Genomic DNA, 212899 nt, shown 5'->3' with positions numbered 1-212899 from the left:
CAATCATAACTTAATATTTCGAAATCATCAACTCGATGTGTGTCTGACACACGATAATTGGCTTTTCAGTAAATTTGAGGTAAACTTTTACCAAAGACTAGAAGTGCTATTTGCTTGTCACCCAACTGATTATCTTTGTTCATGCCTAGTTATATATTGTTGGAGATTGTTTTTGGAATTTGATCAAATTTATTGTGAAGCGCTTATTTATTGCTTCATTCCTCACCAATAAGAAAGATTGGAACATATGTATGTGAGTATAGGCTACGTAGTTGTAAAAACGCCATCACATTGAACGAACGAGAGTATTTTGTTAAAAGTGGAGAAACACCATTGTGCTAGCAAAGGGAATTTGAATGTTTCTTGTAGTAATGCCTAGAATTTTAACTGGCACAGTGTAATCCCCCGGAGACCAATTAAATGGGATAAAAGCGACCTAGGCAAGCTTCTATTCAAACGAGAGAGCGTAGCAAGAAAAGGAGAGAATCAGAATTTATACGAGAAAAACGCAATAGAGTATTTTGATCGACGAATCTCAAGGTTGATCATCAGAAGTCGACAAGAACTCGAGATAGGCTCTCGCTCGAATTACTTCGGAGTGAGAGAAGGCTTGATTCAAAAATGGATCAGGGATTGACAGTGTTATAAACAGTTAATACCGAGTTTCCAATGATAGATGAGAGGCGAAGAGTCTTTTCGAAGTTGTTGATATTGTATTTTAAACATTATGATAATATATTTGCTAAGCGATATAATTATTATATATATTATAATGTATCGAAAAGCTTTTGAAAATTTGATAATAATACTTAAAACTAAACTGCCTCCGAAAACGGAAAATACCTTTTTTTGCCGGAAATCAAAATACAATGTAATGCTTGAGAAATATGAAATATGCAAACAAAATTCTCAAACAATACTCTCAAGTCATAGACGATTGGAATGTATTTAACACTTTCACAACTCAAATATTGGCATTGCTAAATATCCGACGAGATGAATACCTATGAGCGAAAGTAAAGCCTAGACCAGACTATTCGTGTGCACAAGACTTTGTTTGCTCGCATTCATGGAGAGGAGAATTTTACATTGTTGAGTCCTCTTGTTCACTGAGATATTGAGTTGCCCTAGACTTAGCCAAATTAAGAGATTTATTTTGTCTGATGTCTAACCACAGACAAACATACTTACATTCCTAAAGCATTTGTGCGCAAGTGTCTCTTTTCTTTGTCACGTATTTAATGCTGGTTTTGTATATGAATTGCATATATCGTTTCAGATTAGATTAGAAATATTTGTTAAATATAATTTATCCTGTGGGAACCGAGGTCTGGGATGTACACTATTATTCATTATAATAGCTTATATCTTATTTGCCTTCGCAATGTAACCGAAGAAAGCTGAAGCGCGCTAAGTGGATAATTACAAGCTTCACTTCACCAACATAGTTCGCGCTAAATTTTGGACCCAATGGCAAACGCAAAGTTCGCAATCCATTTTCGCAAAATGTTAAAAGGCGATTTTTTTAGAATAATTTAGTGTTCAAATAAAAGGTAGTTTTAGTATTTGAAAGGGTAAAGTACGTCATCATCAAAACTGGAGTATACTTGGAGTGGACAAAATAAAAATAAAAATCGTTACATACCATAATTGAAAATGTCAAATCTATGTAATCATTTTGCCCTTGATAATTTGTGAAGCTATGTTGCTTTCGTCAGCACCGAATACAACCGCGAACCTCGAATTGACAATTTGAGAATAAAATAAGAGCTATCAGTTCAAACCTCATGTATTCATCATTCAGTGCACTTTAGTGGTGGAGTTTTATATAAAGTGTTTAAAATGAGAACATTTTGAGAACAACATATCATATTTTTTTTGTAGCTAAACTTTAAATTTTAAAATATCTTCATAAAATATGTGGAATTTGGTTGTCGTGGTATTTATTGTTGACGTAACGTTTTTACAAGTCTCCTGTCGAGAACATCAAAAAAGTTCAAGTACCTTGAATGATATTCAATATAGAAGATATCTTAACAAGGGAGCATCCGTGGACTGTTTTGATGCTTTTGATGAATGCAGAAAAGTAAAGGAGTGTCGGACAGCCTTGAGAGGGTTAAATAAAAGATGCAAGGTATGTCAGTTATAGGGAATATCATCTATTTCACTGAAGCAGTATAATGAGTTTATGTTTTTCAAGCATATATTGCGAATGAAGTGTAAAACAGTCAATATATTTCTGAGAAATACCACAATGTTACAATAATAAATATACTGCGATATATTTCAGTCAAAATATTCACGTCATTCATTCAACATTCAGAGCCCTATAAATATCGTTTGAATTATTCTGTTGTTCAAATAGATCGATATTTTAGCACAAATATTAGGTGATAGGGTCAGTGTTTTTGTTCAATGTAATGCTGCCAGGGTGACGTACATTTATCTAGTTGACCTTGAATTTGCATAACTCGAAAAATATTTATAATTCACTAGCTAGGAAAACACATGAAATCATCAGTTACCACTTCCAGTATCCGATTTTCATTTTTAAAAACAAAACACAGGGCGAAGCACGTAACCCGATTACCCGTCGTTCCAACTCTTTAAAAACAGGTTGACGGAGAGCGCACGGAGAGCGATGTATACGATAGCAATGTTATGAATGGCCAGTCCTTGATCTCATATGGAACGATCATGATTTACAAATGGTTGGACTCAACTTTACCTTACACAATGCGATTATTAACCATAATCGAATCTCGTTTAAATAATTACTCTGGGAACAATTTTGTATAGGATAAGCATTACCTGTACTTCCTACTTTAAATAACCCTTAACCTTTTATTCTGTATACTTTTGAATTATTTAGTAAATTGTATTTGCACAGGTTGTTTCCGGACGTTGCAGTGCTGAAATGGTTGATCTTCCCAGATGTGGACAAATTATGGATCATCTCTTTCAGTATGGATTCCCAGAAACAAGATGCAAATGTGATCACGTAAGTTTCTATTCATTTTTATCACTCTGGAGTAAATGTAAATGTATTGACTCATGGAGTTCGACGTGCCTCAAATATTTATTGTCCACCAAATGTTGGTCTGTTTTGTACAACATAGGGAACGCTCTTTACGTCGCGCGCCATCAATCACACATTCTTCTGCCCATCTGCTACTTTCTTGAATTCCTTTCCTTGATAGCATAATATCCATTTTTGGAACGATAGCTCAATTTGTGATAAGAATAACCAATTGAGAAAGAACAAATTATGCAATGTGTATATTTTTACATAAAATTAGGTTAAGATATTAATGTTTGTGAACATCAATGTATATTAATTTATATACTTTATTATCATTTAACTGGATATCTCATTTTTAGAACTTGGGAAGATGTTTCACAATGTTGAATAAGATCTATGCCAACCCATGTTTTGGTAAGTCATCGATAAAAAAATTAAAACATACCTTTATCTTTATTTATCAGTCTCTCCTTTTGATACATTGCATTTTTGGAGCAATTTGTTTTCCATTCATCAATGTCTGACGTAACTAAATGTGATTGATGATGTAACACTAAAAATATACAGCTGATGCAAAAAAGCTGACAATTTTGTCAAAATCACCGACATTTACGCCGAGATACAAAGCTTCTAATCTCAGTGAAAATTCTTCCTCGATCCCGACCTTCGGGCTTAATACTGCTGACGATGGTGAGCAATGTAGAAGCACGCCAAATCTAAATAATTAGAATGTTGTACAGACTTTATGTTATAATTTAAATGCAATCTAAAATTGTAATCTAAATGATCAAATTTGCTTGTATGTCTTTAAATAATTTGCACCCAATCACGTTGTAATTAAGTGCTAATCTAAAATGTGTACTGTGTATGTACAAAATGTGTACTCATTAATTAGCAATTGATTTTAACAAATTTAGTTTGATTTGATGATAAAGGCTTTTGCGTTACTATTGTTTAGTTGACTACAATTTTGTAATATGGTCTAATCAATTTTGTTCACCTAAATAAGATTTGTATACACTGCATAGAATGTGCTTTTCAATAAGTTGGCTTTGCAATATAAAATTTATTTTATGAATAATGTTGTATTTTAAAAGAAGATAGTAGCATGATGATGTAATTTCACAATGGAGTAAACATGTTGTCAGTTTATAACAGCCGACAATGAAATTATGTTAGTAAATAGTAACATCACATAATTATTAAGTATATGCCCGTGCAAAAGCATTTTCTTCTACGCATAAATGCGCAGACAAAATATATACTCAAGTTCTTATCTCTGCATGTTTCTAGTGCTATTCTATCTCATTAAAATAATTATAATATCAATCTTGTGGCATCGACCATCTCATCTGAAAACCATTCTCGATTTATGCTTTTACAGTGTAAATTCTTTGTTGCCAGCAAGCATAACAAGTCAAATAAATTGAAAATGTATTTTCTCCCAATTTTACTGTAAAAATAGCATTATCTCACGTGCGTGAATAAATATCAACTATACATTATTACGTTACCAGCATAAGTTCGTACGTAGGAACACAAAATAAGACAAATGGGATCTATATCCCTTCATCTACGTAATTATTCTGAGTACGAAAAACCCAGATACATAACTTGATAAGTAAATGTAATTAGAGTCGATTTTTTAGCTAAACCTAACACGATTTGAACACGGTGTATGTGATGTTTGTAACCCGATGGAAATATTGAAAATTTCATTATTTGGTTGCTCTACTTGTTTCGTTATATATATATATATATATATATTCTAATTTTATTTTAAACAATCACTTCGTGTTGATTCAGTCAACTAGCTTTCATGTATAATGTAATTTGTAAAAGAAATAGGTAAAATCTGCTAAGCGAAAGTTGTACATTATGCATGTTTGTTAAAACTAATTTATCTTTTTTCAGCATCGATCAGGCATCTTCGAAAAAATGACCTTTTCCCGCAAGAAAGTAAGTTAATTTCTCAATTTCAAGTTCAGATACTGAAACTATAATTGCTCTTAAAAATATTGTGTTTAAAAAAAAATTATTTTTGCAGTAACTGCATACGATAAAGTTGGTGGTGTAGAAGCAACCACGTTTTTAGCGGATGTCACAAACTCGGACCAACTGAACGGTCAGGAAACGGACATGAAAGACGAACTTGACGCACTAAAAAGTTCTACCGATGCTTCATTTTATGAAGAAATTTTTGGAGACGAAGGATTTGCCAAACCACCTCCTCCGCGAAATATTATTTCCCCAGCGCCATCGAATACTGAGTTGGATTCGGTTGATAAGAAAATGCTTGTGCCCCAAAGTTCACGATTCGGCATCATAAAACACTCAAATGACATTAGCAGAGAAGAAGAAATTACCCAAGAAGAACAAAATGAAGGTATGATCTTTTTACCTATCACATAAACATAAACTGTACAGTTTTTTTTACCCGTTATCAAGACGTTGTTAAATTACCAGTATAAATAGTACAAATGTTTCACCGAAGTTATTCGAGTTTTATCTAGATAACATCAGAAGAACTTTGCGCTAAAATATAGAAATTATTCGTAACTGTGATGTTGTGGGTCATATATCCAAATATTGTTTTAGAAACAACTCCAAATAGCTATTTTTAAAGTTCACCATTTTTTAAAGTTTCAAGTGGATATTTATATGGAGTTATATTATGATAAATCACAAATTTGACACAGCATATTTAGACCCAAAACAGGATTATTGAAAGGATTTCTTTCATGGAAACAAAACCATATGCTTATTATTCACATCTCAAAATATTTATCATGCAGAGTTTCCATTGTCCCTCACAGAAGATAAACACAAAGATATGACAATGAAAAAGGACACAACTAATTACAGTATGTATTCTATCGTTGTCCTATTTATCTGTTTTTTGGAAATAAGACTCTGAAGGTGAAAATACATTGCATACTTTGAATACGTAAACCTATGTAATCCGTGGACTTGATCACACCACGGTTGCCGCATTGTTGTGTAATACCTTCTAAAATATTTATGTTGTCTGATACATAAAAAGGCGCCGAATCTCCTTGTGACGTTGGGTACTATGTTATTTCGTACAAGATGTTTGATAAGCATACTTGAAAATTCTGACCGAAATACTCCTCCATTTTGCAATCTATTAGCTAATTCTATGATTTTACTGTTTCTTTTTTTGTTTTGTCATCTCTTGGTGTGTCTCCCATTTCTATTGATTGGGTGAGTAACAAGTAAATAGATTAGATTTCATTTTTTAGGACTCATTGCCATCATCTTGGGAGCTTTACTTACAATTTTCATCGTTTCGTCAATCATTTTTCTCACGTGGACAAGGTAAATATATCAAAATTCATTAGGAATCAAGTCTGGTTGTTACTAGAGCACAGAGACAATTGCACGAGATTGTGGGGCATTTTATTTTTGATCTATACTTGGCTGTACATGACAAATATACTCAGGCACAATAAGCCTAAAAATATCGCCCACCAGCTTAAGAAGATCGATCAGTTATGAGAATGCTTTTCTTTTTAATAAAAACTTGGAAAAAACATCATTGATGGATGTTTTGTGACGACAGCTTTAGTACGAACTGATACAAAATACATTCTGTATTTCAGGTTGCACGGAAAGGTTTTATACAGCCCCGGTAAAATTGTTAAGGATCATCGAAGAGAAGACGGAATTCCAGACTCTAAAACAAACAACAACGAAAAATTATCAAATTTGTACAATGATTCAAACGCATAATAAATATTGGAGTTCTTTTTCGATACAAAATAAATGAAAGAATGAGAAATGGTAGCTCTACGACGAGAAAAGCGAATATTGAATGCAATAAATCAAGTACTTAGTGGTGGAATGGTCTCAGCAAGGGTCGGAAAACGTCATCTTCACTGAAGATATGCAAAGCATAGAATTATTAAGCTTAATTCGCTGAATATTGTCCGATCAGACACATTTCAAGCGTTCAATAAATTAAATATATATCTATGCTTATATTTTATTTTAAAAAAAAATTTTTTGGATACATAAGGGAATGTTGAAAGATAATCAGGTATTTTTTGAATGCTGCGCTTAAAATTATATTAAAAGGATGAGTATTTTTAACGAACTTATTAATACTGCGAATACCTATTTTAGTTATCAATTATTTATGATATTTTCTTTGTTACCATCTGTGCAATTTACTGTTATTATTTTGCTTCAATATTTTTTTTATACCAATACAAACTTCAAATAAAGTGCTATATTAAAGTTGCATCATTCTCTAAAATGGACTCATCACACAAGATCACGAACACAAAAGAATTCAAAACAAACTACCAACTTAGACTAGGCTTAAATGCTATTGAAAATTAGAGTCTAGGCGGTAACCACATTCTTTAAAAATGTTCTAAAACAGTCGGTATGGATTTCAGCGTTTGCTGTTGAGCTTACTCCGACACCGACTAGATCATTTACTTTTTATGCAATGTGAAACTCGCATGCAATTCATCCGTGATGATGGGTAAGTAACGCCATTTTGGGCAATGTTTGATCCGTTCCTGATAATGCCTAGAAGTCGACTAACAATGACTTTTTATTTAGAATTATTAAAATTTTAACTTGAATCAAATCAAATCTTCGATCAAATAAAGGTCGTTTTTGTGATCCTTGGATAGAAAGCAACATGATATTCTGTAGACACAACATATGCCAATACGGGATTATTAGGTTTTATATCGGGTAGAATATCCAAGCTAAACGCCTTTCCGCCGGTCCACGGAAAGGTTACTACCGGTCCGCAGAACGGTGACATAAAAACGGAAAAGGCCCTTATAACACCTCTAAGTCAGGCCAGACACAACACATCTGAGCACCACGTCTGACTTCACAGACCGGACTCTTGATGATAAATGACGCAATAAAACTTACTGAAAGTTGACATCGAACAGTTTAGTTTTTTGTGGAAAAATCCCAATCATGACGCGGACCGCAAAAAAAAATGCCTGGCGGGCCGCGTGCTGGAGACCCCTGGGCTAGTGCCAATTCTATACTTCATAATAACCATAAAACTAGCGGATCCTTTATTAAAATTAGGCTAAACGAACATAAATAACGCCAAACATCAATCAATTCTAATACAAAGCTACTAATAGGTATTGTTACCTTTCCCGACAACGTATTTATATGAAGGCCGTGTACTCAATATTGAAAACTACCAACCGAAATAACGGTATCGATTTAGGCTGGATGTAGGAAACACGTTACGTGTATCAATGTTGACCATCTCATAATTGGGAACAGTCAATAATGTCCAGCAAACCAATGCAGATCTCGCATTAAATTGCATGACCTTTGTTTTTGAATATATTTCAAACGCGTGTATTTTATTTATATGCTTAGTTCATATGTATAAAGGTGGTCCGCCAAAAATTTGGTCAGGATTTATCGGTCCGTCGCTTACAAAAAGTTGCCGATCACTGCTCTAGTCTATAGCATATTACATGTTAAGTAAGCGTTTAAGGCATTTGGCAGGGAGGGAAATGCAGCATATTATGTCCCCGGCATATAAAATATATGATTTATAATTATGTTATTTGCAACACATCTGAGGGCTTGCCTATTGGTTCAGCTTAGTAGAAAGGATATCCATGAAAATAGCACATTGTGGACAGTGAATTGATCTGACGCACATTTATCCCATCTAGCTATTAATGTGTATACAGAGTGTCCATAAAGTCCCTTTACAGTTTCAATTTTGTTATGAAGTCAGTTCTCAGTATATTTTAAACAGGTTTATTGTTTTTTAATTGGTAATTGTTCGAGTCGGGAAATTGCAAAGCAATTGGTCAAGTAGTTAGCGGGAAAAGTTTTTTTTACAAAAAGAAGAAAAGAAATACTAACAAGGAGATCAACAACAACAAAATGGCAAAACGATCCATAGGTTCACTTCGTGTCCCACAAGGACAACAACAGTCTGATAACAAAACAATGTGGATTTCGTGGCCAATAACAGACAAAAAAATATTTATGGGTGGATTCGATGGGCAGCAGTAAGACTCATGTCGGACGTTTCACGCCATAGCAAAATGAGGTATACACACGGGTTAGTACAAACGAAAATAAATTGTGTAGCGAGCCATGGAATTTGGACACTCATCTCAAATTAGCGGAGTATTGTAATAATTTTTTTTCAAATTGCATTTGAAAAACATAGTGTGAAAGTTTTTGGCTTACATAACAATTTATTACTAAAATGCTTTGACGACATACTTCAAAAATACTTCCAATAAAAGAGGCAGAAGCTAGTGAAAATTTGTTCAACCTTTCATGCATAAATTTGTGAGCCTATTACCTATGTTAAACTGGATCCAAATTATGGAATTTTCTTGCCTTGAATTTGAAGTCGTTGAAATCCAAAAAAAAAAATCAGAAACAAGTCAAGTCCCATTTAGTATCCAAATTTCGAAAAATAATGTTTCAGAACTTTTTGTATTCAGTTAGCTACAATGTACTGATAGCCATGACACAAATAAATATGGAACTTCAAGACAACTAAATTTCTCATCGATGACCACATACTTGCACATTTCATTGTTTCATCAATGCAATGTAAACGATGACAGTCAGGGCTAAGTTTGCCTTATCTAACAGTAATTGACATACTATACTTGGATGTGATTTTATAATTTTGATAATCCCCCTGTTTCCCAAACACAATTTCCTCTCAATTCTTTCAGTAATTGGACACGTAGTGGATCTACACATCGTTTTTTTATTTTATTATGTTTTTGTTCTTGTTCTTTGTCATAGAATTATCGTTATAAAAATGTTATCGATTTTCTCCTTGATTACTGGACCAATTGCTTTGGAATTTTCACTGGTTGAAGATTTTATTTTTCGCTAGAAGGCTATTCTGTCATTTATTTCAAATATTTCTGTGAGCTCTATAGAATTCGATTTTGTGTGTGCTATGACGTCACTATAATGTGAGCATTTTGTGGTGGTTTCGCGAACGCATATGAGCGGATCTCTTTTTCAGCGAACGCCGTCTCTGATGAGTTGTCCGTGTGATCAAGTTGTCCGCCTCCCGATACGGATACTGGTTAGTTATCGTTGTGATTTTCGGGAAATATATGATAAAATATTTAGTTTTGCCATCCTTGTCTACATATATGTGAGCATAGCTCTCTTGTTAATTTAATGATAAATATTCAATGATCAATAGTTCAACAATTGCTTCTCAAAATAGTAGGCTAGTTAGTCAATTGTTGTTCAAGTAATCATCTACTCGTAGGTTTATTCTTTCACAGGTTGTTTCACAATGATCCAATAAATTTAACAGCCAGTTCGTCTACCAAATATGGTGTTTATACCAATAAAGTTACAACGATTGATGAATCGTCTACAATAATATTGAACGAACCTTATGAAACAACAACTTCAATTCCTATTCCCTTTTCCAAAATCGATGACTATTGATGGAAAAATCTTTCTTGAATCCTTTATAATCTATATATTACCCATTCCCCATTCTTCTATCTCAATACGATACCGCCTTAATTCAATTTTAATTACTTGTAGTGATAACATTTAAACGCTTAATATAAATTGGCTAACCAAGAATGAATGGTTTAGCCCACTTCTCTATGCATTCCAACCTGTGGGGAGTCTGGTTAGGCGATTGAAAGGCTCCAACTATATATAATCAGTTTGGCGATATATTTTATTATTTTATCTCCGTGATATTGTGCAGCAATTTTGGGAAATAGTCAACGCTTGGCTAACCGTTGAGTATGGATTAAACCTTAATTTGACACATAGAGACATGTTATTGGGGGTAGGGCAAGACCAGGGTTTAAATTGTGTTTTATTGTGTGCTAAATATTTTTTATACAAATGTAAACTGCGTAATAAAAGGCCTCAATTTTGCCAATTTTTATATATGATAAAAAAATACTATAAACTGTGAAAAGATTATTGCAACTAAAAATGGCAAACTGTCAACCCATAAGTGAAGTGGAAAACTATCATGTGCTCGTTTATTTAAAATGCAATTGTTATTGGGTCTATATAAATGTATTATGTGATATTGTATCTATATAATGTGATGTTGTTATTAATAGAAAAAATACTAATATGATGTGGCAAATAATCTTTTTTTGGTTTTTCTTTTTGTTTTCCTGAGTGGTTTACCTTAGTTTATTTTTCTTTTTTATTTTAATTCTGTGGTTGTATTATATATTTACGGTTGCATGTATGGATGTGTGGGAGCGCGTGAGTGTATGTGGATTAATTTTACATTTTCAGGTGAGTGAAACGTACCACTTCTTTTGGCAACACCATTCAATTGAAATTCTGTACGTTTTTAACCTTACTCGAGGATATGTTTCCTCTCATGATTCTGTAATCAGTTTTTTATTTGTTTTATCCAATATTTTATCGTCCTTTACCTGTTTACAATGATTATGGAGTCGAAATAAACCTAAATTCTTCATCCTGTCACACCGGAAACTGGGACATGGACGTGCCATAAACTGACTATTGTACATATCGTCGTTGTGCCGTACCTCTTTGTATTGTTATTTGTATAGTCAATTCCATGTCTGTAGTCTATTTGAGGGCTACTCAACTGGCGGACCGCGTTTCGCATCCGGACCTTTAGGGTATTCGATTTGGACCGAGCCTAATTCTTTATTTAGGATCATCAGCTCCGCTTTTGAAGTTTACTTTTATAAAATCACTTTTATAGACTTAAAAATATACGAAACGAACAACTATAACGCCATATTTAAACGATCTTAATTAGCTAATAAAATAACCATTAGTCGGCCGAGGAAGTGCGCTTTCAAGGATGTCGAAATATAATTTCTGGAAAGACCGGACCCAAATATTTTTGAAATTTTGAATGCGAATATTCGGTAAAACTAGTTGAGTAGCCCTGGTCTATTTTATGTCTGTTGTCCTAGTATAACGCAGCGGTCCTAAACTGCTGTTATAATTGTTAGGGGTACATGTCGCACATCTGTGTCTTACGCCAGTAAGGTCTTGAACATGTATCCCTTCTCTGTTTTACTGTTTATTTATTATGCAGGTACTGTTACATTTTTGAGACCAATAAACATACATACATAATCCTATTTGACTCCGAGCACCTAGGTCATGAACCCCCATTGCACCACATTGGCTTCAGCCTCAACCAAGAATGTTTGCTTAGTGAGGTACCGTAAAAGCGCCTAACTTCGGACAGTTCCTAACTTCGGACAAAATTTTTGAACGGCCATATCTTGGCTAAAACGCGCCCTATATTGCTAATTTCAATTATTATAGGTAGCGCTGTTATATCTACATCTATTCTGATCCTTTTTAATGTGGCATTATAATTTTTTTGGTACAAAAACGGCAATTTTGCCGAAAATTGACTGCCCGTCATTCAACGGCGCAGAGCGTCGCTCCTACTAAAGCTATCATCGTCAAAATACCATCATTCGGTAGAGGGCGATAACAATGTATATAATTTATTTGAGTGATCGCAAGATGTCGTACGAGATTTGAATAAAACCTAAAATTCTGAATTATAAATTCCGTAAGAATATTAAGATTTCACGCAGCGTCAAAAGTTACGTCAACCTCACGTAGATTTTTTTTTCGCTCACTTCCGACACGACGTCACACTGCGTCGCGGAAATGAATTTTGACGCCAGACACAACGGCGCCAATATGACAATTTTCGTTAAGATAAAGACGGCGTTCCAAATGTAATATTTTTGTATTTTGTTCGGTCCATGTGTGAATATATGCCAAAATTACATTAATGAAAATACATGTCATACTTAATCGATGACGTTAAAAATCGAATATATAAAACTGTAAAGAATCAAACGTCCGTATGGCACAGTGTACTGACTTAACAATTATTTTATGATTAGTAGTCGAAATGACAGTTATTGAATACGGCCTGGGTGAATTTTATTCACTCGAAGTTACAAATTAATTTAATCTCTAACAAATAAACGGGAATTATATGTTAACGAAATTAAGTTGAACTTCAAATTAAACTTTACAATCGGATTCACCGTGTGTTTGATATAAATTATCACTTATAAAGATAACCGCGCAGAATATACCAAGCTATCCGTCGAGAATATTAATACTTCAAAGACTTCGATAGAAGCCCGTTAAAATACTTCATTGTGGATTGAAACGGTTTGCATCAGATATATTTACGTATGCATTTCCTGATTAAAATGACTAACGTGTTATTATACTCATCTGAAGTATCGAAAATAACGAACGAAAGATGTAAACATAGGACGACGGAAGTTTCAAATAATGCATTTTCGTCGTGACGTCAATGTTACGTTACGACGACGATCGAGCGTCTTATCTTCACGCAACGACGTGATTACGCTATCCGCATCGGAAGCCTCTTTCTCTCTGTGCGTCGCGGTTACGCAGTGACGAAAATGACTGTCCGAAGTTAGGGCAGTGAAGGATAACGGTCAGATGGCAAGAAATATCGATTATTTCAATAGTAAAAATAGTCCAATTGAACCGAAATTTGCAGGAAATGTAAATTACCGCACGAATGTTTTACCGAGCAATTTTGGTACCGTTTGGACAATAAATGGCCGAGTTATTGACGAAAATATAGTAATTTTGTCCGAAGTTAGGCGCTTTTACGGTACGGTGTGGTATTCTGGGATTGCAAATATGAATTTGGCTACCTGTGCTTTCATGTGATTTCTACCTACAGAAATATACCCGGTATAGGTTGAGCGTGGTTAAGCCACTGCGGAACTTTCGAACAAATAATTTTGGGAAGTGGTGGGTCGTGGTGACTGTAGTGCGGTGCGGGTACATGGTTGGATTGGCATACGGTACCGGTACCGGTACCGGTATCCGGCCAAATTGTAATATTAAAGTTGTCTATTACAGTACGGGTATTCTGGTATTAGTTTCCATAATACTGTAATAGGCTAGACAGAATAGACAATTACAGAATTAACTGAACTGTGATAAAATAAATCCTCACCTTACAGACTTATTACCGGTACACTACCGGTACCGGTAATGTATTACCGTACCACAGTCTGACAGTACCTGGTACCGGTAGTCTACCGGTACCGTACCGTCAGACCATATTATAGACTACAGACATCAGACCATGAAAACCCACCCTACCTGTCCTACTGCAGTAGGTAGCCTAAGTTCTCAAGTTATAGTCTAGTTACAGAGTTACCGGTAACTTATTTAATACCAAATCTAGTAATAAAATTTATTGACTCTTATTTGCGTTACCTAGTATCCAAATCCTCTAAAATCAACCAACCATGGTATTGGTAACTATAAAACTGCCAGAGATTCATGGCGCATAATTCTGTAATTCTCTGCATTCATTTTTGGTAGAACATAAATATATACTGATATAGGCGATACCAGTACACATATTGCTGTTATTGGCTTTCACTGTCTGTCTGTATCGAGTTGTAGCTTAGTTCATCAATATATTGTGCATTCAGTTAAAAATTAAATATATACGAGATGAATATTCAAATCTTATCTATATCTGTATATTGCAACAGTAAGACCAAATTTCCCAATGTCACTACTTATCTTACCTTTTAAGGTTTTGGGCTTCCCTGAAAATAGTATAATTTCAAAATGGATTCCTTACACAGGATGCTCAGTAATACACGCTTTCAATTTCTTGATCCATAGTAATAAAAAGTTTTTATGATACTCATCTCTAATATATACTGATATAGGTACATTGTCCTTCCATCCTAATTATCAGTGGAATATTCTTTAGTATGAAGGTTGTGTATGTGTTTCTTTTTTAAAAAGCTTGTTATAACTTTTAAATATAAATAAGTATAATAAATCTCATCAATCGACAGTAGTGGAACAATGGCAGTTCGTGCACAATTTGAGAAAAACAACGAAGTTGGAGTTTTTGCCAAATTAACAAATACCTATTGTTTAGTGGCAATCGGCGGATCGGAGAATTTTTATAGTGTTTTTGAGTCAGAATTGTCTGACACCATACCAGTCGTTCATGCATCTATTGCCGGCTGCAGAATCATCGGACGGATGTGTGTTGGTAACAAACATGGACTCATGGTTCCTAACTCAACGACAGATCAAGAATTACAGCATATCAGAAACTGTCTTCCAGATTCAGTGAAAATACAAAGGGTAGAAGAAAGATTATCTGCTTTGGGAAATGTTATTTCATGCAATGACTATGTTGCGCTTGTGCATCCAGATTTGGATAGAGAAACTGAAGAAATACTTGCAGATGTATTGAAAGTTGAAGTTTTTCGTCAAACTGTTGCGACGCAGGTTCTAGTTGGGAGTTATTGTTGCTTCACCAATCAAGGTGGCCTGGTACATTCTAAAACTTCATCTGGAGATCAAGACGAATTATCATCTTTATTACAAATCCCGCTTGTGGCTGGCACAGTAAATCGAGGCAGTGATGTTATCGGAGGTGGTATGGTTGTGAATGACTGGTTTGCTTTTTGTGGCCTTGACACAACAAGTACAGAATTATCTGTTATTGACAGCGTTTTCAAACTTGGTGATCAGCAAAGTAGTGCACTCACCACACAAATAAGAGATTCATTAATTGACACAATTGTATAGTAGCTAATGTCTATGAGCCACTGCATTTTATACACTGGCTATTGTAAATCCAATTGTATATATGCAAAACATGCAATTTTCACCGGGCATCTTGATAATCAGTATGGATAATACTACAGCAGATAAGTTCCACGCTCGTTGCATTTGTTGGCAAAATTTAAATACCTGGACCTTGGCTGTAATAATATGATTGGGACTGATAAAAAGTCTGAGTAACTTTTAGGATGAGATTGTAGTTGACTTATTTTTTCAAGATTTATCTGTAATGCATTTCAAATTGCAATGCCGCATATTTTAAATTGATCGATTAGGTACTATGTATCATAAATTGGAAAGCATTCAGCTTGTAATGATTTGACTGACAATTACAGGAGATAAAATCGTAACTTCAATTATTGAACTTTTGAGAACATTCATAAATTTAAGTGATCAAGCTCGAACTAACCCCTTCTTGGTAACGGTTTCTATAGGTACGTAGACCAAGTTGATTGTGTGTTATTCAAAGTTGAAAATGATAGCAATTGCTCAATAAAGACTCTGGTGAATCCATATGTTTCTTGTTATTCATGCATTAACATCCAAACTTGATTCTATATGTATTCTGGAGGGGAAGTGGGTAAGGGGCCACAACCCGCGACTTGGGTGGCTGAACCAACAATTCGCATTACCAGATCACTTATGTTGTCTTACAATGTCCCGTACTAGACACTGTACATATGTCACTGGGGATGTATTGTTATCTGCGACGGTGCTTTAAGGATGAAGAAATTTAGTGGGTTAATGAACATTTTGACACTTTTTACTTTCGATATTGAATTTGTTCTTTGTCACTTTGAGATCTGCTTTAGTCATAAGCTATGTTCCACTGGAGACTGGCGAGTTAATCATAGATGGTCCTAAGCATCCGATCGCGTGGATTTTTCGTGTAGAAAACCTGCTCGCAGTAATAACTTAATAGCTATTATTTGATTAGTTCTATCACAAGTCTTTGTACAAAACCACGCGTTTAAGTTGAGTTTTGTTCTGCAGCGTTGCGGTCCGTATCTTATTATTTATGTAATAACGACTTGGAAGGATCACATGCATGGCAACATTAAATGTTTGAGTGAAGAAGTTTCAACCGTATCAACATATTCCGACATATATTAATCACGGTGTGAGTATTCAGGATAGGATTTTCACGTTTGGGAAAGGACAGCCGACTGCTTACCACTATCTTTCGTCCTTTTACCGCCAAATGCCAGGTATGGGATTTACCAGTGTCTTGCGACTTAATTTTATAAGTATATTTATGATCTCGTAATCGGACGATAAAATAATTGATAGAAACTGATAATAGAATCAAGAGAGAACCTTGAGTCGGGTTCATAGCGTGCACAATATAAGTTGGAAGATTTGACCAAACGAAGTGGATGAACGACCTGTGAAAAACAAACATACGCTATGAACACACAAACACCAAATTTTGAAGATAGTCTGGTTGTTAGGGTACATATAGAGGCACTCCCGAAGTATGTGCACTAAGATGGCGCACAGCCTGAACCCTAACCTGGTAAGCATACTATATTCAGGTTGTGCGCCATCTTGGTGCACATACTTCTGGAGGTCCCATATAAATATAAAAACTAGGTAGCAATCAAGGTTTCCATAGATTTAGGGTGAACGATACCATTCTTCGCAAAAATTTCTACTATAACAGGGATCCTCATTGTTTTGACGACCTGTTTGTATTCCGCATGAGAACCTCGACTTGTGTAGTCCATTCAATCGGATCAAATATTTATATATACGAGCGTTTAATCTTCTAATTTTCATCCAAAATTGCACCAACCCTTTTCATCTCCATCTTCTTGCAGTTCCGTGGCCTTAGTTCTTAAGTTGGATTCACTGGAGGATCAATGTCCGGGTATCCGAAGTTTTAGTCTAAAACGGGTGTAAAACAGGCGGCCCTCGGGTCACAACCCGGCCCGCCAAGCCATTTACTGTGGCCCTTGTCAACATTCAGATTTTTCCCATCAAGCATAAAATCCGATTCCGACAGTTTAAGTTTAAAACGTCACCCATGTGGGTAAAAATACAGGTATTTCGTTGCGTTGAATTTTTCTCCGTTTTGCCCAATGTCTCATTACTACATAGCTAAGCAATAGCCGCATTCTTTCTTATTCCGCATAGAAAAACCAATTTTTGTGTGGCGCGGCTAGATGTCTGAAGTTGGTTATATGCAGGGATTCCATCGATCTGGAACCCAAAATACGGACGACTGGAAAAATTTCTGCATTGTGAGCAGAAATAGCTGGCTTTCCTATGGCCTCCAGGTAGGGTTGCCAACCGTCCTTTATTTCAAAGGACAATCCTTTATTTAAGATTTTTGTCCTTGTCCCTTTTAAAATGATAATTGTCCTTTATTTTTTCCAACATCGTTTTGCCCGATAGTTATAGTATTGTGTTTGATATTGTTTTGTTCTTAAATTGCCTCCGTTTATGTATTTCAAGCTTTCAATTTTTCTTTTTAATTTCGCTTTGGTCCGGCTCAAATAGCCAAAATAAATATTTATTTTAGGTTGGAACATGGCACAGTTACTTATATTATTGATTTCTTCGAGAATGCAGATGAAAGTGCGGATGGAATGCTCACTTGTTTGAAAAACACTATGAACAATTTACAACTTGATCGGAAAAGAGTTTTTGCATCTTGTTTAAGTGCAGATGACGCAAATTGCAACTTTGGAGAAAAACATTCCATTTATACTAATGTTCACACATTAAATGATGATCAGTGGCGTAGCCAGGGGGGTGGTTTTGCGGGTCGACCCCCCCCCCCCCCCTTAAAATCATTTTTCTGTATCATAGGTAGCAATTTTCCGTAGATTGAAATGCTTTTAGACCCCCCAAGGCTACTAAAACACGTGTATTCCATCGCTCGATCGGACTCGTTAGCAGTTTTGATCTAACTTGGCTAAAAAAAATTCAGAACCCCCTCCTTTGAAAATTTCTGGCTACGCCACTAGATGATATTATTAGGGCTGACTGCAGTGCACACAATACATTGAAATTTGCTTCAGAAAATTTGAATGTTGACATGTCATGTTCAATGTCAGCAAAAAGACGAGAAACTCTTATAGAATTTCATATATTTGTAGGGACGGAATTTCATGAAATTATGCGTCATGTACCTACTATGGTGGCTATCTCTGCACCCATGCATCGAAAGAATCTTACATTCTTGTGGCGCTTTAAGTTCTTATTTCTTCAGCAGACCAGCTGAATGTTCCAAACAATTACTTAAACTTTTTATGATTGACAATGAGTCAACAGAAGTTCCTAAGCTTATAGAAATGCATTTATTATTCTCACAACATGTAATGGAGGTATTTAAATTAGCTGTTCAAGAACTGGTAAAAAATGAAACTTCAACAGCATATGTTTTCATTATACTTACTAAATTAAGAAATAGGTTAAAATCTCCATCTGATGAGGAATTTTTTGGGTATGATGTTCACCAACTTCTTGCAAATGTGAGTGCTGCTGAAGCACAAGAGGCAACTGAAGATTTATTTCTCAACTCTGCAATAACGTATTTAAGTGTGTTAAGGTTTTCAAAATAGTTTTATTTGTGCTCTCTATTCCCAGAACCTCAGCTTATTGTGAACGCATTTTTAGTGTAATGTCATCTAAATGGCGCAGTGAAAGGAACAGATGCTCTATACAACTAATGAAAAGTGAGCTTTTAATATACTTCAACTTGAAAGACACGTGTCGTGAATTTTCGGAAAAAATAAAACGTGACCCACAATTGCTGAAGTCAGCAAAGAGTCAGAACAAATATAACTTTAAGAAATATAAACTTATGCAACTGCAAAATTAGAGCTTGTTTGGATCAATGTTAAATGAACATTAAATAAAAAACAAATGAAGATTTTATAGTATATCTTTTTAGCTTGTATATATATATATATATATGTATTTCATTGTTTTATATTGTTCTTTCCTGCAAGTTACAAAATAAATAATGACGGTAATCTATGTCCTTTATTGAGACTTTCCATAGTTGGCAACCCTACCTCCAGGTTAATGTCACAATTACAGACGTCACAGTGTGCGAAGCACTCACCCTTCAAGCTTCGTTTAACTTTAAATTCTTTTCCGTACTCATCACGAAAAACGTTCTTACATTTGCTCATTTTTGAATTTAGGCTAAAATACCCACCACCACCACAAAACCTAAGAATCGCCACACTAACAATGCTTCATGCCTATCTGTGCCTTGCCTCTTTGTGTTCCAAATAAGATTGTGTTGCTTTCATGATGCCACAATAAAGCTTTGGCGATAAAACAAACAACACAAAGCTTCCTTTATAAAGACCAAATAAGACTATATAAGGACACCCAAGCCAAAAATAAGAACGCAAGCTAAATATAAGTCAAAAATAAGGACAAATCTTAGAAATAAGGACGGTATGGAATCCCTGGTTATAGGACCCACCGACACAAATGTTGCACACCCTCAGTCTAAAACATCCTTATTCCATCGTCCAATATCACGTCCACAACCGACGGTGGTCAAATTAGTCTCAGCCCAGGAAGTTTATATATATATATGTGTGCAGCAGCTAATCAGTTCTTCCTCCTGTAAACGAGATGATTTAGGATAAACCGATAAGGCTCCATAAAAAGGCGACTACTAGCTTGGTTCTTTTTAGTTGACGTTCACAGAAGCTTACAATAAATGATCAAGGTGGAAACTCTTTTTATAAGTTGCTCAATCTCTTTTATACAAAGTAGATCACAGTGACTAATTTTACAGGTCATGTTGATTAATCATGTTTTGCGACTACGAACATGTTCCGCCACCAATCGTACTGGAACTTGTCCTATTAATAAAATAGGCTCTTTTACGCGCTGAGAAAGTGTTGTATTCCAGTGTTTTTCAACCGGGGTGCCGTGGGAAATTCTCCAATTTGTCTATTCCAGTGGTTCCCAACCGCCGTGCCGCGGCACATTAGTGCCGCGAAAAGATTTCTTTTATGAATATATTTCGAGTGATTTAAATTTCCAATCCCTGAATTCCGCGAGAATTACCCCACGGCTCTTGGTAACAAACCGGAACGACAAATTTGTGGAGTCTTATTTTGGTATTCTTTCAACTCCAAATTTTGCATAAAGATCACAAACACCGTTTCGTAAAATTGAAAATGTCAAACAAAGTAATAAATTATTGTGCGAAATTACTTCCATATTTTACCAAGAAATTATTATTGGATCAGTAGAATTGCCATTATTTAATCACTATTTAAACTCCAAATAACAGTCAGGATTCATACAATGACTTCGCTGGGGTTTCATTCACTATTTTATACGAAAATAAAACAGGCATAATATAAAAGTAAAATCAAAAGTAGGTCAACTATCGTCCTCATAGATATTCGCTTTTAATTTTATATTGTCAGCTTGGTAATCTACAGACGCTACGGAGAAAGATCAAAGCTGACGCAAGAGATAAAAATCGGAATAAAATCATGAATTCACGATATGAACGCATGGTTCTTCCAGGAACATAAAGCCAAACTTCGACGTTCGCCGTCCTTGTAAAAAAGAGACGGGCAGAAATAGCTCACCAACATTAGAATGTCTATAGCGATTTGAATTTGGATGCTTGATGTATATAATATACTATAAATACCCGATATTCCACAATTCTTTGAAAATATTCGAATTGTTCGTTTCGATAAAAATATTCTATTTTGCACTCCCATGCGATCTGTAATAACGCAAGTAATCCGGCGAAACGCGTAGTAGTCCAAACACAGATGCAATGAAACCTTCAATAAATTTACCAAATTGTACTATTTCGCGACAGCGTGATAGAATTGGTAATTATTTCATATCTTGAACACAAAAAAACGGTACCCTTTTCGAATAGTTTCTACGGTCTGAAAAGTCGAGTAAGCGTTTCAACATTGTAAATAATATGATCATTGCAACCAATATATGCTCGGCCTTGCACGAATTTCATAACGTGAAAAGATACGTCCGGCGGTTTATAACAAAACAACCAATTTAGTGTTTTGGCGATAAAGATAGCCAAATTGTTGTAAAGAAATAGAGTTTGTTTGCCATTTTCATTTTTCGCAAGTGCCGACAATAACACCCTTGAATGATTTTAGCAATGGGGGAAACACATCAAATTGTAAAAAAAAGAATAAGGTTGTGCAAGAGTAAGAATACCTGTGATAATAATTGGGACGTAACGCGAAAAGGGGAAGGGCGAGCAAAACCGAAGCGCGTGGTCGGCGTTGCGTTTGAAGACCCCGTAATGCCCGCGCATCTTTTAAGATATATAATATGGGGTATTCTGAAGGCGCTCTGGTGTACATTATTGTAAGAAAACAGTTAATTTCAACTATCGCTCGTGATGATTTTGTAAAACAAAAACAACATATGTTTAATTATAGACGAAATCATTGACGCGACCGCCCCTCGCCTGCGTTGAGATTGTGTCCTACTCATAGAGTTAATAAGAGTGTCTTCCTCACGTTCGTCCACAAATTGCAGCGGTAGAAGTACCAGGCTACTGACATTCACCATTAATATTCTATACCTGTTACTAAATACAGGGTATGTTACATGAATAAAGTTTACTTATCCTGATCTGCTTTGTTTATTATTATTTCATTGCAAAATGTCTTTATGCGTTGAAAATGTTCATGTTTAGTTATAGGTGTGCCGTGATATAACAAAGGTGGGAACCACTGTTGTATACCAGGACTTCACGTTAGTAACAAAAATATTGATTACCTGAGTACAACACCCCCAGGGAAAGTCTTACAAAGGCTATTACTATACTAAGTAAACGGCGCATCGCGGGTAGTCATTCGCAACATTGCATAACTGCTCCGTACAATTTGAAAACGTAGAGAGATTGATAAGAGTTGAAAAGTGGTTACAGAAAGACTGGGCGACACATATCAAATCAAGCCATTGACTGACTGAGAGAGCGATTTCGGAAAAGGCGAATCAGCGGGGATTGTGACGTCGAGTGGTTAGTTGTTACATCATTCAAACAATTGGTTAAATCAAAATTGCAATTGCAGAAAAATCAGAAACATTCCCATATAATTTAGTGGTTCCCAAACTTTTTTCCTCGCGACCCCAATTTTCATAAAATCAAAGCCTGCAAGCCGACTGCAAGTAGATGTTGACGGTGAACATTGGCCCAAAAAATATTCGAACATGTCCGGGAATGCGCCGGAAAAACCTCAGAAGATTTAAAGACACATGGATGGCATCGTAAACCACGGTGTAAAAATCTCTTAGATCTGAATTATAACGGTTCTTTGGCGAAACATAGACGGACTTAACATAGACGGATAAAATGGGGTAGATTGTAATGAAGCGTACGATACTTCGGAAATAGTAAGTTGCTTCTAAATATACATAAATTTAAAATCTTATTCAGTACATTCCAACAGTGTCTTTATTTTTATTTCAATGTTAACATATTACAGATTGATCCATTATTAATTCAAAAGTGAAACAGAGCATAAAAGTAAATTAAAAAAGGAAAATATTATTGGCGCTCGTAACACTGTTACTCAATTACATTTACTAATACCTGTACCTGCCGACCAGCTGGAAAGGTTAAGTACCACATGAAAGTTTTAACAAGCAATTTCGGCGCTGTTTGGACAATAAATGGCCGAGTTATTGCTGAAAAATGCGAAGCTAGGCACTTTTACGGAACTTGCCGACCGGAACAAATTTAACTTTCCAACTTTCAAATCTTAACTCTTTGAACTCTGAATCCACAGAACGACGCTACTCTCTCACCCTGACCTCCCACGGCATCGCATCGATTTGACGCGTTAAAAAATTGTAATATCTCTAATTTTAAATCAACATAACTTCTAAACCATTAGATATCAGATGGTCTGTAATATGTCATATAAAAGCTTATCTAGTCTTTTATTTTTAACTGGCATTATTTTTTACGAGATGTTTTGATGAAATGTGTGAGCCTATTTTTAGTCCCATCTACTAATTTTTTGTATTGTGGTAAGATTTAATACCTTTTTTAGAAATGTATCAACAATATAAGTAAAATTTCGAAAGGTATACAAAATTACCTTTCGGGGAATATTCGAATGACTTTCTTAACATACGCATAACTCATTTAATTGCAGAATTTGTACTATCGATTCCAATGGTTTGCGAACAAAATTGATCAACTATTTTGACGCCAAGTTTGCGTAACGACGCAAAGGGCGACGATGACATTGTCGTGATAACGTTCACGCGACGTTTTGTGCGTAACACTTTGCGTGAGGTAAATTGCGCAATTGCACATCTGGTCGTTCACAGCTTGAGTTCAGATTGTATCATCATTGCATCAGTATCATCCACGGCCGCAGATAAAACCCTTATATTCAGACGAATATTGATCGAACATAGTAAAATTGCTAAAATATAAAGGCCATTTTATATACGTTTATTATTTGAACATGGAACGAAAATGAATGAACAAAGTGAAATATTTGATCCTTATGCATTTATGAGGTTCTGCCGGAAACATCAAGGCTAATTAATTATTCACCGTTGGATATCATGAAAATTGAATAAAAAAAACTGATAACGGGAACGCGGAAGACATGGTGGCACCAGTAACTCACCTGGTCAGTGTTTTACATTTTGCGGCCTCATTAGATTTTCGAAATTACTGCATATACGCTACATTCTTGATATCTCTATATTTACAATGGATTTTAATCGAAAGCTTTGTCCAGATGAAATATTGGATAGTATTCATCTATCGGAAGAAGAAAATATGGCACAATAAAGTCCAGCATTGGCTCTAAACAATGCATCCATCGATATGTTCCATCAATCCGTTTTTAGAAATCCGTATTTTTGCTATTGGTATTTTTCATATTTTTATGCAATTAAAACGGCAATAACACTGCATATTGTGTGTTTTAGTCGAACAGATTTTGAGGCTAGATGTAATGCGTAAATTCCCCGTGTATCGTTTACAAGTCGTTGGTCGCTTCACGAGTACGAACTTAAGTAAATGACGTTACGAGCATGCGGGGAAAAGTGATTTTCGTGTGGAACGTAAAAGTGCTACGTGGCAACGTAATTGCTTAACGTCGCTGCGTAACGGCGTAAATGTGTTAGGTCGTTATTTACGTCACCTTGACATCGCCTCGATCTTGCGACAAACCAAAAATCACGAATAAAAATGCTTCTAAAATTTGAATGGTGCAACATAATTTCAATCTGATGGTATCACTGGAAAGCTATCTTCAACTTCTAGAAATGTTCTCGATAATGTACAAGGGTAAATCGAAAACAAATTGAAGTTTTTTCAATTAGATTTATTAGTTTTTCAGAAGTTTTTTATGTCTTTTAATTTTGCCAATTTCCATAAGATGATCACAATATTTTATCTCAATTTTAAAATTATACTTAGTCCTGTAGATTATCTTTCACACAATGTAAAACCTGTCTAAATTTAATATGAGGGTTTCAAAGTTGAGAGGGTTTCAAAGTTGCATATCTCATACAGGATGCCAAAGCCGCTAAAGCGGCTTTCAGCGTCAGAACACTTTCTCGGGAAAGCCGCTATAGCGGCTTTCAGGGTTCAAAGAGTTTTCACTTGTGTGCGCATGTTTGACAGAAATTAGGCGACCCCGGAAAATCTTGACGCGACCCCATCCGGGGTCGCGATCCACAGTTTATGAACTACTGCCATAGAGCAGGGGTCCGCAACTACTTTTTAGCGCGACCCCAAAATTTTTTTTATAACTTCTCGCGACCCAAGCATTTGGTAAACCTGTAATTAGTTATCGATTTTAAGACTATTGTCGACACTAGCATTTTTCTTGCACAAAATTATATGAAAATTATCACATAAAATAGTAAATAATAGCGTTTATTATGACTAATGCAAATTATGAGCTTTGTGTATAATACACAACATATCAAAACGAGGTCTAATTTGGGAGACGGCAACTCGAAGATATTTTTCTACCTCCAGCCTTGATCTGTAATTGTATTTTATGTATATTCGCTGTTATTCTGCTTATATGTATGGTTTAAGTGATGTATTTCTATCCGATGAGGATGAGAAGATGAGTCTCTTGTCGGGCGTTGATCCCCACTGCTATAAGTGCTCCGTACGGAGCCTCAGGGCTCCGCGAGCTATTCGTTCACTTAAAAAACTGACTTGATTAATTTTGTATCTGTGAAGAAGCATTCGCGTCACTAATAAAATTTCGACACCACTAACGGTGGTGTCGAAATGTGGTAGTGATTCAAATATAACATTATCTATAACTAAGGGCGCAGCGGCCATGGTTTTCTAAAAGAGAGGGGGTTCAGAATAGAAAATTCCCGAGCAACACTCATCGCTCAATCCATGGCCGACCCGAGAATTTAAAATGTCTTGTCATATCAATTCAATTGTGTTCATCGTTGCTCGCCTTTGAGTTGACTAATATACTACGGCAACCATGAAATACTTGTTAAACCGTCTACTAGCAATGAATGGATTGAAATCGTATTCTTGAGTTGCTCTTTCAGCACTTAGGATTATCGCAATGTTTCGTTGTTAAGGGAGAGTTTGCAGTTATGAAGCCAATTATATTTGATACCTTCATATCGAATTCGGTCTATGCATAAATGTATCAGTGATTTCTAGATGCAGTGATGGGACAAATATCGGCCGACTCAGTAAAATGTCCAAACTTCCATTGAAGGGCATAGATCAGGGGTCGGCAAACTACGGCCCGCGACGCTTCACTGAATTATATTGACAAAACAGTTTTATTGACGAATATATTCTTTATGTGACAAAATTTGTTTTGAGAAACTAAATTATACTATAACCTAACAAGTATATAATTCACGATCACTCGTTTAATGAGCTTGTAATTGATTATAATTAGAGAAATGGCAACAGAACGTAAAAAGTTGATGCTGAGCGCAAATGGTTTAATGACGCTGAAAATATTCCAATGATCAGTCTTCGCGCACTGCTTGAAATTTCTGGGTGAAAAAATGTGATTCATTGGCCATTCCTTTAGTTTTTAACTTTCTAAAATACGTGCGGCCCGTCAATGACTTGCAACCTTTAATTTTGGCCCGCGAACGACAAAAGTTTGCCGACCTCTGAGCTTTCCTCAAATAAGTTGGGATGATTCACTGGCTCTAAAGTTTAAAACCAGGTCGGCAAACTTTTGTAGTTCGCGGGCCAAAATTAAAGGTTGCAAGTCATTGACGGGCCGCACGTATTTTAGAAAGTTAAAAACTAAAGGAATGGCCAATGAATCACATTTTTTCACCCAGAAATTTCAAGCAGTGCGCGAAGACTGATCATTGGAATATTTTCAGCGTCATTAAACCATTTGCGCTCAGCATCAACCCCCACTGCCCTATCTCCCTCCACTTTCCTATTCTCGATCCGCTGCCCTGTCTCCCTCGCCTCGGCCAACTGCTCCACGTCCCTCTCAACTTTCGTATCCTCGATCCACTGTCCTATTTCCCCCAACCTTCCTATCCCCTTCAACCTTTTCATCCTCGACTTATTGCCCTATCTCCCTCAACTTTTCTATTCCCGATCCACTGCACTATCTGCCTCAAACTTCCCACCCTCGACCCACTGCCCGGCCTTCCTCAACTTACTTATCTTAGACCCACGACGCTATACCACTCAGTAACCTAACCTAACGGCGCTACAATCACTTCGCTATACCGCTCAGCAACCTAACCTAACGGCGCTTCACGGTTGTGCGTGTCATCCTTGCGCAGGGGACCATGCTAATCTTCTCGGTATCGTTCCAATTTTTTCATATGTACACTGGAAAGTAGTATGCCAATGAGAGGATTCAATCGTACGTCGACAAAACATGATTGACGGCATTCGTAAATGTAGGCTGGATCTCAATTGGTAATCAATGACCATAATTAGTGGTTTAAAAATGTGCTACTTATTAGGCTACTGATGGCATCGGGTTTGGAGTCACAAAAATATAAGTCGCTCAGTGAGTGTAATCCCTTCCAAACTATTTTTAAGCCATGAAATATTTTGTCGTAGCTAGCGTTGCCAACTGCCCTTTAATTCAGCGTATAGTCCCAAAATTGAGCTTATCTTATCTGCAACTTAATGAAGTTGCAAAGGACGCAGTTCGTACGTAATCTTTGGCATCCCTTTTACTATAAAATGTTAAAAAAATACTTTATACGCACCAGAGCACTATTGCTTATTTCGGATCAGCATCATATTGTCACAAGACTCACGCCATGGCCAATTATTAAGAGCATAAAACGGCTTGTTGAAATTTAAAGAAACTATCAATTAGTAACACATTTTTAAACTGCCAATTATGGTTATTGTTTACCATTTAAGATTCCAGCCTACATATACGAATGTCGTCAATCATGTTTTGTCGACGTACGCTTGAATCATCTCATTGGCATACACGACCAGTATAACGCATGGAAGTTGGTCGCAAGATAGTAAAGTTCAGTGTGGCGATCGGGTCGTGAATAAAGCGCCGTTAGGTCAGGTACTGAATAGTATAGCACTGTAGGTCAAAGACAGGTAAGTTGTGGCAGATAAGGCAGTGGCTCGAGGATACGTAGGTTGAGGGAGATAGGGCAGTAGGTCGAGAAGAGAAAGGTTGAGGGGGATAGAGCGGTGGTTCGAGGATAGGGAGATAGCGTAGTGGGTCGAGTATAAAAAGGTTGAGGGAGATAGGGCGGTGGGTCGAGTATAGGAAAGTTGAGGGAGGTCGCGCAGTGGGTCGAGGATAGGTACGGTAAGTAGATGGAGATAGTGCAGTGGGTCGAGAACAGTTTTCAAGTAAACGAATAGCTCGCGGAGGCCCTAGGTGTCTTTAACGGAGTCCTGAGGCTCCGTACGGAGCACTGTCTACGTAGTAGGATATAACAATGCGAACAACAAAGTAACGAATGTTTCCCCGACTTGATCTCTTGAATTCTTCCTCTTTACACTCTACCATAGCAAAATTATTGGTACTTATTTCCAGAATGGTTTTGCGAGTTTAGGACTTATATTTACCAAAACGCAACTAAAATCTAACAAATAACACGTGAAAACCGAGAAAACGAGGTAATATTCACAACCATGAAAATCTGTCTGAATGACTAAATCAGTGGTCGGCAACCACCGGCCCCGCGGCCCATCGCCGGTCCGCGAAAAGGTTACTACCGGTCCGCAGAAACGTGACGCAAAAGACGGACAATGTCCTAATAACATCTTTGGTTGATTGAAATTTCAAACAATAATAAGTTGAAAAGAGTCTTTGCGATTTATAGGATAGCTACTTTAGCAATCTTTTGGGCAATACTGCTATCTGAATACCCCGGCACTTTTAAATCTAAAGGCACTATCTGCCTCAAACTTCCCACCCTCGACCCACTGCCCGGCCTTCCTCAACTTACTTATCTTAGACCCACGACGCTATACCACTCAGTAACCTAACCTAACGGCGCTACAATCACTTCGCTATACCGCTCAGCAACCTAACCTAACGGCGCTTCACGGTTGTGCGTGTCATCCTTGCGCAGGGGACCATGCTAATCTTCTCGGTATCGTTCCAATTTTTTCATATGTACACTGGAAAGTAGTATGCCAATGAGAGGATTCAATCGTACGTCGACAAAACATGATTGACGGCATTCGTAAATGTAGGCTGGAATCACAATTGGTAATCAATGACCATAATTAGTGGTTTAAAAATGTGCTACTTATTAGGTTACTGATGGCATCGGGTTTGGAGTCACAAAAATATAAGTCGCTCAGAGAGTGTAATCCCTTCCAAACTATTTTTAAGCCATGAAATATTTTGTCGTAGCTAGCGTTGCCAACTGCCCTTTAATTCAGCGTATAGTCCCAAAATTGAGCTTGTCTTATCTGCAACTTAATGAAGTTGCAAAGGACGCAGTTCGTACGTAACCTTTGGCATCGCTTTTACTATAAAATGTTGAAAAAAAAAATACTTTATACGCAGCAGAGCACTATTGCTTATTTCGGATCAGCATCATATTGTCACAAGACTCACGCCATGGCCAATTATTAAGGGCATAAAACGGCTTGTTGAATTTTAAAGAAACTATCAGTAGCCCAATTAGTAACACATTTTTAAACTGCCAATTATGGTTATTGTTTACCATTTAAGATTCCAGCCTACATATACGAATGTCGTCAATCATGTTTTGTCGGCGTACGATTGAATCATCTCATTGGCATACACGACCAGTATAACGCATGGAAGTTGGTCGCAAGATAGTAAAGTTCAATGTGGCGATCTGGTCGTGAATAAAACGCCGTTAGGTCAGGTACTGAATAGTACAGCACCGTAGGTCAAAGACAGGTAAGTTGTGGCAGGTAAGGCAGTAGCTCGAGGAGGATACGTAGGTTGAGGAAGATAGGGCAGTAGGTGGAGAAGAGAGAGGTTGAGGGAGATAGCGTGGTGGGTCGAGGATAGAAAGGTTGAGGGAGATAGGGCGGTGGGTCGAGTATAGGAAAGTTGAGGGAGGTCGCGCAGTGGGTCGAGGATAAGTAAGTAGATGGAGATAGGGCAGTGGGTCGAGAACAGTTTTCAAGTAAACGAATAGCTCGCGGAGGCCCTAGGTGTCTTTAACGGAGTCCTGAGGCTCCGTACGGAGCACTGTCTACGTAGTAGGATATAACAATGCGAACAACAAAGTAACGAATGTTTCCCCGACTTTTGATCTCTTGAATTCTTCCTCTTTACACTCTACCATTGCAAAATTATTGGTACTTATTTCCAGAATGGTTTTGCGAGTTTAGGACTTATATTTACCAAAACACAACTAAAATTTAACAAATAACACGTGAAAAACGAGGTAATATTCACAACCATGAAAATCTGTCTGAATGACTAAATCAGTGGTCGGCAACCACTGGCCCCGCGGCCCATCGCCGGTCCGCGAAAAGGGACTACCGGTCCGCAGAAACGTGACGCAAAAGACGGACAATGTCCTAATAACATCTTTGGTTGATTGAAATTTCAAACAATAATAAGTTGAAAAGAGTCTTTGCGATTTATAGGATAGCTACTTTAGCAATCTTTTGGGCAATACTGCTATCTGAATACTCCGGCATTTTTAAATCTAAACTCGGGGGAAAATCCATAATTATAGTTAGAGTTTTATATAGTTGTTATAACTAAATTCGGTACACAGACGCGATGCTTATATTTATGGTAAATTTAAATTGTTTTGCGACCCAGCGTGGAGAGCTCCCAAGTTTGGGTCGCGACCCCGTATTTGCGGACCCCTGGTGTGTCCAATGTTTTGCTAGCCAGATTTTCCCTATTTAAAATGCAATGCGTAAAATTGATATGAGGTGCAATTTGTAATAATCTTGCTAAAAAAACTTTGTTTTCCCGCCATGGCCCCAGCCCTATCAGTACAAATGCTAATACACCGCTCCCATGATAATCCATCATTCTGTAGTCTCGTCGCCACTGCTGAGAATATGTATTGACCAGTGCATGTTCCAGAAAGCGCCAAGCACATGAGTAACTTATATACCTAACGAACACAATCAACTGCGCTAAACCAGACGTATCCGTGGATTCATCCAATTGCAAAGCGTATTTTCCTCCTTTGACTCTATCAACCAGTTGGCACCTAATATTTTGACCCATTTCGCTGATACGTCGGCGAATGGTATCTACAGACATTGGTATTTCTTTCATTTCCTTAGTTACCTTGTCTCCATTCATAATTTGACTAATTACAATAGTTTTGATTAGTGTTTCTCCAATGGTGTGTGGTTTCTTATCTTTTGCGATTAAATATCGTCACGCTAATAACCGAATTGCGTAAGTCATTTTTAGCAGTTTTGAGAAAAACGTAAAAAACTTCCTAATGATTTTGTTATGCAATTGAGAGTCAATAATTTGCCATGGTTCAATTTTTTGATCGTAGCCGGATTTAAGTTAATTTGTATGACGCAGTTAAGTGACGTCATAATGGCGCACTGTGACTTAGGCAGAAATGTGTCTATGACTTGGTGACATACGCAATTTTGCAACTTCACTATATGCACCAGTCCTGAAAACTAAACATTTCAAAAACGAATGTAATTCTCAGTATCTACGATGTCTAATACCCAAAATAGCTAATCAGTTTCAATTACATCATTTTTTATGTTTAAAAATATATATTTCATCAATATAACACGTTCTGCACACCCACCGAAATAGGACTAAGATTAAATATAAAGAATAAAACAGCAATGCACCCAATATAAAAGCCAACCAAGGTAAATTTGACTCGGACAGTAAATATCACAAGTGTACGTCTTCCTATACTGCAGTAAAAATTCAAATTAATACGCGCTAAGCTAGAATCCGAGATGCAAAAACTCGAAAATACTTAGCCGAGGTTATTTTGCCTTTGTGACGTCACAATAGTACTGCGGTAACAAGGATAATTCATTATGACGAAACAATTGCACAAATGTGCATGTCATACTAAATCTCCATTTTTATGGGTTTCGGAATTCCTAAAATAAAATCTGAGTTAACAGACAGGTGCGCAGCATTACATAAATACCTATTTTATAAAAAACTCAAAATCGCCAAAAATGACTTACGCAATTCGGTTATTAGCGTGACGATATGTCACTTCATACAATGCCTTTTGAGATTTTTCTAAGATTGTGAGATACTTTTTCATTGTTTTCTTTTCGCCTAACAATTCTTTTTCTGATCGGCGGAAAAATGTATTGGTTTGTCAATGAATTCTGGATGCTTTGCTGTAAGATGGCGTTTCAATCCCACTGCTTTCAGGCTCTCGTTGGCAAGAACACCGGAACAAACAACACATTGAGGACGTGACTCATCATTCATAAGAATACACGTGAAACCAAGCTTTATAATTCTTTGATGTACTTCCGCTTATAAGGATGGTTTGAGTGATGTATTTCTATCCGATGAGGGTGAGGAGATGAGTCTTTTGTCGGGCGTTGATCCCCACTGCTTGAAGACGCAAAGATGTCTGAAGGTGCATGCGGTGTTCTGTTCTCACTTAATTTCCACGTTGTATCTTCCGCTCGGCACTTTTTTCGAGTATTCTTCAGTAACCAGTTTGTCAACATTATTTGTGACTACCTTTAAAATTCTTAACCCCGCTAAATTTTGAATTTAACCAAGAATATCTTACAATAACAAATGTAACAGCACCTTAACTATTTAATTTAGAATGGACAAATCTCATCATCTGTCTTTATCAAGCAATTCTACACGACTACTGCTAACCTCGCATTGCTACGAAACAATACAATGGTCTACCTACGTAGTAGGATAATACCAGTTAACAATGCAAACATCTACGTAATGAATGTTTCCCCGATTTTCGATCCCGGCAAAATTCTTCCGCTTCATTTCTACCATTGCAAAATTATTGGTTCTTATTTCAATAATGGTTTTGCGAGTTCGCGCCTATAAACCGGTTTATATGTTTCAAACTATCATTTTATTTCAATACATTCGACAACCTTTCATTTACATGTGCCTATAGAAAAGTTTGGCCTAGTCTATCACAGCTATTTCTAGATTAATTTTTGATTACTGCATACAAAATAAAACTCCGCAGAGCAAAATGATTATTGAGTTATTTGATTAGGACTTACTTACCAAAACACAACTAAAAACTAACAAACAACACGCGAAAACCGCCAAAACGAGATTATATTCACAACCACGGAAGACTGTCTGAATGGAAAAAGTATCTGAGCGCTTCTGAAACGTTTATTGTTACTTCAATTTTGCACTTATGCTGATTGGCCAATGTTACGGCAGTAAATAAGAAAGTGTATACTCGGGGAAACATTCATAATTATAATCAGAGATTAAAAATAGTGTAAAACGATAATTTCACGATTCCGAGTGAATATACATCATCATACCGTGTTTTCCCGAAAATAGGACATTGTCTTCAATTTTCTCTCGAATACTGGAACTCATTTTTGGGGATGTAGAGAATAACGAGATTTTTTTAATATACAAAATATAGATACCGAAATATATAAATAATATGATTAAATATGATACCAATTTAAAGCACGTTTTCATTTAAAATAGCTGCTACATATAGATTATTAATTAACCATTTAACGGTTGCGATTTATTTTAACCGTTAACTGACATCTCAGGTACAAATCATCTTTATACCGTATAATTTCGTCAAATATGATTACGTCATCGCAAATTTATCTCTTGCGGCGTTTAATTTAAAAAAATATTACTAACTGTGTTGGTAAGGACTCAATAAATGTGAAAAATATTGAAAGTACCAAGGTTGCTGATAATGAAAATTTACGATGATAAATTCAGGATCAGTTTTCGGTCGATTTCGAAATATATTGTTCACGATTTCATTGCAAAATCGGATATTCAATGTCATACAACAAATGTGAAGTTGATGCCGTTTTTCTTTATGATATATATCTCAAAGAATAATTTGCACATCTAACATTAAAAATTTGTCACATTAATGACGTTTAACAACGGAATCGGGTTTTCTAAAATATTTCCACATGCCCGAACTACGCTGCCTATCTTTTGCAGCAGAGGAATCATGAAACTATCTCGATTCGTGAATAATTTTTAGCGATACCGGGATAAGAACACGCGAATTTGCTTTATAACCATTGCGACGTAACAAGCTGAAATTATAATTATTACGTCAAACGTCACGCGGCGGTTAACCGGTTAATTTTACTCGGTTAACGGTTGAAGTGTTTTCCCTGAAATCCCAGCCCTATTTGTGAGGTTTCCCTATTACAACCAAACATTCCAATCACTGGCATATAGGCGCAAGAGTTCAATAACACTATGAATTCCCACTACCAATTGCTGTAACCATCAAGAAAGTTTTAGGTCTAGATATATTAACAAAATTTCTAGATGTGTGTTCCAAGCGCCATAACTTTATCGGCTTGCCGACCTTGATTCAATATGAAAGACATGCGCAATATATTTTATTTATAACGTAAATATGTCGGCTTACCATACGTCCCGTTTTAGGCGGGACAGTCCCACTTTTTACCGTCTTCTCCCGACGTCCCGACCGGTCAGCCAAAAGTCCCGATTTTGCGTTCAGCCAGTCAGCATAATACAAGGACAATACCAATTGTCATGTTCTCGATACTGTTGTTGCGGTGTAGCGTACCTGTAGCTTACCTACTGAAGGTGGATGCGTGGTTTTGTTGCTACAATTTGTTACGTGTAAGCCCCGTACTGAACCCGATATTTAGACAAACAGCGTAAACTCTCGATGACAATATGGTCAAGGAAGACAGACGGAATGGTTTTAAATGTAGGCCCCTAATGTAAAATCGATAAATTCAAAGTAGAAAAAATCACAGCTGTGGTCTTTAGAGGCGTCTCGCTTTGGGATCACAAAATTAGGGTAACCCTATAAATATGCTATATACGAAGTTAAAAATAGGGTGATGGTGATATACTGAGAATTTAGCAAAGGCTTCTAATGGGAAAAAAATCTCACTTTGTGTACATTATTTCATGTAATAAAAATGTGGTCCCACAAGAGAAGGATTGCTGATGTACCGTAAAATCCTATTTGATTTTAGGAAGGTATTTTCTAGAAAGCCCGGACAATCTTGAAACGCTTCTGTTACCAATTCACAATGCAAATTTGTATTGTATTAGCAAATGGATTTATGTAAATAGTATTTCAGACCAAATCTGATTTTGAGAGGCCGAACGCCTACGTCCGGAAATCATGTACCGCCATTGATTAACAAAAATCACGTGTTATTATAAACTTCAATTTGGAATAGAATATTCGTTAATAATATAAATATACAAGCAACTGAATCGTCATAAATTGCTTTGATACTATTTTCTGAAAATTATAGAAGCTATAATTTAAATCTAACTATAGGTGTTGTAGCTATAAAGTTTCTGTTATATTCTTTCAATCATTCAATCACGTAATCGGGCATCACTTCGTTCCAGAATTCTGCTTCTTTTTCTGCCAAATTTTCTCCGATTGAATATGGGATATTAACAATGAGATATTTTCCTTTGGTTTTGTATTGGGGCCAATTGATATCCACTTTCTGCCCCTTATTGGGATTTCTGGAAAAAAGTTAAAAGCGGGTAATGAAATGTTTGCTATATGTGAAATATACCATAGAATTTTTACGATCATATATCAAGTGCTTAGGTCTCATGCGAGACAAAATTAGTGAGTCCAGATTCCTTTTTTTAGCATATCTTCTATATCCTTTTTTCTAGCGTATTTTCTATCAATGACATACATGCTTTTAGATGCGAATCTGGTATTTCGAGGAGTAATCCCCACATAAAACCTTAAGGACTGAAATGACTAGCACCAATTAAATAGCCTTTCATGGATACTCAAAATCCCAAGATAGCTTACCATACTAGCAGCTGGCCGTCCATTAGCTTGTTGAGCAGTAGCTCATTTATAATCAGTTTGTTAAGTTTTAGTAAAGGTTACCCAGAGTGAAAGTAACTATCTTACCCTGTTTTTGCAAAATTTGTCAAATACTTCATGAAATCGATACTCATTTGCTTTTCCTCTTCGGCATATTTCGTACCCAAAGGAAGTTCGTTCGGTGAAAATGGAACTCCAAACGTCAGGATAACATCCTCGCCATGGTCGCAAATGCACCAACTCGGCTTTAATCCAACTTCTGGTCCATATTCTCTGTCGTGGAATAGTTTAAGCTGAAAGTTTCCATGATAAACGTATGTTGGTGCGCCAGCATCTGAAAGTTTTTATTAAATATTACTCTATAATAGCATAAACAGTGGTGAGATTCTAATTAAGAACTGGGTTCTCCTTTGTATCGAACTCACTAACAACAGGTTCCCTAATTTCAGTACACCTTATAACGTCACTGCATAAGCTACATTAAGATGACGCGCTTCACATAAATTTAATACACCATATATAACGCCAGTCATAAGCTGCGATGCACGTTACCCAGCATTTGCTGCGGTAGTCTAACTAAGAACGGGCACGCTGATTATCATGACATTCCAAGAACAGGATCGTTGCCACCATAGCATTTAACTAGGTTCCAGAAACACACAACGATACCCGAATGAGATGAAGCAACCTTGACAGCGGGAGCAACAAACATTGAATCGCCCATTATGCTTCCCTGTAGTTTACTGAACCGCAGTTCGTCTTGATCGTCCACCGAGTAGAATTCTTTGCACTTTTCGAAACCTTCCTTTGTTACCTGCGTAAAATTAATGAACAATAGGGTATAAATTTAAATAATTCGAAAATGAGGTTAACAGCAAGTTAACTATATTGCCGCAAACCAATTCCGAAATAAGGTGAATATATTACATTATCGGTACTCACAGGAGTGAATAATGATTTATAAACCTCTTCCACGTCTTTTATACCGGTCATAAAATTAGGGGATGAGCTTGATAATATTCCTTGTCCTTCTGTGCTGTTGCATCCAAGAATATACGGCACTTTAACAAATTCTTTGTCGTTTACATATTCTTCTGGAGTTTTACAAAACACCTTACCATCAAGAGTAGGGAGAAAAGAAATCCTTTGCTGAAATGTAATTATTCAATATTTAATTTGAGAGATAAATATCTTGAAGATAAACTTCTGGTTCATCGCTGATATAAAAAATATATTACCATTGACAATTGCATACACGAATTGACTAAATCATCGGCTGGAATCTTTTGTAATGCTTCCAGAATTTTACAATCTTCTTTTTCTTCAATCTTTAAATGCTTAAAACATTTTTCATTCTTCTCAGAATTCTTCTCGACCGTTTGAAAAAATCCTGTGAAAAACATTTTTCTGACGAAATGAGTCTATTTTACAAATAATTTTATATGTATCTGCATGCTGTTCGATTCTGTCAAATACCAAATAGCCTACTTTATATATATATAAACAATTTATTACAAAACCAGGCCTACAAAAGACTGTCATACATAATTATAAAGGCCCACAATACTAGTTACTAGATGTGGCATTCAATACCTATAAGCTGTGTGAAAAGTTTTTTGGGGGAAATAACAAGTTTATTCTCTTCATATTTTATGATGAGTTTAAAGGTCAAATATTTGGTTGATATTGAGGTTACTACATGTTGAGAATTTATCAATCTGAAACTTTGATTTTTGTTTGCCATCAACATTCCTCGTTCTATAGTGACAAATACCTTTTAAAGTTGCTTGTCCACTATGACTAATTGCTTTGTGGAACAGACCGCGTGATAATGGAGACAACAAATGCATGTTGACAGACATTCCTCCAGCACTTTCACCAAAGATAGTCACGTTGTCTTTGTCACCGCCAAATGCATCGATGTTTTCTTGGACCCATCTGAACAAATTGTAACTTATATTAAATTGTTCAAAAAGACCGCCAAGATTGTTCAAAAACCGCCACACTAAATACACAATATAAAGCCAATAACCTTTTTGAGAAGTACTACCATGACTGAATATTAAAAACATAGGGGATATTTAAATGTCCCCCATAGTACCTGTGTACAGGAACTATGACTAGACAGTGCATTGACGCTCTCATATTCTTAGACATAGTTTATCTAAGGTAAATTACGTTTATGCTACGAACCTCAATGCCAACTGCTGATCTAAAAATCCAGCATTCCCCGGGCATATTGAAGAAGGTCCAAGGGAGAGAAATCCAAATATTCCAAGTCTATAGTTAGGCACAACTATGACAACATCGTTCATTCCAGCCAACATACTTCCATCATACAAGCGTTCAGAACCCATGCTGAATCCACCGCCAAACCACCACACCATCACCTGAAAATCAAATATAAATGTTTACGACTCTACAGTAGGGAAATAATTAACAATGTACAATTAATATATTCGAGATAGTCTGAAAAAGCTAAAATTCGTGTAATTTACCGGAAGGTTTTTTCCTTTTTCCAGATGCGGAGTATACACAGACAAATGTAAGCAATCTTCGTCAGCAACTGGTTTGCTCTTGCAAGCGTCAGGTATGGCAATGTATGGTTTCATCATTTCATCAATGACTAGTGGATACATTGGTGTGTTGCCTGCTACTGTTCCATCTTTAACCGCAGTCCATGGTTCAGCTCTTAAATACCAATAAGTGATTTTGAATCACAAAGAGGCAGCATAGGACTCTAGTAGATACAGCATTGTCTAACTCTACAAATTTCAATTTTCAAGTGGAATTTGCTAGGATTTGAATTTACATATTATTTTCAACCGGTGCGAACCAGCTGAATCCCACTTACTGATGGGTATATTCACTTGGCTGACACAAACAGTCCCCGAACTCGTAAGAGAACTGAAGTAAGGAAAATCGGAATAAAATTATGGCATGACCCTAACCTGGTACACATACGGGAGTACCCAATAATTTAATGAGCAGTAGTTAGAAAGTAATAGCACAAGTCGACAATTTGACGAACGAAAGGAACCGATGTCTCGATTGAATCTGACATTTCATTCAAACATTACTCGAGTTCCAAACTAAATTACGTTCACACTTCACGTTACAAAGGTAAGCTTCGCAATTTTGAAATCTAATCGTCTCAAATACACTCAAATTCGGAATTACCGATTCGAAACAAGTTTTATCGGCTTCAACAAATGAATCTTTATATAAAGTATTGTGTTTAACAAATAGTTTTCTCCAAATGATTGCAGGAATATAGTGTGTTCCCGTTTTGATATAAGCTACGGAGGGCTTCATCAGATATTAAACCTGCTTTATGGTAATCTGTTTGATATTTTTTTTTCTTTCGGCTGACACGCCGTAGTCGAAATATCAAGATTTCTTATCTTAAGTTAAATATTCTGTTGCTATTCTTCTTCAGATAGTATGAAGAGCCGATCCATACCCACATCATCTTACTATCATAAGTTAGACAACATTTCTAAAATTTTATCTAGTCTACAAACTGCTATCAACAGTTTAAATATTTTAACAGTAATCAATCACAATGCCGAGTGTAGGGGATGCGCTGTAAATGAATGGCATGGCATGTAATATTAACATGATGGCTCATTCAGTCTTTTTAGTGTGGATAGCCTGTCGTTTTTAGCTTTGTGTCGACCATGATTTGATAGACTTGGTAAGGCTCATAGTAAAATTATTTTCGACTTGTTAAAATCATTAACAGTTACCATAAATTTTGCTATCTTTCAAGTCTTGAAAAGTTTCAAATGCAATATTTCTTGCATATATATTATTATTATATACCTGCTATTATAAATGTAATAACACTACTTACGACTGGGGTGGCATAAATCTCAGGCTTCCTACAGGTGGTTTGCCGAAAGGAATATTTCGAAATGCATGCACCGGCTTTGCATCCTTCACTTTCAAATTCACAATTCTACCTTTTATTTTTCCATTAGAGGTTGAAACGATGGTAGAACTCATGTCGATTTCAGATATCGGATATAAAGTGTCTATTCTATGCTGATCTTTGAATAGTAGACTGTTCAATTACTGAACCGGTTATTTGTAATTCTATCGCGATTAAAAAGCAAACGAAGTGAAGTGTAGGAATGTAAATAGTCGTCATATATTTTAATAAAATCATAAAATAACCAAGGATTTAAGCAATTAATTTTTGCAGTTTTTTTCTGTTATATGACTCATACTAGGGTTTGTATGAATATACTAAAATTTAGAGGTAAACGTAGCGGTAAATGAGGTAGGAGGTAAATGTTTGTAACACCAAAATCAAACAAATTGCTGATTTTTTTCATAGTTTGCGTTATTTGAGATCTGTATTCACAATGTGACCGAAAACTTAGATAAACAAAGGCATATGATATCATAATGTAAATTTTGATTTAAAAGCAAATACTTTACGCTGAATAGCAATTCTAGAATAGCTGTGAGCAACAAAGCAAATTTTGAATTTCGTAATCGTAATTCAAGGTAAATCTTTCGTAACCGAATGTAATTTTCACCTAACCAAAGATAAACAAGATCAAAATAAATTCATGTATTTTTTATTTTGTATGTTTATTTTTTAGTATAGATACCAATATTTATCTGGTAATTGAGACTGCATGACTGTCTTTTATTCTATAAACATTGTCTCTGCTATCATATAATTAACATCTAATTGGTTACCACGAATGAGTCTGTGCTCTTTCCAACAAGCACTCGGAACAAATCGCGCAAAATTTAATTAATCTTAAACCCAGTGCAATGGCGAACAAAGTATGAAGATATGCCGCTTTATTGATAACAAATTTTGGTTATAGATCTTATAACATTGTCGTTCGCTTCGCACAAGCTAGCTGTTAGGGCATTGTAACGTCGTCGGATTAGAAATACTCGCACGTACCAGATTGAACTGAATTAAAAACTCATTTTGTGGTCTACACACCATTCAAAATCGGCACTCCTCCGCGGGCCGCACAATTTTTCCTTGTGGACCGCAGGTTGCACACCTCTGATGTTAGTTATTAGCGCCAGAATATCTAGTCCACGACGTATACTATAAACAAGTTCGTCAGAACTCGGAAGTCAAAATATTGGACCTCCTACAATGTTAAAAATGTCAAACAGCTTTCGAAACGGATTGAGCTCAGAACCAGAAGCAAAGAGCCCTCGAATGTAAATTAAAATTTGGTTTAAAAACTCACTTCGTCCGACGATCCGGTATCTCATACATACTCATAATAAAAACCATTACCAAACGAACAGTAAATCAGCCGAGCGCTAATAGTGCGCACAAAGGAATACATGCACAGAGCTTAAAGTGAGCTTTCCTTGATGGAAACCGATCGTGGAAATTACCATAGCATCATGCTCGTTAGCACACTCCGTTCGTAAGCTCGCACAATTCAATGTTTACAAAAGTATTGTGGGCTGCTAGTCATCTGCATGGCGCCGTTTATATTTGCTATGTCGTTCCAATTTCTCGTAGGTGTCGCCATTATTACAGATAACATTTCGTTAAGTATAACCTGTTTTGTTTGCATATTGGAACGGTCGTTATCGCGGAGGTCTCTTACCGAGTTATGCCTCGACCAAGCTCGATTCCATGTCTTTGGATACTGTCAATACTGCTTTATTAACGGTCATAAAACAAACGAGTCAATAGCTCTTGTAAAAGAAGAGATAATATTCCTGAAGTTGCAATATCTTCCCGCCACTCGTTCCTTTTCTGATTTCCGGCGCTACCGAGAGTACCTTTTACAACTCGCGGCAACAGAATGTCGGTTCCAAATGTCAAACTAAATACTGGATATGGTATGCCTATATTAGGATTCGGAACATGGCAGGTATTTTGTAGTTGCTTCCCTACAACAATGTTCGATTTGACTATTTTAATTTAGAAATTCATTATCATAACTTAAGCTGGTCTGATAAATAACAATCGTCTGTGAATAAGGTGCGGTTCATCTAAAATTTTCATTGGTTTATATTGCCTGATGTGCTTGCTGATATGTTATCGGTGCTTATCGAGTTTTTGAAACTGTTGTTATGATATTGTGCGTATGATGAGCAGTGATGCTAGGTTGGTAGCTTACTGCCTGCCTATACCTCGCGGTGCAGCTGTAACATTTACGAATATGGTTATTGCAAATACAGTAGTGGGTGGGTTTCGGCGGCCGCATTAACACGTTCTTGGATAATTACCAATGAATTTTGGCCTTAGACGTTAGACGGCTGCAAAAAATTTAGTAACGTGCGAAAAGCATTGTATTTGGCTTTTCGAAAGTTATGTATTAGATTTACCTGTCCTGGAGCATGTAAAGTTAATGAAGTTTACACAGTGACATAATACATTTTCTTACAACGTAAAATTTATTTTATTTGAAGTCTGAAAAAGGTGTAGTGGGAGCTGCTGTAAAGTCCGCATTGAATGTTGGATACCGGCATATAGATTGCGCGTGGGTTTACGGGAATGAAAAAGAAATTGGTGATGCGTTGGAAGAAACTTTTAAAGAAGGCAAAATTAAAAGAGAAGATTTGTTTTTGACCAGCAAGGTAAGTTTTAGAATTATATTTATTACACAATGCAAATTAAACATTTTTATATACAATGTTCTATGTTCCAGTGTTGTATAAAACGAGCTCCGGAATGTGCAATTCGTCAGCATGTCATTCTTCAACATGTGTCATGCTTAGTATCTTTCATTTTGATTACCCATTTTCACTCTTACTTAGATAAACATATTCATTACGAAATATTTTTTGTTTAGTTATGGAATATATTTCACGACCCAGAAGACGTCGAGGATTCGCTTCGCGAAACATTGAAATTTTTGCAAACTGACTATTTAGATCTGTATTTGATGCATTGGCCATTCTCTTTCTTTGTAAGTATGAATCACAGAATCGCTGCATCATAAACAAGAGTGAGAGCGCTGAAAATCGCGCGTTACAACTTTCTTAATAATATTTACATTTGCCAGTACGTTTTGTATAATATACTGTAAGAGCATACGATGACAAATATGGATATAACGCAAAGTGATAAGCACCGAGGTCAATTTGATGTGCATACACAGTGCATTATATAAAGAAAATTATGCGATCTGCTTATACATTTGTATCTAGAAATATTTGCAACAACGGATGTTTTTAATTACTTGTGCAAAAAGTATTTAACCCTGCTTATACTGCCCAATATGTACTCAAATGTCATTTATAATATTAACTGTATATACTCACGTCGCCACGTTGGATTATTCATGTACATTTCTTTCTTGGGAGATGTAAATTTTGATGCATGTACGTGACAAGTTACCAACACTCTCAACGCTTCAGTGTGTATAACATAATTTTCTTAATGGTCAAATTTCATTAAAAATATTTTAGAAAAACGATAACAGAGATATATTACCGAAGGATGGCGACGACAAAGTTATGAACACTTATATTCATTATCTGGACACCTGGAAGGTATTGGCTTACATTGAATGTTAAGATATATTAGTCATATCGTATACCATATACTATTCAATATATATAAGATATATGGTTGTCTTCTACAGATACTGTGCAGCGACAAAATGCCCTTTTTCTACAAATGTTTTACTTCTGCTACAGGCCATGGAAAATTGTCAGAAAAAAGGTTTGGTTCGCAGCATAGGTGTGTCCAACTTCAATGAGTATCAAATAAACAAAATCATCAAAGGGGGATCAATTGTACCAGCAGTTCATCAAATTGAATGTCATCCATATTTGAATGAGGAAACGCACATTAAGTACTGCAAAGATAATGGAATTGCAGTTACAGCTTATGCACCACTAGGATCTCCAAAAAGGCCATGGTAGATATACATCAGTAACATGCTACTCTTTTTCGAATTTCATTTTTTTGGCAATCTGTGTGATCAAATGTTTAAAATTATAATAAATAAATGATTTGTTGAAATTTGTATTAATTATATGATTTTTAAGCCCATTTTCCTCACTTCTACAAAATCACACTACATCTAACATATCGACATTTAACAGATCCTTATATTTGACACGTAGGGGAACAGCTGAAGAGCCCGTTGTTCTTAATGATCCTGTGTTAAAAAAGATAGCAGACAAATATGGAAAAACTCCCGCACATGTTGCTATCAAATTTCAAATGCAAAGAGGAGTGATTGTTATTCCAAAAAGCGTTACTCCAGCAAGAATTTCAAGCAATTTTGAGGTATAAAGTGATTATTTACATTTCCCGTTGTTCTTCCGCAAAATATATTATAGTAACTATTTTATACGTAGGTTTTCGATTTTGAATTGAGCAACGATGACATGGATGGAATTAGAGGAGTCAATAGAAACTGGAGAGGATTGAGCTTTGACTGGTATTGTGGAAATTTCTTATTTTCATTTTTTTTTCTAGCGTCGTGTTGAATAAAAAAAAAAGTAACGCTGTTTCATGTGAATAAATCTATGATAGATTCTTCACAACGAGCTTAATGAGAAATTTGTTACTCATGCCTATAACTCAGCTCCATGCGCTTGACGTTTCAGTATACGGAGCTGGTACACGACACCTACATTTATATGTCATCATACGCAATGCGTATAAGCAATATAATATATTTTCAGGGCTGCTAAAAGTCACAAGTATTGGGCTTACCACCCAAACTACTCTGAAGATTAAACTCAAAATGGAAAAGGGAGAAGAACAAAAACTCAACAATAAATGTTGCCGAGTAGAACATGGATGAATAAATTTGATTCTCATTTGTATAATTTTGATTGAAAACAGACGATTTTATTTATTTCCCAAATTATTCATGCATCATTGTCAATACCGTATCACGGCAAAATGTTTTAGAAAATAACAATTGGAACCGTGAGATAAATATTGTCGTACTCTTTGTTCAAGGCTCGAGTAAACTTTATTTTGTACATACCATACTCCCTTATAGTCTTAAAGAAGTTATCTATCGTCTGAAATCAAAACTGCAGAGAGGAATATGGTGTCCAACGAAGGCATACTACAAAGAAGGAAAATGCACCAAATAAAAGGTAATAGCATATTTCAGGAATTCAAAACGTACTCGTGGGCTCTCACCTCTCAGTTCGCGTAATGTTGACTATAGCCCGGCATTCCCGAGGAACTATCGAGATGAAAGACGGTTTGGTTGAAAGAGTATTTGTTTTCGCGGTGGGTAAAGTTCTAAGAATGTCAATTTTCGACTGAGTTGGCAAGAATATAGTGACAAATTGTAATACCATTGAATTCTTCTTGAAGATCAGCGCGTTTTCGCTGCTGTCATTGAAACAAAACATCAATCAGAACTTTCAGTGAAACGCATATTACTAGGGAGGCAGGATAACTCACGTGAGAAATTTTATCCTGATAGATCCATCCGTTTAGATTCTATGGCTAAACGACTAAGAATAGAAGGCTTCTGTAGAACGAGTTCCAAAATATATGGTACTTCGCCACAAGAAACAAATATAACTATTTTTGAGCGAAAAGAGGTCCTAACGCTCAGTGAGTCATTGCCCTGAATACGTGGGTCGAAATTTCTAACGACCTTACCATAAAACAACTATGTTTCGCTTTTTCGGCAAATTAGATCTAGATTTGGTTATATTAGGATTCATTTCAAAGCAAGCCATATTTTATGTTTTTAACCTAAGCGCTAGTAAAAAAGGCCCTCCTATACATATTTCGATCGCGATCTTCAGAAGCGTGTTATAATAATATATTGTGCATATTTCTTTTCTCCAAATCATTAATAACTCTGTATTCAATTTCTACGTCTTGTACATTTTGAAGTGTATATTTGTCGTGGATTGCGTTTGCAAGCTGTATGCCATTAATAACATTGAATAGTAGTTAAATGTTGGCAAAGACAAACGAAGACAACTGAGATTTATTGTGAGTTTTATGACCCTATTATTCACAGCTATAAAAATATTCTCGAAACTTTTTTCAATTGAAAAAGCATAATCTCCTTCAAATTCATCTTATTTTTTAATGCACCAACAAACTTATGTTAAAATATAATTTTCCTATGTGGGTTATGCTGACGAGACAACGTAGCATTATATTACTTGTAACATTATTCTTGTTCGTACTTCGATGATCGACGCTTCCATACTGTGGCGTGTGCAACTGCCCACTGATGTTCTCTCAAAGTTTCTCGTATTATATATGGCATTTCTTCAGAATCAATCAACTCAAAATCTGGCAACAAATATGATTTTATAGTGTCAAAAGCTCTCACTTCTTTCCCATTAGAGTCTGTGAATCCACCGAGCCATTTATCCTGTGTAATAGTAATATACAATGTAACCTGACTCTAACTTTACGTTACAATGTAGTCAATGCAATACATGTATTATAATGCAATATAACAGGTGCTAATTGGGGAGAATGTTGAACCCCATAATGAAAAATGTATCTCAGTCTTCAAGATGAATATAAACAATGTACTAGAATCCCTTCCTTTTAATGTATTTGACATCTGCACCTATACAACCGAACCGTGCAATTGCACAAAATTGGAAAATGCTCGTCTTATAAATAGAAGCAAGAAAGAGCTATCTAGACTTACCTTAGACGTAAATACGGTAAGAAATGTATATGGACTCGTAATAACACAAATTCCTCCTTTGGCAACAATATTTTTTAAATGCAAAATAAACTTCGTAGGATCTGGTAACCTACAAATGACGTTTGCAGCAAGAACACAACCGAACTGGCCCAGTGTCGATGGTAAGTTACAGGCATCTCCTCGCATGAATGAACATCTTGAAGTGTCCTGAGGAAATATGTAAAAATATTTCTATATAATCTATATAAAAAATCACCGGCAATTTTAAACCAATTTGTGGAGTAGTTAAAAGCCCTAAACCTCGCCTTTCAAAAAAGTGAAAAAGTAACTGCAATAACAACTTGTGAGCAATATTATCCGTAATTTCACCTCGTGTCTAATAATTGAAATTGATATTCTAAATTTCACTTATATGTAAATAATAACGAATATAACAAGACGGTAGGCGCCCAGATCTACGCTGATACTCGAGGCTCGCTTCAGCCCAGGCTTTCGCGATTTCAAAGCCAGCACCAAACTAATGCATAGACAGGCAAGGCAGTCGATTCGTCACTGGAGGTGCAAGGTAGGCCCACGGGCGTTAAGACCTCAGGCTCGACATTCAATTTTGAAATCGTTTTTGAATTGTAAAGGCTCGTTCCAGAATAAAACCAGTTCAAAATTTGGTGCTCCCAAAGTATTCGTATAAAGATGGCGCACAACCCGAACATAGTATGTGTACCAGGTTAGGGTTGTTCAGGTTGTGCGTCATCTTGGTACGAATACTTCCGGAGCGCCCAAAATTTATAAAACTGATAATTGTCAAATCTGTAGGTTAATAATTCTTGACCCAAACATTTACTATTTGAAGGGTTGAAAAATTCAATATGGTCAAATAAATGTATTTAAGCTTTTACATTTACAACAAAAAGTCAAATTAATTTAATAGTTTTTACCGTAATGATTCCTTTCTTTTTTAAAAATATGAGAGAATATTGATATATATAGCTATATTAATTAATCTAAGATTCTAAGCTACAATTAATCTAAGAATTATTATATATTTACTATTTCGGATCTTTTTTATTGCAGACTTGTTTATTTTAAAAAGTGGAATGCGACTAAAAACGGTATTATGACATCGGGGTTTCTGGTGCCATGAAATTTCATTTCACGTTTGCTTTTATCAAAGCGCTTTTAAATTCAACGGACTATCCAATCTATTTGATGATTAGCTGCCTTCTTGCAAGACAATATAGCATTTCATTTTTATAGATTTAAAAATATATATGAAAAGAACTATAACGCCATAACAAACAATCTTGATTTTCTAATAATCATTAGTCGGCCGAGGAATTGCGTGTTTGAGGAAGCCAAAATATAATGTCTGGAGAGTCCGGACCCACATATTTTTGAAGTTTTGTATGCGGACCTTCGGTAAAAATAGTTGATTAGCCCTGGACTCTAGCCAACGACTAACATACCGGTCTAGCCTTAGACTAGAGTAGGGTTGCCATACCGTCCGGAAAATTCCGGACATGTCCGGAATTTGGGGTTAAATTTTGCGTCCGGAAAGAATTTAGAAAAATGCTCAAATGTCCGGAATTTTACTGCATCTGCAATCTGCTTTTACTACGGTGCACACTGCTAATACTACGAGGTTGTGCGGAATTATGATGTAACAGAGCGTTCCTTATCAATGATTTTCACCGCTTAGAACAGGGGTCGGCAACCTACGACCCGCGGAGCAATATAATCCGGCCCGCGACGCTTCACTCAATTATAGTAACAAATTATAGCTGTTTTGTCGATTATATTCTTTACGCAAAAGAATTTAAGTGTAGACTAAATTATATTATAACCTAACAAGTATATAATTCACAATTACTCGTTTAATGAGCCTATAATTTAATTATAATTTAGACAAATGACGACAAAACGCAGAAAAGTTGATGCTAAGTGCAAATGATTCAATGGCGCAAAAAATATTCAAATGGTCAGTCTTCGCGCGCTGTTCAAAATTTAACTTCTGATCTGTGTGATAAAATGTGATTCATCGGTCATTCATTCGATTTTTAACATTCTAAAAATATGTGCGGCCCGCCAAAGACTTGCAACCGCGAGCGACAAAAGGTTGCCGACCCCTGACTTAGAACTTTCTGATTATTATTCGCTGACTGTTTTACCCGTTTCGTTGAGCAGCTGCAAGTGTATTTGATAACAGCTAGTTTCTTGTTAAGTTAGCTGAATACAGAAGTTTTATACCACAAAGTTTTACTTGTGGATTTTTCTATTTGAATAGGAAGCAAGTCAGGAATTCGGGATCGAAAGTGATGGTCCCTGAAGCTTTTTGGTTCAGTTAGTCTGGTGGTAAATTACTTTGTTTTTTGAAGTATGCATTTTTAGTTGGGTTGTATTTATTGTTAATAAAAAAATATATTATTTCAAATGGCTAATTTTAAACGAAAGTACACATTCACTAACGAGATTCGAGAAAAACATCCATGTTTTAGAAAAGGCAGGAATGATTATGAAGCAGAACACTTGGTTTGCGAATCAGGAACCTATATATATGTCTGTCGTGCACAACGGTAATGGTGATTTAAACACACATCTGCAATCAGAAAAATATTGCAAAGCAGTAAGAGGATCAACGAAAATGACAAATTATTTTGTTACAGCGGGAAATAAATGCGAAGATGAAATCACTGCCGCAGAGGGCACTCTTGCATTTCACGCTTTTGATCATCATCATAGCTTTTTGTCCATGGACTGTACATCTGTTTTACTTAAAAATATTCTCCCTGATTCTAATGTAGCGAAGAAGTTTAGTAGTGGCCGCACAAAGACTGAAAAAGTTGTTACTAGCGTACTTGCGCAATATTCTATTGATGCTGTTCTGAAAAGTTTTGAAGAAAACGATATCGCATATTTTGGCGTTGCAACAGATGGCAGCAATCACAGTGAACTGAAATTATTTCCTACAATTATTCAATATTTTGACTGGAGGAAAGGTGGTTTGCAATCAAAATTGATTGAGTTTACAAACAAGGCAAACGCGACTGCCCAAACAATTTCCACTTATGTAAAAGACACTTTAGAAAAAATGATGTTTTTGGAAAAATGTGTGGCATTCACAGGAGACGACTGTAAATGCCCTATTGAAGAGAATTACATCTCCAGAAAAATATGCATGGTCAGAAGAGTAAATTTGTAGTGACTTGACTTACAAGCGTGTCTGTAATTTGTTTTAAGCTGTAATCACTGTTCTTACTTTTCGGCACAACCTAATTCTCAATATTATTTTCCACTCTGAACTTGAGATTCATTTAGAGCAGTGGTCGGCAAACTTAATGTACTTGCGGGCCAAATATACACATTTCCGGTAGCGCGCGGGCCGCAATAATTCCGCTTTCGAACAATCATTACATTAAACTTCCAATTATGGCGCATTCGCACCTTCTATTGCTGTGTTAAAAGCCTGCTACAATGAGATGTGTATGTGGCGTTTTTTCAATATATTATCTAACAATACATTGTTTTTATTTACCTATTATCGATGTGAAGGATGATGTTCTTATGGCAACTTGCCCGCGGTACGTCGTCCAAATGACGATTATAAAATTTATTGTAAGTGTAATGCATTTTAGATTAAGCTGCTGACAGCAATATGAGCTTCCGAACGTGCAGATTACACGTTTTGCACTGTCGCACAAATGAGCTGTGGCTCAGTCTCGGGTATCGGGGTCGAATTTTCGATGAGACGTCTCGTAACGAGTTCAACATTAAATACCTTAAATATTAGCGATGCTGACCGGACATATAGAGCTGGCTTTGGAATGCGCGAGAAAAAAAAATATTTTTGCGTCCAAGCACTTTGGAATGTTCGACCCTTGTCGTGAACTCCTCCCGTTTCCAAGACAATTTTAATATCAAAATTAACTCGAACGGCATAGAACTGACGCTACTCATTACAAAACAAGCGTCGTACAGCAGCACTTGTTATCACATAAATCTGTGTGTGGACAATAATAAATTCAGGTTCAATTTTTGTGTATATATGTATTAAATGTCGTTCGAGGGCCGCAATAAATTGGCTCGCCGGCCGCATTCGGCCCGCGGGCCGCAGTTTGCCGACCCCCGATTTAGAGCTATATTTAGAGAGTGCTCCGTCTGGTGTGAGATTCTGCTTGTGACCGAAGACAATACTTTTCATTTCGGTAGCTGGCGCTTTAGCATGAGTATCGTACAGCTGTTGCAGCATTAGCATTTCGGTAGCGCATATTTATGGTCTCATGAAAATACGGAGCTCCTGAAGTATTTGCACCAAGATGGCGCACAACCTGAACATCGTATAGGTTGTGCGCCATCTTGGTGCACATACTTCGGGAGCGCCGAAAATACTCATGCACTGTCCGGAATTTTGCTTTTTCAAATATGGTAACCCTAGACTAGAGCCTCTCGTTTAAATCCGGCACTGGTCACATGCCTTGTCTAAATGACAAATCTAATCCCTGTATTCTTTTGATGCGCGATCCAAACAAGCAACTTTCTGAAGTTGCTGAATACTGTCGGATTTCGCTCTGTTACCATGTATGCAAAATCGCAAACCTATAACGGCAGCGTACTGCGGAACTACCGGTTCATTTTGAAAGCTGCACCTCTCGTCGGCATCCTTACGTAAGCCAAACAGTGATAAACACACATACAGAAAGGTTCTAGGGCACAACAACAGTCTGATGGTTTCCGAGCGCGAATATCCAATTAACTTACGATGTCAGTTGGTACAACTGCAACATGCTTAGTTGTTAAGTGGCCCTCCACGATAGCTTCGTATTCCAAGCGTTTTATTTTAGAAAGCACTTCACAGGTTCCTAAGAAAGCATGGCTGTAATCCAGTCCAACTGCCCTTTTGAAAGTTCTCGCCAGTTCAAATGTCGAACGACCGACTGCACATCCAATTTCCAGGCATTTGTCGTTGGAGCATGCCTTAATTATAAGAATAGCGAAGGATAAAATTAAAAAAAAATACTTAAAAGGGTAATATGCAATTTATGCTTCTTGACACATTTCAAAACAATATTTAAATAAATATATATCAAGTAAATAACTTGAGCCCACTCTTAAAATTTTAAAAAGGCATTGTTTTATTCTCTATCACCTAAATCAATTTGATAGAATGTTGATAGGAAATAGCATGAATATTAAAATTTAAAATAAGGTATTCACTTATTCTCTATCATACACATGGCGGTGTATATCAATTATATATATATATTGACGTAAATGTAGAAGAACGATTGGTATGCTACAATGGCGTGGGAGTATAACACCACATGTCGCAGAGCATTGCAGAAGAAAGAAGAGGAAGCAAGTTTTCGTTGCCTATAACGGAGACCTTCAGGCTATAGTACTAGCTGAAGAAATATTCCATGTTATTGTGATAGACCTCGTGCTATCGTTGCGCTATAGGTTATCGATTGATTATAATGTGACACATCATCTGATGCAGGCAATGCCTAAATATGCTGCTATAGACATCGTAAAAATCGTATTCGTGGAATACGACTCCTTCATGTGAACACGTACTACATATGCATTGCCATGAGATATATACAGATAATGGGTACTCCTGAAGTATGCGCACCAAGATGTCGCATAACCTGAACCCTAACCTGGTACACAACCTGAGTTCAGGTTGTGCGCCATCTTGGTGCGCATACTTCAAGAGGTCCGGTAAATGTTATGATTGGTGGAGCATATCAAGAATAAAATTTTAAACTTAACACCAAACACTGAATTGTACAACAAAGCGCTGATTGTTTAGTAAAAATGCTGGTTCACTACAAAATTATTAAATAACTGGTATTTAATTCGGAAGAAACAGGAATGGGCAGATTCGAACTATTAAAAGCGTTGTTTGATTCACATTGCCAGCTTTAGTGATTACTAACAACACATTGTATAAACCTCACTTACAGATCGGTCGAAATGCTTAACACAAAGCTGTGCACATCTCACTGGAAAATCATAACCATCCAACGGAGCACTAACATGCTTGCAGATTGTTTCTCGATCACCGTAGTGAAACATCATATATTCGTTTAATATTTTCTTCGTTTCGTACTTGTTTTCCTCATTTGGCAATTGGTTAAACAATACGCACTGGGATGAAGCGTAGTTGTATGCTGCTGCGAATGTCAGTCCTCCTCCTGAAATCAGTACAATACATTTTATTTTACAAACACCCGTCTGAACAATGAATCAAGCCTATCATACCAAACGGACGCTACAGTTATGAATAATCTCTCTTGGCTTGCGAAGCAAAAGGTTCCAATCCATCATTTAGATAAAATCTTGTTACTTCTTCCAAATTATAAATATATATATAGTCGATATTGGTCAGATTGATTAACAAACAAAGTTAGTTTACATGTTATGACGATGACCAAAACACAATCGCAGATTTGACGAACATTGGAGGTAGTTATTAATCTGTATTAAATATTAAGAATGAATCATCTCCACGTCATTGGTTCATCGCTAAAATTGAATCGCTTGCAACTGGCAATTTGCTTATAGCAGTGCCATTAATTGTATTCAAGAACTGGTATTACCTTTATCGAAAGGTCAATTCCAGAATTACCAGTACTTTTCCATTCTAATTTATTAAAAAATTCCTGCAATCATGAACTCCTGAATGGAGCTCGTATACTGGTATATCATAAGGTCGAAAGGTCAATTCCGGAATTACTAGTATTTTTCCATTCTAATCCATTAAAAAAATTCCAGCAATCATGAACTCGTAAAGACAGCTCATGTACTGTTTTGCCATAAATATGATTGCCAAGTTAATGTAAGCGTAGTAATTTAAATTAAAAAAGTTTGAATATTTTTACAAAATTAGAATCATTAAAATGTGGTTAATAAAACATTGTGAATCATAGATTATTTTACTACGCCGCTGGCAAATTCTTTCTCAGGTCATGCACATCGAACTTGATTTGAACTTGACACAATGAAGGGGCATCACAAAACCTTGCATGGATGAAATTGTTGATCGCACAGTCATACTCATGTAGTTTTAACGGGGAGTACGTCATCATTTTCTACCGATAGCAGTAATCCTATTAGCTATTTCATCAACATGAACTTTTTGTCGATTTGTGAACTGTTATTAGGCATATATATTATTCATATTAGCAAACTGTATTGCACAATTACGACCTAAATACCTACGACTTACTCTAATGACGATGTGGAAAATAGCCAGTGGCGTAGCCAAGGGGGTGGTTTGCGCACCCCCCCCCCCCCCCCCCACCTTGAAATGTGAAAAAAATAAAATCATTTTTCTGTATCATAGATAGCAATTTTCCATAGCTTGAAATGCTTTTTAGACCCACAAGACTACTGAAAACACGAGTATTGCAGCGTTCGATCGGACCCGTTAGCAGTTTCGATCTAACTTGGCAAAAAAAAAAAATTTAGAACCCCCCCCCCCCCCTTTAAAAAAAATTTTGGCTACGCCCCTGAAAATAGCTACTACTCTCAGTTAAATATCACTTGATGTAATCAGCAATAAAAAAAGGTTTCAGTTCAAGCGAAGCGCTTATTTATTGGAATTTTCATTGGATCATTTTCTTTTATCACGTTTGACTTTGTCTATCTAATGTTTGTGCGTAAAATTGGTTGTACATCTTAAATACATATACATGGAGCTTGTGGGTAAAACGTATCGGGGTAACCAAGTGAAATAGGATCCTCCTAAAAGTTCCATTTTTAATCTATCCTTACGCAAAGAAACTTCCTGCAGAATAAAATTTTTGCAACAGGCAGCATATCACTGGTGGGAAAAAATATTGCTTCAATTTGTAAACTTATCAAAGCACACCGTGTATGTGGCGTAAAATCCCTTGTTGAATTATGAAATTGAGATTTGTGTGTATTTTAACACATTCAAATTTACCTACTTTTCATGCCCTTTCGCGTACAATAGTTATAATCATTGGTATTGCAAAGAAGACACAAATATGAAATTATAGACGTAATACTCCATACATACTCACCAATTACGAAGGCAGCTCCAACAAAATATTTTTTGATAGCGAACTCGCTAGAAAGCAACGTATTTAAGTTCATCCTTAGTACACCAACAATCACCTTAAATAACGTGGAAAATTATCTGGACCGTAGCCCGCACTGGACAGGGTTAAAACAACAATGTCTTTCACTCACGTACATATGTCGTATTTATAAGCAAGGCAGGCTAGTTAGTAATGAAAGCCATAAAAGATATCCTGAGGCGATTTCATGAGACCTGACACGGTACTTTGTGGTACTTTTAACTTTCAGGGAAAATATGAGCGCTCCGAATGTGCGAAAAAGATACTTATACTTCAATTCTAAACCCCCTGTCTACTATTCCAAAATATGCACGTACTCAAGTATATTGTGTATTTTACCAAATTTTATGGTATTCTATTTTTTTAATAGTAGGCCCCGACCCATCGATACACACCTTAACGAAAATATGTAGCGTTGTATTTATACTTTGTTTGACCATACTAAGTAATTATATCACCCTAGATTTTATTATACTAATATTATGAGTTATTCAACTTCAATGATTGATGTATTTTACAATACAATAAAGCAGTGGCGGCGCGTGGTCATTTTGACAACCGGGGCAAGCTACTGCGGGACCAAGTCACCCCCATCTACGGGGACAGGATGAGCGCTGTAAGTTCTCCCATCATTTTATGAGTATAAAAACCATTCCATCGGTAACAACCAATCGGCAAAAGCGACAATTTTTAACGATAAGAAAGTGTCTTTAAAACCGGTCCAAGTCAAGGGATTAATAAATATAGACATAGTTTATTTTGAAACCTCTTTCAAAAGGAAAGGCAATATTTACCCAGATAAATACAATGACATATTAACAGAAACTTCGGGAAAGCAGACAAAACCTAAAATAAGGTTTAAAACGTTACTATTAAGAAAGGAAAGTTAATGCAAGGATAAGGACATGCGTCGCTCACTCATAGATATATATGCTGCTAGACTTCTACTGCTTGAACATATATGCAACACGCCGCGGTTTCTTGGAAGCAAAATGCTCAATAACGCGCTGATTAAAGTCATGCATCCCAGAAATAACGTCTCTGTGAATGGATAAAACAGCCAAGGAATTTAATCTATCTTGCCTCATTGTGTTTCTGAGATACGTTTTAATACGCTTCAGCGTGCTGAATGTTCGCTCTGCGTCGGCGGAAGAAATAGGCGTCGTCAAAATGATGTCCAGAAATTTTGCAGACGCCGCAAAGGTAGTTACTAGAGTGTTATCTATGAGGAATCCATAGAGCGCGCAAGTTGAGATGTTCAAAAAAGTTTGATTGGTGTATATACATCGCAATTCATTTTCCAATTTACCCACGTTTATCATGGGGTAAAATTTGGAGACAGTAGCCAACAAATGGATGGAAAATTGACGTGCAAATTTTGAAAAATTTTTGGGGTTCATCAAAGAGAACGCGGCAAGGTGTTCAGTGCGTAGACGATCGCCTATTTGATTCACCAGAATGTCACAGCATTCCTTTGCAGACAAAATCAAACGCTGCGTTGTTTGCCCGCGGCGTAAAGAAGCACTCCATGTGTCGTCGTATTTATTGTTTCCCGGATACGAGATACAGCATCGCAGAAGTCTGAAATACACGACTGCACAGACGCTCCATCCATTAGCCTTGACTGCAATGCGCCGTATAATACATCCACGTGATAGAATATTGTGGAGAAAAAAGCGAGAAAAAATGAAAACTCACCATCTTCTAGCAGACGCTTTAGACCTGCCGCCTCCCTCACAGAGCGTTCGTCCCAAACCGGAGAGCTCTGAATTCCCCATGAATTTCGGACACGCCCTGCACCACGCGTGATTGGAAATTCCAACGTGTTGGTGCACAAGCTGGGAGACGGCGGCTACATATCTGGCGAAGGAGGTCAGAGCGCTTTGGCGAAACGGAAAAAAATGAAGAAAACCCCGAAACATTTGCAAAAAATATACGGACGAGAGGAGTATCAAGACACATATTTTTAATAACGAGGTTAAATTGGTGTGCATAACAATGTAAAAAATGCGCATGAGGAAAATCTTCTTTTATATAAACTTGAACACCATGTTTCGACCCACTCATGACTGCCGCGCCGTCATAAGTTTGAGCTATCAATTTTGACTTCGCGTTGTAAGGCTGTAACACTTCTTTCAGTACAGCCGATATCCCGCAAGCCGTGCGATCAACGATTGGTACAAAGCTGTGAAATCTCTCGGTAGGTTTAGCATCTTTCACAAACCGAAAAATCACAGCCAGTTGGGAAACGCACGTGATGTCAGTTGTCTCGTCAGACTGAATCGAAAGGAACTGGCAATTCTCAATTTCCAGAGCCAAATGTTGTAAATAAATTTTATACATTGAGTCGAGCAAATCATTTTGGATATCCTTGGATGTCCCTTCGAAACAGTTGCGGCATCAAGATGATCTCTCAATACTGTATCTAGGGATGCGGTGTATTCCACCATATCCAAAAATACCCCTCTATTAGAAGAGCCAGCCCGTTCATCGTGCCCACGGAGGGACAGCTCGTGACAACCAATGAACTTCAAAACATCTATCAATCGACCGAGAACATGGCGGTTTTTCTCGACGTTTTGGTTGTGCCGACGAATAGAAACCGCGCTTCCTTCATCCAACTGTGCTGCAATATTAACATTTCCGAATGTTCGGTATTTACTGCATTGTCCAGATGCTCCATAGAAGATTGATGATCCCTGGCACGCTCGGAAAGATGTTTAAGATCTCTAAAACCAAATTTACACCAACATGAGTCACGGGCGGTAGCAAAAAGTAGGCAATAAACACAAAAAAGTGCATTTTTGTCCTCGCTGTAACACAACCATTCGTGTTTTTTATACCAAGTTTCTGCGCAGAATGTACGCCGACGCTTTCCTCCGTCATGGGATTGTTCCAATGAACAATTTTTTGGTTGATAAGGCCCAGGACGTTGTACCTCTAATTTTTGTTCCAGCGGCAGCTGCGAAAACGGAGTGCGAAGTAGTGCATCAACCTTATTCATTATGAGGTCTAAGGCTAAGAAATGCGAAGCCGGAAAGAAGTGAGGAGCTCAAAAGGAATGTGGAAAATCGAAAGCAAATTGACTAAAGGTCTCTAACTGATTCAAATAGCGAAACAAGCGACAAAAACGAAGGCGAGGAAACTATCAACTCTTCAAGCAACCAACGAACGAGAAGGAATGCGTGAATATGTCAACACGTTGTTGTAAGAAACGTCGGCATTGTGTCGTCATAATTTCGGGGCTAGCCCCGATCGGCCCCGATGATTTAGTAAAAGAAACAGAAAACAAACGAGACAAACGCGGCGAGTGGAAGATAAAAGAGAGAATACGATATACAATGAGCAACCGGGGCAAAATCGGCGTCGCCCCGTCGACGTTCGGCGAAGGCTTTGCGAGCGAAAAATGAACCATGTCAGGAGAATATGGCTAGTGTAGACAGTCTGTGCAACCGATATTGAGGTATTTTTCGACTATTTTTCATTATACCGAAAAAAACCCTATTGACGCGCCGCCACTGCAATAAAGTAACGAGAATATAGGTCAGAGACCGAAGACTTATCGATCGAAGATTAGGGGATCCCAAAATCAGCGCTCTTACTCCATAGTGACACCTTGTGTCCCATCACTAATTAATTATTAACTCGCTAATTGTACGACATAATTTGACCAAAGGCTTCTGGTCCGAGATATGATGAAAGCACATGCAAAATCTGGAGCAGATTCAATCTCGCTTTCGTGAGATATCGCGTGCATCTAACAGACATACAGACAAATACCTATCAACATAAGTAATAATGTTAGGAAGTAATAAAGTTATTGGGCAACTATGGTTTGGTGATTTTTTATATGATATTATATGACACAGAAAAATATTTCTTTCAGCGACATATAGAGCACGCGAGCATTCAAAATTTATATCCAGAAAAGATCTTTTTCCAGTTCGGAATCATGTCTTATGAAACAATGTGCTTTCATAGCGCGTGTTAAAAGGTGTTGATAGAAATCACCAACAACTGATTTAATTATGCAGCTAGAATCATCGAGCTTTTTTATAGCAATCTTCTTTATCTTCTTGCTTTTAATTACATGAACCTTTAAAATTCGGAAAACTAGACTGTAAGAGTACATTTATTATTCCAAGTGTTGTAGAAGTTATCCTTCATACAAACTCTTACAGGACTCGAGCAGATTGTATTTAAGACTACAGATAACTATAGTACAAGTTTATTTGGACTCCATAATCAGCATAATAAAGGATAAAGTAATTGATAAAAAGGAAACGATTAAAACTGATTATAGAATCGGGAGCGCAAACAAACTACCCTATAAGTATTTCAAGAACACAAATCCTTTTTTACACTAACACAAATATATTTCTGTGGCGTTTCGTCAGATCAAGGTCAGACTTCCTCGGGCAAATATCAATATACTGCAAGAGAAATTGCATGGGTATTTAAACATTGGGTGTCATAGCAACATAAAAATATCTTAGTAATGGGAGTTATACATGTTGAAGAATCAATAAAATAGGTGTAATGATTAATTAACAGCGGAGGACTGCGATGAAGGATTTGAAAGTATTCAGTAAAGAAAGTAATCAATAAATGTAATAGGGTGATGTTAGTGCCTAATTTTCAATACCTCTGTATTATGAATATCTGCTATTTTAATAATCTGAAGTTCATTATAGGTAGGAATAAGTTGTGCATGAGTTTCACTACCAGAAACAGCACGGATGACCCTATTCTGCATGATTTCAATTTGATGTCTTATCAGCTGATCACCATGCAATAATATCATGTTGGACATGAGACTAGAATACAGAGTGGCAAACATGTTATTACCGGTATGTAATATATATTTATAAGAGAATTAATATTTTCTAATCTAGTGTTTTCAATCTGCATTGATAGATTATCTTGAGTTTGGCATTTGTGTGATGCAATGAGCATAGTTTCAGAATTTACAATTTTAAAGTTCACCCTCGATTGAGGAGCTGGAAGAGATTTGTCACTATCAAGAAGATTAGTGTGATCAGCGAATAAAATTGAGAAAAATGGTAAGCCATGGTTTCGAGTCTCAATGGTACAGGGGGTCGCCACGAAGGACCGTACGTAGAAAGAGTACAGAGCTATAGTCCTCTTCGATTGTTATTACGCGGATTACAAAATAAGTTTTATTTATGGAATTTCTGAATAGGGGGTTCAACAGACAATTATCTCTTCCTAAATGATTCCCATATATAATTTAGTTTTTCTTTTATGTGCCGTACTTTCTCACAACATGGCTCAATCGTTAGCTGTGCTTCGCGCATTTCCTCGAATAATCCGTTAAGTGTATATTCGGAATTTTGGGCCAACATGTGTCATTTTTTACAATATAAATTCATCAATACAAATTCATCACGCCGCAAAATTTCACTATGGAGGTGCGGTTATAGTTCCCATAGGGGCCTCAGCCCTTTCTGGTCATTTTTTACCACCCCAGTTCAAAGTCCTACAAAGGCCCTCACCAGTCCATAATCAAAACCATTAAACGGGCATTTCAAGTTTAGCCTCGAGATCGGAAAATATTCTACCGACGTGCTCTTGCCTTGCTCAATTCCCAACGTAACACATATCTATGACGTCATTCATAATAAGATTTCTATACCATTATTGGAAATCGAGCTCAAGTATTCATAACATCGATGTAAAACTTAGTGAAGAGGTAGGCCTACCAGTTAACCACACGACACTCAAAACATCGCACACGATGTTCTATAACGTCTGTTAAAGTCCGATTTTGTGGGAATGAGCAATCACCAGTCACCCCATTTTAAAGACCTCGACGTCACTAACTAGAATTCGGTTGGAAACCGAAGACTTATCGATCGGAGGTTAGGGGATCCCCCAAAACAGTGGTCTTACTCCATAGTGACACCGTGTGTCCCATCACTAATTAAATAATACCTCGCTAATTATACGACATAATCCATCCAAAATCGATAGACTTCTGTTCCGAACTATGATGAATACACATGGAGCAGATTCAACCTCGCTTTCGTGAGATATCTAACAGACAAACAAACAAACAGACAAATACCTATCAACATACTTACCGATCTTAGGATCGATACGTAATAACTATATTACTTTCAAACTGTATCATGTGTGTCCAGCTGGAAGCAATTCGATTTCCTGCGCTTTTGTATATAGAATTTTCTGTTAGCGACACTCGGCCAGGTAAGCCTGCAGATTTTGTACTCGTGCTGTATACGATATAGTTTTTGCGAGTTTACCCGCGTTTCGCCCATGTACACTGGACTTTTATATTCATACAATGCATAATGCTAATGTATATCTTCTATGTGGCTTGGTTTTGTGTATGGATATGCTAGAAATACATCAGTAAAATGAGTTGCCTAGTATACAGTACACCAGATCTCGCCCATCTCATTTATTATCGTTCAAATATTAATAAGAGCACCTTTGTAATCGCGCACGTAGGTCTCTATTGGTACTTCATATCAATTATTGAAAGAAGAATTTGTCTCAAGATCTACCAAGTTCATTTCAAAGTGGGAATACTTGATTTTAGTGCTTAAAGTGAATTGGCCACTCCTTCTGCGTATAGAGTTTGTTATCTTGGGTGTGGTGTATCGTATAAGTGTCGCAGAAATGTGGTTTTCTGGTTTGTGTAAATGGTATTGACGGTTAGAGATGAGTCAGAATTGAACTTTGGCTGAGCGTGGACCAAAGGTAGCTCGCATCCATTTACAACTATATCTTAAAATTAAACAAATATAATCTGACTATATTTGCGGCTCATAATAGGGACAGATAAAGTTTTCACTTCCTCAGTCAAGTGTAGTTTACGAAACTGCCACTACGTCCAGAATAGCTTTTGTTGAAATCGATCGCATATTAGCTACAGTATTGAAGTAATATTCCGAGCAATTAATCATATTTGAATATAATGAAATCGAAACAAGAGAATACTTCATCAAGACCACCGGATATTTTTCATGTGCTCATTCAAGGTAAGTTCTAAAGCATTGGAACTTGAATGTATCGCCAATTTAAAAATTGCTAGAATAGCCGTACACTGCAAAATATATGTATTTAAGTTAACAATATTTCACGGTAACACAAGATAAATACATCGAAACGCACACACATCTGAAACAACGCATTTAGTCGCTTTGGCGTGAACCTGGCACAAACGTTTTTGAGAGTTGATTACGATATAATCACAAAATATTCATTTTTCTTAGTGTCTGAACCACGTTGGGCGCAACCCGTTCCCTCTTAAATAGGTATTTGAAGACTCTTTTGACGAGGCCTTTCGTCAAATTGGATGCTGTATGGGCCAACTGTCGGTCAAGTGATCGAAAGTGCACTTTAAACGTCATAGGCTCAGACAAGTTCCACTTTATTCCATGACAAACGACACATTTCAATCACATGTAGATGAACAAGTGGCTCTGATTTGGGGATAAACAACTTGTGCGCTGGGTTGTTAGGTTCAGTTATAGTGACAGTGTTTGTGTGCAAATCAAAACTCCGCAATGTCGTAAAGCGCCGACGCGTTATAACAAAAGTTCGAATCAGCAGATTATTATAATGATATGAATGGATCTACTTTAGAGCTACGTAAATGTAAGGTATTGATGCACTTGTTGCCAGCATGCCAGTTTACGGACTTTTGAAAGGTGAGCAAAATATTGACAGTCGATCTTTATCTTAAGTTGCCACTTCATACTAGATAAATACATAGACCGTAATTTTTGCTTACTGAATTTACGCAAATGTTGAGCTTGTTTGCCAATAGGTTAATTGCACCATTGAAAGCTTCATTCCGATCAACCGCGCTCGATTTTCAATGTAATAAAAATGAATATATGATTTTCAAAGTTTATACCGGTCAGTCTTACAGATCAGCAAGGTGACTATGTCTGAAAGTAAGATATAGGGACGTAGCAAAACCTAGAACAAATTGTAACTAGCTGTCAACAACAATTTAATACCTGCTGTAAACGGTATCCTAAAATCGTCATTGACGTCGTGTATAAGGAAACTATATGTATAGAGGTGACTTGGAATAATATTTTGACACAAATATCATTTGCTCGAATTAAATGTCAATTTGAACTTCTGATGCGTTCAAATTATATTTTTTGTATCCTCATTTTGATGCCAGATCACCAGATGGGGACTTTCCTTTTGCGCCCGTCTTCAGTACACGTTGGAAGATCACTTGGCAATTGTGGATTTCGATCAACCAATTTTCAAGCATTTCAAAGCAGCAAGAATATAAGATCACGTCCCGCTTCAGCCAATATTGATCGCAATGTGGTCATTGCAGCATATGGCACTCAAGTCACCTTACACAGGTAAAGATAATAAATTCTTAAAATGATGTTTCTTCTCAGAAACAATACTTGACAAACTATTTTATTCGGTAAAGCTTTTTTTTATAAAAGAAAATAGCTGAAATTATATAAAAAATTATCTGAATCTATTCACAGCTACCTCGCATTAGCAGACTTAATATTTCGGTACGGAATACCTATCCCATTTGCTCAAATTGTCTACTCTAATAATGCATTGTGGCGTTCAAACATTAGTATCCCAAGTTTCACAAATAGAAAAACTGAAACTTCAGAACGCATCATCATAAACGAAATTTAATTTATTTACAAACAATTCTTCGTAAATGTATTTGTTTGATCATTGGTCCCCAAAATGTATCTACTAGTTCAATGACTGAAAAACCTAAAAAAAATGTTACTACCACAATCTCCAATAATAAAATATAAATATGTTACATTTTTACTCAGATCATTAGATAAGAAAACAGAAACTTACCATAAAACCAGAAAAACGTCAGCAACAACAAAACCAAGAAGGGAAAGAGGATCTCCAATAGACATTCGCGTCCCAACGGCAAATATATCAGTATCAGGATACAAAGCAACCCCACCCACTGATGACAAAGTATCTAGCACCACACGTCCGCCTGGGAGGGAAATTATTTTGATTGAAGATGAGGCAAAATTTAGTGCCGTGAGTGATGTAGAAACGGGAGAATTCAATGTTGCAATAGACACATCGAAAGAAAGAGTTTACCAATCCAAAGTATCTGACTCTTCTGCGGAAAATGACATATTTGCCGCACACAAGCCAGTCATTTTAGCATCTGGAAATATGAACGCGTGGAACGAGCCATTTGCGTCTCCACCAGGAAATAACGGGGCTAATGAGAAAGATAAAACTTTACGTTGGAAACAAACAGCGTGGAACAAAAGACGCGCATCAGAACACTCGCAAATTACCCCAAGTGCAGTGAAATTTGTAGATATTGCAGAAGTAGCAAATTCATTCCCTGATCTTGACAACTTAAAAATGTCTCAAAATAGAATTAGTGTCGACGTCTTGGGGAAACCTACTTCTGTGAAAATACCTTCAGGCAGTCCTTTCGAAAAAACTTCTCCATCGGAAAATTTTGTTCCGAATAATTCTCCTGACTCGATTGATCTGGACGCAATGTCCAACGAAAATGTCCGCCAATATTTTGTGAACAAGGAAAAACCGACACTGACGGGCAGTAATTCTGATTTATCATATTTAGCGCGATACCGAGATAATCAAGGAAGTTGCACAGCCAAAATTAGAGAAGTTTGGAGTACAAGAAATACAAAAGAGGTTTCATCAAGTAAGTAGAATCAATATTTTACTTCGTCAGAAGATCAGTATTATGTCCATTTTTGTACTTCTCATTAGGGTGAAAAAAAATTGTGAATGATTTCACTTTGGTAGAACACAATTGCAAACATTTTTAAGTAGTGGTATGCTATTATGTAGAAATCGTAGCACTGTATTTTACATGTAAACACGGTCAGTAATGTTGAGTGAATTTAAAAACAAAGGTTATTATTCTAAAAGTCACATGCCATTGACTATATACTTTACTTGTATTTCGTTTTTATATTAGGAATGTATTTCACCCATGAAACGTTGCAAAGACCAAGAAGCGCCTCAACTAGTCGGTATCTCGACAAATCCATACAATACGACACTTCGATGCCTACCAAACAGGCTTCTGGGACACAGAAAACAAAAGCACACGAAAAAGCGGCAGGAAGAATAGGAACCAGAAAACGGTGTGCATTACGAAGAAAGAAGAAGATTGGGCATGCACTATTGTCTCGTTCACTGAATTCGCTTGATTTTTACCAACAACAACAACAAAACAGGGATTTAGCTCGAACAAGTACGTTGAACATAGAGGCTGTTTACGTAGATTGTAAATCACTCATCAGACAGAATCATCGTCCTACCACCGCAATACAATACTGTAAACAAGATCAAGCAACGTTACATTCTATAACACCATGTGTGAGAAAAGCTAAAGTTGCTCATACAACATATATTGCCATGCACCATCACGAACCTACTTCACCACGCATTGACAACAGACATAAACAATACAGTGAACTACATGCTCCTGCTGCACCGAACCTTAAAGTAAAAGCAAAAAGTTTGTCTAGAATTAAACACCCATCACCCAATCGTGTGTCCGAAGTTCGACAACAAGAGACCATAAAATCATCACTAAACATTGATCCTAACAATAATGGATTTTCTTCTCAAAAAATCAATCGCGATGACAATTCACTGAAACAACGCGAAATATCGAGCGATAGTGGGCAAACTTCTGCCTCCCAACCATACAAACGAAACAAGAAGTATGTCAATATCAAAACAGTTAGAGATGAAATAACAGCGCAAAACGATCGCATTTCACTTTTATTGCTGTTACAACAGCAGGCTCACGATGATTCAGATGAAAATGAAGACGAATCAAGTGTAAGCAAAGATCTTATTGAGGAACAAAGAAAATCATCGTTATCACAAAATGTCTCTCCTTTATCCAGACCACATGTTGAAACACTTGAAGACGCTACAGAAGTCGTGCCAGGCGAAAGTGAGTGCGCCACGAAGAAGAATAGGTTAATTCAACAATGGCTTCAAAATGTTGAAATGTCACAAAAGGACCTTAAAAATCCCCACAACCAAAGTGAAAATCTGTAAATGCGATTGTATATATGTTTGACTCTAAAATCATTATCTAACACAAATATATTGTGTTTGATGATACTAGAAAAATATAACAGAATGCATATTTTAGATTTTCGTGTGTCATATTACACGCCTAATCAATTACCCATACACGCGTAACCGGCATTGTATTCTACCTGCACATATAGAGTTATCAACACTTATAATTAGTGTATAATCACATAATAGTAAAACTTTATATGACCTTCTTATTTTTACAGTACTGCAACATGTAATCACACAGATGACGTTTTATAAAAAATGTCCAAATTTAAAGATTCAAATTAATTTAAGTTCGTAGCGAGGGGTTATGGAAACGTAAAGCGTTGATGTCATTCGTACCAAGTGTCACTGGAGTGGATATAATTTGAACAATTACAACGTGAAATTCTCACAATAAATCTTTCGTCCGGTGTGGATTACGGTTAAGTATTCTTGACATTAACAGGTTCCACACTTTGCCATTGTGATAACTGACCTACTTGTACTGCTTGGGATATTTGTTCTGCCTTAACTTACATCGTTCCCACGCCAACTTACAACAAGACTTAGGCACACATAAATGATAAGAACAAGTTCAAGTAACTCAACAAAAATGTTTTGTACATAGAAAATCACAGTCGATTATATTTTATAGCTGTTTGTGAAACAGTCGATTGTCAGTCACCAAAAGTGATCTTTTGGCATATGCTTTCTTCATCGTGTATTATCACTGTATTTATAGTAGAAGTTTTGTGGCCATTCTGTGGCGTTTATTGTATTTTGTTTTTAATTACAAACTATATTTTTGTTTCCCAAAATTTTTGAAACTCGCAAAAAGCATTGCGGAGTTTATTATGTAGTCAATACGCTAACAATGACCAGGAACAAATCTGCCTACAAGTCATTTCTATTGCCTTACAAAAAAAGGTAATTCTGGAAAATGTAGCCTACCGTATGTCGTTTTTCGCCATGAATATATTGGATTTTCTCCAATTGGGTGGCAAAATCGATACAATTTTGATGTCTGGGCTGAAGAAGTCGATATATATACTGCGTGATAATATTCAAATATACAATGGGTAATATTTATTTCTATTTTGATTTTGTGAAACCATTAAATGCATGTATAATCAAGAATTTTAGTTATTTTATATATGGAAGTGGGAGCATCATAATTGGGAGCTATTCAACCTTATTTTGTCATGCAAAAATGTTATGACGAAAATTCTGTAGATCTTAATTCAAACATCTTAACTTTAAACACAGGAATATTTTTGGGGTACCGAAGAAGTAACAGAGGCTGACTTATTTAGGGGTTTAAGTTGTTAGGCTGAACGGCTACTTCAACTGATTTTTGAAGATTGGATTCGAAATGATCGGCTAATGGTTAATATATTGCTTTTTAGAAGATTCGGTTTTGTATTTCGGACTGTTTTATCCGCTGATAATGCAAAGAAAAATACCAACAGGGAGAATAACAAGAGAGCGATTCTTAAAAATATGGTCACTAAATCCAAAACTAAGAACTTTCCGTACCGTACCTATCGGTATCAATTTATCTCCGAATTTCGCGTAGCGTAGCGTCAAATCAGAAACGGCCGCAACACTTGGTAAAAACAGTGATCGCATGAAACATAAAAATATAGGGAAGTTTTGAATGAAATATTAGATATCATAGGATCCACAGGAAATTTAGGAATAAATAAAAAAAAATTCTAACGAAAAATACAATCTTTCACCACTGAAAATTTCAAAGCAATTGATCCAGTGAATGAGAAACGCGATTTTTTTCATAACAACATGAAGAAAAAATACCAACAACAACAACATAAAACGATCGATAGATCCACTTCGCGTCCTCTAAAACGATCCATAGGCACACCCCGTGTTCAATAATAAGCATATATATATATACCACCAGCTTTTGTACCTATTTGGCCAATCAAATACGCATATACAGTCAATGTATTGTTTTTGTAGTGTAGTCAAGATCGCTAACGAGATTTGGACATGGTCCTTTCGATAACAGTAGGTTCTCCAAAACGCCTCAAGTGAATTATTATTACAAGTGTATCAAGTAGATTTATTGATTTGCTTTGACCCAAGCACCATTTAGCGGTTGCGCGCACAGACATACAGATTCAACCGTTCGTGATCGTCACATCGTAATAAAAAACCGTTTCCGAAATTATACTGCAAGGTAAAGAACACGATTAAATAACGAATTAAACAAAATTTACCATGAGTGTAAATAATTTTCACCAAACTTTAGTTTGATTTGATATCATATTATTTGAATGAATTATGGAAATTTTGTTGGAAACGTGTGTAATGGTAACACTCATTCAAGTGTAATTCATAAATTGATCGAGGGCTCTTGCAGCAAATACATGGCAATGTATACAGACATATACATCAATTTGTTATGTATGTACATCATCCGATCCGAATGACTTTATTTATTTTGAGTTGACCGTCTATACCAGTGGTTCTCAAACTTTTTTAGTCCCAGAGTCGCATTTCAAACCTCAAAGCTATGAAGAGCCGCACACAAACAACGCAAGGTAAAATAGCAACAAACCTTAAGCGCGTATTTAAAATACCAAGTCATCGTAACAACAACACACGTAACAACTAAGGATGGGCAAAATATTCGAATACCAAATCGAATAATAAAATATTCGAACGGAATTTTACTATTCGATATCCGGTACCACGTGACCTGCGCCGCTTGGATTGGACACCGAACTCGCGTGTCTCCAACTCAATCGTGAATTGTGCAAGATTTCCCAACGGTGCTCGTTTTTTTTTAAAAAAAAGACAAATTTGAAAAGTCGTTGTCTTTGCGTTATGGTGTTATATTTTGCTAATCTTTGCACTTAACGTATCGTTTCAATTCGTTATTTTGCAAAAAAACGTACCGACCGTACCGTATTTGAAATAAATTTCCCAGATTTTAAACTGCGCTTGCTTGGTGACATCTCATTAGCCATTTCTTGCATTACCGAACATAAAGTTGATTAAAATTAGATGTTAAAATGACTTTTCGGCGTTTCATTGTGAAAAAAACGATTTATGTTGTTAGAAAACTCTAGTTATATAAATTGCATGGATTCAATAATGACCAAAAGTTTTTCCATGGTATGAGTTACTTGTATGAAAAACACTCATTAGGTTGTAACCAGATAAGAAATGTCATGTCCTACTCCCTTTAAAGCACTTTGTATTAGCCCTTTAGTGACCCCTTAGAAAAGCATGAGAAACTCAATTATCGTTTCAATAAATATCTGCATCTCGGTTACCGTTCACTTTAAACAGGCACGGTTAATTTACAAGCGGTGATAAGGAAAATCAAAATCGAGGCAGAGGATGTAACTCAGAATAAAATTAATTAGAAATATGAAACTTCGATTTTCGGCAACCGCGTGTACTTGCAAAAAACGGGAAAGGGCGGGAATATAGAATACCAACTTTAGGATATTGCCGCCGAAACAATCGCGGTGACAAAGACAATCAGCGCTTATGATGAAATTAATTATTAACCAGTAAAAAAACGCTTTATTGCCGACTTTTCAATGTTTCTATCAATTTCCAAATGGAGTATCGACCTCCGACGTTCTGCATCCATGTTATGTATAAAAAATATTCAAATTATTCGATTCGAAAAAAGATTCGATTTTGCCCACCCCAGACTAACAGCCAATTAATTTGGCTTCTATTTCTAATAAGTTTATCAAACCGGTTAGTAATCGTGGAGGATGCATAGTGCACTAGCTGCTTGAGATGATCGCCACCTTTTCGGGACTATTTTCGATTACTGGAACAAAAATAAAATGCTCTAGAAATCAAAATAATCATTGAGTTATTTGATTTATACTAGGGTCACCTTATTTGAAAAAGCAAAATTCCGAACAGTGCATGACTATTTTCATGACCTCGTAGTAAAAAAATATGCACACGGTACGAAATAACAATGTTCTGTATAGCAGTGTGTACAGTACGATTGCAGATGCAGTGAAATTCCGGATTCCGGACATTTGAGCACTTTTTAAAATTGTTCCCGGACGCAAAATTTAACCCTAAATTCCGGACATGTCCGGAATTTTCCCGACGGTATGGCAACCCTAATTTATACATAATATCCGGAAATGCGACAAACACTGAAAATCCGCGAAAGCAAGCCAATGATTACAGCCATGTGTAAAATCTTTCCAAGTGAAAAGTGTCCGCGTTGCCGCGAAAACGCTTACTGTTGCGTCACTATTTCATCTTGCAGGTTAGCTAGCCAACGCTACGCAAATAAACACGGGAAAATCCATTCGACTAACTAATAGCCTTCAGCATTTTAATTTTGAGTCATTGATTAGTTTTCCATGAAAATTTTTCTTTGAAAATAATTAATTTTTAAAGCATTAACGAGAGCCGCAGGAAAGGTTGTTGAGAGCCGCATGCGGCTCTCAAACCCTGGTTTGAGAATCACTGGTCTATACTCTATACATATGACATTGGCTTTCACGGATATTTATTTGTTTGGCGTTATATGAGTTTGTTACACAGTATATGATTGTTATTGGTTGTCACATCACCATTCCCATTATGTCAAACAGAATTTCAAAATGTGTCAAAAAGTGCTAGGATGGCGTTCGCTAAAATAGTTCAAAAAATATCCATTTGAGCTCTAGGTGCCATCTCGATTGCAATTCAATAAAACTGCGAGGCCGTATCTCACATATACTATCACGTGATGGCAGAAATATTCTCGGCAGAGAACTGGAACCAATTCCACCACTCCTGTACCCCCAAAGCTAAAACGTTCTACTCTACACAAAACGTAAACAATATGAACGCGATAGAATGATCATTTGTGACGAAACAATCTGTAGAACCTCTTGTTACATCATTATTGAATATGGTAAATATAAAATTGAGTTAAGAATAATCTCTGATGCAAGTTGTTGATTAAATCGAAGAGTGCTGCGTCAGATAAAATGTAAGTTTGAAAAAGGAAGAACATATTAATCCTTGGATAGGATGCATTAGAAGAGATGCCTCCAAAAACAGGTCGGGAATATGCCAGGTGAGTGAACATAAATTTCGTTGTCGACATGTAGCATTAGTAACTCGAAATCGCAATTTCGAGAATTTTATTCTGAACTAGCTGCAGAATTCGTACGCAATAAGAAGTACGCGGTGATTACTTCGCAGGTTGTATAGGGCGGTGCCGACGTTTTGTTTTTAGGAAATCTGCTCGAGCTAGCCTATATGTAAAAATAAGTTTTCTGACATTTTTTCTTGTAACGTTAAACAAATGGACGATGACTGAAATTGTTATTTTAAACTCATCTTCGACTAACAGCGGTATACTCACAATTTTCAAAGTATTCAAATATTTATTTAGCCTACCCAAGAGAGCCAAAAATAATTTCAATGAAAAAGCGGAATTGCCTCCTTGTCATGGGCCTAATTAGTCAAAGTAAATTTTTTACAAAGGCAGTGAGTAGTGACAACTGTTAACTATCTTCAGATCTGCGTGCAAAAGTGTGAAAAAATATAAGCATCATTATATTATTATTATTATTAAGGAGTCATAGGCCAAAACAAATCAGATATTTTGTTTTTACACTATACAGACTGATCAAGCCAACACGTAATCATGCTCCGACCGAATACAATCTTCAGTACAAACGTTGGCCACAGCACGCTACTGAAATAAGAAAGGACTCAACATCAACTAACGTCAAAGGAAAACTTGTCAGGGCAGGGAGAATCTGGTCGTCGAGTAAACCCAGAAAGCGTTCAACAATCTTATCTGATACTGTAACTACTTCATATCCCAAGTCATCGGATTCTGTAAGAAATTTTGGTTTTATTAATTAAACTTTCTGTAGCTAACTTTAGAACCTCCGCACTTTGCACTATATATATGCCACTATATATGCCACGAAAGGAGTAAGAATTTCAATATTTCGAGCGAGAGCCGGGACCATCCTGGCATAAAAATAGTTTTAATTGATACTATTAGGCGTTCATATAATGCATAATTTGTGGATATTACCGAACAGATTTTCGTTTTTATTGGAAACAACTTGTTATTGGACATGAAATGTACTTATCGTTTTATTATTATTATGTTGTTGTTTATATTTTCCTCTTATTTTTATAAAAAAAATCGATTTTCTCGTTTACTACTGGACCAATTGCATTGAAATTTAATTTTCAGTCGTTGAAGAGTTTATTTTTCGTCAAAAGGCTATTACCGTTACTTTCATTTATTTGAAAAAAATTCTGTGGCCTCTATGCGATTCATTTTTTGTGTGCGTAAACGTCTTAAAAATTGCGCTTCTTGTGGCGGTTCCGCTTTCGCGTAAGTGGATATCTAGTGGTCAGCTGAGGTACGGTACTACGGTACCGGTAGTCTACCCGTACCCGTACTACTTCTTTTTGACTTTTGTGTCCATATACTTAAGAATCGCTCTTTTGTTTTCTTTGGTTATGACGATGAATACATATATATGAATTCTGTACATAGTCCTGTTGTTTAGCTTCATTGTGATACGTCTATCTATACAGTATGTGTTCATTTTTATTAACAACATAGTATTCATAATGCATAAATGGACAACACGAAATTACATTCAAAAATGTATTTCAGGTGACAGGTAAAGCGGCAACCTGCGATAGCGATTCAGTGTTCGGGGTTCTATCTTGTACGGATATCGATAATAACAATGGTGATCTGTCTAAAAGTCTGCAAACAACGCAGGCTCAGTTACATACCAGGCCCGAATTATCTGTTCAGATTGACCCAACAAAGTCTTACGAACGTGAAAGGAAAACTCGAACTCGCCAAGAAAATATTTGTGCCTTAGGTAAGGCATCCGCGCCGATAAAGAAGGCTTGGCTTACAAAGGAAGAGGAAGAAAATTACCAAAAGGAACTTCAAGACGACATATCTGCAAAACTTCGCTGTATGAGTGTTTATTCTGGTATTGCTTCAAGTCATGCCACCACCCATTCGCAAAAATCATCAACTAAGGAATCTCGAGCAAAAACCATAGAAAGTTGTAAACTTTCCTTGTCTGATGAAGCTTTGAAAAAAACCAATACATCGGCAAGACCCCAGAGTCTTGTTGAATATTGTAAAAATCCAACAAAAAATACGAGTTGTGATTCAATATATAAAAATACCACTGAAAATTCTCACGAAGATGCTTCTTCAGATTGGAGATTTTATTATCCACAGGAAGTCGAACATTCTCCCGTTCCATGTCTGAAATCCGGTGGAAAGGTTCCGCCAAAATCCCCCCCTGTGCATGAACATAAAAAAAGAAAGCTAAATCTCGGTGACGGCATTGACGTAGATAATTTGAGGAAAATTTACACAAATGCTACTGATGAGGAATTAAAGAAACTGAGGAGAACTTTCATCGGCTTATTGGGAGGCACACATAGTCGCGAAAGAGTCGTACGAAAACAGTATACTTCCACGAAAGAAAAACTTCCATTGGACGTGAGCGGAGAGCCAATGACGAAAGAGGACTTTGATAAAATTAGAGTATCGTCCTTCAGGTAAACTAGTTCGACTGACGTACATACTAGAGAAATCTACGGACTAAAATTAATTATTTATTGAAAAAATATATATACACTTTGTTCTATGATGACAGTTTTGAATTCCAAATTTTTTTTATTTAGGAAATACCGAGTGAATTTTGATTCTGAATTTCTAACATAGCACAAATGTGAATCCAAGTTTAAACATTCCACAATACAACCTCTTCACTTCGCATCTTTGACAGTGTCTACGGACTAGTAGTACCACGATATCGCCACTTTTCATTTCAGGGGAAGCCAAAAAGTAGTCGGACATCCACACAAGGATACGTGGATTTCAAGTTACAATTTGGATTACTGTAGGAAATGGTCAGGTGAAGGAAACGCTGCTTTAAATTTTAGAGAGAAAAGGGGAAAAGCAGAAGAAAGTCCACCAGGTTTTTAATCAGCGCATTTTATGCAGAAAATCTGTTTCGTCCTATGTGTATATTATGGGATCAACAGCCGTGCGTTTTATCGCCTTAAAACTTCTTAACTTTGAATTTCTTCTGCTCAGATTTGAAATGTATGTTACTGAATCAGCTACTCGAACAAATTTGGTTATAAAAACGCAGACACGCATTCATCATTTTCATTGAATCCTAAAACTCAGATAAGTTAACTAAAGCAATTACGAAATCATTATCGATATATAGGTATTGAGTCTGTAATCTAAGATTAAATTTATTTAACATATATATGGTCGATTATCTTGGGTATTTACCTACAGACTTGCTTGTGAATTACTGAAACGTGTTTGTATCAAGAAATTGTATTTCTTTCCAGCATAATGATGTGATTTATACCTACAGTGAGGTTCATATTTATCATTTTCTTCATTTAATGTCAGATACAGAAGTAAAAGAGCATTTCAAATCGAACGAACTACCAGAGGAAGATGAGAATAACGGAGAAAGATCGATTACAGCCCGGGATTCAGGAGAAAAAGAAGAAGATGAAAATTCAGAAAAGGCAAACGAAAAGGAGCAGAGTGCTGAAATAACAACAACTACTCCAACGCGAGAAGATGACGGCAATGCGAAACGGAAACAAAGAGCCAGTGAAGATGAGAGGTGAAAGCTATAAAACAGAAAATAATATACAAATAAATCTGATCCACAAGAATCCAGCTTAAATCATAGAGCAGCGGTTCATAAACTTTTTGTTCGTTCGACGCCCAATTATCAGAGAAAATCTTACCGCACACTTAGCGGTACACGAAAAAAAATGCTACCTTCAAATGAATTTATTGATCATATACACAGCTTATATTAGTTATGTTTACCCCAATTTTGAGTTAATATTCGGGGCGCACTTAGCAAATCGCGCCTCCCTTGGTAGCCGCTGTCATAGAATACTAATATATACAACCCCGTCATTTTATAACGATACAGATACTATACAGATCTCCTAAATGAACCAATTCAAAATTGATAAAGTTCTATATAATTAGCATTAACTAAACAATTCAAAGCATACAAATTGAACGCTGTGTTACGTGGCCGTTACACTTTTGGAATGCTTTGTGTTTGATAAACCAAACCTCCTTTCGTGTGATGGTAGTCCATTTTACATCTTATTTTATCAGTCTTATTTTTGCACTACATGAAGTCAAATAGATTGTAAAAACGACTATTGAAAGTTCGTCGATTTAAATTTATACAGAATCTTAAAAGAAGCAAACGCAATCGAAGAGCGAGAATTTCGAAAAATGTTTCGTGAAGACGGCGAACCTAAAATGAAGTTCGAGACAACTTCTGCTCAAACATACAAAGGTCTCCCATGCCGTAAACCCGAAGAACCGGTATGGGCACATAAAACCTTGGTATCTCTTGGCAGGTAATATATACATTGTGCTAGTTGTTTACGGTTAAAACCTACAAAATTATTAATGAATCGGAAATTAATGTGCTTCTTAGTTCGTTACGAGTTACTAAAGTTAATTTATCTCCGAAACAATATGTTTTTCAATTGTAATCATGGGTAATGGCAGGGTATACACTACAAAACGAGCGTATTTTTTGAATTTTATCCAGCGGTCACTGGAATACATTATGGGAACATTACGACGGGTGGGAACTGGAAAATGACATATCTAAGAAAAAAGTTCAGGACACAGTGCCGAAAAAAAGGAGCGAGCGTAACAAATATAAAATCAAAATTTATGAACATGGAGGTACTGTATATCTGACTTAATATATTTAAATGTTATTTTATATTGCTGTATTCGAGAAACATTCAAGTTATTTGATACGCTACTGAAATTTGATGGACAGTACTGGCTCGTTCCACCAGGAAATTTTTGACATTGAAATAACCTATGTTCGTGAACAATTTTAGCTTTTTCAACCAGACAACCAACACCACATTATATACTATTATGTTATTTTGCCAACTCCTCACTACAAACATTAATGTAATAGACGGTAAATGAATTTCAGAACCGTGCACTCCAAGAAATCAATGCAAGAAAAAGGTCTATGGCAATTATGGTGGCGGGATTCAAAAAGACAGAAAAACAAATGTATCGTTTATGACAGAATACATGAGAAAATTCACACAGATGCCTCTGCCAAAAAAGCATGTTCGAATTTGACCCTTAGACAGTTTTTTTACTCTGAACAACTAACTCAATTTATTTGTTTTGCATCTTTCAATATGCATCTATTTTATCACTGTGATGTCATGCATGCATTAGTATTCAATTATTTAAATTCACAATAGTAAATTCCTTATATATTCAATTTTTTTGTTCGTGCGGCGCCAAGGGTAAAAAAACAAAAAAACAATGTGAATTGAATATTATATTAAATACAATATTCAATCATATATTAGACATGTTTAACACAATTATGTTAATTTTCGGGGAGCACTTGGCAAATTACCGCGGCGCACCTCTTAGGAACCTAGCGTATAATCACGTGCAGTGGGATTCACAAAATTAGGCTCACGGAAATAGGTTTCTGAGAACCATTAAAGAAAATTAAGTGCCAGATTCCCAAACATAAAATAGTAGTCATAAATATCCGCCCACGTTTTAAAGGCCTACTCCATCTTGCGGTATGTTATACAAAGATCGCAGCGCATCGACCTATAATATACGATCTTCGGTGCATTTAAGCACTTGCACATAAGCATCGTACCGGAAAAATGCAAATAATAACCGCCGTTCAAGGACACACTTCCAAAATTGTTTCAAATCGCAGCACTACTTTTATTAAACGCCATTATATCAGAGTCGTAATAAAGTTCCGAAGTCGCAGAAATGTATCAAGTATTCACGCCTATTGAAGCCTGCTTCTTCTTTGAAAATTCGGTCCCGTTCAAGCAGATTATTACCTTCAGCAATAATTGGAACCTTATAGTGATTAGCATTGAGAAGATTGTCATGCATATAAAAACCCAGGATGAAGTAGTAGTATGTAAGAACAACTACTTCCAAAAAAAAATCGTAATTCGGGTAACTGCTGATGTTATGGATATGTTCATTTCATTACCGACATCCAGAGGCAAAAGTCTTGCAATTATTTCACTGACCAAGTTTCTCCAAGCACAGGTTCGAATACGAATAAGTTAACTCTTCCTTCCAAATAACCAATAGCAACGCATATGAGCAATCCAAGAGGACCGTACTTGTACAAAGTTACTATGGCAGCTTTTTTTTTTTATCAATCACCGATGACATGGGAATACGACTATTTTGCGGACCGCGGCCTCTCGTTCACGGTTTTCGATCTGCCAGTTGGTTTTACAAAGACCGCACTCTGAGACTTCTCTTGGATTCGTTAAAGAGTCAAAACAACCTTTGATGCCGGCACACATCTTAGAAAAAAAATTGCACCAATTCGTTAAGTTATAGTATACCGAAACCGGTCAGAGACCAAGAGCCGCATTTCGTACTTTATTCGACGAAGAGCCACATCATAAACAAGAACATGAATGCATGCAAACGCATGAACATCAAATACACCTTTATTCAGCTCTGTTTTAATTCTAGTTTATTGTAAATGTCACTAACCAACGTGATTATGAGAGAAATTTACAAGCCATTTATTGTTATGCATGCCACATAGTGCCGTTAGTGGGACTTCTGGCATTCCTTGGATTGAACAATCCTCTTTATATTTGGCTTGTATGTCGCTGTAGCAGTGTAGCTAATCGAAGCAGTTCTTTCACATGGGTGTCATTCACAGATCAATGTAGTAGTAGTAGTATTATATTCGGTCAACAATGTCAAATAGTTTACATAAAACATTTCAAAGTTAACTTCAAGGCATTGTGACGAGCTGTAACGAAGTGATCGTTAGGCGAGTCAGTCACAGCCAGTGTTCCCTCTAAGGTGTGCGCGTGTGCGCGAGCACACAGCTTTCAGAAGCTGCGCACACGCATAGATTTACTGCGCACAGACGTATTTCGATGTAATGTAACAATGTTCTCGGTTGGCAGGTTGAGAAAGTTTGTTGTTGGCCCACTTATTACCCGGTTAGAACGCCTTGGTTTTTACACAAATATTAGTCATTTCCAAAAAAGTGCGCACACACCAAAATTTCTGCGCACACATACTACAAAAAATTAGAGGGAACATTGGTCACAGCCTTTGAAGAAATTATAAAATTAACATTTTGTCAACGAAATTTAGTTAAAGTAACACACACTAAAAATAAATTAGCACAGAAGAGAAAAAAAATCAATTGAATATATATATATGTTAAAACACAGTAGTTTCTTGCCCTCCTACCAACAGCGACCGATGGTGTGAGTATGTCACTTGTAGCAATCTATTTGGAGAACAGTTTTGTTTTGTACGGTACATAAATTTTGCAGCTTCATAACGATATAAGTTATTTAGTTTAAGTTTATAATAGTACGGTGTTGTATGTTCTTTGTTACTGCTATTGGAAATTATGCAGATTGCTCTGTTTTGCAGTAGACTGAGCTTTTTCAGATGCTGTTTTGCCGAACAACCCCATATTATTATCCCATAAGACATATATGAATAAAAGAGACTGTAATAAATGTGTGAAAGAGTTTTTTGTGAGACCAATCCACGTAGCTTACTTAGCGATCCAACGGCACGTGCTAGCTTTTTTGATAGCAGTCCAGTGTGACTACTTCAGTTCAAGCAACAATCAATTTCAAGTCCCAAGTAAGAAGCTGTTTTTACTTTTTCCAGCTTAATACCATCAAGATATGGATTAACGCTTGCGTCATCATTCTTAGAAATTACAATGTATTTAGTCTCCTGGGGATTCACAAATAGCTTGTTGGAGTGCATCCATCAGCTAAACTCTGAGAGCTCAGAATTACAATTGGATTCTAATTGGTGAAAGCAACATCTCGGAAGTTTGAAAGAAGAGTCATCACTCATCAGCAAAAAGATGTGTCAAAAATTTACTGGAATTATGGATATCATTCACATAGAGCAGGGTGGTGCAAACCCAGGCCCACGGGCCACATGTGGCCCGCTGCCTCATTATCTGTGGCCCGCGTCGCATTTGCGAGAGGGTGAACAAAATGAGCATTTGGTTTTGTTTCGTCTTAAAAATTACCAGAAAAATTGACATATTGTTACACTACTGATGTCACCGAATTGACTAGTGTTATGGCTAGATGAGGCAACTAACGAAGTTAAATAATGGGCGCTCCAGAAGTATTCGTACCAAGATGGCGCACAACCTGAACCCTAACCTAGTACACATAATATGTTCAGGCTGTGCGCCATAAGAGTGTTCCATCCTAAAACCGAATTGTTTATCTAAAATGTCAAATTTGTCCAGATATTCTGCCAATATGATGTGTAACAGATGTGTAACAGTTTGTCGAAAATTTTGGATACTGCTGGAAGAACTGAAAATGGTCGATAATTGCTTACTATGCTTGGATCTCCTGATTTAAACACAGACGTCACTTTTGCCACTTTCAGGCATTGGGGAAAAACTCCATGCTGTGTGCACGCGTTAAAGAAATCTGTAAGATTCTTGCTAATGATATGAATCATAATTTTTAGAAAACGAATAGACAGGCCGTCCGGGCCAGGAGCTTTTCTTGAATACATTTGTTTACAATGGAAATAATTGCTGGGGTTCGCCTAAATATTTTATTTTCATTGTTTAGTTTGACACTTATCCACAGATCCTCACAGTCATTGAATCATTTTACAATAAGAAAAAGCTTGTTTAAAACAAGGTTTAAATTTACTTACGCATTGACATATGAAATTTTCATATGAAAGTTGCAAATTTATGGTTTTTGAGTACAATAAGGAGATACAGTTTATTGTGAAATATCAGTTAAAAACCGTGTTGCGTGATCTATACAATCACACCAACAAATCTTTCCAACAATAAATCCGTTTTAACGTCCTCAGAAAATGTACAAAATGAATGAACGTAATGAAAAAGAGACGTAATTTTAAGGGAATATATGTATGATTACTCACCCGCTGACCGATATTTTGGATCATACGCCAAGAAGGGTTGTAATAAACTTGTGACATACCAAGTTTAGCCATGAATGACTGATTAAAAATCGAGCATCTATTTGCGAATATTGCTTTATGCTCGGGATAAAGGTGCTCTCGATAAAAAAAGAGATAGTAAGTAAAAAAAAGTTTCATGAGAACGCTAGACTTCAAGTTGAAAAAATGAGAATCAAAGCGAATCTTTTTAAATGAGAGCATTCTATATATGCGTTATTCAAAGCCTGTCGCTTTCTAGCAAGTAGCGATGGAGTGTTACATTTATAGGATATGCATTTTTGTGCTTGTTATGAATCACGTGTGTTGGGCAAATCGCCCAGGGAAACGAGGCCCAGCAGGGCCTAAAGGAGAGCAAGGGGAACCCGGGTTGGACGGTGTATCCGGTATGAAGGGAGACAAAGGCGATAGAGGCATTTGTGATTGTGCCGATATTTCGCAAACTCAAGACGCACTCCAGATACAAGGTAATTTAAATGAAAAAAAATGTTTTTGTGTGTATATACGGAGTAAGAGAATGTAAGAATTATCCCATAAAAATTAAAAGTAGGTATAACTAAAATATAACTCGTAATTAACTATTAAATAAAATATAATATCAACACGTTGAGATCCAGGGTGCTAAGACAAGCATTTTGCTTACCCTACGCTGGGTATATCCATCCATATGCGGCAGCTCCCGACATAATACTTTAAAAATCAATCCAAAGGGAGGAACAGCATAATCTCTCCCCACAAAATATGAAAATGAATGTACAAAAATATGAAAATCATATATTATACTTCCAATTTCGCAATATTAGATTTTGTCATCATTTTTTTTTTAATCATTTTTTAGAGAAAATATGACTTGCACAAAATTCTCATTACTGATATCGTTGTAATATATATAGATTTGAAAGTTTATATAAAAATAACCGTGATATTCAATTGCTTCAGTTGTGATGCCATGAGTTTTGTGTATTGTATATGTCAGATATAGCACTCAAACATTTACTAGTGCATTTAAATCGAATGCATTTACCAACAAACAAAAAATTGTGTAAAATCCTTCAAATACCATTACAAATTTAGAAAAAAAAGTTTGGGAGAAATAAAAATTTTAGTTGAAATGGTAAAACACATGGCCACATCTCTTCTAATAGAAGGCAGTGCTGTGGAGAAAAGAGTTTTACTTGAATCACCATTTATTGAAGACTTGAAGTGACTCAAATCATTCAAATCAGTGGTTGTTACACTGTGCCCCTTTTTCAGAATTTGTCTCGCGCTCGTAACTAGTTAAAAATAAGCTTCAAATAACAGATAGTAAGGCGAAAGTATGTTTTGTACAAAAAACACGTTGCAAATACGTAGATGGAACGAAAATACTCAAAATAAAGAAATGTAAATAAGTGAAATAAGGCGGGCAAGATCAAATTTAACGAATATTTTTACTTTTGGGGGGGGGTGGCCCCCACCGTTTGAGAACCACTGATCGAAATGAAATGATTGAAACTCGCACTCGACTACTAAACTCTATGAGACTAACGTCAGTGATTGACTCGACTGCAGACTCGAGATTCAGATAACCCACGACTCGACCCCAATTCTGAGTTCGGGGACTTTTACCCAACACATTTGTAAGGTAGTTAAAATACTGAATCGCAGGCTATCAACGTGATTATTCCATTTCTGAGCGTCTATTTAAAGACATGATTTAATGAATTTATTACCGAAGCAACTTTTCTGTTTTCATGTTTCAACAGAAGAACGATTGCGATTAGCGGCGAAAGACTGGTATATGGTTGAGGATAGTAATGCCATACAGTATTGGTTCAAGGTGTTTTACGACAAATCAAATTACCAAGATGCAAAAATGAACTGCGTGAAGCACAACGCAAAATTGGCAGCAAAAGGACTCAGAATATCTTCAGTTCTGAAGTTAGTTCATGACATTTTTTGATAAATTCTCCGTTTATAACATTTATCAATGACAATAACGCAAAAATAATTAAACGATTCATCATCGTTAAGTGTTGAAAGTTTGGCAAGGTAAAGTTGGATGAGGTTCAATGATTTAAGGTATTTATTTGTTGAGCAGTCGGCACAAGATTTTCAAGATGTAGTGGATAATCGGTCATAAGTTTCATTATCTCGAATGAAATTTTTATGAAGATTGAGTACAGTTTAAATAACGATTTTTGACATTGATGAAATATCTTTACCGGATCACGAAGGAATGATTCTTGATTGGTAAAGCAGTGAACCCGAAATGGTTATTAGACATCCGTTTCTATTCTGTGAATAACATGTTTGTTTGCTATCCATAGCCGTCTTTGCATGAATGAAAGTTGTGTTTCACCCATTGTTCTCATAGCTGATTGGAATTGATTGGGTTGAGGAATGTTGTTTTTTCTAGCTTGTTTGAAATTACGACACGGCTCAGCTCTGTCAACTTTATATAAATAAATATAGAATGCAAATTAGAATATTTAGTGTTTTGTGTAATATATGATATATTTCTATGATATTTGATGTGGGAAGAAGCGATCTTGAAAGAATTTATGATTCATAAAGGGAGCTACAAAATTTGGACAACAACTTGCTTGTGACAGACATTAAAGTGGCAGGAGCAATGACTCTATCGATATTTTCATCGCCATTGCAGTTGTTCGGCATAAATAGTAGTCCCGACTAGGTCAAGAGTCGAAATAGGTGAAAATAGTACAGTAAAACCTGTATTATATATATATAGTTTGGCCTGATTTAACAGCTTTTTCGTTTTAACAGGGAAGTTGTGGATCGCTTGGTCAGGCCTTTAAACAAGCCTGTCTGGATAGGTCTTGATGACCTAATGAAGCAAAACACCTGGGTGTGGTCTGATGGAGTACATTCAACAAGAACCAACACCGCTTGGGGATCGGGCCAGCCCAGTAATTCACATGAAAGATGCGGAGACTTTTACCCTGGAATCAATTTCCAGATAAATGACGCTCCATGTTCATATGCGTATTTCTACTTGTGCGAGAAAGTTTTATTGGAATAGAGAAAAGTACAAACTTATTTGATTGTTACGGTAAATTTACACGGACAATTTTGTATTGTGTGTACCCAGGATAAACTTTCGACTTTAGTCCAAGAGACTACCCTGTTTTGCATCTGTTTCATATTAAACGGCTATTTCAAATAAACATGTAAATGTATAATTGTATATATATATATTCATTTTTTAAATAGTAAACCAAAAAGACAAAGTTGCGAAAAAGATTACGACATGGTAGATGCGATGTGGTCACACGAAGAAAAATAAATTAGAATATCTATAAAGAGCAAAATGTAAAGTGCTGATCAGGGCCGCCTGCTCAAATCGGGCACAAGCCTATAAAATTTAAAAACAACTTCACAATGAATAATAGTTAGAAAATGAATGTTGAAGACCTCAGAGGGTTAGACCCACAGGCTTTAACTACCTAGCATATGAGGAATGAATGTATATATATATTTAAATATCCTCGTTACCTAATGGTGAATCTCGATCTTGGTGCTAATATAGTTGAACTTGTAACTACCAACAGGAATTTTGGATCAAAATATTCTATTTTCCACTATAACTTGATCTTTTATTATATTTGTGACGCTAAATTTGTTCAAGGAGACATTTTTTATTTGGTCCATACGACGCCAAATTTACTGTGTGCGACATTTATATCGATAAATATGGTTTGGTTTTGTGATTTGCAGTCACGAAAGTTAGTAAAATACGCCACATTTATGTCGAGAAAAACGCGATATGACTATACCCCCAGACTCTAGAGTGCTTATCGTAGGATGGAATTATTCTATTTTCAATAATAAATCTGTAATTATTGTCCGAGTGACGACAAATTTACTCAGTCCCACACCCGAGGGGCCGTGGCATTTACTTGAAACTCGCCTTTTTAGCTGTCTATAAAAATTGAGATGAGTAAGAATAGGCCGTATTTTAGTTAAATGCCGACTCATATCACAGGTTAAGAATGATAGGATTTTCATATTTATCTATTGAGAGAGGAATGTCGATAAGAAGGCTTATTCATATGGTATACCACGGCCCCTCGGGTGTGGGATTAGTTAGTCAGTTATGCGTTTCAGATGCATGGCCTTAAGATTAAGCTTATATTCATCGTTTTGACCCCCGGCCGCTGTTGGAGAATCCTCGTGTATAAAAGAGTAATTTGGCAAGTTAATGTTTACCGCAATAGACTGGTGTGTTCCTGATTCTGATACAGCTATGTTATCAGGAAAAAAATTTAAATCGTCTGAAAGATTACCAAGTTTTTCTAAATTTTTACCAATCGATCTGATGTTCACGTTTATCATAGATATATCACTTGGTAACTCTGGTTTGTTACGATTGTGAACATCAATATACTCAGGTGAAGATTTCCAGGCTAGATCTATTTTATCAAAATCTGTACCAGCGAAGGTACTGAAAAACTCTTGATCATTTTCTGACATACCCGGAAAAATATCAATTAAACAGTGATTACAGTAATATGGTTCATCTGTTTGGCCAAGATTGCTAATTTGACCAATTTTAAGGCCTGAACATTTCAGATGCAACCATGAGTTACATAAGTCACAGTAAGTTACATTAGGAGGGCATCTTTTTTACCTATCTGGCATGGAAATTTAGAAGGCATTCAATACAAAAAGTTCACTCACAGTCAAGAATCAAGAGTTACGGGAACTCTGCTTTGATTTCACGTGTTTTTGGGTATAGAAATTACAGATTCGCTGAAGTATGTTGACATAAACATTGACAATATCCTAAGCGCAGCTCGTTTGACATTGGGCTATTTTTCTATAGGCATGCTTTTACATAACTCAATGGTGCCTTTCCTCAAAGCGCATTTCAAACAATCCGTCTCAGAATCAAACGAGACGACAGCTGTTGTTGTGCAATAAACGTGACCTAATAGTGAAAGATTGCATTGCAAAGTGAATGGCGGCGTTCATGTATCTTCGACGTAAACGAAAGATGCACGACGAATTATATGTTTAATTGAAACATGATAAATCGTAGTCCTTAAAATACCCTGGGCAAAAATAGCCTCATGAAACCGGAGCAAAAGCCGCGGGTCGGTCACCCCTGACCGATGCTATGATGACATGGACTGCTCAAAATTGCCATTGCAAAAGCTGCGCCCTAAATGATTGCCATTGCCTGATTTTGTGATCAGTTTTTATATATTTGCTTGTGCTGATTATGGAGTGGAAATACACCTGTAATCAAATTCTGGGATGAATCTATGCTGACAGTATCAAATTGATATGAAAGAACACATGCACATAGTTGTATCAAATCCAGATGAGATATTTTTTTCATATTAGTCAACAAGGAAAGTCGATAACTTGGTTTAACGGGCCCTCGTTTGTTTAACAGTTCAGGTGGTATATGGAAGCAGTTGATGAGACAATCATTTCATGAACAGGAACTTTGATGAACGATTCCAGAGCCAGTCTTAGACCACAGCAACCAATGCAATGTGCCCGCACTCCCATAGACAAATTAGCCATTGTAAATGATATTGATTCATAGGACAATGTAATTCTATAGAAGCAAGACGTGAAGTCACTTCAATCGTAATTTTACACTTTGAAAGATAATGAAATTTACTTATTCACTTCTATCAATCTTAATTCTAAGTTCACTGCCAATCCGTTTCGCAATTTTCCTCACAATAGCTAAGGCCGTCACTGGATGATTCGGTAACTGTCCAGCACTTACATGAACCACCCAGAGATGAGGAGTCTGGCAAATACTCATAATGGCCCTACAGAAGATTACAAGCTCACGAAGCCCCACAGGGTAAACAGTCGTGCATCGGCAAGCGTTGCCTTGATGCTAAGCACAGCATGCCAACCGATTAATCAAAATATCATGCAAGGAATCCCAAAATTATTCCTAAACATGGGATTAACTTTTCAAATCATCACCAATCTTATGAGCGTTGCGTGGCTGGCTCAATAAAAATGCTATTATTTAATTTGGGAGTGTCAAATATACTACAAACACCTGATTTCTAATTGAGTAAATTTTAATATCATCTTGAATGATGCTTAAAATCAGTTTTTAGAGGAGAAATTGATACATCATATCCTTTCAATACTCTTAACTCTTGAGCAGCATGTGATAGCTGTAAAGTTGCTTCTGGATGAGATGTGCCAGGCAGCATTGTACATTCCCTTTCCAGTATTGCAGCAATCCCTTCTAAAAGTTCAAAAAACCCGAATGCCAGTGCTGCTTTTCGAATTCGATTAAGATCTTTGTAGAACACCTGTAAATGATTGTTTCAAGGTGAACAATGAAGACAACTGACAGCTCAATTTTTACCAGAAGGCAATGAAGAGTGCTCTACAAACTTAATCTCTCTTTAATAGTAGAGGACATCTACTGACATATAAAATTTCTGTCGTGATAAATACTTCAGTTGTAAAAACTTTTCATTGGATATTATGGAACTATTTTTGAATAAAGCATTTTTCAAATTGATTCATTTCACCATTTTATTGTTATGCTGATTATGGAGTCGAAATAAACTTATACTTATACCATGAGGGTGAGCGACTTGAGCTAATCAATGTCCAAAGAGCTCATTTTCTTGTCTGTCTATTCAGTGCATTGCTTTGTTAACTATCCTTTCTTACAAAACAACAAATGTGCGACTCGAAATAATATTAGATGGATGATGACATCAAAAGTTTCAGTAAGAAATATAAATTTGGATTGACATACCGAATTCAAACAGTCTATTGTTTTCAACAGTGATATTTGAAAAATGTCCACTAGACTAGGAAAATATTATGTTATGACCAATAGAAGAACAGCAAAATTAGACCTCACCTGTGTTTTCTCTGGTAATTTCTTAGCACTCCTTAAAAGCTTTTGCACGTCAGTTTGTAGCCCAGTAGGCTTCGTCCAGACAACAAGATTTTGAGAATAACTCTTCGGATCACTTGCAACGGCAAAAGAAGCGACATGTTTTTTGTCAGTTGGGATAGGCGGAGCCCCCTCTGATGGTCCCAGGTGCTCAAGTGAACCCAACCATGGAATACATTCCGTCCCAATACCAAATAATGAGAGAATCAAGTTTGATTTTTTCTTGTGATCGGTCCATGAGCTGATAATACCATACCAGTCTTCACCTACAAGTACCAATGCAATTTTGTGTTCTATTTTTAGACTTCCGTGAAGTGCAACAATAAACGATGGCAAATTTCCAAGATCTTGTGAAGGAGATTTGTCATCTTCAGTTGTTTTAATGTTAGTATTACCAACAGGTAGGATAAGGTGCCTGAAAAATTTGAAATAGGCAAACCGATAAGATAGTTTAATAATGTAGAAAAGCAAAATCTGTCAGTACGCCGCATACTGCTGGCAGTGGCGAATAATACTACTGAGTGATCAGACAGTATTTCTGGAAATATAAACTTTTATGATATAGAAATCTTCTCTTTTGTCATCTATGCTCAGACCAATTTTAAAAAGTTGATTTGCCAGTAGGGCTGGGCAAAATATTCGAATAACGAATAGCGAATCGAATATTAAATTATTCGAATGGCATTTTACTATTCGAATATCGGTCACCACGTGATCTGCGCCGCTTCACTGGAACACAGAACGTCTCTGAACCGATCGTGAATTGCGCGAGAATTCCCCTACAACGCTCTCTAACAGACAAAAGCGACAAATTTGAAAAATTGTCTTTGCGTCGTGTTGTTATTTGTTTTCTTTGCGTTTCAATCGTTCATTTCAATTCTCTATTTTGCTAAAAAAAGGTACCGACACTAAACTTCCTAAATTTAGAAACGTCTGATCAGATGAGGTATTTAAAATAAATATTCCAGATTTTAAACTCCGTATGATTGGCGGCACGTGATTAGCCGTTTCATGCATGAACCAAACATAAATTTGTTTAACGAAAATTAAAAGTTGAAATAACTTTCGCATGAAACCATACATAGTATAACACGAACAAGCTATGACCAGAAAAGAAATGGCAGGACATAGTTCTCTTAATGTAATTTCAAATAATTCTTTAGTGATTCCTTTCATTCTTGACCAAGTAATGTTTCGAAAATGTAAACATTTTACTCGGGCATGCATGGCGGGTGGAGTGTAGAAATCGTGAATAGGAGTATAACGTAAAATCAATTGTGAATTTCGATGTAACAACGCGCGCTGTCTCGTTCACGAATTGTATCGTCGGAAATTATTACATTCGTCATATATTTTGAGCATGTTTGCACTAATAAATAGGGCGTGACATTATCAAAATCGTCAAGAGATGTAAAAGTTAATTTGGAAATTCCTTAAATAAAATTGTGAATTACTCGGTAACGATATTAGCTATAATGATCGCGGTTTTTTTTTTAAGAAAACGTCGGAACTTGAAAGAGTTAGTTATAATTAGCGCCTGGCCATCTATTGGGCATAAAAGTACAAATGCGCAATTTTTTCAGCATTAGGTCGCATATGTAAATTATTATTCAAGAAGCGCTGTTTATTAACGTCATCTCGTCAAATGGCCACGCAGAATTGCCTTTATTGCCGAATTATTTAGTCACTATTTTAAATCAACACTTGGGATTGACGCAATCGCAGCTTTGCGAGGTTTATCTGTAAAGTAACATAGACACCATAGAAAAACATACCAAAGTTAATTACGGTATTGTCTTAATAAATATCTGCATCCCGGTGTAGATAATAATATTATCGTTCGCTTAATATTGTGATGGTAAATTTACAAACGTTGATAAGTAATATGAAAGTCAACGCAAATGATAAAAATTAGAATATTATTAATTTGGGTTCTGAAATCAATCCTTGATGGTCCCAACAGCTGTTGCCGACGCGAACACACGGGTAAACCCGAAATATAAACTTCAATGTCCGCCGACCCGAAAGAATTAATACTTGCAAAAAACAGGAAGGGCGGAAATATAGATTATATATCGCCGCAAAAACGGTCACGGTGACATAAACAATCAGCGATTATGACGAAATTAACCAGTTAAAACGCTTTGTAGCCGATTTTTGAATGTCTTTATTAATTTCCAAGGGGATTATCGACGACGTTCAGGACCTCCTGTTGTGTATAAAAAATATTCGTTATTCGACTATTCGGTATTCGTTAAAAATATTCGAATTATTCGATTCGAAAAAAATATTCAATTTTGCCCACCCCTATTTGCCAGTACCTTGATGATGCAGGTGGACTTTTGACATCTGAAATATTCAAAAACCCAACAATGTGCAAATCTTTCTCAATGCTTCTCAGTGGATTCATACCAATATCACCAGATGACTTTTGTTTTTCTGGTGATGGAAATAATACAATCTGAAATAACAAAACAGGATTATTAAATAGCTAATTGAACATGTTATCAAGTTTATTATTAATATATCCAAAGCCTACTTAATCCAGTGATATCATCTTATCACTTTCAAGTTTTGCGTGTAGAATTTAGTTATTGTTCATGAATTCATGTCAAAGTCGTTTTTCCATTAAATAACGAGTCAACCACTACTCAACAGTACTAACAACAGAAAACTACACTCAACAGTAGGCCTGCTCTGTATTCTAGATTAGGGTCCATTAAAAATTTAATTCAGATAAAAAAATCGTGTTTACATTTACAGAAATTCAAGACTAAAACCACAAGCCTAAATGGAATTAATAATACCTAACTGGAATATTCCCTAATAAAGGTACACGAGTGTAGGTACTGGGACGTTACAATTCGTTTTTATACCTATATTATTTATTTATACCTTTTTGCCTGCAATCTTCCTTCTTTTCAGTTGGTGAACCATTCTTCGAGTTTCGAGAGGCGGAAACAAAATTAACTATTTCATACTATATAGTGCATACATACCATATACACATTACATAGTAGAAATCAACAAGATCGAATGCTTTAAAAGTTCTCAGACAAGATCTATTTTACAGCTTACATCATTTTTAAGATTTCCACATTGTAGTCTTCCAGCGAACACACTCATGTGCTTCGAAGTAAAATCGTTCACCATTTTCCGAACCGATAGTTGGTGATCAATCACTGGACTCTGTAAATTGTTGATTGTACCTTTACCTGGATAAATTTTGCAGGAAAATTAAATTGTGGAGATAAATATATAAAAGTTTTGTCGTAATTACTGAAAATCCTAACAACTCCTGTTTAGGGTCAGAGTTAGAAAAGAATTTGCATATTATTCTGAGAAATAGGACAGCTTAATTATATAATGAACCTCAACCTATCGTTCGGTTTCCAGTCCATGTCGGAAAATAGTAAGCTATTTATTTGTTTCAGATGCATGAACTTGATGGTGGAGGAAGTCGTGAGTAACCAGACTGCAAGTTGTCCATCAATTCTAATACACATAATTATCCTCGCACAGGTTACGAACTGGTGCAGACAAGTGTAATCCTTACTTCATCACCTATTTATCATTACTAAAGCATATTAAGTGAAATTCTCACCGTTATTTGTCTGAATCACTGCTTGTATAAATTTTTCTCTTCCGGATTTAGCTAGATCTTCTGTGACACAGATGAAATGAATTGCACTTTGAAATTTGATTGGAAATTCAATGCTTTGAAGAGATTCTTCTGGATTAACCTAAAAAAGTTTAATATTTAGTAATTTTAATATTTAGTAAATATGATAATTTCAACTAGATGCTACTCTGCAGTTCATTTTTTTCCCACATGAAATGTGGTTTGGAAAACAAAATTTAACAGACTTGAATTGATGACAACAAAAATTTGATATAACAATGATGTATGGTAGTTAATTTAGTGTGGCTGGTAGCCAACCAAAAAATATCATTCCCTCATAGTTGAGTTCCCTTCCATATTCCTTTGAAACTATGAAAAGACTTTACACAGAAACACAGCAATGACAGCATTGTAATTGTTTTCCAGTATTCATATGTATGCAAATCAGTGTTCTCAATAAGAACCAAAAATGACCTCTGTCATGATATAAGTGGTGTAGGCTATGTGTAAAGCTCAAAACGACACAATACCAACTAAGGATTATACGTTTCCTTGATCAAATATTCGAGATGTAAAAAAATATAATTTTTGACTCATTCATTATAAAAGGCTCACCATCCCAGGGTGAGTGGGTGAACATCACCTAAATTCAATCCAACATACTTGAATTCCATAACAAAAAACAATTGTTATGATATCCAAACCAAAGTTAGTTGCTGTTTATATAAAAAAAAAATTCCTATTTCAATTATAAATATTAAATATTACTATACACAACTTACACTTCTGACATCTGATGTCCAGTTAACTCTACCATTGGTTACAATAATGATGTTACATGGAACCATATATCCGAATTCTTTTGATACCAAGTTATTTATTTCATGACATAATGGTTCAAGACAAGCTTTATCTCGAAGCTTCGCCTAAAAAGAAAAAATATACTGAGAGTTTGAGTATCAAGGCTAGATCAAATGTGAGCAGAGATTTTGGATCACAGACCATACAAATTTAAGGCAAAGATCAGCGGGGATGGCTATTTTAACAGTCACCCCGGTTAGATTTGATCGTTGATATACCCAGAATAAACTTTCACAGATAAAGAAATTGAAAAAAAAATGATAAAGGATTGGTTTTATCTTATATATGGAATATGGTGAAATGGTTATAACATGGGTATCCATGTCTATGACACTATTTTCAATTGAATTATAGCTAAACTGCAATTTAGCTTTTGTGTTTAATTCTATCATAGCTACATTTATTAATCTTCAAAAATTGATGGTTACAGTAAATATAAGAATCTAACCTTGTTTAAAGCTGCTTTCAAAGCTTCATGATCTCTTGTGAACTCACAGAGTACTTGGCAAGTCGAAGAAAAAGATAACAATGCAGTGTATTCCAGTTTTATTCTTTTTGATAAATATTTGAGAAGTTCATTGCATGCATCATATGCAAGGTGTTTTTGGGATATTTTTATTCCACCTTCTTCTCCTACTTGTGTCGTTACAACACGGCTCATCGAAAGCGAACAATCGAATGCAATAATAGTTGGCATTTTAACAACATCTATGATGAAATTTTTATATTTGACTGTACAGATCTGCTAAAAATGTGAAATCAATTATTAAGGGTAACCTGCATTCGCTAATAAATTCCGGAAAACTTTATGTCATGACCCGAATAGTTTTTCAGGCACATAAAGCCTAACCCTAACATCTCAACAAATTTGACACAAAATGCATAATTCTCATCATGATGAATAAACTTGTCCAGTTATTTGAATTAATCAAACACTGAAAATATGATAGTTAACAATAACTAGTCACCAAGGTTGGAAAATATAAAGCAATTTTTGGCCGCTGAAATGTAATAGGCCCATCATATTATAGACCAAAGCCCTGTGCCAAATGGACATGCAGTACACTGCAATATCATGCAGCATAAAAAAATATTCAAACTTTAGTGATATTTTTATCTAAATTAAAATAGCTTTCACACAGATGAAACAAAACAAGAATTCTTCAAATTGAACTACTTTTATCTTAGTATGATATAAGCAATTCATGGCAGAAAATGAACTACTGATAGTTAACATCAGCTAACATCGGTATAAAAATTTGCAAATATCTCAGCAACAACAACCCTAATCCAAAATATATAAAAAAAAAACAGTAAACTTGATAAAGATTCAATACAAATAGCGTAATAGTGTAGGACTCAAAATAGAAAAGAGTAGAAAATAGTAAAAAAACGATAACGCATAATATTATGATAATGCTTATTAGTGACATTTGACCAACGTTAACCAACAATAACTAAAAGCATAAAAACACATAAGAACTACACAGAAGTATACAATTTAATAAAGTCAAGTACGGTTAACTAAACATGGTCCATGCTTGGCAAGACAATGTCTAGAGAATCAATAAATTACCAGATAATAAAATTTACACAAAACATGAGAAGGTCAATCGCCAGTAAATAAACAATCAAGTACACATAATTGCCGTAATTACTGCATGGTTCTACTATGAATTTCCATAATGGTTTTGATTGAGTTTTTCAGCATTGTTCCACTCTTCAACATATTCACAAACAGCGTTAAATGTTTTAACACTCTTTTTACCTATCGAACATATTTTTGAAACACCATATCTATACCTATGTTCTTCATACAAAAGTTCTGGTGACAGACATGCTAACTCATTTGAATTGCTGCTTTCGACAAGTTCATGACTTTTTTCAGGAAAAAATTTGTTCCATATGTAACTGGCTCTTTTTGTTCTAAAATCATTGTTTATTAGTTCAACAGTATTCAACAATTCATCGTTGAATATTATTCTTTCACCTTTTTGATGGCCATCGGCAGCAAAATGAGAACAGTTCTTTTCACTTATATGCTTCGGCGATCCGGATGAGTTTAATTCGTCAGATGGTTTAGAGAGGAAAATTTCAGGATTATCATCTACGATTCCCATATCAGCATTCACAAAATGATTCTTATCTGACTTTTGATCATATTTAGTGGATTTTTTATTTAAACTGGCTGGTACAGCTCGGAAGCTCTGGGTATCTCCTATTTTACTGGATACCGGTGGAATATTTGATATAGATAATGTTTGTCTCATTTTTGCTCTCTTTGGAGTTGAGTTGCCATCTGATTTCCGTTGAGCAGTGTCCATTATCTTAGAGCTATTTTGATGAATTCGCTTTTTAGCTGATGGAAGATTTCCGGTTATGGTCAACGAAGAAAAACTTTCACTTTCCACTTGAGTAGCAGCATCATTGCTTTTAGCATCTGAAGGCAGTATTGCTTCATCATTTTTACCAACAACTTCAGATCTATCAAAATGCAGAGGGGAACTTTTCTCTCCTAAATATGATTTTTGGTTCTGTGGTGATGAAGTTTTGAGTCGTAGCATCTCAGGATCAATTAAGGGTGACTGAGGAATATCGAACATATGTTCTTTCAAAAATTCAGTCATTAATGGTCTCCCTTTTGAAGGACGAAAACGAAGTTCAAGGCCTTCCAATATGTCAGAAGCCATAATTCACGTTTTATAAGAATGGCGAACTATGCTATTTCTACATAAATAAATCCATAAAATCTGAAACGTTCAGTTACATAGAATTATTTATTTTTGTGAGATGGGATCACATTCAGACACTCACATAATTTTTGGATGACAAAGTCAGGTGGGGGTCACGGGTCAGGAATGATATGTGCAAAATTTGCTACCATACGCCTACTAGAAGTTGTACGAAACTACACCCATAGAAGCATAGCGTTGCATAAGTTAATATGTCCATTTCTGCTTATCTATAGCCTTGCTTGGAGTGAAACTATTTACTGATTTAGCTTCTTGTTGTTGTACTCCGGAAATTTATCAGTAGCCTCAAGTAGCAAGCCTCATTAATAAAGTGTGGCACAATGCATGACCTGTAGACGGACATAAAGACTTGGTGCCCGGTTGGTGGACTACAACAACTACAACAGCCTTTGCGTGAATATATAATAATACCGGTAGGCCTATGTCCACTCACGAAATTGCTCAGATGAGGATATCGTGAACGTTCCTTGGTGGAAATTGCTGTCTCGCTTGAGTTACGTATTCATTGCAGCTCTGCGAAACGATCCCGATACGAGAGAGGCTTCTGGCGTAATTGAATTTGTTAACTTTCTCCAGTACCAAATTACGGTACACGCAGGCACTATTAAGCTTTATATAAACAGTTTTTAATTAAAATTCACCGTGTCTGCAGTGTGCTACACGCCCGAACAACACAGTTCGTGTTTTATCTTTTATTTTTAATATTTTTTTGTGTGTCTAATATGATTAAACTGGCACATGCGTTTCTAGGAGTTTTAAACCTTATGAGAGGTTTTGCCAGTTTTCCTGATTTTCCCAATCTACTGTGTGTTCACTGTGTCATTTTGCACGTGTTTTTGTTTTGTTTCGGGAAAATCAAAATAAACTTATAGGCCTACTTATATTACGGATGACCGTCGCAATACCGGTACTTTGCAAACTCTAGTCTTGGCTATTTCAGAGACAATGCATAACATAATTATAATCACGAAATCACCATAGATTTTACATAACAATTATGCTATGCATTGTCTCTGAAATAGCCAAGACTAGAGATTACGGTCACACTTAGGAATGATAACTTATACAGATAGATAGATATGATTTATTTCCGATACAAGTACATAATACGGTAAGCATAAGCAAACAACAATAAGCATAAAAATATATACGGAAGGGGACGGACGGGCAAGACTTCCATGGTCGAACGACCCCTAAGGAGAGATTCTACCAGGATAGGACACTCTAAAGCAGGCATCATAATTGCAATAGGGGGAAAAGAAATTATTGAGTTTTAAGCCCGTTTAAGAGGCCTCAGAAATCAATTACCTAAAAATACTGGAATAAAAATTACAGGGAACATCACATAATTAGCAGATTATAATGTTTTTTAATAGTAATAAAAATTGCGAAAAAAAGAAAGAATATGAAGGGCGTAGAGCAAATTATAATTTCCTCAAATTAATTTTACTTTATGTCAGACAAGAATCAAATCGTGACAATGGGGAAATTTCTATGAATGGGTGAAAAATTAAAAATACCCTATTTCCAAAACTATATAGTACATTTAAACACTTCAGACTATATATAATAGCATCTTCAATGATTTTTACAGAGACATACGAAAATCCATCTATAAAATGGTGAATTCCTATCTATTTTAAGAATCTGATAGCGTACACTGAGATTTGCACGATATTGCATCATATTATAATCCGCCAATAAATGCTGTTTTAATTTGCATATAGGGTGGTATCAATCAAAGAATAAAAATTACAAGAAAAAAGAACATCGCATGATTACGCAGGTCATACTTTTGCACTAAAAAAAAAATGTGAAAAGAAGAGAAAAAATTATATGCGATATGCATATATATGCAAAAATTGTTACACCATGTCCACTAGAAGTTATTTAAGTCAGAAAATACACGAGAGCCCATATGTTTTGATGTTGAAATTTAGACTATAATGAACTAATATTGCCATAGCTTTAATCTAAAACTTGACAATAGAAATGAGACGTGTTACAGCCAGACACTTATGTAAACTGAGGTTTACTGCTCCACAGAACTGCCAATGTTCATGTCACAAAAATTTTAATAACAGAAGCTTGTTGAAGCGATCTGTTTCTACGAGATCACCTTTAGAGATTTCATTCAACTCACTTCCAGAGAAAAAATTTGATCTATGGAATAAAAATGTTGGATTATTTGGAGTTCCAGAACTCAGTTCTCCAGAAGGATTCATAAAAGCAAAGGTATAATGGTATATTTTTATTTTCACTATCGTATTAGCAAGATAGATATTGGTAATTTAATTGAACTTAATGCAGCTCAGAATAACTGGTCGAAAGTTTTCTTGGCGATTGTTTCAATATTTTTATTTAGTTTTATCATTCCATGTCGAGTATTTGATGAAGCAAGTATCAGTTGATCACCAATTACTACTGTATTAGGATACAGTCTATGTCTTTACTCTACAACCTGACAATGTAAACTAGGTTTTGTAAAGTTACTGTCAGGAATAATTGTTACAACATTGTCTTATATTTTTAGGATGAATGTATTAAAAAGGGCTGGAGATTACTGGACCAAGCTATTGCTGCAAAACCAGGAAAAGAAACTATTATCCTATTTGATGAATTATCGGATACTTTGTGCAGGTGCAGAATGATTTCTACAGATAATTCATAAAATAAATAATGATAGGATAGGATTTTCTTGTGGGATAGGACAGATGATAAGATGCTCAATTATATAGGCCTACATCATTTGCTTCACATAATTGAACATTTTACCTAAATCATGTGAATAAGTTTCATACACAGATTTGGTTACTGTTATCATTATCACCATAGCCCACAAATACTTAGCCTACTACCCATGGTCTCTCTCAGTTCTGCAGTCTTACAACTACTCCATAAACCCTCCAAATTAGGACAGTGATCAACTGGTAAGGTGTTGCACATTATTCCACTATTTCATGTCAAATATTGCAGCAGTTTTGTACCAAATCTTTCAGACAATTCATCATTTTGTCGATACATATTAATTCTGTTGTTGGTTTCTTTATATCACACTGTGATCGAATTGATGTTTTCAAAGTAGATGAGCTAAATGGATTGATAACAAATTTTAATGTTTTCTAATATAAGTGCAATATACGAGAAGCTTATTAACTTTCAAAACAATGTATCAATGTGTATCAATTCTAAATTTAGTTGTTTCGTATTAGATACCAAACTTACCTTTAATTCATGCTATAATTTAATATGTTTTGGTGCTTATTTTGCCATATAATTTGCAATAATTAATTTGAATATTTCATTTTCAGAGTTGCGGATCTGGCTGATTTTGTACGATGTGCGCATCCAAACCAATCTTATGCACAAGCAGCTAATGAAGCTCATGTTGCCATAGGAACAATGGTTGAAGAATTAAATACTCATTCATCATTACATAAAGCAATGCATGATGTTGTCAAAGACAAAGAGTTAATGGCTAGGTACGATTTTTGGCGCTACAGAATCCAGATGTATGTGTACTAACATGGAGGAAACTAATTTTGTCTGCCTATTTTACATCAAGTTGTGTAAAGGGCACAAATAGCACTAAAATAACGAAAATCAGAATAAAATTATGACCTAACCCTAACCTGGTACACATACATACTTGAGGAGTACCCAATTTTTATATATCGCCGGATGAGAACAGAAGGGGCCTAAGTCACATTTTTGCAAAATTCACTTTTTTCAATATTTTGGGGTTTTGAGCCATGCTCTACAAGGTGGTGGTCTTGAAATCCTGAATTTATCAATAATAAAAATTTTAGCTGGACTTAGGCCTGTAGAAGTTAAGAACAGAATGGGCCTAAGTCCAGCTAAAATTTTTATTATTGAGAAACTCAGAATTTCAAGACCACCACCTTGTAGAGCATGGCTCAAAACCCCAAAATACTGAAAAAAGATAGTCCCAAGTTCCAATATGATGGGCATGAACATCAGAAATGAAATGTCCGAAACTTACATCCCTAAAAATTTCTTCAGTGCAACTCAGGCCTAAGTCACCTTGTTTTACTTTGCATCCCATACAAAAAAATTCAGAAGTTGTTGAGAACAGAATGGGCCAAAGTCCATTATGGGGGTAAAAAAGCAGGAAGGAATTGAAGCTGAGGTGCCAAAAAATATTGATTACAAAGATATTCACATCCACGTTGGAATAACCAGAGCTCAGGTCTTTACTAAGTGTGAATATCTAGAAATTCAAAAATAAAAAAATTCCAAATTGTTTTTTGCGTTTTTCTCAAAACTCAAAATTGTGACTTAGGCCTGTTCTGTTCTCATCCGGCGATATATTGCTTTGCACAAAAGTTATGTTCTCTTTTGAATATGTTGCAAATGACCTGGATTTCGTTGTTTTAGCTTGACTCATATTTTTTTTAAATTGGTTGCTCGGTTGTTCTGAACAGATAAAGAGTGTTTGTGTCTGTATAAATCCTGATTCAGTACTGTGCACCCCTTATCCTTGATAAAATATAGTACTTATGCTGATTTGTTTTACATAGCTTTGATGACGAAACAAGACGAGTTGCAGAACTTTTTATGTTTGATTTTGAAATCAGTGGAATTCATCTGGATTCAAATAAACGTTCAAAAGCAGTCAAACTCCATGAAGAAATTTTGAATTTAACAAGTGCAATGCTCCAGGTATTTGTTTTATCGTATCGTTTTGAAGAGATGTCTGTAAATTAATGAATTAAAATTTGTGAGTGAGTAAATGAACAAAGATGACTGAGATGCCTCACATAACATCTGAAAATTCAGGTTTAAAAATTTTGTTTCAAAGTATGAAACAATATCTTTCTACATGCATGATGCGACTTATTTCCTTCAATCCCTTTTTAAGTCCGCTATTCTTATGCCTAGTTAATCTGGTATCTGAATTGTCATGGTGAGAAATATAGCAAAAAAAAATATCTGCTTTTTAAAAAAGTATTCTGGTATATGTGTTAGTGTTACCTTCACTAACAAAGTAATAGGAAGAGCTGAATTTTTTCCCAGATTATCCTACAAATATGTTTCAAGAATCATCTCTTTGTTAATCAGGGGTCAGGTCAACCAGTAGCTGTGCCCAAAAATCTCTTACCAACTGATTTGAGAGAATTGTTTGGAAGAATGAGCGGTGAATCTGATACAATACAGTTATCTGGACTTCATGCAGAACATCCTGATGAAAGAATAAGAGAAGCAGCATATCGAATGTATTTGTTCCCCAACCCTGGTCTGGAGGCAATTTTGTCCAGGTTAGTAATTTCTTCGATTTTGAATATTGAAATCAATGTCAGTCTAATTTGAATACAATTAATTAATATTAAAACACACATTAACTAATTATCTCAACTATCAAAAATGTTTTCATTGAGGAGGTCAATGTTTATAATTCATATAAATGATTTTAGCAAGAGTTTCCATTAGTCTGCAACTTCCAAGGTATTTTCTCTCAGAGCAAAGTAACGAAGAAGCCAATAAAATGATAATAATTGCATATGAATAAAAGTCTAATTTTTACATAAGAATTTTAGTAGTGAATAAATAACTTAGTAATGATCCTTCACAGGCTACACCTGCGAATTTAGCTATGTCACATTGAGCGTTACAGAAATAGTACTTCTATTAGGGCAAATAATTATTGAATCAAGACAATTATTTTTGTTTGCTTTCGTTAACTTTAGAGAAGCTTTTATTAGTATGATATATTTAATTTGAAGTTTCCTTTAATTTGACCTATATTATGTAATAAATTTTGACAATTTTCTCAACAGGCTTCTCAAATCACGATATCAACTTGCTCACCTGGTTGGATATGCGAGCTATGCTGAGAGAGCATTAAAAGCAACAATTGCTCAGAATCCAGAACAAGTATCAACATTTTTAAACACACTTTCTGCCAGTTTGAAGTCACCAGCTGAAGTGAGTCGACTATAACATACTTTGTTTCATTTTTAATGAAAGCCTATTCACTCAAAGCAAAGTCACAAGAACTCGCTCAGAAATTAAAAGAGAATGATCCCTGAGCAAAGCTACAGTTGACTATTAACATGCCAAGAGATCCTCACTGTATAAAGAATTACAGTGACTCCTTGGTCATCGACGTAATTCATACAGGGTTGGTGTTGGAGTACCGAAAGTTTTTTGCAATGGCAAATTGTAAATATTTTTATACATTTTTACACGTTCCAAAATACCCAATATATTAAAATAACGTATGTCTAAACAACAATAAAGATACGCAGTGACTTTTCCATCTCCTCAATTATTTGAGGCCTTTGCTTACTAATTGTTGTCACTCCCTGCGAAATATTAGGTTTCCTTATCATTTCCTTATACTTCAAACTCGTATTTCGCAATAATTTCTTTTTTCAACTCTATGGTTGTTCTCACTTCTCCTTCTTCCTTTTATCACTACTTTTCGTGGGAGCCATGATAAACGGTAAAAACACTGAATCTCGAAACATGTTATCCCGCTAATGTCTGACTTGAACTGATGCTTGTTGAATGGTTGAGAGACAGCCGAGATGCACGGTTCAGGTGTGGACATTTCACTCGGCTTGGGTGTTCGAGCACCGCAGCATTTTTTTACTCAAATTTTTTGATCGACTACTGTATAATGTGGATTGCATGTTAGTAAAAGACAGTTTGTGTGAATTCGAATTGAAAAATATGAAGTAGTGAGTGGAATTCACTTTTCTGACCGACATAGCTGACTGAGGTTCTTGAAATAAAACCCTGGACATAGATTTTTTTTCTGGCAGGAACACTAATGTTACTGGTGTGCTTGTGTGGAGCCTTTTCATAAAATTTATTATCATACACTATACAGCTATAATATATTCTTTTCCACAATTTTCTGTACTTACCTTAACAATGTTTCCACTTCAGGCAGAATTTGATGAACTAAGAACGTTAAAGCGGGAGTTAGGAAGTACAAGAGAGTTGATGCCATGGGATGTTCATTACTTATCGTCACGGCTTAAAGAGCAAAGGTTTGTTGGTGCTTTCACATTTTAGCAAAGTGCCCGGGCTTCGCAAGCAAGACATATTTGTTACAAGGATTCTTGGTATAAATTATGTTTTCTTTCTCTATATATTTAGGTCTAATGTGAACACTGATATGTTTAGTAGCTTCTTTTCTCTTGGTGATTGCATGGATGGATTAAATACAATATTTCAGGTTGGTTAAGCTTTATATAAATTATATTTTATGCCTAGTTATTAGCAAAACTGAAGAAAACTGTTATTATTGCTATATATGAGGTGACATATAAATTATTTAATTCTATGAAAATGATGAAAATTTATTTGCACTTGAAATTCTGTTTGTGTATGATTGTACCACAATGTTTAAGTAATCTAGGACGCTTTCCACAAAAGTTATGTTCTCTCTGGATCTAGAATATGTTCCAAATGACCTGGGTTCGTGTTTTTCGGTCACCCTGTAGTTTCATTACTGTAATATAATAACATTTTTCCCAATAAATCAGGTTTCTTAGTTATTGTTAATCAGACTAAATAACCGAAAGCTCAAATATTTGTTACTGATGCATTCAGCTATAAATTTTAGTAAAATTAACACAATAATATTCAGCCACAAGCTTTAGTTGACTTTTCCCATTTTGTTGACAATTTTCTAACAGAATAAACAAAGGGAAACTCTTGGGAAACCTTGACATCAAAATGTTATTTTGCTAAATGTAAAGCTGCAGGGCTTGATTTCATGACCGTTTTTTGAGTTCAATAAAATACTACTTCCGGTACTTAGTTGACACAAGTTGGACATGACAACTTTTTTCGTGTATATTTAGTCACTTTATGGAGTTTCTCTGCAAACTGTTGAACCTAAAAAAGGAGAAATTTGGTCACCCGATGTAATTAAACTAGCAGTACAACACGAAACAGAAGGAGTTATAGGATATATTTATTGTGATTTCTTTCAAAGACCCGGGAAACCTCAACAAGATTGTCATTTCACGATAAGGTATTGTGTTTATAGTGAATTTTGATTTAAACCTACTGACTACGGTTCCAATTGCAGGAATCTTGTTAGGTTAGAATTGCTACTTATATTTATTCTTCTTCCTGCTGCTTAAATTATAAAATACTCTTTCTGAACTGCAAGAATAAAGCCAGACAGAGTTCTTAAAAGATGTGTTTTATGTGTCATGTTGTATATATTACCACAAGAAAAATCAGCTATTTTCATACAATTATTTTTATTATGTTACAATCTCTCATTTAGGGGAGGTCGAAGAATGCCTGATGGATCTTACCAAGTTCCGGTTGTTGTTTTGCTGCTTCACCTGCCATCACCTACAGCAACCAATGTTACATTACTTCCTCCTTGTTCTGTGAATAACTTGTTTCACGAAGCTGGACATGCTATGCATTCTATGCTTGCTAGAACAAGATATCAACATGTAACTGGTACGAGATGTGCCACAGATTTTGCGGAGGTAGGTTTTTCCTAAAGCTGAAAAACCTAATTTTATACTCCAGCGTTGAATATTCTGCTCACAGCAGCACATAATGCTGAAAATGAGATCAAAAACGGTGATGGTGCTTGGTGCCGGTACAAATAAAATGAGTATGCAAAAATAATGGGATACCGGGTCATTTGCGATTTACAAAAATAGGTCCAGCGGGCCAGACAGTCCAGGTCCATAGGCCTAATGTTGCATCCCTCTGGTCTAGATTTTTACAAGTAGGTATAGTCTGGATGCCAGAAAATGTGCTCCTTTCTACTGCGATGAGATCATAAAATTGCGTGTTACTAACACCTGTTGTTTGCAATATAATACAGGTGGATTTTTGGCTTTCGATTTTATGATAGTAAAAAGCCTATATCATGTGGGTATCCAAGAAAATTGTGTTTAAGTATTTGGACCTGTTTCAACAATCAACAAATCTAGAATTTCCAACTTGAGGTTTGTCGACCCCACAATTTATTTATTGTTTATACTGCACTTGTAAAAATGTGTATTTATTTGTAAAATATTCTTCACTTTGTAAGGTTCCCTCAATTCTAATGGAATACTATGCTAATGATGAGAAGGTTTTATCAAAATTTGCTAAACATCACAAAACAAGGGAAGCGTTACCACCTGACATGATTAAAAAATTATGTGAAGCAGATCATGTGTGTGCTGCAAGCGACATGCAATTACAGGTAAGGTGCATATCTGAATTCAATGTGTGGCGGTGTGGCTCAACGGGCTAAGCGTTTGGAATACGCTCGCCACCGCACCTCTAATTACTCTACGTGGGTTCGCAGGTTCGAATCCCATGCAGGGATGGTTATGTGCGAGAGGTTTGATGGACTCCTCGCCGTCGTTGGGTGGTTCACGTAACCGCTGGTCGGTTACGGCTTCCTCCACCACCAAGTCCATGCTTCCGAAAACAAACAATATATCTAATCCCATACCCGACTTGGAATGGTAACCGGACGAGAGACCGTGGTTCGCCATATGGATAAGCCGTCTTATCGGCTTTCCTCTTTCCCGGGATAAATATGTAAATCCTAATAATATTAATATAATCCTTCTACTTAGTACTTAACAATGTTATGTTTCACATTATACAGATTAAAAAACTTACATAATTCAAGTTGGTCATCTTAACATTCACAGTAACTTGAGACCTATAATCCCTGATTAATATATGTGTAAGTATTGTCCATTTGAAGCAATAACTTTCAATTTTATCTGTGCTAAGTATCCTTCCTCACCTGCTGCTTTATGGACCTAGAAAAAAATTTCACTTACTTAAAACAATAGGTATTATCATACTTGAATGATTTTGTATGAACGATGAAGATTTTTATATCTGTCATACAGCGTTTTTGAATTACAATTCAGAAACATTTCGTTTTTCTGATAGTAGTTAAGTTTGGCCTTTTTATGACATCATTGATTTGCATAAAAATATTTTTCAGGTGTTTTATTCAATGCTTGATCAAGTCTATCATGGTGTTCATCCTTTACCTAGTAGCCTTGGAGTAACATATGCTGAGGTATTGCAATTTTAATATATCTAACTATACTGTATACTTATAACGTTTTAACATTACAAGAATCCCATGTCAATTTTAGGCTGGATGTTGTATTGAGCATAATTCTATTGCATCAAACATGCTAATTTCCAATATCAATTCTCTTTTGCCTATCTGATAAATATTTGATAACAAGCTACTCAAATATACAGCGAATTTGTTCTGTGTTGGTTGTGCTCATTTTATATCTATTAAAATGGACTGGGTTCTTCTGCACAACTTGTTCCTCCAAAAAAAATATTTTAGTCGTCCAACTCTGTTGGCTGTGAACTCAATGTCAGCATACCTACAAGACAAAAACTTTTTATGCCGAAATTTTTGTTCAAAGATCTTCAGTTATGTAAAATTAACTATTTCATATCTGTTTCTTGATTGTATTGGCATGCTTTTTAAGTCTTGTGTCGATCATTATTTACTGATTTCAGCAATTTTCGCTATGATTTATAGTTTCAGCAGATCTTGGCATGTTAGCGGCCGTCCGTAACTTTGCTCAGAAATCATTCTCCTTTATTTCTTGCTTCGCGTAAACTTCCTAGTAAAAAATATATAGAATGGCATACGGGCATTATTGATAGTGCATGAGCTAATTTTTTATTAGTATGATCATAAAAACAAATTTGTTCTAACGATTATCCTCTTGAATCATACTACAGAGTACGAGTGGTAAAAAGACTCCCAATATTAAATATGTGAATTTTGCATTTCCAATTTTGATTATTGCTAACAACTTTATTTATTTTACTTTCCTATATCTAGCTCCACAAACAGCATTATAGTCTTCCACATGTAGCAAAAACTTCTTGGTATCTACGCTTCTCACATCTTGCAAGTTACGGAGCAAAGTATTATTCATATTTAATGTCAAGAGCAGTAGCTTCCAGGTTATGGACTAAATGCTTTCAAAAAGATCCTTTAAACAGAGAAATGGGAGAAAGATATCAGTGAGTAGAAAAGTAGTAGTATTTCTTTTTTTAACATATTTATTTACCTAATATAAGCGAGTTCGCAATTTTTGTATAATGATTTGCGAAAGAAAGAAACAGTTTTGTGATTTCTGAGTTTTCATTACTTTCAAACAGTTGAATATATTTTGATTTAAGTTATAATATTATTATTCCACTTTAGTGACCTAGCAGAAAATAACATTTTTATATTTCAACCTGTGCTGGTAATTGGTTCTTTGCATGACAAACTACTTCCATTTTCTATGCTTTTATACCAGTGTATGCATTTACTGTAATGGTGCTGTAGAGAAAGTTAAGATTATTGTTTTAGGTGATTCGGATTCTTGAATCTTTTATATGTCATATTTTATTATTGAGATTGCTTGATCTTCGATCATATATTGAAAATGAACTATTTCTAGATATACAAAAAATATAATTTTTCTAGATCAAAAATGTTATCGCATGGCGGAGCTCGTGAACCAATTTTCATGTATGAGGATATGCTTCAAGAAAAATTTGATATGGATAATCTTGCCAGTACATTGGTGAAATCTATAAAATAGTGAAATTTTGTTTAAATACATAACACATGCGAAGATGTCAGATTGGCGTAACAGAAATCATTCATTTGCCTGGAGCAACATATTGTGGTTGAATAGGGAGATATTTGCATTCGCGTTCTGTTGTTTTTAATCTTGAGAGCCAACTGTAGGTTACCACAAACACCCCAGAGTGTATTAAATTTGGTAGGCAATGCCGAACGGGAAAGATTCAGATTCTTCAAAAAAAAAAAAGTAGCTAGTCGTTGAATAAGATATGATAGAAAATGGTAGGATAGGATAGGATATACATATTTATCCCGGGGGAGAGGTGAGACGATTTAATCATATGGCGAACCACGGCCTCTCATCCGGCTACCAATCCAGGAAGGGTATGAGATTAGTTAGCCAGTTACAGTATTTGTTTTTGGAGGCACAGACTCGATGGTGGAGGAAGCCTTAACCGACCAGCGGTTACGTCAGGGGCGGGCTGGGTGCGGCCTGCACGAGATTTTGACCGGCTCTATTTGTTGTGAAGTTCAAACTTTATTTTAAACGTGATTTATAATTTTCTTTCTTGCATTAGCGAATAAATATGTGATTAAGATATTGAATACTATGCATGTAATAATCCGGCCCACTGAGGACTTCATTTTCCCACATCTGGCCCGCCGACTAGAGAAGTTGCCCACCCTTGGGTTACGTGAACCACCCTACGGCGGTGAGGAGTCCAGCAATCAATCCTCTCGCACATAATCATCCCCGCATGGGATGCGAACCCACGAAAGGTAATCAGAGATACGGTGGCGGGTCTATTCCTAACGCTTAACACGATGCGCCACACCGCCGAGCCTGGTAAAGACCTTCCATGTTTCTTACTCGATGTGTATTCAAATTACAATTCTTGCTAGAATAGTTCAATATTGACTTGAACTGATTCATAATAGGGGAAATATTTTTTTTAAATATGCAATGTGTGGAAGGAAGGAATATCGAAATTTTCGCAGAGCAAGCTAAGTTTAACCTATAGTGTAGTTTAACTCTGGTGGATACGTTCGACCATCAAATTATTTACGCGTTTGAGTGCTTATTCAGAAATCCTTTCACGCGTTATGTTTTGAGCATAAATTAGGCCATCATAATAGGATAAATTTCTATGTTGTCGCTGTTAAAAATTTAAGAATATAGCCCTCAAGTGTTCAGAATTAGTACTTTAGGTTGATATTTCAAAACTGAATTTGGTGTAGGCCCCTATCCGTTATTTTGATTATGAAGCAAGGTATAGGTTTTTCGACTCTCTTCAAAATCCGCAACCTCTGGCTGGGTGTCTAATGTTCATTACTATGTGAGTCGCATCCCTTAAAGGTCAAATAAAGTTCAATCCGTATATCGTACTCTCGTATACAAGCGAAGTTCGAGATTCATAGAATTTTACCCGATTTAGTACATCCTCATAATATTGTCATGTCATCAAAACCTGGATAGCATTTTCACGTATTTGCTGCTTATCGCATGAAAAAACTCAATTTTCAAACTACACTCTTCTGTTAGATGTAGGAATGGTTGGTTGGTCCTGAATACGATGTAAATAGAAAGTCAAAACTTCTGCATCTTATGGCTATGCTTTGGCAGTGCGCAAACGTGTATTCATCGTTTCCTCGCATCGAAATTTTATCCGAACATGATTGAGCGTCTTATGCAGTGCTAGAATAGATGCCGCAGGCGAAACAATATTGCATCTGGTTTCCGCTTATCGCAGTTTCGTATTTATGAGAGACTCTTCGCTACCGATGTACAGTATTGCTATTATGAATTAGAAGGACAGTATGAAACATTTTTGAAAAAATATTCAAATATGGTGTATTTTGTGCGCTCGACGTTGATGTGGTCAGAGGAAAGAGCTTGCTAATATGAGGAAAATAAGGTCTAAATGCTTGAAGTTATGCGGATACGTTGCTTTCATGGCCTTTCTGACATTCGTGCTTGCATATTACACAAGGGTTAATGAAAATGTCGATTTCCATATAAGTGAAGAGAATCTTTTTAAGGCGACGCCTCGGCCACTGCGTCGCACGAATGGGGAAAGATTATCCAACTTCGACAAGCATGTGACTGGAAAATGCCGAAAACGCGGGGACATCGACCTGATTGTAACATATACTCTGTGGGGAAATGCCATGATGCCCGTTTATATAATCACCTGCTCAAGCAAAAAGCCAACAGGTAGGCCTTCCTTTATTTAAAATTAATTCTGGCAAACTATCACCCCATGCAATAGACACTTTGCAATACGTTTATCGATTGCAAGTTTTAAGAGCGGTAGTGGCGTTATATAACATGAATCAAATAAATCTAATTCCTATCTTTGTATTGTTCTTCGAGTTACAAACGATTTTTTTAGCACAACCTTTTGGTTGTTAGTTCGGTTCTTCTGACCTTATTATTTCAATACAGGAAAGAAGTTTCAGTTTGTATCGGACACCTTCTTTCGCAAGCATGGTGATGAAAAACCTACCGTGAGATTTTCGAGCGCCAAAAAGGTAGGAGTTTAGAGAGGTTTGCATAAAACAAATATGTCATTTGGAGACAACACGACTCTCGATGTTCCAACTTGCTATTTAGGGAGAATTATACTCGCTTGTTTTGGCACGGGCAAGAAGTGGATTGGAAGACATTTTCGAAGACGACCAAAACATTATAAAATGGATGGTATCGAACCTTGAAGGGAATAATTTAGCGCAGGGAATATACAAATGGAATGTGCGAAACATGGGAATTGAGATTAAAGGTTAGCGAGCCATCATTTAGTTTATAATATTTGTAATTTTCAATCGCAATTTTACCATGGTTGGTTGGCGCTCCAGAATGTACCAATATGGAGGTAAATAGTTTTGTTCACTTATTTTACATCAAGTTGTGTAAAGGGACTGAAACATATGGGCAGGGAGATATTCACTTGGCTAACACAGACAGTCCTCGAACTCGTAATAGAACTAAAATAAGGAAAATTATGGCCGAACCCTAACCTGGTACACATACTACGGAAGTACCGGTTTTGTTAAGTTTGTTTCTGTAGCTTGAATACCCGTCTATACTTTTACGTTTGATGTTGTTTTTTTCAGAGTATACTGCGCCTTTTTCCGAATCTCATAATCAGTCACTGTATCAGTTCATTTTATTCCAACAAGAACAATTCATTGATACCAAAATTATGGATGGACAGAAAATCAAAACACACTTTGATGAGTTAATACGGAAAAAGATGTTGAAACTAGTTGCATCCGCTGCATTTATTACAGGATCAGATGAGAAATTAGAGTAATGAATGTTTACATAAAGTTCAATATAATTTATGATTTACTTCCCGAAATAAAATTAAAGAGTCAATGGAGGCTATTGGAGAATTTTTGTTAGAACAATGGCCATAACTGCATACTTGGCATTCATCACAATCCCTACCAATGGCGCTGATGGTGGATTTTTGGTTTACTTTCCCGGAATTTTTGCGTGAAATTGGAGTGAAAATATGTAGTATCATGTAGAGATGGACTGATACCATTTTCGCCGATACCAACGAAAAAACGTGAATACCGATATTATGACAATATGTTATTATCATCTTGACTGTAAGCTAAGGGATAGAATGGAAAAGCTAGGTGACTGCGAACTATAATTACAGTGAATATTATTTCAGCTTGAGGAACCTGTGTTCCAGACCACGAGAAATTGATATTTGTGTTTCAGATGCATAAATGATGTGCCATCAGAATCACTACTATCGGTTTGTAGTACTTGGATTTTTCACCGTAAATTGCTTTGCAATTTAGTACGTATGCAAAGGTATGCGTAAGCTATACAATTGTGGTTACATGTACGTTTATTTCATAATAACGTGAATTTACACACAGCAAGAAGTTCAACATCAAATCATCATGGTACCAAAACACGTGACGTCATAATACCTTCGACTCGTAAGGATGAAAAGCGGGCGTGAGTCTATGGCCAACCCAGTACGCTTGTACGCAATCACTCAGTATACTACGTACAGGGTGTCCGTAACGTCCGGGAGATCATTTTTTAGTATGTAATTAAAACTAATATTATTTTCGCTATTTCTTTTAATTTTAAACAACATCTTCAATATGATCCATTTGCAATACAAATGTTAATGCGTTTCACGAAATTTGCGCGAAATCGGTGCAATAAATCTACATTGCCAGCAATTATGATACATTCACTTTTTATTTGTTGAGTCAAGCGTATTTAATCTAAAATTAAGGTCTGGTAAGAATGCGATCAATCTCACTGTATCAAGTCAAAATAGAGACCAAGTTGAAAAATATTCCGCAGTATATTTTAATTAATAATCAGCAGGTTTTCAGTACAGTTCGAGAAAACGAATTGTTATAGCTTTTGGGTGACGCCACTCAATTCACCGAACTATGTCATGCTCATTTTATCATCTGAGGTTTTACGTATACGTTTTCAAAGCCCGTTTTCTTTCATATGGCGCAGCAGGACTGCACAACTAAGAGGAATGAAAGGGCCGCAACAAACAACAACAATTTTTCACGGGCCATAAGTTATCGTTATTACAGTATAAAATATATCATGTTATAGGGTTTGTCTGATGATTCTGACCTCAATTTTAGCCCGGTGCGGTGGAAATATATTTTTGCTTATTTTTTTTCTTTCTCAGCTTACCCTCATATATAACCTGGACGTGGCCTTATATCAGTAATGAATACTGAAACTTACTTATTCAATTTCAAATAACATGAAACACCAATTTCAATATATCTTATATATATATATATATATGGCACCGAAGTCTTAAGTGCTCAGGGCCTATTGAAGGCATTATCCGGCCCTGATGCCACATTGAGACAGAAATATAGCACACAAACAACGTAACACCTGAGCGACACAATATCCAATCATCAATAAGAAACGTTGCATCTTTCGCCGGAGCTTCTCATAATTGGGCACAATTGTTGAAGTCGATATTTTTAAAATAGTTCAAAAGTCCAAAGAGCAAAGTTCACCGTTTGTTTTTGTTAATGTTCGATACCAAAATCTCTGCTCACATGAGTGCAGGTGCTTCCGAGTAGAGTTAAATATTTGCTTTGCTTACACCAGTGGGTTTTTGAACATTTCTTTCTGCTCAGTGGAACCGATCATTACACTATCGTCTGTTGATGTTGTTTTCCACCATCAATACAGTGGTCAACCTGCTTGAATTTTTTCAATCGTATTGCTTACAAAGCTATATCTGTATGTTCAAAGTCAAGCTAATGCGTAGTCCTAACTGCGCAGTCCGTGTACATATTAGAAATGCACCGATGTATTGGCCAAATTTTCGATATCGGTAGTGTATCTTTATAGGCTAAATGTAGACCGATATATTTAAATTTTAATATGATCCAAAATGTTTTAAAAAATAAGTTAGAATATTAATACTGAAATTGTTTTTTTCCTGTATAGATCGTGAACTATGAGCCATGCACGTCTCCACCCCCGCGAGTAGAAACGGGAATTCTGACCTGTTTTTAGTTATTTATCAGCTGAACAAATTTGGATATTTTTGCTGTTAAATTGTTATATTATATTGACATTTTTAATATTACCTGGCAATAATGAAACACTATATCAATCGAATATTAGTGGATTTTCCAATGTGTAAAATACAAAATATGTCGTTGTATTGGCACAAAATCCTGTACATGAAACCCAATGTATCAGTTTGGTAGGATAAGTAAACATTCATTCATTTTACCACCCTCATTAGCCAAACCCGATGAGTTTTCTAATTGAACACCGAGATTATTAGCGCCCGGGCACAATGCATCTAAATCTATAAACGAAATTGGATTTCCTAATATGTGATATATCTCTTTTTCAATCTGAAATAATCTGCACTATAAATAATGCTCAAAGACTATTATTTTAACCCATCTGCCCTGCACTTGAGATAATAATTATATAGTGTCGGAATATCGACTTTTTTGGAAAATCGGTATCGGCGTTTTTAGTTGGTATCGCCGACAAAGATATCTCTATAGTACTTATAACTCAGTTCGGCACTATCTGATTACCCTGCGTGGGTTCGCAGGTTCTAATCCCGCGGGGATATTTATGGGAGGATTCTGGACTCTTTGCCGCCGTGCGGTTGTTCCCGTAACCGCTGGTAGGTTACAATCCACCATCAAGTCCATGCGCCTGAAACTAATATCTGGCCAACTAATTCCATCCCCGATATGTTGGACGAGAGGTCGTGGTTCACCATATGACTGACTAAGCCGTAAGCCGCGTATATCACAACCGACCACAAACTTAAAAAATGGCAAATGTTTTTAGAAAATTTTAATAGAAATAAGAAGCGTCCATTTTGTCAGTCGCTTATCCACGACTCACCCAAACAAAAAAATTACACATAAGTTTGAAAAAATAATAAAGCGAACAGCATTGCAATTGTAATATAGAACCGATCGGTCGCGATGAAACAGTAGAATTGCAAAAAGTAGCATACGAAAGCATAAAACAGGCGACAGAAAATTGAAACAGTGTTGTAATAATAGGCTATGATGCAGCAACGTAAAAACCAAATCAGTCTCAAATGAATGCAAAATAGAGTACAAACAAGTTGGCAACAGCGAAGAAAATGTGAGGAAATACAGTACAAACATTCATAATATTAATCAATATGAGTACAAATCAAATATGTGGATGGAACCAGTGGTTATGTATGGCTGTTGTTGTGAAATGTACAAACTATAGGTGTGAAGTAGAATTAGTTTCTTCATTAGATTTAGGCCCAGAATTGTTGGCAAATAGTTCATGCTAGACCAAAATATTTCAGTCGACATTCAAAATCAAAATGCCCGACCCATATGGCATACATATTCCAAGATCACAAAAAAAAAACAGTGGAAATTAAAACTTTTTTTGTCAAATTTGAACCAGTGGTGCTTACTGGACAGCACTTAAAATGTTTCTGATTGTACTAAAATAACACAATTTTCAAAATTAAGCGTCAAATGGAATTATTTCTGAAGTTTTAAATTTATTCAAAGTTGGGTTACGTATATCTAAGTACATTTTGTTATGCAGAATTTTTAATTACTTTCATTTTTATGATTTAAATAAAATAGTGATTAAAAAAATTTGTTGTTCAAACAAAACAGCTTTTTTTAGATTACCTTTTAAAATACCATGTTCATCAAAAAATTGCATTTATGCTTGTACATTGTAATGCTTTGCAAAATTAGTACTAGATCAGTACTCTGGTACTAAGGTGCTGGAGAATATATGGTGTACATTCATACAGATTTCCCACAGAGGATATTGTTAATTTATGTATGTATTTATGTCTGTATAATGGTCAATGGAGCTACATGTAATGAAATTAACTATATTTATAACTGAAACATAAGACCAAAATCGAGATAACAAACTATCGTCACAGCTGATCAGGTCATAGCTTTGACCAATATGAGGAAATACCATGATCAAATTACGTGGAAGTAGCGCATTCATGACAACATTATATTCATATTTGCTTTGTTATTCTATTATTTTTCACAAAAAATATTGGAAGCATGAAAATTGGCAACTTATAGCAATAATAAATATGCAATCATTTCGTCGATATAACATCGATTACAAAAAGTTAATAAGAAATTTAAAAAAATTGCATCATCAATATTCTATTTATGAAGTGGGAACAGATAGTTCGTTTGGTGATTGCTGAGTGAGTGGAGAGGAAACTGATGTAATCTTGCTTGATAGTTGAGTTGCAACTGTGCTTACGTGACTTGCTGGAATAGGGTGGCCGAGTGCTGCGGCGATAGGTCGAACGGGAACTCCTGCTAATGTCATTTGACCGTTTACTATAGTGGGGAATTGAAATATTGTCTGATTCGAGTTCGGTGAATTTGAATTCGTCGTTGAAGGCATGAATGGAAACTTAGGTGCTTCGCCATCTTTAGCGCTCATCGGGCTGAGCGTACTCCAGAATGTAATGCTTGGTATTACCTGAAAGTTGAAAAATGTAGTTGTTTATAGGTTCTGTGCGGCAAAATGCGTGAAGATATTGATTATATAAACTATAAATTGGATATATTATAAAAGTTGTTTACAAGAAATTAAACAATAAAAATTGAACGATAATATTATTTGATTCCACTGGAGAATTGACAATGGTCATATTTGGCTTTGAATAACTAGACAACTTACCATTGGTGACGGAGTCATCAATGCTGGTCCCGAAAAGAACGATCCAGTTGTATCGGATGGGGTTTTCCGAGAAACAGCGTCTGGAGTGTTAATGCTTCGTCCGTCAGGAAATAACGACACGTTTCCCAAGAGTCCAGCGTGAAACCTAGGCAACATACCGAAGTCATCACCGTCTTCACCACTTCTTTTCGCTCGACTGAGGTCAATAGGACTGGGCTTTCTGTCAATCGACTTTTTACCGGAAATATTTCGTCGGATTTTATTGGTACCTTCATTCGTTTTCGTGATAGATTTTTCCAATTGCGGCGAACTTGTTGTTCTTTCTATAGTGAGTGGCGATACTGAATTAGGTCGAGAGTTTGGCCTCGATCCATTCAGACTGTCGGCTTTTCGTTTTCTGTTGAAGTTTGGTACGGGTGAGTTCCTGGAAGAGGTAGTGGATTTTGGAGAAGAAGCAGAAGATCGTGGTGATGTGCATAGATTCAAAGGTTTTTCTCCTTGTCTTACTTGCGACAATGGAAGGACGTTCGATAATACATCACACTTGGGGAGACCTAGTTCTTTCAACAACTCGTCTCTTTGTTTGAAAGAATATGATTTAGTTTTGTTTTCTTGTTCATCTTTCATGTTTATTGAGGCCTCACCATCTGATTTATTGTCATTTTGTCCCATAATTCCACGCGGTACATGATTACCCATCATTCTCATCATCAACATCGTTGCGGTGGCTGCTGCATTGGTATTTTGAGAATCAAACGATGCTGTCATGGCAACGGGGTCTATTGGTGATGCGGCTCTTGCAGAAAACTTCAATTCGCTGGATTTTACATCACTTTTGTCAAAACGTTCGTTGGGTGAAGACGATCGGCTGCTAACTTTACAAGGCGTGCTTTCACCTTTTTGTGGCGTGGGTGACCTTTCACGGAAGCGAAGATGAGGATGTCGAAGAGATGGTTTTTCTTCGGATGGTCGGTGTAGTTGTATTGTTGGACCAGAACTATGATGAATATGTGGATGAATAGGTGATTTATGAATATGAGATGATTCTGGTGATGAGTGATTGGCAGGTGAATATGATCGCATTTCTTGTCTTGCTCTGTCATCAGAATGGGATCGCCCATCTGGAGAATGGTTAGACGTCACTGCGAGCGAACCCTGAGAATGTACCGTGAACGGCGATTCGCCAAATAAGTCGTTTTTAGGTGCCCGTGCCAGGATGGCATTCTGTAGAGCCCTGTTATTATAATTGATCAGTTCTTCCGTGCTTCTCTTACGCTCTTCATTCATTCTTTGTTCCATTATCTCTTGGTGTCGAGAAATTGATTTTTGGCTTCCAGATGAAGATTGCTGATATCGGTCAATATCGACTTCTTCTTTGATATAAGATTCGGGGTGCCGGTTTCTTGAATACGAATCTTGATCTTGTGGTGGTGTCCTTCTTGAATTCCTGCTTTCGGACAGTTTTTGCATATTATACAGTCGATCATACAGTGCTTGTTGTTGAAGTTGCTCGTGTGTTTTATTGTACATGTTGTTGCTGTTATGATTCTGCCAAGCGTTGCTTAGTCTATTAGGACTTGGTGGCGAGTATGAACGTCGAGGACTGGATCTTCCAAAATCTGTCAAATAATAATCAAAAGATGAGAAAAAATTCACAATGGGTGACTTTGCTAGTCATAATACTAAGTTATACTTATACTATCATTTCGAGTCCTACAGGGTGTCTTACAGGGTCGATATTTAATCTAAAAAAATTCTGTTTTTATCCAACAGTCTTTACATGTATTTGTCAATACTGTTTCTACTTTTATTTGTATTTATTCATTCATTTGTGTTTTTGTGTTCTTGATAAGGGTTTGGAGTAATAATTAAATTGAATTGAGCAGATTGAATGAAAATTTACCAAAAACTGGGAGTAGATATGGTTATGGATATACTTGTAGTATAGAGACTTTGCTATTTGATCCTAATGCGCAAGGAAACTCCATGAGACCAAAATTCTTACCCGCACTGTTTCTAGGTTGTTGAACAGAATTTTTGTGAAGATTCGCTGCGGCAGCTACAGCCGCCGCCTGCTGTATCTCGGCCCAAAAAGCCACTGCTGATCTGGCGACTTGTTCTTCTTTCGTTAGACTCTCAATGCCAGACAAAGGATTCATATACTTCATGGCGTTTGCGTATTCCGTCCTCCTTCGTGACAATTCTTCTTCATCAGAACCAGCATCATATCTTGGACTTTGGGAATATTGGGATCCGTAAATGTCTCGTTTATTTGGCGGGAAGCTAAGTCCTGTACTTTGCTGGGCTGGTCGCCACTTTCGCTCATCTGCGCTGTTATTGTAATTTTCCAATTTGTCCATCACGTGACTTGACATGCTCGACTGCGTGGGTGGTGATGCTCTTCCTTCGTCAGCGCTTTCTGACGATGGGTGACTCATTCGTTCCATCTTGACTCGAAATGGAATCTTTGTTTCTGTTTTTATTATTTCAGGGAAGGATACAAATTTGTAGACGAATTTTTGTCCGTTCACTTTTTTGATAATATTCTGTAAAAAATAAGTACAAAATATGATAATACAGTATATTGTGTGTATATAAAAGTTTCTGCAACAAATCATTTGAAAAAATAACTTCCATTCGGAATGTTTTAGTGTATAATAATCAGGACAAAGAATAGGGTTGGAAAATTATAACTTAAATTTAACATTTGAATTATTCTTTATATTCAAATTAACTTAGACACAGGGCAACAATGGAAGGGCATAATTAACTCATTATAATACAATTAAGCTTCTATTCATTATAAAGTACACGGTAAAAATGTAATAATAACCACTTAATCCGTTGACCTAGAATGACGCTATCCGGCGGAACAAAAGGCGCCTAAGAGGTAAACCGTGAAAATTATTGTTATAATTATTAAAATCAAGTAGCAATTGTGAAGCTTGTTAACGGCGATGGATTCTGTGGTAAGATATGCCAGCTCATACGTAAAATGCCAAAAGATTTTGCACATTTTCATATTAAAAACAGTTCCCCAGCTTTTAATAGTTGAACTTGGAAGTCATTACCAAAGACTTATCAACTAATTAAGTGAAATTATTCAGAGCAGGGCGAAGTATCCGTACATTCGCGATAGAATACAAGGTTAATTTGAGCAATTTAGTGGGGAGAACCGGAAATTACCAGTAAAAGCTGCCGCAGGCAAGTTACAAAGGAAATACAGAAAATTAAAGTTTTAAAATTCTCTCAACTCGTCGGATGCCGATCATGATTGCCTGGCACTACCTTTCAAAGGTTATTATTTGGGCGTTGTCAACATTTCGAGAATGCTATCGGAAATGCATTGACATTATTTTGATTCAGTTGAAATAAAGGGCCAAAAATCTAAATTTCAAATATAACCAATGTTTACTTACGCTAATGATTTGGTTTCTGCGGAACTAACTACTTATCCTTCTTTTATGCTCATCCATAATCAATGTTTATTTACATTTTTCCATTTCTTTGTCGTCTGTGACAGCGATTGAAAGACTAATTCAAAATACGAATCTAATATTTGTCATAATGTTAGAGGGACAGATCGAATTCGACATCATCATTCAAGTATTTCGCATATACAGCTTCGCATTGTTGACGATAAATATAAAAAAGCGGACGACGAAAATTATGTTTTTTGTTAGCGGTAACAGTGACTCAGTCGAAATCATAAGCGGGTGTTGTCAATCCGTATCTTGTTTTTCAAGCCTTAGCCGTAAATTTACAGTGATGTTCATATAAAAGTATGTTTTCACAATGGTTATATTTATTTTTCAATGAACACGATTCGACCATGCATGCTCTCTAGCCTGAGACACGTCGGCGACGGTGGCGAATTACACATCACGTGAGTAATTAAAAGCGGAGAGGAATGGCTATCCAATTTCGTAACCAATCGCGACAAACTAGCTAATTTTGGACATTCCCACCGGACTTTGTCTGTAATATTGATAGTATTTTGTTAAAATGAGGAATCACATCGCTGACAATAGAGGATGACGATTGATAGAAACATTTTTTTCGCTTAATTTGCGCGGAGTTCGCTGACATGGGTTTCCTGTTCGGTGCCATTTCCAACTAATCAACCAAAAATGGGAAGAACGAAAACAACTTTAAAATAATATTTCTTGTTTGGCCATACTAAACCAAACATCGACGTATCACGTTGAAAAGTGTTACATGTTCCGTCGCGAAAATCCGCAGGAAACCGTAATTCTATGTTAAAAACTCTTCTGCTTTCTAGACATCTATTATGTATTAGATGTATCGGGTATTGCTATTAGGGTCGCAGACACACACATCAAACCGTCCACCTGGTCTCCGAATTCCGCGCCGTCGCCTCGTACACCGGAAAAGGATATCCAAAAAATAAATCTATCGTTATCCTGCACTTTGTAATTAAATACACTAGGATAATAATGGTACAAAAATATTCCGAGTTTTAATTTTTCATCATTATTTTTTATTCACGCATTTTGATCTTTTGCTTTTTGACTGGCTTGAAGCTGAGCTTGTCTTTTTCGCGAGTATTTCAAACTTATTGAGGCTCTGCTTATTATCCAATGTCAACTAATGCTTACAGAAAGGATAACCTGAGCTAAGTTGATTAGACAACCAAAAGTAATATTTACCGATGTTGATAAACGACAAATAATAAATATCCGACTCATAATACATCGCTGCATGCAGTAAAACCAAAGCATATGTCACATTTTTCAGAAATGGACTTTTTTGATCTTTTTTTTTAATATGGACAAGGACAGGAACCATCTTTTGGTGCGCGGGTTTAAAAAATCTAACTGTTTTAGTTTTGATTAGGTAATGCCTCATGTCGATTTTGGTCCAGCTGTACATATCTGGAAATTACAAAAAATGCCATTTCCTCAACCCCTGAAATGTGAAATAAGCTAATTTGGTGCGGCGAAATACCATCCATTATTCGTAATAATTAATTAAAAATATTACTATTCACATAAACTGTCAGTATTTTATAATTTAAACTAGGATAAACCGTTACTTCGATTTTCACAATGAAATGCTTGTTTACCGCTCAAATTTGAATATAAATCGCGCTAGAACTGCAAATCGTCAGCGCTTGCGGGGCTTGAACGGAAACAACGATTTCCTAATTTCCTACAATGTAATAATGCATCACCCGAAAACAGATAAACAATCAATCTTGGTCAGTAAAAAATTCATTCATTTTGTGAATTCGTGTTCCTACAGCCATATTGCGTCATTCGTCCATGAGATCCGATTTTTATATAGTTTCCAGCACACCGTCTCCGGGCATGCGTCGTATCTGACACATAGCCAGTTTTTTACAACTGATATGGTTGCAATAACGTATTTTATATTTATAAAAGATTCAGGCCATTTTTCAACATCCGGAAACTTCAATATTTTCCCATATATATTAAAAAACTCCCATATTTTAAGTAACCGAGATCTGTCTGTTTACAGCCTATACGTTATATGTCATTTTACATTTGGTGGCTCACAGAAAAGAAATTGGAATGTCGCGAGAGTAGCTCATTTATTCGTAATTGGTATTTATACGTATAGACGAAACATACGTAACGTTCTATTATTTAAAATTTATACAAACGAAAATTTGCTCCGTTTCATTTTTTTCTCGTACTGCGATGACAGTTTTAGGTAAACTTCGCGTTTTAGATGTACGTAAAAATGAAAATATTAATACAATTACAATATAAAATACTCACTTTATCGTAATAATATCGGAGAGCCCTGCTCAATTTATCGTAATTCATATTTGTCTTGTTTTTTCTCAGACCCCAAAGTCTCGCAACCTCTTCTGAGTTATGAAGCTTGAACTCTCCGTCATTGGAAGTCCAGCTTATCAGATGACTGTTGTTTCCATCCATCAATAATTCGAGAAGAAATTGCCATAAAGTAACGTTCATGTCCAATACTGAAATCAAAATGCGTATACATTTAAAAACAAGTTCCAAATTCCAATTGAAGTATTTTGACAGTGTTTTATATTCTGTAATTTATAGATTACAATAACTATTGTGTGGTCCGACTGATAGCTGAGAGCCCCGCTCGCACTGCATGCTTTCGGGGCTCAGTTTTCAAGTGTTTACAGCGATACTACGTACGATATACGATACAATTATGAATCTCCATGAAATAAATAAATACGTATATACTTCCGCGTATGCAAACAACTGGCAAATAAACCACGTCTGAAACTGTTGTCCATTTTAAGTGATTCTCGCGGAAATTATAAATATTCGCTGAACTAAAGTAAAAAATATCCCTACTTTTCTCGCAACACATAATTGAAACTTGGGCAAAATCTTTTTTATTTGTGACGTGAATGACAACAGAAAAGATATGTAACCTAAAATCACGCGCGGTATCTCGAACCAAAACTAATAGGGAATTTATGTCCGCCTTTTCGAATCATTCAATGCGTCAGAACAGTGTGCTAACCCATACGGAAATAAAACAAAACAGCAGCAATCTAATAATACAGGCGATCGATCTACTAAATCCACATCAAGTATATAAAAAACATGGCCTTTGAATAAAGCTCATTAGAACGGCAATACTTTCCATTTGTCATACGTGAAATGGATTTCGGGTAATTTGCAATCTTTGGCACAGAAATCACGTAATAAAACCTATGATGTTAAATAACATCGCCAAAACCTAGAGCGAACAATAAATGCGTAGTCATTTCTGTAATTAATGTTCCCTGTCGAACTTTCCTTCCGTTTATAAAACCGTCAAGCGCTTTACAATAGGGTGGTGGTAATGGCAGTTTCCTTCGTGATACATTCTCAGAAAATGAAATTGTTTTATGCTTAAGAAACGGTTATTCTCGCCACTGGATAGCAAGATTATGCATTGGGTTGACGTAATTTAGCACTGACGAAAATTGTGTCAAAATTTATACTTTTGGATGAGGTTGAGGTTTATTTTGACTTGTGGTATTGGAAACTAGTAATGACACTGGCTGTACTTATAAAACTTAACAAACAATGTTTGTTATAACATGTCTGAGCATAAGTGACATTTCCATATGACATGTCATCAATCAATGATCCAACTTTATATTTAGTTTTATTCAATTTATGCTATAATTGACGACACCATATTAAAAAATTGACCTTCGCAGCATCACAGATAGAGTATGAACTTAAATAGGTTGCAAAAGAAGTTTTTAAGTTGGTTACAGCAACAATTTTGTTCAGAAATGCCATACTCGAAGTTATCGAAAAACAGAAGTTGAAATTTTTAAAATATGCTTCATTTGCTACCTTTAATTCGTTCTTTGTAGTTTAAATATGGGGTGGAGATTATTACAGAATTTTACGCTCAAATATTTTTTTTCTGTATTTTTTTTCTCGCAATATTTTATACAAAAACAACTCCTAAATTCATCAAAGCTAACCTACTATGGCTGTTGTCCAGTTTTGTTTTATAACTGTTGGAAATAACAATGTTGACTTGTCATATTCTGTAAACAATTCCTCTGCAGACAGAAACGATATGAATATATATATTTGGAAATATATAATAAGCAAATGAGGTTATATAAATGGGTTATCGGAAATAGGAGTAGTTTGTTTAGGTACAAAAATAAGACTTTTTGTCATAAGGGATATCCTAATAAGCGAATGAAGAATGAGTATAAAAAAATGAGGAATAGTTAAACATGATTCATATTCCTCCTAAAAACTTTTTTCTATGCACATATTTTATGAATTTGTATAACAGTTAATCATGTTCGCGGCAATTACGATTCTAGCGACCTATACGAGCTCTAGAGTAGGCGGGACTTGGCACGGACGCCAGTTGAAAATTAATATAACCTCCGTTTTTGTAAGACGAGCTAAACTCAGAGGTGAGATATTCCTATGAGATGACTCTTACATACTGTTACACGTGACGTAAACGGGATGCGTCATACGTCAAATTGTGACTCTACAGGGGTTCCTATATAATACGTTCCATAAACATTTCAGTCGGTATATCACTGTCCTTTTAAGGCAATGGTGATGATTTTATACAGGTGGATTGCGTATGAATACCAAGATATATTCGCACGATAATCCAAATTTAACTTGAAGATAAAAATATCATCCTGAAAAGTATATTTTAACTTATGGCGAATGTATGTTTATTTATTCATTTAAATGCTGCGCCATATTTGTATACAAACATAATACAAATTCTGTAAACTCCTACTTTTGATGAGTGCCTATAAGCATCTGTCAAACGCAAGTGAAGCTAATATTATAATACGAAATTTCAAATTTAGCCGAAACGATATTGTCAGTCAAAAACCGCACTGCATAAATCAGATATCACAGTTATTTACTAATTTGCAGACCAGAGGCTGATATGTGTATATATAACTTCAATACGAAATGCCTTTGAGGGTGACGACGGTTTTGTCAAAATTTCGTTCCCAATCATTACACTGCGCGATACGTACACAGAAGGTCAACGGCTCAATTTTATGTCTCATATTCGACAAGACAATAAATTTACATACAGTTGGCTGGATTGAAAATTGAGCAAAATATTAACATCAATTGCACAAATTTCTTAACAGTACAATATTTTTCCAATGTTGTGAAATCATTAACAGTAGCAACAGTGCCGTCTACAATAGACATTATTCATATCCCGTATTCGCCATCTTGGTTAACCTAAAAAAACGAAACGGATGTCGTAACGGTTTCCGCATGTCCTTTATCATTTCGTCTCGCCTATATTAGTTCCATTTTGTTTTTTATCTCCGGATGTTTTAACCTTTCCTTCCAAACTAGTTACCGACATCAAATGGAATCTGTTCCTTTTGTAGCAGCGTTGGAATAGGGCGGTAAGAAGAGGGTAAATATCGCCGCTCACTCACGCACCGCAGGGGGAATGGCGAATGCTTAATAGAGTCGAAACGTACACGTTTTCGTGTTAGATACGACATGAGTGCCGTAGACTGCTTCCGGTCGATCGTTATTCTTGTCGGTCGGCATTTCCGCGACGCGAAAGGTTTAACCCATGGACTACCCATTATAATTCAAAATGAAGTAGAAAGTATGTATTTCTAATAACGGGTTAGGCTACCAATCTGAAAGGGGACATACACTTTGCGGTTAAAATGATGTGATTCGTTACCGGTTGGATGAGTGTTAGAAAACTTGAAAAATTTAGGCGCCAAATCCGACAAGAAGATCCTGTCGGAAAAGAAAACAAATGAAATAAACGCCAAAAAATTCCAAGTCTAACCATCGAAACACAACACAATCTTGTCATTTTTCGACTTGATTTCAGTCTTAAAGTCGTTTTGCTAGGTGTAAATCTCCAAGAGAATTCATCAATTATCATAATATATATATATACTTATTTGTATTAATCGTTGCCATGTATGAGAGAGCAACTACATAGAACTTTATCGATTTAATGTTTGTTTTCAACAACGGTAGGAGTTTCGTACCTATAAAATGGATCACGTGACGGACCTGTGACAAGAATGCGAAAATATAAATCGGCCATGAATGCTTGGTAAATTGGTGGGTCAATGCTGGCCAATGACGAAGGGATAACAACAAAGCAGGAGCTATCGAAACATCGGCTCACACATCCGGGTTCCGGAAATGCCGATTCTGTTCAGACTGACATGTTACGGCGGGGTATTTTTCGTGTTCCCTTTCACGACTTAGTGCAGAATACATTACTAGATTCCAATCACGAATCTCTAATAAATAATTGATAAAAAACTGGGAGAGCATACTGATACAAAAATAATTCAACATCAAATACATAAATTCCGTCTAAATGACTCACATTAATTTGTTTTCTAATGGGAACACTATCTGGATTACGGCCTTGTGGTTTGTGGGCAACCGAATCGCATGGTTTCTTTCATCGGCCGCACATACAATTCTGAGATATTTTAGTCTCACGTCTCGTGGCACCTAAATCTCGTTGAATAACCTATTCGTATATTGTAAAATAAAGAATACGCGAAGACATATTTGCGAATAGGCTCCCGCTTTAGGGCAGAAAAATAACGATACAAGTCATGCCATTATTTTACAGATTCAAACGTTTTTTTGTATAGTTCATTTCAGTAATTTGAATTAACTCGATGCTAACCATGAAAGAATACACGAAAGTCATTTTCATAACTCTTTTTGCAAAGTATGCTACTTTATAAAAATTAGGCTGTTCTTACTAGGGACATCAACTAAGAGAAAAACAAAGTCAGTTAACTGATGATGCAACATGTAGAGGACCGCATGGTTTTAGGTCTAAATGCGTATTTCCGGTAATTGTTCCGCCGAGAAGCTAATACCGCTAGATTTTATTTTATTTCGTGTTTTCTGTCGGTAGCGGTACCGAGAAACAACATGCGTATGGCAAAGCAGCCGTTTGAAACTGTGCCAAATTATGACAAAATCAGCAAACAATTGTGCATGGACGTATTTTTCCGCCATAAGCCTAAGTAATTTATTGGTGGCATTTTGCAAATGTATTTCGTCCATTACCGATGGCCGCTTCATCTTAATGGACAAAAATGTACTTAACAGCTAGTTGCTCATACGTGAAAATGCATGTGTATTTACGTATTTGCCTAAAATACAGCTCATGGAACAACGTGATCCAGGTGCCAGTTTTCGTATTCCAGCAGGCAACGCATATTCAGCACCGACGTTAATCAACAATAACATGACAAATAGACAACAAATTTTGCACTTTATGCATACTACATAGGCATCAAGTGCCAACAACAATTTGGAATATTGAATAAAACGAAATTGAAGTTGCCATTGGGAAACTTTGGTTTTGGAGTGCGGGTGAAGGGGTATAAATAATAAAGCAATGTTTACCTCTTGGCAACTGCGCCGCCACGTGTTGAGGAATGTTTCCATCTAACTTTAATCTCTTGTCCGGAGGAGACTCATGCAAATCATAATCTTCCAGAGTGTCCATCATCATTTTTTTGCCGTCTGTTTCCATAGTGATTTGTCGCAAATTTCAGTGAATATTGATAATGAAAGAAAAGAAAAAGAAATATGTTAGATTTGAATATTTTCACTATTATCAATTCGAAAATCATGATAGGTGTCAACTAATAATCAATGTTGATTAGTTGATAATTTTTACTTCAGGGCTATAGTTTCCAAGTTGGGTATTAAAATACGAAAGTATATTGGTAATATTCTAATATAGCCAATACTAAATCAGAAGAAATGGCTCTCAAGTAAGATTGATTTTTCATTTATACCAGTATACATTTATATCGTCAATCCTAATATTTTTTAAAACTGGCACATCAAAATGTATTTAATGTACGCCAGTGACGAACGCCAACTTCAAGACAGGCTCACGTGAGACAGAATCAATTTATTTGCAAACAGTTGCGTGTTAAATCACTGATCTCATTCCAAGTGTGGGCATGTAAGTCAGATATAACGTCAAGCCCATACTTTCGGTTCCAGTACCGAGTGAACACGCCTGTTGTCAACTTCTCTCAAATAACAAGAAAATGGGATTAACTGCCAACTAACAAGCTGTTCTGAAAACGCCCGCTCTCCGCTAATACAATCATAATTTATTAAATAAGCAATCTAACAGCGCACTTTGCAGTAATTTTAGAAACCTACAACAAGTGGCATCGACTTCCTTTAGAAACTGCGCAAACACGCTGTCAGGTTGCTTGCTGAAATTCTCGGCACTGCACACTACTCATTAGCACTTCCCGCCTGCGATCGACTCTGCATCACTTAGAAGGAGTCACAAACCCTCACAAACAATTGCTTAGCTCGACCTCTTTTTTCCTTCTCTTTTCCGGTACTGGAAGCCTTGATATTATATACATATAATTTGACGCTGGAGTGCTCTCTCGCGCGTACGTACTTCCTGTTAGAGGCTATGCCGCACTATAGTCTTTTCTAGAGCTCGCGCTAACCAGCGCAACACGAGAACACTGCCGGAAACTGCTTGTTATACGATTTAGGATGAACGCCCGCCATTCGCAGCAGCGCCTATGCTGTTCATGTCGACTGAAGACGGAAATAGCGGCTCGTTTCTTCACATGAAAATAATCCAAATAATTACTACTCGCAAAATAGGCCCATTCTTCCGCAATTAAATAATCCGCTTGCTATATTGACCGACAGGGAAGTTGCGGTCGAGTGTAAGTCTAACTCATCCTTTGTTCGAGACAAGATTTTAGACGGACAAGTACGTCGCAAATGAATGTGATTTTAAAGCGGAAATTAACATTAATTAAATTTTAATTTTATTCCACTAATTCCAATCTTAATACATACATCTTCGAAGCTGCTGTACAAATCTGCTGTGTACATTTTATTTGGGGAAAGCAAAATCCGATATTGTCGAGTTGGTTTTTGTATGTGATTAAGGTAAATACAATCTAGGTACTCTTGTTTGACTAGCATCAATCAGTGTAACAATTGTTCTCTACATCGGAGGAAGATAAAAAATTACCTTCATTGCAACGTAAACTAAAACAATGCAAACTAAATATAAATCTTTCTGACAAAAATTTGTTTTTCGCGCTTTAATTACGTTTGGTAGCTTCATTCATGTAATACCTCACGAAAACTGCCTTGTACCAAAAAGCTGAGTCGGTAAAAATTGCCATGCACACTCACGTAGTCGCGTAATCGTAATCGCAAGTTTTTTATCCACAGAAAGCGTCATGGCGCGTATATAATGCACTACAATACTACATCAATCTGACTAAGGAAGTATTACACACAGAGAATAATAGCAATATATACACCTACAAGCATACACGCGCAAGTTGAACGACTAGCAGATGCCATAGATACTACGTTTTTGTTTATTAAAACAAACAAAAAACATTTCATGTTGTAACAACGCACGAAAATTAACGGAGAAATACGAAGATCGATGGTTGCAAGCGAATAAATAAATGAACAGAAAAGTCGTAAATAAAAACCCCGAAACAGCGATAAGGCGTCGCAATTTAATTTCAAAGCTTCGGCTGATATAGATCGATTTAGAAAAAAAGTCAACAAATTCAATGTCTTGAATTTCAATATTACAACTATCTAATACTTCGTTTTGTTGCAGTTATATATAAAAGCATTGGGTCATTTGATAATAGGCTCGTAAACTAAACTCAAATCCAATTCTGTGAATATCCATCTACTGGTACACTAAGTTGTTAGGGGAATACCTGTCAAAATAAGAGCACATGAAATCCTGGCATTCGACAAGTAATGAATTCAGAATATTGTGTTCCATTTGAACGAATTTCCGGTTTACGATAATAGCTGTACTGTTTTTAACTAGTGAGAGAGCGAGCGGCGAGAAGTCTGCTATCTCTTTTTGAAAATAGACTCCAGGAAATCGTACTTTTCTCATATATCGTTTGATTACGGTATAACTCATTCCATACTTATTCATCATTCAGTGATGATACTTTTGTACGATAACATACATTATACACCATCAAACGGCCCCTCGCAACCCCACCGTCCAAATCAGACTATTCTCGTCGCGCTTGAATGAAAATGACGTAATCACGATTGAGATAAGTCAAAAGTCTTCATCAAGACCGGCCAAAATGTGAAATTTGTTTTATCAATGGTTTGGAGTTTCTTATTTCGTCAGGTCATATTTAGGTTTTCTTTCCGGTGATGCGCCATTTTGCGTCAGAAGTGAAGTGAGTACGTTTCTCAAATCCCAAATTATTGTTTGAATTTTTCAATTGAACAGGTAATTATTTACGGTATTTCAGATTGCAAAGTAGTGTTCCCTAACTTGGAAAAATAGAAAATAGAGCGGAATTGAATACAGCAGTTATTGATGACGCTTTCAAAATAAATATAATTACCAATTGAAGGAAAAGTTAGAATATGTATTTTATTTCATTTCGATTATTCTCATAGTATTGGTAAATGCGATTAAAACGTTTTCAAAGGATATTGTATGAACACGAATTTGATTCCAAACAATTAATATATCCTGATTGGGAATACGAATTATTCTCCACCGTGGCATAGTCGAATACTAGAAATGTAGTAGTTCAAACGGAACTGAAATAAGGGGGTGACAAAGCAGAACGTGTGCGCAAGACTTGGTAATAGATTTTGTTCGCTGCTTTAACAGTACAGATGGGTCAGATTCAGGCGATATATACTACCTCGCGTGCAACAACAACTTGGAGTAACAATTTCCAAATATATATTACCATTTCTCTCACGGCTGAATTGAGCAACCAGATCAATGGAAATCCATTATCCGAAAAACAAATATAAAACTGGTGAAGAACAAATGATAATTTCAGTAATGGTATGCAAACAAACCCTCATTATCGCAAAAAGAAAATCCACTCACCCGCTGTTTTGAAATCAGCGACGCCGTGAGGTACGCACATCGACAAAGCCATATGCATGTACTTTCACTATCTTAATGCGAAGGAAGTCATACGCAAATGAAGTGCTGCGCACAGTGAGGTATGAATATTTACGGCCACCGTTTAAAGACAAAAAGAAAAAAGCTACATGACCGAATTAATGTGTCCCATTCAAACATTGAAAACGACGAACTGATATATTAATATAAAGACAATATAAAATTATCTTAAAGAATTGTTGTACCACATGTGGCTTAATTTAATTCTTCATATTATATATGGGTACAAGTATCTATTTAATTTATTCATTACGAATTTTTTCCTGACATTGACAGAATATCGACTTAGTTGAATGGCTGCCTACAAATACACAAATACAAGAGGATGATACTATACGTATACATGGTGCCCTGTCAACGACTAATACTTGGTTAGTAACAGTGATATATCAATTCAAAAGATATATTAGACTATTCCAATATTGGTGATGTATATATATATATGTAGCGTCAATTTATTTTTAAAATTTAATGGCGGTAACAGTTTTTAAATTGAAAATGTAAAAAGATTCCGGGTCTTGATAATACAAGGTGATTTATGAGTCGAGATTATAGCGTGACACAAAAACATATCCGGAATAGAGGGTGTAGACATCGATTATTTTCTTCTTCGTGTAACTGCTATTTGCGTTTCCTCTGATATTCGAGGAAAAGCCAACATGGTTATTTCCGCAGAAAAAATAACATTAGAAAAATATTTTTTGCTTGTACTTTCGCCATCTGATCACACGGAACTGAAAGTCCGAAACTAGCTCAAAATTGGAAAATTCCAGTGACCAAATAACAAACGACTTCCGCATTGCACCGGCGAATGACAAAAAGAACATATACATATATCCAACACTCGGACATTCTTTTCAACAACTAAAGTTTTTGTTGGAAACGAGAGAAACATTTTACATCTCACATGCTGTGAGTGAATATCGACCAAATGCAATCAGGCAAACATAGGACTTGGGAATTAATTGAAATAACAAGGAATGTAGTTTGAATAAAGAGTGAAACGAAAATTCCTCAAAAGGCATTTATATAATATTTCGTTGAGGCCATGACCGCGGATTGACCTGATTTTGAATATCCACCAATGCAAAAACAACTCTAGAATCTCCATCCCTCCGTCGCAAATAACCGGCGTTTCTGTCGCCCCATTGGAGCCTCCAAGTACCGGCATTATAATAGTTTCGCATTGTATGTTGATAGGAGTCGGAAATCGCTGACTTCTGGGAGTGTCGCGCTGTGAAATTAGGTCGTGGGAACCGGATGAGTTGTTGTCCACAACCGGAAACAGCGTTTTGATTGGTTGGTTCTATTGGGTCGAATGAAAAACTGATAAGAATTGAACGAAAAATTGAGAATGATATTTTGATTATTATAGATGACAATGGACGTCTTTTTACCCATAAATTTTGATTACATATTGTTAGGTTCGAAGATAATCGAGTTCAAAGACATCATGCCGGTAGATCATATTTTTACAGGTAAACGGGGACGGGTATGTTCACTGATGCAGTGAACCATTAGTGTGCGATTGATCATTTAGCCTGTGCTTGACGAACTCGATGCCTTTATTTCGGGACGTAATCGCGTAAGCGTGAGTCACAATCACAATCGTTTTTCGTAATAGACAAATAATCTTGTCATTCTCGTCCCATCAATATAATCAACATGAATGATTCAAATCATGCCGAACAGTACTAGAATCGCCGATCACTATATTCTTCATCTGTCGTTTTATTGCGAGTAGTTGTCTTAATGCTCAATACAAGCTCTCGCAGTGAACATACCCCTCTTTGATAATAATTTAGCCTTAGCAAATATGATACACGGTTACCTAACTTGTGGTTAGAGATACAGGTACGTGCGAAATGGCGCATCCGTGAGCATGCAATTTCCGCCTTATTGGAAGTATTATCATAACGCCTAGACGGCAATGTTTACTTTTTATAAAAGCTGTCCAAGAACGTCCTTTATTGAACTACACGCATATTCCCACGATTCGAGGACGGCAAATCCACAATATATTTCAGCAAGACGGAAATAATTTCGGTGTATGTATGGCACTTTCTAGCAATTGATCTGTATAATACTGTAAATTGGCAGTAGTTGACAGCTAATCGGCGTTTGACGGGATTTGTATTTTTAGGTGAAAGTTTTATTTCTCTTTGATATACGTTGAATCGACTTGTTATAATGAAGATTCTGTGGGATATGATAATACGCAACAAATATTTCCATTTCGCATGCTGTCCTCTTATGCCGGAAGTAAACCGAGATCACTATATAGTGGCAAATTCTGATATTTTAATTGCACAGCCTTTGTGAAACAGGACAATTTAGACTCGTGACAGAGGTAACAACCTAACAATAATGTCGAAACTGAAGACGTAACAAACCCACATCGTCGATTGAAATTATTTGATTTTCATACGTCGAGTACTTATTACATTAGGTTTGCTACCTTCCCCGCCCTATTCGTTGTCAATTTGAAAGCGATTACGTAAATATTGTCTCATTCGTATTTTATGGTTCAGTTAAGGTTGAGCCAAGTATGATGATACTATGAAGTTTGACAAACGCGAGAAAGACGATGTGGATGACTCACACACGTTAGGCGAACAGTAAGTAATTCCACAGGAACTCGTCCTCACCCCGTCGGCGTATAAATATATTTCATATAAGAAGTGTTGTTATATTCCGTATGTTACAGTAATCTACATCGGTTTAGATTTTAAAATACCAAAATGTTATGTTGTAATGGGTTCCGTATTGAAAATAGAATGCGTTCACGTTTGCCTGCCTACACGGATCGGAAAATTAGGCTAAATGGTGATTCAAAATTCCTGCCATATCCATAATCTACTATAACAATTCTGCAAAGTAGGCATTGTAGCGGAATTCATGTCGTCGGCAGCTGAGATAGTAATCGATAAAAACAACAGACAAAGCGAGTGAAAGGCGGAAGTCGGTGACGTCCGTAGTCCATCGCTCCGAAGATCCGGTTTCTTTCTTATTTGAGTACAACGCCCTATCCTTGCTCTCTTTATTATGCGTAACGATTTCGCTTTTGTGACGGCTACAATTGCGAAAACTATCGTCGCGTAATATTCATTTCCGTAAAAATGACTCAAGCTTTATGTACACAAAGGTATATCAATAAATATTCTATTTCAACTTGCTACTCATATAAATATAATACAGCTTTATCAAAAGAACCAAACTAACCGATGTATGAAATCATGCCCCGAATTCACAAAACTCATTTTATAATATAACAATATCAGAACAGGAATTACGATATTCGTAACTTTCAAGTTGATAACAGACAGGTCAACCAGTTCACCCACAAAATACAAAAATGCTGAAACGCAATAGTATCTCACCAGATGTATTAGGTTCTTCACTGGTTCGTCCGGGATATTCGTTTTCGATATTATCCGATGTGCGAATTATTATACTCCTACGTGGCTGTTGTAGAACTTCCGACCTTTCGTGAGAATTTAGATCGGGATGGTTTTTTCTGTCTTCAGATTGTAGAGTCATTTTACTCTAATTTGTCCAGTTGCCAAATTCATACGTATTTGTGTCTAATAGAATAAAATCTGAACACCAAAAATCAAAACTGGATTATCTGTAACTCGATAAAACCGTCGTTTCACATTCAATCTGCCCACTCACAGACGCTCCTGAAAACTTATCATGCGTTACGTAGGAATTCATAAATAAAATATATTACTAAATGTCGCTTAACACTCCCTTTTGAACAACTGTGTAGGCGGAAGTGATTATAGTGCGTAACTAAGCACACATACATCACACACAGATACTATTTCTCGAAAGCAATGAAGCTTTTTGTTGCCTTTACTTGTAGTCATTCGTGCATGGCGCGACGTGAGTGCTACACCCCGCCTCGCGGAAACTAAACCTCACAAAGAAATTATGAATACAACTTCCTGTAATTACAGAAATGATAATTCTCGCCCGTCGAACATCTCGACATACAGGCTATTTTGCCGTCGACTTTGTCTCATTTTTGACTTCTTTGTTTCATTCCTTCTCTCACTACTCTTACGTGAAATGTTTCTCTCTTTTTTGTTCACTGGAGAGCAGCTGACAACCAGCCTTCCTTCCGCCGCCTCGGTCGTCGGTCGCCGCGTGCGTCAAATAAATTCGTTTCCTTTAATTTCGACGACAGCAAATAGCGAAATCCTTAATCGCTGGCTAATCCGTCACGAGATTGCCGCAACTTCCTGTTGGATGTGAGGTTTAAAGTTTCCCCCTCTGAGATCACGCAGCGCTCTTACTAGAAAATACGCATATTACAAAATTGACAATTCCATTTCGAAAATAATCCACGTTATCTCTATTTCTGGCACTGACATAAGTATAATTATATAGCTTGATGAATCTATTTTAAAACATGTTCTAAACTTTATGTCGCCATTTTGTTACGTATAAAATATTGCAATTAGGTTATTAATAAATGGCGCCTGGGCTTCGAAGTCTTTTACCACGTAACTTAAATATCTTGGTAGCAGGAATCGACGAATTAATACTGAAATGATTGGCTAAAACACTCACAAGTTCATATTTCAGTTTACACCAAAGAGAAATTTAAATACAGTAAAATGAAACCATGTAATTAATCAATTATATCGGTCATTACAGACAAAAATTTATGTCTAATATCTCTGTTCCTATTTATTTCAACGTATTACTCTGTTGAATTATGACTAGAAGTACGTTAGTTCATTCATTGATATGCGCGTTAATATATTTACAGTTCGACATCGTGAATAGATATTCTAAGTCCCTTTCTCAGTTTGTTATTTCATTCGCTGGAAATTTTGTATAATGTGCAATTTAATTATTAGAGATATGATCAATAGAATTTCCAAATTCGTGGGTGCACAATGCATCTGAATCATTTAATGCTTCTGGTTCATAAACATCATTTTCTCATTATCTGGAACATCTCTTCATTATCTGAAATAATGTGCACTATGAATAATGCCCAGACTGTTGTTTTAACCGGTCTACCCCGCTCACTTAAGGTAATAATTACATAGTACTGTATCGGCAATATCGGAGCTTTTTCGTTTCGTTGGTATTGCTGACAAAAAGGGTATCGGTACAATAGTAGTGGTAGTTTGTACAATTGAGTGTTCGTGTTACTGAAACGACAAAAGTGTGCCAACCAGCAAATGAAACTGTAATTTTTTTTATTTCACCAAAACAGTTGTTAAGTCGTGTTGAGCATTAGAACACAATTGCCATTGTTATTACCCCGCACGTTTCAGTAAATTCTGGATTCATTGAGGATATGGCCCTTAATCAGCGCAGGGTAGTTCACGTGATCACTGGTGGCCAACCACCCAAGAAACCGGTACGGCTAACTGGTATTCCGATGCTGGATGTGCCACATATGACACGATGGCTGGATAGAAGCTAAATAGAACTAATAATTTGTTGAGTATATCCGAGACAGGATGTACTACACTTAATCTTAGCCCAGTGGTTTTCAAACTTTTTTTTCGCGGTCCACTTTTTTGCACAAAAAATTCTGTGGCCCATTAATTTTTTCATGCAAGAGAAAAACTATAAGAAAAACAAAAAATTCTTTTCGCGGAGATACCACTTTGAGTTATCAACTAAAGCTAAAAAGCAGCAGCATCATCCATTTCAATCAAATTTTAACTAATTATCAATAACTATATATGAGCGAAAACGAGAATAGGCTTCTCAAACAATCAACTGCCCAAGGACCCTCCAATTTAATCCAAAGTGAACAGGATTAATTTATGTATCACGTGATATCTGACTGTCGGAGTCGCCTGTCCTGAAATATTGAAGTAAAAAGATAAACTCCCCTTTCCTTCCTTTTGGAAACATGTTACAAATCCAAATACTGAATAAAAAATAAAAAGAAGCAATACAAACAATCAGAAAAGTAAGCGCTGTGACCTTACTATCTCTACCTGTTTCGGAATCAACACATTCCTCACTAGCAGCAGAGGTAGGAGGTCGCATCTCTTAAGACCCTGTTTTGGATGACGTAGTCAGGTGGGGGTCAGGAATATCATATTCAAAAATTATTACCCCACTCCCACTTGAGGTATTTGTGGTTCTAAACTACACCAGACCAACAGATCCGTTTCATAGTTCCAGCTTCGTTAAGGATATGATTTCGAGGAAATTGTTGTTGTTGCTAGAACGATATTTTATTTGTTTCAAAAATTTATTTATGGGATTTCTTTTACACCTCCCCAGGTCTATTGCCTAAGGTCAAGTTCTATGTGATGCAGTGGTGGGATTCAGTCGGTTCTATAGAACCGTCTCACGGAATTTTATTTGATCAGCGAACCGGTTAGCATTACTGGTTACTGTCAATGTTCTGTTTGTAACAGAACCGGCTGAAAGATGTGATTTTTGTCTAGGAACCGGCTGACAAAAAATTCCACCACTGATGTGATGACATCATCAAAATTAAAAATTGCGCACCGTGTGGCGTTTCCACGATCGCGTTTAAGCGATCTAGTTGTCAGCGAGGTCAGAAGTTTTTCAGAAGTAAAACTAACGGGACTGTAAAAGATTTGATACTACTTCGTTTTCACATATTCGGGCATTGTTCTCTTGTTTACAGTCAAGTCAAAGCTTCCACGGGACGAACTCATTTCCGGTCAGTTTTTAATTTTGTAACATAGGTGCAGCCCAATCGGACGTTGTACATGGCTTCTAAACGCCGATTTCAATTTGTCTATTGAGTTCAGCTTCGATCAATTCTTTTGGCACTAGAGTTGCAGGACGTGCTTTATAAAGTTCAACAATATCCAATTGTTCTTTAGCACAACCTAATAATACAAGTGAAGATACTTCAAAATACTAATTGAGTAGAGTACTAATTTTAACATCGTAAAAGTTAATTTTGAAATCGAATTCCAATCAAATTTGATGTTAATTAACAAGTTTCCACCCAGCGGGGGTACAGTGGGGTCTATTTCTTATCACGGTGATTGTTCTTCCATCTACTAGAACAGGGATGGCGAACCTTTTTCAATGAATGGGTCAAAAATTATATTTTTATCGCGAAACAGAAGAGAGTGGGTCACAGATATTTAATCAATGTTAGTATCTATACAAGGAACTTCTGAAACAAATCTTCTAAGCTTCTGTCGGAGTTGGTATAGTTTTGGGCTTTACTTATGCAGCACTTCTATCAAGGACTTATTATGGCACTCGATTTTATGAAATTAGAGTACGAAAACACGTATATGAATTACCAAAAACGTTTAGGATGATGTGGCAAATTATTTTACGGTTCCAAAGAGTTTGGAGGAAATTCCACTTTGATAGAGTTATATTTTCCTATCAGCTTTCCACCACATTAAGGCACTTTTACACTGCCCCGTTGTTATTTCAGATTTCTAGGTTTTTATTTCAAGTCTGAAAGATTTTGTTTTCTCAATGGAATTATAGGTTAGAAACAAATAAAATGTAATGTTCTCGTATAACCCCTAAAACAGTCTGCAGATGCACATCTGAAAGAGACCGAGAAATGAACAGATCTATTGCATTGTAATGTCATAAACGGTGTCAGAGCCAATAGCTGAATAATGGTACACATCAGTGCAGACATGCGTCCAAGATTAGGGGTTTTGAAAATTACCCGCCCGAAAATTAACAATTTGAATATGAGCGATCGCAGCCCTGACTGTGCAACTGCTGGTACATTATAATAGTTTAGTTATTGTTAGATTAATTCGAAGCCGGTTTTATCAATTTTTATCACTGATATGTTAGCAGTTTTTATTTTATTAGTGCCTTGGCGGGTCACGAATAAAACGCGGTGGGTCACTTTGTGACCCGCGGGTCAGTGGTTCGTCATCCCTGTACTAGAATATGTTCCCCTGTGTATAGTTGGTATAATTCAATTTAGCTCTCGGCCACAGCCGTTTGTATTGCGTTTGGGGCATGACCAATAATGTATTCCCTTTATACAGTGATGGGGTTCAAAATTTGAATAACAGGTTCTCTTTTATATCGAATTCATTAAAATAGGCTCCTTCAATTCAGAAAACCATGCCGAACTAAGAAACAAGGTCGGGTTTGTTGATTAACATGACTTTCTAGGTATACGGGTTCACGCGAACCTCCTGTGGGCCTATGTACTTCTCCAAAATTGCTCTTATCACCAAAATAAAAACTGAACCTAAATTGAGTTTCATTTTACACCCACTTTCTTAATTTCCACCGATTTACGAAAAGCCTGAGTTTCCAAGTAATATAATTTCGTCATGTGCACTCTTTACACCAGTTTATCAACTTCGAGAATCATATGCCTACTTGTCTGGCCAGAGGCGTAGCCAGTGAGTAGGGCGAAATAAGCAAAATTGTAATAATCAATCAAAAACAATACACTGGTAACAATGTACGATAATCCCTGACTACTCTATAGATATACATAAAAATATTAGCAAACAAAACAATTATCAGTTTATAAGTATAGCCTAAGTTTATTATGAACCACACACACACACACACGAAAAAAAACAGTAGATTGGGAAAACAGGCAATAACAATAGCATTATTGTGAGCATTAAATAAATTCAATTTTTCTTCTATGCATGTGAAGTTTGCCATTTTTGTTTCAGTGGTTGATGAAAACGAATTTGGAAGTACCTGTCATACTTTACATTAGGGATATTAAATGTCTCTTGCCAAAATGTAGGCTACATATGTGGTGGAGATAATTTTTTTTCATTGGATTTTATAAAAAAAAAATTGGAATAAATAAGTAAACTAAGTTAGTTTTACTTCACGATAGTGATTTTACAGTTTTACTAATATTATTTCATAAAATTTTGGCGATTATTTTTTTTAGCTTATTACAATACCAGATAAATATCTAAACCGGGGGTCTCAAACTCAATTTACCTGGGGGCCGCCGAGACAGAGCCTTAGGGAGTCCGGGCCGCATCGGGTTTTTTCACAATAAAAGCATTAAACCTAAAAAGTCAAATCTTTTTCTCTATTTCTCTATACGCAAAACATGTCAAAAACACAAATGTAAGTAATTCCGCAATGAACCTTTCCCCGAGCATCTACTTCTTTGTTTATTCTGTAACATTGGCCATTCAGCAAGATACAAAAAGTGACGTAACAATAGACTTTTTCGCAAACGCTCAGACACTTGTCACTCAGAAAGATTTTCAGGCATGTTTGTAAACATTACCTCGTTTTTGCATGCTATTTGTTAGTTTTGGGTTGTGTTTCAGAAATTCAAGTATGAATCAAAGAACTCTATGATCATTCTGATTGCTTGGGCGTCGTAGCTTAATTGCAGTAATCAAAAATTAGTCTAAATTAGTCTAATAGCTGTGATGGACTAGGTAAACTTCTCTACAGGTACTGTTGAAAAATAGGTTGTTGAATGTTTTGAATCAAAATGATGACGTGAAACAGATACCCCAGTTTATAGGCTTCAACTCGCGAAGCCACCTCTAAAATAAGCACCAAGAATTTGCAATGGTAAAGTATAAGAAAATTTTCTTCGGAGTCGAAGGTCCATCGAACATCATGCTTACAGGTACGGTACTAGTAGGTTGGACTGGTAACTGGACGATAGGCCGTGGTTCGCTTCATGACTATGCCGTCTCTTATCCAGTGGTTGGTTTCAATTTTTTTCTGCCAGTCGATTTCATCACAAAAGTCATATCTTTCAGCCGGTTCTGTTACAAAAATTTGTACATTTTTCAGAAAATAAACCAGTAATGCTAACCGGTTCGCTGATTTCATAAAATTCCGTGACACGGTTCTATAAGACGGTACGAACCGGCTGAATCCCACCACTGGTCTTATCCCCCCAGGGATGAATATGCAAATCCCACCCTATCCTAAATAATTGACTATAGAGAACTTGCACGGGTAACGTGACTTTGGTTACTGGACGGCAACAAAAACGTCCTGCTCGATCCTGTCATTTGCAAGTCGCATTATACATTTCTGTTTTGCTTGGCTGTTGAAAATGGTTATTTCGTATTGTGCATGTTAAGTTTGCCATTTTTCATTGTTGCATATTTTTTATCATCACAAACATCACATAAAAATTGTGATAATGTGCCGTTATTAATTTCTTTAAATATTCATAAGCTCCCTCATTTCAATGGAAAGCAGATGACAAACTACTGTTAACAGTAGGCGTAGGCCTACCTGCATGTCCGCTTGCAGACTTGACTTCTGTTAGGAATTAATCATCAATTGCCATAAGGTATTGTTTCTCTAGTTAGCAGGTAATCTATTAGTAAGTGTGAAAAGTTGAATAGATAATTAAAGTTCAACGCCAGTGGTCATGAAAAAAAGAGGCACGTGACCCGTGCAAATCCTCTATTCATATTATTGCTCTCTATCGCCCCTCATTCGAACATGGGGATTTCCCCCGAAATGAACAAAACTGTAATCATGTGATTCCTTCCCTGGCGCCTAACGCTTTGTTTTCTTGTAGTTTTCTAGGCGTTTGCTCATATAATTGCACACGTCGATTGGGCTTGGTGGTAGATATTTAAGTATAAAATATATTATGCCATTGCTTTAACATTAATTTTTTTGAATGAGAGATTTGGAGGTGTATCGTTACAATCTTCGTTTTTTTTCTCCCGTGGACATGGGATGAATACACTGAATATGTGAATGAATGCTATCCTATTACTGTATTACCGTAAGTTTAAAGTTTGTGCAAACCTATCTTCTGACCTGAATCACGCGTTTCCCGTATTAATATATCAAATGTTATTAAATCCTGTACTATTTAATAACCTAGTTTTAGACTCGTAATCAGATAACCTATCGTAGGTTATAAAAATTACAGAATGGCTTGGACAGCATATCAATTGGCTCTAGCTGTTGGCATGGTTATTACTGGATCTATAAATACACTTGCTACTAAGTAAGTCATTATTTTTTTCAAATTTTTAATTTTAATAAACTATTTTGAATTCTAACATTTTAAAAATTTCATTTAATTTTACTAAAACCATCAATAATAACAATATTTTGAAACTTCTACTAGATTAGGTGAAATAAAGTGTAATCAAACCACCAATAGGTTGAACATTCAATCTTAATTGTTGTTTAATGATTAATTTTGCTTGATTCATGTAGTAATATTACTGTATTACTGTATTAGCATAACTTATGAACATACTTTTACAATATTCATCTACTTTTAATGCATATTTTCAAATGAAAAATTAAAATTGGATCTATATTTATCAAGATTGTAAATATAGTTTTTCATTTTTTTACAATAATTTCTATCTTCATTTTTTTTAATTCCTAATGGAAATTCACTATTACTGTATTATGAATTTATTTACTAAATGAAGGTAACCTGACAGATTAACAGATACAGGACCATTTAACATGTTCAAAAAAAAAAATTCAGAAACTCGATAATAATGAATATGTGGCTTAGTTTTGTTATATACCTAGATGAAAATGAACATATGTCAATTATTTTAGATGTACACCCCTACTAATTTAATAAAATATTTGAGGTGTTGGTGTTGTGTATATGTTCGACTTTCTTTACAATCCAGTATTCTTATTTTCTACTCGTATATTCTAGATGGGCCGATAGACAGACAGCGCCAGGTTGTGATGATGGCAATACTGAATCTCACATGTTTAATCATCCATTTTTACAGGTAAGAATACCGTTGTTGAAAATATTTTGTCAATTGGTCCTTGATCATATTTGAAACTAGAAATGGAAGTCTTCCCAATTGCATGAGTTGATACTGAAATATGGATTTTGACGTTTAATAAATAGGTGAAACCTCTGTAAAAGAATGCCAGATGTGATATAGGCCAAATGCGCTATTTTATAGAACAGTGGTCCCTAAACTGTGGGCCGGGACGCCGGGTGGGGTTGTGTGATGATTTCCGTGGTCAGCTACTTACTGTTGAACAGGCGCACGCAATTCACTAGGATTTGAAAGTTGGAAAGGGAAATGTGTGTTGGTCGAGTAGTAATAACAATAATTACGTTATTGTTACTTATTTTATACCTCCCTATACTTTTTTTTTCAGCAGTGTAGTGACCAATATCAGCAAGTGTCTTTTTGTGATAATCTTGAAAAAATAGTTATGAATTGCACTTTCGCACAGTTCTGGTTATCATAACATTTAGGAATTATGATTCCTGGAATGATAGCGCCCACCCAATTTATTTCACTCTATGAGACCATTCGTGGCGTGGGATTTGAACCCGAACTTTCAAATCCTTGATGCCATCATAGAACTTTAACCACTAGGTAATTATATAATCATAGATACGGTAAATATATAGGCGCACTATATAAATGTATATGTGTGATTGGTTTATGCTTGATTCGAAGATGTTGTCACAGATTCCGCTCTTAGTCCAAGATATGCTCTGAGATTTCAAGTACAATCTTAGTGATTATCAGAATGAGTGTTATTGAAGGTTACATGCCATTGAAACTACTAATTCCTCATTATTACCATATGCTATCAATTTGAAAAGCATGTCTAATTTGGTACAGAATCTTGAAAGTGGAATGACATTGCTACTCATTGCATTAATGAAATATAATGCTTGAACCAAACTAAAATCATCAAGAAGAATTGTGATTTGTTGATGCTAGAATAGTATCCAAATAGAAATGCAGTATTTGGTTTTTACAGGCTGTCGGCATGTTTATTGGTGAATTTACATGCATGATTGCATTCAAAACTCTTTGGTTTACGAGAAAATGTCGAGGGAAAGACACTAGTGATATGGGAAATCAGAATTTTTCCCCATTTCTCTTCTTTATTCCCGCAATGTGCGACATGGCAGGAACTTCTTTGATGTGAGTCAAAAAATTTACTTTTTGCTGTGGTAATCTTGCCATATATATTGTTAATCTAACATTTTGATAATATTGAACAATCAGTATCACAAAATTTGCACTAATTCTGCCTGTTATACTTGTAGCTAGTCAGACTCTTTTGGGATTTTATAAAATTGTGACAATGAGGCTTTTAAGAGAATTTGCTCACATTCACTTATCCCAGAGTAAAGGATCGCTGAGCAAGCTTATGGATGACCACTGAAAATATATAGTTGCATCTTGCATGCCATTAAATTCTGATGTATTATGGGCAAACAGCTATGGAGTGGATTATACCGAATTCCATATAACTGGAGATGAGATTTAAAAAAATTTAGTCATGATTGATTTAGTCATTCATGATTGATTAGTATTGAACAAATATTTAGTTTCCTGCATGCATTTGCATGCTTTAGGTGTCTCATAATATTGATAAACTTCTATAAACATTAACAATTAATGTGTAATTGTCCCTTTCAGTTATTTGATTTAGTAGCAGTGATCAAACATTACTTTGTGGTAAAGCTGTCTAAAATGGATGCATATTTCTCTTTTGTTCAATGTCAAATATGGCTATCGAATTGGGGATGTTCAAAATTAAAAAAAAAATGTGAATGTATCCAGTCCAGACTGACTGCCATAATCTTTCCTAAACATTTTTTAATTCTGAAGTCATTGTAAACAATTAAATTCAATATTAAGGAATAATTTTATTTGCAGCAAATTCAAAATTAATGGTTTCAGTACATTCCTTGCTGATTACAGATCTTTCGATTTTACTTCACTCAACATAAATTTCCTGTTTCCCCTCATTTAGGATAAGATAGGATTTACATATTTATCTCGGGGGAGAGGAAAGCCAATAAGACAGCTTATCCATATGGTGAACCATGGCCTCTCGTCCAGTTACCATTCCATGTCGGGTATGGGATTAGTTAGTTACTTACTTGTTTTTCGGAAGCATGGACTTGATGATGGAGAAAGCCGTAACCGACCAGCGGTTACGTGAACCACCCTACGACGGCGAGGTATCCAGCAATCCTCTCGCACATAACCATCCTGCGTGATATTCGAACCTGCGAACCCACGCAGAGTAATTAGAGGTGCGGTGGCGAGCGTATTCCTAACGCTTAGGACGATGAGCCACACCGCCGCGCCATTTCCTTTTATTTGTTAACTCCTAATGGATCCTTCAAAATCCTCAAACCCTGATCTTTGTGATAAAAATTATTCGTTTGATCTTCATCCTATAACCCTTTTGTTTGAAGTTCGTAATTCATCCGAGTTAGATTCTTTGAACGTTTAACTCTGATGGAATTTACTCAATAATACACTGATTACAGGTATGTTGGACTCAATTTTACATATGCATCAAGTTTTCAAATGCTGCGTGGAGCTGTCATTGTATTCACAGCACTCTTATCTGTTGCATTTTTACGTCGAATCATAACGAATAAAATGTGGTCTGGTATTGCATGTGTTATTTTGGGTTTGGTGCTTGTCGGACTTTCGGATTTTTTGTTTCCAAGTGACACCGGTAGTGTAACATACGGAAAAAATGAAATTATCACAGGTTAGTTGAAGAAGTTTCATATTTTTATTTATTCCAGGGAAAGGGAAAGTCTATAAGGTGGCCTAATCATTTGACATACCATAGACGCTCGTCTGTTTACCAGTTTCATGTTTGGTGTGGGTTTAATTTGACAGCTGGTCGGGGAGGCCAGCGATTCTCTCACTTGAAATATCCCTCATGAAATTAGAACCCATGAAATTATGCAGGGTAATTCAGAGGTTTGATGGTAAGCGTAGTCCTAATGCTTAGCAGGATGCGCCAACCACCCAGCAAATGGCTGTTTATAATTTTAATTAGGTGACAGTGCTCAACAGAATAATAATCATATATTGGTATGTGTATTGGAATTTAGGATGCTAAATCTGAGTAGTTTGGTATTCAAGATCTTTAATCGAAAAATTTACAGATTATATGAAATAGTTTGTAATTTGGAACTAACTTTTTCGGACATTTCTAGTTATGTTTAGCATGTGTGTTTAGTCCATGTGAGTTTTTGATTGAAGTATGAACTAAACTGCTCACCAGAGTCAACACATAATACACAAAATAATAGCTTAACAGCCACAATATGCAACAACTGGTAGCTACACAACAAATCATAACATCTTAAAAATACCTGTTTTTTCACTAATGCTTTGTTTAATATTCGTCATTAATTATTAGTTTTAATAGATTTTTTCGGTCAAATGAATTCTGCATTCAATTGTTGATAATCTATATACCTCGGCTTGAATTCGATTTAGGTCATAATAACTAATGTTGGAATATTTCGAACGTGGATTATTTACACAAAATTAGTAATATTTGGTTTGCTCTAAATCTAAAATCCTTGAATTAGCCAATGGTAATGGTACCACTAGAATTTTGCCTGAAGACATAATGAAAGCAAAAGTAAAAAAATTGATTATTCAACAAAACTAGAATCATGTGACTGATCTGTTATTTATTATTCACTTTCATTTTAAAGAGTTTAATATTACACATTATAGCTCAGAGATCACATGACTCGATTGTGAAAGAGATGTGTGTGAAATTTATTAGATCATGCATGACCTATCGAAGTGCTGATAATTTTGTGTTTTTATTTTACAACAAAGTACTAGTATATAATAGAGACTGGGTTTTTGTTTTATAGAAGTATGGATCTGGAAAAATTAGATATTGGATATGTTTTACATAAATTCATTGGACATGCAATGCTATGTCATGTTTTTATTTTGCAAATATAGCAAATATTTTCAAATAATAAGTAGGTTTATGCCAAATTTCTATGACTAATTCTCAACATCTCTTGGCCTCTAAAAATATAGGGTCACCATAAATCAAGACCCATTTGGAACATATTCTTGATATAACATAACTTTCGCGCAAAGCATGTCATGAAAGCATGTCGCGCTAAGCATGATTACTGAAACTTTTGGGAACCATCATAAACAAATAGTTTAAGAGTAAAAGTTCAACACATAGAGTTCAAGTGTTAAATAATTTTTTTTTGCACGAGTAATCAAGAAATTCATAGATTCTGTTTTTTGGGTAGTCCTGTATACATTTGCCTTCTATGTGGGTTTGTGTAAATGCGGATGTAAGCATAAAATATATGTTAATAGTTCTTTTATTTGCTGATGTGTTGTCTTCCACCACAACATGTGCACTAAATTGACAAAGCAAATTTGCAAAATCATTCTATCTTGATGTGTAATCAAAAGTGTACCTATTGTACTCTCTGTTTACTTGTACTGCAGTTACTTGCATACATGTTTATTGATGCATCGTTATCAACTTATTGTAATGCATACTATACGATACTCTGTAGTATGTTTACCAGGAATGGTTAGGGCATAATTTTATTCCGGTTTTCCTCATTTTAGTTCTATTACGAGTTCGGGGACTGTCTGTGTTAGCCAAGTGAATATAACCCCCTGCCCATAGGTTTTCGTCCCTTTACACAACTTGATGTAAAGTAGGCGAACAAAGTTAGTTTCCTCCATTCTGGCACACATACTTCTGGAGCGACTATACTTATTGAGAACTAAACTGTTGGTATGTGTGGATGTGCACTGATATATATGAGTCATATATTTTGTTTATGTTTACATTGAAATTCTTTTCCTTGACATCGTTAATAATATGTTACTTGAATATTGTTATTTAGTCCGCCATGCCTAACAAACAGCAGGGATGCCCGAAACCTAATAAGTTTGCTATTCTGTCACATTTTGGAAATATCTTTTTGATTATGGATCATTGGTAATAAAAATTTTTATCAAGTTTTATAAGAAATCCAGATTGCGCAATGCCGTACTGGTACATCTTTACCAGTGAGTTTATTTTCAAGTGAATTGCTGAAAATAACCAGCTCCCAAATAAAACAAACAGATAGAATAGGCTTTTCCTCGTTTTTTATCCTGAGGAGGAGGAAAGTCGATAAGACATCTCAATCATATGGTGTACCACGCCCTTTTGTTTGGTTAATTTGATCCACTTTGACATAAACCATGGACATAGTGTCATAAACCAACATTAAATTTGATGTTTGTTGACAAAATGTTTCAAATTTCAAACTATCCAAATCCTATTTACTTATCTACCTGACAAGTGAAAAATATATTATGCTCAGGGGGCACACGATTTAAACTACGGTAATAACTCCGTCCCCCAGTACATATATGATCACAAAAAATTAAGGAATATTCTTGAATTTAACATATGAAATTTACGATTTTTATAGGATTTTGATATTATAAATTAGAAAGTCAGCATTGGCAAGAAACTCGATGTATTGTAAGTTTACTGTCATCCACGGACCACAGCATTATGTTGAAGTTTTGATTCCAATTTTGGCATCGATTTTGAATTCTAATAAATTTAAGAGATGTTTTAATTGAAGTACCAACCTTAATAGTTTGTTGAATGATACGAGGTGAATATTGTCCTGGGATATATTATGAAGAATAGAACCAGGGAAATCTAACACCAATATTCAAGTATCCATATTTATAACCAATGGTATCTTATCTTATAATTTCAGGTGATCTAATTATCATTATTGCTCAAATCATAGCTGCAACTCAAATGGTTGTTGAAGAAAAATTTGTTAGTGGGAAGGATATCAATCCTTTGCAAGCTGTTGGTTGGGAAGGTAAACAACACTGGTCTATTTTTATCGCATTTGACTCCTACAGTTTTATGAATTTGGCATCGCCCCTGATAATAGGTTGGCCTGATCTGTTGGCTTTCGTAACTTGTGTCCTCCTCGTTTGAAAATACCTACATGGTAGTTTGGCTTTTAATACCTTCCTGTCTCTATTTTATGCACCACATACAATAAGAAATATATTACAGTTGAAAAATTGAACAAAATGCGGTATATTTGATTTAAATTAAATGCAGGCATGCAGCCATTGTGAATGGTACACCTAGGGTACAACTTTGTTTGTGGCTTCTGAGAACCGTTCCATGGCTTCCTTGGGTGTGTCAAAGGCTTAGTTTGAGAAAGCCTGGCCTAATCAAGTGACAGACAATGGTGTCTTGGTATAATGAAAGAATTGTAAGACTTGTATGTAATTCTCACAAGCGTATATGGGTTTTTCCATGTGCCAATCATAGAACTATGAAATTCATAGATAGGCATATAAATTTGGACTCGGTTTTACAGGATTTTTTGGTATGACCACACTAGGAATCCTACTTATCCCGATGTATTTTATTGTAACTGGACATACGGATGAAGGTGTGCCTACACGATTGGAAGATTCTCTTGATGGTTTTTGTCAACTCGGCAATAACTGGCAAATTGCTGTTGGAACCTTTGGCAGTATCACAAGCATTGCATTTTTCAATTTCTTTGGGATTAGTATCACAAAGGAACTGAGTGCCACAACAAGGTAAATCTTGCTTAGGAATTAGGAATTTCATATTAATCTTGGGGAGCTGAGAGCCGCTAAGACGGCTCAGTCATATTGCATACAACGACCTCTCATCTGGCTACCAGTCCATGCCGGGTATTGGATTAGTGTTATTCAGTTACAGTGATACCTCAGTAGTCGAACATAATTTGTTCAGGATTGGTGATCGACTACAGATTTGTTAGAGTACCCGAACCTTGTTTGCCATAACAAACAATGCCTAACAACAATAATTATTTAAGTATGTACATCAAGGCTGCCCAACCCGCGGCCCGCCGGACTGTTTTTTGCGGCCCGCCCTATAAAGTTCGTAAGCAGACTTTTTTATTTTTATTTTATGTTATATATCAATATATAGGTTTAAGTATGTTTCGTGATTTTGATGTGGTTATTCCTGCCATCTATCTACATTCAAATGCCGGTTCTTATTATTACGTATGTGTCACGTCTTGCACCCTGGTGAACATCGACGTCAGTTTTTTATTTCTCGCCGAACTGAGCGTTCCGTTCGAGGAACTCGAAAGATATTGTGCGATCATTGAGGACGAACAATGAGTGCAATTGTAGGAATGAATTTGGATCCTAAATTTGCAAATTAATTTCATTCTGACTGTTTATTACGTGTCTGCTTTGATCGTCTTTATCGCTAACGTTAAATAAAAAGTCAACAATATCTTAGGTACTTACTGCCACTGGTCCCGGGACTCGTTGTTCTTTTATGTTTGTATTTTTTTGTTTGTTTAATGTTTGGGTTAAATAAGTTTTCGGAAATGTCGTAACTGCGTATCCGTCAATATTTCTGATGAAATTGACTTAATGGAATCGCTGCATATTAGTTACAAATCAGTATATATAGGGTATCAGTCCAAAAAACTTTGTAATGTTACTACATTAAATACTTTTATTGGTGTTTCAAATTGCACGAAACTGCCCACTTAAACTTAATATTTCCGCGACATTGGCGCACATTATGCTCATTTGAACATTGAGGCAGTATCATAGCTGCTGTAAAAGAATGAATAAAAACACTATAACGTGAATATAACACTCAATTTCGACGTGATGTGTGTGTTCTCGTGTGGTCGTCAAAAAACCGTGGTGTCAAGTCCACGCCCCGTGTTACCAGATATTCGAATTGTAACCTGCTCTTCTAATATTCGACTTGATATTCTAATAATTTGTCTTCCCTACTCAGTAATCAGAAAGCAATTATTAAATTGATTGATTTTATGTTAATAAACCTGACTTTTATGTATTATGTAAATTACCTACAGCGAAATCAGGACTTAGCTGATATTAATGTTTGGTAAAAACGTTTGCGGTCCGCAACGAATATTCTCACTTGAAAGTGGCCCGCGAGACGAAAAAGGTTGGGCAGGCCTGATGTACATAATAATATTAAACATAATAAAGATAAAAAAAAGTATATGTGATATCATCAAAAATTGCACATCTTGTGGCGGTTCCGCTTTCGTGTCAGTCATTAAGATCGCTGTACATTCACCACCACCATAAACCATTATACGCTGGTGATGAGCAATCCTTTCGAACATAACAATCATGATATTAACTCTACCAATGAACAAAGTATTACTTTGATATTTTTATATCAATATTTTGTATATCGGTGATATTTTACAATTTTAGGGAAATTTGTATCATATTTCATCATTCACTCACAATCTTTATTAAACTTTTTTTTAGAATGGTTCTTGATAGCATACGAACCCTGGTTATTTGGATCGTCAGTCTGGCATTGAAATGGGAAGCATTCCAGTATTTACAGGTGAGAATTATGCTTACTTTCAAGATACTGATACCATAGTATACTATAGACTTTGTATAAGGCGTATCAGACCTTTGCTCCCAAAAAAACCTCGGACAAGAAGCCAGCTTATGCTGATATTGATGTCTAAAGCACCCAATATTTTAAAAGAACATCTAACAACATTGATTACTCTATTTTCAAATTCCTAAATTATAATTTCACTCCTGAAAGTCGAACACGAGCTATTAACCGTATAAGGACCATTTTTTTTTTTTTTTTTTTTAGATAGCAAGAGTATTAGCAAGCTTTCATTAGATTATAGTCTAACTTCTTCATACTAAGCAACATGTATGTAAAACAAAAACCATTGAAATTTTTACTTCAATTCCTTGAGGTTGCAGGGTTTTCAGATATTTATCTTTATTTTTTCTATAGAGATCACAGTAGCATGACTTTTGGGTGTTAGGGCTTTCTACAATTATTGATTATCAACCAACAAACTTTTGTTTTCAGGTTATTGGTTTCGTTGTTTTATTATTCGGAACTATGTTATACAACAATATTGTGACAATGCCTGAATGCTTGAGAAGGAGAGGAAGAGGATTGTCCATCAATCGGTCAACTGCTACTGGATATGATGAAATTGATGAGAAAATGCCAATTTTACCTGACCGACAAGAAGTTCCTTCTGATTCTGAAGCGTAAAAATCAACTCATGATCCCATGCATTATTTGCAGGAATGACTCTCTATTAGAATATGCATTCCATTGGGATGATTCTTATATTTCGGTTTTATTCAAACAAAAACAGTATATATATGTAAATATATATGTGATTTTATACATCAAACAGTATTTCTTACTCACATGATTCTTATTCCATATTCATACATATATATTCAATGCTAGTAGTGTTTGAACTATGAACTACAGATTAGCAGATTCGACTATCGTTTCTATTTTTTGTGTCATCATTTAGCAATAATTATTTATAAAATATTTTTAACGTTTTAAGATTCGATTTTATTGTTTGGATTTTATATTTAAGTTAGTGCACTAATCAGGCTGTGCCTTGCCTACACGATTTTAAAGAAAGTTCTTAAATATTTTGTTTGTTTCTATCCTTCAGATGCCTTCAGAAAACTATTTAGTATCTTGTCCTAATCGAGTTATTATGGTGGTTTATTTGTATATAAATTTTTGACATAGCATGACAGATATCATTGTTGGTTACTGGAAATTGGTGGGATTAGCGAATCGTCTATCAATATAAAGTGTTACAATTTTTCATTTTCATATATCTCAACTTGGAACAAGTATTTGTTTTTATTGTAACATTCTGCTTATGTGTGTATCATTATGGAACTATACCCAATTTCATTTAGAAAATGTTCTATTTTGTCATGATAAATCAAATAAGATTGTAGTGATGTAATATACAACCAAAACTTATCAGATTTGGTTGCCTGATGTACAGATAGATTTTCCATTTGTTGCTAATTAATTGTTCCAAAAATAGTCACAATTTTCATTCAAAATTTTACATATGTAATTTTTTTGTCTTTCATTTTACATAAGGTTTTAGTATGACTTACGCTCTTATCAACTTTTTTCATACTGCTGTATGTGCAATGTTATCGAAATGTTCCTACTTAGCTTTTACAGTACTCTATCTATGTAATGAAATTTAAATTAAGCATTGCATACCAACATTGATTGGTCTTTTGTGATAAGCAAATTTGCATACAGGAAGGAAAGAATTGTTTTAGTTCGCGGTTCGGATTCTCGATTGGTTCATCTCGTGGAGTAAAGGCAGAGAATAAAATAAATGATGAAACGAGAATTGAAAGAAGTTTGACATTGTGCCAGCCCAAATGCAAAAAAAGCTTGTAAATCGGTGGATTAAAGTTTTCAGTAATTCATCCATTTCTTAGTACTTCTATAGGCGGTGGCATACGAAGCTCGAGGAGCTGATCCACATTCAAATTATATTACTATCTCTCATAAATACATGAAAACAAGCTGTTTGGCGCATCGTACTGAACCATGGAATACGCTTGCTACAAGTGTTAAATTGGGCAGGCCGTCACACAACGGGAATCGTCTGATGGGATTACAATTGGATCAATGGACCAAAATATTGGTACAATGTCCACAGCGCCGATGGGGTACAATTTCGAAATGATAGAAACAGAAAAAAGTTGCAAAATCTTGGATTAGGTTTATAACTTACAGGAAAAAAGATGAAAGATATTGACAAAAATAAGTGGTACGTGTTCAAAAAGAAATTAGATCTAAAGATAAGAAATGTAATAAAAAATAAGAATTTTTGTCACATCATTTTAATAATTTTTTTAAAAATTCCCAAACAAGAGTGAACAGTATTAAATATAAACTATAGAGTAAAAAAAATGATTTCGCCAAGCTGATTATAATTAGATTTGAAGAACTATGGTATATTTATTGGTTTACTGAGTAATCATATTCCGCTACATGAGTGTCTACGTCGCAGGTTCTTCGTCTATTCAATGACATGTATTAATGTATTTGTTAGAAGGATCCTATTTCCCGCTCTCGTACGTTGAGAATATCGCAAGAGAAACTGAAACTGAAAGAGATTCCCTCGTTTTCATGATTTGTTTGCTCTTGTTATGGAGTTGGTTCTTTATCGGTGATTATTTTCTCGATCGGGCGAGCATTACAAATAGACCTACAGCAGTTCAGCCGCGGATTTTTCTTTGGAGTAATCGGTTAGTCTTTTGCTACATCTATAACAAAACAGTTTTTCCACTTTGAAGCGGAGTTGAAGTCGTCATAATCGTTTGTAATGTATTCAAAGATATGAAAAAATTAGTAGTATATATATATATCATTGCATATATATATTTACGGTTATACAATGAATAGAATAATAGTAGTGACCGACTTCCGCTAACGACGACGGCACGCGTTTAGGCCATATATATTCAAGTTTATTTTTTCCATCGAATAAAAAAAACTAACATAGGAAGTTGAAAAAACAAATTCAACACGAATTTTTGCCTAGTGAGGGAAGCGGCGGGGAACCAGAACTGAACATTACTGCGAGAAATGTCAAAACATACATCATTTACATCGTCAAAGAAGTGTATATGTTTCACTTGATTGATATTATAGCCAAAAGTATTCGATTTTGGAATGCTCGAAATTGAAATATTCAATAACCTTATTTGTTATCACGGGTACATGAATGGGATAGAATATAGATCATATTTGAACATTTTCAGAGACATCGAAGAAGTCAATAAATTAATCGGTTTTCAAGTAGGCAACATTCTCCTGAACCCTAAAAGGACGATGAAGTAGATGAAATTTCTCCTGATGCAAGATGGGATGCTGATGGTGAGAGGGGAATGTAGTTCCCTATCTCTGCGTGTTCTCACCCAAGTACTATTGAAGCGGAGTAACCAAGGGTTGCAAGTCATTGCCGGGCCGCACATATTTTTAGAAAGTTGAAAGCCGAACGGATGATACTTTTTATAATGAAAACCAAGCAGTGATACATCTCTCGAATAGAATATAGATTTGTTTCCTCATTGCATCTCATAAAATTTCATTTGAATATTTTCAGCGCCATTGAACCCTTTGCACTTAGCATCAACTTTTCTGCTTTTTGTTGCCATTTGTCTAATCATAATTAAACTATATGCTCATTCAATGAGCATATATACATATATGTATATATTATGCTCATTGGCTAATTTAACGAGTAATTGTGAATTATATAATTGTTGGGTTATAATATAATTTAGTCTAAATAATATAATCGTCAAAACGGATGTTTTGTTACTATAATTCTGTGAAGCGTCTCGGGCCGGATTATATTACTCCGAGGGCCGGATCCGGCCCGCGGGCCGTAGGTTGCCGACCCCCTGCTCTATATGAACTCCTAAGCACACAATAATTTGTAATGCCAAATATTCGTATGTTGTGAAGTTGCACGTTCGAATCGATGCAAATACAGATAGCGAAATACGCTTAAAATCGTAACGCAATATAAATATGTGATGAAACCGAATTTCTAACTGACAATGAACGATAAAACAAAGGCAAGCAAAACTCAATTGAGGGTGGGAGATACGAGAACTTCGCACAAAACGTTGCACGAAAATACCATATAGACTATAGAGGACTTGCACGGGTCACGTGACCTTGTTCACTGGACGGCAATAAAACAAAAACGTCCATTTGGCTCCTGTCAGTTGCAAGTCGGATTATACGTTTCCGTTTTGTTTGGCTGTTGAAAATGGTTATTTCGTATTGTTCCGCTGGCTGTTGTACGTATAGTATAAACAACGAAATGGATCTTCAGTTATATTCCACTGTTTTCAAAAGATCCGGAACGTCGCGCAATGTGGATATCATCTATTGGTAGGACTGCTTGGTGTCAAGTTCAGAAGCCATCTCACTCGTGTTTCACTGTTTGCGGACAGCACTTCGTTGATTGAAGTCATAATGTGCCGTTATCAGTTTTTTTGAATATTCATAAGCTCCCTCATTTCAATGGAAAGCAGATGACAAACTACTGTTATTGGTAGACCTAGGCGTAGGCCTACTTGCAGACTTGACTCGTGTAAGGTATTAATCAATAATTGCCATAAGGTATTGTTTCCCTAGTTAGCAGGTAGTTAGCAGGTTAGTAAGTGTGAAAAGTTGAATAGATAACTAAAGTTTAACGCCAGTGCTAATGCAAAAAATAACCAGAATTCAATTGAATTCTCCATCTAAGAATACGCTCGCCACCGCATCTCTGATCCCCCTGGGAGTTTCACAGGTTCCAATCCCATGCGGGGATAGTTATGTGCGAGGGGATTGCAGCTCTCCTCCCACTGAGGGTGGTTCACACGACCGCTGGTCGATTACGACATCCCCCACCATCAAGTCCATGCTTCTAAAACAAATAACTGGCTAACTAATCCCGACATAGAATGGTAATCGTACGATGTTGCACCTTGCAATCTGTCCCCAACCACAAATAAATTCTACCCTAAAAACTACCCACATTGGTAGGCATAGTTGCGTTTTAAATTGAAAGAAATCTTCATTAATGGTCAGAAGGTGTTGTCTGATTGTTTTGTTAGTTAGCAGGTAATTTATTACTGACCTGATACACAAACTTGGCACTGTCAAATGATGATTAGTGTTTAATTTATTTTCATGAAAAAGGGAAGCTAACCCATTATCAGCTGCTTATATGTCCCATCGATATTTGAATTTTCGCCATCCCCGGAGAGGAAGAGAATAGTTAGAAAAAGGGGGATTTTGAAGGAAGGCAAAAGGCAGGACCATTTCAACAAATTCTGTTAACTTGTATGCGTTGCAATATTAATTTGCAGTTGTTAGCATAAACATTTAATGTCTCTTTCGACTAGACCTACCACACTTTAAAAAAAGCCGCCTACACCCCTTTTCACTAGAACCATAATACTGTAAGATATTTGAAAGAAATTACCCCCGAGGCATCATATCTTCCATTTGAAAGGGCTGTGGAGGCAAATACATTTTTTACTCTAAATTATGGAATGTTACTTCCAGGTTATCTTATCTTCGCTTAAAGATATCTTGAGGTTAGTGACTCCAACTGACCCATGCATGCCACACTGAAAATTCTCTTGTGTACCCATAAAATAAGGCTGTTGGAGCCTTCAGACCTTGAAAACAGTCGAATCTGAGCACGATGGATTCATGTGAAACACGTAATATGCATTTAGAGGCAAAAATATCCCATCCTGAGCAGCACCGATCCACAACCTCCTGCCTATGGAATCAAAACATTAGACAAATTGGTGTACTGTGCGCATTCACAAATCTTTGCGAATCAAGTGTGCCTTTTGACTAAAGAAAATTTAGCATTGAAATGGTCAATCTCAATATCAACCTAGTATCTGCAGATAAAACCAATTGTTTTTTAAAAATACATTTTTGATGTGCTTTATTTTTTAAATATAATTTATAATTACTGTAAAGTGTGTGATACATTTGGTACCATGAATACCATTTGCAAATTATCTTGGGTTACACCCCTCTCAAATAGAGGTTTAGACTCTTAAGTCATATCTCATAATATTCTTTTAACAAAACGTTGCGGCTAGCCGGCTACCCATCAGAATTTACTTTCAGATCACAAAGTCGCAATATTACGCCTCGGAAAGTTTCATTGGCAACTGTTGTAGTATGTCTGGTTGTAGTATCGGTGTCCAACGTTAGACAAAAACCTTCACTACCAGACCCACCGAAACAATTTTTTTTTTCTTGATAGGGTCGTCTTGAAGTTGCTTTCGTTAAAGCACAATTGACACTTTATCTCCACCAATCCACAGTAATCACAAGTTACTTTGTCATTACGATAAGCATCAATAAATGGATCCTGAGGATGTATTATCAAGTCACGCAAGATGAGGTCTTGTGTCACTGTGGTCTTGTTGCAACTCATACTTTGCCATCCATCTATTCCATGGTCGCACCCATATCTGTAAGATAATGGATACAGATAGAGTTTTCATAAAAACTAACGATCAAAGAGTGTGAAATTTATGTCCATATCCCACCACAGCCACTAGTCGTAAATGAATTTGATTCCGGGTAGCATATATTTTTTACCAATCACCATAAAAAATCACTATGGATCAGTTGTACAAGCTCCCACCATTAGGATAGGATTTAGGGGGGGGGGGGGGGGGGGGCAGTTATTTGTTTTCAGAAGCATGGACTTGGATGGTGGGGAATGGTCGTAACCGATCAGCGGTCATGTGAACCACCCTCGGTGGGAGTAGAGCTGCAATCCTCTCGCACATAACTATCCCCGCATGGGATTGAAACCTGTGAAACTACCAGGGTGATCACAGAGGCGGTTGCGAGCGTATTCCTAGATGGCGAATTCAATTGAATTCTGGTTATTTTTTGCATGACCACTGGTGTTAAACTTTAGTTATCTATTCAACCCTTCACACTTAGTAATAGATTACCTGCTAATTAGGGAAACAATACCTTATAGCAATTGATTATTAATTCCTTACTGTCTTACACAAGTCAAGTCTGCAACTGCAAGTAGGCCCACGCCTAGGCCTACTAATAACAGTAGTTTGTCATCTGCTTTCCGTTGAAATGAGGGAGCTTGTGAATATTTAAAGAAATTGATAACGGCACACTATCACCACATTATCACTCACCATCAACGAAGTGCTGTCCGCAAACATTGAAACACAAGTAAGATGGCTTCTGGTCTTGACACCAAGCAGTTCTGCCAATAGGCAATAGGAATAGATGATATCCACATTGCGCGACGTCCCGGATCTTTTGAATTCAGTGGAATATAACTGAAGATCTATTTCGTTGTCTATACTATACGTACAGCCAACGGAACAATACGAAATAACCATTTTCAACAACCAAACAAAACGGAAACGTATAATCCGACTTGCAACTGACAGGAGCCAAATGGACGTTTTTGTTTTATTGCCGTCCAGTAACAAAGTCACGTGACCCGTGCAAGTCCCCTATAGACAAGAAATGAATTGGGGCAACGACCTTGTTCCAGGCAAATAACATTCACCATTAGCAATACGCGGTGAAATGTATTAAAATACACAGTAGGCTATCTATTCGTATGTACTTGACACTAAGGCACTTAAACGCTGAACATGCACACATACAACCCAAAAGAAAAGAGCGGGCCTTCAGACTTTCAGTGTTGTTGAAAGCGTGTGCACCTCCCGTTTTTATGGAATAAATAACGGGCTAACAAATCACATACCCGACATGAGCTGATAATCGGACGAGAGCCCGTGGGTCGCCATATGGTTTATCGGTCTTATCCAGCGACTAACATACCAGTCTTATAGAAAAATATGTAAATCCTGGCTACACATGTCAAAAACCCATTCATGCGTGCAACAGCTGACTGAAGCGTCCTTTTCCCAAGGCAACCAGTGCTAGATGCAGTTTTGCAGTGATTTTTCGTGTTAGGGTTTCTGTTTTATTTTGAATTTTATGAACTGTTAGAATTAATGCTGGTGTTGTAAATTATTGAGTTGTCTAAATAAAATATCTGCATTCTGTTTGCGGGATCTGGAGAAAGAGAATCCACTGACAGTGACAGGCAGATCTAGTGGCAAACTTTATTTTGTTATCCAGTTTTGTCTCCTGTCCTTGGAGAATATTGAAGTGCGTGTATTGGAAAATGAAACTTTGGGACTTCAGTAGAATGAAATAGTCAGTCTCACAAGCCTATACAATGAAGATAACAAAGAAGGTAATATGAATAAAAAATCTGGAAAACTAAGAAATCTGTGGTCATTAGAATTTTTACGATCTTCAAAGAGCGGGCATGTTCCTCATTGCTTACTCATTCTGTCATTGCTGCAGTTGGTATTTTCAGATTGCGGGACAAAACTTTTTGAGGGTTCTTCTGTTTGCTTGCCAAATACCAATATTTGAAAGCTATTGGGTTAATATAAAAATATACTGATAATGTTACTCTAAAATATAGCCACAGTGATAGGTAAAATTAGATCTCAATTGATCAATTTCTTGTGGAGAAAAATAGTTTGTTTTGGAGTTTGGTTTGAAGATTTTTTATTTTCATTGTTTTCATATCAATTGTTTACCATTTATTTGCCCTACCTTGAAATTCAGCAACCTTATTAAACTTTCAAAGTTTTAGCTCTCTAGTCCAACCTTATTAAACTAGGCAAAGCACGATCCTGATATTATAAGCAATATTTTTATGACTTTTATTTGTGCTATATTACTGTTTGCATTCAATTTTTTGCTTGCTTTTGCCATAGGTGGGTACTCCAAAAGCTGACTAAAATAATTTAATTATGATATAGTTCAGCAGTTTCCAAAGGGGGCACACTAGTGTGCAAGAGGATTGATAAACTCGTCATGATTATAGGGTGGTTCACCTAACCCCTGTTTGGTTACGGCTTCCATCAAGTTCATGCATCAGAAGCAAATCACTAGTTAACTATACCCATGGTTATGCTATAGCATATGTATTCATTTATAGCATATATGATTGGTAAATGAATGTGATGTTACCGTATATTGCTATTTCGTAGATTGTCTCTGACTTGCAAGTCACCCGTTCACCCTTCAGCTTCAACGTTCACGTGACTGAGGAAACTTTAGAAAACTCTGGTGTGATTTTATTCTCAGATTTCCACGATACACAGAATATAAATCTTATAACATTTATCCAAACTAGCTTAGAATGGTTTACATCGTCCCTATCGAAAGATATCGGAGTCGTATTTATACGTCGATCATACATCTAATTAAATACTGTAAACGTGAGGTCGTGATTCACGTTATAAACAGAAACTCCTATTATCTCAGTAAGGGTAATTATGTACATCGTACGGATGGGAACTTAGATATAATTATTTCAATCAGTGCCAAAGGTTTTGAGAATATAAATTTTAATTTGATAATAACTGGGTGGAACCTGTTATGTTCTTAAAACTGGTGTAATTTGATTCCTACGAAAGTCTTTGTTCGAATTTTGGGAAAAATTAACTTTGTTTTGATGATTTCAACATGAAATGGGATACATTTGGGGGTTAGTTGCTATAATGCTATCCAAAATCACATCATATAGCTTGCCAAAGTATAGCTACGATCGCCGCCGATGATAGTGAAGTAACTGCTGCGATCCCTCTCATATCGGGATTGCTACGACGAGAAAAACCAGAGAAATAGCTCGCTCGACTTCGGGTAATCTACGCGTTTTGGACGATCATGCATATATATTTGCACGTATATCATTTTTTGGTGACGTAGTCAAGTGAGAGTTAGGAATGACATATGCAAAAATTGTTGAGCCAGGCCAATTAGAAGTGCATGTGGTACTAAACTATACCAGACCTCAATCATGCTACTTTGCAATGCTTTTTAAACATAATATCTTCATTATAAGATTAAGGTATTTATAGACTAATACTGTAATATTCTGCATTTTGCAGCCTAACCTATTAAACTTTTTAGATTCTTCAAAAACGAGCAAAGCAAACACTTGAAAGTGTCCTTTACTTGGACTTGTCAGGACTTGGTATAGGTAAGGTTTATTTTGTTGTTTTGGACATATTGTGAAATATCCTTCAGTCATCTTTACCTGATAAACAATCTGAAGTGTCTTCATATAGGCTTGTGTAGGAATTCTGACGCTCCAGAAGTATGTGTGCCAATATGGAGGTAACTAAATTTGTTCGCCTACTTCACATCAAGTTCTGTGAAGGGATTGAAACCTATGGGCAGGGAGTATATTCACTTGGTTAACACAAACAGTCCCCGAACTTGTAATAGAACTAAAATAAGGAGAATCGGAATAAAATTATGGCCTAATCCTAACCTGGTACACACACTACGAAGGTACCAAAATTCCAACTAATTTCAACGAGACCTATTGTTATTTCAACTTTCAAGAATTATATAGACAAATAATCAATTTGTCATAGCCCTTATGTATGGAAAGTAATCTTTCCAGTTCGTCATACATATTTTACAATGTTCTCCGCTATATAATAAATAGAATGGCGATAATGTCCTGATTATAATAACTCTTTGTGGCAAAGCAGAATGTTGTAATATAATGTTGCCATCGTGAATGAACTAATTAGCTTAACATCAGAAAATTACATCTTAGAAAACATGAGCACTATTTGAAGATTTCAAGATAGAAGGGTGAATATTGAACTTCATCAAAATATTTTAATAAAAAGTTAAAGCCGTTTAAAAATCGAAAATAGATATTTTGATCATTTTTTCAAAACTTTTTTTCCCAGTCTCACCCTTTCGGCTTGAAACCCTCCATTGTTTTTGGAAGGTTCATATCTCTAAAAAGACTTTGAGTCATATCCTTTTTTTTCTGTTATCTAGGTTCATTACCTAAGATAAATCAAAATTTGAATAATGTAAGGGCAACTTGTAATTATGTTTCTTGTATAAAACTTTTTATTTTTTCTGTGACTTTTGTTTAAAAATTATGACTTATATTCTAGGTGCTATTGAAGGATTGAAAAATTGTGGCAACTTACAAATCCTTGATTTAAGTTTCAACAATATTGAAGAAATTGAAGGGATAAATTGTTGCCAGCATCTATGGAATGTTAACTTTTCACATAATCAGGTGAGTTACTTTAAAAAACAGAAGCTACAGCAGGTAAACTAATTTCTTCTGGTGTTAGTTTCATTCACGGCCATAATCAAGATGGCCCATTTGTATAACGAACAGACCACAGCCCAGTCACCAATCCAGTTGAATATGGGATTCGGGTTAATTAGTTTACTGATAAAGATGCACATAGTTGGGCGCTCCAGAAGCTTGTGTACCAATATGGAGGTCACTAATTTTGTTTGCCTAGTTTACATCAAGTTGTGTAGGGGCTAAAACCTATGGGCAGGTATATTCACTTAAAATTATGCCATAAACCTAACCTGGTACACATACTACAGGAGTACCCATAGAGGTTTAAAAAGCCATAACCAGCGAGTGATTATTTGAGCTATCCTGCGATAGTGAGTAGTTTAGTAACCCTCACGCACATAATTTTCACTCATGGGATTTAAAGCTGCAAGCCCACGTTGGGTAATCAATGATTCCATGGCAAGCATGAAAATGGTTTGGCTTGAGGGTCGGTCTTTCCGTTTAAATGACTAAGATAAATGGATGCTGTTGCTATTTTCTTAATTTATTTTAAGTTTTTCATTTCAATCATTGATTACAATGTGTAGATGATTTAATTACCTCAAGCAACACATGTTGATGTAATAGAATAATTTTGAAAATAACTTCATAAGGCATGATTCTTACATAGACTTCCTTAAACTTAATCTTATCTACGGAACATGCTTGTTGAATCATACTCCTCTAAAGTTGTTACAATAATGAAAAGTGAACATAATAAAAATAATTTGTGCCTTTGTACACATAGTCCTCTAACTTCAAACGTAACAAGATATCATTTTCAGTAAGTGATCCTATTGTTCTGTGTTGAATATTTTGTCAGACTATTGTGCTTTGTCGCTACATCAATATTGATACAAGCCTTAATAATTTGCACCTGAGCAAATTGATATTGGAATTTCTACCTTGTATTGAATGTCCAGTTTGATTATTTGTGTCTGCATAATGCTTATAAAATATTATATCTATTTATCAATATAAAAGTTCAATTGTGGGAAAAATGTGTTTACTACTAAGAACAAAGGTAAAAGATTTTGCCAGTCGATATAACATGCTAATATTGCTAAATGATAAGAACATTCTAATAACTCCATTCAAAATGATTCCTAGATTTCAAGCTTCTTTACTCACACTTGGTTTTAGCCTTCTCAGCCAACATATTCATTTATTTTTTGTCTATCATCGTGATTATTTTGTCTTACCATACTGTTTTTTTATTTGCTGTTAAATATTATATACCGCCAGGCTCCTTTTGATTGCTGATGAAAACATCCTTTCAAGAAGGAACTGACCATTAAAATTGCATACATTTTTAGTTTTTAAAGTAAGATTCCACATGATACATTTCATAGTGCACGAATATTTTTTTTCAATATATAAATTACCAGGAATACTTATAAACACTGGAATCTTGTGAGAAAAATCAGTTCTAAATCAAAAGCAAGTTATAGAGGGAATCTGGAATGTCAGTTAATTCGTAGATAAATATTTTCAGTGACTGATGTAATATTATTAAAGTAACATCTACTTATTCTGTGTTTTATATAATGTAATCAATATGTTATAATTCAGATCTGCAGTCTGACAGAACTTTCACATTTCTATGCATTCGGTACTGTTGACCTATCATACAATAACTTATCATGGAAAGATCTTCTCCAAATACAAGACATCATTATCCTAGATCTTCGTCTGCATGGCAATCAAATCTTGGAGAATGTAAGTTACTAGTTAGGACAGTTTTTAATAAACAATATTATTAGGAGAGTTTTGGAGGCAGTTTTATTTTATTTAATTCCATTTGGTTCTTGTACCAAGCCAATTCATATTTAATCGATTATCAATTTACATACTTATTGAGAGATAGTTTCCAGTAACCGAGGGCTTCGAGACCAATGTTCAAATTTTGAAAATATTATGAAGAAATTGTGTTTTTTAGCCAGTATCTAAGCATACTTTGAAGCAATATTCACCAAAGTATTTCAATAAAATGGATAAACTATAGGAGTTCAAAAATCAAAAATATACCGATACATTTTTCTCATTTTCTCAAAACAGATTTCTCAAGTTTTGGGTTGTAACCGATGACATGTAAAATTATTTTGAATTTTTGATAAAAAAAATAGGGAAAATGAAATTTCCCATAAAATTCAGAGTAACTTGGAGATTTTGTTTCAATAAAATTAACAAAACAAATTTTTTCAACCTAATTAAACTGCAATTTTCCCTCTATATATATAGGATTCCTATTATCGCATACATGTTATTGATTGTTTACCAAATATATGGATGTTGGATGGTAGAATAATAACAAGCGCAGAAAGACAACAAGTTCAACATTTCTTCCATGATTCTGCATTATCAAGTCGACCTGTGGTATGTTATAATTTTTTGTACATTATTTGGTGTGTCACACTTCTTTCTGTAGAAGGGTTTTTAATCCGAGTTAATTTGATTGTCTTGGGGGTCAATTTCGAAGGCTGGAAATTTACACTCTTTTCCTTTACTGGTTGAAATTGTCTGTTAGTTATTATATAATGAAAAATTAACATTGTATCATTTGTATGCAGCATCCTTTTCTTACCGTGTGAGTTCGGCATTATCTATTTTAGGCATCTGCATCTCTGATTCTACATCAAAATTCCTTGTTCCAATGCCATTTTTGCTTTTTGAATCAATATAAGCATTTGTAAATGTAGAAATAGGATAATTTTCGACATACAAATCTTTCTGTGAATCACATTCATTATCAACTATTTTTATCAATCTGTTGACCCTCCAATAACTAACATCCTTAGGATTTTTTAAATATTTCTTCGTTATTTTCAGAGAAGAAAATTGTCAGATCGACCTCATACTTGCATAACTCGACAAAGAATTCATGCGAACAATATCTTCGGTGTTCGCACTCCCTCACTTATGTCAAAATTTCCAAGGAATGAAATTCAGTCAACTGGTATTTATAATTTATTTGGTTTTTCGTAATTGTTTGGTTATTTCGTCAATCATCAAAAACAATCTCGCCATCAAATAATAATTTCCTAGTGAAATTCTGAAAAAATCACTTTCTAATAACGAAAGTTTTAGTGTATGCAAGTCTTCTTTAATATACTGTTAGGAGTTTCAGTTTAATAAGAACTTTTATTCAATAGTTTAGTTTCTCAAATTTGTATTCAACAGAGAGGTCATCTATATTAAATAATATTTTTGTTTTAGATACTGACCTTCGTCGATTAACATTTTTATGTGAGAATGTTCAAAATGATATTACAGTGCAACAACTATCAGATCATTCTGAACTAAAATATGTTCTCCCTAATTCTTGTCTACAAAAAATGATTGATCATAGGTAAGGGAAGTTTGGAAAATTGAAATTTCTATTCTATCAATGAATTTCTGATAAAATGTTCAGATCATTGGTGATAACTTCACCAAATATATACATCACACATGTGTAACCATGACTGGGAAAAATTGCTTCGACTGCATCTCCGGCTTTGAAGACTCAATTTATTTATTATCCTAAATTAAAAATTAAATAAATATTTGAAATTGAATTAAAATAAAAAATTATAGGCTGAAAAGGGTGGATTTTATTATATGCATGAAGTATTAAAGAAAATATATATATATAAATAATTAGATGGTTGGGAGCTGAAGCCACTTAAATTTCTGGTATTTGCTGCTCCAGCTCCATTTGATATGGTGAGCTGACTCCAGCTCCAACATAACGTTGTTTTTTTCTTTCCCTGATATTAAAATGCAATTTTAGAAATGAATTGATCAAATTTTTTAATTTGTTGAGGCTGCGTGATTTCTTCTGTTAATTTATCATTGTTTTATCTTAAGACAAAAAGATAGAGAAAGATGCAACATGTTACTTCTGTTGCTCGTTTCATCTTTACAATTCAATATTCCATCAAACCTGTTGGATGAAACATTGATAATTGCAAAGTTAAATCCATAGTAAGTTGTCAAATTGCTGTTTTACTTTTTCTATAATATTAGTTTTTCATTTTAGATCTAAATCGAAATTTTATATATGTATTTATTTGATATTTTGCTTGTTAAGTTGTATAAATCGAAACGGAATATGTTTTAACATAATTTTTTTTTATTAAATTATTGAAATTATTGATGGTCTAAATTACTAAAATATATGACACAGAAAAATAATATCCAGGGTCATTTGAAACATATTCTATAGAGAACATAACTTGTGCAAAGCATCTTAAATTACTGAAACTTTTGGGTAAAATCATACACAAACAGAAGATCAAGTGCTAAATAAAATTTCTTCATCTTTTTAGAAGGTATTAAAACATTTCCAGTTACAATATTAAAATATTTTATCCTGAGGATCTGTAATTTGTACAATGCGCCGATTCATACAAGTAAATACATTTTATTTATTTACAACAGTGCTCGAATTGAAACAAGTCAATTATTCTCACTGGATAGGCGATGGCGAATTCAACTTGTTTCTCTACTTCTGAGTGCAAGCAAATTAGACCGGGACATGAAACTAGAGGGTTCTGGGGGATTGTATGACCGATTGTATTTGTGCTTATATTATTTAGTATCTGATCTTGTCAGGTTGGATTGGAAAAAGCAATTCAAAAGGAAATCGAGTATGACAGGTTGGTATCTTTGATACCATATTTTTCGGCTACTAAGCCGACTCGGCAAATAAGCTGAAGCCAATTTTTAGCACAAAAAATTGCAATGCGCTTTCTCTTTTTGGCATGTTCACAATACATGCACCAATAACAAAGTGCATTGTTTCCATGAGTTTCTACATTTGATGGTATCGGTAGTGGCTCTGGCTCGTGATTCACACATAAATATGGCAACATCAAATATACTAATCACAGTGGATGTATTCTTACACTTACAGTGTGATAACACCAATTCATGAGAACTGAGGCACATTATTGTCCTCTTTTTTCGGTATTTCATTTTCCAAAGCTGATAACAAGCCACCCCAGTGAAAAGGAAATAACCTAAGCCGCCTAAATCTCAGGTTGCTGACTCTTTCCATAATTTTGTTTTTTGAAACTTTCAAGGTAATTATTTATTTATAATAATCTAATCATAAATATTGCATTCTTATTAATTATTCAGACAAATCGCAAAAACGTCATATTTACATTTCATCATATCACAGACCACAAACTGCACCATTGCCAAGTATGAGAGAGTAAGTACATAGCTTCATATTTACACATAGATTTATACAACTATAATGCTTAAGTTTTAGAAAATGCTTTACACACAGTTTTATTGTTTTTAGAAATATTTCAATTATGTGCCATTCCAACAACTATCCGCTAGTGCCCGTAGGCACCCAGTATGGATATCCGCCGATGCTTCAGGCCAGTTAATTTTGTGCGCTGTGCGCCTCATCTGTAATCTTGCACAAATGACATGCTGTAGCTAATAATTAAAACATGTTCACTAAAATTCCTAAGACCTTCCCAGTTCATGGACTATCGAGATGAATGACGCTTTGTTCAAAAGCACATTTTCGTCCGCGGAAGGTAGCGTTCTCGGAATTTTAACATTCGACTTAGTTGACTATAATATGGTGAAAAATTATGATAAAATTGGAAAATTCTTACTGCTTGTTTTTGCTGCTGCCATGGAAACGAATTATCAATTTGTACTTTTGTTGAACACACGCTACTAGGGTGACAGAATAACCCACGTGTGAAATATCATTCAAATCGGCCGAGCTGTTTAGACGCTACAGCTTTGAAAGACAGACAGATACACAAACAAACAGAACGACTGAGAATAAGGGTCTCCTAGAACGGAGATCCAATTATGCTTCAAACTCTTAATAGAAATTCTTTCTGTGGTTTTTGCACATTAGAAAAGTGAACCTTGTTGTATTTACAGCACATCACATGCCAAACGTCTTGATCAATCGAGAGAAGAAAATCGTTTATTACTAGCTTCAGAAATTGTTCTATTATTAAGTGTTGTACCTTCGTTTTATAAATATGTTGAATCAGATCCTAATCTGAGGGATTTGTTGGAAATCGCAACGAACAACATAGATGTTACGAATCGAATTATCCTCATTGCCAAAGAAACAAGAGATCAGGGGGTGAGTAGTATGTGATGAGTCTGACAAGATTGTGTTTTGATATGACATATTCAGTATAGGATAGGATTTACATATTTATCCAGGGGGAGAGAAAAGCCGATAAGACGGCTTAACCATATGGCAAACCACAGCCTCTTGTCCGGTTACCATTCCATGTCGGGTATGGAATTAGTTAGTTATTCGTTTTCGGAAGCATGGACATGATGTTGGAAAAAGGCGTAATCAATCAGCAGTTACATGCACCATCCTACGGCGGTGAGGAGTTCAGCAATCTTCTCGCACATAACTATCCATGCATGGGATTCGAACCTGCGAAACCCACGCAGAGTAATCAGAGGTGTGGTGGCGAGCGTATTCCTAACGCTTAGTATGATGATCCACAACTTTTGCTTCGAACAAAGCATAGCCCACTCAATTTGTTACAGCCTGGGTAAGGTGTGGGCATGAGATTTTAATCTCCAGTGCCTTAATGGTTGAGTCTCACGATTCAACCACTAGGCCACTGCCTCTCTGATTACTCTGCGTGGGTTCGCAGGTTTCAATCCCATGCAGGGATTGTTATGTGCGAGAAGATTGCTGGGCTCCTCGCCACCGTAGGGTGGTTCACGTAACCGCTGGTTGGTTACGGCTTACCATCAAGTCCTTGCTACCGAAAACAAATACCGAACTAATCTCATACTCAACATGGAATGATAACCGGATGAGAGGCCTGGTTTGCCATATGGTTAAGCTGTTTTATTGGCTTCCCTCTCCCTCTGAATTAATATGTAAATCCCATCCTATCCTATAAATCAAGATTATTCCTGCTGATTCGTGTGATATTCTCTAAAATGAAGTCAATTCCAATTTGGGTTGCGTTTGTCATTTTTGCAAAATATGAGAATTTTTGAAGCCTTATCCCTACATACATAGTATTATTTCTGTATCCTCTCCACGTAAACAACAAATTCTTTCCTGGGGAGAAATTTCGGACCTCCTGAAGTATGCGCACCAAGATAGCGCACAACCTGAACTCAGGTTGTTTACCAGGTTAGGGTTCAGGTTATGCGACATCTTGGTGCGCATACTTCAGGAGTACCGAAATTGCTCGCTAGTTTGAAACACTGCATTAAAATGATAAGCCCGACAGACATGGAATTTGATTTTTTACTGACTTGCACTTGTTTGTCCCAAACCAATGTTTTATTAACTATCAAAGATATCAAAGTTTGAAATGTTAAATGACAATTTATTGAATGATCTGTTGACCTTCAACATTTTTTTGTTTCACAAATAGGGTGATATGCATCGATTATACAAAGAAATATCAGAATGTATCATAAATCAGATTGAACATGCTGCCTTAAGCATCAGACACACACCATTACAGGTAGTATTTTTATTCCAATTGCTAAAAGCCAATACCAACTTATTGAAAGCCATGTGTTGAGTTTCGATTTATTAAATTTTAATCCTTCCGTCTCTGTGTTAGATATAAATAGATATATGACAGAGTTAGTTTTGCAATAACATTTTAAAACAGGCTCAATTGTAAAAGCACTTTTTTATGACATAATTATGTTTTTTGCAACAACTTTTATGTAAGGAACTACTATAGTTTGGAAAGACTGGAATATTTCTGGTTCTGAGTGAGGTGGTGAGCATTGGATTTGAACTCAAGATTTGAACTTGTGAATGTGATGCCGTCATAGTAAAGTGTAGGGATGTGAACACTAGGCGGTCGAGGTTGATTTCTTCACACTGAATACAAATTTGAATTCATTTTTAGATTGAAAATTTTTTTTTCCAGCACACTTTATTTTCACCACAAAAAAGTAACTACATGCCAACCAATGAAACTAGATCAGAATGGAAGATCATTCTAAACACAAGAAATGCTTATCCACGACGTCCAAAATCAGCAGTTTTGACATCTGGTGAACACTTGACTACCGGACGAAGGAGAACATACGCTGACATGCAAAGGTCTATTTTCAAACCATTTTGTCTTTGAAGCTGATGTATTTAGTAACATGTGTTGTGGTGTTTGGCGCATCGTGATAAGTATTAGCAGTAATACGCTTGTCTTCGCACCCTGATTACTCTTGCTTCGAAACTTGTGAGTGAATAATAATGTGAGAGAGGTTTGTTGGAGTCCATACAGTCGTAGAGTAGTTTATATAATCTCTGGTTATAATCAGCTTCCTCCACCATCAGGTCCATGCATCTGAATCGAATAACTGGTTAACTATTCCGACATGAACTGGTAACTGCATGAGATGTTGTGGTTTGTTATATGATTATACCATCTTATCGACTTTCCTCTCCTCGGGATGAATATGAAAAATCCCATCTTAAGTATAATTGTTATTGAATCTCAAAAATTTAACATGATGTTTAGTGGTATTTGATTTAAATGTGTTTCTTCCTGTTAAGTGGAACTTCCAGTTCATCTGGCCTCCAGCCATCTGTAAGAAGTCTCTCAAATGGTCAAAAAGTGTCATTAGGGAGCAACATCCTCCTCGGACCTCAAAATATGGCTCGAGTGATAGCAATGCCGGAATCACATATTGCTTTGGTACAAATGAATTCTATACCAGGTAAATGTTATTGACGTATGATAAGTACTTTCTTTCAATACCATTATGTAAACCAATGCATATATTAATCAAAGTGTTCAATGTATTGTTGTCAGCTCAAATGTGGATATTTGCCTCCAACTTTGATCATGAAACTCTGTATCTGTTTCATGTTCAATCCTTAACAGATCATTCATCTTCATCTCGTGATAGGCACAACCAACACTCTGGATTTTGTTCAGTTTCATACTACGTGCATAAATATGCATTACAATGAGAATAAAATAGTGAAAAATATAAGTAATACTACACACAAATACAACATAAAATTTTATTATAAAAACATTAATACTTCTCCCTCGAAGGAATTTCTCTTTGGTTGAAAAACGCCGAGGGTGTTTTGGGCAGGCCATGTTCAACCAGAGAGATTTTGTATGTACGAATGACAGTTAATGTTAAAAAAAGAAAGTCTGAAAGATGCTATTGTTACATATTCAATAATGGGTACTCCCGTAGTATGTGTACCAGGTTTAGGTTAGGCCATGATTTTGTTCCGATTTTCCTCATTTTAGTTCTATTACGAGTTCGGGGACTGTCTGTGTTAGCCAAGTGAATATACCGAGGCGAACAAAATTAGTTATCTCCATAATATTGGTACGCACACTTCTGGAGCGCCCAATAATGTATATCTTCATCTTCCTCATTCCATGTTTTATTGTATAGGCTGCAAGCGTAAGATAGTCACCAACAACATGATATTACAATAGTCTGTAAATTACATTTTGTAGAAAAGCAGCATATTGTGGTACATTTCAATACAATTGATTCAATATTATAGTTTAATATCATTTTTTTTTTCATCTCTCTGTCAGCTGCAAATGGATCCATTATTGTTCAAAGTAAAAACGAAGAAGATCATTATTGTTATGTTGATATCACACACCTCGAACTTGATTCACATCTTGGTTGTTGGAAACCTTATGGTACTGTTGGTGACAAAGTAACTTTGCAAGCAACTGATAGCAAGCGAAATATTGCAAGTATGTGCCAGGAAAATCTGTGCCTTCAAGAATTTATATCATTCTAATTTTTTTTAGAATTTTCACCTTAGTTAAGTAAATGATTGAATACTACTGTAAAATCATGTTTTATATTTAATTTAACATCGCTCATGATATAGGTTCACAGAGAGAAAGTTGGCTTATTTTGAATGATCAATTTCAGTTATTGCTTTCCGTCCGTGTCTCGCATTTAGATTTTTGTACGAACATTATTTACAAATTACAGTATTATTTGGATCACTGTCTCTCTTCATCATTCATTGCCCTCTCCCAAAAATGTAAAAATATGTGAAGTTGCAAAGGAAAATTAATTACAAATAAATTGAACGAGTAGGCTATTCCTAGTACCTATTTACCTACGTTTTTTTAATGGATGATGGATGGAGATAGATGAGTTTGGTAATCTTCAACGACTTTTTACTATTTGAGGACAGGTATAATCATCTTATTTGATGATGAAAAGGCAATTTCTGTGTTCTGATAACAATAACGTCACGTCTGAAAATATCTTTTCCAAATCAAACAGGTTTTGGTCTACGATATAATGTCTATGGCTGAACTAGACTGATTAGTTCACTAACAAGCATACATCAGGGCTGGAAAACTTGGAGTCCAGCAACAATAGTTACTATTACCTCACAATCGAACCAGGTTTTTATAGTCTTTTACGATTGCCGCAAAAACAAAACAAGTTTAAAGATAATTCTGATCTTTCGAAATGCATCATCATCCCCAAACCCCACCCACCCCCAAGTCCACTACAGGTTTTTCGCCCCCATTGTCTCTCTTCACAGCCCTCCACTTTGAGAATCAATGATACGATTACTTGAGCAGCATATTTGCTTCAGCATTCAATTTAGGTTTCATTCAATTCATTCATTGCAATCAAAATGCCATAGATGTAGGGTTGCCAACTTTGTGTTAAACCATATTCCGGGACACCTTAATGTCTAGAATTTGAAAATTGATACAACAGAAGCTTGTGAAACACGAAAGACATCAAAAGCAACTGTGCGCGCGGCGTGTCAAAAAAATGGTGATCGTGCAGCGTTATTTTCACAAACTCCACGCCTGTAAATAATTTTATCATATTCAAAGAAACTTGCGAAATGTTGACTCTTTGCGACATAAATGCAAGTGGAATTTTCTCTATAGCATAGCTTTTTCTCCAAAGCCTTTTCTCTTTGTAGTAATTAGGGAAACCTAAATGCTTTCACTTCAACACCTTTTTCCAGCTACGGAACCGTTTTTTTTAAAACTACCTGCGTTTTTTCAATTGATATATCAATCTGAATGATCCACTCAAATTAAGCTGACTGCTGTATATAATTTTATAATCAATTTTTCAATTGTTCAGCTTATTTAAGCGCTATGTCGTCAGGAGGTCACGGTTGACAAAATATGTCTTATCCACAAAATTCAACTCACTTGTATTTGAATGAACCATACAGATATAATTGTTTTTATTTAAATTGAATACATCCGTGAATTACATCCGTTTCCAGTTTTGAACGAAGCCAATATGCTTACATGGCCTTCTAATTTATAACGTCTTGGTTGTCAGTAAATCCCGGGACAATCGCAGCCCAGCCCGGGACACGGGATGCCAGACGTCAATTCTGGGACTGTTCCGGTCATTCCGGGATGGTCGGTCGCCCTGCATAGATGAGGAGATAGAATTGAGAGGTCATTACTGTTATCATGGTGATTAATCAATTGTTTTTGTAGATTTATCACGAACACCTGATGCTTTGATATTTGATAAAGAATATAATAAACAAGATGGCGGACGATCTAGACAATTATCAGGAAAATCAAGGTGCTTTTATCATTTTTGTACAGAATTGGAGGATTTTTTGTTGAATTGTTTCTTCATGATAGATATAAAAAATTTTCATAGATAATTATATACGGTAGCCTAATATGTATAGATAAATTCTCATTATACACAGATTGAAACTTTATTTGTGCCCGAATATATATCACTATACTACCAAATGCGTCAATATCCGTTATACTACTCTTGAGTACAAATTTCCTTTGAATGGTGTGCGGTCCACGAAACTAGTTTTTAATTTAGTTTAATATAGTATGTGAGAGTAACTCTAATTCCTTTGCACTGCAAATCCTATACCTGTGCTTGTGCATAATGAACAATGCATGTCATAAGATCAATAACCAAAATTTGTGCCTGCAACGATTAGAAAACTTATGATAAATAAAGGTGATAAAAAAGGTATTGATGAATACAGGTTATTTGTATCTGTCCCTCCTGTATTAAACGTCGCCCACCCCGGCTTGAGCTAATAGAAGAAGTATTATATCTGTGTATAAACAATTATTATTAATATTTGTTAGAAAGGGCGATAGATAAAATATTTTCACTATACAGCCCAGCAAAACAAGAAGTAGGGAGTCAGTCCATCTCCGGAAACGATGACGAATACAACACAATAGAAATCCCACCTCGACCACTTAGTGCACTTTTTAAAGAAAAAATGAACTTGAGACTGCCAGATCAATCCAGTGTTGTATGGACAGACACTGACAGTCATGTTGCCAAAGAAAATCTTCTGACAGTCACGCCAATGCCACAAATAGTTACTCCCGATGTTTCAAAAGAATTAATTAACGTCAGTGATTTGGGAGACGGAGATGTTGCTTTGGAAGGGCAACCTTCTTCTGGAGAGATGAGTACAAATTTGAATATTATTGAAAATGAAACAGAAAATTTGTTGAATGCCGCTGAGGATACCATAAAATTGCAGATGGTTGAAGACACTCCAATTGAAAAGTGAGTATTTGTTATTACTTTAACCTTTTACTTATCTGAGCAGTATTAAAGTTGGCTTTTCATATACCACGTATTTATACTTTTTTGCTCCAAACAAGCCAATCTTTATGATTCACCATTGCCTAGACCAGGGGTTCCCAAGCTTTTCTCAGGACGACCCCAAAGACAACTTTCAAGTGTCCAGTGCGACCCCAGGTCAACATATATATTTTTTCAAGAAACTTTAGAAAAAAACAGTAAAAAATTATTTTGTTAAGAATGGTCACTGTTTAATTTTAATCAATTTCCTGTATCTTGGGATGTATGATGACAGGCAACATACCAAAGAATTTTCAAAGTTAATGTTTGTTATGCAACTCCTATAATCACGTCAATTCACTAAATGCTACTCTGCGAATCAACAATGCCCGAACGTGCCATTCCATGATAAACAATCAAACAGTGATGTCACCATTAGCACCTACATTTTCTATAGCATAAGCATAGGGCGATGACTATAGGCCTGTTTTACAGTAAGCCATGGTACGAATTGCTAATTTTAACATGGTTTGTCAAATCTTAGATACTTTGTACATCCATCCTCTACCATACCTCAGCGACCCCACCGACCTCATGCCACGTGTTTGCGACCCTACCTACTTATCATTCCGACCCATTTTGGGGTCGCGACCCCTGGTTTGGGAAACCCTGGCCTAGACAGTGGTTCCCAACTGGGGGCCACGGAGGAGTTATAGGGGGGCCACAATGCTAGGCACAAAACTGCTCAAAGCCTCCAGAAGGGAGCCACGATGCCCTAGTACATATCCAACTTCTTACACCCTGGGTGAATTGGTAGGCATGGAGTGTGAATATAACTTGCGATGACATTCTAATCCAGTGGTTCTCAACCTTTTTTCGTTCGTGGCCCACTTATTGTTGCACGAAAGTTCCGTGGCCCAGTAATTTTTTTATGCTTGAAGAAACTACTAACTTAAAAACAAATAGCAACAGATCATATTATTTCCGAATTAATTTTTATTCAACTGAGCATTAGTGAGATACTTGCTGCTGAACATTATCGACTAATACATTAATATTTGGTGGCGTTGAAGAGAGCGCACAACGCATACCATTCTCCACATCAAGTCGGTTCCGAGCCTTCGTTTTGATTTGCACCAATGTGGAAAACCCTGCTTTACATAAATACGTGCTACTGAACGGCAAAAGCACTTTAATGCATTTTTTACTGATGCGTGGATAAGTAACACACACCCTTGCCCAAAACTCACAGATTGAATAAGTCTCAAACACATCCTTACAAGCAGAGTCGTTTCTAAAGTCAATGAGCTCATCTTGTAAGTCATCAGCAACTTTTTCTACTGGTATTGTAAACGGCTTTCTCACCAGCTCCAAATCAACATCAGATATTTCAGGGAAATAGGCCAAAAATTCTTCCCGGAGACTGACAAGATGTTGCAATATTTCAGACAACAGATTCATGTCCAAAGTACTTTCAATCACAGATGAAAGAGCTTCAAACATTGAAAAAGTTCCACTCCACACTGTCTGTTCAGAAATTCTTTCAATTCCTCCCGTATTTCAAACACTCTGGCTAAAACCTTGCCCTTGGACAGCCAACGGACCCGAGTATAGTATAGTAAATTCAAGTGTTCAGCATTCATCTCAGAGTATAATTTTCTGGAAAGGCGTGTATTCAGGGCACCATTCTTTACAAAGTTTACCGTCTTGATAACTGTGTTCAGAACATCTTGAAGAGAGTTTGAAAGAGTTTTTGATGCCAGAGTTTGTTTGTGTATCATGCAATGCATTGAGATGACATCAGGAGAACGATCACGAACTAATCTTTGTAAGCCCCTTTAACTCCTAACATTGCAGGAGCACCGTCCGTGCATATACCACAAACATTTTCCCAGGCGAGCCCTTCTTGGTCAAAAAACGCGACCAACTTTCCCATGACATCCACAGCTCTCGTATTGACTTCTAATGCAGAGCAAAAAAGGATATTATCTTTAATGTTATTTCCTGACATGTATCTGCAAAACACCAAGAGCTGAGAGCAAGAGGCAACATCGGTAGTTTCGAGTTGAATTGAGAATAATCCAAATTGTGAATTTTTAATTTCTGTAATTACCTGTTTTTTCATATTGTCCGACAAATCAGCAATTCTTCGCTGTACAGTATCGTTTGAAAAAGGAATTTGTTGCAATTTCATTTTGCTTTCGTCACCAAGTACAATTCTAGCCATTTCTGAAGCACATGGTTTGATGAGAGTTTTGCCAATTGTGTACGGTTTACATTGCTTTGTGATTATAAAACTCACTGCATAAGACGCTTCAACAAGGCTTCGGGAATGTTGCTGAAATTCTCCCGTTAAATCCAATTGCAAACGCTTTACACCATCTTCCTTTAGTTTAAAAAAACTCACATCTTTATCCTTGTAAGCTGGATGAAAATTTTCCAGATGAAGTTTAAGTTTTGATGGCCTCAATGAATGATGTCCAAAAACTTTATAGCATAAAACACACTGTCCTTTTTCTTCTTTGTTTTCAAGAAATAATGTGAATCCATACTTGATGTAATTTTCGATGAACTTTCGTTTTGCCATTTCAACTGATTCCCAAGTTTCAAAATACAATACGATTACTATCCCCCGTCTAGAGCCATCTGACCATAGAATGTGTTTGTTATGTCACAATGCCTTTTTACGGCGAGGCATGTTTTGCAATTGGATATATTGGTTTTTCAAGACGCGTGAAGTTGATTATGTTAACGAACGAACCAGTGTTCTATTCTAACCATTTCAGTTAATCTATGTTAAAAAAATTCATAGTTTTAGTTTATAAATAATTAGAAAATATTGATTTGAATTTGATATTTATTCTTTGAAGCTTTTGACGTGAGATGTACAATAGGCTTAATTCTCCATTGAGTCCCGACTCTAGACTCCGGCTCCAGACTTCAGATTGAAAAAAACGGTTGACTCCGACGAAATATTATTCAGAATCAAATAATTGTATTGTTGCTATACAGCTGTCAGTCGTAGTCGATAAAACAAACACTTTTTTCTTTTTTTTTGCTTTCTTACCGAAACCATGCTTTTGTATCCTACTATTTCAGTACTGTAGAACAAACTGAAAACCGGGAAGTAGATGAAAAACATAGCGAAATTGAAATCAACATTGAAAATACTGAAATAAATTCTGATGAGAATGAACCAGAAATTCAAGCATTAATGGATCCTATACCAAGTATGTTAAGCATTTTTTCTGGAGAACCTTTTCCGGATAAGTTGAAATTATTCTGGGAATGATATAAAGATCGATGCTAGTTTTTATATTTATTATTTTGAACATTTCAAAGTGTTTTCACACTGTCAGGGCTAGGATAGTAGTGGTAAAAAGTGGGCATCAAGGTTTATAAACTTATGGCCCCGCAAACATTTTGACCCAAACATTTCATCTGAACTTTCCCGACCCACAAGGTGATATAAGTCAGTTTTTGTTATAACTCGAATTTTCAGTTGCTTTAGGGGTTAATTGAAGCGGATTTATATATTTTAATCATGGATATATTCTCTACAGAAGCGACTTTTACAGCAACCTGCCAGCAGTGTTGACCCCAGCAATAATTATGCCCTTGTGTACTATAAATCATCATGTATTTGTATATTATTATTTTCAAACAATTCCCAAGACGACTGAATATCAAAATGATAACTCAAACTGCCTTGTGCTCAAAAAAAGTTTGTACGGCGAAACGTCCGTGAGATGAGTATGTAGTCTGTATACTAAAAATCTGTATACTGAAGCCTGTATACTCCAAAGCACCTTCCACTTATTGACCTCAGTGTTAAAGATTTCTTCGTGATGATGTGTTGGGTCATGCTATCTGGTTTTTATAAATTTTATGGTATGAATGGATAATTATTTTCCATGTTTTTTGTTTGTAGAACAACCTGGAACTCGTAGAAATCGTACCGCTGAATTGAGACGAAGAGCAATCAGTGCAAGACAACCTAAGCATGCTAAAGTTGCAGACAGGTAAGCTGCTAATGAATAATATGATTAGTTCAACAGTTGATTTCCTGATAATAATGTTTGATTCTTGCCTGTCAAATGATTATTATATGTTTTGTTGTTTGTCAGTTATTTAAAACAATTCAATAATTATTTCTTTTTATATCTGTTTGCCAATGTTCTTTTGATTAATATAGTTTGGCAGTTGGCACATACTTGAAAAATAGGACATAAATATTTTCTAGTTTTATTAGCTCTGAAATATATGTATTTACAGTTCAAGACCTCTTAGTGCAGTCATTAGACCTCGAGATTTGCTTGGTAATTCAATGAAGCAAATGTACAGAGATGATTTTGGCATGGAGAGACCAGACAGTGCATCCTCGTTTCAATTTGAACGCACAGAAGCTTGGAGATCTTCTACTTCATCAAACATAGGAATCGAAACAAAATCACCAAGATTACAAGCAATGGGATTCATGTCTGTGCCGCATAATCGTGTTAAATGTACAAAGATCTATTTTTTTCTTGCAATTTTATATTACTTGTAAAGACCGATAGTTCAAACATTTGTCTGAGAAAGAAGCAGTCATTCTATGAGGCTCAAATATGTCGCAATTGAATCTTCGGATTCTGGATGAGACAACAGTGCTCTTCATTTAATATTCTGCACTGTAAATGCTCTATCAATGAAAATAACTGCTTTTTACATGAGATGTTTAAATAATAATGATTTCTCTTATTGTTTTAAACACAGAGTGATTCAAAAACAGAATCCAGGACATCCAGGAACATATTCTGTACAAAGCATCCTAGGTTACTGAAACTTTTGGGTGCAATTATACGCAAACATAAATGTGATAAATAAATTTATCGGCCTTGTTTTCTGAGATCACTCCGGTATGTTTAATGTGTCAGGATATAGTACCACCCTACTTTTTAGGTTAAAAATCTATAGAGTCCTACTTTTAATGTCCACAAGACAGGTTTGGACTATGCTAACTGCTGAACGTTATTTAATAGCGGCAAGTTTTCAAGTTATACCATTACGCCCAACACCACCGCAACGTCCATCATCTCCATCAGTAAATTCTAGTTCTACAAAGAGAAAGAAGCAAGAAACGCAGATGACAGCAACATCTATAAAGGGTTCTCCGATTATAAAAAATTCAGAAAAAGATAAAGGTAGACTTGTGATATATTTTCATATTTGGAATGTTTCAAAAATTCATTTTTGTGTTTTTTATTTGATTAAATCTACGACCATCCTTATAGTTTATGTGAAATTCTACCACAGTTAATTTTGATGCTTATGCATATGTAGCTGTTTCCCTGATCGTATTGACATGAACTCCTTCAAGTACACTATAATTCTACATTGTTCAATTCTGCATTATAATTCGTTATAGTCTCAGGTAGGTCTTGGTACTCTAGTTGTTGCACGTAATTTTGCTCAGAGATCAATCTTTTTTAATTCTGAGTAAGTGGGCATGACCTTGCTTTGAGCAAATTTTTCTATAAAAATATATTTATAAAGCACACATAAATCATCAAATGTTCGTGTTTTTGTTTCTGCTAAAATTTTCTTTTGAAGCTTAAGTGGTTTAACATGCTTACTATCTATCATGACTGTATACATGCATCAGTAGGCCCAGTTTTGAATACTAATTGCACAAAGATTGCTAAACTCCTTTTCCACTTTTCAACTTTGTTACTTGCCCCATGTTTAATTTTGTTCAACTAAAGACTGGATCAAAACTTAAATATTAAAATTTGCAAATTTAAAAGCAAGGTCAAGCGCACTCACTCAGAAATAAAAGAGATAGATGACTGAAGTTACGGGTTGTGCTGAGAGTTACTGAGGCTATGATTATAGTGTAGAATTGTGTGCTAGTAAATACCGATTGACATGAGTCTTGATGCAGTTCATGTCAATATGATCAGGAAAATAGATATATGGTGGTCAATCTCACACAACTAAAGTTTTTGAAAAAAAAATTTGGGCTTAACATTTTTTCATCTGGTAATCTTGTTCATCTTGTGCAACCTTTATTACACAAGGGCCAGATACAAGTAACGGGGTGAAGATGCGGCCGCACCTTTATTTAAGATAGCCTTTCTAGTAGTTGCAAGTACAAAAAATTGTTTATTTTTGTTATTGATCTCATAGCATTGTTAGGGGTCTTTGCAAAAAAGGTGAGTTGAAACGCATGAATTTCTAAAGAAAACTGCTATTCAAATTTATTGTCACACCGACTTTGAACGAATACAGTAAGAAACACATTTTATAACACTATGTATTTTGCTAGCTAGTTTTATTAATATGACAGTTGCACTCAGGTACTGGACTACTGGTACAGGCTTTGCGATGCAAAGAGATTGAAATAGCTCACACGTACCAGATTAACTAACAGTGTTCCCTCTAAAGTGTGCGCGTAAACGCGCGCACACAGCTCTCAGAGGCTGCGCACACGCATAGATTTACTGCGCACAAACGTATTTCGATGTAATGTAACAATGTTCTCGGTTGGCAGGTTGAGAAAGTTTGTTGTTGGCCCACCCATTACCCAGTTAGAACGCCAAAATTTCTTCATTGGTTTTTGCACAAACATTATTCATTTCCAAAAAAGTGCGCACACACCAAAATTTCTGCGCACACATACTACAAAAAATTAGAGGGAACATTGTTAACTAAACTAAAAACTCATTTCGCGGGCACTCCATTCAAAATTGGCACTTTTTCGCGGGCCTCAGTTTGCACACCCTTGATACAAATTGTCAAAACCTGTAAGATGATGAAACGTACTCAATATTATTTTTCAGGCATAAAATTAGCAAGTGAATGGCTGGCTGATGGTAAAGATTTACATGAAGAATATAAAAAATCTAGGGTTTATATGACACCACATATACCAGGATATCTAGATGGAATCATTAATCAAACACCGGCTCAGAAAAGAATGTATGTTGCTGAAATGTTTTTTATCAGATTACCGATACCTCACTTTTGTCAGAAGCCAAGATTAGATAAGATAACTTATCTTGATAAGATGAAAAAACTCACTGTTAGTTTTCTGATACTATATGAAGCTTTCTCCTCATCGGCATTTAGTACATTGTAATAACTATCTTGTGATTGTTTCACTGATTACCCTGGATAGGTTGACAGGTTCAAAACCCACTGACGATAAATATATTCAAGAGAAATGCTGGAATCCTCACTGTGGCAGGGTGGTTCATAACTACCAGTCCAGTTCTTTGCTTCTTTTCCAGCAGGATTTTTCAGTGGTCCTTACGTCGTCGTTTAGAAAACAAAATTTCATACACTTAAAATTGCAACTCGAATTAAATAACAAGGGAGCAGTATGATAGTGACTTTGTTGTGGTTGAAATCCGATTATAAGAATTGGGAAACAAGACGCAACAGCAATTTCCTCATTGATGAACACATTCATTAATCTTTGACCCGTTCAATGAAAAAGATTCTCCATCCCTGCTCTATCTTAAATTGTCAGAGATAGTCAAACTAGTTTTTAATGATTGGTTTGCGTTGTGAGTGTTTTTCTCGTCTTGTTTAATAAGAAACCCTTTTACAGCATCAGCTCATCACTTCCTCTGACCTCCTCACTCATTATGAAACTTGAGAAGATGTCTTCAGGACACTCTCACTCATGCAAAAGATCAACACCGGCGCCAATCTCTCTGAAAGAATATTTACCTCCAGGCATAGGGATTCCTCAACCAAGCAACAAAGCTAAATTTTCAACACTCGGTGAAGTTAAGCAGTTATTCGGCAGGTAAGTCTACACAGGACGATTTGTTTTACTTCTATTCTTTCTAATTTAATAATATCAGTCCGGTCTAATCCGTCTGACGTACCATTTTATATATTTTACCTGGGCATAGGAAGAAAAATATGATATACCGGTGGCGGTAGGTATAAAATCTGATCATTGTTTTTGATATGAAAAGGAATTTACTAAAATCATGCAAGCACCAACATTCATTTTAGTTTGGTTTTGAGGACAATGTTAGACCTAGGATGCCCATGCTAATATGTGTATGCATTTATCACTTTCAATGTTCCATCACAATGCTCCCAAGCTTGAAGTCTGATTTGAGAGCATCTCTTTTAACTTATATTCTATGTCACAAAGTGATATCACCCATGTTTCATATTTTAAACCTCATTTGAAGTTTCGGCAACCTGCCAGAATTTCTCTCCTATGTGTTGGCATTTTTTTATACCATGGCACAGTGCAAAATATATTGTCTTATCTAATATTTCTGACATATAGCCTTGCCAACATACATTTTCATGTATCCTGACCTGGAAACCAAATAATGAATTGGGGCTGGAAGCCTATAGTTTCTCTTCACCTCCGAAATAATGTTTTTTTTATAACTTATGTTGTCTTTTGTCAAAGATTGATGTTTACATCTTGCATTTTTATTGTAAAATTCTGCTTTAAAATGAAATCTAAGTTTGGATAATCTAAATTGCTTCATTTCGCAATAATATTACAATATATGCCAATTTATTTCATTCAATGTAGGCTAATTTACAATTTCACTGTGCCAATGGCAAATTAAAAAAAAAGCAATAATTTGGTCGAGATTGTTACTTCTAAATTAACTTATTGCAACATCCCTAAAAAAAATAAACAAATGGATACATGTGAAATAGTCACGTTTGTCGGAGTTCATTTCAGAATATATCCTACTGACCAGTGCGGCCAACGAGTATAGTATCATAAACTTGTATCATAATAATACTTTTAATCCGTAGTAAGGTCTTTCTCATGTGCCTTTTTTTAAATTGATTGCCATTTTCTTCTTTTTTTAGATATCCATCAATACCAACAAGAAAATCTCAAGAGAAATAAATTTGCCGGAATGGATTGAAATAATTTAGCTGCTTTCTGATCAACTTTATATATTCTAATAACCTCAAAATTGATCGCACTAACTATTTAAAAAAAAAAAGAATGTCAACTAGAATTTGGGTCCACAGTAAAATAAATGTTAATTAGCAGAGTGTACTGCAAAATGTGTCACAATATGGTTGCATATTCATTTTGAAGTTCAAATAAAGGATTCCAAGTTTTGGAATTACTTTTTCTGGGCATCGTTACGTCTGTATCAACTTGACAAAAATGAATGAATTATTTTATCTCAATTCCACTGTTTCCCCAAAAATATATTCAATTTCAAATTTTATCGGCTCAATTTCGTGAACAACCTTTGTTTATTTCAATTTTTCAGCAGTTGTGAATATGTTCAAAAATTCATTGAGTCGTATAGAAAAACTTCAGAAAGTATATTGGTATTCTATTTTTTTAATCAAGAACAACGAAATAAGATCAAAAAAGTTTCAATCGCTAAATTGAATCTCTAAAAAAATTAGAGCAATGGAACATTTATTTTATGTCATATTTTATTGCATTATCAGTATACATGAGCCTGTGAACTTATACATATTTTTTTACTTTGCTAATGAGATTAACTTCTAAAGTATTCTTGAACATAGGTTATAATAATATGATAACAATATGTAATAATATGATGCGCCCATCAATGTACGACAGTAAAGTATTATTACGGTAGTTTTCTAGACATTCCGAAATATATTTTGTAGAATATTTCATGCTGGTGTTTTTTGAAAAGTGAAACAACATACAAGAGGATGTTGAGGCTTTTATCCATGTAGTTTGCATTGAATCTGTAGAAATTTGTTTCTCAAAAATGAATTAAATTTGATTTTGAGAAGTTCGTTTTCATCACCACATGAATACAAAGGTAATTAACATGAAGTTTAATAATGAAAGGTGCAGCAGTGTAGTGATGTACTAAGGGCATTTGGTTTTCTGATTTTAGAATAAGTTTGTTGGTCTTTTATAAATTTTACTCAAATCAACGCTACAGATATATACCAAAATTAGGACTGATGCGTCTCGGGACAATTCAGCAACCTACGTTCTCATCATACGAGGAGATACTGGTTGCCAGAATTCTATTTCAGCTTTAAATTGAAGTCTATTCCTTGTAGCCGCATTATTTATTTCAAATTGTTTTTGACCTTTTTAAACTGGTAACACACACCTACCTGACAATTATATTTGGCTACTTAAGTCATGTTAATGCTGCTCATGCAACAACATACATTAGTAATCTTATTATGTAGCCCTATGTTACGATCTTGTATTGTTACAGAGGTATATCGAAGGCGAAACTGTTCTCAAAATTCTCACCTAAATTGAGATATTAGGTTATCGTGACCATTTAAACTCGTCAGCGCAAAATCGATCTGCAAATTAATTTTGAAATAATTTTATTATATCGGACAATACAAAAAGATAATCTGGTCATGATAAAACACTCGCTTGAACATTGCAAACCAATGTATTATTTCTTCTATATAAGCTTTCGTACTTTCAATACTTGACTGTCGGAAGCATGCAGGTCATACATATAATTCGAACATAAGATAGCAGAAAACATCAAGCCAGTGAAAAAGCACCATTTCAACTATAGGTTAACAAAGAACAATAGTACGACTTCATAATAGTTAGTAATTGCTCTAGAACTCAAAACTTTGAACCCCACCACTGTTCAAAACTATATACTTTTGGACAAATATATAAGTCATCTTGATCAATCAACAGCCATTTTGTTTAATCTTTGAAACTTTTCCCACTTGGACACATTCAACGTTTCGGGACTGGTAAACGACCATCAAGTTACAACCAAGTTTCTCGATTTGGGAAGCAAGCAATGAATCAGTTAACTTTGTTTTAAACTATGTTTTACAGCCAACCGCAACTGCAACATATCCTGTAACAAGCGATACAATTACAGATAACATTCGTTTTTACAGAGAAAAAGCTGCTTAATGTCGACTTCTTCTTTTCTTTTTGAGCTTATCTTCAATCGATCGAGATCGCTTCGATCTTTTCATAGGACTTCGAGACCTTGACCGGCGCCTGTAATCACCTGATCCTTGTTCATATCGTCTGTCAAGCTGTCGTTCACGTGATCTTGAAATTTGAACATGAAAATGGAAAAAAATATTGTTCATTAATATTGCGTTTAAATATGTTACTGAACTATTTCAATATTCTAAATTTCCTTAGGTAAAACTCATAAATAACATTTTTAAATAATATCAAATTTTTGATTCAAGAGTCTAGTTGCTGAGCAACACAAATATACTTCTGTATCAACTTGTTTCACTTAGCATAGGTGCCTTCAATCTTGCTATAGTATCCTTGTATCATGAATCCACTGGCAAAAAGCATAGAAGTACAAGTAGTTGGTCACACAGAAACCCGATCAAGAGTCAATTTTAGATCTTCTTAATATTGAAAATGACGTTTTGTAATATTCTTCATTTTGTCTACAAAACAAACAATCACCTAGATCTTCGCTTTGGAGTTTTTCTTTTCCTTGATGAAGATGTATGTCTTGATGAATCTGTAGAGCCATCACTGTCATAAGCAACTAGTCCTAAAAAGCATTAAGTTACAATTTTAACACACTGTATGTATTGGGGTTCATGTTGGCATTTAAAAATTAAAGATATTCTATTTTGTATCCCAAGTCTATGGGCTGTTTATTTAAAGTGCTGCTCGGGCCCTATACCAGAGCACCATTCTTGATCATCTCCTTGGAGAAACCTATTTAGAAACACATATATTTCTTAACTTCTTCTGCTAAGATGAAGAAAATTTGCTTAACACTTTAACTTTTTTGGGGGGATGACAGTACCCAAAAGTTTCAGTAATCTAGGACGTTTTGTACAAATATTACGCTTTCTCTAGAATATGTTCCAAATGACATGGGTTCTAATTTTGGCGCTCCCGTAGTATGTGAACTAAGATGGTGGACACTGGAATGTAGTATGTGTACCAGGTTAGGATCAGGCCATAATTTTATTTCGATTTTCCACATTTTAGTTCTATTACGAGCTCGGGGACTAGCCAAGTGACTCTCGTAATATTTGTACTTGAAATTATGGCTTAACCTTAACATGTTGCACATACTCCGTTCCGGTGTCCGCCATCTCGGTTTACATACTACGGGAATACCCTATTTTTTGGTGTCACCTTGTGATATTCAAAGTTGACTACGAAACATTGCTCTAATTGCTTCGATACCAATCTGGGAATTACATTTAGCTGAGACAAAATCTCACAAATGCATCATCATTTGATGTCATTATTTATCTAGATTTATAGCTGGAAGTTCACCTCTTCTAGGTGTCCCTGTTGAATCACGATTTTTCCTTTTTCGCTTTTTATGAGGAGATGATCTGCCAGACTCACTTGAACTTCCACTGCTACTACTATGTGGTCGACTTCTAAAAAATAATAGTTTTATGATCGATGTTTTTAGGTGAATTCGTCAAAATGTTTGCAAAGAGAAAATTTTTGCCCAACTTTTCAATGGAACAAAATTGTTAAGGAAGCACAGCCAGGGTTTGCACTTGTCTCACAAGCATATATTTGCTCTCTAAAATCAAGTAATATAATACCCAGAATATATCATTTTGGGTGGACAATGATGTCCCAGAAAGATCTTGGTCCTTGCAAATAATAGCTCTTTAGATATTTCCAGATATCAGTGGCTGCCTGTATAGAATCTTGTTCAAAGCGGAAGGCTTGGATAAGCTTTGTCAAAAAAAACGAACAAGTAAATACACAAATCTCACGTTTTCTTTTTATCCTTCTTGTCTTTATTTCTTCTTTCCTTTGCTTCTTGTTCGCGAGCCTTTTCTTTTTCCTATAAATAACATAAATGTCAAAAAAAACTGGCACAAAATAGCAAAAGCATTTCAAATTCTGAATCAATTACCCTTTCCATTAGTTTTATTCTGTATTGTTCAACTTGTTCTGCTATATCCATAGTTGGATTCTTAGCTCGTCTTCCAGATTCTAAATCATCCTGGAATTTCATAACTTTTACCTGTAAAGAGAAAGTGAGTGTAAATATATATATATTCAGGCCTCCTTTATAATAGTAGGGTTAAAAAATAAATCTAATTACTAGTACAGGATGACCCCTAAAAAACAGAACCCAAAAATTTTTCAATTACTTATTTAAAAAATGAAGAAAATTTATGTAAAACATGAATTTTTGTTTGTGAAAGTTCAGTAATCTAGGACACTTTGCACAAAAGTTGTGTCTTTCTAGAATATTTTCCAAATGACCTGGGTTCTGTATTTATTTGGACTCACCCAGCATCCATTTCAACGCTAGTCTATCCACAATAATAAACTAGACATAGCTACATTTTCAAATCATTCCAGTGAGAACAAACTGTCCAATTCTTATCACGAAATCAGTAATAGCTAAACTTTGAAACAAATTGATTCAAATTTGAAAGCAAAAAAAAAAGACTCAAATTTTGCTTTGTAATAAGTTAAAGTTTGACCTGCCCAAATATAATGAAGATGCATGTCTTCTGGTGAAGATGAATAAAAGAAACAAAAATACAGATTTGTTGAAAGGGCAAGTTTCATTTCACTAAATTTTTCATAAGTACCTCAATTTCTCTTAATTTGGCACGCTTTTCTTCTTCGAGTTTTGGATCAAATTTTGCTTTGTTGTTATGCTGTGAAAAATGAAAAATATAGCTCATTTCAAGTTTCATCAAATATTTTGAATTCTGCATATACCTTAACATCACAGAGATCTAATCTAAACTGCAACAAACCAGAATTTGAATAATTTGCAAATATTGGCACTAATTTTACACATTTTATAGTTCTCAAAGTCTAAAGTGGCCATAAGAACACATCAAATATGTAATTTCAATCATCCAGTTTTCCATACATTGCATTTACATATATTAGCTCCTTACATATCTTTATATATCAGTGGCTGCTTGAACAGCCTTATTTGGATCGAGAGGTGCTTATAAGCATCGTAGATAAGATATATAAAAATTTTAGATATCAGTTCCTGCTTGTACACCCCTTATTCTAAGCGAAATGCAGATATACAAAATATTTAAAATTGATAAAAGACTAAAAACAAACTTCAAAACATACTTTTGTACTTGATTTTCCAACGTCATTTTCAGCATCACTGTCATCCAATGGTACGCCGTCAACATCATCTTTATTTTCTAGTTGATCCCATTTAGATGTCGTCATAGCTTGGGCTTCCACATCTTGAGGATCTACTGTTTCCCATTTACTTTGAACAAATCTTGGAGTTCCTTTCGACTCTTTATCAACAGACTTGGTTTCCACTGCAAATTAAAATGATTCTTCACAAAGTCTGTTTCGAAAAGTTATCATCTCCATTTGATTGAACCAAGGTTTCTCAAACTGGGCCATCTGCCCCCTAGAGGCCATGGAGCAGTCCTCTAGGTGCCATAAGAAAAGGCCTTCACTAGCCAATTCGTGACGACTACAGTAATTTAAAGTAAATCGACAGTGATTTGTTACATACTTTAAATGTAATGCATTTATTCTTTTGATTTCAATTGCAGTTTTTTTTATTTATTAAACATGTCACAAAAAATAACTGATGAAAATCGTGTTAAATAGGCAAAACTAGGTAAGGAAAGTGGGCTCTTCAAAGGGGCTATTGTGCATGCATACTAGGACCACATATCCATATTCAATGCCATTTCTGAAGAATGATAAATAAACAACTACACAAAAGTGGTGAAAAATCTTTAAAATTTGATATTATTTTTAACATCTATACATATTATTGAGATTTTCAAAATTTAAAACCTATTATTCTGTTTATACTAACTAGATTTTGGGCAACTAAACCTGCAATCCTGAAATGCTAATCAATGCAGAATTGCACCAAAAAACTTTAGTATTTACATGGGATTCCATCAATATCTTCTGCTGCTTCTATCGGCAATCCATCCACATCATTATCGATTGTACCAGCATCGATAGGAATACCATCTACTTCATTGTCTTGTACATCCAAGTTGAACAATGCAGCACCATCGATTTCTTTACCGTTAATTGAGTCATCAGCCTCTTTTTTCATGGTCTTATTCTGCGTAACGTAACACAATAAATTAAGGAATCTAAAAATGACTAATATCACCGTAGTTCTGCAAGACTGCGATACAACTCATTATATTGCAGTATTTATTTTTATACAAACAAATGCCTGGAAGATATTTGATGATATCAACATTGTTCCTAAAATATGAATTTACAGATGGTATGCATGTCGATATTAATTAATCCTTTCCTCAAAACCAATCATACTAACCTCCACTACATGAAGACCCAAGAAAGTATTTTGCAGTGAAATAAGAAATTGTTCATGATAAACAGCCCAATCTTCCCAGGCACGGAAACAATACATAACTCTCTGTTTAAATTGCTCTGCACGAAGTCTTCCCTGGATGTTAGCATGGCATGAATGGATGTCCGACATGATTTCTTGTAATTTGGCTTGAAAGCTGGATAAACAAAAATGAGAAAAATAAAATGATTACATTTTCGTGATTTCTAATATTTATTATCACCCACAATTACTTAGGTAATATGTCAGAAATTATCGTTTAAACAAATATATTGCAGAATATCTTGAAATCAAGAATTCATTAGAGTCCAATACCTCTGAAACATACCCAATTCATGGTATTCTTCGCACAAATAAACAACAAGTAACTGCTGCGATTTACATATACTTTTTTTGGTCATAATTTGTAGACAATTATTTAAAATACACTAATGCATTTTTATTTCTGAGCATAAAATTGTTACTTAAAAAATTGGTTGCAATTTTGTAGTTCAAACAATTTGTCTTTAATAGAAGTTAAACCAATTAGTTTTTACGTACTGTTTTCGGAAAAAAGAAGCATTTGCAACTTTCGCACTGCAGTTGTATAATACATCAGAAATGAGATAAAGACGAGCAATTTTCTTTGGCAAAGGTGTTTGTAATATGGAAAGAGATTCAGCAATGCATTCTACAATTTCTTCTGCTGCATCAGAATGTTCAAGACAAAACACCATTGCTTCAGCAATCGCTTGTCGTGTTGGTAATAAGCCACGAAGTATTTCTTCCAGTTTATCTCGATCCCTGCAAACAGTATACTTAAATGTAAAAATCTGATTGATAATAAACTGGAAGTTGGACTTAAAACATTAATATTTATCAATAAATTAGGCGGGCACTGCTGCACACACAAGTGTTAATCCTTTAAATCAGAGGTTCCCAGGTTAACGAGGGCCAAAATTAAAAGTGGAAGAATATTTCCGGGCCAGGAGCGTCAGCAAGATGCCCATACCGGTATGTATAATTAAGGTACCAGTATAATTAAATTGTTACGAATATACAAGTGCTTACGAGTATAGCGTGCTTTTTTAGAACGCAAAATAATAAATTGAGAAACTATTTTACTTAATTTCGGCGGGCAATTCTAAATCGTTATGAGGGCAGTAATTGGCCCATGGGCCACGGTTTGAGAACCACTGCTTCAAATAGCAATAGATGGCTACTTGTCTAAAGCGTGGTTCGAAGTGAAGCTTAGTAAAATACCCAATAAAAAATCTTTGTGTCGGAAGTGAGCATTTTTGTAGATGCATGAAAATATGCTTTAAAAAGCCTTATTCGCAAGTGTGAAACACTGAAAACAAATCAGGATGCATGAGACTAAGGTAAAATAGAAGTAAGGAAGCTGATACTTATGTTTGATATATCATCAAGGCCCATGATTCTCTGGACCAAAATTTAAATCAATCATATGAACTCAAAAAATAACTCACTCATCTTTCAACTCCTGTCTTCTTTGTTTTTCTTCCTTTATAGATTTTGTTTCGACTTCTGTCGTCTGCTGTTCATCTCCCGACTCTGAATCTGACATTACTTCTTCATATGGATTTATAGGTGGAGGACGCCACATTGACCCACCTTCAAATAAACGGAAATCCTGGGTTCGCCATTTTGTGGCCGTTTCACCCTGAAAAAATAAAGATATAAAAGCTTTGGGAATGTAAAAATGATGTAGACCAGGAAAAAATTTTGTAGACCATCACTTTAGAACAGGGTTTCCCAAACTTTATTAACCACGGGCCGAAATTAGAATCGGAAAGACGTTCGCGGGCCGGAAGAATGTAGCGCCCAAAAGTGGATTCACTTTCATTTGAAATTTTTTCAATGGAGAAATACGAACACTGCCATTTATCCAAGAAACGTTAGTTTTCTGAGTCTAGTTTTCGTTTGATTTCTGACATCTTTAAGCTTTCCTATATGGCTGATAACTAAATTACTGCCCTATGTAATCCTAACTCCGGTATCTATAAGTAGGGATGACGGAATCGAGTCCGGGTTCGATTACAGAGTCGATTCTTTGCGGAATCGACCAGAATCGATTCCGATACATTGGAATCGATTCTCGAGGTTGAATTTTGGATTTTAAACAATGTGTAACGTTTTGTGGCAACTCCTTCGCATGTATGTATGAACTGCTTTACTGCTAAGTTGAGTTGCTACGGCGCCGCAAACTTCACTATATATATTTATTTCGCTAGAAGGCTTTTACGTGTACGTTTATTTATTTCTAAAATTTCTGAGGGATTCCTCTTTTTTGGTGCGATTTAGTCTCCTGTGACAGATTGAATACCCATACTACTTAGTTTTGGCCTCCTTGTCCGTCCATATATTGGAACATCGCTCTCTGGTTTGATTTCATATGGTATTGCTTAGGTGGGTATGTTTTTTCGGAAAGATATGTCAAGGAATCGAGAATCAGAATCGAAAATTTAGGAACCGGGTAAGAATCGAATACTTGAAAGTAATCATTCTTAGCATCCTTACCTATGAGTGGTATGCTGGTATAATTGAATTGCTACGATAAACACTTGCTTGAACTCTGATAATGACATAAATTAGCGGTATCTAGATCGCAAAAAAGGTAGAAATATAATCTGTTGAACACTATTTCACGTAAGCTCGGCGGGCCATTTTAAATCGTTACGCGGGCCGTATTTGGCCCGCGGGCCGCGGTTTGGGAACCCCTGCTTTAGAATTATAATTTAACTAGATCCTTCATTAGACTTATTTGAAATACCTGTAATATTGAATACATCCTCCATCTGTAATAAATATGAGCAGGACTCTGATTCTCAAATAAAAATCTGAAATATACAATATTTAAATATAATGTAAACTGTAGAAAAGTTTCTTTACGAGAGTGCAATCAAGAAAATTATCTTGAATTCGTATTATCCGACACACTATTAGTCATTATATGTTTGAAAGGGTCCTTGAGTGGAATACAAATAAGTCATTAATTTAATTAACTTCTAATATCGATACCTATGCGTCTTTCATAACTAAAGCATTAACAATTTGAATCTAAATGAATTATATAATTTGGACATGTGGGTAGTTCAGAAAAAAATTACAGATACATCAAATCAAAAATGAATGGAACATGTAATATATGAAATACAGATTGCATCCAAATATATATGAATTAATATTTTTGAAATTTGAATAATGGAGCGTGTGAAGTAGATGAACATGATTGGATTATAATTAATATCGAAAAGCTGCAAAAATTGATGAACCTGGGGGAATAAAATTTATTGAAAAATTGTACAATCCTTTATAGAGAACTATAACCATTTGTATTTCCAACTTCTCCGATATACCTATTATTAGCAATCTTTTAAGATCAAAACAAAATATATAAGATACCTGAACATGGGGTTATTAATCTCCCTATTCATTATCATTGCTTCAAACATCGGTCCTTCACGAACGACAAATTCAATCATACGATGAATAATAACAAGGACGCTCCTGCAATAAATTGCGGGTTATAGGAAAACTAGCCTACGAGAGGCCAAACACCACAATTATCAGATAGATTGTCGGAATTGCTGGAACAAAAGAGAATCACAATGGCTTTAGTTCGAAAATTCTATAATTCTTCTTTTCAAATTTCAATGTGTGAATTCACTGATTCAAAAAAAAAACTGAATTGACTGTGATTTGAGGGATTGTTATTTGAGGGACTCAAATAAAACATAGCATTAACCAGAACCAAATGAAAAATTAATAAATGAAAGTTTGGGGGCTTCTCTTTTTAAAACGCAGCCCCAAGTCAGGAAAAATTCAATAATGCTGTATTTTTATTTTGGATATATTTAATTAATTTAATAAATGCAAAAATGTACTGCAAAATTAGACTATTTAAATAAAAAAACGAATTTCAATAATCTGGAATTGTACAAGCACCAGTGGAAGAATATAACTCATTTAAACCAATTTTGCATCAATGCATATCGATAAAAATAAAATTTAGGAAATCCTATTTGATTTACGTAACTTCACAAAAAATATTCGGCAAAATGTTTCAGATTTACCAGTGGCATACTTGATCGGCTGCTATAAACTTACCATACTTTAGTTACCACACAACACAAAAACAATCCTACGCTAAGTAATATGTATATAATAATACATTTGTGAGATACTGATACCTTTCAGTTGGGATTACCACCCTCACAACTGATTTTGCCAGTGTCTTTGGTTTTGAACAGATAGAGAGATGATGCGAGAGACGGGATGAAGCCACCAATGGTAAAATAACAGGGAAACACGAATTAGGAAATGATATAAAACATATAATAAAGTATAACTTATCAATAACTTGTGTTGGAGAATACACAACATTATCAAAAAAACTTTGAAATTGAAAAATTATCCCTTCTAAATGAACCACCTGATCATCGCGTTTATTAATTTCAGGAGGAGGAGCTAAGACTTCAAGATTTAATTAGAAAAATATCTTGAAGGCAATACTTACTAATCGTCGAAAATACATAATATGCCAAATCGAAATTTCTGTTTAGAGTCTATATTTCCTATTCATAACGATCTTTTATTTTCAATCATTTATCCCTTAATTAAATTTCAGCACTAAAACTTCCAAACTCTTTTAAATATAAAGCTATTGTACTTGGAAATTTAGATAGAAAGGTGAATATCTCAAGGTCATTCACATATCCACAAATTATGTTTCTGATCTTAGAAAAAAAAAAAAAATAACTGAAAGCTGATGGATACCAAATCTTACATCTTCGAATTCTTCTTGATCACGAAATGACGGAGCTACTCCAATCTCTCCCGATGCTTTGCTGGGATCTTTTGGTTGAGCATTAAAAGGCAGTCCAGAGGGTGGCGGAGGTAAAGTACGTTCAAGCATGATAGGTGGGACATATATTGGATGTGGTGGAATTGGTACTGTTTTTCCCCAACCCAACTTCATTTCATAGTCCATTGTCATTTTTCCTACAAGAAATAAAATGACAATCAAATCGGGTCAAGGTAACAAGTTCACTTTCAATGAAATTGATACACAAAAGTGATAAAGTAACACTTATTGAGCCATTTTCACAAGACTTTCATAAATCTTGTACATGAATCAATCAGGAAACAACTGATTACAAATCACTTTAGTTTCAAACATATTAATTTATCATGAAAATTGCTGCAATGATTCATCAGAATTCTCATGAACACATGTACTACATAAATATTGTACTAGCTATAAACAACTGAGAATTCAACCTTGTAAGTTTTTCATTGCTTTTTCAGCATTTTTCCTCGTCATGAAAGCAACAAACGCACAATTACGCTCCCTTGATCTTTCTTCCTCTGTTCTTGGCCACATAATCTAAAATACGATAAATAAAACCGACATATCCTAATTGTGTTCTGTTTCAAGCAACTTTTAAAAAAAAAAATTCATACTTTAACACTTGCAAGCGGACCGTATTTTCCAAAAACACCACAAAGCATTTGTTCGTCCATTTTAGGATTGACATTTCCAAGAAAGAGATTTGTAGTCATAGGATCCCCGCTGTCGTGTGATCCTGGTACAAGTTCATCAAGCACTGTAAAAACCAAAAGTTTGTTGAAAAGGTGGAAGCTTGACAACAATAAAAAAAGATTAATTATATGAACATACGTGAAGAAGAATCCTGTTCACGATCCCTTGGCGGAGAGCTCACATTTTCAAACCTTGATGGTCTTGCTTTTTGACGGTTGTCAGTTTTCGTAGATGATGATGTTCTTGTGGAATGAGAGTTGCGATCTTTCTTGAAAGCATGTCGTTGTTCACGTTCAGCTTGAATGATTTTTAGTTCCTCTTTAAAGAGCTCTAAATTGCTCTTTTTCTTATCGTCCTTTTTCTAGCGAAGTAACGGCAGCAATGATTAGTTGAGATTAGAAAATGAAGTCATATAACTATGCATGATGCTCTTGTTAAAGATTCTTTACTGATACACGAACCTTAATAGTTGGTCGATCTGGTTTCATATTTTTTCCAGGTGTTGACACTGATACATCAGGTTTCGTGGAGAAACTCTTCACAAGCTCCTGTAGTTTGGATGTTGGCTTGTACAACTTTCCCTTTTTGTTGCCAGCTGTACAAGAATTTGGAAAATAAAATGTCAGAAATGCTTTGGTATTCCAAGAAAATTGATTATTGGAAAATATTTCTTACTTTTTTCATCAGGGTTTATAACGTCACCACGAACAAAGGCTTTACCACGGCCTTTGTCACCTTCAAATGACGCAACAAACTCGCTATAAACTTCCGCAGTCTTTTTTTCTTCCTCTTTCTTTCTCATTTCTTCTTTGTCCTTTTTAGACATTCCGGTCTTCACAATGTTCATTCGTCCAATGCTGAACGCCTTCAGTTTACTCTCTGGTATCGACTATAAAAAAACAAATTGCCGATCAGTGATTTGTGGAAATCCGAGTCAATATCGAGGGCTTCACCAAAGCGGTGTCAAAGATTATGAAACAACTGTTTTGAAAAAATGAGGAAAACGTATTTTCTTGATTTTTAATATCCTGTGCCTCTTCATTGAACACTCTGGCAAATATCGCTTCAAACTTCGATTAGAAAACCGGACGAAAAATCATTTATATTTTTGTAATTTTTTTTCAATTTGTCCGCCCATTTTTTTGGAACCGTTGATAGGCTGTCATTGACACGTAATGCTCTTGTTACAAAGCTAATACGCAATTTATAAAAAATATAATTTAACACCAAAAAATTGATTGCAATTTTTACATCAATACATGGTTACTGAAGGTTAAAGTAGTAAATGTTAGCTGTTGTAATTATAGAGATCAAGATGAGATTTTTTTGCTCACTTTCATTTTGAATGTGTTTTCCATCTTGAATTTTCTGTTCCTCCTGTTTTGTGTATTTACTTCAGGGAGTAGCACTTGGTTTTGACCTCTAGATTGTCAACAAACTGCAGAAAACAAGCAGTGGCCAATCCGGTCATCAACAACCCGATACTGAATAAGACGCACTGTAATACATCACTTGAAAATATTGAACTACAAAGTTTATTTGCAATGTGCTGCAAAATAATATTAAAACTGTAATATCAAGAAAAATGATAATTTTAATACAGTTACAACACAGTAATATGGATATATGATCCGCAGCTGTGAGGTGGTACACTAATAGCAAAATATCATATTGAAATTCCTAATCCTAATCTTCAAAGCATATTGTTTTTTTGGGGCTTCCGAAGTATGCGAACCAAGATGGCGGACATCGGAATGTAATATGTGTACTAGGTTGGGGTTAGGCCATAATTTTAGGTATAAATACTACGGGAGGCTCTTGGCTAGTCTTCGAACTGATAATAGGACTAAAATGAGGAAAATTGGAAAAAAATTATCGCCTAACCCTAACCTGTTACCCATGTTACGTTCCGATGTCTGCCATCTTGGTTCGCATACTTCGGGAGCACCGTTTTTTTTCTAGATATCCTGATGTTATCACCATACTAAAGAACTAGGGTTAGGTCTGTAGATTTCTGAATACCAAAACATCACACAGAAATAATTGACTGTACTAGAATCTATTAAATTACTTCTCTTTAATAAGATATGATTTGTTCTTTATATCTCATCCGAAGACAAATTTGGAATATTTATCATTGTCGAGTGTGGACCATATTACTTTTCCTTTAATGATACATAAATGTGTTTGAGACTTCTTCCAAAAATGTTTAAATTTCCGAAGTTATTTAATGCCAAGCGATGAAATTACAGTATGATACAGTTCACCGATTCTATAAATAGTCCCAGCATCAATTTTAACAGTGAATGTATTATATACACAGTACTATAGGCCCTCATATTGACAAACCGACACCACACAATATATTGAAAGAATGCATAATCTAAATTGCAAAAAACACAAGTTTGGTCATGCACCGGCCGCTGCACACCGCGATTGATTCATATTGTTACGGTATCAAGACAAACATGGCATGTTTTTACACATTTGCCTTCGTGTTAGATGCCCTCGTTTCTGAGTCAAATATTTGAATTTAGGAAAAATTTAGAACATTTTTATTGACAAATTGTGGATTTTGAGCTGTCAGACAAACGGGTATATCTCAACTAGTAAAAAACGAAAGAGAAAAAACATTGACCTTTATATTCATGTTGTTTTAGTCGAGTCAAAAATGCTGCGTTTTTTAAGCGGAAATTCAGTTCCAACAGCCGGCCGAGTGAGATGACGCCACCCGAGACCAAACTCAATCGATACAGGTCAGCAGGTCAATACTGACAGATAAAAATCTTAGTATGCAGTTGAAAGTTTCCAAATCGCCAGTTCGTCCTAGTATAAAGCGCTTAGTAAAGCGAAAAAGTTTCCAATATCTCACTAGGCAAAACATGCAATGAATGTTCTTTATACTGCAATATATCATTACTGCATTAAATAACTTCAGTTGTATGGATGCAGTTGTCTGGTTGTCCGTTTTAGTTTATGAAAATTAATAGGCATCATAGTATGACTAAAAGTTGTGCGGCCCGCTTACTCGGCGTTGACTGATAAAATGGCTCGCGATCGAAAATGGCTTCGCCCCCCTCGTTGAGGATATAATGTTAACGATTAATGTAATTTTCCACATGAACTTGTAACCAATGAATTTGGAATGTATTCAATATTTAAAAATCCCTTGAATAGAAATATATTATTGCATAAGCTAAAAATGAAGGTGATTTAGTCAACAAGCTTAGAACACATGACTATCAGACTATACAGCAGTTCGTACAGGTACGGTACCGTCTTTGGACAAACTGAAAAAGCTAACTTGTACTCTTCAGCCCTTGGCGGCTTGAAAACTAATATGGTGCAATTTCTATATGCAATATGGGTATAAGTATAGCCTACTCAGGAGAGGAACTGTTTTATTTCTGAGAGTGAGGTGATGGTTCGCCAGTCTGCCAGTGTCAGAGTGTGAGGGAAATAGGTGTCGTATGCCAGTATTCTCGGGGTCTCTCTGTCTCTGGACTGACTGAGTAGTCTATAAAACAAACAAGACTGCATCACTATCCGCCTACAGCCGAACAGCTATTCAGGACCATGATCGTATGGAATAATGTCGGTGTGCCCTAATTCTTTTTTTTTTTTGAAAAATTTAAATCCATAGCTAAATCGGATTTATGAAAATGATAGTTTTGGTTTATCCAGATATATTATGTCAATTTAATTGCATGAATCCCAATTTCCAATTAATTTAGGTGATAAGTATACAATAGGCTACATGATATCAGTATCAGTAGTTTATTTTTACACATGCCGAAAATACACATGATACGAATAGGATTAAGTAAAAAAAGAAAAAAATGCATTTTAGTGTGAAGGAAGACGCGATAAACCAGTAATGGTTTTAGGAAGTCTAACATCAAATTTTATAAAGGAATAAAATAACGAACATTAAATACTAAGAGAATACGGAAATAGAATATATTCAGGCGACCCGAATATCCGAGTCTCGTTCATAGATAATAGTTGATAGATAAATAATCACAAATATTAAATAATCCAGATAGGCCTACATTTACCCATATTAGTTCAAATATCCAATTTAAATTGTGTCCACATTCATGAAATGTCAATCCATGTAATACAGTGACCATTGTGCATACATTTTTTTTTCATTTTCAGTAGTTATACTATATATATTATAAATTTAACCGATATTAGCATTTAGGGAAATGGAAAACAAATTTTTTTTAAAGAATTAGACAAATAATCATAAAAACGCTCATCATGCTATTAGGCGTTTTCCAGATTCTCGGATGCCGTAATTCAATGTAAAGAATTACCGGTACCGTAGCTCCGCAGATGAGCCTGCTTATCTAACTTACCGTAACGAATGAGTCAACGAATGTAGGCTACCGTACCGTCCTGCGCAATGGCGTTATTCACACGTTTCGCTAGGGGCGCCATTGGATAAGACAACAAGAGAGCAATGCTCAAATATATGGACACGCAGAACAATTCCCCAAAAATCATATGCGGTGACCAACGACTAACATACCGGCGGTGACTTACCAGTACCTGTATCGGGGTACCGTGACGGTACAGGGACTGTCATAGATATTTTAGGTCCTGTGACAATTGAAACATCAGTTGAAATATCTCGTGATATGAGTCAATTATGTACCGTATTATCGGATCAGGTACCGAACCACAGTCAAACATTTCACATAAAAACGTTACTAAATAACATGCGTCAACTTAACACCAGCCGAATCGGGGTACAATTTTTGGTACAGTGACTGTCATAGCCGTTTAGGGCTGTTGGACAATTCGACTACACGGACAACTCACCAGGCCTAGGGTGGTGTAGCCAGTCTGCGGACAATTTCATTCAAACCGCTATAAAACAAAAACCAATATATCTAACCCATTAATTTTTTCACCGTGGGTGCATTGGCGGCATTTATTCTACACGCTAAACCTCGTATTAACTTTCTACGACAAAGGGTTAAAGCTATACAAATCCCCAAAGTACGGCACTCGAAAGACGTATTTGCGACCGAACGACCAGTGTGCGACCACGGATTTCAAGCCTTGATCATCGTTTCTGCTGCGTCGAGACTACCGCATACGCAGCCATACAGCAATCAAACAGACAAAACACGGTGGTCGCAAATTGGTTGACAAAGATATTATCGACGTATTAGGATAGGATTTACATATTTATCCCGGGGGAGAGAAGTAACTATCAAAGATGGTTAACACAACTCTACCCACCTGCCAAGTTTCATCTTTTTATCTCTTATATTTGTATGGATTTTCAAGCTTTTGACAGCTACGAGTTAGTTCAGTGTCACCGCGCTGTGTTACGGTACCAGAACTACTCTATCTTTAGAAGTTCCTGTCTTGTGACAGCGTGCAAACATTGGGCTTCTAATTGCATTTCTGGCCGTCATATATTTCAAGAACACGGTTATTTCGAACAAAACTCGTTAAATTATAAACAAAGCAAAACATCACAGCAATCAAACAGACGAAAACACGGTGATCGCAAATTGGTTGACAAAGATATTATCGACGTATCGGAAATGCACACCCCCTATTCCCCCTCCTTCAAATGTAGAAACGCGAAACTTTCAAATATGGTTAAAAGAAACACAACTCTACCCACCTGCCAAGTTTCATCTTTTTATTTCTCATATTTGTATGGATTTTCAAGCTTTTGACAGCTACGAGTTAGTTCAGTGTCACCGCGCTGTGTTACGGTACCAGAACTCCTGTCTTGTGACAGCGTGAATTGAAATTGCAAGATGGTCCGTTGGACACAAAATGGCGTCCGATATCCTTAGAACGTTTAGTGACGTCATAGCAAACAAAAACAAATCTTACAGAGCTAACAGAAATATTTGAAATAAATAAAAGTAATAGCCTTCTGGAGAAAAATTTCATCTTCAACCACTGAAAATTTCAAAGCAATTAGTCCAGTAATCAAAGAGAAAAGCGACTTTTTAAAAACGTGTCAAAGAACAAGAACAACAACAACAACATAATATTGAAACGATCGTTATGTCCACTACGTGTCCAATAAATAACTCTATTTGGCCATGCAATGGACCTTTCCCCGAGCATCGACATCCTTGTTTTTTTGGGGACATTGGCCAATCAGAATGATGCAAAAGTGACGTAACAATGCTTCTTTTTCGCTTCCGCTCAGACACTTTTTTCACTCAGACAGATTTTAAAGCGTGGTCGTAAACTTTACTTCGTTTCTGCGTTTTTGAACTTTATTCGTTAGTTTTCTGTTGTGTTTCGGAAACTTAAAATATAAATCAGATAATTCAATGATCACTCTGTCTTCCTAGAAGTTTTAATTTAATTGCAGTAATAAAAAATTAGTGTAGAAATAGCTGTGAGAGACTAGGCTAAAATTCTTTACCGGTAATTTAAAAAAAAAAACAGATTGTTGTATGCGATGAATCATAATGATGGTTTGAAACACATACCCTATTTTACAGGCGCCAACTCGCAAAAGCACTCTTAAAATAGCCCCGAAAATTTTGCCATGGTAAAGTATAGGGAGTAATTTTTCGAGGGTCAAAGGTCGGGGAAAGGTCCATAGATTATAACTATTTCAGACATAAATTATTGTACACCAGAATAGCAGATTTCATAGCAATCAAATAATTACGCAAGACTAAGATTTAAAACAAGTCAAAATAAATATAAAATCATAGACGCACGCAAGAAGAAATTTGAGTCATTGTGTGTCTTTTATTTTTTATTTAAATTTATTATTATAATTATTTGATGATAATGTTTCATGCATGACGAAATAAAATATCTGAATCTGAATCATTCTAAAATTTAACGACAAAGTATTTACATGTCCTGAATAACCGAGAAGTAATCTTTCAAATACAATTTACGAAAAACTAACTAGAGAAAAGCTACCATGTAAAAATAATCGGAACACATTATTTAAAAAAATCAGCTAGGCCCGTTAAAAGATATATAATAAATATAGGGGACACGGGTAACGTGACTCTGTTTACTGGACGGCAAAAAAAACAAAAACGTTCATTTGGCTCCTGTCAGTTGCAAGTCGGATCATACGTTTCCGTTTTGTTTGGCTGTCGGAAATGGTTATTCCGTATTGTTATGTTGGCTGTACGTATAGTATCAATGAGCATATATACAATGAGTGGAAACTTCCAAATATTTGCTCATTAATCCATTGTACCCTTCATTTTTTACGTCGTCCAGCTAAATGGTTCGTTGTATATGAAGAAAGCACATCGTTCGCTGCAAAAATCCCTTGGCGCGGCGGTGTGGCTCAACGGGCTAAGCGTTAGGAATACGCTCGCCACCGCACCTCTAATTACTCTGCGTGGGTTCGCAGGTTCGAATCCCCTGCAGGAATGGTTATGTGCGAGAGGATTGCTGGCCTCCTCGCCGTCGTTGGGTGGTTCACGTAACCGATGGTCGGTTACGGCTTCCTCCACCACCAAGTTCATGCTTCCGTAAACAAACAATATATAACTAATCCCATACCCGACTTGGAATGGTAACCGGACGAGAGGCCGTGGTTCGCCATATGGATAAGGCGTCTTATCGGCTTTCCTCTCCCCCGGGATAAATATGTAAATCCTATCCTATCCTATCCTTGTTTCAGCTGGGTCGAGTGCAAAATTGGCCGTATTGAGGCTTTTGATTTTTCGATTCGTGTTCGGTTTTGGGTTTCGAAGTATGGTACGTTGAAAGCATACTAACTATGAGCATATGCATATTGGGAATACATATCTATTAGGCAGAAAACGTAGCTACAGAACAGAATATGAATCAGTCGCCACGTGGGGTGCGGTTATTGCTGTATTTATTCAGTGATATAACATGGGACTTACATATTTATCCAGGGGGAGAAGAAAGCCGATAAAGCCTAGGCTGCCTGGACTTTGTGAGCTTTTGGTATACTTATTAAAAATACGGATTTTAACTATAAATTACTCTGGGATATCTTGCCATTGAAATTTAAAATTATGATGAAATTAAAACAGTGCGCCAAAAGTTCAATTCACGAGGGCGTGAGGAGTGTATAAATTAAAAACAATGCGTCGTTCACAGCGAAATTCCACAGTCACGTGTAGCTCGCCTCTGTTTTCTTGACGGTGTTTGGTGAATATATACACAAACACGCTCGCGTGTAGCGCCGATCGAATCATGAAATGTGGAAATATTTACTTGGAATTTAATGCTAACCAATGAGCATATATACAATGAGTGGAAACTTGCAAAGATTTGCTCATTATGGCATTGTTCCCTGCATTTTTACGTCGTCCAGCTAAATGGTTCGTTGCATATTAAGAAAACGCATTGCTCGCTGCCAAAATCCCTTGCTTCAGCCGAGTCGGGTGCGAAATTGGCCGTATTAACTTGACTTGAGGTCTTTAATTCTTCAATACATATTTGATTTTGGGTTTCGAAGTATGGTACGCTGAAAGCATACAACTATGAGCATATGCTTATTGGGAATGCATATCTATTAGACAGAAAACGTATCTACAGAACGGAATATGAACCAGTCGCCGAGAGGAGTGCGGGTATTCATGTATTTATTAATTAATATAACATGGGATTTACATATTTATCCAAGGGGAGAGGAAAGCCGAAAAGAAGTCCTAAATATATGGCGAACCACGGCCTCTCTCAATCATAGCTCTGTCCTCCATATGAATCACATGGCTCTGCGAGCTATTCGTTTACTTATTAAAAATACTGATTTTAACTATAAATTACTCTGGGATATCTTGTCATTGAAAACAAAAGCCAGAAATTGGAAGAAAAGCAGGGAATGAAATGTGTGTATTATGTAATGGAGAACCTGAGTTTGTTTCACATATTTTCATGTATTGTGAATTTACAAAAAATATTTATGAAGATTTTGTTTTAGATATATTAAAATTGATTAGAATACATTTTGTTATTAATATGATTCTTGCATATTATTTAATTTTAACGATTCTTTATATAGTCGTATAGATACTGTGGATTTGGATGCAATTATACTTTTGTAATCAATAGTGAGAAATATTTCATGACTGCTATTAAATATGTGAGCTTTTTTTTCTGCAATGCAAAATATTTCCTTTGTCTGCTATTTACTATGTGAATTAATTTTTCTGTATTGTAAAGTATTTCCATAACTGCTTTTATTATGTGGGCTGTTTTTTCGGTACACTCGTAGTATGTGTACCAGATTAGGTTACGATTCTCCTTATTTTTGTTCTATTAAAAGTTCGGGAATTGTCTGTGTTACACAAGTGAATATCCCCCTACCGATAGAATTTAGTCCATTTACACAACTTGATATAAAGTAGGCGAACAAAATTAGTTACCTTCATATTGGTACACATACTTCTGGAGCACCATTTTTTTTGTAATGTAAAATATTTAATATGTGAACTAATTTTTCTGTAATGCAAAATATTTTCTACAGCTGTATTTTTTATATGTCACTTTTCATTTCATCGATAATACACATTGTTCATTCTTTGTGGAGTTTTTGGTAAATTTACAGATGGAATAAGACCGACATTCAGCTTTTTCTGTTTCCCAACTGTAATACAAAAAGGTACTCTTGAAGTATGTAAACCCAGTTGGTAGACACCGGAACCATGTGTACCAGGTTAGGGTCTACAACATACAAACATTCCCAAACTTTTCAAGCCGCACCCCCTTTTTAGAATTTGTGAAGTCTTGCTCCCCACCTCAAAAATAATTAGCTAACAATAATAAGCTACAAATAACAGTAGTAAGGCGTAAGTATCTTTTATTGGAAAAACATGTGGAAAATACATGGATGGAACGAAATAAATGACAAGTTTTGATATGCAAATATTTACAAGTTTTGATATGTATAAAATTAGTCAAGTCCAGAAGTCAGTATTTTAAACTGATAGAGCGAGAGAGTTTATTTCGTTCGTCAAACCATGAACATATATAAATTACAAGAGAGCAATGCTCAAATATATGGACACGCAGAACAATTCCCCAAAAATCATATGCGGTGACCAACGACTAACATACCGGCGGTGACTTACCAGTACCTGTATTGGGGTACCGTGACGGTACAGGGACTGTCATAGATATTTTAGGTCCTGTGACAATTGAAACATCAGTTGAAATATCTCGTGATATGAGTCAATTATGTACCGTATTATCGGATCAGGTACCGAACCACAGTCAAACATTTCACATAAAAACGTTACTAAATAACATGCGTCAACTTAACACCAGCCGAATCGGGGTACAATTTTTGGTACAGTGACTGTCATAGCCGTTTAGGGCTGATGGACAATTCGACTACACGGACAACTCACCAGGCCTAGGGTGGTGTAGCCAGTCTGCGGACAATTTCATTCAAACCGCTATAAAACAAAAACCAATATATCTAACCCGTTAATTTTTTCACCGTGGGTGCATTGGCGGCATTTATTCTACACGCTAAACCTCGTATTAACTTTCTACGACAAAGGGTTAAAGCTATACAAATCCCCAAAGTACGGCACTCGAAAGACGTATTTGCGACCGAACGACCAGTGTGCGACCACGGATTTCAAGCCTTGATCATCGTTTCTGCTGCGTCGAGACTATCGCATACGCAGCCATACAGCAATCAAACAGACAAAACACGGTGGTCGCAAATTGGTTGACAATTGTTGGTCTTGTGACAGCGTGAAAACATTGGGCTTCTAATTGCATTTCTGACCGTCATATATTTCAAGAACACGGTTATTTCGAACAAAACTCGTTAAATTATAAACAAAGCACCCCATCACAGCAATCAAACAGACGAAAACACGGTGGCCGCAAATTGGTTGACAAAGATATTATCGACGTATTGGAAATGCACACCCCCTATTCCCCCTCCTTCAAATGTAGAAACGCGAAACTTTCAAATATGGTTAAAAGAAACACAACTCTACCTACCTGCCAAGTTTCATCTTTTTATTTCTCATATTTGTATGGATTTTCAAGCTTTTGACAGCTACGAGTTAGTTCAGTGTCACCGCGCTGTGTTACGGTACCAGAACTTCTCTATCTTTAGAAGGTCCTGTCTTGTGACAGCGTGAATTGAAATTGCAAGGTGGTCCGTTGGACACAAAATGGCGTCCGATATCCTTAGAACGTTTAATGACGTCATAGCAAACAAAAACAAATCTTACAGAGCTAACAGAAATATTTGAAATAAATAAAAGTAATAGCCTTCTGGAGAAAAATTTCATCTTCAACCACTGAAAATTTCAAAGCAATTAGTCCAGTAATCAAAGAGAAAAGCGACTTTTTAAAAACGTGTCAAAGAACAAGAACAAGAACAAGAACAACAACATAATATTGAAACGATCGTTATGTCCACTACGTGTCCAATAATAAAAAAAAAAACAGATGCCCAGGTGTATGACTGGGAGACAACGTTACAACATTTCGGGTCATTTAACAGGTTCGGTGTTAAATTCTTCAATACCTCTCATATACCGTATTCACTATATACATTATTCACAAGAATTTTTGATTTGGAAAGTACTAAATAATCATGTTTTGTCCTAAGATCATCATTTATTTAGCTGATAAGTTGACATGTATTGCATATCAACTGCATAAAAATGGGTTAGCGAGGATATCTATTATTTGGAAAATTTGTCTACTAAAAATGAATGTAATAGGACATGGATTTTTTATAAGCAAAGATAGGGAAAATTCTATTATTATAGCACTTTAATTATAAACATTTGATAATAGTAATGAAATCATGAGTAGATTTCTTTATACACTATAATTTGAACACATCAAATTATAATACTTGATTATGACTGGCAAGTGATTTGGAGGATAGTAACACACAATAATACATGATCAGGATTTGACCCTTCTCCAGCAAATATATATATATATGAAATAAAGTGCTCATGTACATATCTATATTCGGCTACAGAGCACGTAACATAGAATGAATTTTAAGGCGAAATATTGATAATATACTGAAATAGCAATGATACCCAATAGGTTATTTTTAAATAAGTATTACCGGTACTAAAAAATAAATAAAGTGCTCATATACATATAGATATTTGGATACAGATCAAGTATCATAGAATGAAATTTAGGGCAAAAAAATGATAAAATTCTAGAATAGCAAGTATAATAAACATTATGATACTTTTAAATGAAGTATTACTAAAAAATAAATAATGTGGTCATGTACATAGATATTTGGATACAGAGAAAGTGTCATAGAATGGAATTTAGGGCGAAATATGGATGCAAGTATGATAAACAATTTAATATTTTTATAAAAAGTGTTACTAAAAAATAAAATAATAGATTATGGAGTTCCAGCAAGTGTGCTCATAACAAATAAAAAGATAGCAATTCATTTACCACAGTGAATTAAATTCATTACACATTACTACTTGCTATAACACAGCGGGCACATGATACTCATCGTGTTTTGAACTTTTTTAAAGGTTTTGCTCGCTCTCCAGAACTTTCCATTTTTTATTTGTTTGTATTGTCAGATTGTGGACTTTTCAAAATAAACTATCTCTATCTATATCAATGAATACAATATCCCAGGTCCCCACTTGGCTGGTTCATATTCTGTTCTGCAGATAAGTTTTCTGCCTAATAGATGGTATGTATTCCCAATAAGCATTACAGTATGCTCGTTCGTTCACTTAATGAGTGATTTTAATTACGGTAAATATAAAATAATATATATAATATAAATAAGTTCATATTCCATTTTGCATCCATGATCCAGTATTTATTTTGTTCAATTCCAGTAGTAATCCATACCATAATTAGGTTATTTTAATAAATGCATTGATATAAAACAATAAAAATAAAATTAGTAAATATAAAATACATATCATAAACATATAATTTTCTTTTAAAAATAATGCTTTACATAAATTTTTCAATTCCCTCTCAAATGGGTTGTTTATTCTAAAATTCTCTATATTTTTATACATATTATGGCCATTTTTATCTGCTTTTTGAGAAAGGCAAAATGTGGTGTTTTATTTTTCGAATATAATACAATTTCTCATGGTCAAAATTTGGTGCTCCCGAAGTATGCGAACCAAGATGGCGGACATCGGAACGTAACATGGGTAACAGGTTAGGGTTAGGCGATAATTTTTTTCCAATTTTCCTTATTTTAGTCCTATTATCAGTTCGAAGACTAGCCAAGAGCTTCCCGTAGTATTTATACCTAAAATTATGGCCTAACCCTAACCTAGTACACATGTTACATTCCAATGTCCGCCATCTTGGTTCGCATACTTCGGGAGCCCCAAAAATTTTATATCTCACTATTGATTACAAAAGTATAATTGCATCCAAATTAACAGTATCTATATAACTATATAAAGAATCGTTAAAATTAAATACAATGCAAGAATCATATTGATAACAAAATGTATTCTAATCAATTTTAATATATCTAAAACAAAATCTTCATAAATATTTTTTGTAAATTTACAATACATGAAAATATGTGAAACAAACTCAGGTTCTCCATTACATAATACACACATTTCATTCCCTGCTATTCTTCCAATTTCTGGCTTTTGTTTTCAATGGCAAGATATCCCAGAGTAATTTATAGTTAAAATCAGTATTTTTAATAAGTAAACGAATAGCTCGCAGTGCCATGTGAATCATATGGAGCACAGAGCTATGATTGAGAGAGGCCGTGGTTCGCCATATATTTAGGCCTTCTTTTTGGGTTTCTTCTCCCCTTGGATAAATATGTAAATCCCATGTTATATCAATTAATAAATACATACATAACCGCACTACTCTCGGCGACTGGTTCATATTCTGTTCTGTAGATACGTTTTCTGTCTAATAGATATACATTCCCAATAAGCATATGCTCATAGTTGTATGCTTTCAGCGTACCATACTTCGAAACCCAAAACCAAATATGTATTGAAGAATTAAAGACAGCAAATATTTGGAAGTTTACACTCATTGTATATATGCTCATTGATAGTATAGACCAGTGGTTCCCAAACTTTTTTGACGATCGCCCCCCTACAGTAGCCTAGTTTAAACAACTTCATCGCCCCCCGGCAATACAAAAAAATGTAAAGTCAGAAACGAATATATTACAGACCAAATGAGAAGACAAATCATAGTTTGTAGTGTTTTTTACGTTATAAACCTTATCTAAGGTTTCGTTTGCTCCCCTGATTTCACAATCAGTTTTTATCTGTATGTTTTTATCTGTCAAATGTATTGTTATGCTGATTATGGAGTCGAAATAAACTTATACTTATACTTATATTTAATGAGAAGATGAGCTTGGTGTTCTTCAGTGAGTTTTCTATTATATCTAAAATTACCCCATTTACTGATGGAAAGGCGATTTCGTAGTTTTGATAGCAATAGTATCAAGGCTGAAAACCCCTTTTTCACCATATAATAGGTCAGAAATGAAAGAATCCAGAGTTCTACCTCCCCAAAAACCGCCGTGTACTCTTGCCTAGGCTTGCACGTAATTGACAAAAATCAATTCCGTAATTACGGCAAAATCAATTACGTAATGACCCCGTAATTGCGATATTTTTCCACGCATTTAAACCTATCGTAACAACCAATTGAATCCACTTTTTTCCGAATGGGACATTGAAGTTGGGTTTTCCTATTCTTGGCAGTACTACACGCCGGCGGCAGATGTTAAGACAACTATCAAGGAGTGAATTCAAATTAATTTTATTTTGATTTTTATCTTTTGTGTTAGCTTTGGTTTTTCGATTAACCGTCCCATTTTTATGAGATCAATTTTACTTTATTATTACCGACACTGGTATACGGATATTTATGGAAACGATAGTTTTTTAAAACCACCTGAGTACTGAATAAAAATTACGGGTTTCTAATTTATTAACCAACGACGAGCGTATTTTCTCATTTGATTTCCTCGCGACGAAGACTTGTTTTTGCAGCGATTTCTGCATTATCCGACATTACTGCCTTGTTAGCATTTCTATAATAATAATTATTGATGTCGACTTATTGACGATATTCCTATTACCATGCTTCATTTTACATTCAATCATTTCGCGAACTGAATGTTTATAACATTATTTGCGATAAATTTAGATCAAATATTATTTATTTGCGTATAATTTAAATACCGAACTTATATGACATGCCTTCTCCGAAAATACAAAGTTATATCACAAAACAATGCATTTTGTGACATTTATTTTACACTCACAACATTTATTTGCTAACTCAAGTCGGCGATCCTATAGGCCAAGATTGACAAAAGTTTGGTCGAGTGCCGGTGGTATTCAAGTCGACGATAAATCAAAATAAGTTGCCGCATTTGGTAAGACAGTTAATCATATATGGCCGAAATATTGAGAGGAATTGTGAAAAACATCATGAGCAAGGCCAATTCCGGACTGATATATAACGATAAAACCGTTAACAGAACATCAAGATTTTGTAATAGAAAATGGATCTCGCACAGAATAAACACACAGGCTCATATTTGATTATATATGATAGCAGTTAAATTTTCAACGGTCCGCGAGGAATCCGTCGTTTTGGTTCATTACGCAATCTCTCTTTTGTCGTCATATTGCTATTTGATAAGCGCGACATTAATTATCACGGCGAGGTATTGGCGCGAGTGATCAATCGCTCTTTTCGCTTATTTGGTTCCAATTCGTCGCGAAAGCTCTTCGTTAAATTTCACAAGCTAGTCGTGTTGAAAGGTTATGGATATTTTCCTGTTTATGCCCCAAGTCTGAAATGAAACAGCCAAAAACAATATGATATTCCATGTTCATATATCAAGTGTTGATATTAACAATAAAGAATGGTTAAGCATTGCTAATCCACACTTGGTGGGGAATTCCCACTATTCAAACGCGTGACTATAAAATAGAATAAAATAGAAACGGAACATATATACCATAAGTAACGGAAAACTGGAACAAGTAAATAATAAATAAAAGTAAAATGGATACAAATGTTTAATAGACCATGTTTGATAGATTGATCTCCTGCGTTCATTAGTCATTTCACCCGAAGAAGTTGAAACCGGGCGCGTTAGCGTCCATCTGTTTCAACGCAATTCTATCCCTTATCTACGGTTAAGTTGCGGGAGAAGTTAAAACCAGGTGTGTTGGCGTCAAACGGCCCTACTCAGTTCTTCCCCCATTAACTACGTTAATAATTTACATTGGCCACGCCAGATAAGTTGATAATAGGTTAGTAAATGGCAACGCGTCATGCCTTCCTTCACCTACGTAACAAGAGAGAGAAAAACGGCTGCGAATACCGGAACTCTAACTTCTTCTACTTGTTGAGCTTTCATTTTCGCAATCGACGAAATTGACTGCTTTGAAGAAAGCTCGTTTCAATGCAATAATTACGACTTTACGTAATTCGTAACTTCCCTTCCGTAACTCCAAATAATTACGTAATTCCGTAAATCCGTAAATTACGTGCAAGCCTACTCTTGCCTTATAGCATTTCACTCCCTGAATTCGCCCCATTTCACATTAAAATAATGAGAACATAGTTAATTTTCCCAAACTTATAATAGTGATTTTCGTACATCTCATTCATTCTCACAGCCTGATGATCTGCACCATAATACTTCGGTAAAATTCATTCCCGATTCCTCATCCTACCACGGCCTCCAGTCCGATCACCAGTCCATAATTAATCAGCCATTTGTTTTTGGATTCATGGACTCGGATGTGGAAGAAGCCGTGACCGACTATCGGCTACCTACGGCCCAGGGATCGGCAAATTTTATGTCGCTCGCGGGACAAAATTCAGGGTTGCTAGTCTTTTGCAGGTCGCATATATTTTTTGAAAGTTAAAAACGGAACAGCGCGCGAAAACTGCGACAATTCGTGAACTCAACTCAGTCGTCTTTTTAGAAAAATATTACAATGACATTTAATGTGACACTGTCTTGTTGCTGCATCACGCTGGATAGCTTTACGACGCCAAGATTGAAACATTTTCTTTATGGGCATCCCTAATCCTAGTTCTTTGCTTGTTCTTTGTAATGTTCATTTTCAAAAATTATTGTTCGCACAAATATATACTTCCAAACATCGAAGTGACTATTTTCGCATGATTTGTGAAGATTTTCTTTAAGAAGATACATTCTTACAAAAATTAAGCAGTGATGAATCTCTCGAATAGAATATGAATTTTATCTCCTTATTGCATTGCAATATATTCGAATATTGACTGCGCTATTGAACCCCTACCCCCAGCATCAACTTTTTTTCGTGTTTCCATTTGTCTAATTATAATTAAATTGTAGGCTCGTTAAACGAGTAGCTGTTCAATAGAATTTTTAGGATATAATAAAATTTAGTCCAAACGAGTCTCACGATAAATTCTGTTACGTAAAAAAATGTAATTTACTCCTCGAGCGTAGATTATAAATAAAAAAAAAATTCATCGTCAAAACCTCCGTTTGGATGTTTCCCCGGGCATAGACTTTCTTGTTTACTTCGTGACATTGGCCAATCAGCAAGATGCAAAAAAACAATGGTTACTTTGTCTTCCTATGAGTTTCAGTTTAAATACAGTAATCAAAAATTTGTGTACAAATAGCTGTGATAGACTAGGCTAAAATTCTTTATCGGTACTTTTAAAAAACAGATTGTTGAATGGTGTGTATTAGAATGATAGTTTGAAACAAATACCCCATTTTACAGACAACAACTCGCGAAACAACTCTTAAAATAAGCACCGAAAATTTCAAAATGGTAAAGTATGGGAAGAATTTTCCGCGGTCAAAGGTCGAGGAAAAGTCCATTCAGTGAATCGTCCCGGGCCAGATTATTTTACTCCGGCCGTATTTTGCCGACCACTGGGATACGCAAACTACCGTACCTTACTGCGAAGACGAGTCCAGAAATCCTTTCGCGTGTCATAATCGCCCACGTGATTCAAGCCTGCGAATACACACAGAGTACAGAATTAAGTGCACGATGCGCCTAACATAAAACAGGTTTCGCGAAATCGCCCCCCTATCGCCCCCTTCGACTTTTTCGCCCCCCTCTGTATCTTTTTCGCCCACTGGGGGGCGATATCGCCCACTTTGGGAATCACTGATATAGACAACGAAATGGATCTTCAGTTATATTCCACTGTTTTCAAAAGATCCAGAACGTCGCGCAATGTGGATATCATCTATTGACAGGACTGATTGGTGTCAAGTCCAGAAGTCATCTCACTCGTGTTCCACTGTTTGCGGAAAGCATTTCGTTGATGGTGAGTGATAATGTGCCGTTATCAATTTCTTTGAATATTCATAAGCTACTCATTTTAATGTAAAGCAGATGACAAACTACTGTTATTGGCCTAGGCGTCTGCTTTTTGGAATGAGGGAGCTAATGAATATTGAAAGAAATTGATAACGGCACATTATCACTAACCATCAACGAAGTTATGTCCGCAAACAGTGAAACACAAGAGAGATGACTTCTGGACTTAACACCAAGCAGTCCTTGATGATTCTTTCGTATGGGCCAGTATTAAAGGCATGGAGGATAATAATGCTGACCCTCTGTGGTGTAGACTTATATGCTGTGTATAATTCAATTCAATTCGTTACTCCAGGCTATGAAGAGTCAGCAAAAATTTTCAAATATTTGAAACCAATGTCACATGAAGCAAAATTTTGAATAATATATCGCTCCCTAAGATTCGAAAGTAATAGTTTTGTAGGGACCTTTCTATCTTCAAGTACTAAAAACTTAGATAATCTAAAAATGTTTAGAATTTTTTTTCATAACTAAAGTAATCTAGCGAAGAGATTTATAGGTCTTCGTTTCCAACAATTTAAGTGGGGATAAGGTAGAAGTTACAGAATCTGAGATAGCCCATTAGGTATAAAGCTTTGGATAAGAAAAAGTTACCGGATGCCATATTGACAGACACTCACAGATCTTAAAATTCACTGAATCACACGACAAGCATCGTTGTAAAAAAATTATCTTTTTTTATAATTGTGATTAGTAAAAACTTTCAGATAGTATAACGAATCAAAAATACGATCGAAATAAAAGAATTTTCACTATTGTAGAACAATTGACAAACTCTTTAAAATTTTTATTGGGATATAAAATAAATATACGCAGTATTTGTATAGACGTTTAAAATCAAAGTCATCTTTGATGAATGGACTGAAAAGTACAATTTATTCAGTAGACCCAACATATATCAACACAAAATTACGATGTTGAGCAGCATAGAATATGATTAATGATATTGTTATTTGCATCACATCCAATCGCCTATTCACCTAACTTAGTAGAAAAATTATACAAGAAACCAGCATCTAAAAAGGCCTTGTATGGTGCCATCGCGGATTGGCAATGGATTCGACGTACAGTTCTCCCCTCTATGAGCATGGATTGGCTGCTATACATGGGTATAATGTATAATAAGTGATAAAAATACAGTTTGGGTTAAAAGTAATAATTCGGTATAGTAATGTAATCAGCAATAAAAAATAAATAAATAAAATATACGTATTTCGTTAGATGAATAGAATTCCTATAACGAAAGCTAACCAGCAACTATTATCAGCGACTAAACGATCGAAATTTGTGTTTGGAGGAAGTATCTATGACGTCAGTGTTTGCTTCTCAGCAACATGTAGGATTCGTACATAATTACCAATATTGT

General features: G+C 35.7%; 15 protein-coding genes and 2 non-coding genes across 25 annotated transcripts; 10 read left to right on the top strand and 7 right to left on the bottom strand.

The window, feature by feature from the left end:
- The first annotated feature begins 845 nt into the window (after positions 1 to 845).
- LOC120338913 (uncharacterized) lies at positions 846 to 7286 on the top strand. 2 transcript variants are annotated; one of them, XM_039406908.2, is made up of 9 exons: positions 846 to 2134; positions 2891 to 3001; positions 3382 to 3436; positions 3590 to 3712; positions 4937 to 4981; positions 5070 to 5408; positions 5818 to 5886; positions 6286 to 6361; positions 6646 to 7286. In XM_039406908.2, exons 1-9 carry the CDS (start codon positions 1919 to 1921, stop codon positions 6773 to 6775), a joined length of 1164 nt encoding a protein of 387 aa, XP_039262842.1. In that variant the 5' UTR covers positions 846 to 1918; the 3' UTR covers positions 6776 to 7286. The 2 variants fall into 2 exon arrangements, with proteins under 2 accessions (XP_039262842.1, XP_039262843.1); XM_039406909.2 differs by lacking the exon at positions 3590 to 3712 and having other exon boundaries at positions 1623 to 2134.
- A 3953-nt stretch (positions 7287 to 11239) lies between these two features.
- Positions 11240 to 150315, top strand: LOC120339888 (solute carrier family 35 member F6-like). Of its 2 annotated transcripts, none has more exons than XM_078116222.1 (9): positions 11240 to 11250; positions 139254 to 139381; positions 140063 to 140141; positions 141145 to 141311; positions 142676 to 142905; positions 145934 to 146044; positions 146561 to 146789; positions 148515 to 148596; positions 149092 to 150314. In XM_078116222.1, the coding sequence occupies exons 2-9, from the start codon at positions 139305 to 139307 to the stop codon at positions 149281 to 149283; spliced, it is 1167 nt and encodes a 388-aa protein (XP_077972348.1). In that variant the 5' UTR covers positions 11240 to 11250; positions 139254 to 139304; the 3' UTR covers positions 149284 to 150314. The 2 variants fall into 2 exon arrangements, with proteins under 2 accessions (XP_077972348.1, XP_039264053.1); XM_039408119.2 differs by lacking the exon at positions 11240 to 11250 and adding an exon at positions 138936 to 139153 and having other exon boundaries at positions 139304 to 139381; positions 149092 to 150315.
- LOC120339656 (eukaryotic translation initiation factor 6) lies at positions 14835 to 16207 on the top strand. The gene has a single exon (XM_039407824.2). It carries the CDS (start codon positions 14921 to 14923, stop codon positions 15656 to 15658), a length of 738 nt encoding a protein of 245 aa, XP_039263758.1. The 5' UTR covers positions 14835 to 14920; the 3' UTR covers positions 15659 to 16207.
- On the bottom strand, positions 27419 to 27523 carry LOC144427469 (U6 spliceosomal RNA). The gene has a single exon (XR_013477999.1). It is a non-coding gene; the product is annotated as a U6 spliceosomal RNA (small nuclear RNA).
- Positions 29201 to 29305, bottom strand: LOC120340256 (U6 spliceosomal RNA). The gene has a single exon (XR_005569305.2). It is a non-coding gene; the product is annotated as a U6 spliceosomal RNA (small nuclear RNA).
- Positions 35487 to 41404, bottom strand: LOC120339328 (pyrethroid hydrolase Ces2e-like). Of its 2 annotated transcripts, none has more exons than XM_078116039.1 (9): positions 41371 to 41404; positions 38638 to 38830; positions 38333 to 38529; positions 37914 to 38077; positions 37378 to 37529; positions 37082 to 37288; positions 36809 to 36953; positions 36227 to 36473; positions 35487 to 35817 (listed from the first exon to the last, which is right to left on the bottom strand). In XM_078116039.1, the coding sequence occupies exons 1-9, from the start codon at positions 41397 to 41399 to the stop codon at positions 35658 to 35660; spliced, it is 1494 nt and encodes a 497-aa protein (XP_077972165.1). In that variant the 5' UTR covers positions 41400 to 41404; the 3' UTR covers positions 35487 to 35657. The 2 variants fall into 2 exon arrangements, with proteins under 2 accessions (XP_077972165.1, XP_039263363.2); XM_039407429.2 differs by lacking the exon at positions 41371 to 41404 and adding an exon at positions 39996 to 41363.
- Positions 41430 to 44923, top strand: LOC120339329 (aldo-keto reductase family 1 member B1-like). The gene is made up of 8 exons (XM_039407432.2): positions 41430 to 42012; positions 42554 to 42721; positions 42937 to 43053; positions 43556 to 43639; positions 43787 to 44010; positions 44219 to 44384; positions 44456 to 44538; positions 44786 to 44923. Exons 1-8 carry the CDS (start codon positions 41944 to 41946, stop codon positions 44838 to 44840), a joined length of 966 nt encoding a protein of 321 aa, XP_039263366.1. The 5' UTR covers positions 41430 to 41943; the 3' UTR covers positions 44841 to 44923.
- Positions 46148 to 54944, bottom strand: LOC120339330 (uncharacterized). Of its 2 annotated transcripts, none has more exons than XM_039407433.2 (5): positions 54798 to 54944; positions 52711 to 52943; positions 51505 to 51720; positions 46753 to 46959; positions 46148 to 46464 (listed from the first exon to the last, which is right to left on the bottom strand). In XM_039407433.2, exons 1-5 carry the CDS (start codon positions 54868 to 54870, stop codon positions 46258 to 46260), a joined length of 936 nt encoding a protein of 311 aa, XP_039263367.2. In that variant the 5' UTR covers positions 54871 to 54944; the 3' UTR covers positions 46148 to 46257. The 2 variants fall into 2 exon arrangements, with proteins under 2 accessions (XP_039263367.2, XP_039263368.2); XM_039407434.2 differs by having other exon boundaries at positions 46148 to 46382.
- Positions 62303 to 67073, top strand: LOC120339541 (uncharacterized). The gene is made up of 4 exons (XM_039407691.2): positions 62303 to 62551; positions 63040 to 63232; positions 63680 to 64554; positions 64834 to 67073. Exons 1-4 carry the CDS (start codon positions 62527 to 62529, stop codon positions 65931 to 65933), a joined length of 2193 nt encoding a protein of 730 aa, XP_039263625.2. The 5' UTR covers positions 62303 to 62526; the 3' UTR covers positions 65934 to 67073.
- Positions 70875 to 76279, top strand: LOC120339408 (uncharacterized). 3 transcript variants are annotated; one of them, XM_078116551.1, is made up of 8 exons: positions 70875 to 71019; positions 71573 to 71792; positions 72595 to 73511; positions 73788 to 73870; positions 74392 to 74608; positions 75201 to 75374; positions 75572 to 75711; positions 75977 to 76279. In XM_078116551.1, the coding sequence occupies exons 1-8, from the start codon at positions 70988 to 70990 to the stop codon at positions 76129 to 76131; spliced, it is 1938 nt and encodes a 645-aa protein (XP_077972677.1). In that variant the 5' UTR covers positions 70875 to 70987; the 3' UTR covers positions 76132 to 76279. The 3 variants fall into 3 exon arrangements, with proteins under 3 accessions (XP_077972677.1, XP_077972676.1, XP_039263461.2); XM_078116550.1 differs by having other exon boundaries at positions 74386 to 74608; XM_039407527.2 differs by having other exon boundaries at positions 73788 to 73933; positions 74386 to 74608.
- On the top strand, positions 80231 to 83534 carry LOC120339481 (C-type lectin mannose-binding isoform-like). Its single transcript, XM_039407616.2, has 3 exons — positions 80231 to 80477; positions 81756 to 81930; positions 82780 to 83534. The coding sequence occupies exons 1-3, from the start codon at positions 80261 to 80263 to the stop codon at positions 83033 to 83035; spliced, it is 648 nt and encodes a 215-aa protein (XP_039263550.2). The 5' UTR covers positions 80231 to 80260; the 3' UTR covers positions 83036 to 83534.
- On the bottom strand, positions 83952 to 92112 carry LOC120338912 (integrator complex subunit 14-like). Its single transcript, XM_039406907.2, has 7 exons — positions 91843 to 92112; positions 91316 to 91459; positions 90516 to 90654; positions 89990 to 90126; positions 89233 to 89372; positions 86876 to 87326; positions 83952 to 86309 (listed from the first exon to the last, which is right to left on the bottom strand). The coding sequence occupies exons 1-7, from the start codon at positions 92089 to 92091 to the stop codon at positions 86076 to 86078; spliced, it is 1494 nt and encodes a 497-aa protein (XP_039262841.2). The 5' UTR covers positions 92092 to 92112; the 3' UTR covers positions 83952 to 86075.
- LOC120338927 (mitochondrial intermediate peptidase-like) lies at positions 95995 to 106328 on the top strand. Its single transcript, XM_039406937.2, has 14 exons — positions 95995 to 96382; positions 96681 to 96787; positions 97459 to 97629; positions 98689 to 98830; positions 99230 to 99426; positions 99946 to 100093; positions 101063 to 101166; positions 101276 to 101354; positions 101986 to 102158; positions 102420 to 102633; positions 103191 to 103346; positions 104112 to 104189; positions 104985 to 105169; positions 105621 to 106328. Exons 1-14 carry the CDS (start codon positions 96140 to 96142, stop codon positions 105736 to 105738), a joined length of 2115 nt encoding a protein of 704 aa, XP_039262871.2. The 5' UTR covers positions 95995 to 96139; the 3' UTR covers positions 105739 to 106328.
- Positions 107499 to 109110, top strand: LOC120338697 (uncharacterized). The gene is made up of 4 exons (XM_039406608.2): positions 107499 to 107937; positions 108169 to 108254; positions 108337 to 108502; positions 108837 to 109110. The coding sequence occupies exons 1-4, from the start codon at positions 107625 to 107627 to the stop codon at positions 109034 to 109036; spliced, it is 765 nt and encodes a 254-aa protein (XP_039262542.2). The 5' UTR covers positions 107499 to 107624; the 3' UTR covers positions 109037 to 109110.
- On the bottom strand, positions 112063 to 132125 carry LOC120338695 (uncharacterized). Of its 2 annotated transcripts, none has more exons than XM_039406606.2 (6): positions 131823 to 132125; positions 124860 to 124979; positions 119715 to 119923; positions 115955 to 116495; positions 113950 to 115568; positions 112063 to 113748 (listed from the first exon to the last, which is right to left on the bottom strand). In XM_039406606.2, exons 1-6 carry the CDS (start codon positions 131980 to 131982, stop codon positions 113425 to 113427), a joined length of 2973 nt encoding a protein of 990 aa, XP_039262540.2. In that variant the 5' UTR covers positions 131983 to 132125; the 3' UTR covers positions 112063 to 113424. The 2 variants fall into 2 exon arrangements, with proteins under 2 accessions (XP_039262540.2, XP_039262541.2); XM_039406607.2 differs by lacking the exon at positions 131823 to 132125 and adding an exon at positions 128365 to 128516.
- A 6030-nt stretch (positions 150316 to 156345) lies between the features above and the next one.
- Positions 156346 to 181988, top strand: LOC120339887 (uncharacterized). Its single transcript, XM_039408118.2, has 24 exons — positions 156346 to 156868; positions 158605 to 158674; positions 159618 to 159745; positions 161375 to 161521; positions 162044 to 162178; positions 162632 to 162758; positions 163019 to 163151; positions 163652 to 163768; positions 164225 to 164442; positions 164927 to 165002; positions 165704 to 165914; positions 167191 to 167283; positions 167704 to 167879; positions 168330 to 168493; positions 169345 to 169512; positions 171262 to 171352; positions 171926 to 172327; positions 175445 to 175575; positions 176277 to 176367; positions 176621 to 176850; positions 177367 to 177528; positions 179167 to 179305; positions 179940 to 180140; positions 181190 to 181988. The coding sequence occupies exons 1-24, from the start codon at positions 156851 to 156853 to the stop codon at positions 181227 to 181229; spliced, it is 3468 nt and encodes a 1155-aa protein (XP_039264052.2). The 5' UTR covers positions 156346 to 156850; the 3' UTR covers positions 181230 to 181988.
- Positions 181989 to 182657: 669 nt separating this feature from the next.
- LOC120339193 (U2 snRNP-associated SURP motif-containing protein-like) lies at positions 182658 to 194763 on the bottom strand. Of its 2 annotated transcripts, none has more exons than XM_078115821.1 (21): positions 194512 to 194763; positions 193853 to 194066; positions 193639 to 193772; positions 193316 to 193538; positions 193099 to 193241; positions 192916 to 193021; positions 192422 to 192636; positions 191826 to 191869; positions 191038 to 191142; positions 190406 to 190472; positions 189102 to 189295; positions 188173 to 188415; positions 187597 to 187789; positions 187191 to 187374; positions 186396 to 186598; positions 185888 to 185956; positions 185197 to 185307; positions 185054 to 185124; positions 184593 to 184702; positions 183759 to 183849; positions 182658 to 183380 (listed from the first exon to the last, which is right to left on the bottom strand). In XM_078115821.1, the coding sequence occupies exons 1-21, from the start codon at positions 194533 to 194535 to the stop codon at positions 183233 to 183235; spliced, it is 2892 nt and encodes a 963-aa protein (XP_077971947.1). In that variant the 5' UTR covers positions 194536 to 194763; the 3' UTR covers positions 182658 to 183232. The 2 variants fall into 2 exon arrangements, with proteins under 2 accessions (XP_077971947.1, XP_077971948.1); XM_078115822.1 differs by having other exon boundaries at positions 184593 to 184699.
- Between the last annotated feature and the right edge of the window lie 18136 nt (positions 194764 to 212899).

Source organism: Styela clava, chromosome 9, assembly GCF_964204865.1.
Source record: "Styela clava chromosome 9, kaStyClav1.hap1.2, whole genome shotgun sequence".
Classification (NCBI taxonomy): Eukaryota; Metazoa; Chordata; class Ascidiacea; order Stolidobranchia; family Styelidae; genus Styela; species Styela clava.
The sequence above is the reverse complement of the archived record's forward strand: the minus strand, read 5'-3'. Positions and strand labels throughout refer to the sequence as shown.

Bases quoted from the DNA above. Each gene is read 5' to 3' on its own strand.
- LOC120338913 (XM_039406908.2), top strand. From the start codon at position 1,919: ATGTGGAATTTGGTTGTCGTGGTATTTATTGTTGACGTAACGTTTTTA. The intron at 4,982-5,069 runs GTAAGTTAATTT...TTATTTTTGCAG, and splicing joins TGACCTTTTCCCGCAAGAAA to TAACTGCATACGATAAAGTT. The intron at 6,362-6,645 runs GTAAATATATCA...TCTGTATTTCAG, and splicing joins ATTTTTCTCACGTGGACAAG to GTTGCACGGAAAGGTTTTAT.
- LOC120339656 (XM_039407824.2), top strand. From the start codon at position 14,921: ATGGCAGTTCGTGCACAATTTGAGAAAAACAACGAAGTTGGAGTTTTT.
- LOC120339328 (XM_039407429.2), bottom strand. From the start codon at position 40,147: ATGAGTTCTACCATCGTTTCAACCTCTAATGGAAAAATAAAAGGTAGA. The intron at 38,530-38,637 runs GTAAATTACACG...TTTGATTTTCAG, and splicing joins AAAAAGGAAAAAACCTTCCG to GTGATGGTGTGGTGGTTTGG. The intron at 36,954-37,081 runs GTGAGTACCGAT...AATTTTACGCAG, and splicing joins ATAAATCATTATTCACTCCT to GTAACAAAGGAAGGTTTCGA.
- LOC120339329 (XM_039407432.2), top strand. From the start codon at position 41,944: ATGTCGGTTCCAAATGTCAAACTAAATACTGGATATGGTATGCCTATA. The intron at 43,640-43,786 runs GTATTGGCTTAC...CTTCTGCTACAG, and splicing joins ATTATCTGGACACCTGGAAG to GCCATGGAAAATTGTCAGAA. The intron at 44,011-44,218 runs GTAGATATACAT...TTTGACACGTAG, and splicing joins GGATCTCCAAAAAGGCCATG to GGGAACAGCTGAAGAGCCCG.
- LOC120339330 (XM_039407433.2), bottom strand. From the start codon at position 54,870: ATGAACTTAAATACGTTGCTTTCTAGCGAGTTCGCTATCAAAAAATAT. The intron at 46,960-51,504 runs GTAAGTTAATTG...ATATTTCCTCAG, and splicing joins CAGTTGTACCAACTGACATC to GACACTTCAAGATGTTCATT. The intron at 46,465-46,752 runs GTAAGTCTAGAT...ACTATTACACAG, and splicing joins TTACCGTATTTACGTCTAAG to GATAAATGGCTCGGTGGATT.
- LOC120339541 (XM_039407691.2), top strand. From the start codon at position 62,527: ATGCCAGTTTACGGACTTTTGAAAG. The intron at 62,552-63,039 runs GTGAGCAAAATA...TTTTGATGCCAG, and splicing joins AGTTTACGGACTTTTGAAAG to ATCACCAGATGGGGACTTTC. The intron at 64,555-64,833 runs GTAAGTAGAATC...TTTTTATATTAG, and splicing joins TACAAAAGAGGTTTCATCAA to GAATGTATTTCACCCATGAA.
- LOC120339408 (XM_039407527.2), top strand. From the start codon at position 70,988: ATGCCTCCAAAAACAGGTCGGGAATATGCCAG. The intron at 75,375-75,571 runs GTAATATATACA...AATTTTATCCAG, and splicing joins ACCTTGGTATCTCTTGGCAG to CGGTCACTGGAATACATTAT. The intron at 75,712-75,976 runs GTACTGTATATC...AATGAATTTCAG, and splicing joins CAAAATTTATGAACATGGAG to AACCGTGCACTCCAAGAAAT.
- LOC120339481 (XM_039407616.2), top strand. From the start codon at position 80,261: ATGGAGTGTTACATTTATAGGATATGCATTTTTGTGCTTGTTATGAAT. The intron at 80,478-81,755 runs GTAATTTAAATG...ATGTTTCAACAG, and splicing joins AGACGCACTCCAGATACAAG to AAGAACGATTGCGATTAGCG. The intron at 81,931-82,779 runs GTTAGTTCATGA...TCGTTTTAACAG, and splicing joins AGAATATCTTCAGTTCTGAA to GGAAGTTGTGGATCGCTTGG.
- LOC120338912 (XM_039406907.2), bottom strand. From the start codon at position 92,091: ATGCCAACTATTATTGCATTCGATTGTTCGCTTTCGATGAGCCGTGTT. The intron at 90,655-91,315 runs GTAAGTTGTGTA...AAACTTTTTTAG, and splicing joins GGACATCAGATGTCAGAAGT to GTTAATCCAGAAGAATCTCT. The intron at 87,327-89,232 runs GTACTGGCAAAT...CAAATTTTTCAG, and splicing joins AGTCCACCTGCATCATCAAG to GCACCTTATCCTACCTGTTG.
- LOC120338927 (XM_039406937.2), top strand. From the start codon at position 96,140: ATGAGACGTGTTACAGCCAGACACTTATGTAAACTGAGGTTTACTGCT. The intron at 98,831-99,229 runs GTATTTGTTTTA...TTTGTTAATCAG, and splicing joins TAACAAGTGCAATGCTCCAG to GGGTCAGGTCAACCAGTAGC. The intron at 101,355-101,985 runs GTTGGTTAAGCT...GTGTATATTTAG, and splicing joins GATTAAATACAATATTTCAG to TCACTTTATGGAGTTTCTCT.
- LOC120338697 (XM_039406608.2), top strand. From the start codon at position 107,625: ATGAGGAAAATAAGGTCTAAATGCTTGAAGTTATGCGGATACGTTGCT. The intron at 107,938-108,168 runs GTAGGCCTTCCT...ATTTCAATACAG, and splicing joins CTCAAGCAAAAAGCCAACAG to GAAAGAAGTTTCAGTTTGTA. The intron at 108,255-108,336 runs GTAGGAGTTTAG...CTTGCTATTTAG, and splicing joins GATTTTCGAGCGCCAAAAAG to GGAGAATTATACTCGCTTGT.
- LOC120338695 (XM_039406606.2), bottom strand. From the start codon at position 131,982: ATGACTCTACAATCTGAAGACAGAAAAAACCATCCCGATCTAAATTCT. The intron at 115,569-115,954 runs GTAAGAATTTTG...ATTATTTGACAG, and splicing joins ACAACCTAGAAACAGTGCGG to ATTTTGGAAGATCCAGTCCT. The intron at 113,749-113,949 runs GTAAGTTGTCTA...TTCAACTTTCAG, and splicing joins TGATGACTCCGTCACCAATG to GTAATACCAAGCATTACATT.
- LOC120339888 (XM_039408119.2), top strand. From the start codon at position 139,305: ATGGCTTGGACAGCATATCAATTGGCTCTAGCTGTTGGCATGGTTATT. The intron at 140,142-141,144 runs GTAAGAATACCG...TGGTTTTTACAG, and splicing joins TTAATCATCCATTTTTACAG to GCTGTCGGCATGTTTATTGG. The intron at 148,597-149,091 runs GTGAGAATTATG...TTTTGTTTTCAG, and splicing joins AAGCATTCCAGTATTTACAG to GTTATTGGTTTCGTTGTTTT.
- LOC120339887 (XM_039408118.2), top strand. The intron at 169,513-171,261 runs GTATGTGCCAGG...TTGTTTTTGTAG, and splicing joins TAGCAAGCGAAATATTGCAA to ATTTATCACGAACACCTGAT. The intron at 175,576-176,276 runs GTATGTTAAGCA...TTTTGTTTGTAG, and splicing joins ATTAATGGATCCTATACCAA to AACAACCTGGAACTCGTAGA.
- LOC120339193 (XM_078115821.1), bottom strand. From the start codon at position 194,535: ATGGAAAACACATTCAAAATGAAA. The intron at 189,296-190,405 runs GTATTTCAAATA...TTATTTTTTCAG, and splicing joins GGATGTATTCAATATTACAG to GGTGAAACGGCCACAAAATG. The intron at 187,375-187,596 runs GTTAGTATGATT...TACGTTACGCAG, and splicing joins TGGGTCTTCATGTAGTGGAG to AATAAGACCATGAAAAAAGA.